Source organism: Cnephaeus nilssonii (genome assembly GCF_951640355.1).
Source record: "Cnephaeus nilssonii genome assembly, chromosome: X".
NCBI classification, from domain to species: Eukaryota; Metazoa; Chordata; class Mammalia; order Chiroptera; family Vespertilionidae; genus Cnephaeus; species Cnephaeus nilssonii.
In genome coordinates this window covers 130,033,382-130,321,739 of record NC_137071.1, presented here as the reverse complement: position 1 = coordinate 130,321,739, position 288,358 = coordinate 130,033,382, and positions in this window count along the sequence as shown.

The following is a 288,358-nucleotide window of genomic DNA, read 5'->3' as shown; positions in this document are numbered from 1 at the left end:
ATATTACATTTCACTTCATTCAACCTCCAACCACATCAGTGTTCTTAACAGTCACACTATACAGCTACCTCTTATTAAATTTGTTGTCAGTGAAACTCCCAGACCTTTCGCACAGGAACTACTCTCATATCCTGTCTTAGTATAAATCATGACTCTACATTTATTTTTTATTAGATTTTAAATTCAAGTCCCTACATTTATCTTGCAAGTATTGGCCATCCTTCTGGCTGGTCAAAATATATATATTTTTTTAGATTTTGACTCTCATATCTTTTATATCAACTACACCTCCCAGTTTTGTGTCTGCAGAGGTGATGAATGTCTTAAACATCCTCATTGGGCTTTTGTAGGACAGAGCCTCATGAAAAGTCCACCTGTTGAAGTAGCGAATAAATAGTGACTTATAGCATATAATTTATTATTATACACTGAGCGGCCAGATTATTATGATCTCTGAATGCATAATAATCTGGCCATTCAGTATATATATATCCCAGTGCATGAATTCGTGCATGGGTGGGGTCCAGCCAGCCTGGCCAGGGGGAGGGGACATGGGCAGTTGGCCGGCCTGCCTGCTAGTCAAACTCCTGGTCGAGGGGACAATTTGCATATTAGCCTTTTATTATATAGGATATACACGGAGTGGCCAGATTATTATGTGTTCAGAGATCATAATAATCTGGCCACTCAGTGTATACTGGTACATTCTCTCATTTAATCCTTTCATTGACACTATTGGATGTTATCTCCAATTCATAGTACAACAACTGAGACTCAGATAAGTAGACAACTTGCTCAGGGCCTTACTATAGTAAGTGGTGAGAACCAGGATTCGTATTTGGGACACCAAAACCCATCAACAGCCGTAATCTAAAGATTGTCCCAAGTCTTTATGGCCACCAAGAAAGAACTCTTATGTGCCAGAAGTAGGTTGCTGACTGCAATCCTAAGTGAAGATACAAGCAGTTTACTTAAAGCAATACCTGTGGGCCAATGGTGAACCTTCACTGTGCATCAGGACCACCTAGGAAGTTTTTTAAGAAAATAAAACAAGCCCTGACTGGTTTGGCTCAGTGGATAGAGCATCAGCCTGCGGACTCAAGGGTCCCAGGTTCGATTCTGGTCAAGGGCATGTATCTTGGTTGCGGGCACATCCCCAGTAGGGGGTGTGCAGGAGGCAGCTGATCGATGTTTCTCTCTCATTGATATTTCTAACTCTCTATCCTTCTCCCTTCCTCTCTGTAAAAAGTCAATCCTACCTAATAATAGACAAATATGCAAATTGACCGCACCTTCACTACGCCCAAGCCACGCCCACCAACCAAGCCACGCCCACCAACCAATCAGGACGAGTATGCAAATTACCCAACAAAGATGGTGGCTAATTTGCATATCAAGACAGCGTAGAAAGAAGCCAAGAACTGCAGAAGGGAGCAAAGCTGCAGAGAAGCAAGCAAGCCGGGGGGGGGGGGGGCAGGAGAAGGGAGGAACGGAGGCGGGGCCGGGGGAGAAGGGAGAAAAGCAGGGGGGCTGTCGGAGAAGGTGGGCCGGGGGACAAGGGAGGAGCGGAGGTGGGGCCGGGGGAGAAGGGAAAAGCAGGAAACCCTATTGCAGGATTTTTCCTGCAACGGGAACGCTAGTAATATATATATGAAAATAAAACAAGGTGACTTTAGCTCCGACTGGCTCCAGACTCCCTGGTGACAGGAGCCCTGCTGCCTTTCAAGACTGCATGTTATGTGGCCCTCCTCTCTGGTGCTCCGGGCTATGGAGCCCAGCCTGGGTGCCGGGCCTCTATCATCTGAGGGAGCAGACCCTCCCGTAGCCCCGCACTCCCTCCTCCCACGGCCTGCAGGCCTGCTGTCCCTGGAAGCTGGGTCATCTCCTCTCATGACCTCAACCTTCCTAAGGGTCCCCAGGTGGTTCTGTCCTTCCTTGATGCCTCCTCCTCAGCTGGACCTGAGCTGGTAATTCCGGGTGAATGTTCCCCAATTTGGTTGTGTTTCCAGTCTGGCCCTGGGAGGAGGTGCAGGACAGGCCTGCCCACTGGGCCGCCATCTTCTCCCCCAGGTTTGAATTTTCTCATAAAACTTCCTTTGGATTCTTACCTTGAGATTTTGATGAACTCCATTTAATAAAGCAAAAGGCTATATATTAGTACTGATATGAACAACAATCACTGTCATGTTGTCTAAGAGAGTTGAAAATATGTGTAATTTCCCATGGGAGTTAAGGAGCCTATCCCTGAAAGTTATGTTTTGTCCAGGGTTCCCCTGATGACTTGAACTGACTTCAGATTGACTGATACTGCATCCAAAGAGCTTGCCTGTCTGTGTGTTAAGGGTGAAAGAAGTCCGACATTTTTCTTGAGAAAAGGAGAAGAAAGTGACATCATATTTTGGTGACATCATGCAAAGATCAATCTTCATTTTGAATTGGCTTTTGAAAAAGTCTGCCTTAATGTAAAAGAGTCTTGTGAAAAACTATGAGTAACATTGTATAAAAGGCAGATTGAGAAATTCAGGACTAGAATGTGATGTTGCTGCATGTGCAAATGTGGTTCATTTAGAGGACTCTGCTGTTTAGGAAACACACACACACACACACACACACACACACACACGTACAGACATGACACTGAGCTGCAATGTGGATCCTGCCTTCAGTATTTTGCAGCTTCTGACAGTTGATGCCTCACTTTTGCTGGGACTACCAAGGACTCCCGTTTTGAGTAAATAATAATTATTTAGTGCATTAATCTCACATTCTCAAAATTGCTATTTTGTTTCCTCAGGACAAGAGTGTCAAATCAAATTTATTCATGGGCCAATTTCCCCTCATGGAAATCCTGGTGGACTGTACTAACATTTCACACAAATATGCCAACTGAAATAAAGCTGTTTACAATGAGGTTGTGGCATTGAGTAATGACCTTCTGCGGGCTAGAGCTGGCGCACAGGCTCAATGTTTGACGTGTATACTATAGGATACTTCGGGTTTATTTCTCCTAATGATCGATAGAACATTGTTTCATCGACTCTTAAGCTTGGAAAGGATTTTTGGGACCCATTTATTGATGTTGGACAGAATCCTTTTCTCCTCAGTGGGTTATTTTGTACACATGTGATGCAGATGACAATGTATATCCTATCTGACAACACTTTTGGGGAAATAACAATAGGCAATACATTTAAAGTGAAGGACAAAAAATAAGTTGGATCCAAAAACCCGATGATAGAACAAATGAAGCACGTGAGAAATAGCTGTCATTGTTTGTTCGTGAATCTCTCATTTTCTTATCATTCAGAGTAACTCAATTTGTGGTGTTGTAAGCTGAAAAGAGCATAATGGTGAATATAAACCTATCCTCAATCAATGTAACTTGGTCCAATGACTGGGTATGGTTCTATTACAAGGGTGTTGATTAAAAGTAAGAAAATCATGAGACGCATGTATAAATACAATGTCAATGTATTACATTCCAGTGGGAAACATTCCTTTCTGGTGAGCAGAATGATCCTAACCTCCATCTAAGGTACCTTCCAGAATCTGCACCAAATGTAGAGGGAAATATTGGTTGGCATCTTGGCATCTATTCCCTCCTCTTCTATTACTAACGAAATATCTACTGTATCTAAGTGTCATTTGCTTGGGTTCTGATTAGACGAATACAGTAATTTCTGTTGGAGTTTGTAGATAGTCTGGCCAAATCAATTTGTTACAATGAGAAACAAATATTTTTCTGAGAGTTTTAGAAATGCAACTTTCTTATTATGAAGCATAGCTACAGTCTCTCACTGGATATGAATGAGTAGCCATTTAGCCTTAGTTGCTGTTGGTAGCATCCTATAGCCATGAGGGAAATAAGCCTTAGGATTAAGCTGAAAGTATGGGGAGATGGAAGTATCTTATATCCTTGATGATATCTTTGATCAATTAACCCTAAAGCCTCTTCTGCAGCTGGGGTTTAGTTTTGATAGTCAATATACTTTATTATTGATAAAGATAGTTTGAGTTGAGTTTTGAATTAAATAATGCACCTCCCAAAGCTGTAGCATGAAAGAATTTGTTAGAAAAATTTAGGCTATTGACTGCTGCTTGCATCTTCCAATAAGATCTTACAAGAACAAGGTAAGATCCAGTGTTCATCTTGGAAGTTGCCATTGGAAGAGAATGGGGTTTCTTTCAGAGAAAACTGTGGAATGCCAGATTGATTGTCTCCGAAACTCCCTCCAATGCCAGAACAGAAATTCTTGCTATTCCTCTCCAGAAATAGATTACGTATCCATAGACTTATGATAATTGGTGGTATTTTCCATTCTTTTTATTTTCAGAAAGGGAGTTTTTACCAGATCTTCTGTGCTTTATCGGCCATTGCACATTGTATGTGCTCAAGATAGATATTCCACTTTCAGCCATGTATTTCCAGATCACCAGGATGTGAGAGAGAAACATCAGTCGGGCCTCCTGTATGTGCCCTGACCTGCGATAGAACCTGCAACCTAGGTAGGCATGTGCCCTGACCAGGAATTGAACCCACAACCTTTGGGACAATGCTCCAGCCAACTGAGCCACACTGGCCAGGACTATTTCCAATAACTTTTACCAATACATTCTTTTTATATCTTTGGCCAAAATTTGGTCACAAGCCCATTCCTGGATCAATAATTGGCAAAGAAAATAGGATAAACTTTAGACCTACCAGGATCATCTGGAGTTGAAGCCAGATCATAATAAATTTCCTCTAAATATACTTATTGGAAGAGAGCTGGAATGGATGTTGGGGAGTCAGCCACAGCAAACACTTCATGGATGTAGTAATCAGGGAGTTGCTTGGTAATAAATTGGGAATAAAACTCCATGTCTGACACATAAGGAGCATAGCCTTGCCAACAACTTGACTTTAGACTTTTCGCCCCCAGAACTGCGAGAGAAAACATTTCTGTTGTTTAAAGTCACCTGGTTTGTGGTATTTGTTATGGAAGCCCTAGCTAACGAATACAGGCATGTACAGAAGCTTTAAATGTGCTGTGTGTGCTTGGTCTCTTCCATTCTGCAATCTGCCATGAGAAGAACATGCTTAGGGTAGGTGTTGGTCATAGAATGAGGAGACTTGTGAAGTATATCCAAACCCAACCCACAGTTTGGAACAAAGCCCAGCATTTTCCAGCTTCTCCCAGCAGGGCCATAGCCAACCCACAGACTGTGAGCAAGAAATCAATGCCTGTGGTTTTATTCCATTTGGGATTTGTTTGTTACATAGAATTATTGCAATAGTTGACTCATCTAGTGATAGATTGGGAATGAGAGATGAGAGTAAAAAGTTTCTTAGAACTTCAAAAAATTCCAGATTACCCCTACCTTCTCCATTACCTTTAGAAAGAGATGCATCCCATGCATATTAGGGCAGTGGTGGGAGGAACTAAGGTCCAGTTGTAGAGAGCATTTTCCCTTTTCATAAGAAGGAGGAACTAGGACCACTTTGGAGCCACTCATCCAGTGTTCTGGTTGTCCATTTGGATGAAGACAGGCAAGGAACTGGGATACAGTGGGAGGAGGGGGGTGAAACACTGGGAGGCCCCTGAGCTCTTGGCTAAAGCAGCCAACAACCCGGATAAGAAGGGGTTGTCTTTAGAAATGACATATCGCTAGGTAGGTTTTGAAAAATTGAAAATGAAAAGGTTTCCAGTATTTCTAGCTTATTAAGCCATAAAAATGAGAACCAATTTGCAAGGATGTGGGCGGCAGCAGAGTGAATAGTGGAGGCTGATTAGGCATGTTTGCCCAGGGCAACTCATTAAAGAGCACCTGACTACCGTACCCAACCCTCATAATTTCCTCTGCCTCCCACCATTACCACTTTATCAGCTTCAGAAGGAAAGTCAGTTTATTCCTCAAAAAGGCCCAATCCTGCCATGGATTTGTTTCCGAAGCCCTTTTCTTTCTTGTAGAAACACAGTGGAATGATTCAATTGCTTTTAGAGAGGGGGGGAATGGCAATGCCTCTCCTTAGCACTGAGGCAGGAGATTAAAGATTGAGAGCGCGCCTCTGTTGCTGACACTTCTCTGCCTTCATCTTTCTTCTAGTTAACAACATACCATTACAGATGAGGCACGACACCGGGGGCTCATTCTCTGTGTGCATGGAAAATGTGGACTCAGCAAGTTCGTCTCTTGACAATGGGGAAGGGAAGGCTGCTTTGATGGTCAAAACTTATGCTTATAAATAATGCTTATTCAAATATTGGCTCAAGACTAAAACAGTGATTACCTTTGAATGGTTTTTAGAATCCTTCCCTTCCAAAGCCCCTTTCTTCCTTTGGCTGTGTTAGATGCTGATCAGGTTTAAATTTCCATATTATATCTAGGTATTTGAAGTGTATTTGACAAGTGCTGTACTGTATTTCAGGTAAATATTTCGCCTTAGGTTTTTTTCTTATCATGAAAGTAATGCATGCTTATTATAAAAAGTGCACATAAGGAAAAAATGGAAAAACCTATAAACATCACTCAGAAGTCCTGCTAGCATCTATATCTATGTATTTTATAAGTACCTGTATATATAAACCTTACATATGTATGTATAGAAATTTTACGTATAAATTTTTCATTGTATTGGTTATACAGATTTGAATTTTCCTTCTTAAATAAGCTATCAGCCTGTGAACTAGATGGTGCTTAATTCAGTATATCTGTTGTATTCATGGTGAGATATATTGTTTTTCTTATTGGTGCTTTGTTTATGGAGCTTTTTGTAGTTTAATATTTTCACTCTGGCTTCATAATGTGTAAAGACATGCGCTCTTGTGTGCGTGAAGGAAGATCTTTTCATTTGCTACTCTTTCCAGAGGGAATGACAAATCCAATTCTGTGGTTTTAGATTTAATTCCAATAGTAATATGCATTTAGCCATACACTTCAATGCTAGGTAGTCGGGCTTCCAAAATGTACTAATCCCATCTCATGTGCAGAACATAATACTTGTTCTAGAACTTCTTGTGGATACAGGAAGACATCAGTCCTTACATGACCAGCAATTCATAAGACAGTTGCTTAGGAGAGAGTGGGTTCTGGTGGAGGCTGGCACTGGCTGGTTTTGGGGGGAAGTGAATGGAGTGGACAGACCAAACTCTAGATTTCATCCCTAGAACAAGAAATGCTACACTTACATGCACAGTTTTCACAAATGGCAGCAGCTTAGCCTGGCAACAATAGAGGAGCCACACAGGGGAGAACAGACCGGAGGCTGGCTTGTTTAGAGGACCTGGACACAGGGCAGGCAAGCCTGTATTTGATAACACAGATGGGAAGGCTCCTGCGTAGTTTCCCAGCAGGGGAGTGACATGAAGATGAGGACTTTCACAGCAGATTATTCCACTGTCTGTATGTACCTGCAGCCACCATCATCCAGTGTGATCATTCTAAGAGCATGCCTGCTAGGCTTCTGCCTGGTCGGAATCTGGCCATCGAAGTTGTGTGCAGCTTGTGCAGCTAGTATCACATCCTGTCCCACTGGGAAGGTCTGAGGTGGGCCAATTCCAGAACCTTGAAATAATTAGTTCCCACTGCTCTCTGTGCATATAACTAAAAGGAGTAATTTATTGGCATTGTGGGTAATACCCAGAGACTGCCAACAGAAAGTATTAAACTAACTGGGTTGTAGTAGAGGGTATGGGGATTGTTTTACAACTTTAAACCCAACTTGAGAGTGAGTACCTGTCTTCCTTTACTCTCTAAAACCAGCACCAATTTTTACTGCACAAACCACATGCTCCTGTTCTCATCCATTGCTGGTGTGGTCATGTCTAACAATTGCAAATTATATATGCATTTACACTTTGAATTAGTAATCCCACTTCTATAAAGCTATCCCAAAGATAAAATGACAAAAACTATAGGAAGACATATATGCAAGGTTATTCATTACAATACATAGCAGCAAAAGATTGGAAACAACCTGAATTTCATCAAACTTGTCATATATCTGCACAAGATAGTACTATGTAGCTATGAAAAGGAATGAGTTATCTACACTAATAAAAGAAAAAGATGCAAATTGACCATACATCTGCAACGCCCACCAGCCAATCAGGAGTGAGTATGCAAATTAACCCAACAAAGATGGCGGGTTAATTTGTATATGCAGGCGCGGAGCCAAGACTGGTGCAGCCACTGTGGAGAATAGTATGGAGTTTCCTCAAAAAACTAAAAATGGAACTTCCATTTGACCCAGTGATCCCACTTCTAGGAATATATCCCAAGAAAACAGAAACACCAATCAGAAAGGATATATGTACCCCTATGTTCATAGCAGCACAATTTACAATAGCTAAGATTTGGAAACAGCCTAGGTGCCCGTCAGCAGATGACTGGATCAGAAAACTATGGTACATCTACACAATGGAATATTATGCTGCCATAAAAAAGAAGGAATTCTTACCATTTGCAGCAGCCTGGATGAAACTGGAGAGCATTATGCTAAGTGAAATAAGCCAGTCAATGAAAGAAAAATACCACATGATCTCACTCATTTATGGATAATAAAGAACATTATAAACTGATGAACAAAAAGATAGATACAGAGGCAGTAAAGCATCAAACCGACTGTCAAATTACATCAGGAAGGTTGGGGAGGGGTGGGGGAGATAAGAGATCAACTGAAGGACTTGTATGCATGCACATAAGCATAATTAATGGACGCAAGACACTGGGGGGTGAGGGCATGTATGGGAGTGGGGCGGGGGGGCAATGGGAAGATATGTACACATGTAATACCTTAATCAATAAAAAAATTAAAAAAATAGGAGAGAAAAAAAGAAAGAAAAGGAATGAGTTATCTACACTAATAAAAGAGAAAGATGCAAATTGACTGTACCTCTGCAATGCCCACCAGCCAATCAGGAGTGAGTATGCAAATTAACCCAACAAAGATGGTGGGTTAATTTGCATATGCAGGCACGGAGCGAAGACCGAAGACTGAAGAGGCTTGGCTTCTCTGCTGCAGCCGGAGTGAAGGCCTGGGTCCCGGGTGCCGGAGGAAAGCTGGTGCTGGCAGCCAGAGGAAGGAAGGCCTATTGCACGAGTCTTCATGCACTGGGCCTCTAGTATCTCTATATATTGCTATATTATTATCTAACATATATTATTATGTGAAAATGCAAGATGGAGAAAGGTGTATATGTTATCACTTATTTTCAAAAAGGGGGAACCCTAACTGAGTAACTAAGAGGTTAGAGCATCATCTCACTGCCCAAATCAAGAAAAAATATTCTAAAAGGGAGCTGTGAATACACATTCATATGTGTATAGGGTGTGGCAAGGATAGGTTTACAGTCATTTGTATTGAAAATAATTCAATAATTAATGAATAGCAATACAAGAATAAACTCTATTTTGTGTTCTCATAACTATAAACCTACTTTTGCCCTACCTTGTATATTCATATATAAATATGTATATTTACTTATATTAAAAAAGAAGGCTAAGCTTAAGGCTAAAATTTTTAAGAAAGAGGTTATCAGTGGGGAAGAGGGGCAGATAACAACAAAACAAAATGAAAGGTAAGGGGTAGAAGTGGGACTTCTCTGAATATACCTTGTTTTGTAGATTTGAATTTGGAAATGTGTAATTATTTCACATAATTACAATACAAAATTAAATTTTAAAAACAATCCCTAATAATAAAAAAGCAATGTGAAACAGCTGATACTAAACATGTAACAAGTTTTTGGCATAACTGTACAGAGAGGAATGGTCCCATATGACTTCAATTAAATACAGTAATTTGACTACATTCCTGCAGGGATATACCAGTATGCTGAAGACAGAAAGAACTGTAAAAGCAATTTTTAATGTTGATATTGTAATTTGTGTGTGAGTGTGGGATAAAGCAAATGAGCATTTATGTTGGTGGAGCTGGGAATCAGGATTTGGGGCACAGAAAAAGGAGATGCAGGTATATATGAAGTAAAAATCTTCTATTTCCGAACCTGAAATAGAAATAGGAGTATGAATTTGGGTTGTATTTATTCTTTAGTTGTATTTCATATTTTCTAGCTTTGAACACTGAAAAGATCTCAAAACAATGATCAACCCAGTAGCAATGGTCATCCCTGGTGTCCAGTTTGGAGTCTTTAAGTACCATTTCTCATGAAAAGGAACTTTTTTTTTTTAAATAGATACTACCAGAAATGGGACAGAAATTGTACAAGATAAGTCCAGAACATCTTGTTATACTAGGAATCAAGGAAGCTTTCAAAGACTACTGAAGACTTCTCCAAAGGACAAAGGCCACTTAAAGAGGAACAATTCAATCATCAAAAAGAAAAGCAATCGCAATGCATCAAAACATTTATTGACTTTAAATATATAATTGGATTTCATGGATGAAAACATTGATATATTTCATCTATGTGCTAATTGTTATTTAAAAATAAAGCTCATTTGTCACCTTTGGATCTCTTTTAGACGTATTAGAAAACTCACGGATGCTTTGAAAACTAGAATAGCTAGAAAAAAAACTAGCTTTTAACCTGCCTTTTCTACATGAAAGGCACATCATGATAATCAAATAATTGGTAATTGGAAGTTCTTCCTTGGAGACGAATATTAGCTAGTAATTGAAGGAGCAATGATATTATTATAACAGCACTATTCTGCAACCACTAATGAAATACTGGATCCTGACTGTGATCATTAGTGACTGCTAACAAAACAAAAAGAAAGAAAACCAGCCTTTTTTTGTGTGCCTCCTAATGGATGCTCACAACACCACCTATTAAGGATTATTGCCCCCCAAAATGGAAACAGAATATAAACCTTTAGCTTTAATAACCACTTTATAGAAAATACAGGTGACAGAGGAACATTTATATGAAATACAGGGGACAGTTAAACAAGGTCATGGGAGTACAATTAGCAAAATCTAGACTGTGGAAATGGGACACACAAACTAGCTTATTGAACAAAAATAAATAGCAAGAAAAAAAGAGACGGGGAAGTGAAAGAGACTTAAAATAAATAAGACAATTGCTACATATAGATCTTACTTCAATTCTGAATTAATCAACACACTAAAAATACAAATCTGAGACAATCAGGAATATTTGAATACTGACCATTTGATGTTATTAAAATTATTGTTAATTTTTACACATGATATTGGTATGGTCATTATTTTTTGAGGTAAACACTGAGATATTTGCATATGGTATGATAAAGAAAGCTTAGGCCCAGCCGGTGTGGCTCAGTGGTTGAGCATCCACCTATGAACGAGAAGGTCATAGTTCAATTCTCGGTCAGGGCACATGACTGGGTTGTGGGCATGATCCCTAGTCGGGGGCGTGCAGGAGGCAGCTGATCCATGATTCTCTCTCATCATTGATGTTTCTATCTCTCTCCCTCTCCCTTCCTCTCTGAAATCAATAAAAATATATATTTAAAAAAGTTTAGATTTGCTTCAAAATAAGTAGCATGGGATAGGGAGGACAGTGAGTGGGACAGTGGGTGAAACAAGATCGGTTAGGAATTATTAGTTGAAGCTAGGTGATGTGATGACTACACACATCACTAAATCACGACAAGCAGGATTAATTCTCTCAAAAAATATGAGGAAGAGAACACTGGAGAAAGCAATGTTTAAATTTTTTCAGTTTACCAAGATGCTTCAAGGTTCATGAGAAATCTGTAAGGGTTCTAAACCTCAATTGTGATTTCAAAAATACAGTTTATTACTTTCTTTACTCTATTAAAATCATCAATTAGAACTGAGAACTTCCATAAGGAATTTGAATTTCAACTCAGTATCTCCTGATGAATTATAGTTTTAAATGGACAGGCTTGTTAGTAAGGGTGGCATTTTCAATTGTAATATTTATGCATGAGTCATCTCTCGTATTAGAGTGCACTGCTGATAGTGGCTTAGGTTGTAGATAAATTATATTTACTGTAGACTCTGTGCCTTATTTCTTGGTAGGTCTTGATGGGTGTTAGCACAAACACTGCTCATTTGTTGTCCTTTGTGAAGCAAAACTTTTCTGTGCAGACGGCACACAAGTCTACTTTTTTATCCCTGACCTTCCTGGGACCTTTGTCACCATCAGTAATCTCTTTCTTGACCGCCTCGTTGTCATCTCAAACAGCCTACCAATCCTCTTCTTTCTTCTCAAGTACTTCTCTCTTGACGAAGCCTAGGACTCAGTGACCCGGGGCCCAGGAAATAGTCTTTGTGTTTGTCTTTGACTGCAGGTCATCTGGGGAAGTGTTTACAGTTTCAGATATCACCAGCCACTACTGACAAAGAAGAAGAGTAAAACTATCGTTCCTTTGAACTCGGTGAAGATACAGATATTTTAAATTCTGAAAGACAGGAAGGGAGAGCCTCACTGAGACATTGACCTTCGTTGTCACAAGGATCCCTACACTTTACTTTGTGTTTCAGGGTGGCTGCTGAATTGATTTCAATAGTGTCTAATTGGGGGTATAATCTTATGATAAATAGTAAGTGTATGACTCCTTTTGAGAATTTTATTAAATGGATAAGTAAATATGACTAAAGCAATCTTGGGAGTTATATAGTTTTGAATTCAATGTGATAATTTATGCAATTAACAGATAAATGGATGCCACCCTCCAAACAGAGATTAATTGAATTAATTTTGATAGCCTTATTCCTCAGACTTCTCTTTGTTATGTGCAAGCACATTAATAATAGACATTAACAATGACTCGGATTTGTAAAGCATAACTATATTCAAATCATTTACATTGATGGTGTCTCATTTTATAAGGTAGGTAAAACAAATATTGGAGAAATTAAGAGATTTTGATCTAAGGATGTCAGAAGACTCCCCAAAGTTAGAAACAGAACCCAGAGTTAATAGATGCTTTCTTGACATCTCCCTCTTCACTTCTCTCCCCCCCCCCAAAAAAATAGTATGTAGACTTAATCCCCACTTTACTTGTTTACCTTTTAAATAACCAGCTTTTGGTTTCATTCATATTTTGTTTTTTCTTGGAAAAAACATTATTTTTCTTCTCACAGTTTTTGTAGAGTCTGGACACAGCCTAGCCCAGTGGCCGGCAAACTCATGAGTCCACAGAGCCAAATATCAACAGTACAACGATTGAAATTTCTTTTGAGAGCCACATTTTTTAAACTTAAACTTCTTCTCACGCCACTTCTTCAACATAGACTCGCCCAGGCCGTGGTATTTTGTGGAAGAGCCACACTCAAGGGGCCAAAGAGCTGCATGTGGCTCGCGAGCCACAGTTTGCCGACCACGGGCCTAGCCGAACACTCTGCTTACTAGTAGGTTTCATGAGGCTGCTCTGAACATGTCAGCCAGAGCTGTGGTCTCATCGATGCTTGAGAACCTGTTACAAGCTCATTCCGTTTACAGACAGAATTCAGTTTCTTGCCACTGTAGGAATCATGAACTCTTTCATCTTCTTTGAGGCAAGTAGGATACTCTCTCTGGTGTGCTTCATCCTAATTAAATCAGGCCCCAAATAATCCCCCTTTTTTATTAACTCAAAAATGAACTGATTAGTAATCTAATTCCAGGAGTGAAATCCCACACTCAAATGGAAGAAACTATACAGGGCATATATTCCAGGAGGTGCTAATCTTGGGGCTCTCTTAGAACTCTTGCTAACCACAACCTGTCTTCTGAAAACTTCAAAAGATTGCTGTGAGAAATTAAAGAACTAAGTAAAGGGAGAGACATACCACATTCATGAGTTGGAAGGCTCAATGTTGGAAAGATATCAATTCTTTCCAATTTGATTTATAGAGTCAGTGCAATCCAAATGAGCATCCTAGCAGGATTTCTTTGTGTAGACATTGATAAACTGATTCTAAAATTCAAATGGAAATGTAAAGAAACTAGACTAGCCAAAACTGCTTTGAAAAAAAAAGATCACATTTGTAGTACTAACATTTCCTAATTTCAAGGATTATCATAAAGGTACAGTTATCAAGTCAATGGGTTATTGACATAAAGATAGATAGATCAGCCCAGTGGTTTGGCTCAATGGTTGAGCATCTACCTATGAACTAGGTGGTTGCCGTTAGATTCCCAGTCAGGGCACATGCCTGGTTTTCAGGCTTGATCCCCAGTAGGGGTGTGCAGGAGGCAGCCAATCTATGATTCTCTCTCATCATTGATGTTTCTCTCTCTCTCCTTCTACCTTCCTCTCTTTGAAATTAATAAAAATATATTTAAAAGAAGATAGAAGGATCATTGGAACAAAATAGAGATTCAAGAAATGGACCTACCTGCCGGAAACCAATCACTGTTTCACTAATAGAGAGATGTGGACAGGAAGCCCGGAAGGCTGGTCAACAGCCTTAATTGCTCTAACCACTCACTGCTTAGTTGAAACTTTGTTAGCTGAAGCAGCCTCCACCTCTGTTTGTCTGATGTATTTTTGTAATTGGAATTTCCTGCCTAAGGGCTATGGGTGTTTCCCCACAGTCTCAATAAAAGGGATAGCAGGGTCAGAGCAGTGTGTAGTCCTCCCACTAGAGGGGGGCTCCCGCCTGGCCCCCACTATTCCCAAATTAATGCTTTTCTAGTCTCTTTCATTTGTGTGCGGCCTTCTCCAGAACCCGAACCCTGAACCACACATGTATGTATAACTACTTTTTACCTTTATTTATTCCTTTTCTGATGTTCTTCTTTCTTTATATAAATCTGAGTTTCTGACCTATATAATTTCCCTTCTTCCTGAAGAATTCCTTTTACATTTCTTGCAAGGGTTTCATTATTTTTTTCTAAATTATTTCTCTATTTTCAATTTCATTGATTTCTGACCTTAAATTGGTTTCCTTCCCTGCTGTTTGCTTGGAATTTAATTCTTTTCCTTGTTTCTTAAGTTTGAAGCTTGGATCATTGACTTGAGACCTAACTTCTTTTCTAATATACACATTCAATGGTATAAATTTCCTGTTAAACACTGCTTCAGCTGCATGCCACACATATTGATATTTTATTTTTTTAAAATTTTCTTTCAAGATGTTTTCTATAAATGAGTTATTTAGAAGTGTGTCATTTATTAGGTCATTTGTTTCTATTTCAATTCCATTTTGTCAGATAGCATATTTGTATGATTTCACTTGATTTTATTTTGTTAACTTTGTTTTTTGATCCAGGGTATGGCCTATCTTGATGAATGGTCCATGTGCATTTGAAAAGAATGTGTATTTTTACAGTTGTATGGAGTATTCTATATATGTCAATTAGGTCATGTTGAATGACAGTGCTGTTCAGGTCTTCTATATCTGTATTAGCTCTGGCTGCTATAACAAAATATTATGGATTAGGTGGTTTAAATAACAAATTTATTTCTCACATTCTGGGGTCTGGGAAGTCCAAAATCAAGGTGCCGGCTGGTTCAGTTCCTGGTGAGGAATGGCTCTCTTTCTGGCTTATAGATGGCCCCTTTCTCATTGTGTGCTCACATGACCTGTCCTTGGTACATGTGGGGAAAGAGGAGAGAAGAAGAGGTGGGGAGAGGGTAGGACAGGGGGAGTGTGGGGGAGAGTAGGAGAGAAGAAGAGAGGGCTAGAGAAAAGGACCTCTTTTTGTTTTTATAAGGCTTCCAATCTGATTGGATTGGGACTCCGTCTTTACAAACTCAATTAACTTTAAATATTTTCTGAAAGTCCTATTTCCAAATCTAATCATATTGAGGTTTCACATGTGGTTTTGTGGAGGAACAATTTAGTCCACAGCAACATCCATGTTCATTTGTTGTCTAATGATTTTGTCAATCTCTGGTTGAAATTGTGAATTTGTCTATTTCTCCTTTCTGATCTGTTTTTGCTTCATGTATTTAAGGCTGTATTGGTAGTGTAGACACTTTTTGGATTGCTATATCTTCTTGGTGAACTGACTTTTGTAATTAAGTAATGTCCCTTGCTATCCATGGTAATTTTTCTTGTTCTGAAGTCTTCTTTTTTAAAATATGTTTTTATTGACTTTAGAGAGAGAGGAAGGGAGAGGGAGGGGGAGAGAGAGAACGATTGGTTGTCTCCCTTACCCACCCGAGTGGGGATCAAACCCAGAACCTGAGCATATGCCCTGACCAGGAATCAAACTGGTGACCTTTCAGTGCACCAGGATGATACCCAACCAACTGAGCCACACTGACCAGGCCAAAGTCTTCTTCTTTTGATATTAATATAATTACTCCGAATTTCTTTTGATTAGAATTTGAATTATATATCTGATATTCTGTTTGTTTCCTTTGGTTTTTGTTTCTTTGTTCATCCTTTTTTGTCTGGTATTCTTTTGGATTTGAATTTCCTTTGGTATTCCATTTTAATTTATGTATTTTTGGATATATATCTATATATATATATATATATCTATATATATACAAGCCTAAGTGACCATTACGATCGAACGACCAGAACAACTGGAACGACTAGCGACCAGTCACTATGACACGCACTGACCACCAGGGGGCAGATGCTCAACTGCTCCATCCCTCCCTCCAGCCTGCAGACCCTGATCGGCCCTGATCGCTGGCCAGGCCTAAGGACCCCACCTGTGCATGAATATATATATATATCCCTAGAACAACCATCATAGAAACTAAAACAACAACATATATATTAGTACATCTCCCCCCCCCAAGTGTATACACACTTTAATAGCTGATAGCTCAGTTTTCACTCCTTTTCAGGTTTAACTGATTTGAAATAACAGGTGCAGCCAGACTAAGCTTTGAACAAAGAAAATTTTTCCTAAAGTGCCACTAGACTTTTTTTCATGGGGTTACATAAACAATAAAGTTTACAGTACAAAACTGGCAACAGTTGATGAATTGAAGGCAAACAAATATGCAATGAAATGATTCTTGATGTTTGTGAGTCCCTTACTCCAAGCTATCAGCAGTGCCGGACCAGAATGGTCATCAGTTTGAAAACAGGCATTGACCAAAAAATTTATTATTTCTGTAGATTCTTTTAAATGTTGAAAATGAGCTGTATATTAATAAACATGATTTTATAATCATCCAAAGTAGGTATACTGTATTTGTATTTCTACTTAGAGTTACTGTTTCACTACTTGGAGTAAAGTGTAGAAGCTTTACAACCATGTGTGTCCCTTTACCCTTCCCGCTTTAGAAAGTTGCCGTATGTATTACAGCTACACAGTTGGAAACTCTACCAGACAGTGTTGTCATTTTTACTTTCACAGTCAGATATACTTTATTTTTTCATTTTTGTTGAGGTATAATTAACCCTTTGCACTCACTTTTTTCTCGATTCCTTTATTCTAACGCTAACCGTGTCGAGTCACACTCGACATCTGAGTGCAAAAGGTTAATATATAACATATTAGTTTCAGGTGTGCAACATCATGATTTAATATTTGTATATATTACAAAAGGATCACTACAATGAGTGTAGTTAACATCCATCACTATACATAGCTACAAAGTTGTTTTTCTTGTGATGAGAAGTTTCAAGATTTACTCTGTAAATATCCAATATAGTATCGTTAACTATAGTCACCATGCTATACGTTACATCCCCACGACTTGTTTATTTTATGACTGGAACTTTGTACCTTTGCCTCCTTTCACTCAGTCCCCCAACTCCCACCCCCTGCCTCTGGCAACCACCAATCTGTTAGCTGTAGCTATAACTTTTTGTTGTTGTTGTTTTAGTTTCTGCATATAAGTGAGATCATATAGCTTTTGTCTTTCTCTGTCGAACTTATTTCACTTAGTATAATGCCCTCAGGTTTCATCCATATTGTCACAAATGAGAATATTTTATTATTTTTTTTATGGCTGAAAAGAACTTGAAAAGAGAAAAATAATCCTACCTAATAAAATGGTAATATGTAAATTACCATCACTCCGCTACGCCCACGATTGGGCCAGAGGGAGGCGCAGGGGGTGGGACTCAGGGTGGCCGGGGTAGCCGATTGGGCTGGCGGGATGCTGAGCTCGCGTTGCCAGCGGTGGTGCGAGCTCAGCGTCTGCGCCATGGCTGTGCTGCGGCACAGAAGGGGCCTCTGGGGCAGCGAGCTCACGTCCCGCCGCGGACCATCAAAAGCGGGGGAGCTGGGTGCCAGAGCGGCCAGGCACCCAGCTCCACCGCGATTGAAAGCGAAAGCGTGTAGGAGACCCTACACGTGCATGATTTAATCATGCACTGGGCCTCTAGTCTATATATATAAAGAGGTAATATGCAAATTAGCTGGGACGCCTCAAGGCGTCACGACCAGCTCAGGAGGAGCTGCATGTGCAGATGGGTGGGAGGGGACTGCGTGCTGCCCCCTGCCCCAGTGGCTGTGGGGAGGCTGAGGCTGGGGGCAGCCTGGAGCGGAGACACAACACCAGGGCTGGGGGCATGCTGGTATCTTATAATTACCTTGATATTTATTATTTTTGTAACTCTTCGTCATTTCTGGAGTTCCAAATTTCCCTCTCGTATAATTTTGCTTTTGTCTAAAAAGCTTCTTTTAGAGCAGGTCTGCTGGTGACTAATCCATCTGAGCATGTTTTTATTTTGCCTTCATTTTAAAGGACATCTCTTCTTTATATAGAAGCCTGGGTTGAATGCTTTTCTTTCCGCACTTGAAAATGTTCCGCTGCTTTATGGCCTTCGTGGTTTCTAATGAGAAATCAGTAGTAATTCAAATCATTGTTATTCTGTATGCCGTGTATCCTTTCTTTTTTCTGGCTGCTTTCAATACTTTTTTCTTTATTTTTGGTTTTTACAAGTTTGATTATGGTGTCTCTGCTGTGGTAGTCTTTGGATTTTTCACCCTATTTAAGGTTTGATGAACTTCTTGAATCTTTAAATTTATATATTTCACATAATTTTGACATTTTTATAATTATTTCTTAATTTTTCTCCACCAATCACTTCATTTATTGTATTTTTCTGATACTCTTTTACACACATGCTAGATCTTTTGATATTGTCTCATAGGTTTCTAAGTCTCTGTTCACATCTTAAAATCCTTTTCCTTCTGTTCTTCAGATTGGATAATTTCTATTTACGCATCTTCATGTTATCTGACTCTTTCTCCTGCTGTCTGTATCCTGTTATTGAGATCAACCAGTGAATTTTTAAAGGCATTGTCTTTTTGTGTTCTAAATTTCCATTTTTAAATAATCTCTTCTGTGAACTACCTTTCCATTCCTATCAAGTGTGTTTTACCTTTTCCTCAAGGAAAATAGTTACAATATCTCCTTTAAAGTCTGTGATAATTTCGACATCTGCATCTTCTTGTGGTTGACATCTGTTGATTGTCTCTTCCTTGGAAATGGTCCACATTTTTCTAGGTTTTTTTTTTTTTTTGTGTGTGTGTTTTGGCATGTTGAGTAAGTAGGGGAAATATTCTGGGAAATTTATATATCATGCTTTGAAACTCTTAATCCTTTTAAACTCATCTGAAAAATATTGGTGTGTGTGTGTGTGTGTGTGTTATTTTTAGCAAGAAATCACCCTGGTTAAGTTTAGAACACAGGTTCTCTGTCATCCTCTGTTAGCAGCTGCAATGCCTGTTATGTTATCAAAACATTCACTTCGCTTCTTTGGGATTGTCCCAGGCATGCGCCACTCTGGAATCGGTCAGGAAATTGGGAAGTGGTTTCTATTGTATTTTAGTTCCCAAAGCTTTTGCTATCTTGTTTTGGTTTGGTCCTCAGGCTTATGCCAGGCAGGGATTTTTCTGGGACTTGGGAATGATTTATATTATTTAAGTTCAGTGATGAAAGTCTTTTAGATGCTGATTTGGGTCTGTCCCAGGCATGCACACCTCAGATATGAGCTCAGGTCTTGTTTGAGTTGAAACACCGAATTCAGAAGTCATCTCCAGCTCCTTCCCTGGGATTCTTCTGCCTCCTTCATTCCCCTTCAGCTTGTAGAAATTGCTTTTTTTTTTTTGGCTCACAGCTAGAAAGATGGTGCTTCTTTGGAAATTCTATTGCCTGTGAAGCTATTGCTATAGCTCTTACCAGTGCCCATATTTGGGTCAAACCCATGGGAAAAGAGAAACCTAGGAAATTCACCCCCAGTATGGGTCACTTTTTTATTCCCCTCCCTAACCTGCTTGCTTTTCAGAGTCTTCAGGTAGATGCTTTTTGTATTAGCGCCTGAGCTTTTCATTACAACAAACAGGCTTAATCCATCATGGCCGGTCCTGGAAGTCTCTCCTCACTTCAGTTTTACTGAGGATATGGGCTTCACAGTTACTCCCCCATCTTCTGCCAGTTCTAGGCAAAACATTGTCTTTTAAACAAATGCTAATAACCCTGTGCCCACTAGGAGGCAGCACTAACAAACCCTTCATTGCCCCAAGTTGCAGCCTCAAGAATGTGGATGGAAGCTTGGTAGCCTGTGGCTTCAAATTCCCTGTGCTCAGCCCCATTCTTTCTTTCCCCTGTGGATTCTGCATGGCTGGGGTGTTTACTAACCGCCAGTTAGAATATTCCATCACCAGTGCTGATGCTGTGTCCACCTGTGACCACACCCATGGCAATGACCATTTCCAGTGCTTTCTCAGCTGTCCATAGCTTGGCTAGAGGAGGTTTGCAGTCGGTCAGTAGACTCCCAAAGCTGGCTCTTTCAATCTTTTCAAAACCTCTTCATTGAAAACAGACTGTCATAAGCACTCTCCATGTTAGGTAGAAGATCCTGGGAGTCATTCGTTGCTGCTCATCAAATACTTCTGGCTCTCCAGTTTCTCAGGACTTAGTAGGATTGGCTTTTCAGCACTCTTGTGTTTGGGTCAGACCACAAGGTTAACGCTGACCTATAAACTGAGGTGGAAGTGTTGAGTGTCATTAAATGACCAACGTGAGATCTTCTAGAGTTATCTTTCTCTCTGTCCGAATGATTGGTAATGTTCCAGGTTGTAGCCCCTTTATCAGTCTAGGTCTTAGAGTGAGGGCCATATGGAACAGAGTTCCCTGAAAACCCACAATTGTCATGTAGTATGAGTGAGCCACTGAGATTTTGGGGTTATATATTAATAAAACATTATCTAATCTAGCCTAACTGATATGGAAACCATATGAAAGGCATTATCTAGCATCATACTAAAAAGAATTCCTTCTTACCCATTTCAAATAAGGGTTTCAGGGCAGAGGCCAGTAATCTTTTTTTTTAAATATTTTTTATTGATGTCAGAGAGGAGGGGAGAGGGAGAGAGATAGGAACATCAATGATAAGAGAGAATAATGGATTGGCTGCCTCCTGCACACCCTACACTGGGGATGGAGCCCTCAACCCGGACTTGTGCCCTGACGGGGAATCGAACCATGACCTCCTGGTTCATAGGTCGACTCTCAACCACTGAGCTATGCCGGCTGGGTGAGGCCAGTAATCTTGACTTGGCCTTTGCTAACTGAGTTCTCTGTCTTTCCAGGCACTCTTCTTAGAACCTGAAACTGTCTCTGTCTTGCTGGGGTTTAGTCTTGGTTTCTAGGACCTGACTGTCAGCTTGACATTTATACCCAACACTCATTCCACGAGACCAAGTGGATCTTCATGTAGCCAGAACAACTGGCATCCTGCCGTCAAAACCCAGAATTCAAGAGATGGGTTTTAATTTAGACCCTGCTCTCTCTTCCATTCGACATTAAAGTAGTTTACTTCTTTCCCCCACCTTTACTCCAGTCATTTTTTTTCCTTTTTACATTTTTTCCTCCTTTATTCTCTTTTTATAACAGCCCACACTGGAGACATCTGGTTCCTTATTGCTATACTTCTATACCTTTTCCTCTTAGTGGAGTACCCTTTTCTTTATTTTGATTAAACCTGGTGTTCTCAAGGCCCTTTAACACTTTTACTAAAGTTGACTATTTCTGTTTCCCTTGTTTAATTCCTGCATCCTTGGCATAAAGAAGCAATATTTCAAATCTCCTGGAATAAGAAATACATAGCACTTACTGTGTTCCAACCACTTTTTAACCTCATTAGAACCTATTAACTCATTTACTGCTCATAAAATTCTCCATACACATGCGTAGGTATTATAATATCTACTTTATAGATGAAGTGACAGGTATGAGAGTTAGATGGCTTGCTTAATGTCACATAGCATGTAAGTGACAGGGCCGGAATTAGAAACCAGGCTATCTGGCTCAAGAACCCATGTTTTAGCCATTATGTTATGTTGCTTGTCTATATATGCAGAGAGTTTTAAACCATTGGTCAGTAAACTGTGGTCCTTAGATCATATGTAACTTGCTGCATGTTCATGTAAATAGTTTTATTGGAACACAAGTCACTGATACATTCATGAGTGGTGTAACAATGTGAGCAAACTGGAAACATATCTTATTGAGCATTATGGTCTCTTCCCTTAAACATTTTTTTCCAGTTTGCTCACATTGTTACACCACTCATGAATGTCTGAGTGACTGCTATACTTATTTTTTGTATGTTTCCTGGCATTATTGATTATGAACCTATGAGGAAGAAACAAAAAAGGGTAATGAGTAGCCCCCTGAACTGAGTATATTATGAATTCACATTATGGTAATTTTAATTACATTATGTTTATTTATCAAAGCATTTCTCGCTAGGTTGTGTATTTTGTGCACAAATGTAGTTTATAATAGAAAAAAATAGTCTTAGTGAGTCTGATGAAATGCCAAAATGAAATATTTGTTCATGAATTTCTGCTGCTGGTGGTAAGGGAGTTAGAAAACATCCTCCCCCACCCTCCACACACACGAACACACTTATAAAACCTTGCCCTCCCCAACAAATGTACCCATAATCACATTTTAATAATTAGTGTTTTATTTAAGCCAATTTCAAAGATAAAAAGATGAACATTTTATTGAAAACAACTTAAAATAAAAATAGGATCAAATGACTGTACCATATCTTTCCTGCCTTAGAACTGAGGTGGGTCATTCATTAGAGGGAGTCACATTGCTGCTTCAAGTTCTCGCTGTTGTTTATTGTTTGCAGCAGGAGAAAGGAATGGTTTCGTGTCACAGTAACTTTCCAAGACTTTGACACTTAGTAAAAAAGGGAAACTGTTGCCTGGAAGAATTTTTTAGTGCAGAAAGAAATGTTGCATGTAATAAACATTTTTCAAATTTTGTGTATGTGTTAGATTGAAGTTTATAGGTGGAAAAGTATTGGATCTCTGCTTGATAGATCATGTTTTTCCCCTTTATCTGATGAATGAAATAGTGTTTTCTTTGTACCTATTTTTGTTGAATGCATAAGAGAGGTGATTCATTATATAAAGTCTTATGGAAAGGAAAAGTAAATGGATAATTCTATATTTAATTATTATTATTAGGGCATTCTTATTTAGATATCTTCTTAGGATATCCTTTTTGGTTATAGAACATATTTTATACACTGAGTGGGCAGATTATTGTGATCTCTGAATGCATAATAATCTGGCCATTCAGTGTACTTCTCTTGAGTACCTCATTTATTTGATATCAAAGATACTATAAATCATGCACCTGATCAGTTTTCCCCTTTGCACTGGCTGATAGAAAGCTCAGGGCAAATAGGTGGCTGATCTCCAGCAAAAGTCTAGAATACTTTTGGGACCCATTTGAGATACAAATACACTGAGTGGCCAGATTATTATGCGTTCAGAGATCATAATAATCTGGCCACTCAGTGTATATTAAAATATATTTTATATATAAAATATATCCTATAATATGTCTGAGTATATTAATGAATGAACATAAATGAATATGAAAACTACCTACTAACATTATTTTTCATATTTTAAGGATCTGCTAGCTTCTCTTTTCATGGTTCAGCACTATTGCACAATTACTCTCAACAGTATCTTCTAATCTGAGATTTCTTGTACAGGCAGTGTCATCATTTTCAGAAACATATGACACTTTAAATTACTTTCCCTGACTACAGAATTTAAAATTTTTGAATTTACACATTTAAATGAGGCACCTATAAGAAGCACTCTGATCTGTCTATGTGATATACACTGATTGGTTAGATTATTATGATCTCTGAACGCATAATAATCTGGCCAATCAGTGTATATCCTATATATATATATAAAAGCTAAGTGACCAGAACGACAGAACAAGCTGAATGACAGGTCGCTATGATGCACACGGCAGTGGCCAACCAGCCTGATTGGGGCCCTGATTGGCCACCCCTCAACCTTCCAGAGCCCCTCCCCCTAGCCGGTCATGGCCCCTTTCACTGGCAGGCCCCAACCCCGATTGTGCACCCCCCCCCTTGATCGGTGGTGGGACAGGCCAGCCAACTGCTCGTGGCCCATCCCCCCCTGCTGGCCTGGCCCAGATAAGCCCCCATCAGGGAGGGCTGGCCAAACCTCAACTATGCATGAATTCATGCACCAGGTCTCTAGTCCTATCTAATAAAAGAGAAACATGCAAATTGACCGTACCTCCACTATGCCCACAAACCACGCCCACCAACCAATCAGGAGTGAATATGCAAATTAACCCAACAAATATGGTGGTGGCCATGGAACTGGAGCAAGCAGGAGGCTTGGGTTACCCCTGTTGATGGAGGAAGCCAAGCTTCCAGTTCACCCTGGCCTGCCCTGGCCTCTGCTCAAGGCTACAAAGTTTCAATTATGGAAGATAAATAAATCCCAGATACCAGGGCCTCCGTTTGGGTCGCCAGGGGGCGTGGCTGGCCTGCAAACCACCACAGGCCCCTCGCTCAGGCTGCCCCACGCCCCAAGAAAACCCCCACCCTGATCCGGGACACCCTTCAGGGCAAACCAGCTGGCCCCCACCCATGCACCGGGCCTCTATCCTATCTAATAAAAGAGTAATATGCAGATTGACTGTCACTCCAACACACAAGGTGGCTGCCCCCATGTGGTCAAAGATGGATGCCCCCATGTGGACACGAGATGGCCACCACAAGATGGCCAGCAGAGGAGGGCAGTTGTGGGGGGGACCAGGCCTTCAAGGGAGGGCAGTTGGGGGTGATCAAGCCTGCAGGGGAGGGCAGTTAGGGGTGACCAGGCTGGAAGAGGAGGGAAGTTGGGGGCAACCAGGCCTGCAGGGAAGGGCAGTTGCGGAGGACCCAGGCCTGCAGGGGAGAGCAGTTGGGAGGGGGGGACCAGGCCTGCAGGGGAGTGTAGTTGGGCGAGACCAGGCCTGCAGGGGAAGGCAGTTAAGGGTGACTAGGCCTGCAGGGGAGGGTAGTTAGGGGTGACCAGGCCTGCAGGGGAGGGAAGTTAGGGGTGATCAGGCCTGCAGGGGAGGGCAGTTAGGGGCAAATAGGCTGGCAGGGGAGCAGTTAGGCATCAATCAGGCTGGCAAGGGAGTGATTAGGGGGTGATCAGGCTGGCAGGCAGAAGCGGTTAGGGGCAATCTGGAAGGCAGGCAGGCAAGCAGTTGGGAACCAGCAGTCCTGAATTGTGAGAGGGATGTCCATCTGCCCTACCGGGATCAGGCCTAAATGGGCAGTCGGACATTCCTCGAGGGGTCCCAGATTGGAGAGGATGCAGGCTGGGCTGAGGAACACACACCCCTGTGCACGAATTTTGTGCACCAGGCCTCTAGTATATAATAAAAGGCTAATATGCACATTGTCCCCTAGACCAGGAGTTTGACCAACAGGCAGGATGGCCAACCACCCATGTCTCCTCCCCCTGGTCAGGCTGGCCAGATCCCACCCATGCACGAATTCATGCACTGGACCCCCCCTCCCCCTCCCCCCCCACACACACTGAGTAGCCAAATTATCTGGCCACTATAATATATATATATATTTTTGCTTAATCTCTTCATCTTCTTTCATTCAGCCTCCCAACTCCCCTCCCCTCTGACAGCTGCCAGTCTGTTCCATGTATCCATGGACTTTTTCCATGGCTAGACAGAGGGAGATGGGACATTGGGAACCCATGAGAGGAACTCCTTTGATTTTGCACCAAAAATAAATCTTGGCACTACACCATCTCCTGTGTGTAGGTCCTTGGGATGCTTTCTTTACAATCCTGTGGAAGAATCCAATTTCCACCAGCAACACCTTTGTTTCTATTTTGTTTATCCATTTATTTTGTTCATTGCTATTTGTTTTCTATATGTTTATATATTTTCTGTTCAGTTCCTTCATTACTACCTTGTTTTGTGTTTAGTTGAATTTTTGTTGTATATAATTTTGATTCCTTTCTCATTTAATTTTTCTCTAATTTTTAAATTATTTTCTTAGTAACTATCTTGACTAAGTGGGGTAACAAAGTGAGCAAACTGGAAAAATATCTTATTGAGCATTATGGTCTCTTCTCTTAAAAATTTTTCCCACTTTATGCTGTTGTTGTCATAAACTTCATTTTTATACATTATGTGCCCAATAACATATTTATAATTATTATTGCTTGCATTTGTCTTAAATCATATATGGGGAAAAAAGAGGAGTTACAAACCCAAAATTCAAATAATAATACTTTTGTCCTCTGGATACTTTCAATTGACTTATCTTGAAGTTCATTGATTCTTCTGCCTCTTCAAATTTATGGTTTAACCCTCTAATGAGATTTTAAAATTTAAGCCCCAGAATTTGTTTCTTTTTGTAATTTCCATTTCTTTATTGATATTCTCTATTTTTTCACACATCTTCACACATCATTCTCCTGATTTTCTTTAGCTTTGAGCATAATTAAATAGTTAATTTAAAGTCTTTGGCTAGTAAGTCCAGTGCCTTTTCTTCCTCCTCAACAATTTGTGTTAATTTCTCCTGAACAATTTGTGTTAATTTCTCCTGTGAATGGACTATAATTTCTTGTTTCTTTCCATTTTTTTTTTGGTAATTTGTGGTAGAACCTGGACTATTTGAGTATTATAATGAGGTAACTCTGGGAATCAGATAGCTTCCCTTCATCAGGGGTTGTTTTGTTGTTTGCTCTGGATTGTAGTTGTTATTTGTTTAGTCACTTTTAAACTTTTTTTGTAAAGACTATATAATTTTTCTTGTCTAGTGTGTGATGTCTCTGTAATTTTAACTTGTGTTTTGACACACATTTCCTTGAATGTCTGGATTTTTTTTAAAAAAAGAGTACTTACCTTGGTTGTTTATAACTGTACCTCACCCTTTAGTTCTTGTGCTGAGTCTAAAGATAAGCCTTAGATGAACACGTAGAGACTTTCCAAGTCTTTTCAGAGCAAGCATCCTTCCTTGGGGGATGTGTGATTTTCTAAATTCCCCAGGATATATGAAGGTACTTTTCAATGCTTTAATTCTCCCGAGAATCTTATTCTCCAGGTTTCCCTAGGAGGCTTTTGGTATGTCTGTTTGTTTCAACTGCAATCTTTTGCCCCAAGCAGCAGTGGGTTGTTCGTTTGGCTTTTGATGTTTTAAAGGAATAGCTTCTGTGTAGCCTCCTTTTATCCTTGAGAAAGTTCTTATTTAGGCTAAACAAAGCCAAGCATCTGTGCCACACCTTCAGGCAGTCACACTACAGGTCAAAACAGACAAATACATTCTCTGAGAACAAAGTCTCCTGTTTTCTTTTGTAATAAGGAACCAGAGTCCGACCATGGGCAGCTGCCTTCCAGACTGTCACTAACTACTCTTCTTGATCTCTTAATAGAATTTTTGAGCCAATTAATTCTTTCAGCATTTTGCTTTCCTCAGAGGAATAAGCCCTCAAAGGACAGGGCTTCCAAGTATATTTTTTACTTCCAGATTCTTTAGCCTTTTGATTAGCTATTGTTCGACCAACAGGCTAGTTTTTCCTGGCATCAAACCCTTTTTTGGTAACAGGGAAAATGTTTATACTTTCCTATTTTCTTCTGTTAATACTTATAATAATATCAAACTGAACCTCACTCACATTAACTTGATTCACTTGAAGTATGTAGAGAAGTTGTGATTTGCTTATTTTAAGGGGCTAAAGTAACAGTTTCTGGTAGGGGCAGAAATAGAATTTTGGGGACTAGCAGGAATTGTAAGAAATATGAGTCCTGCTCTGTTGACCATGATTGCTTTGTTCTGATTAACAAAGGCACATTCTAACCTGGCTGGGAGTTGCACGTGGGCCCTGGGAGCTCACCTGAAAATGAAAATGTGGCCCATCCTCTCCATCCTGGAGCTGCGTATTACCATGGAAAGATGAACATCCTTGTTGCAGAAACCAGTCCTTTGAAGACCCCCAGCCCTTTGCATACCCCCAGGCCATTGAAAACCCACAGTCTTTGCACACCCACAGGCCTTTGCAAACCTCCAGCCCATATTATCTGTAAACTGCCCATTTGGCATACCCTTTTGCCTACTTCCCCATGTAATCTTTGTCCTTCTACCCAATATAAGCAGCTGGCTTATGGGGTGGCGGGGGGGGGGACGGGGGGGGTGGGGGAGGAGGGAGAGGCAGAGCAGATATTTGTGGATGACTTGCTACTTTCCCATTCTGCTGGCCGGATTGGAATAAACACTCATATATGGTTCAACCCTGCCTCTGCTTAATTGACTCAAGTAGTGACAGGAAGCACAGACCCATTGATTGTCCGGTTACATGTCTACTTATATAAACTATAAATCTTAAATTCATGTACCCCATGGGAGCTCAGTAAAGATTTATTAAAAGGGCAGAGACAAGTGAAAACAGTGCAAAGCTCTCCTACCATTTTAAAATTGCCTCCTTCTTAATTCAGCATTTGCTTGATTATTGTAAACCTTTGACTATCCTATGATGTTAATTATGACAGTTTTTTTTAATTACTTTTTATTGTTGACAGTATTACAGATGTCCCCCAAACTTTACTCTTCTTTTAGGTGTTTCTGCAGAGGGACAGGCCCTTGGAATTGCATACTCTTCCATTTTTGCTGATATCACCCCTACACAACTTATTTCTATTCAGTTAGTATTTATTAAACTCTTCCTATGCACCAGGCAATGTAATAAATGTTTTCCTTTTATTTAAACCTCACAGAAATTGTATGAGGGCAGCACTATTATCTCCATTTCACAGAAGAGATATAGACTCAGAGAAGCATCTGTCCAAGGTGATACAGATAGGAACAAATATAAGTGAGCTTAAACTCTGATCTGTTTGATTTCCAACCCTAGACTTTTAACCATTAAATTAAAACAATATATTAAGATAGTCAGACATGCATGATTGAAGGTATTAAGTGAAAGATGAAACAGAGGGTCGGAGACCATGGGATACCAGGACACAGGCTTTATTGGAGATCACCCTGCCGGCCGCCTTCCAGAGGGGAAAGGGAAGAGAGAGAGAGAGAGAGAGAGAGAGAGAGAGAGAGAGAGAGAGACAGTGAGTGAGAGAGAGAGAGAGCTTGCCGGGGTGAGAGTGCCTTTTAAGGGGAGGAAAGGAGGGGACGGGGCTTTGGGCACTCAGCACACGCTGATTGGTGGTTTCATGTAAGGTACATGGTTAGGGGCCTAGGGATTTAGGAATTGGGGGCTTAGGGTATATGGCAGGTGCTGATTGGTGGTTCAATGTACAGTCTATATAAGGTGTTCAGGAATGTCCGGCTGCAGGTGGAGTTTACGTCATACTCCGTCCATCAGTTGGGGGAAGGGAGGATCTATCATTAAGTGACCTGGTTCTAAACACAATTTTATGCTCAGGGATTAATTGTTATTGATTTATATGAAATACAGTTTTTTTTCTATCTCTCATTTATGCTTTGCATCTGAATTATGTAACTGTGTTTGTGTGAAGGGTCGCAATAGAAGTAAGAGAAAGAAAAAGGTATCCCAGATGATGTACCAATAGTTATGCAAAGGGAATGAACAGGCTTTGATTATTTTCTATAATAGCTTGTAATCTTCTTTTTTAGATCTAAGTTAGGAGGATGGCTAAAGTAAATGGAAAACAGGCTGAGGATTATCCTCTTCTTATATTTCACAATTGTTCCTAATTCTTTAGATGAAGCATTCTTAGGGAGATGCAAAGACTCTGGATCCAGATTCAAGTCCAAATTCTGGCTCTATTATTGACCATCTCTGTGATGTGGAGCAAATTAATTAATCTGTGCTTCATTTTCCCCACTTTGAGGTGTGGGGATAATAATGGCACATACTTCATAGTGTGCTTGAAGATTAGATGACCTGGTAAAGTGAAAAGCATTAAGAACTGTGCCTGGCACAGGGTAACCATTTAATAGGGTTGGCTCTTAGTATTATTACAAAACTAAGTAGCGAATCGTCACACTTCATTATCACCTTGTTTTGCCTACTACTTATCCTGGTGGACTCTGATAGGGCACAAGTTACTTCAAAGGTTTCTTTTGTTTTGCATTTGACCTTATTAGGGTGACCATAAATCAAAGGGGGAAAAAGAATATCGAGTGGGTTTTCTATCAGGCTTCTTCCTGACAACTTCTTCAATTCTCCTGGATCTCAAATAGGATGAAAATGTACTGACAGGCCATTTTTTTCCTAACTGAAATTTTACAGACAGTCCTTATACGTTTACTGAAAGTTCCATTTTCATTTAGTACTTATTTCCTTCTGTGTAACTTTCAGTTTTAAAAAATCCTAGAAACATGAATCTCAAAGACTTTTGTTAATACTGTTACCTCTGATACACCAAGATGATGAGGGTAAAATATAAATAGGTGAAAATATTTTTTTGGATTTCTGTTTGAAAGTGATTTTGCAATACCATAGACATAAGGATGTATATTGTTTTCTCACCATGATACATATGAAGAATGATGTTGATGAAAGGAGCACAGTTCCATGGACCCGCTTAAGAATTTTTTGTGTGTGCTGACTGACTTAAATCTTCCTCTTCCCTCAAGAAGTCATATAGGGATGCCAACAAATAAGTGTGGCATTATTGTAACAAATAAATTTGACTAATTTCTTAGTTATATAAAAAGTGATCATTTTACTTATAGAAAGTAAATCTTTTAAACATGCTAAAATTTTATAATTAGTGATGACTACTGGCAATAGACCTCCGAACTGACCCTGCATCATGATGGACACCAAGATTGAGAACCAGCTAATTAACCTAAGCCCTTCATCTTATAGAAGAAGAGAGAGGAGGTCAGTTGTTCAAGGTTATCCAGTGGTGAGTAACTCCAGGGTCACTATACTCAAGACTCAGTCATTAAGTTCTCAGACACTTATTGAATTTCTCCTGGCCCCATTCCCAATATAATAGTGAACAAGACACTACCTACTTTAAGGATTGAAAGAGTGGAGAGTAGAATGGGAAAAACCGATGAATAAAGAATTACAGTACAGTTCTGGTGGGATGTACAGGGATTGGTGGGTCAACAGATCAGGGGCATCAGACTGGACTAGAAATAAGGTTGAGGAAAGCTGTCTAGAGGAGTAAATATCTGAGCTAGGCCTGCAGAATGTATGGAAGACAAGTCACATTTGACCAATTAATAATTTTTATTAAGGTAAATCTATGTCCAAAAATGGCATAACAGGGGGAAAAACAGCCCTCCTAGACTGCTAGTCTTAGAACCTTAGCTAGGTAATATGAATAACACCACTAACCGGTTTATTGTTGTTAGTTTTCCAAAGCATATCTGTAATAGGGTTTCAAGTGATTCTTCCAATGATTCCATGGGTGAGAAAGGGTGGGAATAATCAATCTCTCAAAGAATAACTTAAGATTAATTTAGAAGTAAATAGGTGAAATTGCAGTGGATGTGACCCTTTTGATATTTTCTCTGAGATATGAAAGAACCTCTAGTTGCTCAAATATAAACTGTATATCTTGTGGAGTAGAATTTTGTTCATTGGAGAAGTGGAAAATGCTATACCAGTCATGCCAGTCAGTGTTCTTTCCATGACCATTACCACCTTGCATTCTAATTGGACTACCCCACCCACAACCTTTGACCCTACATCCACAGGATTTTTCTGTCCCCTCTTTGGTAGCAGCTATTCACAGGAATTGGGTACTTTGACCCTGACCCTATAAAGCAGGGCTAGGGCAGTCAGATTTTCTTCACAGAAGATTCAGTTATTAGCTTCACTTAAAAGTATGTTTTTATTAATTTTAGAGAGAGGAAGGGAGAGGGAAAGAGAGATAGAAACATCAATGAGAAACATTGAGCGGCTGCCTCCTGCACGTCCCTTACTGGGGGTTGAGCCTGCAACTCACGCATGTGCCCTGACCTGAATCCAACTGGCATCCTCTTGGCGTATGAAATGACGCCCAAGCAACTGGGCCATACCGGCTGGGCTAGATTAATTTTTAACCTTTCCTTGCATTACATCCTTATCATGGTCTCATTATGGGCAGAAAGCACTCTGACTTTGGGTTTGCCTTGCCTTGTGACTTGCGTTGGCCAATGGCATGCAGGTGGAAGTTCCAGTGTGCCATCCTGGACCTACACATTAAGAGGCCTTGTGCGTTTCTGCTCATTCTTTTGTAGTTCCGTCATTCTAGGAGAAGAACTCCTGGACACCTTGTGCTCCTGTAGCTTGGGTCTTAGATGTACACATGTGAAGCACCGTCACCTAACTAAGCCAGTTAAGGTCAGCCAACTCCCAGCTGATGTACAGATCCATGAGAATACGTGCACCGATGTTGGCAGCCAACTTGACTGAAGGAAGACCAGTGAGTGGTGTGTGCTTGAGCTGAAAGCTTATGTAGACTTTGTGGCTTGGTCTGCCATTTGGGCCACAGATGAGTAAGTAAAGGAAGCCAGTCTACAGAGCTAGGAATGGAATGAAATACACCAGTGACAGAGATGAACACTTTGGCTTTTAGAAACTCTTTGCACCATGTGTACCTCAGTCTCCCCTTTCTCACTTTCCCTGGAAGTGAGGCTCCACACTTTGCAGCAGCTGTTCCAGAGTGAAGGTGTCACCAGCCAATTGTCCCATTAGCACGCACACCGAGTTCCACTGAGCTCAGCTCAATGCACACCACGTGAGAGCCACTCTCAGTGTCCAAAGGGTCTCCAGATTAGGTGGCTATGGTTGGGAAGATCTCCTTCCTAAATTCTTTTTAATGGAGGATGAACAAATGAATGGAGGAATGATCTGTGCCACTGAGAGATAGGAAAGAAATTCCTATTTATTCTGTAGAAACATTTCCTAAGCAACATTAACTCACTGGACAATGGTTTCTGAAAATGCTGATTCTGGCTTATTGGTGATTTTTTCCAGGAACCATATAGAAACAAAACACACAACACTGAGACTTTAGCTGTAGCAAAATTTTGAAGCCAATCAAAACACAAGGAATATAATATGCAGATAGATGCAATATCTCTCTGCATTGCTATATTTAGTATTTTCAATTTTTGAAGAGGTTTGGTTCACTGCCAAAAGAATAAAACACACTAGAATTCCATTTGTCATTAAAAACCAATTAGGTGGGTAGCTGTCAATTTGTAAACGTATTTTGGACTTCTAAGAAAAAAAAACCCAATTATTTTAAGGGACCATAAGCTTCTCTCACACTTCTAAATGTCATTTTACCACAACCAATGTAGATAACACGGCCCCAAATTCAACTTTAAAATAAGACTAAACAAGAAGTTTAAGCTCCAAGGAAAATATTTGTGAATAGTCTAAAGGAGGAATAATGATAATTTATGAGGTAGATTGGGAAATGAGATTCAAAGGCATATTATGTTCAAAGTATGTATTATTGTTAGAGTGTCCCTGAAGCTTATAAGAAAAAAATCATGAAATTAGAAAGCTAGTCCTTAGGAGTTGAAAGATGTGGTAATTATCCTGGTTGTGGTTAAGGGTACAGGTAATTCATTTTAAGTAACACGCTGCTGTATTCCCCTTCCTGAAATCTCACAGAAAAGCAATTTCAGTAAGATGAAAAACACCAAATTGAAAAAATGGTTGATTTGACTTTTTGAAAATCACTTCATGGACTGAATCCAAAAGACTGTAGGACTGATTGCCCCGATTGTGAAAAATCTATTGGCCAGGAAAAATGAGTCCTTCCAAAGTTAATTCAGAAGCAAACTCTAAAACTGATGGGTATTTTTACTAAATCTTTTTCATTTGCGAATGAGGAGCCTATATTGCTCAGTTTTAAAAAAAGAGATAGAGAACCCGGGAATCACAACTGAACTGCTGGGATAGTGCAGGAGACACTATTAGGAGGTTTGTTAGAATCGGGGTCACTGAACACATGATTCCTGGCTTAGGATACTTGGGAGGTCTCGGTGGTGTGTGTCCTGCTGCCTCTGACAGTGAGAGATGCAGTATGCTCCATGGTGGGAAGGCCTAAAGCGTCCCTAATTCCGGCTTGCTGCTTTGTGTTAGCAAAACCTTACATTAGGAGTAATTGCTGCAAGATCTGACAATCTTGTTAAGAATTTCAGAAGTTACAGCCTTTCCATTATGTTGGCTTCAGAGGGAAAAGAATTATCAATGGGTGATGAAACATCTGGTCCTTTGCGTGTGTGTGTGTGTGTGTGTGTGTGTGTGTGTGTGTGTGTGAAACAAACTTCTTTTCTTTATTGATTAAGATATCACATATGTGTCCTTATGCCCCCACTGCCCCCTCACACCCCCCCCAATCATGCCCTCACCCTCACCCTCACCCGCTGTTGTCTGTGACCACTGGTTAGGCCTATATGCATGCATACAAGTCCTTTGGTTGCTCTCTCCCCCTTACCCCCAAACTCCCCTACCTTCCCTCTAAGGTTTGACGGTCTGATCGATGCTTCTCTGTCTCTGGATCTGTTTTTGTTCGTCAGTTTATGTTGTTCATTATATTCCACAAATGAGTGAGATCATGTGATATTTATCTTTCTCTGACTGACTTACTTCGCTTAGCATAATGCTCTCCAGGTCCATCCATGCTGTTGCAAATGGTAAGAATTCCTTCCTTTTCACAGCAGCGTAGTGTTCCATTGTGTAGATGTACCACAGTTTTTTAATCCACTCATCTGCCTTTTTATAAGACATAATAAATTCAATAGATTATAAGTGCTGCCTTAATGTGACCTTAAACTGATCATTTGCAGGTAGAACCACATATTAGTGATGGCCACCCAAAGGCTGGCTGTGGAAGATCAGGCCTGTACTAAACGTTCAAGGTGGTTGAACTGACCTCTGTAGCTCCCCCCTGCCTGCTCCTGCCACTCTGGGACAGGCCCAGTGTAGGGGGCATGTGGTGGCTCTGGGTGCCTCCGGACCTCAGAGAAGCCTACAGCAAGCTCAAGAGGACCTTTTGGAGTTCAGAAACTCTAAGGGACAAAGTAGAGTGCTTCTAATAGCATGCGAATGCTGGTTTGGGCTTCTAATTTATTTTAAGAATTTATTCACATAGGCAATTCCCCAAATATTTAACACCCAACTAACAAGAACCCTTGTTTTCAACAATCTTTGTTTATAGAAATGGCTGTTAAGTCACCTTGTTCCACCTTTTGAATTAGTCCCCTTTCTACATCAAAAAATCTTAAAACTGATTTTGAGGAGTTTGTGGGTTCATTGATAAAGGAAGGAAGGAAGCTGTAAAAGAAGATACATTCTAAGGTAGGAATAGGTAGTACTTCTAGCTTACTAACTTTTTTCTATTTTGCTGCTCATTTGGACTTTTTTTCTTTTTAGTTAAAGTGGGCAGGTAAAGATTTTGGGAGTAAAGCGCTTTGCCAGACTTCTCTGGACTTCAAACTCATAGATGCAACTCTCATTGAAGACGTCTACTTGGATGGCACAAAGGCACTCCAAATTCAACAAGTCCAATGCAGAAATTTTAATTGACCCCTTCCCATCCACTCTTCCTTCTCTTCCAACTGAACGTTTATATAGTAACCAAAGCCAGCCCTTAAATATGGAAATCTAATCATGCTCTTTGTCTGCCTAAAACCCTTAGATGGCTTTCAATAGCTCTTTGAACAAAGATCCAAAGCTTCAGCAAAAACTTGCATGACCTAGCTCTTGCTGACCTCTCCAGGTTCATGTCACATCTCCCTCCTTCTAGGTTTTCCAGGGGTATAAGCTGAGACTAAGTTTGGGGTACACAATGTTTATAAATAAACACCAATATCTGTGAAAGGAAGGAAGGAAGCCGAGGGAGCATGTTAGGGAAGAGGAAGGAGTTAGATCTTGATGTAGGTCCCACAAAGCCCCAGCCAACCCAGGGGGAGGGGAGGGGAGCTCCAGAGTGAGTTCTCATCAGAGTTGTCAAGCCTCTGGCTTTTACAACCTACCTAGCATGACCTTGGGCATGACCATAGACATGAACTCTGGCAAATTTCATCTCTGCAGCCCTGGCAGATCCTGGAGAAGTTGACATCTGCGGCAAGTCCTTTCCTGGAGGGAGTGCTAGGTGGCCCCTCTCTGTGCCTACCATACAGCCATACTTGATTTTTCCACTTTCTCAAAACTCGCAGAGCACTTGCCCTCCTCTTACGTTTGTGCCTGCTGTTTCTGTTCTTAAAGCAACCGCTCCCTATTATACACCTAGTTGCTTCTCATGGTACACCTCATAGTTTGTAATTTGTATTTTTTTTAAGGGAGTAGGTTATTTGGTTAATTATTCTGCATGATTATTTGTACATTGCCTGTCTCCCCTACTATATATACTATAAGCTCCATAAAAGCAGCATTATGCATAAATTACTTTCATAGACTAGCGGAGTGTCTAACCATTTGTTGAATGAATAAATAAATATATGATTTAAGTAGGCTCTACAATCCTACCTAAAGAAGTACCAAGAGGTGAGAGAAGGGTCTTGGTAGAAAGATAGAACCACATTCAGCTCGTATATAGAGCTGTCTCTTCAATGATAAAGAATAGTAAAGCTCCCCTGGGCTCACACAGTTTCAGCCTTCCTTGACAGTTCCCTTATGTAGGCCTCAGGTGGGTTTTTAAGTTTATGGCTTGAGTCCCGCCTTGGAGAATGCTTTCCTATTCTATGTCTGGATACCATCCTGGGCTCCACCTTCTTTGACTGAGGCCTTTGCCTCCTGCCCATATTCTCTTAGGTCCACCTTCCCTACCTTTGGCAGTAGACATTGCTCTCCATATTTCATATGAAGCCTGGCTTTTTTCTATACCATAAATGGGCCACTTGAAGAATAGTGTACCTGTTGTCCTTTATGCCTTTCCCCTGGTGCAAGATCCACTCTTCCCATGCTTGTCTGTCCTGTTCTGTGTTACAGGAGACTGACTCTGGTGGACTGCTTCACCTGGGCTCCCTCTGAATTAGATTTTGGCCTATGGGTTAAGTCTGGCCCAATGCCTGTTTCTGTAGACAAAGTTTTATTGAACACAGTCATGCTCATTCATTTATGTGTTATCTATGGCTATTTTCATTCTATAACAGTACAGCTGAGTAGTTGAAATACAGATTGTATGGCTCACAAAGCCCAAAATGCTTACTACTTGGCCTTTTATAGAATACTAGAGGCCCGGTGCATGAAATTTGTGCACGGGGGTGTGTGTCCCTCAGCCCAGCCTGCACCCTCTCCAATCTGGGACCCCTCGAGGAATGTCCGACTGCCCGTTTAGGCCTGATCCCATTCACAATCCAGGACTGCTGGCTCCCAACTGCTTGCCTGCCTGCCTTCCTGATTGCCCCTAACCGCTTCTGCCTGCCAGCCTGATCACCCCCTAACCGCTCCCCTGCCAGCCTGATTGATGCCTAACTGCTCCCCTCCCAGCCTGTTTGCCCCTAACTGCCCTCTACTGCAGGCCTGGTCACCCCTAACTGTCCTCCCTTGCAGGCCTGGTCCCCCCCAACTGCTCTCCCCTGCAGGCCTGGGTCCCTCCCAACTACCCTTCCCTGCAGGCCTGGTCGCCCCCAACTTCCCTCCTCTGCCAGCTTGGTCACCCCTAACTGCCCTCCCCTGCAGGCTTGATCACCCCTAACTGCCCTCCCTTGCAGGCCTGGTCCCTCCCAACTGCCCTCCCCTGCTTGAGTGATCGCCCACAACTGCCCTCCCTTGCAGGTCTGGTCCCTCCCAACTGCCCTCCCCTTCCGGCCATCTTGTGGTGGCCATCTTATGTCCACATGGGGGCAGCCATCTTGTGTGTTGGAGTGATGGTCAATCTGCATATTACTCTTTTATTAGATAGGATGTTTGCTGACTCCAGGATAGGCCAATGGAGGCTCTGGCATTTCATTAGAGTTCAGCTGACATCTCTCCTGGCCTAAAGACACCAATAGATAACTACTCCCAGTCTCCAACTCTCTTGAGCTAGAGAACTGAGGATGGTAATGGCTTTCTGCTATTGCTAGTCTCTGGGTGACTCCATGTTCCTTGTTTTCTCCTTTAATTCTCACAATTTTTTAAGTAGACCTAAATTAAAATCTCTTAATTTAAGCCACCTGGAGTAACTTTTTCCTGCCAGGATCTGACTAGTGTGACATGACTACATGCCTCCTCTTGGCCACATACTTAAATAGACCCTATTGGCAAGGCACACTAGTTTATATTGAGCCAGAGTCTGCTGTGTCACCATAGATAAGGTTATTTGCCTGTTGGCTATCCCAGTAGTCTTCACTGTTGAGTTAGTGTCCTCAGTTCAGGCTTTGCCCTTAAGAATAGCTTATTTCTTTCCACTGTTGAACCATCCAGGAAGTCCAAGCATGCTCTGTGCCTGTGTCTTATACAAATTATACAAGAAGATTTAAGTCTCTTTATACCTTTCTCTGGTAAAATATGATGAGTTTAGGAATTTCCATGGGTTAAGCTGGTTTTAGCTTCTCTGCTGGTGTCTGGATTAATTGCTTCTAAAAGGGAGTTGAGATCATTTTTTCTTTTAAGTCTTACAATATCAGAAGTACAAGTGGGTCTATGTCTAGATTTGTAGGGTTTTAGTTGGGATGTGGATGCTATGATATCAACTCTAAATCTGGCTTTTTAAAAATTCCTCACCTGAGGATATTTTTCCATTGATTTTTAGAGAGAGTGGAAGAGAGAGGAAAGTCAGAGATAAATATTGATGTGCAAGAAACACATCAATTGGTTGCCTCCTGCATGCACCTCTACCAAGGCCTGGGCTGGGGAGGATCCTGCAACAGAGGTACATGCCCTTGGCTGGAATCAACCCTTCAGTCCACAGGCCGATGCTCTATCACCTGAGCCAAACTGGCTAGGGATAAAACTGGCTTTTTACAGTTTTTATTTGCTGAGATGACTTATAAATATCCCGCCTCACTACCCAAATCATCTGTGCCTGCTGGCATTTTTTTCCTTTGGAAATTAGAGAAGTAAGTAATTTTCGCAATGTTGATTATAACCTGGGTTGCTCCAAAGTTTTCCCAAGGATAAGAATATAATTTTTACATTTTCAATTAGGTTTGCCATCTAAAGTGTTAACTATATAACATAAACTTGATCGAAGAAGGTTATGGAAGGGACAACACTTCAAAATGAGAAATCCCCAAGTATGAAAGTCTTATATGGTGTTCTTAACGCCAATAACCTTGTTTCCCATCTTTCTTCTGCCTCTCTGGTGGACTGTTTAAAATTTCTTACATAATAATTAGTTAAATAAAACCTATACTCCCATTCGAGGAATGTTATATGAAAATTTCAGAAATAAGTGCTACATCTACAATATGAGTGTTTGTTAGATTGTTACTTACAAAGACAATGCCATGAGGATATTAAGTACTAAGCAAACTAAATAACTACCATTTACTTAGCTCTTTATAGTTTACAAGGCATTTCCTCATGCATTGTCTCATTAATCTTCATAATAACCGTGGAAGGTAAATATTATTTACTGCTTCTATACAAATGAGGAAATTGAGGCTAACTTCTTTGCTCAGTGTACTATACCCAGCAAGTTTTCATATTGTTAGTGGGCTGCGTGAAATTGGGGGGTTGATGGTGGGACTTTCAACAGGCAGAAACAGAATTAAGGCAAACTGAACCAGCTTTAGAGAATAGCCCCAGCAAGAACACCTTGGCATGCCCTAAGCAGTTTGGCTCAGTGGATAGAGCGTCGGCCTGCGGACGGAAGGGTCCCAGGTTCGATTCCGGTCAAGGGCATGTACTTGGTTGCAGGCACATCCCCAGTGGGAGGTGTGCAGGAGGCAGCTGATCGATGTTTCTCTCTCATCGATGTTTCTAACTCTCTATTCCTCTCTGTAAAAAATCAATAAAATATATTATTTAAAAAAAGAACACCTTAACAGACTGAGCCCAGGAACTGACAGGAAGAGCAAGTTTGCATATACTTTAGGCAATCAGCAGGATCAAGAGAGAGGCTACTTAGCAAATAAATTACCCTGGAAATAGACATGGGGTCCTTCTGGAATGTTCAGAAGAGAATCCCAGGTAGAAGTGTAGTGCCATGGACTGAACCAACATGGAGACCGGGAAATGCCTATCAAGTGCTGTTAATTTAATTCTAGTTTCCACCCATGGGGATGCTTAGACTCTTATGATGTATCCTGCTTCTGTTCCATTGACTGGCTGGATGAGTGGCACTTTCAGCGGCAGGGACAGGGATAATGAGGGCAAGAGATATTAGGCAGGAACTGAGCCGGGAGGGGCAATTCTTAGTTTTTGTCCTTCATAGCCCGGGCGCTTTCTACTATACCTCTACTTGTCATGGATGAGGCAGTGCAGAAAAGAGAGACAGATAGAGACCAAGGACAAGTGGTGCGAGTGAGTGTTTAGCTTATTCTCCAAGGAAGCAGAACATACGGTCTGTTATTTGTTGTGACCCTTGACAAGGTTCAATAATAACATTAATTCTACTAAATCATATATTTTCTCACGTTTTGCAGAGAAGTCAGTTTGCTCAACTTTCTTCCAATCTTCTCTTCTAAATATCTATTCTTAGGTCCAAAAACCAAATGAAGTACGTGATCCTTCCTCTAATTTTCTATGGATATAAAAACTCATTAGAGCTGTACTGTTCAATATGGTAGCCATTAGCTACATGTGGCTACAGAATATTTGAAATGTGGTTATTCTTAACTGTCTAAGATGTACCATAAGTATAAAATATACACTGGACTTTGATGATTTAGCATGAAAAGGATAATATATCATTAAGAATTTTTATATTGATTACATGTTGAAATAATACTATTTTGGATATATTGGATTAAATAGACTATATTATTACAATGAATCTCACTTGTTTTCTTTTTACTTTGTTTCGTGTGACTACAATAAATTTAAAATTACATACGTGGCTAACATTATGTTTCTATTGAACAATGCTTCTCTTGGACGAAGCACTAGGTTCCTAAAGTTGCTTCCTTTCAGCCTTTGCCCCATGATTCTCTCCCCTCCAGGCCAGTTTTAACAAGTCAAATAATGCAGATTTCATTGTGGTGGCAGCATGCACGGGAGAAGGATCAGCCAGTACTCTGAGGGAGGAAAGTTAACCTTTATTTCGCATATCTGCTAGTCCAGGGCAATTCCGGATGCAAAGCCTGAACTGAACTCCTGGGGAGGCTCTGGCCTCTATATCTCCTCCTGTGGAGGCCCCTGAGGGTCCCTGCAGCTCCTCCCAAGCCAGTCAGAGTGGGGAAGTAAGACTAGTTTTAACCAGATACTGAGCTAGGCTGCAAACCCTCCCATTTTCCTTTTCAGCATAATTGGAAGGAAGGCTGCAAGTCATTTGGAAATTTGGTGATGAAACTGCAATAGGATCATAACTCCTGCATGACAATTTGCTTTTTTGAGCCTTTCTGATTTCAAACGGAATAGTCACTGCTCTGTTCTCTCCTCCAGCTAATTTACATCTTATTTTCTTTCTGTCAGAAGTGTCATTTCCTGTGATTGATGAAACCATCTTTGCTAAGTGCAAAAACAAGGCCACCACGTTATTCAAATGGGATTCTTCTGCAAATATTCTCATCCTCTGGATTGGGAAGAAGTTATATAGTTGCTGGGAAACCCATTTTTTTAAAAAAATCACAATGTTTGGTTACTTGCAGAAATTGAAGTGAAGATCACAGAATCAAGAAATATCATTACACCTACAAATATGAAAAAGATCAAGACACTATCTGACAGAACAAATTTTCTTTATTCCTAGGTCATGTCTATACATGATCTCTGAATTTGCCATTTTTTTGTTGTTTTTATTTTTTTATTGTTTAAAGTATTACAAATAGTAGTACATATGTCTTCTTCCCCCCCCCCCCCAATGACCTCCCCCCGGCCTCCCTTACCCCACAGCACATACCCTCAGTGTCTGTGTCCATGAATTTGCCATTTAAAAAAATATATTTTATTGATTTTTTAAAGAGAGGAAGGGAGAGGGATAGTTAGAAACATTGATCAGCTGCCTCCTGCACACTCCCCACTGGGGATGTGCCCGCAACCAAGGTACATGCCCTTGACCGGAATGGAACCTGGGACCCTTCAGTCTGCAGGTAGACACTCTATCCACGGAGCCAAACCGGTCAGGGTAAATTTGCTATTTTTAAACTCAGGGGTTTTAGGGTCATCTACACAATTAGTTAGATTGACTATACAATAGATGTAATTCACTTCAAGTTGATTAAGTTTTTATTTTATTTTTTAAAATATATTTTTTTATTGATTTCAGAGAAGAAGGGAGAGGGATAAAGAGATAGAAACAAAGATGAAAGAAAAACATCGATTGGTTGCCTCCTGCACGCCCCCTACTGGGGGTCAATCCTGCAACCCGGGAATGTGCCCTGATGGGGGAGTTGAACCCTGACCTCCTGGTTCATAGGCTGATGCTCAACCACTGAACCACACTGGCCAGGCTATTTTATTTTATTTTTTCAAGAACTTTTTTTCCAGTTTTATTGAAAAATAATTGGTGTACATTACATGTAGTTTTTTGCTATTCTTTTTAATATTTCTACCAATTTATTAAATAATTATATCAGTATAATAATGTTACCAAAACTGTACTAACATAGTATGATATCACAAAAGTTGTAGGAAATATTAAAAATCTGCAAATAATAGGATTGTTTCTATTATATTCTAGAATATTTTTCCCCCTCTGGCTCTATTTTTGTTCATCAGTTTATGTTGTTCATTATATTCCACAAATGAGTGAGATCGTATGATATTTATCTTTTTCTGACTGGCTTATTTCGCTCAGCGTGATGCTTTCCAGTTCATCCATGCTGTTGCAAATGGTAAGAATTCCTTTCTTTTTTACAGCAGCGTAGTATTCCATTGTGTAGATGTACCACAGTTTTATAATCCACTCACCTGCTGATGGGCACTTAGGCTGTTTCCAAATCTTAGCTATGGTGAATGGTGCTGCTATGAACATAGAGATGCATATATCCTTTCTGACTGGTGTTTCTAGTTTCTTGGGGTATATTCCTAGAAGTGGGATCACTGGGTCAAATGGCAGTTCCATTTTTGTTTTTTGAGGAAACTCCATACTGTTCTCCACAGTGGCTGCACCAGTCTGCATTCCCACCAGCAGTGCACGAGGGTTCCTTTTTCTCCGCATCCTTGCCAGCACTTGTCGTTTGTTGATTTGTTGATGACAGCCATTCTGACAGGTGTGAGATGGTACCGCATTGTCGTTTTGATTTACATCTCTGGGATGACTAGTGACTTTGAGCATGTTTTCATATGTCTCTTGGCAGCTACCAATTGTTCATTCTTTATTATTGCAGACTACAACAATATGTTTATTCATTCACTTAATGTAGGATATTTGGGTTGTTTCCAGAATTTGGTTACTACAAATAATGCTGCTATAAATGATCATGTACAGTTATTTTGTGAGAACATGGATTTCATTTCTGCAGGGCAAATTACCTAGGAGTTGGACTGCTGGGTCATATGACGAGTGGATGCTTAAATTTGTAAGACGTTGCTGAACTGCTTTCCAGAGTGGCTGTGTCCTTGTGTATTCCCACCAGCAGCATATGAGGGTTTCAGGTGCTTTGCAGCCTTGTCAGCACTAGATAGTATCAGCAATTTTTGTTTCAGTTATTCTACTAGGGGGATAATGGTATCTAATTGTGGTTTTAATTTGCATATCCTTAATGAATATGCTGGTCATATTTTCATGTGTTTATATTTGCCACCCATATTATCTTCTTTGGTGAAGGGTTCCTTGAAATCTTTTGCCCACAGATTTTTTATTTTGGGTTGTTAATTTTCTTACAAAGTGTTGAGATCTGTCTTTTGTCAGATTTGAGACTTTCTAATATTTCTCACAGTCTGTGGCTTCCCTTTTCACTTGCTTTACCAGTATAATGTGCTTTAAAAATAACAATTTTAAAATTTGGAATGTGCCCACTCTTTCAATTCTTTTCTTTTATAGATTGTGCTTTTGATGTCATAGCTAAGAAATCTTTGCATAACCTAAGGTCACAAGGAGTTTTTCCTATATGTTCTTCCAATAGTTTTGCTATTTTATCCATTTTGAGATTTGTGTGTGTGTGTGTGTGTGTGTGTGTGTGTGCAGTGTGAAATATAGGTGGAGGTTCATTTTTCTCATTTGGATGTGCAATTGGTCCAGCACCATTTGTTGAAGACTGTCCATTGTCTACTGAATTGCCTTTACATCTTTGTCAAGCAACTGACCATATTTATAAGGATCTATTTCAGGAGTCATCATTTTTTCCCATTGGCCTATCTATCCTTCTGGTCAATAGCAATATGTCTTGATTTCTGTTCCTTTAGAATATGTTTTAATATTGGGTAGTGTAAGTCCTCCAACTTGTTCTTTTTATAATTTTTCAAAATTGATTTTAGAGAGGAAAGGAGAGAGAGAGAGAGAGAGAGAGAGAGAGAGAGAGAGAGAGAGAGAGAGAGAGAGTTGTTCCACTTAGTATGCATTTATTGGTTGACTCTTGTATGTGCCCTGACTGGGGATTGAACCTGCAACTTTGATGTATTGGGATGGCACTCCAAGCAACTGAGCTACCCAGCCAGGGCCAACTTGTTCTTTTTCAAAATCATTTTAGTTATTCTACTTTTTTTAACCTTTTCATAACGATCTAAGCATCATCTTGTCTAAAAGAATCCTGATACAATTCTCATTGAAATTGCTTAAATTATATAGACCAATTTGGGGAGAATTGAAAATTTAAGTGTATTCTGTCTGTCAATACATGAACACATTGCCTTGCCATTTATTTAGGTCTTCTTTGAGTTCTTTCATTAGTGATTTGTAGTTATCTACATACAGAGCCTATGCACTTCTTATATATTTATACCTAAGTATTTAATATTTCTTAGTGCTATTGTAAAAATTATTTTTTCTTTCAATCTCAAACTCCAGCTATTCATTGTTAGTATATGGGACAGCAATTGTCTTTTGTATATCAACCTTCTGTTCTGTGATTTTGCTATGCTTGCTTATTACTTCCAGGAGATTTTTTGGTAAATTCTTTGGGATTTTATACATCTGCAAAAAATGTTTTTCCTTTCCAATCTACACTGAGTGGCCAGATTATTATGTTCTCTGAACGCATAATAATTTGGCCACTCAGTGTATATCCTATATAATAAAAGGCTAATATGCAAATTGTCCCCTCGACCAGGAGTTCAACCAGCAGGCAGGCCGGCCAACCGCCCATGTCCCCTCCCCCTGGCCAGGCTGGCCAGACCCCACCCATGCATGAATTCATGCACCTGGCCTCTAATATATATATACACACACACTGAGTGGCCAGATTATTATGTGTTAAGAGAACATAATAATCTGGTCACTCAGTGTATATACATTTATGTCTTCTTGTTTTATTGAACTACCCAGAACTTCCAGTAAGAAGTTGAATAGAAGCGGCGCGAGAGCACATCTTTGCCTTGTTCCTGATCTTGGGGACAGGCATCCATCCTTAAATCCAGTCTCAGGTATGACGGTAGCTGCAGATATTTTGTAAATGTTCTGTATCTAGTTGGGAAACTTTCCCTCTATTTCTAGTTTTCAGAGTGTTTTTTTAATAAATCACAAATGAGTGCTGGATTTGTCAAATGCTTTTCCTACATGGATATGATCACATGATTTTCCTTTATTTAGCCTGCTACTGTGAGGGATTATATTGATTGATTTTTGAATGTTGAAACAGCCTTGCATACCTGGAATAAATCCCATTTGGTCATAGTGTATAATGTTTTTACGTATCGTTGAATTCAATTTGTTAATATTTTCTTGAGGATTTGTTGTGAAAACTTAAGTTATTGAGTTGATACCTTTCTTTTCCAATACAAGCGTGTAACAGAAAATTTTCTTAAAACTTCTTTGGGTACATCTCACATATTGTGATATATTTTATTTCTATTTTTATTAAGTTCTAAATATTTTCTAACTTTCTTGAGACTTCCTCTTTTAACTGTGGATTATGTAGATCTATCTAATTTCCAAATGTTTAAAGATTTTCCAGATATCTTTCTGTTATCAAGTTCTAGTTTAATCATATTATGGTCAGAAAATATATATTGAAGAATTTTAATTCTCCTAAGTTTATGCAAAATCTTTGCCATATAAGGTAATAATAACAGGTTTTGGGGACCTATCTTTTGGGATGATTATTAAATCTAACAGAAGTAGCTAATTTAAATTTTAAATTTACTATGTAATGCATATATCCCATTTTCCCTTTCCTTATTCATAGAAGTTTACGATACTAAGAATTATTTACCATGTAAATAACAACTGAATGGACAATGTAAGTGAGGATGAAATGTAATTATTCAATAAAATACTAGTAATCTTAGTAAATCCACGAGATACTTCTGAGACAGATAAGCTTGATCAGTTATAGCCATTTGTAAACATTGAAAGGAATTGCATGAGCATCTTGCTACCTCTGGGAATAATTTGGCCATTAAAAAAAAGACAGCAAAAACAATAAACCAATAGAAAAACTGACAAAGTGTTCAGAGAAAGAAATGTTGTTATATATTGGGGAACACGTTCTCTCTGGTTTAAATTCAAGCACTGCAGGAATATGTTAAATAAACACATTTAGTATCCTTGGTTTATAAAAATGTCTCCTGTCAGTTTGATGCAAACTGCATTGGGGAAAAGAAACAGTCAAATCCAGAATTAATGATCCAGATTGCAATGGCTGGAAGCAGGAAAGGACAGTGAGAAAACGCAAATAGAATGGTACTTGCAAATAAATCCTTGAGTGACTTCCAGCCTGTCTGATATCTATTTCCCAAAGCACAGGCCATTTGTTGTCTCTCGTCGGAAATGGATGGTTTTGTCTTGCTGGAGCTTCCACAGATGTACATTTGTTTATTCTCTGAAGGTGATTCCTCATCAGAAGATATTGGAAACAGATTCTCGAGGGAAAACATCTGTTCAGCTATAATGCTAGCATCTGCCACGTTAGGTGTGCGAAGGAAAAAGAACTTTATCTTAGTGGTTCATGGACCTCAGATCCACAAGCTGACAATAGGAAAGACAGGCAAGCTGCATCCTTCTCCCATTGCTGCTGCATGTGGCCTGGCTCTGGCCACACCAGGCACAGAACACCCAGTGAGAGGGCATTTTCCTGGGATTCATTCTGGAGATAGAGGCCATTCGGTCCACTTAGAAACAGGATCTTAGACCAAACGTTGAAGACCAATGCTTCAACATTTCCTTAGCCCTTCCCCTGTTGGGCTTCCCCTGGTGGGCTTGAGGTTTATGGATCTAGATCTTGGGCCTGGCACAACGTGAGAGCGGTATGGCATAGTGGACAGGAGCAGGCGCACCAGAGCTGGATTGTTATGGTTCCATTACTACTTGGGAAACACAAGTTCGTACTGGGAACATCACTTAACCTCTGTGAGCCTCTATCTCCTCATCTGTGAAATAGAGATAATTATTTCAGAATTGGATGTAGTAAATGGACACGAAGTAGAAAGGCACTATATGCAATCTGGAAGTATTTGCTCTTAGACCTGTTAGGAATAAATAGCAAACTAATTCACACTGAGCTATTTAAACCTTTGTTTAAATAATAACTAACCCTTTGATTAAAGTCCTCTCGGGAGACAGCTCTGAGCCTCCAAAAGATTTTCATCTACATCTGTTCCTACCTTGCTTCAGTTCTCTTTTCTCCAACAGAATCTTGGGGCCTCTCTCATCTTTAGTCTGTACTCCCTGCCATGGGGATGGTGAGCAATGTGAGTACTTTCTGGAATTTGCAGAGGATTTACAAACCTGAGCTGATGAAGCTTCAGTTCCCACATCATTTCCATTCCACAAATATTTTTCTCAGTGTTTTGGGAAGGCAAGGCATTTTGGGACTGAGTAGGATTTTGGTGCTAGTAAAAGGATGTTTTTTTGTTTGTTTGTTTTAAAATCTGTTCTCTGTTTTTGTTTCTTTTGATCAACCCTTATCTGGTTCTGCCTTCGGCATTTAACTCTGTGCTAACAGCTTCTTTTGCTCCTTCTCCATTGTTTCTGTATCCCCTTTAAAGCAGATCCACATTGCTGTCATTCTTGGAGGCCACAATGAGGTGGCAATTTTAGAAACTTAAATAGCTGAAATGAGATTTCTGTTGGAGAGTTAAACTTTTAAAGTCATATGCATTAGAGCAGAGGGGAGAATTAATTGCTTAGAGAGACAGCATGGTTCTCAGACCAGCAAGGCCGGACAGCAACCAGACCTGGACTGTTAACATTTCTGAAGAACAAAACAGCCTTAATAGTGGTGGGAAGGGATCCTTCTTAGCACAGTATAGTAGAGAGGAGATCTGGGCCAAGTTCAGAGTATCAATGGCAAGATTCTTTCTGTTCCGTGTGAGGAAGCTCAAGCTGCTTCAGCTGTGAATCTCTAGTCATTGAGACTTCTGGCCTCCCCTGCAGAGATGGAATTTGCTGATCTGCCACTTTGAGTCTTCTGTTTTCTTGGCATTTGTATTTCTCAGCACTTTGTTGGGTCTACCGTTTGGTTCCATGAGTTTGATGAGTATGAGGATGCCTCTCAGTATGGGGGGCCAAGATCAGTGTCCCGACAAATCAGGGTCCTTGGTCTGCCACATGAAGCCTTGGCCTTGTTGGATGCTGCTGTTGTGCAGTGCTTGTTAACTCTGACCAAAAAATAACCTCACGCCTGGGTTGTGATATCGCTTTCCTAACCTGGAATTGAATCATGACCTCCTGGTTCATGGGTCAACGCTCAATGACTGAGCCCCACTGGCTGGGCTCTAGTAATTTGATTGTACATTGCATGATACATGATAAAGGTTCTGTATTCTCTTATATTCCTATGAAGAACGTTAGTTTTGTTTCAGTAGGCAATTAAATTATAAGTTGATTCTGTTTTTCAGATTTCCAGCTGTTGTTGTTCTCTGAGGATCCTTAAGAGTCTTATCCCCTGTGTAACAATTCGGAAATCAGTCACAGATTTGAGGAGTGTTTGAATGCAGATTTTGTGGCTTCCTTCTCTGAAGCCTTCTTTTCTGGGATTTTCTCCGCCTCAATTCTCAGTTGCCCTTTCAGGTCTAAACTCTGTCCTCTAAATCTTTAAGTCAATAAAACTCAGGATTTCTGCTTTAGCCAGATCCAGGAGATTTGTGAGGACTGAGGGATATCCTAAAAAGACATAGCAATTTGAATCTCAGTTAGTGTGATTCCCCTGTTTCATGGGCTAAATTTCCTCCTATATCTTCCTGCTTTTGGTCGCTGTCCAGTGCCTCCAGTCATTTTGTATGTTGTTCAGAGTTTACAGTTGTTATCAGCAGAAGAGTGAGTGCAATGTCGGCTCCACTACCATTACTAGAAGTCCTGAGCCTCCTCTTTGAAATTGTAAACCATCCCTACTGTGATTATTGCCTATTAGTACATTTTCTAAGACAGAAGCTTGGAATTTGAGTGCTTGACCATGGCCACTGGTTCCCAGTGACCAGTTATTCTCTGCCTGTCTCATCTGCCCACCTACAGTAGCGATTTTAGCACAACAGGAGCGTGTGGGAATGAGGTTAACTGGGTGAGCATCAGAAATCTAAATAAAATGCTCATGGAATTTTTGGGAGGCCAGAGAGTGTTTGAATCAAATTCTTTGGTGTCAGCTGTCCTAGGTTGAATTTTGAGCAATTTGCTCAACTTCTGTGACTTTCTATTCTCTCATTGTAAACTAGGGATATTCTATCACAGTGTCATTGTGAGAACTGTGTGTGTGTGTGTGTGTGTGTGTGCGCGCGCGCGCACGCACGCATGCACATGCACATGCTAGTATACCTTAGCACAATGCCTGGCCTAAAGTAAGTGTTCATTAAATTGTTATTAAAAATTTGAAAACTGAATAAAATATCTTTGCTACCACAGAATAAAATATCTTTGCTATCACAGCACTGTAAAAGAGGATGAATGTAACAAATTTAGGATGAATTTTCCCTGGATCATTGACGTCTATTCTTTTAGATAGAGAACAAAAAGTTTTGTCATCCTTAATTGCAGGAGGGCAATTGGCAGAGTGATTAAACCAAAGGAGATTATATTTCATCCTTCAAATTTGTGGGTAAGGCATTCTGCTGCATAACTTTTCACCTGTGATATACCCCACAGCTCTTAAATTATCTTTACTAAGTGAAAATCCCAGCTTCCTTGAAGAATAGATATTGTTTTTAATCTTGCATTTCCCGTGCTTTCAAAACAAATTTTGGATCGCAATTTTCATTAGTTTCTTATTATAGATCATGGAGGGTTTTATAACCTACGTAACCCTTTGCACTCGCTTGCTTTTTTCTCGATTCCTTTATTCTACTCGGGATTTAATTTTTTAAATACCCCAGATTTTACAAAGCGCAGCAGTAGAATAAAAAACTGGAGTTTCTTTTCATACAAACTTATTTATTTGGATTTTTTATATTTCAAATTATTGATACATTCAAAGAGTAATTTTAATCTCGACATCTGAGTGCAAAAGGTTAATATTGCATCTGGACTTAACACAGCATAAGGCAATTATAGAGGTCTTAGATACAGTGTGAACATGATCTTGAAAATCTGAGACTTTTTAAAAGAAAACAAAAATTCCTAACTTTAGTAAACAAATATAAAAGACTGAGATAGTGTCCCCAAAGTCAGAGGGAAGAGCGGCAAGGGTAAGGTCTCCTGGGGATGAGTCTTAGGTATGTAGTATTTTGCCTGTCACTCAATAGAAACTCACTAGACATTTATTGAATGAATGAATGAATGAATGAATGAAAGCACATTATGTGCTTCATATTTGGAATTGGTGGAGTCTCACCTGTTAGTGTGCAAATAGGCACATCCTGCCTTATAGCAGCACACCCCTCACAGTTTCTTCACGTTCGACCAAGTGTGCCGGGATGGAAAGATTGTACAAGGGCCAACTGCAGAATTTTCTGAACGGCTACCAGGCTGGGTCAGGGGCAGGGATGATCTATCAGTTGGCACCTGCTTGTGGCTCCCTCTACGGACATGCTTCTCTCTATCCCACCCTTGACTCCACAACCCACTTCCCAGAATTGTCCAGAATGTTCTCATCTGCATGGCCTCCCATAGTGCTACTCAACGCAGGGTCTTTCCCTACTGCCCTCCAAAGGGTCCTTGCTGAAAAATTGACCAGACAATTGAGGAGCGGAATCTAGAAGCAAGAAACACACCTCTATGATCTGGAAAAAAAATCAATCCAACACCTGGCCCGAACTGACAGCCCCCTGCTCATGAGCAGCAGTGGCAGGGCTATGCATTTGCTTTGCTAGCGCTTTTCTTTGCTGCGGGAATTGTTTTAATTTTGCAGCCTATGGCAGACCTGGAGAAACACTCTCATATGCAAGGCACAGGCCCCAGCTAATATTTCCTCCATTGCGTGTGGCTTGACAGTTCTCCTGACTTGTTGAAATCATAAGTGTGAAACCCTTGGGGTTTCCGTTAAATTATTTTCTGACATGAAGCTTACATTTTCAGTCCGAAACCCTATCTTCTATTGAAAGAATTTTAGGGTATTGCTTTGTACAGTGGCTATATTTTGTTTATAGAAATATTTGTTATGAATGGAAGGGGTATCCAGTTGTCTTTATTGTGGTTACTGCTTTTTAGGATTACCGTATTTTCTGGCGTATAAAACAACTGGGCGTATAGAAGATTTTCCTGGGTTAAAAAGTCGTCTTATACACCAGAAAATACGGTAATTTAGGTCTGGTAAATAACCAATAAATCCTGAGTTCTACATAAACAAGCATTCACACAATGCAAATGTATAGAGGGAGGGAAAACAAAGTTGGCAGTTAATACAGGGCACATACAAGTTGAAAGCTGATCTTGGTGAATGGTTTGTGCTGGTGGGGATGAGCGGGTACAGAACAGGTTGAGGGTAATTGGTAAGAATTACTAAATTACAGCAGACACCAGCGAGGTGCGCTCATATATCCTCGCTCATACCACTTGTAGTGGGTTTAATAGTGCCCTCCTAAAGGATATGTCCATGTTTTAGCGCCCCAAAATGTGTGAATGTGACCTGGTTTGGAAAAAGAGTCTTCGTGGACGTAATTAAGTTAAGGATATTGAGATGAGGTCATCCTGGATTTAAGGTGGGCCCTAAATTCAAAGACAGGTATTGAGAAGAGAAGAGAGGAGAAAATAGAAGAGAAGAGGAGAGGAGAAGAGAAAAGAGAAGAGAAGAGAAAAGGAGGGGAGAGGGGAAGAGAGGAGACAAGACGAGATAAGACAGAGACACAGGAGAGAAGGTGATGTGAAGACAAGAAGAAACAGGAGTGATGTAGCCACAAACCAAGGAATGCCTAGAGCCACCAAAAGCTGAAAGAGGCAGGGAAGGATTCTCTCAGCACTTTCAGGAGTTTGGCCCTGATGACACCTTCTGGACTCCAGAACTGGGAGGGAATCTCTCTCTCTTGTGTGCAAGCCACCCAGTTTGTGTCAATGTGTTAGGGTAGCTCTAGCCCAGTGGTCGGCAAACCCATTAGTCAACAGAGCCAAATATCAACAGGACAACGATTGAAATTTCTTCTGAGAGCCAAATTTTTTAAACTTAAACTTCTTCTAACGCCACTTCTTCAACACAGACTCGCCCAGGCCGTGGTATTTTGTGGAATAACCACACACAAGGGGCCAAAGAGCCGCATGTGGCTCACGAGCCGCGGTTTGCCGACCACTGCTCTAGGAGACTCATACACCCCCTCGGTGCACAGTGACCTGCTGGACTTCCAACTGCCAGAACCTGCATTTTTTTACCTGAAGATTTCCTCGGGCTGCCAAGACCTATTCTGCCCAACTTGTGAACATGCTAGACCAGTCGTGTTGGGGAATGAGCTCTGCCTTAGTAGAGCTCATCTAAGAACTGTTGGGGATCAGTGTATAAGGACACCAGCCCCCTCGCCCCTTGGGTGCGGTGACTCTGAGGCATGCATCATATGCTAACTCTGCACAGTGGTAAGTAGTATGATAAACTCTGGCCTGGCTTCCTTCTCTTCTCCATTTTCAATTGTTCACTCCCATACCAGATTTTCCTGGGATCATCTCCTAAATAAACTCCTCCTACTTGAATGTTTGTCTCGGGGTCTGCTCCAAGTGAAACATAAATATAAAGGAAATGACACGTTGTCCTGGTGGCTTGGTACCATCTCAGTGATGTAATGCTTTCCTTGGGCATTTTTCTGGGCTGATTTATGAACATTGTCTAATTCTAATCTTATACCAACAGCAACCTGCTGTCACTACAAATGATCTCTTGAGAAATGTTTTTATCCACAACCTCCTTTTGAAAAGGATTGAAGGTAACATTGAATTGTGATCTTTAATATATGATGTCCTGGCACATAATTGATGCTCAATGAATATTGGCCAAATGAATGATTTACTTAATATATATCTATTTGGATCTACTGTCTCAGAAATCATCCCATATATATTATAAAATTAATTTTGGGGAATATTCTGGAAATGAAGAAGACATCTATCTTTCCTTTCAAGTGAAAACCTTTGATTCATACTGTTTTCTTGAATACTGTTCAATGAAATATTTACTTTAATCTAGTTAAATAAGTAGTTTGTAATATTTCAAATGTTAATTATTCATCAGTTGATGTTGTATAAGATAAATTATTAATAAGCTATATCCCTGCCCTCAAGGTTGGAGTCAGGGTTAGTAAATGGCGAGTGGACATTTTTATTTTGTTTTATTATGTTTTTCTTAATAATCAGATGCTCTTTTTTATTTATTTTATTTTTATTTTCTAATTAAAGAAATAGCTTTATTTAAAACATAAGCTGACATTTCTATTAGATTCATTAAAAATGATTACAATGAGAATTTCAAGACCACACACACCCCTACCTATTAGAAAAATTTCCTATATTCCAAAGCCTTGAAATCAGTGAGGTGACGTTAGAAAAAAAAATTACTCTCTTATTTGTGAGGTGTTTGCTATGTGAGGCAGAGTTGGGGCAGATACTCCTTTCAAACGGACATCTCCTCTTTCCAAGCTTGGATTGGATGGACCCTGATGGAAATGATGGTCGCTTTTGGAGAATTCTGACTCTTGGCCTTTGATTTTCCTTAGGACACATGATGAAAACAGATACACAAAACCAGAGGAGATGATGCTCACAGACACAGTTCAGATTTGATGCTGACATGCTGAGATGCTGGGCTGGGTCCCAGGGAAGGAGTTTAGTGAGGCCACTCTGGCTGCTCAGGGTGCACTGCTTCTAGAATGGGTCCACTGCATGTCATAGGCACTCTTGCAGATGTAGGGAGGTAACCAGGCCTTCGGTTGGACACCTGCCGGGCTCCTGCCATAGTGCCACCATGCTTGGCTTGATGCTTTGCAGCCTTTTCTTGGCACAAGCTATGCCTCCTGGAGCAAGGAGGGCGCCGGTCAGGAAAGCAGGAGAGCCCATGGCAGCTGGGACCCAATTCTACATTAGTTACTCCTTCTTCCATACATGGTTGTTGTTGTTTTTTTTAAATTAAAAAAAGACATCATGATTTAATAATCAACAAAATAATTAATTTTCAAGATATTATAGTTCAACTTTTCCTTTATTTGTTTGCATTTAGGCCCTCCCCTTTTTAGCTCCTATAGACTCTTCCTTTTCTTTTCTTTAAACAAGCAAACCAAGAATTCCCAAGTGGAGAAAGCGCTGAATATTTTCTCATAGTAATTGTCACTGAATGCAAAGCCTGTCCTTATATTTAAAAAAGTACTTGCTTCTTTGATGTTTGTCTTCCATGATTACGTGAACCTTCTCCAAATATTGGTAAAAAGTTTTTGAAGTCACTGACTTAATTGCTCTTTTTATCTCTTCTCAAAGCACTGAGGAGATGGACTGAAGGCCAGGTAAACAGGTTTATAAACAAAGGGAAATAAACTCTATATGCTTTTAAAAGTAAAACCTGTTTAGTGTAGATATGCCTGATGCAGCTGAAGTGTTTTAATTGTAAAAATTTCTGGAAATAACTGCACAGACTAGTCTCTGTAGAAAATATTATATTTGACCTTTAAAAAGGGAACTGGCCACATGATGACTTATTCTCAGAAAAATATAGAAAAGTAGAATAAGTTTTAAGTTGAAAAAGAGGGCTGTGGAAAAGTCTGCTGAAGTAACGCCACCAAAAAATGACTGTTTCCCTCATTCCAAAAGCAGCAGGTTCTCTTTAAATTCTTATGACTTGTTTCTTAGCAAAATACTTTTAGGTCAATTCATTCCATCAAGAAATCTCTATTGGAAGGTTCTTAGATGTTCAGAATGAAGTAGATAATCCTTCTTGCTTTCATTTATTAATTTATTCTCACAACACCATTCACTAGAAAAAACATGAGCAAATTTTATATTAATATAACTGGATTGTATATTAACTTTAATCTTTAATAAAACCTTACAGAGTGGGATAGAAAAGTGATAATGTTTCAATAACCCATTCTTATTGTCTGTGTTCACAGTGAACTGAATGCTTATCCCTCTTTTTCCATAGCAGGAAACAAAGTTATTTTTTTTAAATTGTTTTAGTTGTTTTTTAATCAAAAGGAGACCATTTGTTGACATGTGGATTTGTGTGAGATTTTAAATATTGTTGAAAGTGCAAAGTCTGTGGACAAATATCATATAAGAAAGAAATTAAACTGAGATATTTTGTATTAAAGTAGAAAATCCAGGAATTAAGGAACCGGTTGATCCATAGATGAAACCTAAGTGAAGATCCCATTACTGTGCCAGTCTTTGCGGGAGGAGAAAAAAAATCCCATCATTGAGATTTTATCATAAATGCTAGTGCAGATGTGTTTTCAGTTGAGGTTAGGAATTGCATTGAAAGTAGCACAAAGTACTTTCTGATACCTTTTAGGTATTTTATTACTTTATGTGACAATCAGTCCAGACATCACACAAATAAAAAGGGAAGTGGCAGTGCTTTTGCTGCAGAAGCAACTCTATCACATGATTTTGTTTATTTCTACACTAATCTACTATCAATATGCTTTTCCCAATGACTTTGCTGTGATTTGTAATGGGTTTTTGGATGGCTTCTTATACATTTGTGATGCAATTTCAGATGTAAGGATAGAATACTTCTTCCCAATTATCTTCGGGAATGGTGAGGACTTATAATCAATGATAATCTAATGACTCATAGAGCACTCTGCTATGCATTATATGATATTCTTACCTGGCTCTGCCTCATCCGGGTGCTTACCGTATTTTCCGGCGTATAAGACGACTGGGTGTATAAGATTTTCCTGGGTTAAAAAGTCATTTTATACGCCGGAAAATACAGTAGTCCAATATAGTTCAATATATCTAATCCATTATATCTAATCCCATCAGTATAGTCCAATATACCGTATTTTCTGGTCTATAAAACGACTTTTTAACCCAGGAAAATCTTATACGCCCAGTCGTCTTATACGCCAGAAAGTACGGTATGTTCAGGAGGGTCCTGAGAGCTGCTTGCATTTTCTGAGTAGTCACTGGGCACTGCTGGTGTGTGTGTGTGTGCGTGTGTGTGTGTGTGTGTGTGTGTGTGTGTGTGAGGGACCATGTCACATAGGCATGGCAGAGTGCAAGGGCAAGCTGCTTCAGGAGCTCTGGGTCCCAGTCAAGTGGATGCTCAGGCCTTTACTGTAGGTTTGAGGGTATAAAGTCTCATCTAGCCATCTAGCCCACGGTGGAGCTATCGGGGAGATTTACCATTCTTTACTCTGGGTCATCTCAGCAGGAGCCATGTGCTGATCAGGCCTCTCCCCTAGACCAGTGGTCGGCAAACTGCGGCTCGTGAGCCACATGCAGCTCTTTGGCCCCTTGAGTTTTTAACAAAGGCCAGCTTAGAAGTACCCTAACTAAGTTAATAACAATGTACCCGCCTATATAGTTTAAGTTTAAAAAATTTGGCTCTCAAATGTCAATGGTTGTACTGTTGATATTTGGCTCTGTGGACTAATGAGTTTGCTGACCCCTGGGCTAGTCAAACTCTAAACTCAGGGCTCTGTTTCCTATTCACCAGAACAAGGAGGATCAATGACAGACCTCTCAGAGCCATGTGACCCTGCTCACACACTGTGGTTTGGCTTCAAAGTTTTTGTAAAGAAATGTGAGAAGAGAGAAAGGCCAAGCTTCTTGCACGAAAGGAGACTGAACCCCCTTTCTATGTGAAGCGGATGCCACGGGGAACCCACTGGCAGGTCAAGCTTTCCCCAGGACCGGGTTGTTGCTGAAGCTGCTTGTCAGCGCTCAACACCAAATCTCGTGCTTTGTGTACAATAGGGTCTCAAGAGCCTGTGATCTGGGACTGGCTGTCACCCAGGTCTGAATGGGATGTTTTTAGGGATTCTGTCCCTGGCTGTCACTCCTCGGGATTTCCGTAAAAAAGGAGAACACTGAACAGAAGAGTGAGACTCGTGTACATGAGGAGGATTCTGCAGGTCACAGAGCCAGACATCCGTCCTCGTCTGCATTCCTGAGCCTCACAAACATTGGAGCAGTTATAGATGCAGTTCATGCACCTGCAATGGCTGCTAGGAGAGTGTTGGCTCAAATAAAAAAAAAGAAATAAATAAAAAAGCGAAGCAAAGCACAGTGGAGATTTTTCTCGGGGCTTCTGTAGTCAAGTAAATCCGTTTATAAAGAGTGATTGATTTCAAAGGTTATGTGAGACACTGTCTTCAAGACATTTCCAGACAGGAACTAGATGATAGCTTAACAATTCAAATACACATGAATCTTTTCCGCTCCTACAGATTTAAGCTTTCTGATACGAAACACATCAATACTGGTGTTTGGGGAGAGATATTCTGTCTACAGGACTAATGATTTATGGCAACTCCATAATCCCGCCAAGCCTAGCCAATGTCGTCTGTATTCTTTGGGGAGGTGGGCCCCTAATGTAGGATTAGAAAGAGCAGAAATGGTATCAACTTGTCGGACTGTGCCCACTTCAGCTCTCTGACAAGGCTCCAAATTATATTTATCCTTAGGATCAGCTGAGATGAACTCCTTGTACCTTGTCAAAGCCTATTTACACTGCCAAAGTATAATTTTCAAAAAGTTAAAGACGTTTTGCATAAAGTATGAACACATGTTGAAGAGTGATTAACTCATTAATGAGAGAAATGGTAGCATGCTAAAAGCTGGTTAAAAGCATTTTTTTTTTTTGAGGGACTGAGTATTTATAGGCATTTAAAAAGGATATTAAGGTAAATTGCTGTCAGTTACAAAACGGATTTATATCCTATAAGACAATACAAATCAGAACGTTTGGGATTTTCTTTTCCCCTGGATAGAAATGATTTCTACCTTTACTGGAAAATATCTATATGTTAACATGTAACTTCACAGAATCTGAGCCAAGAATTAATTGTAAATAGCAACATCAAACAAAGGTACGTTCCTGAAGACGAGTAAACAATCCTTGGTAAGTTTGTTCCTACATGACATTAAAAGGGCTATTTCCAAAGCTTAGTTATTTTTCCTCAACACCTTGTATTACATTAGATTAGTCAGATGAACCTAGATCGTATTTGCCCCTGCTTGCCTTCTCACCCCTGCTGCAGTTTGACTTAAGGCCTACAGCCCCTGCGAAATATTCAACTTCCCGCCTTCCAATAAAATGTTGGGGACTAACCAGGAACAGAACAAAAGATCGCTTTGCCCGACTACAGCTTTACTCTCCTCGGTGCCTTGGTTACCACTTCTGCCCTTCTGGCCATCACAGTCTCTATTGTTGCTGCTCAGCTGTTGATGGGGCAGCCGCATCCTCTACAGGTGGACTGGAACCTTGGACCCTGCTGTGTAGTACATGATGGTTTTTTTTAGGGTACCTCTGCCCTGTGCTGAGACATTAACGACTGGTTCTTACAAAAAAAAAAAAAAAAGAGCCCTGATTTCTAACATTTGCCAATTTTCATGGTATAAATGCTTTCACTGTGGCCAAGTTCAAGCTGCCAACATGAATTTCAACCAGCCCAGTCGGTACACCGATGGCTAGAGGCAGGAGGGGTGCCTCTCACCATTGAGATGAAAACTATTCAACAATCCCACCGCAGTGCTCCAGAGGCTGTTGCCAGGGTTTTAGTGAAACAACTCTCAGCGCTTTTTCTTACAGCTGCCCATGTTCCTCTAAATGGCCCAGTAGGGGAGCCTCAGTCATTGTAGGGAAATGGCAGTTCCAGGGGACTCGGAGCAATCCGATGGCTGGCTTGCCCAGCCTGTCCAGCACTTGGTTCACAGCTGAGTCTTGAGAATGGAAAGCTATAAGAAAAAAAACACGCCTAGAGCCGTTTTACTAAAATCCTGTGAAACTCTCAGCCTTAGGAGCACTACCGAGGGATCCTTGAGTAGTCAGAACTTGTTTGAAACGGCTATAAACTGTAGGAGTTTAAAAGTGTATAACCCCAAATATAATTGTACCCAGTGTTCTCTGTTAAATCTAAGTACGAATTGTATATTTGGGGGTAGGTTTACAAGCTACCCATTTGCCAGAGATTTGAGAACCTGACCCAATGTTTGTGCCCTGCTATTATATGTAACTAGGGGCCCGGTGCACGAAATTCGTGCACTGGGGGGGTCCTTCTCCTCAGCCCAGCCTGCCCCCTCTCACATACTGGGAGCCCTCAGGGAATGTCCTACTGACGGCTTAGGCCCGCTCCTGTCAACCCCATATTCCCTAAGGAGTTGCTCGTTCAGGATCCTGGAGCATTTTTGAACCTCCTGCTGATTCTTTATGTGATTCTTGAGTGCAGACATGGAAATATTGCACTTGGTACAAAAATAGGAATAATTTCTTACTTATTATATATCTCTTAGAGGCATTGCAGCATTTCGTTAGTTCCTTTTGTCTTCAAAAGCATGCCAAATCAGAGTCTTCAGGGATTCAACCAGGTATCTGCATGTTTTGGGAATTTTCTGTTGATTACATTCCTCACATAAACAGGGTACTAACCATGGTCTGCTAGTCCATCCAGGGCCTTTGTCCAAAATAAAAAGATGCTCCTTGCTCTAAGTCAGTGGTTCTCAACCTTTCTAATGCCGCGACCCTTTAATACAGTTCCTCATGTTGTGGTGACCCCCAACCATAACATTATTTTCGTTGCTACTTCATAACTGTAATTTTGCTACTGTTCTGAATCATAATGTAAATATCTGTGTTTTCCGATGGTCTTAGCTGACCCTGCTAGTGGTTCTCAACCTATAGGTCACGACCCACAGGTTGAGAACCGCTGCTGTAGAGCCTAAGACCATCGAAAAACATAGATATTTACATTACGATTCATTAACAGTAGCAAAATTACAGTTATGAAGTAGCAACGAAAGTAATTTTATGGTTGGGGGTCACCACAACATGAGGAACTGTATTAAAGGGTCGCGGCATTAGAAAGGTTGAGAACCACTGCTCTAGGTGGAAGTAACTCTGTGCCAAGACACAAGACTTGTGGAGCAGAACATGAACTGCATTTCAGCATTAATTCCTGGGTTGTCTGACAGCATTCACCTTCCTATCCAGAGCAAGACTGATCATCCATCCTTGTCTACGGACTCTCAACCACAACTTTAGCCTCTACAAGAGTCCCTTCAAAATAGAACCTTTTTCTCATCCTCTTCAGAAGGAGAGATACTGCAAAGGCAGTCCATTTTGTAGAACTGGGATATGCATCAGGCTGGACATGAGCCCCATGAAGCTGAGTTGACCATTTTTTGCCCCCATTCCAGACCTCTGTACCTGGCAAGTGCTCTTCAAACATCCTTATTTTTGCATACCTTCTAAAATAAAATTAATTTCAATAAAAACTATATAACCCATGGGACATTTTTAAGTTAATGGAAAGGATTACATCACCCTTTTGAATGTGTCTTATTTCGTTCGGGCTGCTATAACAAAATACCATAGACTGAGTCAGCAACTGGAAAGCTAAAAACTACATTTCCCAGACTTCCTTGCAGCTCACATTTTGGGCATTATTGCTCCACTAATTAAATGCACTCATAATAAGAGATTTGAAAGGTGAAAGTGAGGGAGAAACCTTGCCTCTCAGCTCCCCACTGGCTAAAGCAAGATACAAAAGAGGGTGAGTGAAATGGATATTATGTCCCCCATATCTAACATAAATATGTGGCTATTGCATAATATTTTAAAAATATTTATATTTGAAAAGTTTATAAAACAGTAAATTTAATATGGAATATCTCTATCTATCTATCTCTATCTATCTATCTATCTATCTATCTATCTATCTATCTATCTATCTATCCATGTATCTATCTATCCTATCTATCTATCTATCTATCTATCTATCTATCTATCTATCTACCTACCTACCTATCTATAGACTGGAAGAATATATACCAGAGTTAATGCTATTTCTGAGTAGTGGCTGTAATATGTTGATGAAATAAATTTTTGAATAGAGTGGGGTTGGAGATTGGATTTAAACATGTGATGGGGTTAGGCTTGGGACAGGAGAAGGGTTATCCACTCCAATAAGGTAGAAGAGGAGGACATAAAGACAAGTGTTCAAAGGCAAAGTTGTAGGTGGGACAGGGAGCAGTGAGATGGTTCTTAGTTGTTGGCCTTCATTTTTGCTGTGATGTGGAGGGCAGGCCATTACTGAGAGTGAAAGGGGAGCTGTAGGGTTGGAGATGTTAGCTTAGTGGTGAAGGTTCAAGACTGCAGATATGGGGAATGGTAGAAACAGCTGGTCCATCTCAAACTACAGTTTCTGGTGGGCAATGAGGGCCCAGCTGATGTAAAAACTTAGCCTATGCTGCTGAGGTTATTTCTCCAGCAGGACTCAACAGGCACAGAGGTGATTGTGGTTTGGGGTGTCACAATCTTCAACCACCTGGCATTTCTTGAGTGAGTTAAAATTTCCAATCAATAACCATTGACTTTGACCACTTTAGATATCACTGGGCATTCAATACTCATTTTTTTAAATTAGGGAGACAGCAATACTGTAATTGATAGAGTTTGGGTTCTTAAATATAATTGCCATGATTCAAATCCAGGCTGCATTACTTATTAGAGTTGTGTGCTTTCTCTATGCCTCGATTTTCTTATCTGTAAGTGGAGGCAATAATAGTATTTATTTCACAGAGTTGCTTTGAAATCTAAATGAAATAATTCAAAGTATTTACAACAATGTACAGCACATTGTAAGCCCTTAATACATATTATTTGCCATTGTTATTATTCTTATCTATGTTAATATGGAAAAGAAGAGTGAATAAAAGTGCGATTTAATTGTATTACTATTTCCATTGGCTCACTAGACCTAATCTCAGGTTTTCTTGTTATACCAACATGGTTGAGAAGTAGAGTCCTTTAATTAATCAAATATTCTGTTTAAGATATCATGGTCATATATTGATTAGCAATTTTCAAAGTAGCTCTGTACAATATGCAGAACATGATTGTTTTCATTGTATGCATTCTACTCTTCAATGCATTAGGAGGATTTGAGCACCTGTTATAATTGGGTTCCCCAGGAAGAAGATTGTGAAATGGAGATTAACATGCAGGAAATTGATGAGAAAGAGCCCTTGGGATCAACACCAGAGGAAGGGCATAAAGATGTCCAGGGGAAGGAGGCAAGCTGTAATGCTGCCTCTATTGAATGAAGTCTTATATCATGGGGGAGCCCTGAGCCTTGTATGGCCCCTCAGAGAGGTCTTAAATTGGAGTGAGGGGTACAAGCCTTCATATCTATGCATTGACCAAACATTTAATGCCAGCTACCCATGAAAGGAAGCATGACAATGGGCAAGGCAGTCTACTTTAACAGAGGGAGTTCCCAAAGAGGGCTGACCGCTGAGGAACACCTTCAGGTGGCATTTTTAACATCTTGGGGAATAGTCCTTCCTTCCTTCTTAAAGGGAATTTGGATGCCATATTCAAGTATCCACCACCTGATTCTTTGAGCATCGTCATTTGAATGTCAATTATCCAAATATGGTAGATGTACCGTTTTGTTCAAAAGAGAACTTTGACCAATCCAATATCAGGTGAGAGAGATTCCACATGGCAACAGAATTCAAGTGGTCCATTTATTGCCTATGATGTCATCCTTCTATTGTGGAGTGGTTTTGGAAATACAGGTGTGTGTGAACCACGTCCAGCACGGCCAGGGGTGAACCTGAGGAGGGGCGGTGAAGGATTAAAGAAGACAGACAAGAGAATACAGTTGGGACCAGGTGGATCACTGCCTGGATGAGGACACAGTGACACAGCCTGTAAGCGAAGCTTTATTTTATAGTCAGAGCACACAGAACAAAACAAGGGCAGTGGTCAACATGTTCACAATGTTCTTGCGAGTTTCAAATCTATTTTGTTACTCAAGCCTTGTTTTGGCAGCACTTGCTGCACCTCCCACAGTCCATTAGCTACCTACGAACAAGGGAGGACTAGAAGGTCAAGCTTAATTGTGCTAGGAGGGCTCTGCCCTCTAAGCTGGGACTTGTATGTGGCTCTGCCCGAGGCTTGACCCTATAGCCGCTCCCTACAGTGTGCATATGTGTGTATGTATTCAATACAATCTAGAGGCACTGCTCTCTCTCTCTCTCTCTCTCTCTCTCTCTCTCTCTCTCTCTCTTCCTGTAAACCACCTTTCCACTCTCCCAGTCTTGCTTTACCTGCCTCTTCTGTTCACTACTACATTTTCTTGTAACAGAAGAGAATGTAAGCCAGAGCCACAGGGGAATTGACCTTCTTGTGTTATTTTCTGCAGACGTGGAGGATTAGCTGTAAGAGGCACTTATGTGAGAAAGGATTACCAGAAGGACACAGTAGGTCCCAGGGGAGGGAGGTCTGTGTTCTGGCACAGATGATAGCTTGCAACAGCTGGTATCATATGGCAAAGATGACCTGGGGGAAGTGGGGTGAACACTGGCCAATGGGCTAATTTGTAATCATGGAAGAGTGGTTGTTTTTGTACCTGACCACAGTATTTCAGTGTGCCCAGTGTCAGTTGGGGTTATGGATTAAACATGGAGCTGGCACTAGCTTATACCTTCTTTCGCCTTTATATTAACTTGTTCTATTTGGAACTTAAATTTTTTTCAAGCTGTTGAAAAGCATTTCTCTTGCCCGGCTGCTTGTTAGTAAGGGACTGAGGAGGAAGGCAAGACACTGTTATTGCCCCTACCACTGTTTCAGTTCAGATGGTAGTGTAGGTGATTTATCTTGGAAAACATTTATAGTAAAGCAGAACAAAGAAAATTTCAGAGACCTTATCTGTAATGAACAGGAAATGGTGGCAGTAAATAATGGTGTTCAAATGAAGGCTTTCAGCATTGTTTTCTCCCCACCTCGACCTCACTAGGGATTTCTTATTTTCTTCTTTTATATAGAGGGATTGAGAATTAAGCACAGGCTGGAAAAGTGCCTGGCCTTTTCAGAGAGGAAAAAATTACTAGTTATAGGGGAGTGTAGGCTGTGGTAATGCAGGAGGCAAAGTCAGCCAGACACCAAATATTTGTTGTGTGCCTACTGGTGGCATGCAGTGCACTGAGGAGATGCAGGAGAGCAAGTGTCTGTAGCAGATGATGCTCATGTCCTGCACCTGTGCCTTGTTTTTTTCTACTTCAATGCATGCAGGTCCCTGTTACCATGGCCAGCACATGTATTTCATCACCTGCAGTCTTTCTCTGGCTCTCCGAGCCCACTTCCCTGCTTTGTAGGGCATCCCATAAGTTATGGGAATTAATGTTCCCTGAGGATCAACCCACAGTCACGACTGACAGGAGTGGGTGTATACATAGCTCACTTCTATCCCCCTCTACACTGGCTCCAGTAGGTCCCTCCTGGATTAGGTTCAGTGTAGCCAGCTTGCTAACGGACATTTTATTGGCTGCCTTGTTTATTCCTGTCTCACTTCTCTACTCCTCCATGGGTATTTCTAGAGCTCCTGCTCCAAATAAACTACTTGGACTCCGATCCTTATCTCAAGGTATTCCGGGGAACCAGAGCTAAGGTGCAGTCTATTGGGGAAGGCAAGCATATTGACAAGTATTAATAGTGCTGCAAAGAGAAGTGCATTTTGCTGCAAGCTACAGTCTCTCTGCTTAATTTTCTGTGTGAAATCCAGGGTCCCCTGTCCTGAAGAAGAGAAATAAGTACAGAAGGACCTATTTTGTTATTTATAGTACAGAGAAGAGGTTTCACTGCTTTCCTGAAAAGATGAAATACAATGAGAAATCCAGCCATGAACCGGCTGCCTCTGTCCTTTGTGCTGGGAAGGTGGGAGCTATTTCTGACGTGTGCTAGGTGTGGGGGTCCAGGGCTGTGCTGGGCAGCAGGGAGAGGCAAAACATGCGTCCCATTTTCAAGACCTTTGTGGTTCACTCAGTAACCTGAAACACACATTTGATAAGTTGATATGTAAAGCTCTTTGTTAACTTTTAAAGCTAAAATCAAAAGCATGAAAAGTAATAAAATCGGGAGGGAGATAACATCATTTTCCAGGCGGGTGCTGACAGTACACAGTGGCTTCCTTGTGTTCACAGTGACCAGTTATTGATTACAATGGGACAGCTGCAATTCTGTGGCTATGGATGCATTCCATCAAATCCCTTAAGCTTTCCTTCAAATCCTGAGTTGATTAGCATCCGTGGGTTTCTCTGTTGAGTCGTTCAGCATATAGTGAGCTATACTGCTTAACTAGAGCTCAGAAAATGTGACTTGAGCGATGCAAAGGAAAGCCATTTTGTTTGGGGTACACTGGCTCAAATTACTCCCCCCTTTGTCAACGTTCTATCTACCTAGTGTGGGGAAGACACTGCAGAGCAGAAATGAGAAGGAGGATGTGAGTTTATATTTCCATTCCTATCCTCCCTCCCTAACCTCTTCGGCACAGAGGACCTTCTTGCCTGGGGAAACAAGGGTAGGGGTGCGAATAGCATCTGGAATAAATTGTGCTCAAAATGTTGGGCTCAGAGGTATGACCGCCAGTCAGTTTAGCTAGTGTGAACTGGTGTTTCATTTCCTTCCTTCTCAGATGGAGGAGAGGGTTGGCCCAGCATTCTACCAGGCAGGGAGGGCCTTCAAGGACCAAGACTGGGCTTGAGCTTCTACTCAAATGCTTGCCACCGTTCAGGAAATCGATTCTGTTCCCCTCACTGGAAAGACATGCTCTGCAGTCATGTCCCTTTTAACCCAAATATGTGGCATGTACAGAGAAACACACTTAGTGTCCAACACCTATAGCACAACAGTGTAGCTGAGTTCATCATGTTCCCTTTGAGAGGAACCTATTTGAAAATTCTGAGTAACAATAAACCGTTGTTGTTGTTTTTATGGAGGGGGAATGATAGATATCTTGATATGACAGGTTCTGTGTCATGGGAACCCTGGCAAACAGAACCTGCTGATTGCACAGAAAAAGTTTGATTTCTGAAATTATTTAAAGAGCACATCGATTTAAAAAAAAAAAGAGGATTCCACCTGCTGTACGGGGAGGAGTGAAGGAAGGGTGCCAGGGAATGAAAGGGGGGGAAATGGTGAGGGAAGTTAGAGATGACTAAGTCTTCTTAAGAAACCACATCTAACGCTGGGCTCTGGCTGGTGTTGGCCAGGGGCCAGGCAGAGAAAAAGGAGCTGACTGTACTCCTTGCCAGCTCCAGCGGTAGAGCTAACAGAACGGAAGCTGAAAAAGTGCAGTTGAGGATGATAAAAGGGAATAGAAAGGAGACTATTAATTCAGGGTCTTTAAGGGTAATGTGTGCTTTGACGCTGCAGCTGTTATTTAAGTCAAGGGAACCAAATGGGGAAGGAAGGCTAGAACCACAAGTCTTCTAGAAGACCTATCGATAAAGGACACAGATCTTTGTCACTTCATTAGTAAGCTTTATTGGCTCACTGCACAACTTCCTCTAGTCCTTGCTGCTCACTAAAGGCATCTGATGAATTAAGCTACACTGATGTTATTGCACATTGGACACTCATTGTGTTTCTCAAAACAGGTAGCAAGTATATTTGTATTTATTTATTTATTATTATTTTTAAAATTTCTTTATTGATTAAGGTATTACATATGTGTCCTTATCCCCCAATATCCAAACTTGAAAAAATAATTTGTCCAACAATAATAATTTATCATGGGGGAGTAGTAAACTCAATTAAGTCAAAGCCAAATTTTATTCCCCCATTCATGTCACAGATCCATTCATTGTGAATTTTTAAACATCTCCGGATTGCTCATTACATTGATCAAATATATGGAATGTAAAATGTAAACCATGACAGGAAATGGTAAAGAAACAAAGGCAAGTTACAAGACTGAGTGGTAGAGAGACAGGAGCTTACAAACACGCTCATCCTAACCAGCCCGGTGCGTGGGTGAAGGCATCTTCAGGAGCTGCAAGTTTTATGATTCTGTAAGATCTGAATTGGACATCAACACAACATTTGACCTGGAAGGGATTTAGTCAGACCTGGCCTCTTGCCAGCATTTACCAGGATGCAGTGGGTTGTCTCTATGCCTGCGGCGCCTTTTCAGGTGACCACCTAACTCATAATTTACACTCCAGGGTACTAAGTGGGGTACAAAAACCACCAAAGTCAAGACTACAATGAACAGATTTATTTCAATGTGCTTTAAGGCAGATCAGCACTCCTCTTTAGATAGAATATTCTGTGATGATGGAAATGTGCTACATCTGTGTTTTCCAATACATAGCCATTGACCGCATGTTATTGAGCACGTCATTTGTGGCATGTGATTAGGAAAGTGGATTTTAAATTTTATCTAATTTTAATTAATTTAAATTTTAGTAGCCTAATGTAGCTAGTGGCTAATGTATTATACAGAGTGCAGAAGTGATCCTTGGCTAATGAGAAAATGGAATAATTAGCAACAATTATTTTTTTTTAAATATATATTTTATTGATTTTTTTACAGAGGAAGGGAGAGAGAAAGAGAGTTAGAAACATCGATCAGCTGCCTCCTGCACATTCCCTACTGGGGATGTGCCCGCAACCAAGGTACATGCCCTTGACCGGAATCGAACCTGGGACCCTTCAGTCCGCAGGCCAATGCTCTATCCACTGAGCCACACCGGCCAGGGCAACAATTATTTTTCACATTAAAGAAAAGCCTGAAACCCAGGAATGGCACATTTAACTATTTTATCCTATTGGCCATGTCTGTCTTGGAGCTGAGTGACTCTGATGTTACTCAATGTTTCTTTGGGGAACATGTGAATTTGTTGTTAAGGGTAGGATCACCTTGCCCTCATTTTCAGCTTTTAGGTCAAATTAGCATGTAGGGCTGCTTTCTCCTCCAGATAATTAGGTATTGCTCCAAAAGCTAGATCAGTTTTCTCAGTAAGAGCAAAGTACTGGAGTCATTCCAAAGAATAAAAGCTTTCCTTAAAGACATGACATTCTCTAGGCACTGTGTGTGGAAACAACTGGAGGCCTCTAAGGAGAAATAATGGCAGTCCTTCCTTCAACTCTCCCTGGGAATGACAGCATCAGTGGTTTGAATACATGGAGGGCTGGATCACTCTATGCCCCCTCCAGGCAGATTATATATATACTAGAGGCCCTTTGCAGGGAGATTCGTGCAATAGACCTTCTTTCACCTGGCTACTGGCACCAGTTTTCCTCCAGCACCGGGGACCCAGGCCTTGGCTCTGGCCATGGCCTTCCGCCTTCTTTCAGGGTGGGGGATTGGACCCCAGTGGCGGCGGCAGCGTGGGGCGGGAGCTGCTGGGCCCCCATGCCGTCATCCACGATTGGGGTGCCGCCGCCGTCCAGGTCCCTCAGTGATAGGAGGGACCCGGGTGCTGCTGCTGCTCCGACCGTGATCGCTGAGCGGCGGGACCTGGGAGCCGCTCCAACCGTGATCGCTGATGGGTGGGACCCGGGCGCCTACGCCTCTCTGACCGCAACTCTCACCGGCCCAATCGGCCACCCCGAGTCCCGCCGCCCGCGCCTCCTTCCGGCCCAATCGTGGGCGTATCAGAGTGTTGGTTAACTTGCATATTACCCTTTTATTAGGTAGGATTTTAATTCCTTGCCTTTGGTCAACTGACAAAAGGGAATTGGAACTAAAATCCCATGTGAACCTTCTTGGAATTTAAAGGCCACTTTACTGAGACAGGATTAGGCAAGATAAAGGGGAAAGCAAGAAAATGAACACAAACACAATTAGATTAGTCCAGCCCTCGAGTCAAGTCGTGTGTAATTGCCAATACAGAAAAGATTTAATTATGCCATCATGACCAAAATTACTTATGAAGTGCCCATTTATATGTGATGCTGCACTGAGAAGATATATAGAAAAAGTCAGACTCAGTCTCAACCCACTAGACAGGCAATAATGAAACAGAGAGATATTCAGATGGGGATGAAATATATGAATGAATATTTACATCCAGTGCAAATGTAGCCCCCACAGAGCAGGCTTGAAACGCATGTGCCTAAAGAACAATGATCTTGACTGTTCTCGCTTCGATGCACGAGGTGGGAGGAAGAGGATGGAGGAGGCTGTTGGGGTTTGTTATTATCGTTGTGATGTATGTGAAAGTGGGAAAGGTGTGTTTGTGCCCGTGTGTGTGTGTGTGTGTGTGTGTGTGTGTGTGTGTGTGTGTGTGTGTTGCCTAAGGCTGTGGGGTGAATAGAAGCAAACTAGGCTTAAAGCTAACCAGGAGGCTGATGACCAAGATACCAAGAAGAGGCATTCAAAGGTTTGCCAAACCAAAGGGGCTAGAAGGGCAAAGTAGGTATGAAGTACAGAGCCAAGAATCCAGAAATAAGAAAGATGGGAGAAAGAAAAAGGGTTGAGAAAAGAGAGGAGAAATTTGGGGCAATTTCTTAGAATAGAGTTGTCTGCAGCTTGTTTATGGGCCGGCACATGTTTTGGTGGTTTGGCTAAATGTGAAAGTTAGTGGGCCAGTGAGGTAATGACAATCAGTAACTTTGTAGGTCATAAACTAGAAAGCACAGCATTGCACAGATCTGTGCACCGGGAAGCTAGAACTATAGGATAGTCCATATCCAAACCTAAGGACCATCCTTGAAAGGTTAGGAAGAGAAAGTGTTAGAACTTTCTAGGTGTGCTGGCTCTAATGTGAAGAAGTGGTCCTTCCATCACAAACTGGTGTGGGGCATGAAACAGCCTGGAACACAGATGATGGGTAACATAGGAGGAAGAAAAATCTAAGAGGACACAGGAGATTCATTCAAGAAGTACACCACCTTAAATGCTTTACCTCACTAAATCCAGTGGTAATTTATCTGTCCTTGCTTACCTATTTGGCCAAATTTGATACTATGGGATCAGTGTCACCTTCTTGAAAACTTTTGGTATTGGTTCCTGTGACATCACGTTCTCCTGGTCTTTCAGTGTTCAGCACTAGACCAGTTTCCCTCCTCACTTGAAATCAGTTTCTTTTGTGGATGTCCATGGATGGTCTTCAGGCAATGCATGATTGAGTTCCTCTCAGTCCAAGCCACCATCATCTCTTACCCAGACATTCCACAGCAACCCTCTTACTGGTTTTTGTTTAGTTTTGTTTTAATAGTGTGGTATTCTCTTTTCCTTTGCATTCCTGCTTCAGCTCATGTGATGGGAACTTCTTCTGGTCTTTTTTCTCCTTCAGTGAAATCAATGCTGGTTAACTTCAACGCTGTTACCTTTCCTGGAAAGTTTAGCAGAGGAGACCCTAATATTCTCTACATTCCTCATGCCCTCGACTTTAATGCTCCACAAAGTTATTATTAGGGTAAAGGTCATTGTTCAGCATGGTGTTCTCTTTCTTCTGGCCCAGACAATGCACTCCATCTATTTGTCTTTAAGGCAGCATCTTCTCCTTTTCAGTCCTCCATCCATGTGGTAAGCTAACCAGAGAAAGGCTTCCACCCCTTGAAGTGAAGTTTGCACATTTCAAATGCATCCAACCGGATAAACACAAATCAAAAGGAGGGAGTAGGAAAAGTCATTATAACTTGGGTCCTAGTTCCATCAGTCCAGCCTTACCAACAACAAAGTGATAACGATAATGTATTTCAATTCACATCTGCTTGTGGGAGAGATATATTAATGGTAGAGAATGCGGCTGGTCTCCTTGCAGTTTTCACTCTCTATACTTGGTGTACTGTTGACCAATGTCTCAGTTACATTGCTCTGTTATTCCTGTTTCTAAATGGTTTGTTCCTTAGTTCATGCGATGCAGACACTTCCCAGGAAACACAGAAGTAAAATTTAGAGCACACTATAGGTACATGTCATCCCAGATTTTTCTGTCAGCCTTACGCCTTGACCTTCTCAGAGTGGCCATGGAGCCTGCTCTGCCTTGCATAGGGAGATATCTCAGGAAGGGTGTGATGGTTGCAGCTGTTATTTATTGCTAACATTTATTGACTTCCTACGATGTACTGAGACTATACATGTATTCTTTCATTTCACTTTTACAATAACTCCATAAGGGAAGTATAACTATTATCCACATTTTACAGGTGAGGAAACTGAGTCTTAGAGGGTGTAGTGGGTTAAACAGTTACTCCCCCCCACACACACACAAATTCATGTCCACCCTGAACATCAGAATGTGACTTAATTTGGAAATAGAGTCTTTGCAGATATAATTAGTTAATATTAGATCATACAAGAGTTGAGTAGGCCCCTAATTCAATGACAGGTGTCATTATAATAAAAGGAGAGGGCACAGAGACAGAAATTGAAATGATATAGCTGCAAGCCAAGGAGTGCCAAGTTGCCAGTAAACACCAGAGGCAAGGGGAAAGGCATGGGACCAATTTCCTCAGAGCCTGCAGAAGGAACCAACCCTGCCAACATATTAATTTAGGACTTGTGGCCCCCTGAAGTATGAGAAAATACAGTTCTGTCATTTTAAGTCACCCAGTTTGTGGTAATTTGTTATGGCAGCCTTATTAAACGAATACAGAGGTGTTAAAATTGCTTGTCTAAAATTACAGTTAGTAAAGATCACATTGTTAAAACCTTGGTTTGAAACAAAGTCTGCCTGATTCCAGAGCCACAATAATGAACAAATATACTCTCCTTTTTCTCTACAATACAACATCAAAACATCTTCCTACTACCCATAAATTGTCCCCTTTATGATATACTGAGGAAGCTTTAAACATCATTCTTGGTCCTGGGAGGAAGCATTGAGCATTCTCCTTGGTTTCTTGACCATTTCATGCCCACTCTATGTGAGCTATACCAGTTCCTCTGGTTAAAAATATAGTTATAGACATAGGATATAGGTATAGATATAGGGTATAGGTATAGGTATAGGTGTAGGTGTAGATACAGATATAGATATAAATAAATTCACTGTAAGGAAGATTTTCTGTCCTATTTACCTTTGTTTCCCAGATATGTGGTGTAGTGTTCACTAGATCTAACAAAAATTCAATAATGTCTGTTAATTAATTATAAAAGAATGAATAGATATCTCTTGGGGGTTTTATAATCTCATTTCAAATATTTAGTAAACTTCTAATCCCTAATCTGTGCATCTAGTTAAATGAAGTGAGGAGAGCTTAGAAATTAATTTTTTACAATGAAGCAATTAAGAGCATGGGCTTTTGAATCACAGGTAATGAGTTCAGATCCCGTCTCTCCGATTTCTTAGCTGTCATTGGACAAGTTGATATATCTCTCTGAGCCTCATTGCTCTTATTTTCAAAATGATGGTAATAATAACTACTGCATGAGGTTTTGTTAGTGTTAAGTGATAAATAGAAAATACTTAGCACAGTACCTTGCCTATTCAAAGCGAGTATTCAAAGTGAGTACGGTCTGGTAGTTCTCAGAGTTTTAGATGTACGTATCACAAATATATACAGCAAGTGCATTACTAGGATTTTGATGATATTATCACATTAATATATAGAGGAACATATATTTTAATTGCTACTGAAGTTGGATTCAGTTACAGTATTTTCAATGAACCTTTTGGTTTTCTTCTTAAAGCCCTCTGTTAATGAATCCCTCAAGGTCTCATTAAATATAGCTAATTCAGACAGGAAGTTTCAGAATGAAAATTTCTGCCAAGATCTTGGTGAACTGAGTGGGCAGAAGAGGTAAGCAACCTCTCACAGGAAGTTGGTTGTCTTTGTTACCCATCTATGGGTATGAGGACACCCATAGATTCCTCATACTTTCCACTACTAAAGAACCTACACATAGTGGATGCCGTTGAAATGTGCCCATGGCTTTAACGGAATTTTTATTCATTCTAGTTTCTCAGAAAACTCTTGGTTGGGAATTGCTAGCAATTACATATCTAAAAATTTCTCAGTAGGGAAGAGCTGGGTAATATCACTTAATTGGAAGGTACTAATGACCTGGCTGTGACTGTGTTTGCAGAAGGCCTGGCATCTCATCCATTTCCAGCCTTCTAGATTAAGCAAATGGCTGAAATTCTGATGCTCTGAATGCAAATTCCATGGTCAGTCAGTTACTCTGATGCAGGCCCAGATAAATCTCCAGAACTCCTGTTTCCCTTTCTGCAAAATAACACTCTCCTTCCTTACCTCTCATTCCGCTTGCCTAGTGGAGAAAGTGATATCTTTATGACCCTTAGAGGCAATGCATGATTTAGAATAGCTAAGTAAAGAGAGCTATAAACAATGGTGGGGATGCAGAGCACTTGCTACCTTCTAATTTATTTCCTCTCCATCTGACTTCAAGTGGGAAAGGAAAGGTTTCTGTTTGTTTGCAGGAACAATATTTTTATGGATCAGCTTTATCAAGCCAAGTTTTGAGTCTGTTTAACATAAATTTTTTAGAGTTAAACCTCAATTCCATCTAAATTTTTAAGGTGGAAATATAAATTAAGTGAATGTCGGGCAAGGTAAATATTTCAGTAAAATCATCTATATAGTACCTTCTGTTGAGGCTTTGGGTCCAGTTGGCCTGAGCATGCCCAGAAAAATGTGTAGGCCCTCTCTCCTATCCTTAAGATTCTGGAAAATGGTCCTGTGTTGACGTTCCAACATCTTTATATTATGGGATACTTCTTATTTTAGACCTATCCCCCCCCCCCTCTTGTCATTATTACATATGTCTAGCCTACGTGTTTCGGTTTGAATCATCCTCCACCACTCCCAGAAGACCCTAAGATGGGAATTTGGAGATTTGGGGGCAGTTTATTTGGGAGGTGACTCAAGGAAGCACTTTATGGGACAGAGGAAATGAGACAGGGAATGTGGATGCCAATATGGGGGGCATAAATGAGCAGGTTACCTCTGTGGGCAAAAAGAGACTGTGTAGAAAGTGCATTAGAACTGAGAGGCAAGAAGTGGGGGTATTTATCTGCCAACTCTCATCTCTATGTGGTGGTTGGCTGCTCCCAGGGGTGTTAATTCCCTGACACTTCCGGCCTGTCCTGTAGGTGGGTTTTGCATTCTCTTGTAGCCAGAGAAATCTTTCAGGCAGTGTCACAGATACTTGCTGTAGAAAGTCACCGTAGATTTGTAGTGACAATAAGGAAGCTGTCCACTGAAGCTGCAAGAAAATTCCTGGGTAAGTCAAGGGAATATGAACTGGGAACCAACAGTGGCTATGATACCTAAATTATGCTTTGTTGAGATAATCTAGAAGTTAAGGTTTCTTCAAAAAATTAAAAATGGAACTGCCATTTGACCCAGTGCTTCTACTTCTAGAAATATATCCTAAGAAATCTGAAACACCAATCAGAAAGAATGTATGCACCCCTATGTTCATAGCAGCACAATTTACAATAGCTAAGCTCTGGAAACAGCCCAAGTGCCCCTCAGTAGAGGAGTGGATAAAAAAGCTGTGGTACATTCACACCATGGAATACTATGCAGCTGCAAAAAAGAAGAATCTCTTACCCTTTGAGCCAACATGGAGGGACCTAGAGAATATTCTGATAAGTGAAATAAGCCAGTCAGAGAAAGACAAGTCACAGAAAGCCATTCACAGAAAGATCTCACTCATATGTGGAATCTAATGGAAAAAAATAAACTAACGAACAAAATAGGTCGAGGCATTGAAATATACAACAGATTGATGTATTTCAGATGGGGTGGATGGGAAGAGATTAAACAAAGAATTTATATGAATATATGCATAACCCATGGACAAACAATAGAGCGGGGAAGGCCTGGGGAGGGGGCAGGAGTGGAGTAGAAGGGGGGTCAATGGGGAAAAAGGGGGGACATCTTGTAATACTTTAAGCAACAACAATAACAAAAGACTCCAATCCTGGAGTCAGATTGCTTGGGTCTGAATACAAATTCAACAATTGCTGGTTGTGCATATCTGGAAATTCACCTAACCACCTAACCATTTTGAGGTGTTTTTTTTTTTTTCATGTGTAAAATAGAGATCATAATAGTATCTACCTCATTGGGGCTGTTGTGAAGATTAAATGAGTTAATGTAAGTGAAATGCTCACCACAGCTCATTAAAGGCTTACTAAATGTTAGCTGCTACCATTATAGTGGTTATTATTATTATCCTTTCTTCTCAGTGTGTTTGGTCTCATGCTTGATTGAGATGGGAAATATAGAGGTTTTCCAGTTTTCAGATCTGTAGCTAACATATTCTGGAGACTCCACAAACAAACGATAAAGTGTGAATCATAGTTAATATTCAGTGATGTTAACAAAATAAGAATCCTACTATCTTGGTCAAGGTTCTTTTGTTAGAAGAAATAGAAACCCACTCAAAATTGCGTATGCCAACAGGGCATATATTGATAGTAGGATTTCTCTCAATGTGGCTTCTTCACTATTATTTGCAGGCTGCCTTTTCCACATTCATGGTAGTTAAGGGCTGCCTGTTGTTCCCGCTTTAACCTATCCTCTCTTCCAGACACAGGAGGAGACTAGACCCACTATTCAGAATCTCAACTGCACATTCCAAGGAGAGCACTGTGATTGGTTTAGCTTGGAGGCCAATTCTATCTTGGATCCAATCAGCTATGATCTGAGGCACAGAATCACAAAAAACAAACATGGTCACCAGAGTTTCATCCCTGTGGATGAAGAGAGCAGTTCTCAGAAAAAATAACGGGTTAATTTGGGGATAGACAGATGTCTTAAACGCCTCTCCTACACCTTCATTTTCTGCTTTTCACTATCTTTTCCTATTCCACCATAGTGGAAACAAATTGTTTTATATGATTAAAAATAAGAAACCCCTTCTCCCCCTTTTAACAATTTCTTCATACTACAACATTAACTGAACTTGTCTTATAAATTAGATCTTAAATAATAAAACATCAGAATCTTGGAAATTTCTGGAATGAAAGTCCCTAGACATTAATAGTTCCTGATAATTTAAAGCCATATAGTGTGGTCATAAGTTTGGGAATTTAACATAGATTCCAAATAACCTTCTACTTTGTGAATAGTCAAATTAGCTTCTTATATTTTACTAGAGGCCCTGTGCATGAAAATTCATGCACTGGAGGGGGGGTCCCTCAGCTCAGCCTGCCCCCTCTCACAGTCCAGGAGCCCTCAGGGGCGGGAGGTGACCCAGCGATCAGGGGAAGGTGACGCCCCATCACACCTCTGCTGCTGCCACTGTTGGCAGCGCAAGCCTCAGCTGGCCCTGGTTACCCGAGCCTCGGGAGGCCCTGGGTGGCTGGGCAGCCGCCATCCAAGGCTTGCCTGCACCTCGGGCCGGTCCTGGGCAGCTGGGGGGCTGAAGGGACTGGGTGACTCCAGAAGCAGGCATGCGGAGCGGCCAGGCCCACCTGGAGGCGGGCCCGGCCTTGCCACGCACCTGCCACCCCGGTGGGGCTAAGGGGACTGGGCGCAGCCATCTTGTGGCTGTGGGTGCTGCCATATTTGAGGGCATGACAGTCAGTTAGCATATCCCTTATTGGCTGTGAGTGTGCCATCTTTGCGACAGTGTGAGGGTCAATTAGCATATTCTCTCTTTATTAAATAGGACTAGAGGCCCAATGCATGATATTTGTGCAAGTGGCTCGGCCCTCGCAGCCCCAGCTTCATCCGGAAGGTCACCCGGAAGGATGCCCAGAAGTTCGTTCAGCTGTCCAGTCTATTAGCATATTACACTTTTATTATTATAGGTTATCTCTTTCGGAGACCAGATTGAGGGGGTGCCTGAGGAGTTATTGATGTCTTGTGCCCTGATGTGAGAAGCTCGACTCCCATTTTGGATTATACATACTTCCCTAAGTCCAGGATGTTGTAATCCATTCATGGACTGATTGTTCTTATGAGTTGGCACGATGAGCACAGCCAGGCCATAAGAATAGAATGAGGATTTCTCAGTAGGGAGAGCAGTGGCAGCTGCAGCAGGGAAGGAAGCAAACATACACACTGCATTGCATGATAGGCAATATCTTGAAGGAAGAACTGATCTCTTCATGTGTGTGTGAGCAAAGGGGTAATGGCCATTGGGTGGAAGTCTGGGCGATTTGGGTGTTGGTGAGGACTTTTTTGAGAGTGTTCTTGGGACAGTCTTAAGAGAAATGACACAGATTTCAAGGGGTGGTCTGTCTGTCTTTACAATTTTGTCGGTTTTCATGTTGTGTTTCTAAAGAACATCATGCTGTTGTTATTTTGCTCAGTGTCTAACCCAGAACATCAGTGCAGGCATAGAAGGGTAATTTCTTCTAGGGCAGTGGTCGGCAAACTCATTAGTCAACAGAGCCAAATATCAACAGTACAACGATTGAAATTTCTTTTGAGAGCCAAATTTTTTAAACTTCTTCTAACGCCACTTCTTCAGAATAGACTCGCCCAGGCCGTGGTATTTTGTGGAAGAGCCACACTCAAGGGGCCAAAGAGCTGCATGTGGCTCGCGAGCCGCAGTTTGACGACCATGGGTCTAGAGGATTGAAAAAGAAGGTCTAGAGTGAGAGGGAGAATGTAGCTCCATTGCCTTACAATAGTCAACTGGATATCAGGGTCAGGCTGATTAACATTGTGGAGAGAAAGACAAAGAAACTGCTGTGAGCTTTCCATGGGGAACCTTTCAGTTTAGAAGTTTCTCATTCAAAGGACTCATCTGCTGTGAGGCAAATAACACTGATGACATTTAGATACTGTGCATTCAATGGACATTTTATTATCTGCCTTTTCTTATTTGTTTTCATTGTTGAAGTAACAAGCTTTGAAAATATCATCGATGTCAGAGACATATGCCTTGACCTTCACCACTGGTTCCTGAAAACCCACAGGGAAGCAGATGGTACAGTGAGCAAGGGATCAATCCAAAGCAGGATTTTAATTTATTGTTTCTGAAACACAAACTGAAATGGACACCATAAGAGGTATGAGTACCCATGATTACTGTTTAGTGAGTTGAACCACATTGATCTTCTCAGTGGTCAAGCAAAAAAGTCACCACCTAGAACATTTAACATAATAGGCCATGAGAAACTAAGTAATAAAATACACTTTCCCCATTCATTCTCCAGCACTCCTATATTTTTCACTGTGGTTGAGTAGAAGAGAGATTTTATGAGCTTGCTTTACTCATTCTTTAAATAAATGTTTATCAAGCACCTACTGTGCACAAAAGATTATGTAACCCTTGTGTAATGACAGCAACACATGGACAAGTACAAAAAGAGATAAATGGCATAGCAAGTAAAGGGCCTAGCATGGATTCTTACTTCTCCCTGCCTTTGTCTTGTGCTGATTCTTTTTCTTCATTGATCGAAAAGCATATATTGGTAACTTGATAGCTGGTGACATTCTTCCCAATCCCCTTGTTATTTCTATGGCAAAGAAGCTCTTAGAAGTTATGCTGAGTGGAGAGTGGTAGGAGCATCCTTACTGGTGACCTTCCCTGAAGGCCCGGGGGCAAGCGAGTGAGAAAATACCACTTTGGTCCAGGAAACCTTTGAAATTTATTTTGCTGCGCCTGCACCTATTTCAGTAATACACCATTCTCTACAGGGCTTTTGGGAAACTCAACTGTGGAGAATGCCATGATGTGCTGATCCCTCTTCAGGAATGAAGCATTTACCCCCCCACCCCAGCTGCTGGAAGTACTATCTGTAGATGATCTTCAACTGTTAGTCTCATTGGAGATTGCCTCCACCAAAGAAAACTGCCTCACCCAAGATTTGGCCTTCTGCCCGGGGCAGTCTGCATCCAGTGACTGAGTGATCAGTGCACAGATAAGGAGGCTTGACCCTTTTCCACTAACTTGAGACAACACTAAGGTCATCCACTTTCTGTAGAAACCTGTGGAGTTGGCTGAACCTTTGGTGGGTCTGCAGCACAACCTCTCTGTCTGTCCATGATCCCTTCCTTCTCCCCCGCTTTCACAGGATGAACCCCTAAAGTGCTCTTTAATAAATATCTTGGCATGCGAATCTCTGTCTCAAATTCGTTTTCCAGAAACACAAACTGTGACTCTATCTCCTTGCAAACAGCCACCGACACTACTCCAGCGAAGTGCTTTGTTTATACCTAACCCTACCTCCATTTCTATCTGCCAACTGTCTTTCCACTGTGGAGAGGAAGTCATTAACAATGTTCAGCCGCTATTACAGTGCACAGTTGCACACATACTCATGTGTATAACACAGGTACTCACCAAGCACACATAGGAACAAAGAGTATTTTGTTCGCCCATCTCTGTGCCTATTTTGCTTTACATGGTCCCTAAGCCTTTTATGTAAGATGTTCATGATGATTACAGTAGTTTCTCATGTTCCTTTCCTACCTACTCAGAGTTCTGGCTATGACCTAAGACCTCCTTGTTCCATTTTAGTCCTGTGGAAAACAACTGATAACTGATGATTTATTATTTAGGGCTGGCTGTGGCTAACCTATTAATCTGCTCTTACAGTTGAACAAGTTAATAGGAACCTTGAGGGCTCCATCAGGCTTTGACCTGATGATCAGTGAGGAACCACCCAGGGCTTTTAAAGAGAAGATAGAAAATGGTATTTTACAAATGTAGGTATTTTTATTCTGCTTTACAAGATGTGTGTTTTCTAGTTATCATTCTTGTCACCATCACTATCACCACCTTCAATGAGTATTGAATACTAAAATAATAAAAAAGAACAATAAACAAATTCTCTGTTAATTTTGATGGAGTGACCACGTGCAGTTACCTCCTCTTCCTCCCAACCCCCAAATGACAGATATGAAGTCATGGCAATGAAGAGAATAATAGAGAGAATTCTTCTCAAAATAAATGTAATGCCCCCAGATAAAAAATTTCTGTATTCTGGCATTTAATAGATACACAGTATAACAGCAGAGGTTACCGGTCAACAATAAATATGCAGAACTCCTATCCTTTATCCCTTTCCCTCCCCTTTGGTGGGCATTGAAGGAAAAACTCTGTTATGAAAAAGAGACTTATATAAACAAGCGGGGAGGTAATTTTAGAGGGGAGGGATAGTTTAGGGGGAAAATAGATTTTTGAAATTCAGAATAAAGTAAATGTTCATAAAACAAGTACAGGATAATATAAAAAGGAAAAAGTCTGAGAACAAGAATGAAGACTTAGAAATTAAAATATTATTTATTATATACTAATACATATCTGTGTGATTTGTGGGGGCTCTTTAGGCAAGTCCAAAATTATTAAAAAGGATAGGTTGGCCTCTTAGACAGGAACTACTTCCATCTACAGGTGACATTTCTTCTTCAGGAAAACTGCAGTTCTGCTTTTAAGGCATTTCAACTGATTGTGGCAGGCCCAGGCCCAGCTAGCTACCCTGCTATATGGAGCAAGAGGATGGAGGATTGAGGGAAAGAAGGCTTTGGCTTTTTACACACACACACACACACACACACACACACACACACACACACCCCACTTCCTAGCACAGCAAAACACCATGATAGACTGGAGAGTTTAATCATTTGTTTGGGAGAAATATCTCAGGTGCACGAGCAGAGATTATTATTAGTATAATTTTGTTTTTAAAGCTCATACATGTTATAACACAGATGAACCTTGGAAACATGCTAAGTGAAAGAAGCCAGTCACCAAGGACCAAGCACGGTATTATTTCATTTAAATGAAGTGTCCAGAATAGGGAAATACATAGAGACAAAAAGCAGATTAGTGTTTGCCAGGAGTAGGGTGGGGAGGAGTTGTGTGTATGTGTGTGTTGGGGCAAATGGGAGTGCTAGCTAAAAGATGGCAAGTTTACTTTTGTGAAAACAAGAATGTTCTAAAACTGTGGTTAGTGGAATCACAACTCTGTGAATATGCTAAAAGCCATTAGGTTGTAGACTTTAAATGTGTTAATTGAATGGTGTGTAAGTTATCTATCTATATAAAAGCCTATGTGACCGTTGCAACTGAACGGACCACCGAACAGGCTGCATGGGACGACCAGGCAGCAGGAGTGTTAATGAGGGGCGACCAAATGACCGAGCAGCAGGCTGCATGGGGTGACCAGGCTGGCAGGGGGGCCAGTGAGGGGCAACCAAATGACTAAACAGTAGACTGCATTGGGCAACCAGGCCGGCAGGGGGGGCAGTTGGAGGCAATCAGGCTGGCAGGGGGGGCAGTTGGGGGTGATCAGGCCAGCAGGCAGAGGCAGTTAGGGGTAATCAGGCTGGCAGGAGGGGGCTGTGAGGGTCGATCAGGCCAGCAGGCAGAGGTGGTTAGGGGTAATCAGGCTGGCAGGAGGCAGAGGAGGCAGTTAGGGGTGATCAGGCAGGCAGGCAGGTGAGCGGTTAGGAGCCAGCGGTCCAGGATTGTGTGAGGGATGTCCAACTGCCAGTTTTTGCCTGATCCCCAGGATCTGGCCTAAACTGGCAGTTGGACATCCCCTGAGGGGTCCCGGATTGGAGAGGGTACAGGCTGGGCTGAGGCACTCGCCTCCTCCCCCCCACCCCCAGTGCATGAATTTCATGCACCGAACTTCTAGTATCTCAATAAAGCTGTAAAAAAAAGTGCATGAAGACTAACTGGAAGGTACTCAAGGGGGAAATTGCTGATATCTTACCAGCCTAGGTCAATATTTACGAAAGGCTCTCCGTCATCCACTGACCATTTTCTAGTTTTTTAGACTAGACTGTCTGAGATTTTACCAGCCACTTGCCTTTGATTGCTCACAGCAACTCTGCCCCTTTCACTCTAATTGCTTTTTAGTGCACTGTCCCATCCCCCCACCCCAAGCTCACACTACCTCCACAGTCCTTACCTCACTTCCACCTACTCCAATACTGCTTGCCCCCCTCCTTTCTCAGTCTGTCAGACAATTTCTGGCACATCATGAAATTAGTCTCCCTCAAGCCCATGCTGATATATCCCTTCTGCAAATAAATCCACCACTCTCCCTAGCTGGTATGGCTCAGTGGATAGAGTGTTGGCTTGGGGACTGAAGCATCCCGGGTTTGATTCTGGTCAAGGGCACATGCCCAGGTTGCGGGCTCCCTGGTAGGGAGCGTGCAGGAGGCAGCTGATCAATGATTCTCTCTCATCATGGATGTTTCTATCTCTCTCCCTCTCCCTTCCTCTCTGAAATCAATAAAAAATGTATTTGAAAAGAAATAAATCAATAAAAATAAGATGAATAAATAAATCTACCACTCTCGACACAGGTGATGCTGAGAGACAACTTGCCCGAGATGCTGGAGAGAGAGGTCCCCACACTGGAAGACAGATTAGATTAGAATGACCAGAGCTTCTCAAAATTTAATGTGCACATGAATCAACGGAATCCACTGGGGATCTGATTAAAATGCATATGTTGATCCAGCAACTCTGGTGGTTGAGGTCATGCGTATCTAACAAGCTCCCAGGTGGTACTTCAGTTGCTGGTCCCGGGACCCCATTTTGAGAATCAAGGAGCCAGAGCATCTCAGAGATCCATTTCAGCTCTGAGATTGTATCTTATACCTGAGCAAACCGGTAGGAATCACAGCTCCACCTCATCCAATACTGCTAATGCAGCTCATAAACACTAGGTCCTGGCAGTGCAAGTTATGATGCAACAAAAAGGAAATGGCTTTTCTCTTATGCAGGATAAGATTGCTAGCATTCAAAAGCACATCAACCAAATATGGAATGTAAAATATTATCGAAATACTATTGAATTCTCTGTATCCCATGGAAGTTGATTAATTTCGGGGGAATGTTTTTATTTGACTCATATTTAAAGGTTGTTTGTGAATGAATGGCATATAAAATCATTTTAGAACCTAGCAAACTAGGCCATGGGTGAGAGAGAGAACTCTAAAGCACTATGATCATTTTAATCTCCACCACTGAGTCGCAACTTTAGAAGTTCGATAGCATATAAAACCTATAGATTTTCAGGTTACATGAATGATTATCATCACTGTTATTATTAATTTTAGCATTATTTTAACTCAGAATAATACATGAATATACTTTAAAAAGTCACTTTATGCAAAAAAGTGTAATAAAAAGCAGTCATCTCTGATACCACCCCTTCCCAGTTGCATCTTTTAAATGACTTTGCCCCCCATTTTGTAGTTATCTCCACATCCTTAAACATAATATATATTCTATTTCTTGATCATCACTTGCATACATTATGTATTGACTCCCTACTATGGGAAATGAGAATTTCAGTCAAGTCTGTGTTTCTTCTCTACTCAGCTCACTAATACATTAATATCTCTATTTAGGTTTCACTATTAGTTCCCTCTGTAGCTTTAATCTTTATTTTATCAAGTAGAGATGAAGCACAGTATCTTTAACTCTTTACTTTTTAAGGTGAAGGTCTTAGTGACCCCACACATCCTCAACTTTTCTCGCGCATGTCCACCTCCTAACATTTGCCACCATATACTTCTTTACATCTACTTTTGAATTTGAAGGTTGATAACAACTAACTTTTGCCATCATACACTTCTTTACATTTATGCTTGAATTTGAAGGTTGATAACAACTATATGTAAAAAAAAATAAATCCTTGCTTTTTCTATGGGTTGATTCTGCAATTGGAAACATAAAAAAAAAGTTTACATTATTGTGGCTATGTAAATATTGTTTACTGTCAGCAAAATACATAGTATTCCGTTATATGTCCTTTCTCCAAAGCTCTTTCTTGAAATTTCTAATTTCTAAATTAATCAACTTCCATGGGATACAGAGAATTCAATAGTATATTGAATAATTTTTTATGTTGCCCTAATAAGTTAGGCTGTTGATTTATGGAGATAGACTTAGTTAAAGAATGCTTATTTTACTCGTTAAAAGTGTCAGAAAATTACAGGTCTTCTTTTCTTACATTAATATGTTTTTTGGTGCTGTTTTAATTTTGTTTTGGCCCTGACTCATCCTTGTCTCTGGTTTGTAGTGATGTCTGAGCTCAAGTTGCTCCAAGACACAGGCTAAGAAAGAACATCTGGTTCTTCAAAGCTTGTTCTGGAGCAAAAGACCAACCAATTTCAGATTATTGTCTGAACACTGAAAGGTCAAGATTTCTTTCCTTTATGCCAGTATCTTTTACTGTGGGCTACTACTCAATAGTGAGTCATAAAATCAATTTACTGAGTGATAAACAACATTTTAAAAAAGTGAAGCAGAACAGAATAGGGAGATTTCATCACCCATAACAAAGTTGAAGTACTATTTAGATAAATGTGTGTATATTATTTGTATGTGTTCTGGTTGCCTGTGACACATGTGTTTTACTTATTTTAATGTTGGTTGCTATTGAAAAAGCTTGACAGCTTTTATCTTGCATGCTGAATTGGCTTCCTTTTGGCTCCATTTCTGTGCTAAATGTTGCCTTCTTTGTCCTGTGGATAGCTCTCCTTGGTTTAAGGAGCTGGACTCACACCCCCAGTGTACCTAATGGAGCTCTTCCCTTTTTCTGAGCTGTATCTGCCCAGGTGGGTTATTGAGATCTGTTGTGGCTTAACTTCCTCCTGGGTTTTTAGACCCTAAGCTCCATTGAGGCTCCAGGTTATCATTTCTTGACAAGATTATCTTCATGAATAATACTGAAATACAATCTATATATATAAAAGGCTAAGTGTCCATCTGTCTGACCTGTTGCTGTGACATGCACTGACCACCAGGGGGCAGACACTCAATGCAGGAGCTGCTGTGATGCACACTGGCCGTTTAAAAATAAACAGCACTGTGGACCTGGTGCCCACAAAGCAACACTCAGCTTCCCCTAAGTGGGACACAGGCCCTGCCACCACCCTCGAGCAACAGCCTACCAAATTGCAGCCAACACTGCCAAGACCCCATGCTGCAAAATGCGGCCCACAGCCCAGCCCAGCCCAGAAAGGGTCACCATGGGCACTGGGTAATGATGTCACATAGTAATGTCCAGCTTCCTCTCCCTAGCGAGTAGCCTCCTTGGAGTTTCTTCAGCCCAGGAACCCAACTTGCTTTATAGCCAGGTGCAAACATTTACCTTTTAACCAAATGTCTGTGAAGTGTTTTCCTGTGCCTCATCTCATTTGATTCTCACAGAAGTCCTGGAGTAGGTAGATAGGAGACTTGGTAGAACCTATTTTCTTTTCATTAGCAAGATGCGAATAGTGATATTAAAATATTTCTTCTAATTAATTTCTTTTCAATGTGCATGAATCCATGCACCGGGTCACTAGTGAATAATACTACTAGCTAGAAAAGAAATGTAGATGGTGAACATTTTCTTTTATTGAACTTTGAATATGATATGCCAATAAAAATAAAATAAATGTAACAGTACAAAAATAGACAAAAGTTACCAGACTAATGCTTTATTAAATTAAAATATATATATATATATATTTTTATTGACTTCAGAGAGGAAGAGAGAGGGAGAGAGAAACAGAAACATCAATGATGAGAGAGAATCATGGATCGGCTGCCTCCTGCACGACCCGTACTGGAGATCCAGCCCACAACCTGGGCATGTGCCCTGACTGGGAATAGAATCGTGACCTCCTGGTTCATAGGTCGATGTTCAACCACTGAGCAACACTGGCCAGGTGAAACTAATGTTTTCTAATTACATTACTTCAGTTTTTTTTAAAAAACAACAGCAAAAAGGGAAAACACATGAAAAAATACTTCTGAAAGTATGACTGTCACCAGGTGCAGAGATTACATCCAAGGTTCTGACAGAATTGAAGTAACTCAGATTCTGTGCTTATTTTTGTCTCAATAATCATTTGGCTGTCGATGTTTCTTTTGAATCTATTGTTCGGTTGTGGGGATGTGTAGTACCATGATGATGGGATGTAGAGGGCCCCCTGGGAAGGCACATGGGCATTCTTTAATTATTGTCAGCTGAACCCAGTGGCGTCGGCAAAGGCACGCCCTGGGAACACGCCTCGCCAAAAGGGTAAGGGTGTTGTCAGCTTGACCTTCATTTCAGCCCACGGTGTGGGGAAGTGGGTTTTGATATCTAAATCCAGCCTAGCACCAGGAATGCTCAGGGCCTACTCAGGAATGCAAATAATCTCCTTTTGTCTTGACCTTTTGGTGAAACTTCCTGGTATTTGGGAGTATAAAATAAACACACTGCATGGGCTCCGGGTCACTGTCTCTCCAGCAGAAGAGGGCAGCGGTCCACCCGGCCCCAGCTTTTCTTTCTATCTCTGTGTCTTGTCTCTTTTATTTCTCAATCCCCAGCCGCCTCTACTCAGGAATTGGACCCGCTCTCTAGCCGCGCTGGATGTGGAAAAGAGAGAAAATAGTTACAATGGGAGACAGGAACTGCATTCAAAGTGAGCTCAAGTAATCTGGATCTTCTCTAGAAATGAGTTTAGCTGGGTCTGCGTGTGTTGGGACTGGTTCTAGAACTGGGAGTGCCATAAATTCACTTCATTGTAGAATACCATATTGATTGAAGGATAATCACAAAAAGTGCTATGCTGAAGTTTACATATGTATTATAGTATTAAAACGGAAAAGCAGCAGCAGCAAGAAAAGATTTTTCGGAGGAGTGTTTTATCCCTGCCTTGTTTAGAATTGCCAGCGCATGGTGAAAACAAAGCAGACCCACTAGCTGGTGTTATGGTTTTAAAAGGTTCTACAAATAACTGGCACTGACGTTCCCACTGCCCCACCCGTGGTACACCAAATTCCAGGAAGAAAAGTTACTCCCATTCTTTCACAAGTTCTTTTGATAATTTGTAGAGCCTTTCAATAGCATTAGGGAAATAAGCCTGTGAAACAACACAGTGATTCTTGTTGAGTTAGCCCAGTGGTCGGCAAACTCATTAGTCAACAGAGCCAAATATCAACAGTACAACGATTGAAATTTCTTTTGAGAGCCAAATATTTTAAACTTAAACTTCTTCTAACGCCACTTCTTCAAAATAGACTCGCCCAGGCCGTGGTATTTTGTGGAAGAGCCATACTCAAGGGGCCAAAGAGCCGCATGTGGCTCGCAAGCCACTGTTTGCCGACCACGGAGTTAGCCCATCATTTTCTTCTGCTGGGCTCTACGCCAGGGAATAGTTTTATGGACTTTTATTGGCTCTAAGGGAGCACTGCCTGTGTGTATGTGTGTGTGTGTGTGTGTGTGTGTGTGTGTGTGTGTGTTTGCTTGTTTGCGCGTGCATATGTTGATGGGCTTGCAGGGATGGAGGGCAGGTGTCTGTTAGAGTGAGGAAAACACCGGAAGGTGAATTTGGCTACAGTGTTCATAGGGTGTACATATATGACAAATGGAAGGAAAGCCCTGATCATTCCACAAGGTGCCTAAGATAAAGTCTAATCAGAATCTTGTGGGTTGTGTGTGTGTGTGTGTATTTTTTGCCAATATACTTGCAAGCTCACATGGCACTACTCAGGCTCTGCCTGTCTGCTTCCCACCCTCATCCCCAGTTGTTTTTCTCTGTTACAAAAAACAACTCAAAATAAACTTGCCTCAGATTCTCTAATCACAGCCACAATTTTCTTTGGTTTGCTCTTGCTTTTATTTCCCTTCGCTTTTCAAGCAGGAGAATATTCGAGACTGACTCAGTCTGGCTCCAGCATTATAAGTGTGCCTCCCAGCTTACTTTCATACCTGCCTCAATGGCAAAGGTTTCCTAGTGTTTTTCTACATATGGCTTATCACACAGCTTGGTCTGGCATTCAGAGCCCAATGGGGGGGATTGCTTCCAGAAGGGACACAATGCTAAAACTGGAAGAACAGCTTGGTGCCCATGAAATCTTTTGCAACAATAGCTTTGGCTTCAAACAGTCCTCCCATCTGATATTGAACTCAAATTTCTCCTGTCTACATTCCAAATAAGAATCAACCTGACTTTCTTGATTTCTCTTCCTGCTTTCTGCATACTTAGTGGCCTGCAGTGTGCCTCTCTTACTCCAGCCAAAGGTTTGTTGTCCTTTCTTTACACTCCGAAGCCCCCTGCTTTCTTGTTGCCAATGTGACTTGCAGAGCTTGCTGCTCTGCACTGTAAATACCCACTTGCTAGTCTTATGTAGCCAATGACTATAAGCCAGTTGAAGGCATGGCCTATGCACCTTGAGCAATTGTGTCCACCCTAGTGTACAGCATATAACACTGAGTATCATGTATGCATAACAGGTTGACCTAGTGAATAAAAAGTTTAAAATAGAAAGAATGAGTCACAGAATATTTCCCTGTGTCAGTTTGAGTATGTGTGTGTATGTAGTCATTTAAAAATCGTATGTAGCCGAGACCGGTTTGGCTCAGTGGATAGAGCGTCGGCCTGCGGACTGGAAGGTCCCAGGTTCAATTCCGGTCAAGGGCATGTACCTTGGTTGCGGGCACATCCCCAGTGGGGGGTGTGCAGGAGGCAGCTGGTCGATGTTTCTCTCTCATCGACGTTTCTAGCTTTCTGTCCCTCTCCCTTCCTCCCTGTAAAAATCAATAAAATATATTTAAAAAAAAAGAATCCAGGTGTGTCTTCCTGCACCCATAACTATTAAAAAAAATAATAAAAAATAAAAATAAAAATCGTATGTAGTGTTGTTAATATAAAGGGAAGCCTTTCAAAACAACAAGAATAAGACAAAGATTTCAATAGATAATTTGACAATAATGTGAAGATTTTTTTTGTTTTTGTTGGATATGTATATATTTTCTTTTTTGGAATGTATATTGCCTATCAATAACAATCAAGAAAATACAAATTAAAAGAAAAGAAAAAACCCCACAGTTTTTGGCCTATTAAATGGCAATTTTTTTTAAAAAGTGTAATACTTACTATTGGGGAGGGTTCCAATTGGGTTCTCCTATGCTGCTGGGAGATTGTACGGGGAGGGTACCTTTGTGAATAGTGGCAGTTTGCATCAAGAGACTTAAAATGTGCATATTCTACATGTACTTTGGGAAAACTGTTTGACAGTATCCAGTGAAGCTGAGCATATGCCATATTTAAGATCTAACAATTCTACTCATAGGTACATACCCAGCAGAAATCTGTACATATGTTCATCAAAATACATGTACTAGAATGTCCATAGCAGCACTATTCATAATAGCCCTAAAATGAAAAGCACTCAAATCAATATCCACCAGCATTAGAATGGATAATGAGTGTGGCATATGCCTACAATGGGATACCATCCAGCAATGAGAATGAACACATGATTGCAACACCAAACTTACATGGATGAATTGCACTAACAACATACTATTCAACGAAAGGGGCCAAATAAAAAAGAGCACATACCATATGAATGATCTATTTATATGAAGATAAAAAAACTTGTAAAACTCATTTATTGTGTTGAAGGTCAATATAATGGTCACATTTGGGGTGTTTAGGAATCAAAAGGTGGCTTTATGGGGTGCTGGTAATATTTTTTTATCTGGGTATTGGTTCCATGCATGTGTTCACTTGATAAAAATTTATCAAATGATAAATCAAGTGTACATTCTAGATGTAGGTTCTACTTTAATAAAAATGATTTAAAGTCTGCTTACTCTTTAATCTAGTAATTTCAGAGCTAGTGTTTTATCCTGTGAAATAATTATAGATGTCCACAAAGAATTTATATGCAAGCGTTTTCATTCCAAGTGTTAATTTTAACAGTCAGAACTTGGAAATTGTAGACATGTCAAATGGTAGGAAATGGTCAAATATATTATAGCAAGATATCTATAGCCCTGTAAAGTCATGTTTATGATGAGTGCATAATAGCATGAAAAATATGATTTCGTGTAAAGTGAGAAAAAGCAAAATGCTAAACTGTATACAGAGAAACATATACTGATTATTTTGAGGGATAGGTTTTTCAGGTGGCCTTATTTTCTTGATTATATTTTCACTATATGATAATAAAGTTTATTTACACTTTTTCTATATTCATGAACAAAGAGGATCCTGCCACCCTAGGTCATGCTTTCGTAAAGATGGTGAAAGCAGAAAAGTCAAACAGGTAAACTCTGTTCTCTTTGCCTTGGCATTCAAGCCAGTTTTCTTTTTCTAGGCCCACTGACCCCAACAGGAGTATCTGAAGCCCATGGAAAACATCACAAATCTTAGAGGGAGTTAAAGATATACCGTATTTTCCAGCGTATAAGACGACTGGGCGTATAGAAGATTTTCCTGGGCTAAAAAGTCGTCTTATACACCGGAAAATACCGAACCTCATTTCTGCATAGCGAATGTGGCAGTAGTGGTAGAAGATAGAAATTGCAGGAAGCAGGAAGCCTGATAAGACTATGGGATGTTTGTTTCCCTTTCCTGGGCTTATACTGTAGTAAGATGCCTGTGGGCACGGAGAAAACATTGTAATCACTGCCTATTCTCTTTCGTTCTTAAAACTCCAAAGTTGAACAGTGACAGCAGGTGACAAACCCTGGGTGATTTGTTTTTTCTGTGTGTGAGGCTGGGTCAAAAACCTTGTGCCCACATTGGTGGAGATGGCCTGATCTGCACTACATTCTTGAAGCCAATCAGAGACATTTCTTAGACCTGGGCATCAATACTTTATTGATTGATCTATATTATGCAAAACATTCTGCTTGTTAATTGTAATAGAGACAGTTCATTTTAGTATGATAACTCAAAAGGCATCTCTAAAATCAGTGTACAGCCTGGCTGGTGTGACTCAGTGGTTGACCATCGACCAATGAACCAGGAGGTCCCAGATTCAATTCCCTGTCAGGGCACATGCCTGGTTGTAGGCTCAATCTCAGGCAAAGGGTGTGCAGGAGGCAGCCAATCCATGATTCTCTCTCATGGATGTTTCTCTCTCCCTCTCCCTTCCTCTCTGAAATCAATAAAAGAAATAAAATCAGTGTACAGAAATTTATGGTAATTGGCAAGAGAACATGCCACAACTCATAGTTTGTTGTACGCACAAAGGGACACAATAGGCAATTATTTGTAGAATGTCCATAACATTTGTCCCAGTAAGAGTCCCTTTGCCAAATGGAAGCTCTCAAACAAAATGTCATAAAATGTTAAAACTATTCTTATTCAAATGCCCAACATCTGTAATTTTGTTCATTAAAAAGTGTGTGAAAGATCTAGCTACATGAGGTGTTATCTCAAGAACTTGGTAAGAAGGTATAAAACAGGTTGCTCTGTGAGAGTTAAGCATCAAAGTAGGCTGAGATTTTTAAAAAGTCCATATTATTTATGTCACTTTAGAATCCTGAAGAATTTTTTAAATTATCTGAGAAAAATTTGTTATATTAATCATGGCTTTAATAGTCAGCATAGATTTATAATAGACAAAATCATTGAGAATTTTTAACCCCCTAATGCATATCCTATTGCTTGATTAATGTGGATACCAAAGAATTTTGGACCTTTAAAAAAAATTCAGATACCGAAGTCCTTCCCTACACCCACTGAGTCAGGATCTCTTGTTTGGGACCAAGGTTTCTGTCTGTCTGTCTGTCTGTCTGTCTGTCTGTCTCTCTCTTTCTCTCTTTCTCTTACGCAAAACATTCTACTTGTTAATTGTAATATTAGAGGCCCGATGCATGAAAATTCGTGCAAGAGTAAGCCTTCCTTCTCCCAGCTGCTGGTACCAGCTTTCCTCCAGCACCTGGGACCCAGGCTCCCCTCCTTCAGCCACTGGCAGGCACCTGGGACCCCGGGAGGCCTTGGCTTTGTCAGGAGGGACGTCCAGAATGATGTCCGGAAGATGTCTGGTCTATCCAGTCTAATTAGCATAATATATATATATATATATATATATATATATATATATATATATATATAAAATTTTTATTATGGAATTTTTCAAACTTATACTAAGCAGAAAAATAGTATTTCCCATTTAACTTAAATATTTATCAACACTCTTATTTTAGTTTAAAATCTTCTCTACCCCCACTTTCTTTGTTTACTGGAGTATTTTTAAAGCAAATCCAGCCATCAGATCATTTAATCCAAAAAAAGGTAGTATTTATCTCATGTTTCAAGAAAACATGACCAAATTATTATCATACCCATGAAGTTAATTAATGATAATTCTGTTATCTGATGTTAGCCTGTGTTTAATTTTACCTAGTTGTTTTAAAAAATGTTTTCTAGCCCGGCCAGTGTGGCTCAGTGGTAGAGCATCGACCTATGAACCAGAAGGTCATGGTTCAATTCCCAGTCAGGGCACATGTCTAGGTTGTGGGCTCCATCCCCAGTGTGGGGTGTGCAGGAGGCAGCTGATCAATGACTCTCCGTCATCATTGATGTTTCCATCTCTTTCTCCTTCCCCCTTCCTTTCTGAAATCAATAAAAATATATTAAAAAAAATAAAAATGTTTTTTATATAGCACATGAAAATCAAACAAGGTTTACACATTGCATTTAGTTGACACGTTTCTGAAGTCCCTTCTCTGATCATTCTTCCTCCTTACTTAGTACATTCTATACACTTTTCTCTATCTAGTAATATATAGAGATATTTATATTTCTTTTTATAGCTGCATAAAACTCCATTGGGTAGATATACCACTTTTTATTAAATCTTTCTGTTGATGATGAATATTTGTGTTGTTTCTAGTTGTTGGCTAATACAAATAGTAGAGTTTTACCAATGTACTTTTTGGTATAGATTCCTAGAGGTGGGATTTCTGGGTCAGTTGTTGCATATTTAATTTTGCTCTATCATCAGGAGATTCTAGTACTTTGATCATATATTTTGCCTTGATTTCAAGTTTTGTGCTGCTTTATGGGGAATGATGCCAATTGCTATCTTGCTGTTTCGCTTGTCACTAGCTTTCTTTTTGCCCCCATGACTTCCTTTCACTGGGATAGATGAATCACTTCAAAGTCTTCAGGTCTGTGTTCTCATGGTTGCCATGTTCTGAAGACTGTACATAGCCAAATAGCCAACTCACTTATAATGCAGTTTATTGACATTGTTAAATTACACATGCTATCCCACTGTTTAGGAAATTTCTAAACACTTTATGCCTAAAAATTGCTGTTTATATTTCAAAATCCACAAACAGCAGCCCTGTGGGACCCTTATTCACTTCTACCCTGACTCCAATGTACCACAATTAAGATAATTGCTCCCAGGAAATTTGCAAGAACAACAGTTATTTTGCCTCAAAGTTCCCCATTGCAATTGAATGATTCAGCAAATTTAGGAAAAAAGGAAGGTATTCTACTGTATGTTTTAGAAATTAGATTCATTTTTTAGAGAAAAACATTTTTAAGATTAAAGCAGAATCTGGGAAAACTTGAGATGCTTGAAAATAAGAATATGAGAAGGTCAACAACTATGAAAATAGTCAAAGCAAAAAGGAACAAGTTATTATGGATAAGTGATAGTCCAAACAAACATCAAGAACACAAATATGCATATTGAAGTCTCCATGTTAATTTATCTAAGCTGTACTTGTACTTTTTTGATACTGGCCTGTACTGAACCAAATCACAGGTAAATTGGCTAAATAGGCAACCGGGCTGATGAGGGGACCTTGGCATGAGCCAACAGTGGCTCTTTTTCACCCCCTAATGAAAGCAGTTGTGGTGACTTCTTCCAACCAAATGTTGCTGACTTGGGAATGTGGGAAAGACATTTTCTGTTGTTCATTGATTTCAGCCAGAAAATAGTACATTATTTTTTTTTATTTGCATACATCTCAGAAATCACATTGAAATGTTGATTAAAAACTGAAGATGTTCCATTAACCATATGCAAACTAAATATGACTTTGATGTCAGAGAGCAGAGTTTGACCTCAACCTCTCAATGGCAGTGTGATTTTGTCCATGATATAAGCATCCTGAACTTCATTTCCTCATTTATAAAATGGAGCTAATGATGCATACCTGTGGTACAAGGCCTAAAATTAAGGCTCAGTGTAATATGCTGCCTTGCCATCTGGTAAAATCAGGAGGATCTTTAATGATCTAACCACAAAGCCCTCCCTACTCTGCTCTGGCAGATAAGGTACCCTCGGCAAACAACCCTCCTGATCATAGGGACAAGCACAGTTTCCTGCTTGTGCCTGAGTAGCTGTTTTAGTTCCCTGCCAGCTCAATAAATTATACAAACACTAGTGGCCCGGTGCATGAAATTCATGCACTCGGGACAGGGGGGAGGTGTCCCCCAGCCGGGCCTATGCCCTGTCACAGTGCGGGAGCCCCATGATCCATCACCCCAAAGAGGTAGGCCTCGCCCACCCATCCGGGGCTCCTTAATGGATTGCCCCAAAGAGGTAGGCTGGAGCTGGGGGAGGCCTGCCGACCCCTGGGCTGGGCTGCGGCGGAGGCCTGCTAACCTCCGCATGCCTGCGGACCCCCAGCCGTGGCCGTGGCAGAGAGGTCTCGCCCCTGTCCCTGACACTGAAAGTCCCTGCCCACCCACGCCTACTGTGCACGCAGCCTGCTGATCAGTCGTTACTGTGACAGCATCCTGACCAATTTGCATATTACCCTATTATTAGTATAGATGCCAATCACATTCTCCTGTGGGAACCTTGGGGCATTTAACCCTCTTGATACTACAAAGCCTGACTCCTACAGCAACTGATGGTTCATTTTGTTCCCAAGTACAAGCCTCCTGTGGCCCTGCATGGCATTGTGTCTTCTCCCCCTGAGCTAAGAATTATATGTGACTAGTAAACTGCTGTCAATCTTATTTGTCCAGTGTTGGGTGTCCTATGCTTAGCCATCCTCATTTACCCTAGCGTAAAATTCCCTTCCTCATCAATGGGGTGAATAGGAGGCAATTAAAGAAATATCTCATAGCACTGTTATGAAGAATAATTGGGATTAAGTGACATACTTAGGGGAAAAGTCCGTGTTATTTCTCAGGGTATGTTGAAATACTGAAGAGGAGAGAAAGAAGGGTTTCTGCCCTCAAGGCATTCAGAACATAGTGGGAGAGAGACATCACATAGCACTGGAATCTTGATTTACTTGTGGAAGTGCGTAAGTGAAGGTGTAAAAGTAAACCCAGGCTTCTCTGTGAGCCAAGAGAGGACATACAACTCAGTAGATTCCATCACCTTATATGGAGATAACAATACTTACATCATAAGGATGCTTTGAAGACTGAAATATACATTGCATACATCCCTTATCCCAGTTTCTGGCATATAGTAAGAGCTTAATAAATAGTAGATTTAGTTGAATCAGAAGCACTACTAGGCATGACTAAGTTAAAAAAACACACACAGTATCATGCAAATGCAAAAGCCCCCAATTTGTTTCCAGGCATTGCCATTTTTGTGCCCCCCGCCCAAGAATATCTTTTGTAGGAACAAAACAGCCAATTATGATAAACAGAATGATGCTGCCGCTTATACTAGAGCCTAGTAACTAGGCAGTGCCACAGTGCAAGTGCTAATACTGCTGGTTCAGAAGTCCCCGAGGAATCCTATGAGAACTCATGGAGATCAAACATTTCCCCAGCCCTGGCGTGTTTCTTAGGCAGCTAGGACTGGTTGAATCTGTGGATTTTCTTTTTTTTTTTTAATTCATTTTTTTTAAATTTATTTTTATTGTTGAATTACAGATGTTCCCCATTTTCCCCTTTTTGCTCCCTTCTACCTAGTTCTTGCCCCACCCCAGGGCTTTGCTATACTATTGTCTGTGTCCATGGGCTCTGCATATATGCATACAAGTTCTTTGGTTGATCTCTTCCCGCCTCCCCCGCTGTCCCTCTGAGATTTGTCAGTCTGTTCCATGTTTCCATGTCTCTGGACCTATTTTGTTTGTCAGTTCATTTTGTTCCTAAGATTCCACATATAAGTGAGATCATGTGATATTTGTCTTTCTCTGACTGGCTTATTTTTATTAGCAGGATACCCTCCAGGTCCCTCCATGCTGTCCCAAAGGGTAAGAGATCCATCTTTTTTACAGCTGCATAGTATTCCGTTGTATAAATGTATCACAGCTGTTTTATCCACTCATCTGCTGATGAGCACTTGGGCTGTTTGCAGATCTTGGCTATTGTAAATAACGCTGCTATGAGCATAGGGGTGCATACATTCTTTCTGATTGGTGTTTCGGGTTTCTCATGATATATTCCCAGAAGTGGGATAGCTGAGACTTCCCATATAGCTGAATCATTTTGTTAATTATTAAACGTACAGGCAGTGTTCAGGGTGCAGTGTGATAAATATCACTCCTGTCTTGTGACACCTCCTCAAGGAGGACCCCTATGCAGTGCACTTTACAATATAGCTATCTTACTGTTTTATTGACAACTGCCTGCAACCGTTGGCTGCTTATTCCCACCTATCAGATGAAAGGGCTGCATGGAAGAGTAGAGAGTGACCCATTGAGGTGTCACCAGATAGAGCCTTTTATCTCAATTCTGCCCTAGCTAATTGTCAGTAGAGAATGTCTTTTAACCTTTTCAGCTTTTTCGTCTGTGAAATGAAGTGCTGGATTATACTCAGAGATCCCTCATAACTCTAACAGGCTGTGAGCAGAAGGGTCAGAGTTAGGGGGTTGGAGCCGGACAGATTTAGCTTTGAATTTTGATTTGTCACTCATTAGTTCTGGGATTTAGTCAAGATGCTCTTGAGAGTTAGTTACCTCATTTTCCATAAAATTTATTACTCTAATTTTACTAAGGGTTGGTATAAAGGTTAAATACTACAATGAATCCATCAGTAATCTTGTTGGTTCTACGTTCAAAATAATTCCAGAATCTGATGACATCTCATTTTCTCAAATCATCTCTTACCTGAATTATTCCAGTGGCATCCTAAATACACTAGTCCCCCCTTATCCACAGTTTTGCTCTCTGTGGTTTCAGTTACTTGTGGCCAACCTTGGTCTAAAAATATTAAACATTCAGAAGTAAAGAAATTATAAGTTTTAAATTGCACACTCTTCTGAGTAGCATGATGAAATCTCAAGCAGTCCTGCTCCATCCCACCCAGGGTATGAATCATTGGTCTAGCACATCCATGCTGTATACACTCTTACTGTGTTATCAGACCCACAGTCTTGGTGTTACACTGCTTATGTTCAAGGAACCCTTCTTTTACTTAATAATGGCTCCAAAGCACAAAAGCAGGGATGCTGGCCATTGGGACATGCCAAAGAGAAGCCATAAAGTGCTTCCTTTAAATGTAATCATGTATAGAAAGAAAACATAGTATACATAGGGGTTGGTGCTATGTACTATTCAGGTATCCACTGGGGCTCTTGGAAAATATCCCCTGGGGATAAGAGGACACTACTGTAGTCTCTGTAGCTTCTATCTTGTCTCCCATAGCCCCAAAGTCTGTTTTCAATGCCGCAATCAGAGCAACCCTCTAAAATATTTCAACTTACGTTATTCTTCTGTTTGATAATTCTCCAGTAGTTTTCAATCTTACTCAGAGTGAAAGCTCAAATCTTTACTATGGCTAATGAGGCTCCACATGGTGAGGCTTCCCGATGCTTCCTCCTCTGTGACTCTCTCTGTGATCACTACACTCCAGCTATTCTCGCCTTCTTTCTGGTCCCTAAATACTTTTCTTTCAGGTAGCCTGAGGGGGCACTCCTTCATTTCCTTTGGGTACCTAACTAACTAGCTTAATATAGACACAGATGGATGCATATAGAAATATTTAGATATGTGTTCATACGTGAGCTAGTATACACACATATATTTGCCCTGTCAGCGGAGAAAGTCTAGAAGCCAAAATACCGCAGCAGCACTGATCACACCTAGAACCCTGGACTTGGTTTCTGGTACCATTCTCCAACAAAAGGATCCAGGGATCCTTGGAAAATCGCTCATTCTAGGACTGAGATAAGAAATACACAGATGATCCTGAAATACTTTTTTCTGCTAGAAAATAAGGAAGTGTTCCAGAAGATTCATAGTGATGGTGCTATGTCAAACAGCCGCAGGAGCCAACTGACAGAGCTTTGTGAATCACTAACGCTGTAATGATTTGAAGAACAAAGTAGTGTTGAATTCTAAACCAAAATATAAAATAAATATCCACGAGTCTGTACTGACGCAAATAAATGATTGAATGAATAAATAAATGGGGGAGAATAGGCAAATATCCCTTGCAAAATTAAAAATAATTTGTAGGGTTATTCTGCCTTCAAGGAGGTGGGCATAATCTCCTGTTCTCAAAGTGTGTGCTGCACAGAGGAACTTCCTTCCAAAGAGCGCAGTGATGAAAAGTGGGGAAGAAGAGACCAAGTACAGAGGAGGAACCTGAAAAACACTATCTCAGCCAAGTTATGAGGGTCAACATCAACAGTGACGTCATGTTGAAGTATGTACCCTGGATATGATGTGATAAGAATGGTACTTTATCTCTGTCGTCTTCTTGCCCAAACCCATAATCCCAGTCCAATCATGAGAAAAACCTTGGAGAAATCCCAGTGGAGGGATATTCTACAAAATACCTGACCAGTACTCTTCAAAACTGTCAAGATCCAGGAAAGAAAGCTTGAGAAATTGTCACAGCCAAGAAGAGCCTAAGGACATGATGACTAACTGGAATGTACGATCCTGGATGGAATCTTGGAACATAAAAAGGAAATCAGTCAACATTATGGACTTTAATAAAAAACAATGTGTCAAGATTGGTTCATTAATTATGATAAATGTACCATACTAACATAACATGTTAATAATAGAGAAAACTGGGTGTGGGGCATCTGCAAACTCTGTGCTATTTTTGCAACTTTTCTATAAATTTAATACTAATCTACACTAATAAAAGCATAATATGCTATTAGACTGGACAGCCGAACAACCTTCTGGACGTCCTTCCAGATGACCTACCCGATGAAGCCGGGGCTGCGAGGGCTGCGGCTGCGAGGCCGAGCTCCTTGCATGAATTTCATGCATCGGGCCTCTAGTCTAAAATAAAAACCTTATTTAAAATTGCAATGTTGAAATAGAATATTCAATTTTTTTAGATGTGAGAACTTTATCTTTGAGCAGAAAGAAGTATGCTCAGGATTCTATTGCTAGGGCAGAGAATTGGGAATTCAATGCACTGGTATTATTCACCAAAGCCCAGATTTTATCAGCAAAGTCTTCTCATTTTGTTCATCTGCCTTTATTAGCATTTGCAACACTCTCAATTTAGCATCATTTTCAGTGTCATTACCATGTGGGTTATTTCCTCTTCCAGATCATTAAGTTAAAATAGACCAACTCCAACACCACACCCTGTGGCAGTTTTGAGACCTTGTCCTCAAATGGCTACAGAGCTATGAAGTTAGAAACCAACTAAATAATAATTATCTGCAAATGGCAATTTCCTAACTTAATTGGTTGAATTTCATTCTGCAGGGGGTGATATTAAAGCGAACACTTTCCTGCTGTCCAAACAGACACATTGTGGTCCTGAATTCTGATGGAAAGGTAACCAAGTGAGCCTGTTGTAGTATATTATTGGTCACTCCTCAGGCCTAATTGTTTATATCTAATTAAGCTGATCATTATCTATCAGTATTTCCATGATCTCTCTTTATCACTTTGTACTACTTTCCTGTGTGAGGAGTGTGTTTGTTTTAGGTTTCCCCATAGAATAAACCAAACTAGATGTCTGTCATCAACTACTTTCTTCCTCTGGATCACTCACCTTAAGAGAAAGGTACACATATGCCATATATACAGCTCAATTCATTTTTATAAGGTGAACACATTTTTATAACCAGGACCTAGATGAAGAAACAAAACATTATAAGCATTCCAGGAACCCCTCTTGTGCCATCATCCAGGCTTTACCCAAACATAGTAAATTGAATCGTACTTATGTGCTCTTTGGGTCTGACTTCTTTTACTCAACTTTATGTTTGTGATATGCATCCATCCACACTAATAAAAGAGTAAGATGCAAATTGACCATACCTTCGCGACGCCCACCAGCCAATCAGGAATGAGTATGCAAATCAACCCAACAAAGATGGCGGGTTAATTTGCATATGCAGGTGCCGAGTGGCTGGGGGTGGGGTGGGATGCTTGCATTGTATGGTGATGATGCAAGCGTCCCGCCCTGCCCCAGCCACTCTCGGCCTCTGGGCAGTGTGGGAAGGCTGAAAGGTGGCTCTGGGCCGGAGTGAAAAGGCAGCTCCGGCCAGAGCGAAGGTGGTGCCGGCAGCCAGGGGAAGGAAGGCCCATTCTTGCACGAATCTTTGTGCATCAGGCCTCTAGTTTTTATATAGTTGTAGATAATTCATTATCATTGCTGTATAGCATTACATTGTGCAGATGTACCACAATTCGTCTGTACAGCTGCTGATGTGCATTTGGGTAGTTTCTGGTTTTTGGCTTTTAAGAACAGTGCCTGGTGTGGTGAACAACAATACAATATACAGATGATATATTATAGAATTGTACATCTGAAACATATATAATTTTATTAACCAATGTCACCCCAATAAATTCAATTAAAAATAAAAAGAATAGCCCTAACCTGTTTGGCTTAGTGGATAGAGCGTCGGCCTGCGGACTGAAGGGTCCAAGGTTCAATTCCAGTCAAGGGCATGTACCTTGGTTGCGGGCACATCCCCAATAGGGAGTGTGCAGGAGGCAGCTGATCGATGTTTCTCTCTCATCGATGTTTCTAACTCTCTATCCCTCTCCCTTCCTCTCTGTAAAGAATCAATAAAATATATTTAAAAAAAGAACAGTGTTGTTATTGACTTTCTAGTTAGCATGTGTCTTTTGGTGACCACGTTAAGCATTGTGTTGGGTGTTGTTTCCTTTTAGTACGTACATTGTTACACCTGGTTGTACATTTCCTCTCTACTTGGACAAGTTGCTTATCTTCTCTGAGCTTGCTTTTAAAATCTCAAATGGGAATTTAAATAATTCTTGCCTCATAGGGCTGCAGTTCAGATGAAAAGAAATGATGTATTTCCAAAATTTAATACAGTGCTTGGCTAGATCAAGCACTCCATAAATGTCAGCCATTGTTCTTTATTAATATTGCTTATTAAAGAGTTGCACAACAGTATTTACACTTCAAAAGGAGTATTTTGGCAACCTTTAAAAATTTTGTTTGCAGGCCCTGTTAGTATTCATAAGACCACTTCACTCAGCCTTGCCCCAACTATTATTCCTCCCTCCCACAAATTCTGTGTACACAGGGACATGTCTGCAGCTAGGCCTTCTCCATCCCACAGGCTACTGTGGAAGCTGAATAGAAAATAAGAGAAATACATCTTTATTTCTGTCACAGTTTCCTTGTGAAAAGAATTGAAAGGATATTTGATACTTGGGACTCACTGCCAAATTTTTATCCATTCTGAATTCTTCATCTATTTTAGATTATTCATACCAGATCTTTATTATTAAAAATATACTTCATAGTACTGTACAAATACTAAGTTGAAATCAAATGTCATCCACAAGAAATACCTGTATCTTCTTTGTGTAAAAAAGAACTGTTTTTCTTTCAAAAACATAATTCATGCTTTCTGTAAAAATATTGAAAAAATACAGAGAAGTATCAAAAAGAAAATGAAGAATATTTGTAATCCTATTACCCAGAGATTTCTGGGTTTTCTTTGCAGTCTTAAATAAACAAGTTTTTAATTAAAAAATGTGGATAATTTTTTATAACATAGAAAAGCAAAAACAAAACAACAAATAATAACTCCCTTGTGATGTCATCATTCTGAGATTATAAAACAAAAGATAACAGAGTTTGCTATTCCATTACATTTTTTCTTTTTCTCTCTTCTCTTTCCTCATTTTTTCTTTCTTTTCTTTTTCTTTCTCAAAATAGTATCATAATACTCTTTTGTAGTCTTTTTAAGACATATCAAAATTTTCACATTTCAGTAAATATTAATCTAAAACCTCCTTTTTGTTAGTTAATTCTTACCCAAGGATTTTTTTTGAGAGAGAGAGAGAGAGAGAGAGAGAGAGAGAGAGAGAGAAATTGGAGAGACACATCCATTAGTTTCTTCTTGCAAGTGCCCACACTGAGGCTGAGGATTGAACCTGCAACCCAGGTACTTGGCCTTGACCAGGAGTCTAACCCGTAACCCTTTGGTGCACAGGCCAATGTATGGAAATGAAACAGACTGATGATTATCAGAGGGAAAGGGGGGTTTAGGGGGTACGGGAAGAGATTAAACAAAGGTTTTATATGCAAGTATCCATTATCTATGGACACAGACAATAGAGTGGTGATTGCCTGGGGTGGGGTGGGAACCAGGTGGAGGGGAGCTGGGGTGGGGGAAGAGGGGCATCTGTAATAATTAGTTTTCTTAAATTAATCTTTCTTAAAGATTAATTTAAGAAAACTAATTTTTAATAACTGCATGGCATTCTGTCTTATGAATCATTTGCCTACTAATTCCCTAGTGTTGAGTATTTAGCTTATATTTTGTCAATATTATCAAGAAGCCTATGAAGAATTTAATTGTAAATATTTCTTTTTTGCATCTCTGATATTATCCTTAGGATGATTTTATAGAAGCAGAATTGCTGATCAAAAGTCTATGCACATTTAAAAAATTGATAATAACTGCCCAATTGTCTTCTAAAATGTTTGTACCACTTTAATTTCTAACATCAGTTTCATTTCATCATGTTTTGGGCCATATTGAGCATTATAATTTTAATTTTTACAAACATAATAGGTAAAAAATCTTTCAGTATTCTATTTTTCTTTGATTTAGAGTGAGGAATACTTTTCAACTGTTTTCCATTTTTTATTTCTTCTGTAAATTAGTTTTTTTGTCTTTTGATCATTTTTATTAGTGTGTTTATGTTTTTCTTATTGGTTGTTAGCTTTTTATATGTTAAGTGATGTTTTATATGCTTTTTATATTTGTAATATGTTAAGTGCTTGATTAACTTTTGTTTTTCTTATTTATTGTTAACATATTTTCTAATTCATCATATGTTATTCAGTGTCCTTGGACATACAGAAATTCAAAATTTTTAAGCAAAGATCCAAATATTTTTATGTAACCTGTTATTAGCTATTTACAGTATGATTTCTCACATTATATACATATGTAGAAATCCCTTTCAGTCAGTAATTAATGAAATTATAATATTTAGTTCATTTCTGTCTTTTAAAAATAGTTTTGTTCTTGACTCCTTGATTTATCTAGATATTTTTGACATTATGAGATTATCTTATGAAATAGGGCACTGATTTTATTTTCTCCAAATAGTTAATTTCCAAACCCATGTGTTAAAGAAAAATCTAATTCTGCCCTAGCTTGTTTGGCTCAGTGGATAGAGCTTCGGCCTGCGGACTGAGGGGTCCCAGGTTCAATTCTGGTCAAGGGCATATGCCCAGGTTATGAGAATCAATGATTCTCTTTCATCACTGATGTTTCTATCTCTCTCTCCCTCTCCCTTCCTCTCTGAAATCAATAAAAACATACTTAACCTTTTGCACTCGGATGTCGAGTGTGACTCGACACGGTTAGCATCGGTAGCAGCTCGGATGTCGAGCCACACTCGACACGTAGTTTCACCGCGGGGGGAAGGGGGATTTTTGTCTATTTTTCCAGTATCTTTTCTTGTTTTCATTAGCATGAAAGGACAAGTAAAATGTAAATGCCGTCTCAACTGATGCCAAAAAAGAAAAAATGAAAAACCGATAACGCATGTGAAATTTATTAGGAAACTAGTACATGATCTTGTTGGAGAATTCAGAGATGGTACACTAACTTCCAGGGGTAGATTATTATCCACTAACTTAGAGCAACGTTTAGATGGAAAGCTCCATATAATCACACCTCACCCTAACAAAAAACACAAAGATTGTGTTGTTTGTTCTAACAGAAAAATCAAAGGAGGAAGAGGAGAGATGATTTATATTTGCGAAACATGTGAATGTAAACCAGGTCTTCATGTGGGTGAATGTTTCAAAAAATATCACACCATGAAAAATTATAGAGATTAAAATTACTCTTTGAATGTATCAATAATTTGAAATATAAAAAATCCAAATAAATAAGTTTGTATGAAAAGAAACTCCAGTTTTCTATTCTACTGCCACGCTTTGTAAAATCTGGGGTATTTAAAAAATTAAATCCCGAGTAGAATAAAGGAATTGAGAAAAAAGCAAGCGAGTGCAAAGGGTTAAAAGAAAAAGAAAGATCTAATTCCTATTGCTTTGGGATTCTTTTTTAAATCACATTTGAAGTTATAATATACACTGAATAGCCAGATTATTATGATCTCTGAATGCATAATAATCTGGCCAGTCAGTATATATCCTATATAATTTCCTATATAATAAAAGGCTAATAGGCAAATTGTCCCCTCGACCAGGAGTTTGACCAGCAGGCAGGCTGGCCAACTGCCCATGACCCCTCCGCCTGGCCAGGCTGGCCAGAACCCACCCATGCACGAATTCATGCACCAGGCCTCTGATCATACACACACACACACACACACACACACACACACACACTGAGTGGCCAGATTATTATGGGTTCAGAGATCATAATAATCTGGCCACTCAGTATATACTATGGTGTGTTTCATGGTTAGTTATTGGATCCCATTGATCTTTGATTTATACAGCAACTTTTTATTGAGTATCTCTATCTATAGTGTCCTAGACCCTATGGCAGGCACAGGGACCTATAAAGCTGAGCAAGACAGACACTGTAAGCTTCATAAGGAGAAGGGCCATCTCATTGCAAGAGAGTGTTACCACTCCATTGATTCTAGTTTGTCTTCTTATCAATCCCTATTTTTCCCACTTGCTTCTTAACAACCAGTTAATTTGAAGGTCTTTGGACAGTAGGAATCAAGTCCTCCTTTTTCACTCTTTCCTCCATGGTATTTTTGTCTGGGTTAGATGAAATATAGAGCCCTGATTGGAACCTGATTAATTAAACAAATAAATTATATTATTTTCTGCTCCTCCCTTTCCACCTTGATTTAGTAAAGGCATAGGGTTTTTCCCCAAGATGCAGCAATAGTAAATGAGAACATTAAATTTAGGGTCAGAAAACCTTGATTTTAACTGTGATTATGTGCTAACTTCATGGCCTCAAAAATATTTTCACTTCTTGGAACCTAAGATTCCTCATCTTTAAAATGGAGTTAATCATACTTGTCATACAGGAAACTTTGAGGATAAAATGAGAATCGATGTTAAAACTTTTTGAAAAGTGTAAAATGGCATAGAGATATAAATTATTGTTGTTATTTTTAGTTGAACTAAAGTACAAATAACATGAAAGCAGGGCTCTTGTCTTGCTGCATTTGTGAGTCCTTGCCCAAGCACACTATTTATTTAGTACTTATACTCATAGGGAGCCCTCATTAAATACATAAAGAAATGTCCCTGCTCCGGCACATGGTGTGCTAATACAGCATTATGGAAACATCCCCCGCCCAGAAAATCTAAGCAAATAACTCATTAATTGCTATGGATTTCAGTTGCTTTTAGTAGCATATATAAACCTCTTGCTATCTCACAGTTTGAAAACTATCTTAAATATTGTTTAAAAGAATAGAGAGAATCTATAAGATAATATATTAAGCCTTTGGCATTTGAGAGGAATACCTCCCTACACTCTCACAAATTTCCAAATTTCCCAATGATAGTCTACATTTTTCATCATTGAATACACTAAAATATTTGTGGTCAGATTTTTGGGGATGAATCTACTGATCAAATTGGTAGGAATTTTTCTTTCTCTATCTAGGGAGGTGGTCTTTCCTGTTAGCTCCTTGGCCTGCCCTTAAACAGACCACAGTATACTTCCTGATTTGCCTAAATGCTGAATCCAGGATGAACAGAGCTTAAGCCCAAACTGACATCCTTCTTCAAACTTGAATCTTTTCTAACCGGAGAATAATTCAAAGACCTTGACAAATGGGTGAGGCCAGATGAATAGCCAGGTGGTTGAAGAGACTTGAGAATGCCAGCTTAAAAAAATGGGTAGATTGAGTTCATTGGTCCTATCAGAGTTTTAATCTCATTTTACAGATGACAAAAACTAGGACTCAATAATTTTTATTAACTTGCCCACCATCAAAGAGTTGAAACAGCCAGGATTTCAAGCCCTGTTGGAGTCCAGATTTCATACTCCTAACCACGCGGTTCTATGGTAATACCGAGGACTCTTTTATGTATCAGGTTTTGTTTTTTTCCTGTTAGGTGTTCAATAAATGCCCAGAAATTGTCTAGTCTTGTTATGTAACTGGAAGGTAAATTTCATTTTGCTTCAAATGTCTCTGTGAACAATTGGGAGAATTAAGCAGCTGGTAAGCAATTAGGGGTTTGGACAACTGAGCTCCATACTGAGCATGGCAGACAGGCTGGCAAGTGGCTGTGAGGGCAGGGCTGGAATGCTCTGTGCCAGCTCGACCTGGCAACTTGGTGACAACAAGGATTCAGATCCCAGCAGCCCTGCAGCACCTCTGCTACTATGCTTAATTGATTTCTGCATCTGTCAGTAGGTATCCAGGCATCTCCAATCTTCATGCTGATAGCAGTAGAGGAATCTGGAATGGGGAGGACATGCCTGGGACCCCATCAAAAAGGGGGATTCATTTTGTTACTGCAGTACCAGAAGGTTCTTTTTTGTGCCTCTTCTCACCACCTGCTTGAAGATACGAAATATGCTCTCCTATCATAGTGCCCCTTCCCACCCCTGTTCCATGTCATCTATCAAAGAGGCCTCACCTAACTTCTCCTATTTTCTTAATTAGGGTAAAGGAGGTAGGTCCACCTTCCCATCAATCTCAGCCCTCCTCTGGAGAAAAACAAAAACAACCCTCTCAACATTTCTCTTCATTCAAATTTGGAACCACAAACCTCTTCTACACATTGCAGGGATTTTGTATTTCCCATCAGAACCCATGGTTTTTATTATAGTACACTAAATATATGTTTTGGCCAAATGCTAAAAGGTCAATAGGGCATAAAGATAAATCTGAAAAATGTAGCAAACATTTCTTATTAAAAAATCTAATAGTCAACTTCTACAAGATTGACATTATGGACCAGAGACACTTTTCTCAGGTACTGTCACTGCTGGATTGATTGTTCGATCACTTTAATGCACATTTATGATACCAAATGGATGCTCACTTTCAAACTAGGTTGATGGATAATCAAAATCTTTTGAGGCTTGTTCTGTCAATATAGGATTCTGCTGGAGTCACATTAAGCTTTCCTTTCTCTCTACTAGTGTACAACTAAGGCTACGGAGATTTCTTCCTCATCTGTTGGACTTGAACGTTAGTCCTGGAGATGCACTGTAATTGAAACAATCCTTTCCCAAATGACACTCTGTGTATTTTGTGAGAAAGGTGTTATCTTTAATGTTCAGAAATAGTCTTATATGTTATCTTATTTAATAGTATAAATGATAACACTGAAAGCAATCCTTCCAAAGATATACACATGATATGATTTAATCTCTAGATGACCTTGTATTATTTCTGAATTTAATTTTTTATAGAATACTTGTTGGTTTAGAAAGAAATTAATATTCTTCTAAAACTTAACTGATACCATCTCTTAACATGGTTTAAACTGTCAAGCTATGTCTCTACTTATTTAAGTATTTCAAAGTTCCTAATAATGTTTTTAACTGTAAAATTAACAGCTTTCACATAATCAGTCATTGTAGTATTTAACTTTTGCAAAGATCAATATGCATTTATAAATCAATGGTTTGAAAGACTTTCAATATATAAAGCACATGAGGTTATTTTTTACTCCAAGTTATATCTAGAATGCCTACCCCCAAATTACATCTAGAATTTGAGTGTGAACATTCTGGTGATAACCATAAATCAGAATTATATGTTTTATTTCACAAATGTTATGTTGACTAAATATGATAGTAATCCATATCATCCCATGATCTTTGTGCACAAGAAAGATAACAGAAATAAGTGTTTAGTTTTTTTGCCTTCTAAGGGCCAAGATGGATGCAGATTTTGTCTTTATATTCAGTCCAGTTAGATGGTTTTAGGACTAGGTTCAAATCAGCCTTCCTTTAAAAGTTTTCCTTCACTTGACGTAAATGTTCTTGAACTCTAGCCGGTTTGCTCAGTGGATAGAGCGTTGGCCTGTGGACTGAAGGGTCCCTGGTTCAATTCCGGTCAAGGGCACGTATGTACCTCAGTTGCAGGCTCCTCCCTGGCCCGGGCCCTGGTCAGGGCTCGTGCACTAGGCACCCAATCCATGTGTTTCTCTCACATTGATATTTATCTCTGTCTTTCCCTCTCTCTCCCACTCTCTCTGAAAGTAATTGGAAAAAATATCCTCAGGTGAGGATTAAAAAACCAAAAACTAAATGTTCCCACTCACCACAGTTTGACTACTTCCCTTCTTTTGTGGCCACACCTCTCAGCAAAGGTCTTCCCCTTTTCCTTCTAGTTCCACATTACTCACTCTCTCCTTCAGTCACCAAAGGTCCTCTGAGCTTGTGCAATCTGGCAGGCAGCATGCTAGGTTCTGGAGATACAGCTGAAAATGAAGCATTCCCTTCTTTCAAGTAGCTTCTACTCTAGAGGTAGATATATGGGAAAAACATGGGATTACTGAATATAATGTGTGATGGATGCTATGCAGCAGGAGAGCGCACGGTGCTGTGGGAACTCATAGGAATGTGGTACCTATCCCAACCTACAAGGGCAGGCAAGCCTTCCTGGCAGTGCCCACTGAACTAACCCCTGAAGGCGAACTGGAAGAGAGCCAGAGGAAAACCAAACCAAACAAAACCCAGCACTTATTAGATTCCTGTCCCCCTGGCTCACCCTAGTTGGTACTTTGAAAGACCATTAAATCACATTCTTATAAATTCCAATGGTTTTTTTAAAAAACAAAATAACAATATCTGAGACTTTTGACCATGCCTATTTCCCCTTCACTTTCCTGACACACTCATTCTCCTAGCTATCACAGCCTCGTCTGCTCCTGGCTTTTCCTATCCCTTTTTGTGCTTCTTTTTGATTTCTCTTTCTCTTCCCTCCGTCTACATGGAACTCACCCAGGGTTCAGCCCAGTCTTTGGAATGTTCTTTTCCTTCTAGGAGAGTTCATTACTCCTCAAGATCTTCACACTTGCAGTCCAACAATCCTCTCATTAAAATCACCTGCACCGTACCTCAAACTATGTATGGACACAACCCAATCTCTGTCTTCATTGTAACTTCAGTCCTATCACAGTCTTCCTCCTATCGCCAAACCCACCACTAGATAGAGAATGGAAATCAGCCATTACCACCTCAGTCAGAATTTGTTTCCTCCTGCTAGCAGTGGTAGCAATGGTTGTATTTCACATCTTATTTCAAATTCTAGAATACAGATTTTGTCCCTTTATAGGAGAATTTTATATCCCAGTAGACTGAAGCAGATCAGTATATGCCACCTCAAAATATGCCACTTTGGCATGAGGATTATTTTGAGCTGAAGGCAATTGAGGAACAGCAGATGTGAGAAAATTTTTCTATCGCCCCCCCTTCTTGCCTAAAGGCAGAATATAAATTAACCTTTTGAAGGAGCACTTCCTCCCACTCTCCCATACCAGCACGAGGAAAATAACCCTTATAGTCCATTAGTTTCCCTTTATGTATTTATGATCTACAATTTACCCACTCTACAAGCCCGAACTCATTTTCTTTGCCTTGTCACTTAACAAATTTATTACTCTTTGTTAAAATGGTATATAGGCTTTTAGGCCTGCTTTTTGGGGGTGTTTTTACTTCCTTTTCTATGATACCCCCAGGTACATGTTAAAATTAAAGTATTGACAATAAATTGGTATGCCCTTTTACTTGTTAATCTGTATTTTTTTTTGTCAGTGTAATTTACACAACCTCAGAAACTGAACGTAAGAGGGTAGAGGAAACTTTTTTTACACTCTTATAAGAAATTAGAGTCGTTTTAAAATTTTTGACAGGAGTTGTAAGCATTTTTGACTCTTAAAATCATCACTGAGAATACATATGGAAAGGATTTTATAATATACTAGAAGCCTGGTGAATGAAATTTGTGCACGGGTAGGGTCCCTAGGCCTGGCCAGCAAGCAGGGCCTTCTGGCTGCCAGCCGGGGCTTTCCTTCATTCTGCGCCACCCCCTGGTGGTCAGCGCATGTCATAGCGAGTGATCGAACTCCTGGTCTCCTGGTCAAACTCCTGAGGGGACAATTTGCATATTAGGCTTTTATATATATAGATTATTGTTAATAAAAGATAAAGAGGGTTACAAAAAGTATATGAAGTGATTTCCCATTTTTGGAAATATATATAGTGTATATTATGTGTGTGTTTGTGTATAATGTGAGTGTGTGAGTGTGTGCACATGTGTATATGTATTAGTTATTCATTGCTGCTTAACAAATTAGCCCCAAACTTCATGGCTTAAAACAACACACATCTATTATCTCATAGTTTCTGTGTGTCCGGAATTTGGGCATAGCTTGGCTGGATGGTTCTAGCTCAGGGTTGCTCATGTCATTGGAGCCAGAATGTTGGCTTAGGGCTGCAGTCTTTGAAGACTTGACTGGGGTTGGGGGATCTGCTTCCAAAATGGCTGACTCATGTGGCTCTTGGCAGGAGGCCTCAGTTCTTCACCACATGTGCCACTCCATTGTGCTGCTTAAATATGCCCACATGTCAGCTCGCTCCCCCAGAGAGGTTGATGAGACAAAAAGAAAGGGGGAGGGAGAGACAGAGACAGAGAGAGATGCAATGCTTTTTATGACTTATTTTCAGAAATTGCAACCATCACATTGGTCACATTTTATTAGCTACAAAGGAGTCACCAAGTCTGACCCACTCTCAGTGGGAAGAGAATTAGGCTCCACCTTTTGAAGGAAGGAGTGTCAAAGACTTTGTTGACATATTTTAATATTATCACAATTTGTTGAAAAATGTCTGTGAGAATAAATGCAATGTTTTCAACAATTCTCATCTCTGAGTGGTTAGATGGAGGTAAATGAATAACATTCATTCATTTAAAATTTTTTTACATGGCTCTGGCTGGTTTGGCTCAGTGGATAGAGCGTCGGCCTGTGGACCAAAGGGTCCCAGGTTCGATTCCAGTCAGGGGCACATGCCCAGGGTTGCGGGCTTGATCCCCAGTGGGGGGCGTGCAGGAGGCAGCCAATCAATGATTCTCATCATTGATGTTTCTATCTCTCTTCCTCTCCCTTCCTCTCTGAAATCAATAAAAATATATTAAAAAAAATTTTTTACATGGACAGGAATGTTTTAAAATAATACATTTTTAAATAGACCACAAAATATCATGTGATATTGATAATGTTGTGGACCACAGAACACATTTCTTGAAACATTCTCAGTGGGTTTACTTATGATACTATGGCCAGAAATGGTTCCATAGCACAGGACTTCTTAATTACATATCACATTATCTCCAGTTTGCAAGTGATGAAACCCAGGCAAATTGAGGTTAACTAACTGGAAATAAGTGGTATAGATGAGATTTGAATACAGGTTTTCTGGGTTCTGCAACCAAACTCTTCAACTAAATGAAACATGCACAATACATATTGGATTATGTAATTACATGATAGATCACAAAAACAATAGCTCAGAGAAATGAAAGACCTGGAACTGACCTAGTCAGGGAAAGCTTCATAGAAGAAGTGAACAGTGAGCTGTATCATGGGTGATCTAGAGAGGTTCCTGGCTAGTAGTGTGAGTTGAGACAAAATGGAATGAGATACAGGATGGAAATGGAATGTTGGACTCAGAGAAGCCCTGGATATAGGCAGGAATGCTTACCCTCAATTGATGTTCACATAAATTTGGAGATTTTAGTTCTTGGTTACCATGAAGGAACTTAGGAATTTTTCTGGTCCATGCCTTTCATTTTCTTTTTTTTTTTTAAATATATTTTATTGATTTTTTACAGAGAGGAAGAGAGAGGGATAGAGAGTTAGAAACATTGATGAGAGAGAAACATCGATCAGCTGCCTCTTGCACACCCCCTACTGGGGATGTGCCCGCAACCAAGGTACATGCCTTTGACTGGAATCGAACCTGGGACCCTTGAGTCCGCAGGCCAATGCTCTATCCACTGAGCCAAACCGGTTTCGGCATGCCTTTCATTTTCAATAGGGAGTTGAGGTCTATGGAATAGAGTGATTCACTCACTTCCCACATTTATTTTACTTATTCTACTATGGTAGGCATCGTTAGAATGTTAGGGCTTTTTTTTTCATTTAAAATTCTTAATTTTTTTATTTTTACCATTAAATTTTTTCTAGTATAAGTAATAAAGAATCCCTTTTCTAAAATGTGCCAGTCCAGGCTATGGCTTACTTTGAACTAATTGAACTTACATTAAGTCTGTGTGCTAGACTAGGACACTATTATCAAAGACCCATTTCCACCCTGGCCAGTGTGGCTCAATTGGTTGGGCATTGTCCCGTGCACCGAGGGGTTGCTGGTTCATGCATGCAGGAGGTGGCTGATTGATGTTTGGCTCTCACATAGACGTTTCTCTCTCTTCTTTCCTCTCTCTTTAAAAGTCACTAAAAATATATTTTTAAAAGAACCATTTCCAAAATACCCAGGGCGTTTCTTGTTGATGTGGGAGATTTATTTACTTATTTATCCATCCAGTATAATGTGGTCTAGAGACGAAGGGCTTTTCAGACCAGATATACAAGCCTGTTTCTCAAGGATGTAGAAGCTTATGGGTCCATGAAAAACTTGAAAGCCACCGAAGTTAGATCTTTTCAGAAGACATTAGTATCTTATTACTCTCAGAAATAAATTTCAGATGTATTGTTTTAAAATATCTAAATATGAAAAGATACCCTGTTTGCTTAATTTCCTTCTGTTTATCAACGCTTATGTTGAAACTAGAAACCCGTTGCACAAAGTTTCGTGCAATAGACTTTCACCTGGCTGCCGACACCAGTTTTCCGCCAGCAGCAGTTTTCCTCTGGCCACCCACCGATCGGAGCGCCTCCCGCCAGCGCAATCGGCCACCCCTAGAAGAACTCCGATTGGGGAGGCGCTCCGATTGGCGGGTGGCCAGAGGAAAACTGGTGCTGGCGGAAAACTGGTGCCGGCAGCCACGCAATCGGCCACCCCGAGTTCGAGTTTCGCCACCAGCGTCTTCCGCTGGCCCCATGGGTCCTTCCGCAGCATCGGCAGTTAGGCCAGCAGGAGGAGCGGGGGTCAGGGACTCGCGAGTCCCCGCCCCCCGCTCCTACCGCCAGCCAATCGGCCACCCTGAGTTCCGCCCCCTGAGCCTCCAGCCGGCCCAATCGTGGGCGTAGCGGAGTGATGCAATTTGCATATCACCTTTTTATTATGTAGGATGAAACACCTAAAGAGCTGAGATCAGCTCTCCATGGTACTTAGTATCCATTTCACACCATGGGCTCTTAGAAGACGTCATGTTAATAACCTAGAAAAGCTGGATGAAACGATGTTGTTTTCCCTTGATGATTAATGATAACTTGTTTTAATCCACTCCCCACGTTTTTCCATCAAAGATCCAAGGGGTTTTTATATGTGGGTTTCAACTCCTGGATTATTTCAAATCCCCTCATTCAGACTGAAGATCAAGGTAATTCAGAGTGTGCACACAGAGCCCTGGGAATTAAACAGGACATCTTACCTTGATGGGTAATTCCCAGGATACCAACACTGCCTTCTACATGGGCTCTAGTACTTAATAAGATTGAATTAGAGCTTGTTTTTTGCACCTCCCAACTCCTCCCTCCCTCCCTTCCTCCTTTCCTTCCTTCCTTCCCAGCAACAAGGTGAGAGGAACAATATGCAATTATTGTGGGAACAGGGGCACTTCAAAGCCAATCAGGAAAAAAACAACAACAACACTGTATATGTGACATTATCAAAGAGATCAGGCCATTAGCTGGGCGATTAATGTACCTGATGGTACCTCTCATTGAGGGTTAAATCTCCTTAGTAGCTAATGTGGTCAAAATGATCTTTATTCATCCATTATGACTTTTAGATAAATGCCCAAGGGCATTATTCAATGGCTGCCTTTACTTGGGAACACGGTTCTCTCTCTTACCGGGCCATTTTACTCAACCATAGTGCTAGCTAGCTTCCCTTAGGTGACTCTTCTGGCTCAGATCCACCTCAGGACACTGCTCAGCTTTTCACTATTCTCGCTCTTCCTGCCCTTTGGGGGGCCTCTTATTCATGCACTCATGTCTATCTTGCTGAGCTTCTTTCTCACTCTCTGAATCATTTAATCAACCTAAATTGTCCCCATTTTGTATTACCTCTTCTCAGGCTTTTTATTGAGTGCCATTTTCTCCACTGTTTTTTTTCTTCCTCTTTGATTTTTCTTCAGTTATACTTTTTATTCTTTAGAGCTTTACTATAGTATTCTTTTCCAATTGCCACCCGTAATGGAGATTAAGTTTTGTGTATATAAGGCACTCATTTAGCAAATGCTGGAAAAAGGCAGTACATATGATTTCCCTTTCCATATACATTTATTTGTGAATTTTAAAAATCCATGCGTTTATTTTGGAGTGAAATTATGCTATAGATGTTATGTTAAGGGGAAAAAGCTTTAGCTCATTACCTGGTTATAGAATTACAATTTCTGTCACGTATTAGTCAGATTTCTGCTGAGATAATGCTGCATAAAAAGCCATCCCCAAATTTCAGTTGTTTATGACAACAAGCATTTTTTTTCTTACTCTTGTCTCTGTAGGTTGGCTATGGGAGCAGCAAGTGGGTGCACGTGATTAAAACACAGATATTGGGAGGGTACCAGAAAGAAACTGGTGGAAGCAGATGAAATTCCAGAGTGACAGGTGGCAGGTTTAAAAGACCTCATGCAACAAGCAGACAATAAGGAATCCCAGAGATTTTAAAGAGAAGTGGCATGAGCAGTGGTTGGCAAATCACGGCTCACGAGCCACTTGCGGCTCTTAGGCCCCTGGAGTGTGGCTCTTCCACAAAATACCATGGCCTGGGCGAGTCTATTTTGAAGAAGTGGCGTTAGAAGAAGTTTACGTTTAAAAAATGTGGCTCTCAAAAGAAATTTCAATCGTTGTACTGTTGGTATTTGGCTCTGTTGACTAATGAGTTTGCCGACCACTGCTCTAGAGCATCACACTGATGCTGTGTGGAGGATGGGCTGGAGCTGGAGTTCCCTGGAATCAGGTGCCCACATGAAAGGCTGTCATAGGAGGTGAGATAGAGGAGCTGTAGGGAGTAAGGGAGAGAGGAGGCTCGGATGAAGCCAAGGTTCACACATCTCAGAAGACAGTGGTGTAACTCTAGAGAGAATAGATGAATACAGAAGAAACAGGGAGGAAAATGCAACCCCTGGTATCCTGTGTTTCCTTAGCGAAAGAATCAGTTCGGAATGTGGGAGGTAGCTAGATGATGCTGATAAAGATGAAAGTGATAACAATTACCGTTGATGTTGACAATGAGATGGATGCTGTCTCCATGCATTATATCATTTGATCCTCACAAGAATCCTGTGGAATAAGCACTTTCAGTATCCTCCTTTTCCAGAGGAGGAACCTGACAGGGAGAGGTGATAAGTGGTAGAGTGGAAATTTGATCCCAGGTATGTCTGTCTCTTCTCTACCTCTACTTTTTTTAAAAAAATATATATATATTTTATTGATTTTTCACAGAGAGGAATGGAGAGGGATAGAGAGCTAGAAACATTGATGAGAGAGAGACATCGACCAGCTGCCTCCTGCACACCCCCCACCGGGGGATGTGCCCGCAACCAATGTACATGCCCTTGACCGGAATCGAACCTGGGACCTTCCAGTCCGCAGACCGACGCTCCATCCACTGAGCAACACCGGCTTCGGCTCTACCTCTACTTTGGTGAGATAGTTGTCACTCCAAAGCTGAGCTAATATTCAGGGAAGGGCTGGCTAGCCTATGCCCCAAAGAACGATTGCATGCTTCTCTGAAATCGTTGGAATCATACAAATCAGTGCCTTTCTTGTACCTAATCATTGTCTGATTGCAGTGGCTTCATGACAATCATCTTCCTAGCTAATAAAGCTGATGCTTACATGAGTATGATTTTTCACTTTAGAAAGGTCTTTCACGTACATCTTCTTATTCCTTACAAAAGTGCTGCAGGGAATGTAGAGCAGATATCTGATCATCAAAGGTCAGCAAACGTTCTCCTTAAAGGGTCACATTGTGTATATTTTAAGGTCTGTGAGCCATATGGTGTCTGTTTAACTGCTCAACTTGGCTCTGACAGCATGAACGCTGTAGACACATAAACGAATGAGCATGCCTGTGTTCCAGTAAAACTCTATAAAATTAGGGGACCAACTATATTTGGTCTGTTATCCCTGGTGTGCCAACTCTGTTCTAGAGGAACAAACTTCCATTTCAAGTGGTCAAATCGCCGAAACCGGTTTGGTTCAGTGGATAGAGCGTCAGTCTGCGGACCGAGGGGTCCCGGGTTCGATTCCGGTCAAGGGCATGTACATTGGTTGTGGGCACATCCCCGGTGGGGGTTGTGCAGGAGGCAGCTGGTCGATGTTTCTCTCTCATTGATGTTTCTAGCTCTCTGTCCCTCTTTCTTCCTCTCTGTGGAAAATCAATAAAATATATTTAAATAAATAAATAAATAAATAAATAAATAAATAAATAAAGTGGTGAAATCATCTTCCCAATTTCATACAGCTTGTAGATCTAGGAATGGAACCTTGGCCTCCTACTTGCTTTATTCACGCAATAACTACTTAGTCCCTATTATATGTCAAGCATTGTTCTAAGTACTTGGGACAGAGAAGGTCCCGATTTTCATGTGGCTTACATATTTTGGGGAGACAGATGATGAAGAAATAAATGAGCAAAGAGGGTAACTTCAAAAAGTGAAAAGCGCGATGAAGAAAATAAAGCAGTGCTAAATAGAGGACAAGTTTAGTTATGGGAATCAGAGAAAACCTCTGTGAAACAGAGAATTTTGAGCAGGAATCTGGAGGGAGAAAATAAATCCATAATACAGAGATTTGGGGAAGATTATCCCTGGCAAATAAAATAGCTGGTGAAAAATCGTGTTTCTAGAGCAAAGTGAACAAGGGGGAGAATAATATCTGAGACACAGACAGGAGGGCCATGGCAAAGAATTTCGATTTTATTCTAAGTGAAGGGCTGTTCTGACTGTAACATAGCCTTTTAAAATCTCTCTGTGTCTCCTCTGCTGCCCAAGAACATGGGAGATGCTCTCAGAATATATTAGTTGATTGATGGATTCTGTCACTTAGGTTCCTTCAAGGCCTGGAAGGCCCATTAGCATGCTGGGATTGTTGAAGACCTTTGTGAAGGGACACGTTTAATAGGTCCTTTTCATTGGAGGTTTCCACGAAGCCTATGCCTGATGTATTTGTCCAGAGACAGCATGGCAGCCCTTTGTTCTCTCCTGGGTAGTGCTGGGCACGATCCAGACCATCTGCTCTGGCCCATTCCCCTTGGCCATAGGCTCTGCCACCATTTGGCCAAACACTCCGAAATCCAGAAGTGAGATGTTTCTGACGTTACAGTCCCTTTGTCAGGATGAGCCATCATAGTGAATCAAAAGTTTTGTGCTAATCTAGTTCTAATTGTACAATTGACCAGCTGTGGGTAAGTTTTGTCTCTGTTTTGTCATCTGTAAGCTGAAAGCACTTTGGAGCTGGTAAAATGAAATTGTGTGTGTTAAAGGCCTGAGCCAAAAAGTCCTTACTGAATGTCAGTTTTCCTTCCTTCCCAAATGCTCTTGTATTTCATGATTACTAGCCAAGTCCCATTGAAAATAGTCATTCATTTAGCATCTTCATTTATTAGGAGTTTAAAAAGTAATAAACAATTACATCAAGCCTTAAAGTAATTGGACATGTACTGAAATAGTTTGGCCATCTCTGAAATGACTAACTTTCCAGAGAGGATCATTGTGGTGGATCCTCTCATGCTTCTCTGCCTAGACCCCCTTCAATTGACAATTGACAATTGTCAGAACCTTCAGAGATTTCCTCAGGCTGCAGAGGACAGCTTTACCAAGGTCACTCCCTTCCCAGGTGGTCCACTTCAATTGCTGATTGATGAGCTACTATAACAATCTGACTAGTTGGCCCAACTGAGGAGAACTCTGAGGGCTCAGACCTCCTCCAGGGGGTTAGCTGGGGCTGTTATTGATTCTGAATTGCAACACAACTGGCCCTCTATTCAAGTCTGCTTCATTCTTCTTTCCAAAGATGTTGATTCCAAGATCACCCCCTGACAAACATAGTGCATGTTTAACTCCATCTCAGTCTGCTTTACAGAAAATCCAACCTGTAGCAATTGTGTGTATTTTTTTTTTTTGCCTTCTTAGTATTCCTGTGATCATCTGTTTAGTGAATCTGGTGCTTGTGTAGACTTCTCTACAATTGTTAACATTTTATGTCCTGTACCTATCTGAAAGGGTATTCATCCCATGTATTGTTTACAAAAGACCTTTCTTCTATGAAGTTTAAAAAAATGACACAGAGCAGTAAAATATTCAAGTATCTGAAAAATGTAACTTTTCCAACTAAAAGAATTTAAAAGGATAATTGATTACTAAATGTCCATTAATTAGGCATGAATGACATGAAGTGTAAGTCATGTAACAGATTAACCCAGTGTTAACTAATGAGGTTATCTAGCTACACTAATAAAAGAGTAAGATGCAAATCTACCGTACCTTCACGACACCCACCAGCCAATCAGGAGTGAGTATGCAAATTAACCCAACAAAGATGGAAGGTTAATTTGCATACACAGGTGCCAAGTGGCCAGGGGTGGAGCGGGATGCTTGCATCATCACCATGGTGATGATGCAGGCATTCCGCACTGCCACAGCCACTCCGGGTCTCTGGACAGTGTGGGAAGGCAGAAAGGTGGCTCTGGGCAGGAGCGAAAAGGTGGCTCTGGCCCAAGCGAAGGTGTTGCCGGCAGCCAGGGGAAGGGAGGCCCATTCTTGCATGGGCCTCTAGTATATATATAAAAGCCTAAGCAACCATTCGACCATTAGACTGGTAGCTATGATGTGCACTGACCACCAGAGGACAGATGCTCAATGCACAGGCATGGAAACATGGAACAGACTGGTGAATCTCAGAGGGAAGCGGGGAGGGGAGAGTGTGGGAAAAGATTAACCAAAGATCTTATATGCATAGTAGAGGCCAGTTTCAGCCCGATCCCTGCAGGCTAGGCCGAGGGACCCCACTGGTACATGAATCCATGCACTGGGCCTCTAGTATATCATAACATACAAGAAGAGAAAGAAATATTGGCATTTGAGGGGTTAAGTATGGGTCAGAAAGATTAAGAAATTTAAAAAACCATAAAAAAGATGGCATAGTATATTTTTTTAAATCTCAGGCAGCCTAACACTTTGCAAAAGACTTTAAATACATGCACAGGACAGCCTGTGTCCTTAGAAGAGAGTGTCCTTGGGAAAATTAGGCTTAGAGAGGTTAAATGAGGGTTGTTGTGGTGATTAAATGAGAAAATGGATGGATGGTACATGGTAAGTGCTCAATAAATGTTAGCTGCTGCTGTTGTTATTCTAAGTGGCATCTGGCTAACATTCCCCAGGGAGCCTCTTTCAGCTTCTAACAGAAAACACTAATGAGGGCCTAGAGGGAAAAATAAAGGTCCCACCATAGAAAAATAAGACTGATAGATAATCTAATATCAGAATATTGAAGAAACTGGAACTAAAGACAACAGGAGCTGGGTTCAGACACAAAGAGCTTCATCAAAGGTAGAAAAAATATTCTGTGCTTCAGTTACTAAAGATTCACGATTTGTAGGGGGTCCACTTTGTAAAGTATATGATTGCCCAACTACTATGCTGTACACCTGAAACTCATACAAAATAACATTGAATGTAAACTGTAATTGAAAAAGAAAATTAAAAAAGAATAAAAAATTATATTTTCTACTTAAATTTTTCTTTAATTATATATTCTTTGAAAATGTCATTATTAGTGGTTTCATATTATTCCAAGGTGTGGATATTATATCACCATTCTTTGAATGGTGAACATTTAGTTTGTTCTAAGTTTTCATTACGGTAAATAAATCTGCAAGGATTAAAAAAAAGATTCATGATTTCAACCAGCCACAGACTTGAGCATCTTTTTTTCCTATTTGACTGGATATGAGAAGGGAGAGTACATGTACAAGCAATAGGGTTATAGGGCATTATTTACAGGGTATCATTATAGGACAAAGCAAGGTGGCAGTGCATGCTGGGAATTGTAGTTTTTCATATAACACATCACTTCAGGGAACTAGAGAAGTCAACCATGGGGTAAGAAGACATCTTCTTACATGGTACAAAAGTACAGAGAGTTAAATTTTACTTAAACTTGCACATAAACCTGTCATTTTGTTGTAAGTAGCATAAGAGATAGAATGTAGAACCAAAGACTAAGGTGAATAAAGTAACAATGATGCCTGTGATAAATGCCACAGAACAAGGGGAAAGAAATGTATCTAGAAGACTCAGAAGAATAACAAACTCTAGTAATTATCAACTATTAAATCCAGAGGAAAACTTCAAGAAAGTATTTGACATGTATAACAGAGCATATAACATAGTCTTCATGAAATAGCTGCAGAATAGTAGATGTGTATGATAAAAAGTCTGATTATAAAATCAAAGAGAAATGTCAAAAATCATTTCCAAATGTGAATATACATGGTTACTAAAAAATGGTGGATCTAAAATTCTTTATCATGCTATTAATAGCAACTGAAAGGTTGATGGAGCCAGGTAGTGAAGGTCAGAAATATAAAATTGTAATACATCCTTTAGCTCAAACAGGGGATACTCAAATGCTGTTATTTCATTCTTAATTCATACAAATTAATAGATTTTAAGTTGTTGGTAAACATAGCTTCTAAGTAAGCACTAGCAGAATTAAAGTCAGTTATTTTCAAAAAACAGAAAACAAAGGAAACTAGAAGGAGGTATTAAAAATATAAAGATATAGATTAAGATGATGGAAGCCAAAAATTAGTAATGACAAATGTCATTAGGTTCAACCAGTAGGTTTCAAAATTTTAAACACTTGATTCTTTTTTTCAAAGGAAACATTATATTTAATTCCAAATTACAAACCTATATTTTTTAGTTGTTTTACTTGATTATAAAGTCAATTAACAAGACCAAAGATAATGAGAAAGTAGCCTTCACTGTGTGTATATATCACTGTTTTAGAATTTCAGTTTCCCTGAAATTTAATCTATAGATTCATACAATTTAAATCTAAGTACAATGCAATTTTTATTAGAACTTGACAAAATGAGTCTGAAGAACATTTTGGGAATAAAAGAAGAGAAAATGAACAACAAAGACCTACAAAGAGGAGTGTGAGGGGTGTGGAGTTGCCATACAAGATAATAAAATACACTGAGAAAACGAAAGGCAGGATATTAGCCCAGAATAATAATAGCATTTAAAAATCCCAAGTGTGTATGCAGGTGTTCATACTTTTTAATTTTAAAAAGTTTGCAAATCAATGAGGTTGGGAAAGTAAAGGTTATTCAATAAATAATTTCAGAAACAGGGCTAACTCATCTGAGAAAAGTTAAACAAAATTAATTATAAATGTGTTAAAGGTAGAACATTTAAAAGTGAAGCTATGAGTTTGTTTCTATTTTGTTGTTTTAGATTCCACTTATACTAACAGGGTGGTCACTTAGTACGTTATATAAATGTCTAATCACTGTGTTGTGCACCGGAAGCTATATAATATTGTACGTCAACTCTAATTGAAATATAAAAAAGGAGATTAAAAAGACCTGACAAGTAAAAAAAAAAAAAAAAGTGAAGCCAATAAAGTAAGAACAGAGCATAGGAAATACTATATCATTGTGGTGGTGAATCCTTTCCAAACATGACACTGATAGCTTAAACCACAGGTGGAGAAAGTGCTGCCCATTCATGGCCAAATTTAGAATGCTGACATACACGTTCATTGATGAATCCTCTAGGGTTGCTTTTATTCTGCAAATGGTTTGCAACAGAAATCCTTTGGATGGCAAAGCCTAAAATACAGGGTGGGGCAAAAGTAGGTTTACAGTTGTGTGAATGTGAAGCACAGTTTATTCTTATATTATTATTTATTAATTATTGTATTACTAGAGGCCCGGTGCACAAAATTCGTGCACGGAGGGGGGTTGTCCTTCAGCCCAGCCTGTACCCTCTCCAATATGGGACCCCTGGAGGGATGTCCGACTGCCCGTTTAGGGAGGGCAGTTGAGAAGGATCAGGCCTGCAAGGGAGGGCAGTTGGAGGTGATCAACCCTGCAGGAGAGGGCAGTTAGGGGTAACCAGGCCGACAGAGGAGGGAAGTTGGGGGCAAACAGGCTGGCAGCAGAGTGGTTAGGGGTTGATCAGGCTGGCAGGCAGAAGCGGTTAGGGGCAATCAGGAAGGCAGGCAGGCAAGCAGTTGGGAGCCAGCAGTCCTGGATTGTGAGAGGGATGTCTGACTGCCTGTTTAGGGATCCATCCCTTGAGGGGTCCCATATTGGAGAGGGTACAGGCTGGGCTGAGGGACAACCCCCTCTGTGCACGAATTTCGTGCACCGGGCCTCTAATAAAATCATAAACAAGAACTGGGAAGAATATCTGCTTATATACACTGAGTGGCCAGATTATTATGATCTCTGAAAGCATAATAATCTGGCCACTCAGTATACATATATATATATATATATATGTATACTGAGTGGCCAGATTATTATATATATTAGAGGCCTGGTGCATGAATTCATGCATGGGTGGGGTTGGGCCAGTCTGGCCAGTGATCAGGGATGATGGGGGTGGGGTCTGGCCAGGGGGAGGGACCGTGGGAAGTTGGCTGGCTGGCCCCCCCAATTGGGGCCAATGTGTGTGGGGGGAAGCCAGCTGCAGGAGATTGGCTGTGGGAGCTCACTGACCACCAAGGAGCAGCTCCTACGTTGAGCGTCTGCCCCCTGGTGGTCAGTGCTCATCATAGCAACTGGTCGTTCAGTCGTTTGATCATTTGGTCATTTGATCACTCAGGCTTTTAGACAGATAGATAGTAAAACATTGGAAGCAACTTCAAGTATAAATGGATATGATATTGCTTGAGTAAATTATCATCCACTCATAGGAAAAAATATTCTAAGCTACTATAAATTGTGATACAATTTTTTTTTAAAAGCACAAATGTTCAGAATATATTCCTGAGAATAAAAGATAGGTTAAAAAATAAGTAAACAGTCCTGGCTCAGTTGGTTGGAGTGTTGTCCTGTACACCAAAAAAGGTTGTGAGTTCAATTCCTGTTAAGGGCACATAGCTAGGTTTCAGGTTCTATCCCTGGTCAGAGCACATACAGGTGGCAACTGATCAATGTTTCTCTCTCTCTCTCTCTCTTCCTCTCTCTAAACATATCCCTGGGTGATGATTAAAGAAAAAACAAACAGTGAATATATTGCAATTCCATTTTTGAAAAGAAATTCACATAAAAAAACTCTGGCAAACATCGGTTAATATTAGTTATAGCTGCCTTGTGGGATAACAGATGATTTTTATTTTCTCCTCTTTGCTTAGTCATATGCAAGTATTTTACTGAAGTGTCTTATCTGTGTAGGGTACAAAGAGAAAACAGTTTTATTTTTCTCCATTCTCAGCCCTCATTCCCACAACTGTGCCATCTGAAAAGTCCCTCCCCTGCTTGGTTACAAACCCTCTGAATACACTTGGGGATGATTTCTTGGCTTTGGATATTAAAAATCTGTCCATTTCATTTCCCCTTCAGAGTTTTTATCTTTCCCCAGGGCCTGTCAGGCTTGTGACTCAAGGGGCCTGGTGAGAACATGGTGTATGACGGCTCCCCTGGGGTACCCTTCTCCGTCCTTCATCTTGTCACTCTGTTGTGTTGCAGGTGAAAGAAAGAGGAATTAGGGAAAAGAGCAGATGACGTGGCTGAGCTCCATTGCAATCTGCTATTAGTCTTTGCTGTTTCTCTGACAGGTGCCAGATGCCCTCTGTGTGGTGGCGTCTAAACACTGGCTCCCCCAAAGGGCACTGAGATGTTTACCATCTAACCCTTTGATCTCTTTTAAACACCACCTCCTTTTCAGCCTAGTTCAGCCACCAGCCTCCCACTGCCAACACAGCCTCCTGAGGGTGGAGGTACCTGCAGTCTTGGACAAGTTTGGCTGCCTTGGAAGAAGGTCATGTGACCCCACGTGAAGTTCAGGCATTGATGCCCAACAGAGGATGAGCATGCAAACTGCTCCCCCTAGCCAGTCCTGCTGTCTCCTCTTTTGCTCTTCTCCCCAGCTCAGAAAGGCCCAGGAGAGCAGCAAGTTTCCTTCCTAATTAGGTTACTAGACAGGACCTGCTGGTCTCCACCTCTTCCAGGGACACCCAATGCTTCTGCCGGTGGCTTTCTTGGACTCTTTGACTTTCATTGTGCTTTGTTCAACTTCGGTGGAGGCCGTTTCTGGGCCATTCGGGGTGGGGCAGGGAGGGAAGGGATCTCTACAGCCATCCCTTCCCACTTCCTCAGTGGCTCAAGACTCCAGAAATGCCTTCCTTTCTCTTTTTCCTGGCCCCACGTATAAATTAGAGATAATTTAATTTTTTAAATGCCAGTGGAATTTTTTTTTATTGGGATATTGCAGGAAGTTATTTCTGAAGAATGCACTGATACTAGTAAATAATGTTTTTGAAATGTGAAAACGTGGACAGTTGGGATGACTTGCTTTATTAGATATCAAACATATAAAACTATAGCATTATCATGACCAGAAATATTGAATGATAGCCCTCAAACAGACCCTAGCATATGGAAGAATTTAATATACGCTAAAGGAAATGTCATAGACTAATGGGAAGAAATGACATACTCAACAAAAGGGCTGAGAAAATTATGTGGGGAAAATATCATGTTAAATTCCCATTTCATGTCATACACCAAACTAAATTTCAAATAGATTTAAACTTAAAAATATAACCACAAAAACCTAGAAGATAGAATAGGTAGTATTAGAATTGATCTTGAATTGAGAAAAAATATTTCTCAGCCTAAAAGCATTGAAAGAAAACACAAAGGAAAAAAGATTAATTGCTTTGGCCCTAACCGGTGTGGCTTAGTGGCTAGAGCGTCGGCCTGCGGACTCAAGGGTCCCAGGTTCGATTCCGGTCAAGGGCATGTACCTTGGTTGTGGGCACATCCCCAGTAGGGGGTGTGCAGGAGGCAGCTGATCGATGTTTCTCTCTCATCGATGTTTCTAACTCTCTATCCCTCGCCCTTCCTCTCTGTAAAAAATCAATAAAATATATATTTAAAAAAAAAGATTAATTGCTTTGTGTTAAACAAATGCACATGCAAATATGTTAATCGGTATATTGAAAACCTCTTAAAAATAGAGGCGTGAGATATGTTAAATAAATTCTGGTGTAATCGGACAGGCAAAGCTTAGTATATTTAACATATAAATATACTAATAATCAGCAACCAAAGCAGTAATTTCTCCTTAGAAAACTGGGGCAACACATAAACAGAAAGAAAGAGATACTCATGCTCCCAAATTATATCAGAAACATATCTGACTTCCCTAGTAGAACAAAATACAAACACAAAGAACAAGATACCTACTCACCTATAACATAACAAGAGGTTTTAAAAATGTACAAAGATGTTGACAGTACTGTGAGGTAATCATTTTTTCCCACAACTGATGAGAGAATGAATTGCCCTGATGTTTCAGGAAAACAGTTGGACATAATGTAAAAAGAGCCTTAAGACTGCTGGGACTCTCCACTCCACTAGCCCGCTCCTCCCAATCTATCCCAATTGACCATCTGAATGCATAATGCAATTTATGCACAAGAATGTTAATCATATATATTATGCATATTTATCAAAGGTTAGAAATAAGCCATTATTCTATTGTTGGTATTCAGGGAAATAAATTACAATCTTTTCAAAGGTGGCTTTATTACCTGTGAGATATCCCAAATATTCCATGTGTTGGAGAATTTTAATTAACATGGCAGAGTGCTTATGTGAAAAAAAAAATCTAAAGACAAAATTATTTATAGCATGACTGAATTTTTTTTTAATCTCACAAATATGGCTCTGATCACTTCCTTTCTTTTGTCTATTAGATTGTGCTTTTCCCATACCGACAGAAAGAACCTTCCCAAGGAATGAGCATTTTAGCCCATAAAGGAAATGGAAGGAATTCAGTCCTACATTCTAGTTACAGCAGTCATTTCCACCCTCTGTTACTGTGGAGACAAGGAGACCTCCATTCTTGTCTTCTTGAGAGGAAGATTTCAACCAAGGGACAAAGTGCAGCAAAGTAAGAATTTATTGGCCACAGCAAAAAATATACTTAGGACAGAGAAACAAGGAAGGGCATAGAAGAAGCAATAGGAAAGCCTCGGGTGGGCTGCTCTGGCTCACTGGGAAGTCAGAGAAAAGTGGGCCTTGGAGACAGGTTTGGGCGGTTAGCCCTGGATGAGCTGCCGCTGCCCATTGCTCCCCTGGTTGCAGGTCTTCTGGGGTCCCTTAGAGGAAGAAGGATGAAGGGAATGGCGTGGTTGTGCTCCACTTGGGGAGAATGAGAGCTGGGTTCTTCATCCTGAGCGTATTTATCTCTCTCTTGCAGGTGGAAATGTTAGGGGAGGTGTTGAGAGCGGGTCTTAATAGAATATTCATCAGCTCTTTCAGGGTCGTGGTCTCCACTGATTGGTTGGTGCCAGGGGGTCATTAGTCAGGGCAGCTGGTCCTGAGGCAGCCATGGTGTCACTTGTCTGGTTTTGCTGCTTTTCTGGGCCTGGAATTGAAATACAGCTGAGGCCTAGATGTTACCTTTAGGGAGAAAAAGGTCGCGGGGGGGGGGGGGAGATCTAAACCGCATGACTAGCGATATGAAAAGTTGGGGGGTCCAAACTGCATGGCCAGTGATATGCTAGGGGAGGATAGGTTACCGTGGGGATGAAGTTCTTGTTTTCCCCTTGCTAGGCATCCAGGGCTTTCTGCCAAGGTGAATTTCTGTGCCTGGTCCATCGTCCTTGCTGTGCTCATGTCTGTCTAACTGCCTATAATGGTCTTCATTCTCCTTTGTCAACGTACCTTTAGCCAAAGGATTTAAAAAAATATATATAGTGGATTTAAATATTCAACTTCTATTTCCTTAATTATATTTCTAAATAATGAACATATCTTCTGATACTTTTAGATGAAAAAAAACAACTTAACTGTGGTATAATTAACATACAATAAACTGCATGTATTAAAGTGTGCAATTTCATCTATTTTGACATATGTATATGCCTGTAATCAGTATGTATATCACTACAATCAAGATGATGAACATAGCATAATTAGAATTTGATTAGGAAAACATACGGCCTAGAAAGAACTACTCTACAATGCTCAGATTATATATATTTAGCAAATTTAATTTTACTCTCTTTGACTGTATTTTCAAAATTTTCTGCAATGTGCATGCGCCACTTTTATGAGCAGAAAAATCCTGAAGAAAAGTTAGTGGCAGTGACTGAGAGTGGGGGGCAGAGTGACAGGTCAGGAGAGGGTGCCTTATGGAAACCACAGAACGCGGAATCCTACAGAAGGCTCAAGAGTTTTAAACCCCATGCAGGGTGGGGCAAAAGTAGGTTTCCAGTTGTATGTGAAACAGTGTATTCTTGATTAATGATTGTATTACTTTTCATACAAGCCACAATAAACCTACTTTTGCCCCGCCTGCGTATTGGATAATTTGGTCTCTACCAAAAAGGGTCCAGAACTGTTTCAGTGGCAAACCAAGAGCTGGGATAGAAAATAGTTGGTTAAGGAATACATTGGCTCGGAAGAGTGGAAAAGGAGCGTGGGGGAGTCCAGGTGACAGCTAAGCCTTGGCCGTGAGGGGGGACACCTCTTTCCCTGATACCAGAGGGAGTGAAGCTAAAGTGAGAGGGGGGGCCAGACCAAATTTCACGTTGAAGGGCAGAGAATGGCAGGGTTCACTTTTGCCTGCGGGGCAAAGCGAAGCTTGTGTCCTACTAATGTGACCTCCATGGTGTGATGGAGGCCACTGGGGAATTTTGCCAGTGGCAACTAAAAAGTGGTAGGTATCAACAATGCATACAGGAATTGAACTACCTCGGGCAGAAGACCACTGAAATAGAATCAGGGACATAGAAAGGGAGTGGACTGGCAATTCTCAGGGGGAAAGGGGTGTGGAGGGTGCGGGAAGAGACTGGACAAAAATCGTACACCTATGGATGAGGACAGTGTGGGGGAGGTAAGGGAAGAGGGTGGGATGGGAACCAGGTGGAGGGGAGCTATGGGGGGAAAAAAGAGGAACAACTGTAATAATCTGAACAATAAAGATTTATTAAATTAAAAAAAGAGAAATGACCCGTATTTCCTTGTTGTGATTAATTGATTCTAGAGGCAGAAGAGGAAAGTGAGCTGTGGGATTAATTCAGTGCTAGGGGTCACCAAAGTAGGGGGAGGTGGGTAAAAAACCCCCACAGAGTAAGGAATACAAATTAGGTAAAGGAAGCTTTATTGCTGGAAAAGCCATACACTAGGAATGCCGGCTGCTTTAAAAAAGCAGAGGTTATTTTTTTAAAAATTGAAGTTATTATTATTTTGGTTCATGGCTGATTTTGGTCACATGCCAAGTAGGATTATCACATTCTGCTCCCAGCTAATTCTTCGCCCAGTATAATTTAGTTCATTTTAAAAAAATACTTGATGTGCTAACCCATTCCATTGTTACAATACAGCAGTTGAACTAGCCGGAAGTAGTGTTTGCATATAGTAATCATTCTACAAATGTATCAAATAGAAGACCAGACATTCTTGTGTATCTATAGCCATATGTAAAGCAATGTATCATTGAATAATGGCTTTGAGATTTTTTTCAGATACTAATAAGCAAAGGCAGTGTTAACATTGTCTGTAATAAACACTTGGGAAGAAACCTAGTTTGTAAATATTCTAGTATCTCCAAACTGGAGGAATAGGTCACCCAATCAAATCAATGACAAATCTGGTGTTTGCATCAGTTTTACTTAAATCAGATGACAATGGCAAATGGTTGTTATCTAGTGAAAATCTTCCACCATATTATACTTGCTGCTTCAGGCATTTTCATGTTTTATTAAAGTCACTAAATAAATTGCCATTTCCTTAATTTGCTCTTGGAATGTTCTAAAGTTTCTGAGAGTCATTAGTTTTTAGACAACATGTGAAATTATAGAACTTGTTTATCAGCATTAGGTATTTCCATTGAGAGTTGAGCTTTAGGGAAAGCATGTATTTATATCCACCAATCATGAAAGCCAAAGGACATTGTCAAAGAATAGTATGAAACAGACTAAATGTATTTACACAACTCTATATCTAGCATTCTCTGAAGATCAGTTTTGGCAATTTTTGTGTGCTCCCTATTTCTGCTGTCTTTATTTAAGCTATCTTCATTATTGAAGAGTCACTGCTTTGAAGTTATATTCTGAAATATGTTAGTCTGTTGTTGATTTATAGATTATTTCTGTGCCTGAGTTTCAGATTTAAGTTTCATATTTTTTTCCCATACAATGGCTGGGTGAGGTGACATTCAGACTCTGTTGCCATAGTGATATCTCACTGAAGGCACTTGAAACTTTCTGTGCCTCAGATTCTTCAACTATAAGATGGTAATATGATGTCTGCTTTTATTCTACAGAACTTTTCAGAGATTTAATTAGATTTTAAGGAAAACCACTTTGAAAACAATTCAGGACAAAACAAACAGAGGAGATGTTTCTTCTTGGAAAACGCAACCCATTGTAAACCAAGATTCTTCTAAAATGCTGCTATTAGAATCCTGACATGATTTCTCTCAGTGCTTTGATGACTTCTGGTTGGACCACTCTCCCATCATGGTTTGGAATCCGCTGTGCACTGTCCATTGTTAGTTTTTCATTCATGCCAAATTAAGTTCCCTTGTCCCTGGTCATGAACATTTGAGCAATATGGCACCCAAGACTCTAAGAGGTACATTTAAGACTTGAACATTTGATAGCTGGAACTTAGTCTCTTACTGAAGGGGTAAAGCCACCTTAAGTTATTGGAGAAGAGTTTTTATATTGAGTTTGATTTCATTTCTGATAACTTAATTGTTATACTGATCTGTTTATAATATTGAAATTACCTCTCAGCTCAGTCAGTAATGATTTATTTTGATATTACAAAAACTCATTAAATGTAAGATAATACTCCTTCTTCTATTATTTTGCTGCTTTCCTGACGATAATTGCCTTAGGATTTATAGTCTCTTATTCCTAAAATAAGAACATTTGCCCACACAAAACTATTTGCCTAACTCTAATAAATTATTATTTCTGGCGAAAGAGGTATACTTGAATGCTGAACACTTTCCCTCTGAATTTAATCTCTACTGCAAACTACAAAGGTTGTCAATGTGAAGATAGGGAGTTGGTAACCTCATGATAGTGGAATGAATATTTGCATTTAGTGCTTTAGCATGGAATAACTGTGGTGTAATTGAATTAGTTAGAACTTTGTGTGGGGATTTCTGTCAAAGTTTCTCTGCTTTTATAAAGGCTGTTGGAAAGACTTCTATCTAGATGCACAGAGTCATCAAATTACCCCTTATTAGATGAGGTAGCACATAATATCAGGGCCTCACACATATCTCCTCAGCCTTAAGCATTTAATTGCATCCTGGCCCAACTTCAAATGCCAGAAATTCTATCTGAAGTCTTTCTCTGGCTACTTGAATCATCTCTAACCTGGCTAGAAATGCCAGGAACTTACTGCCACCTGGAAGTAGCCTTTAATCAATGGCTGATGATAATGACTGAATAAATATCTCAGTTCCTTTGCACCTTTAATGGCACAACACTGAGATGTGTGTTCTACACTATTTCTCAGAGTTCCCTGTGGGATTGAGCCCACATTGCTCCTAGTGGTAACCTCATGATAATGCCCTTTCATTGACTTGCTTTCCTTTTCTGTCTTACATCCTCATGTCCTTTCTGGTGTCTTCTGGGATCACTTCTAAAGGAAAGGAACCCATACCTACTAGCACTCAATTCCTTGACTCAGAGTTTGCATCTGGGGAAATCTAAACTAGCACAGTTGGGAATCTAGAGTCTGTACATACAAGTATGTTTAGGGAGTGCGGATGACAGCTGAAGTCAGGGAAGGGATCATGTGAGGCTGATGAATGACCTCATTGATTCAGATCACATAACTATTCATCAGGGCTGTGATGGCATCAGGGATAATACGTTCTGCTTTTAAGTAAAGGGGCAGGTGAACAGGTAACTGAGCTCATGCAACTGGAAGAGAGAGCATTTGAAATTGGCAGTGACACATGGCATGAAAACAAGTGTTCTCCCCACCATCACATTACCACAACCCCATAGAAGGGCAGAAGCCAGAATTGATTGTCATATTTCCATGTATCTCTTCCCAATGATGTTATTTAAAAAAAACAAATGTGGATGAGCCATTATGGTGAGAATGAGAAATCTGAGATAGTTAGTATTCCCAGTTAAGGGACAGAGAGCAGCAGTATAAGAGGAGCAAGATGTTTGACATTTAAAAATAGACCTAACTCTACCAATTAGCCTGTTCTGCCCATGGTAACCTTATTCAATGTTATAGTGGTAATCTCTTCTAGAAAGCTTTGACATATTTTATAATTGAACTGCCAGGTCCACACTTAGCTATAATTCATTCGCAGATAAGTGTGTCTAGTTAACCAAATTATGTTGACTCCCTCAGAAAGCCAGTGTGAGGACTTTCCTGTTTCCTGTCTTCATGTGGTTTTACAGACTCATGACAGACCATTAGCATGATGAAAGATTGATTATTGTCTTGGGTACCAAACTGTAATTTGGCCCCATTTTCATTTTTCTTTTTCATCAGCTGCAGAATCATATGCATTTATCAAAATGGGTGTCATCTGTTCTGAAATTCATGAAGTTAGATTGCACACTTGTCAAACTTTTTTTTTCTGGCATTGACAAAAACATCAACATCAAGCTTTACTTAAGCTCTTTAGAAATAGAGATGTCCAGGTGAAAGAATGGTGGAATCAAAATAAAAGACTAGGGACTAGAATGGCTCATTCATTCCACCAATAGTTTTTTAATGCATTTGGTGCACACAGCAAGTTGCTAAACCTGGGCTAAAGTCTGCGAGGGACTGGAGGAACATGAAGCCCACACATTCATTAAAAAAATAGCTATGCTGGTGTGGCTCAGTGGTTGAGCATCAACCTATGAACCAGGAGGTCATGGTTGGATTCCTGGTCAGGGCACATGCCTGGGTTGTGGGCTTGATCCCCAGTATGGGGCATGCAGGAGGCAGCGGATCCATGATTCTCTTTCATCATTGATGTTTCTCTCTCTCCCTCTCCCTTCCTCTCTGAAATCAATAAAAATATATTTTAAAAAATACCTAATGCCTACAGTAGTTGACTACTACTAGGCACCTGGGAAACAGCAATAATAAAACAAAGTTCCTGACATCATAGAGTTTATATTCTAAAGAGTTTATTCTATATAATAAAAGCCTAATATGCTAAGTGTCCAGTTGTCCATTCAACTAATCAAAGCGTAATATGCTAATGATATGCTAAAGCTGATCAACTGCTCACTATAATGTGCACTGACCACCAGGGGGCAGGCACTCTGACCAGTAGGTTAGCTTGCTGCTGGGGTCCGGCCAATCAGGACTGAGCAAGATGGGCCAGACATGCCCTGGAGCCCTCCCGTGGTCCCTCCCTGGCTGGCCAACCTCTCGCATCCCTCCCCAGCCTGATCATACACCAGTGGGGTCCCTCGGCCTGGCCTGCACCCTCTTGCAATCCGGGACTCCTTGGAGAATGTTGGAGAGCTGGTTTGGACCTGATCCTGCTCAACACAAGAGCTGCCCCTGGTGGTCAGTGCACTCCCACAGGGGGAGCGCCGCTCAGCCAGAAGCCAAGCTCATGGCAGGCGAGCACAATGGTGGTGGCAGGCCTAAACCATCAGTCGGACATCCCCCGAAGGCTCCCGGACTGCAAGAGGGTGCAGGCCAGGCTGAGGCACCCCCTTCCTGAATGCACGAATTTCATGCACTGGGTCTCTAGTATAAGGTAAAAGAATGGGACTATTCAGCCTTTATCCTCAAGGATATTACAGTCTACTTGTAAAGAAAAAGTAAATGCACTAAGTTTAAATTCCAAAACAATGCAAACATGGGGCAGATGAATAGACAAAGCATTTAAGATGTAGGTGATCAAAGCAAGCCCAGTGAAATCATTACACAACACTGCCTATGCCAGAAATTTGCTAAGACAACTTGAGGAAGTCACTTAACTGCCTCTATCTGTATCCCAGAGCATGATCCAGGAAAATTTTGCTGAGAGCCTCTGACTATCCATCTTGAAGGCCATTCACAATGAGTAATCTGGAAGAAAGGCAATCTCTTTAGCCAAATAAAACAACAAAAAACAAACAAACAAAAAAACACCAAAAATACACAAAAAACAAAAAACACCAAAAACAACAATCCCCAAACATATGTAACACATAGACAACAGTGTGGTGATAGCCAGAGGGAAAAGGAAGTAGGGATAGGTGGAGGTGGGCAAAGGCAGGGAGGAAGGGGGACAGAAAGAGACTTTACTTAGGCAATGGACACATGATGTAGCATGTGTTGAGTTGTACACTTGAAATCTATACCCCAATAAATTCAGTTAAAACAACAAAAAAGCTACAGCAAATATCATACTCAATAGTGATGCCTGTGTTCTTCTAAAATTTAGTAACAAGATAAGATTGCCTGTTTTCACTGGATTTAACATGGTAGTAGAGGTTGTAAGCAATGCAACAGACAAGGAAGAGTAATATGGTTGTAAGACTCAAGGACGATGTTGACTTGTCATTATTTTCAGACAGTCTAATTGCTTATATAGAAAATTCAGGAGACTCAACAAGCTATTAGAACTAATAAGAAATTTCAACAAGGTTAGTGGATAAAAACAAAATGTAAAAAATCAACAATGTTCCAGTACATCAGCAACAACTAATTAGAAAATGTAATTTTAAGAAGCCTATTCACAAGAGCAACAAACCTTTACCTATTAATAAATCTAATAAAAAATATACAACTTAATGTAAAAAAACTAGGTGGGGAGCGCTACATGTTTGTGGATGTTATTTCAATAAAAATACCAGCAGTTTCCTGTGTGTGTCTTGATAAGATAATCTTCACATTCAAGCAGGATAGTAAAAAGCCAAGAGTGCCAAGACAATCTTGAATAAAAATAAAAACAAAATAGAAGAACTTGCCCTACCACATATCAGATATATGTATGTATTTTATCATCACATTATATATAGAATATATATATTCAGACATGACTAATTAAGACAGTGTAGTGTCAGTGTGAGGATGGAGATATAGACTGTTTATCATAGGAAACTACAAACATTTCTGTGTGCTTGTGCTGGTGTATGTGTGTTTAAATGTTTGAATGTGTGCCCTACTTTCTTTCTTTCTTTCTTTCTTTCTTTCTTTCTTTCTTTCTTTCTTTCTTTCTTTCTTTCTTTCTTTCTTTCTTCTTTCTTTCTTTCTTTCTTTCTTTCTTTCTTTCTTTCTTTCTTTCTTTCTTTCTTTCTTTCTTTCTTTCTTTCTTTCTTTCTTTCTTTCTTTCTTTCTTTCTTTCTTTCTTTCTTTCTTTCTCTTTCTTTCTTTCTTTCTTTCTTTCTTTCTTTCTTTCTTTCTTTCTTTCTTTCTTTCTTTCTTTCTTTCTTTCTTTCTTCTTTCTTTATATATTTTATTGATTTTTACAGCGAGGAAGGGAGAGAGATAGAGAGTTAGAAACATCGATGAGAGAGAAACATTGATCAGCTGCCTCCTGCACGCCCCCTACGGGGGATGTGCCCTCAACCCAGGTACATGCCCTTGACAGGAATCGAACCTGGGACCCTTCAGTCCCCAGGCCGACGCTCTCTCCACTGAGCCACGCCAGTTAGGGCTGTGTGTGCCCTACTTTAAAATAGGACTCTTGTCTCAGTTTTGGTTGAAGCATGAAGGCAATAAAGGCTATATTCTAAAGACATCACTATTGAGAAATAATGAACGCTTGATCAGATGATTATCCATTCATATGAAAACCTTTTATATCATTCTCGCTACTTCCGCATTAAGTTTCAACTCAGATGCTGCTTTCACCATACTCTTCTTCGATTCTTCTTGCCAAAAACTAAACTTTATTCACTGTCATATGACTATTTTTGTTCCTTAGAGCATGCACCACATTCTGCCATGTGTTATAATGTGTTATTATTTCATACATATTTTATTTCTCGAGAGTACTTACCTTTAAGGAGTTTACAATCTGTTTTATTCATCCTTAGGACCCTCAAGGTACTTAGTTCAACGTCTTGCACATAATGTATTCAAATATTTGTAGAGATGAATTAAAGAGCTGAGATGAGTGTGAGGGGGGTGGAGGAAGTGGGTGCTGCGTAATGCAAAAATGTATCTTCTTGAAGTCAAATGCGTGTTTCCTAAAAGTTTTTGGTAGTGATCATGGGATATTCCCTGGGGCCAACTGGAATGTCAGTTGAGACCCCTGAGAGCCACTCTGGCAGGGTTCAGAAAAGACAGAGGCTGTTAGAGAAAATGAAAGCCATTGGAGAACTATATCAGCTGGTTTATAATTAGCAATTACTGCAGAAAGGAGAAACATTTATTCCATTCTGACAACAAAGATTGCATAATTGCACCAACAGTGTTTGTTCACAGCCTTTCCAGGATGCATTGAGCATTTAAAAACAGAAACAAATAGCCTTAACATTGGTGGAAACAGTAAGAAAACAAGCTTTGGTAGGCTGTCTCTGATCCCTGACCACCAGACAACAATTTATGGTATGGTATGGCTACCATGTGGGTGGTTTAACCATGTCTTCCTATTCCTTTTCTTTACCAACAATCTCTAGTGCTGAGTAAGTTCTGAGAAATAAGGGAGATCAATTCTTCACCAGTGACTTGACATGCTCAAGGAATCACATGTATTTTTGTATTTGAATATTATTTATTGACAATCCACTACATGCTAGACACTGTGATAATTTGATTCTACGCAGTCTCTTAATCTAGTATCCTATTCTCAATGTCTTTATACATGTTGTTCCCGCTGCTTGAAATATTCTAATCTCTGTCTTGAATAGACCCTACTTATCATTCTGGTTTGGGCTTAGACATCGCATCATTTGGGAAGAACTTCTAGACCTTTCAAAGTTTTAGTTTCTCCTTCTATGTGCTTTCATAGTGCTATAAACTCCCCTCATCATAGCACAATCAAAGTTTATTGTATTTTCTTGTTTAGTTGTCTGTAGTTTCTATTGGCATATATTCTCTGGGAGAGCAAGACCTGTTTTTTTTTTCTTCCCCCCCCCCCCCCCTCATTGCTGTATCCCCTTCACCACTGTAATGGTTGGTGAAAGTTGATTAATGTATCAATATATTTTTATGGCCATTATATGATTATATTATTATATATTACCATGTCAATGACCTATAATAGTGCTCAATGTCTGTGTACCTTTGAGGGATTTATCCATTTGCAACTAGCTGTAATTTTTGAAGAATTATCTTCAGAAATTCTATGGACTGCTTTGTCAGAGCAATTTGAGTAGAGTGCTCTGTTTTTCACTGAGAGGAACAAAGCCAGGAATCAAGACCCATGTTTTAGGTTTGGCTTTGTCACTGTCCTGCTATGTGCTCTTGGAAAATAACTTCACTTCTCTGCGCTGTTTTCCTCATCTATCCAAAAATACTATGAATAAGAGCTGTTATATGTCTGACATTCTGTGACCAGCATTGTGTGGTGATTATAAAACATAACCCAAACATTTTTAGAAAAATATTTTTTATTGATTTCAGAGAGGAAGGGAGAGGGAGAGAGATAAAAACATCAATGATCAGAGAGAATAATTGATCGGCTGCCTCCTGCAGGCCCCACATTGGGGGTTGAGCCCTCAAGCCGGACATATGCCATGATTGGACATTGAACTGTGACCTCCTGTTCATAGGTTGATGCTCAACCACTGAGCCACGCAGGCTGGGCAACCCAAACATTCTTGATCTGTTCTCCCATCGAATGGTGGGGATCTATGTTTCCTCTTTTTGAATCTGGGCTCTGTGAATGATTGTTTAATAAAATATAGCGGAAGTGATGCTGTGCCAGTTTCCAGACCCAGACTAAGAAACCGACATTTCTACTTTGTGCCCTTTAGGAAGTTCATGCTTGAAACCAGCTACTATGCCATGAATAAGCCCAAGCATCCTGTGGAGAGGCCTATCATGGAAAGGGCCTGAGTTTCCTGATTCCCAGCCCCAGCTGAGTTCTCAGCTGACAGCCAGCACCCAGCTACCAGCCATGTAAGTAAACCATTTGGAAAGTGAGTTTTCCAGCCCGTTGAGCTGGCCCCACTAATGCTGCATAATGCAGAGCAGGGAAGATCTGTTTCTCTGTCCAGCCCTTCTCAAATTGCAGATTCAAGAGCAAAATCAACGGTTATTGCTGTTTTAAGCCACTAGGCTTTGGAGTGCTTTGTTACCCAGCAATAAATGACTGATACATACCTCTTGTTATTTCACAGTGTCTCGGGACTTTCACCTACTTGAATATTCTGATATGTATAAAATTAGCTTCGGACCTTTGATAAATCAATACTTACTCTAAATTTATACCAAGAACAAAGCAGTAAGGAGAATATGTTATTAAGTGATACAATGCTGGTTGAGTAGTGCTTCTCCTGGGCTTCTCAGCAGAGGTTAATGGAGAAATCTTTGGTTAAATTAACTGGAGTAGGTGACAAATGGGCCAACCACTCTCCATTGGAGTGTAAGTAAAATGATTGATGGTGACTCTTTGCAGAACTTTCTGAAGATGATCACCAATTACGAGTGATTCCCTAATCCACAATAAAAACTTTCCCTTCATTTATTTTGTGCCAAGTGATGTTCTCAACAGTGGCACCAAGATGTCCATTTACTACTATGTCCCCTCAGTGATCTAGGGTTTGAAATACAAACCATTTTTAAAAATGGCAGCCTGCTATATATAAAATAAGATTTTTATACCCCAAATAAATAAATCTCTGACTAAAACAGTTCAGGGTACAAAATGAAGACAGGTTTTTTTATTTTTTTCTTAGTAGCTATGTACTTAATTGTCAATGGGCTGGGGAACAGAGGATTGATGGCTATGTCTTTGTACTGCCATTGTGGCTTCTGGGACTGGTGGTTCTGGACTGGGTACCTTAGAAAAATTACTAGATCTTTCAATGCCTCAATTTCCTCATCATGGTGATAACAATAGTGACTATTTCACAGGGTTTTTTGTTTGTTTGTTTGTTTGTTTTTAAATATATTTTATTGATTGTTTACAGAGAGGAAGGGAGAGGGATAGAGAGTTAGAAACATTGATGGGAGAGAAACATTGATCAGCTGCCTCCTGCACACCTCCTACTGGGGATGTGCCCGCAACCAAGGTACATGCCCTTGACCGGATCGAACCTGGGACCCTTCAGTCCGTAGGCCGATGCTCTATCCACCGAGCCAAACCAGCTAGGGCCACAGGTTTGTTTTTTAAAGTTAATTTAATTAATATGTGTAAAGAACTTTGAACAAAGCCTGCAACATAGAAAACACCATGTAATCACTAGCTATTATTATTACTGTTAATATTGCCATTAATTACTATTATTTTTATTTCCTTCTTACCTTGTAGTTGAAAACCATGCTTATAATAAAATCCTTTATGTGTGGATACCACACAGAGCCTGCCGTATCCAAGAGCTTAGTTACTGATTTTAAAAGCCCTGAGCATGCCATTGGAACAGGGAGCACGTTGAAGTATTCTTTTTCCTTCCTTATTCCTGGGACTTTGACCACCTATCATTCCTCCACCCAGTTCTGTTTCCTCCCAGGAGCTGCCCACCAATCACTTTTCTAACTAGCATTTGAACAGCATAGTTGAGATAAGATTTGGGTTTTGAGATCTAGTGGGCTTTTGTTTGTCTGTTTTCCCTAACACTCAAGTTTAAGTCTCCGCCTTAGATTGAGTTTCCTGGAAACTAAACGTGAGAGCCAGAGTTGTGTATTAAGATTATTGGGGAGCACTCTAGGGAGATATGCCCTTGAGGAAGTGAGGGAGGAGGATTGAACATAGAAGCTGACCATCAGTGTGATTGCTACAGAAGCCTCAGCTGATCCTACAAAGAGTGCTGGAGCTGGTGCGGCCCTCCAGAGTCATCCCAAATTGAGGTTGATGGGGTCAGGTTTTGGAATCTTCAAATCAGACACTGAGGCTGAACTCCCAAGAGGGGTGTAAAATTGTTCAAGGCTGCTTCCTACAGCCAAGGGTCCATCATGCTAAGGGACACAGCTGTGTCTGTAGCTGATTGTCCCAGCAGCTGAGGATGGGAGCACCGGCCCTGATCGAAGGACCTGGATAGAGCACCACAGAATCCACTAAGGGCAACTTGTTTCCCGCATGATATATTTCTAATGAAAAGCGCTTCAATGTCTACTAACAAGACGCAAACCACTCAAGTAAATTACTTCATCTCTCCGAGTCCCATTTACTCCTATACATTGGAGATGAGATCATTTATAAGGGCTAATAGAGCTCTACTGCTGCATCTCTCCCATAGAGAATAATTGATTCTCGTTTCTGTCCCACCTTTACAGTTCTCTGAGATCAAGAATCTTCAGTCTGGATATACTAGCTCCTGCATTTCCATATGACACCAGGGCGTGCACTTTTGCTCTTAGTGAGGGCAGGAAATGAATGTCACTGAGACACCTACAATGAACCAGGTTATCTGCCAATTCCTTTAACCCCCACCACAACACCGAGGGCAAGCATTAGCATCCTCATGTCCCACAGGAGGAAAGTGAAGCTCAGAGAGGTGAAGTGACTAGCTCAAGGTTATATAGCTAAGAAGGGGCAGAGACAGGGTTCTAGTCCAGGTCCACACTGTTTCATGTACTGCTGCCCTAGTGCAGGTATGCGTGCCTTTCACTTTAAAGCTCAGGCTTCTGGGATGTATCTGGGAACAGAAAATTAAAATTTTAAGGGGATTAATATTTAAAAATATTGATATAATTTTCTATTCTGCCTTCCTGAGCATGTGATTTTACCCTAGTTGGCCCAGGATACTCAACTGCCTAGAAATTTTTTGAGTGTGTGGTGTGTGTGTGTGTGTGTGTGTGTGTGTGTGTGTGCGCGCGCTGCTGGTGAGAAATGTTAAAGAAGGAATACAGAAAAACTATGATCGTGTTCACAAAATATAATTGTACAGCAGGACATCCGCCTTGTAAGTTTGGCCATGGTCTTCAGAAAGGATTTGCTCAATTTTTAAAGTCTTATTGCTCAGTGATAGAAGGAGAATATGACCCAGAGGATGTAAGAGACCGCTGAGCCCTCTTTTCTCCCAGAGAAAAGTGGGAAGGAGAAAGAAAAAGAAAATGGAGAACAAACCAAGAAACTGTGGGTTCCTGATTCTTTTTTTCTAGGGGCTTAACTGAGGATACAGGGAGGTGATGTATAGAAATTAGGGTAACACCAGGAGTGAACGGGGAACAGCCTGGCCACACAGAGGAAGACACTAGGTTTAACTTGGTGACATTGCCAGCTCTCAATTCCCATGTGTCATAGGCTCAGAGTTGAGTGTCCATTGACTTCTCATAGTCACTTCCTGTGGAAGGGTGAGGGACTTTCAGCTGTGTTTTGGGGTAAAGCTGAGCCAGTAGACAGCATGGAGCACTTGGCAGAGACCCAGGATCAGTCAGTAACTAGTGAGGGTTGGGGTGATGCCAAGTTGCCACGGAGCTTTAAACAAGCTGAGAGGGTTAGCAGACTGGGGCTATCCCCCCCAGGCCCATGAGCAGCAGATGGCACAGTCATGGCAGGCAACACAGTCAAAAGGAGAACTGAGGTGTTTCCCTTTTCGCACTGGAGGCAGGAGCCACCGGGCCTGCGGATTTTAAGCCTCTCCTGTCGTCCTGAAAACACGATAGTCCCTTTCCTTCATTGAACCATGATGTATTATTCTACCTCTGTCCCCTAACACAAGGTTCATTTCCATCTCTTCCCACCAACTGGAAGCCAGAGTGTGGGTAGAAAGAGAGATTGGGGTTATTTTCTTCCTGCTCCCTCTCCATCTGGCAGTGGCTTAGACGTGACTGTACCCCTCTGCAGAAGTTTTGATGGGCAGCCCTCTCCTGGATCTATAGGTCTCACCAGGCTCCCACACCTCTCTCTCTCTCTCTTTTAGACTTAGGGATGGCAGCACCCTCCTGTTGTGAGTGTTGGTGCCCGTGGGGCGTGCAGGAGGCAGCCGATGAATGATTCTCTCTCATCATAAATGTTTCTTTCTCTTTCCCTTCCTCTCTGAAATCAATAAAACGTCATTTAAAAAAGAAAAGAAAAGAATCCTGGTTTGGATAGCTCCTGGGACCCATACTGCATGATCTTAGGGAGGCTGGCAGGAAGAGGCACTATTGCGTAGGGTTCCATTTGAACCAGATTGGACTCTCCTGCTCACTTCACAGGAGGGTGTCAGATTAGTTATAGACGCGATCAAAGAAACTAAATTTTCTCTACACTTGCGGGTTGTAATGGGAATGATTTTTCAAGTCCCATTGCTCAATTGTCACTCCTGGGGCACAGGACTCTACCTTATGCATATTTGCCAATTCCACTATACCTAGTGCCCTGCGTGGCCCGAGGTTCATAAACACTGTCTGAATGAACAATAAGGGGATGGCGTCAGTGTGTTCAGTCAGTGTGACAACTCATTCACACATGGAGGTAACCATGGCGCCAGTTCTCATAGGAGTTGCTTGTACTTCACAGAGGGAGCTGCTCTTAAAGGGAAAGGGATTGGCAGAGCAGTGTGTGTGTGTGTGTGTGTGTGTGTGTGTGTGTGTGTGTGTGTATGGGGTGGGGTTTGGCATGAGATTGCAATCTAAATATAAATTCATACTGAAGTGTCATTTCTGTTATTAGGGTGAGCATGAAATTTGAGGTTGCATTTTATATTTTAAAATCCTCCTGCTTTGACCCTTCTCACTGCACACAGAAACCACAGGGCTGGCCATTGACTGCATTGCAGGGACCCTTTTACTCAATAACCCCACCATCTATGACAACTTCTCAGAAACTCAACCTGCTAAGAGCAGCTTTATTCCCTTCTGGGTGGTTTCATACTTTCTCTCTGGCAATGGTGGTCATCAGTGAGACCCAGGTGGTGATTAGAGGTGGGCATTGTGACAGAAAACCTCCTGTGTATTCAACATAGGTCTGCTCCCAGGAAGAGGCCTGGGTGATAGCACAATTGTAGTCCTGAAAACAACGCTCACCTGTGGTGGCTCTCTGAGTGCTCTCTGAACAGTCTCTATCCTCAGGTCTGGGTTTCCTCTTAGGTCACCATTTTACTGCAGCAACATGTGTTGGGACTTCCTTGCTCTGAGCTGGTATCTATGGGTTCCTTCTTACCTTGTCTCTGGCTATGGCCATTCAACCCTAAAATGGCAGACTTCCCTGAGTTCTGACTTTAGCCCCTTGAGGCTAGCTCCACTTGCTTCCTAGACTCTGAGAAGACAATGGGTTTCCCAAGGAAAGAGATGTGTCATTGATTTAACACATGGCTGCACGTTTTTTGCCATCCTCCCATCAAGATAGGGCATTCAATTCCCCTCCCTTTGGACCACAGTTATTTGCTTCTAACAAATAAAATGTGGTAAAAGTGATGTTCCATGACTACCAAGGCTACATAATAAAGGGGGAGACAGCTTTGGTCTGGCTCTCTATGTCTCTTGAGAGCCTCACTCTTGGAACCCAGTCAACCTCCAGATCTATGAGAAATAATATTAACAAATAACTGTTGTTGTTTTAATGCCATTATGTTTGAGGTGGTTTGTTAGACAGCTATAGACAACTATTATGAGAGGCAAAGCTATCTTATTTATTTGGGTCCTCTCTCTTTGTTTCTTGATGAGTCTGGCTAAAGGTTCATTTGGAGAAAGTTCACAGAGAGCCAGAGGGTGATTTAAAGGTTATCTGTAAAACACAGTAGCATGCAGGGGAGTGTGAAAATTTTAGTAAACCAAAGAAAAGATCAAAGGGAAATTTTAAAATGTCTTTTAAAACACAGCAAAGGAGAGTAAACCTTCTTGTTTCCAGCAAGGACAGCGTAAGAGGAAATCAGCTTAAATTGCAGCAGGATGAAACTGGGATTGATAGAAGCAGTAATTTTTTGAGTGGGGGGAAAGGTCATGGGTGTTCATATTTTAATTAATCATATATTTTCTTTATTGCCCTCCCACCTAGTTATGCACCTTCCCTCCCCTCATGTTCACTGTGGTCTCTAAGAAACAATTAATACAAGTATAATAAACACACATTGATGATAAAATGTGTTAATATATTCATATGTACATTATTTAAGTTTTAAAGAATTAAAAAAAGAAAGAAATGCTCAAACCAGATTTCCTTAGAATGGTATCATCTCCTTAAATAGTATGACAAAAAATGAATACCTTTGGGTTAATTTTTTGGAGCTATGTGCTAGAACTTGCCAAAAGACTCACATAGAAGTTGGTCAACTGAAGAGATATCACTTCTCAGCATTCTTGTTACCCACAAGGCTATTTTGCAATTCTATAGCTTTCAACTTTGCTCAAACTGGAAGGCCACCCTCATCCTTCATCTCATATCACATCTGCCTATCATTTACCTCTTGCTAAGAAAGGACCACTCCCTTTCCCTAACCAATGTGGCTCAGTGGATAGAAGGTCCCAGGTTCGACTCCGGTCAAGGGCATGTACCTTGGTTGCGGGCACATCCCCAGTAGGAGGTGCGCAGGAGGCAGCTGATCGATGTTTCTCTCTCATTGATGTTTCCAACTCTCTATCCTTCTCCCTTCCTCTCTGTAAGAAATCAATAAAATATATATTTAAAAAAAGAGAAAGGACCACTCCCTATCAAAAATAAAATATTATTTAGCTTAACCACCACTTACATGGACCCCCCACCTCCACTCAGTCTTGAAATAAACTTTTGTTCCTTTTTTCCACCCTACCACATTTATTACCCACTTCCACCCCATGGGCAGGGCAGAGAGCTAGATTTACAGGAAGCACCAGAGAAGCCTTTTGGAGGAACAAGAGCAGCCCCCCTTCTGTGTCTTAAATGTTATCACAAAAGCCAAGCACAGAGAAAATTTTCCTACTGCTTCTGCTGCAATTTTTGATGCTGGAGGGCATTTATTCAGCTTTATTATTTTCTTGTTAAAGAATATTTAATCTTACCGGTGGGTGGGAGTGGGCGGCGATCACATCAGAAGGAAGAGAAAGAAATTCAAGCATGTTTCTGAGGGAAAATATGTATTAACAGTTATATGGTGCTGCATTCTTTATAGTTAATATGCAGCTCAGGAAAGAACATAAGGGAATAGGATTCCAAACTATGCAAGAAAGCAAAATCAACTCTGTGTAGACCATATCCTGTGTTAACAAACTCAGAGCTGTTTTCTCTAGGAAACCAGAATTGTTTTGCTGGTTGACATTTTTCAGAATTAACCTATTGTTTATGGAGTTCCCAGGGACTAGAAAGTAACATTGGCTTAACAATGGGTCAGAAGTTCTCTTGACCTACAGTGTTAAAGGCTCAACACAGAAGGTCCAAGAAAGCTAAGAGAGGCATTAAAATATTTAGGATATAAGTAAAGAGGCCAAAATCTGGGAGCAAAAATCTAAATAGCAATGCCATTAACTAGTTCACTAAAATCTTAATCTACACCTATCATACCATTTATTACAGTGGAACAACTATTTTAGTTCATCCCAGGAAACAATACTCTGTGATATGTTACTTATTTGTTAATCTTCAGTTTACTGATCTGTAAAATGGGAAACAATAATAATGCTTATTCCGTGAGGCTGTTGTGAGGATTACATGAGGTAACACATGTGAACTTCTTAGCCTAGTGCCTGGTACATATTACTAGCTAACATTTAGAGTAATTATTATTATTACTCTGGAAGGCAGTATAGTGTAGAGAATAATATGTCATTTGAAATTTGGGAGAATTGGATTTAAATACCAGTTTTTTAAAAAAAATGTAAGTAACGATGTGTCCTAGGGTATGTCTCTATAAAATACTACTTATAAGATAATATTACTTATCTTATATGGTTGCTGTGAGGCTTAAATGAAATTACAAAAATTGATTGAATGCTGTGTGTGCCACATGGAAGCTAATGAATGAATGATAGCTATTATTACTCTATGGAATTTTATTGTATCTAGATAGATATATTTGGCCTAAGCTGCACCTGATGTTCCAAAAATAATGAACTACTATACTTCACGATTTGCAGTAGTTGTGGGCTGAGTCCATTCAAGTCCTTCTAGAAGATGAGACTAGAGGCAAAGGAGAGTTACTGGGAGAAACATCCCAATAGGGAGCAGGAGTAGGGAGGAAGAACCTGCGGAAGGTGATGCAGGTCTGACCCCTGAGAAAAGAGAGGGAAGGAAGGAGGGTGGGATAAGAAGAGCCTTAGATGCAGCTCTTCTGAGAAAATCTCAGCTAGGTCAATGCGAAGCCTGGAGCAAAGGTTGCCCATCAGAGAAGTCCTGTGTCAGGCAGAATGGCCCAGCTTTGGTGAGTGTGCCATGCTGTCATTGGGTAACAGTGTGGGGTGAGTGTGGTCATGGCAGAAATGAAGCAGATGGGGGCTACGCTCCTCTAAGCAGGTCTCTTGGAGGGAGCTCTGAATGGAGTAACACTATGGCCACCACAAGGGGCTAAGTTAAGCTCCATCCCAGTCAGAACTATCTACCTAATAAAAGAGTAACATGCTAATTGACCGTGCCTTCATGACGCCCACCAGCCAATCAGGAGTGAGTATGCAAATTAACCCAAGAAAGATGGTGAGTTAATTTGCATACACAGGCGCCGAGCGGCTGGGGTGGTGCGGAATGCCTGCGTCGTCACCGATGATGCAGGCATTCCACACCACCCCAGCCACTCCAGGCCTCTGGGCAGCGTGGGAAGGTGGAAAGGCAGCTCTGGCCAGAGCGAAGGCACTGCCGGCAGCCTCTGGAAGGAAGGCCCATTCTTGCACAAATCTTTGTGCATCGGGCCTCTAGTATTTTCATATTAATTAGTTCCCGGTCTGGGTCAAGCCATCATAAAAGACCCTCTATAGATGTGGAATCAGATGGAATTTTCTAAGAAAATAAATACTGTCAATGGTGTTTTCTGGAGAATAACCAAAGCATATAATAAAAAATATATATATTTGTGGAAAAATCAGCTTTAAAGTTTCCTTTTGGAAAATAAAAATGCAGTTGTTAGTGTATCCTGTTTGATTCCTTAAAGGAAGCTAGGCCATAACTCTCCTTTATATGCATAACTGAAAAAAAGTATATTTTTAAGTGACATACTTTAGTTAGAAAGGTTCAATAATTCATTCTGTATTCTCTTCCTGGCTAATTGTACTACTCACATTTATTTAACATTCCTGTTTTAGAGGAATGTCAGGAATGTAATAGTGTAATTATATTGGAGGGATAAAGCAAATGTACTTTTAGATTTTATTTCCTCTGGTATAAAACCATTGCTTTTTCCATGTTTCAGTTTTATTTTCTTCTCCATCTGTGATATAGGTGAGGAAAAAATTTTCGTATATTGCCCCAGGTTCAGTATTTGGGGATTGTGGATTAAACTGACAAAAGACAGAATAGCAAGAGAAATGCAGATTTTAATCATGCACATAGGGGAGTTTACAAAGAAACGTGACTCAAAGGGCTGGTTACAATTCAGAACTTATAGAACATCTGAATTGGGGAGAGAATAAAGAACACATGGGAAAACAAACAACTTTTTCAAAAGATAAATGGGTCCCTAGAAGTGGAAGATACGGTGGTTGTGTGACAATGTCTGTTTAGGTGTGGAATGGTGACTTCTCATCTCTGGTGATGAGTCAGCAGTCTCTTCCCTGGTTGCTCCCAGGGAGGAGTTTATAACAATTGAATTCTTGTGAGTTCTTTGGGAGGCTTTGATTTTAGGCAGGTAAGGAATTTCGGGAACTCAAATGCCTTCTGTTCAAAATAATTTTTATTCCACCGTGGCATATTCTGTACCCTTTCAGTGATGTGGATGCTGAAGTACTGGTCTGTCACACAATCTGAGGACCCAGATCAAAGGAAGTGCGTAAGACCCGGTAATACTACTGGCATGGTCTTAATAATTTAGTGTTTATTCACTAGTAACAATTGAACAGTGGTGGAGAACAGACGCTATTTGGCATTCATTGATGGCATAGAACCAACTCTAGAAAGAAAGAAAAAATTACAACTCTTTCAATTAAAACATTACTATGATAAAGAAGAGGCATTGAAATTAAGGGCAGAGGAGAAGGGAAGAAAAAGGATGGAAAATACTACATAGGATATTCAGGGTCAAGCAATAACTGGTTTGTGGCTGAATCCACTCATGGCCATGGCCACAGTTGCTATGACCCCTTCTAAATTTCCTACCCTAGTTGACAATGAGATGGGGGGGGGGACACAAAGGTCAGTATTTACGCTGCTGGTATCCTGTGGAATCATTTTAAAGGTTTTTATTGAAAACAAAGTGGGCTTTGTTGTTTTTGTTGATGTTATTTTAAAGTTGGGCATCTCTGAGAGGCAAGGACAATAGGCTTATATGATGTATGATTTTGCTGGCATGACCAGAGTGGCCTTTGACCGGAGTGGTGCAGAACTAAATAGTTCACTCAAACTGGTGTTAAGAGTGTGTTTGACGATATGCCAGAGGTGGGCAGCTACTGGAAACCTTTGATTCCTATAATATTTGGGAATTGATCCTATTTGGGCAAGTGGTCTTACATTTACAAAATATTTATTGCATCACTGTTTGTAGTTACATAAACCCTGTAAACAATTTGAATATGCACCAGTAGAAAAATTATTATTATTATTTAAATAGACATTTTTATTGATTTCAGAGAGGAAGGGAGCGGGAGGGAGAGATGAAAACATCAATGATGAGAAAGAATCATTGATTGGCTGCCCACAACATGGGCATGTGCCCTGACTGGGAATCAAACCATTAACCTCCTGGTTCATAGATTAGCACTCAACCACTGAGACATGCTGGCCAGATGAAAAATTATTGAATAAATTGTAATGTTCATGCCATGCACCTATTTAAAATGAATTAGATCAAAACCTATAGACCTTGAGAGATATCCATGAAAAAAATAGCATGTTTTCAAAAAGTATTCAAAAATCATACTTGCGGGATTTTAATACTTCTTTTGCTTATGATATGAACTACAGGAAGTCATCATTTAATGTCATTGATACATTCTTAAAAACTGTGACTTTAAGTGAAAGTAGTAAAAATGAAACTATTTTATGATAGACTAACTGATATAAACAAGAGTTAAGTTGCGATGGCTTATTTCTGGTCACAGACACATCACCAAGCTTCTAATTAAAGATCCACAACACTTCTAATGTTAAACATGGAAATACACGTGACATATACATACATTTAAGGAAGATGAATTTTAAAAAGTAAGAGAATTATTTCCCAACTTGCTTATTCCAGTGCAGGGTCACAGGTGGCTGGAACACCTCCCAGCAGTTCTGGACAGGTGATCTTCCATGGCTGAGTGCCCTCACACACAGTAATCAATTTTTATTTTCACATCAACATGATAACAAAACGATGTTATTTGGAAACCTGCCGTATATATGATTGCATCTTGTTGATAATGAATAGCAAATTTATTAAATTCCAGTTCTTTGAATTTGGCCGGTAGAAAGATTAATTCCTTACCTGGAGATTGGTCCACTTTTCTATGCTTCATCACAGCTAAAGTAATCCTGAGAAGATGATGATTATAGTATTGGAAGTACCACTTCTTAAAAGTTAAAGAATAAGAGGATTTGGGGAGGTAAAAGGTAGAGCAATAAATGGACTAAATTATTTGATTAGGGCTAGGTACTTTTCAAAAGTTCTTCTGTTGAGAGAAGGAAAAACTGCAGACTACTATTCAATTATAGATAGAGATAGAGAAGTACTAAAAGTGGTCAATGTAAAAAGCCTAGAACTGCGTATCCAACCTCATTTTTGTATAGTGCATTCCAGTTTCAAAGACTCACTTGTCAGAGAGCTGGATATATGCCTGCCATTTCACAGAAAAAAAATAAAAATAGAACTAGATTAGTTCTGCCTAAGTTCTGTCTCCGAGTGCTAGCTAAATTGGGTAATTGATAAAATCTGTATGTGGAGTCAGTCAAGAGAAAATTAAGGTTTTCTTCGCTGGAGTTTAGAATGAAGATAGTCTTCAGTGTAAATAAATGCATGAACTGTACTGTGGATGATGCTCTCAGCATTCCTGTATCTTACACGGGCTCTGGCAGATTGGACGCAGAATGAGAATGGAATAGAAGGGACAACATCCGGGTAGTGATGCAGGTTAAGTGGAAGAGAAGGGAACTTGGAGTAAGGAGTTCATTTTGGTTTAATTTCCTTAAAGTCTTTTATTCTAGTAGTCACCCCTGCAATTTCTTATGATATTGATTTTTTAACATGATCAGGACAGTTGGCGTTCAGCATATCTCATAATCTGAATTTCTCAGAATATTTCCTCATGTTTTTATTTAACATCTACCTTTATTAACCTTTATAAATTCTCCTGGGAAATTTTCCTCTTCCTCATCACCCTTTTAAAAAAATAAAATATATATATATATATATATATATATATTATTGATTTTTTTACAAGAGGAAGGGAGAGGGATAGAGAGTTAGAAACACCGATGAGAGAGAAACATCGACCAGCTGCCTCCTGCACACCCCCTACTGGGGATGTGCCTGCAACCAAGGTACATGCCCTTGACCGGAATCGAACCTGGGACCTTTCAGTCCGCAGGCTGATGTTCTATCCACTGAGCCAAACTGGTTAGGGCTCGCCACCCTTTTACTTAATGGTTTTAATGCACATTGATGCCTGCATCAATTATATCATTTGTGGTTGTAGAATGGGAATTTTCTAATTCTGTCAATTATTCTACATTTATTAGTTGCCATTTTGTTGCAAATAAGAGAATTCGCTGATCAACTGGAAATAAACTTCAGTTCCTCGTCTTAGATGATTACTTTATTCTTTCCTTTTAATTAGCAATGTTTAGAATAAATCATATCTAGTGATGGCAAATGAGTTCATTTCCCCCTTTTTCTTATTATGAGCATTATTCTAGGCTATTTAGTTATGGGTTTTCTCAGAAATAGACCCTAAGTCTCAAGTACAAGTAGTTACTTGAGAGGTGATCCTAAAAACACTGGCAGGGGAGTAGGGAAATGAAACAGGGAAGAGAAAAATATGTTAATGGAGTATTACTTAGCCATTTATTGCTGCAATTAATTGGAGTTTAATCTTGCTGCGGAACTCAGAGAGTCACTGTAGTACATGTATCTTACAGTTATCTCACTGGAAGGGTATTTATCCACCAACTCTGTCAGTCATTGGAAACTGTTGCTGGGGAGCATTAATTACATGACATTGTCAGCCAAAAGGGCTTGACACCCACAGAAAGCCCTCAGGCAAAGATACTCAAGTGCTGGCAGTTGCAAGTCCACTGGCCAGGAGGTATGAGTAAGGGCACCATCACTTACAGTCATGGTTTTTGATGCTAAAGTCTCCCGATTTTGACCAGTGGGAACTTTAAAATCTGCTTGCCCTGCATCCATTTGGCACTTTGCCATTAGCTTTGAGTACTTCCTTTCTGTCTGCCACAGGGTGAACCAGGCTCACCTTACAATTTGCCTGCCCCAGACCTGGAATTTACTATTTCTCCAAGGAGCTCTGATTCATTTTAGGGGGAAACCAAGATCCACCAGCTAAAAGAGCCCATTGCTACTGAATGTGAATTGTTTCTTGGCCCTTTGAGTGCCTAGTTTTACAAATGCACCTTGAAATTTTCAATTCCAAGACTCTATACCTAATTTCTTTGGCTTTACCTTTGTTTTTATTTTCTCTTACATGTAAAATATGGTTTTTAATAACACTAACTTAAGCTTTCAAAACTACTATACCAATATTACTGTTATTAAAGAAAGATTATCACCATTTCTTTGTAGTTCTTTTTATTCTTACTATATCCCAATATAAATATATGATCAGAATGATATGTTCTACAATCACTTGAAATAGTTTTATCTTTTTTTTTTAACATTTTATCTCTTTTTTTTTAACATACACTTAGGATCATTACCTTTTACTTGCTTTCCATGTCAAGATTTTCTTTAATTCTATTTTTGAATATAGTAAAACGTTTTTTCACTTTGTGCATGAAGACATATGCAAAGAGGTATTTGGAATCCCTTATCTGTTTGATGTTGGAGAAATTCAGTTCTAGCAAGTCCCAGCTTGAGTTTAACAAAATTGATGTGATCTCTGACGTTTTTACTGCAGTTTGCAGCCACAGCCTGTTTCTGGGGAAGCAGACATCAGCTTGCTGAAAACAGAGAAAAAAAACTTTAGCATTAATTACTATTTCAATTTGAATTCAATTGATTTCAGAGTAAATCTGGAGACAACTTGGCAGTATTATTGTGAGTGCTGTATGCATGCCCCACACTACGTTAAAGCAGCTTCATAAATATAACAAGGTACTGTGGGTTATAAACGAGAACCAGAGCTGAACTACTGAAGTAGGCACAGGAAAAACACATACCAAAGGCTCCAGATCCAGTTTTTGAACTGTGTAGATGAGCGAGTGAATTGCTTTTAATGAATCTAAAATTGCCTTGACAAAGCCACGTCTATATGATTGCTCTTGACGCCCCTCCCACAAACACAAAGGAAGAAAATACAAAAATAGGCAAAGAAAAAAAGAAGCCTGATTTTGGAGAGCTCTTGTTTTATTCTATACTGTTTGAGGGTAGGAGTGCTGGGGTTCCTTCCATTATTTATTTTACTTTCAGCCATTGCATCACTTAATTTCATTCCTTGGCCTTCTCAGTGTGTTTGTGTGTACATTGAAATGTGAGAGATGGCTTACCAATTTTGGTGAGCTCAGGCTGGGACTTGCTAGCACTGAATTTCTCTGGCACTAACAGATAATCATATTCTAACTAATTTCTAGAAGAGTTGCAGTAGCTCTCTATATATATTCAAAAGTTCCTACATTGAAAGTAGATGTCCTTGGAATGGGTTACATATTAGAATATTATTTGGCCTGGAAAGTAATAGGTTGGGATTAGTTGGAAGTTGGCCCAGAGCTAGAAGTGGACATAGAATAAATAATTGGTTAGAAGTCAGGATGAGGGGCCCCAAGAAGAGAAGAAAGAACAAATTTTCTAAACGCAAATTTTGTCTACTAAACTATTTCACTGAGACTCCATTCAGACTGTAAAATTATATATATATTAGAGGCCCGGTGCACAAAATTCATGCACGGCGGGAGAGGGGTGTCCCTCAGCCCAGCCTGCACCATCTCCAATCTGGGACCAGTGGGATTGGGCCTAAATGGGCAGTCAGACATCTCTTTCACAATCCAGGACTGCTGGCTCCCAACTGTTCGCCTGCTTGCCTGCCTGATTGCCCCTAACTGCTTCTGCCTGCCAGTCTGATCACCCCCTAACCACTCCCCTGCCAGCCTGATCAATGCCTAACTGCTCCCCTGCCGGCCCAATTGCCCCTAACTTCCCTCCCCTGCCGGCCTGGTCACCCCTAACTGCCCTCCACTGCCAGCCTGGTTGCCCCTAACTGCCCTCCCCTACAGTCTTGGTCTCCCCAACTGCCCTCCCTTGCAGGCCTTGTTACTCCCAACTGCCCTTTCCTGAAGGCCTGCTTGCCCCTAATTGCCCTCCCCTGCTGGCCTGGTCACTCCCAACTGCCCTCCCCTGCAGGCCTGGTCCCCCCCCAACTGCCCTCCCCTGCAGGCCTGGTCGCTTCCAACAGCCCTCCCTTGCAGGCCTGATTGCCCCCAACTGCCCTCCCTTGCAGGCCTGGGTCCCCCCCAACTGCCCTCCCCTGCAGGCCTGGTACCCCCCAACTGCCTTCCCCTGCAGGCCTGGTCCCCCCAACTGGCCTCCCTTGCAGGCCTGGGTCCCCCCCAACTGCCCTACCCTGCAGGCCTGGTACCCCCCAACTCCCTTCCCCTGCAGGCCTGGTCCCCCCAACTGCCCTCCCCTGCAGGCCTGGTCCCCCCAACTGCCCTCCCTTGCAGGCCTGGTCCCTCCCAACTGCCCTCCCCTGCTGGCATGATTGCCCACAACTGTCCTCCCCTGCTGGCCAACTTGTGGTGGCCATCTTGTGTCCACATGGGGGCGACCATCTTGTGTGTTTGGAGTGATGGGCAATTTGCATATTACTTTTTTATTAGATAGGGTGTATATACATATATATACATATATACATGTATGTATATATATATATATACACTGAGTGGCCAGATTATTATGATCTCTGAATGCATAATAATCTGGCCACTCAGTGTATATCCTATATAATAAAAGGCTAATATGCAAATTGTCCCCTCGACCAGGAGTTCGACCAGCAGGCAGGCCGGCCAACCACCCATGTCCTCTCCCCCTGGCCAGGCTGGCTGGACCCCACCCATGCATGAATTCATGCACCGGGCCTCTAAAATACACACACACACACACACACACAAACACACACACACACACACACACACACACACACACACACACACTGAGTGGCCATATTATTATGTGTTCAGAGATCATAATATTCTGGCCACTTAGTGTATATAAAACTAAAAAACCAAGATGGAGAGAATGTTGGCTATCAGCATTCTAGCAACTGTGACTTTTAGAAAGTCACATTTCTTTATAGAGGACATTGTTAGGACCCCACCTAGATTCCCTCTTTGTATTTACTGATTCTTGGAGCCCTCCACTCCCATCAGCTTCTGTGTGCTTTGAACAGCGAACATCTGTGACCTTCTTCCCAGTATTATCTTTTGGGTACTGGGGCTGTTTCCCCTACATTGAATGCCAGAAGTGCCTGAGAGTTTACATACCATGCCAATATCTTCCTGTTGTAAGACTATGAAAGCCCAGATTCCTTTTCTTGGGGTGAGACAAACTTTGAGGTGTAATTAACACTCCTGACTTCACTGCAGGATCAGACTGAGGCTAAGATTTTGCATGAAGTCTTATTTCTCCTTGGCTTCTATCCCTTGTTGTCCTGTGTTATAGCCAGTCTCCAAAATGCCCCCCCCCCCCATAGAGGTGTCAGGATGGCCGAGTGGTCTAAGGCGCCAGACTCAAAATGTCCCCCAATGACCCGGATATCCTGATATTCATTCCCTGTAGAGTCCTCTCCATATTGAATAGGGTCTACCTGTGTAACCAATAAGGTATGTTGAAAATGATGGTGTGTGACTTCCAAGGCTAGATCATAAGTCATTGTGGCTTCTACCTTGCTCTCTCGGGTAGTCTTCTCTAAGGAAAACCATTTTTAATATGACACAGACACTCAAATAACTCTGTGAAGAGGTCCATGTGGCAAGAAATAGAGCCTTCTCACCAATACTCAGAACAAGTTTGCCATTCACCTGGATGAATCATCTTGGAAGTGGATTGTCCAGCTCTAGTCAAACCTTGAGATGACTACAGCCCCTGCTGACATCCGGACTGCAATCTTATGAGTGACACCGAGCCAAAGCTACCTAGCTAAGCCACTTCTGAATTCGTGTCTCTCAGAACATCTGAGCTAATAAATGTTTGTTGATAAGGCTCTAAATTTTGAGGTACTTTTTAATGTAGCAACAGAAAACTGATATATACTGTTTCTCCCACTCTCTAACTGGTTTTGGCTGGTACTCTTTGCCTACTAAACAAGTGACACCTAAATCTCATCTCAGTATCTGCCTTTGGTGAACCTGACCTAAGACATGTGGATTCAAATCCCATCTCTGTCATATATTAGCTGTGTGACCTCTGGCAAGTCACTAATCTCTATATCGTGCCTCAGTAAAACGTGAATAATGATCATACTGGCCTCTTAGAGTTGCAGGGGGATTAAAGGGGTCAGTGCTGATAAAGTGCATAGCATAGTGCTTAGCACATTGTTGGAGCTCAGTATTAGTAATTATTATGAGTGGAGCATTGGGTGACAGTTGTCAGCTGTGAGGTCTAACCAGATGGAATTTTTTTTATAGCCTCTGTGGCCTCTGTTATCTATCTTGCTGGCTTTTGACTATAAGGCAGCATAAACAGGAGACTGCTTTAGTGCAGTTTGGGGAAAAAACAATTCAAGGCACACACACTCCATGTGGTAGGTCAATAGTGTCATCTTTATAAATGAAACTCAGACTATTGCATTATTGCGATAAGATCTGCCATTTTACCTTAAGTAAACAAAACCCGCTGCCAGATCCATCACTGTTTTCAACACACACACACAAAAGTATGGAGCTGGAGCAATGATTTCAACAGCTAAATGACAGTGTTTCTCTGTTGGACAGTGAAAGTTAGACACTACCCTTCTCCCACTGCTTTTTAAATCCAGAATAAAAGTGTATAAGGCAAATTAAGCATCTTTATAGAGGGAGATTCTTTTCTTTCAGTAAGCCTGATTCAAAAAATTCGTCATGTAATGTTAACATATACATATGAATAGATAGTAGGCAATTGTAATGAACTGGAGAAAAAAAGATTATCATGTTCTGACACTGAGTATATAATGAAAAAAAATTAGAATTCTGCAAGCTGAACACGGGAGTGTAAGATGAGATTCTGGATTTCAGACTTCAGTTAAATAAAGAATGACAAAGAATTCTGCATTAATGAGGGGTCTGAGGGAAAAGCCTCATCTGTAAAGCTGCCAGATGAAATGGCTGCACACACGGGGTCTGAGAGAGCTCTCCCAGTGCCATTCATTGATCCACCATGGCTGAGAAAAATACGTTCAACAGCCCAAATAAGATTTTATAGAACATTGCCTCCGGAATATTGTTTTAACCTCCACAGTCTAACTTGTAATTACCAGCTATGAAGACCTGTTGATTATTTATTATGAGACAAAGCACTTGGAAAAGTTGAAGGTGGGAGGTAAAAGTAGGAAGCGTGGTTGGAGAGAGCGCCAAGTACCATATGAGTTTTGAGACTCTACCGTTTGTGGGGCCATCACAATATGCTCTATTTCCAGGATTCTTTGAAAAATTGTCCTTAAAACAGGTGCTTCTGGTTATGTTGCCTAGTCGGTCTTTCTTGAGAATCCCGTGAAAATTTATGATTACCCCAACACATGAAACTGGCAACTGATGCCAAGAGAGATGTTCCCTTTGGCTCTGTACTTGCTCTGTTTAACACATGTTGGCTGAGCCTGCCAATAATCATACGAATGATGCACTGGAACTTCAGAAAGAACACTTGATTGAGAACAAAAGTTGCATAGAGAGCGTTCCTGAAGGTCCTTGGTCAGCTCAAAAATTGTTCTTAATGATACAGGAAGAGGGAAATCTAGAGCAGCTCTACATTTTTTCCAGTATGATGAACTGACCATCATTGTGTACATCATTGACTTTCAAACCACTGTTAAGCTCTTGTTTACACAGTACTCCCCATAGCAGTAAGCACAAAGTGGGTTAACAGGGAACCTCATGCACTGTTGATAGCAGGAAATATGACAATAGCCTTTTGGTAGATAATCCTATCTAATAAAGAGGGAATATGCTAATTGACCATCATGTCCTTACAAAGATTGCGGCACCCACAACCAATAAGGAGAGAATATGCTAATTGACTGCCACACCCTCAAAGATGGCAGCACCCACAACCACAAGATGGTGGTGCTCAGTCCCCTCAGCCCCCCAGCCGCCCAGGGCCAGCCCAAGGCACAGGCAAGCCTCGGATGGCGTTTGCCCAGCCATCCAGGGCTGCCCGAGGCTCAGGTAACCAGGGCCTGCCGAGGCTTGCGCTGCCGGTAGTGGCAGCAGCAGAGGTGTGATGGGGGTGTTGCCTTCCCCTGATTGCCGGGTCACCTCCCGCCCCTGAGGGCTCCTGGACTGTGAGAGGGGGCAGGCCAGGCTGAGGGACCCCCTCCTCCAGTGCATGAATTTTCATGCACCGGGCCTCTAGTTTAGAAATATGTATCACAATTCAAAATGCATGGTATCAGTTAGGGTCCTAGCACAAAAGAGATGGCACTTTCAAAATGAGTATGGAGAGCTCTGCATATAGATGTTCAAGAATGTCACCTGGATTGGATAGAAGAATTAAAAGACCATTCCATTGTCCAATGGCACCTGGGAATCAAGTAATCTATAACAGAGTCTACAGAAACTAGCCATCTTTGTATATGATGATGAGATAGATGTGATTATTATTATTCATGCCAAGAAATAAGAAGTGGTAATACATAGTAAAGGACTTAAGGTAGTGCTTAATGTGGATCATAGACATCAGAATGGTCTATAGTACTTTTATGTCTGATTTAACTTGTATTTATTGAACACCTATTGCATGCAATGCACTGTGCTGAGTGATATGGAAGATAAATAAGGAATAATACAAGGCATCCAGCCCTGAGTCTGCTGCCTTCATGGGGCTTCTAAGGTTGTTTTGAAAGATGAGACACGTATAGAAAAAAAAACAACTACTAATGACAGTAAAAGACAATATTTAAGTGCAATACGAGTTATTTAAAATCAGAGAATTTAGTGATCATAGTAGATTGGAATGGCCTGGGAAAGGTGGAGCATGTTCACTATAAGCTTCCCGAAGTATTCAGCAGCACTTTTCTTCAAATAAAGTAATGAATTAAAACTTCCCGCAAATGCTCTTTTTTTTTTGGCATGAAATTCGACATTTTTAAGTGCAAAAATATCTATGATGTTAAACCTTCAGAACATTTGACATATGAAGTTTTGAAGCTTGTTGTCAATACAACAAAATAGCATACATATCAAATCACATATATATCAACATATGTGTAACTCCATCTATTGAAAAAAATCCGCATTATTAACCGGTACACACAGTAGACTGAAAAGATATTCTAGCCAGGAGCCATATATTGGTAGATGAAATATTCATGTTTATTTATGGAATTATGGATAAGCTAGACTTTTCAAAGCAGGGAAACCAGCAACATTGAGTTCCTACTTCTCAGTCTGGCATCATGGATACTGTTAGTGCTACTTTCACTTGCTCAATCATAATCTGGTTCCTGTAGCACTCAAGCCCCTTGGCTACCAGGTATCCATCTACTGACCTGAGCCAACTAGTTACCTCTCCCATGGATCATCTCTGCTGGCAAGGTACACATCTTCCAAATAGGTTTTTCCCTTCCCTTATATCACACAGTTGTCCTTTGAGGTTTGGTTATTTATATCCTCAGAGATGACACTAGGGAAGATTCAAGTTCTGTTCTCTTTACTCCCTACCTGGCTGCATAATGTGAAGCAGGTGATATTCTTTGGCTGTTCACTCCTGAAATTGTAGTGTATGTGGCGGGTGGGGGGTGGGGGGAGATAAACCATAACGTCCAACATTTTCCACATAATTCCCTCTTTGGTACCTAAAAATCCCTCTACTATAGAGTCTCAGGGTCTTCCTGAGCATCTCAGGGCTTCTAAGGTGTGCATGAAAATTAGACCCAAAGAGGGAGAACTGATTTTTATTTGGGTTTGAATACCTCTTAAAAATAAATGCACATAACATCTAGAACCACCCAAAGGACTCATTTGAATATCTCTTCATGGAAATAATTAATAGTTATTAGAGCTGAATATTTTAAGGAACTACTTTAAAGGTTTCTTGGGTTTGTTTTTCCTTTCTCAAGGACATTTTTGTGCTCTGCATAATTGGCAAATTAGATACTATAAAGGGGAAGAAGAAAAAAATATCAATGAGGTCTGTTAAATGCCAAGAGGGCTGAAGTAGAAGCAACAAATGGCTTGGGTTTCATGGGCTTGCATTGTGCAGGCACAGTGCCCTTTCTAAGAAGGGTCAATAAATTACGCTACTTAAAGACAAAAGAAGCTTGGTTGGCATGGCTCAGTGGTTGAGTTTCGACCTATGAACCAGGAGATCACGGTTCGATTCCCAGTCAGGGCACAGGCCCGGGTTTCAGGCAAGATCCCCAGTGTGGGGAATGCAGGAGGCAGCCGATCCATGATTCTCTCTCATCATTGATGTTTCTATCTATCTCTCCATCTCCCTTCCTCTCTGAAATCAATAAAAATGTATTTTTTTAAAAGAGACGAAACAAGCAGATGAGGGCATTTGGGGGTTGGTGGCTGCTTTGCAAATATCGTAAGTGCTGCATTTTTTATTCTTTCTCATTGCCAGGGTATCATCTTGGTACTATTGTTTATGTGACATTGCAAGGCAGTTATCTGAGGACTGATACCTTGCTAGATTGGGCTCCTCTGGAATACATCTGTGAGGGACAGACAGTTTTCCATGAAAACGTTCAACCATAGGGAAACCAAGATAACCTGGGGGAGGGAATCAGAATAAGCTTCATTTTACGCTGAGTCAGCACTGCCCTATTTGCTGTAACAGCCATAATAGGGGCTGTGTTTCTTATGACTCAGCATCTCTGCTACCAACATAGCTCCTTTCAAGAAAATTGTGACCATTTTTATAAAAAAAAAAAGAAGAAAAAAGGAGCTACTAGAGAGGCAACCTCAGATTCATGGGGGGGGGGGAGTTTCGGCATATCAGGCAATCAGATAGATAGCTGTAAAATGGGAAGATGGGAGAAGTTGAAGTCATTTTGAGCCTAAGAGGACTCATGATGTCATATCTTAAGAGCCACTCCCCAAGGCACAGAAGTTGTGATTTGTAAATGATACATCCCATTTGCCCCAACTGTGCTCCCAATCAGTAAATGAGGATCCAGTGTCTTGAGAAATAAAACAAACACAGGTTGCAGTGAAGTTTAGTTTGAGCTAATTGTGGTGATGGGTTTGGAAACTCCATTCAGTTTTAGACTTGAAGGATAAAAAAAAAATAAAGAAAAAGCATTCAGATGTGAAGTATGGACTCCTCTAAAATGTAACTTTATTTTTATGCTTACTCATCAGTTGTAAACTTCTCCAGATCAGGTTATGTTCCATTCATCTCTGTAATGCCAGGCCATATCCCAGAGGCTGCCATGTAAAAGATGCTTAATAAGAACGTTTGTGTCACTTGAACAAATAAACAAATGAAGGAAAGAATGTGGGAAAGGAAAGATGCAGACACCTTGCAAATGTTTTGGGTTGTCAGGAACTACCAAGTCCCCAGGACCTACCTGATTCTAGATTGAGCAGCTTGGTTAAATCCTTGATCTAGTGATGCTTGAAATTTTTGGGCAGTTGGGAGGAAAATTTAATTTCTTCATTGTAATTCTAAGTACTGCTTTGCAAGCTTATCAGTTTGAGATTTACTGTGGATTCCTTAGTATATTGACTGGGCTTGTCAATATCTAGGAAGAAAGTTGTTAAACTTATTATTTGTTTACTCCTTGCCTTATTCTAAAGGTACTTGAAAGGGCTTATTTAAGGGAAATGAACCTTCAAAAGGTTGTTTCTTCAACCAAAACAAGTGTAATCATGTATTTCCTAGGGAAGCTATAATCTTTAAGTGAGGCAATATCTGAAAAATTTTTTAGTATACTGTTTAGCTATATCATTTTTGAACATGTCAGTTCTTAATACCCTCCTAGTGGTCTCAGTTATCTAGGTTAACAGTTTGAATACCCAACAGTTCAAATACCTCAAGAATGTTAACATTGTTAAGTTTTGCTTCAAGTGTGAAAGAGGAGAATATTAAAATTAATAATTTATATTTACCTAGGTTACATTACAAATGTGTTGAACCATGTTCTCCAAGCATAAAAATCTTTCCTCATGAGCAAGGCCTCTGAAAATAATTTATGGAAAATACTTTCAAGGCTAATTCATGCAAATCAACACAATGTATCAGGAGATGGAAACACAATGTGTGTGTGTGTGTGTGTGTGTGTGTGTGTGTGTGTTTAACAAAAAACAGCCCTACAATAATAAGTGTTCTTGCATAACCACTGGACAAAAAAATCTCAAGATTCTATTGTGACTGGAAAGGTATCAGCAATGAAAAAAAAAGTAATGCAATATTCTATAAACATCTCTCATACTAAACCTTATTGACTTCAATTTTCTTGAGACGTTTTATTTCATTTAAAAAGAATAAGCCTGTAATTAATGGCAAGCATGTCTGTACTGAGTTGCGTTTTTGTTAAATTGAGTTTATTTTTAGATTTTCTGGTACCACTGTAAAAAGCCCTGATTCTATTTGTTTCATGGCTACTGGTTTGGTGTTTTATGCAGGTATTAATATTGTATTTCATTGAATCTGCAATGCCATTGATTGTAATATATGCCATTATTTTATGTAATGGTAAAATGCTGCCATTTTAACTATGACATAAATCTTTATTATCACCTGGAATTTTTATTGGTACTATCTGAAAGAGCTCTTTTAGACTTATGTGAATATAGATTTTATCATACATTACACTTCTGCATACATAAAAAGTGGAGCATGAGTGAAATAAATTGATTAATGCATTTCTAAAACATATTCATATTCAGAGAGAGTCTTGATTCTTTTGAATCATTTCTTGGATTAAAGTGATTGATGTTCATGTTCTTTCTTCACATAGTATTATCATCTGTTCCAGCTAGCACATTGATGATGCAAAAGATTTTTGAAAGCATGCTCTCTATTGTCTTCAGAATTTTCCCCCGAAGCATTACACCCATTCTGTAAGCTTTGGCAATACAATGTTCATGGAAAATTTTCACACAACAACCAGGAGTCAAATGGCCCTTAAATTGTCTGTTGTTTGAGATGTCAAAAGGTTGTAGTTGTCTAGTCATGTCTTTAAGAAAATAAACAAGTTTTCCCATGTATAGACAATGACAACTACGTAATGAATGTGGTGCTATGTGACAGCCATTGTAAGTTGCCAGTAATTATAGACCCAGGAAACAGTATATTTAAAAACCCTGAGAGAGAGCAGGGTTTTATCCTGATTTCATAACTGTTAAAAATAAGATATATTGTCTTAGCATTAATGAAATATAGTAATATATGCATACATTAAAGAAATGTATTTTAAGCATCCAATATTAGACTTTAAATAACTCAGTGGCAAGGCACATGTCTTCTTTCATACGGCTCTCTAGCCTAGCACACAACTCTACACACAAAAAGAGTCAATATATGCTGGATACTGGGACCTACATGTCTTCCAGATTTTTTTATCTTTGTTTTTTCACTGAAGAGCAAGGAGCCATTTGCTGTAATAAAGAATTTGAGTTGAAGAGTGCTTTTTTTTTGAAGTGGTCTGTATCCCCCCAAAATTCATATGTTGAAATCCTAATTACCAAAGTGATGCCCGAGGAGGTGATTGAGCCATGAGGACAGAGCCCTTATGAATGGGACCATGCTGGCATCCCAATCTTGGCCTTTTAGCCAGCAGAACTGTAAGAAATAAGTCTCTGCTGTTTGTAAACCACCCATTCAATGGCATTTTGTTATAGCACCTCTAGAACACTAATATAAGGAAGGTGGCTAGCTTTTAGTTTGTCTTTTCAACAAAATACAGAAACTTCTACATATTTTTTGGCTTGAACACACTCACCTGATCTTAGAGTCAGGCATGAGAAATTTATGCCAAATACAGTCAACTGGAAAGAAAAATTCTTGGCTTGTTTTTCTGAGTCTTCTGTTCTGTACAATCATTGTATCATTATCTCCTTCTACACCCTTCTTTCTATACCACCACTTCCTCCTTCTTTACTTTGTTTTTCTTACTACATCTTTCAATCAGTGTCCAATATTATTACATAAGAAAACACAAATGATTGGAAATCTACTCTATTAAAGGAGAAACCCATTTTTGCCAAGGTCAAATCATATTTACACTCCATCACACTTCTTATTTGTACTACCCAAAATTAGTTATATTGTTATCTTGCTCACCATTTTTGGTGCAGGAGAGGCAAAATGTACTATAACATTGCTAGAGAAACTCAGATGAGACAATTTCATAAGCTCATGTAAGAAAATTTAAAAGAATTCTGCTTTTATTTGTTGAGTATTCATAATGTGATAAATACTTATTAAGCACCTTGTATTTGCCAGACACACTATTCTAAAATTCCAGTTGTGAGTAAAAATAGATATAGACATGCCTGTCGTGAAGTTTATAACATAGTGATTTCAAGTTCCATCCCTAGTCGGATGATTCTCAAATTTATCTAGCCAAGACTTTTTCATTGAATTCCAAAATTATCTATTCTATAATTCTACCTGGATATAATTGCAGGGTCAATACATCTAAGACTGGACTTATAAACCCAATTTTATGGCCACTTCCTCCCCACTATCTTCTAATAAACAAAATAAATGTTCCATCCTTTTTTTATTTTAGTGAGTATTGCCTTTATCTATATAGTGTCTCAAGGAAGAAACACAAAAGTAGAAATGATACCTCCCTTTTTCTCAAGCCAGTTTCTTATCTATCACCAAGTCCTGTTGATTTTACCTAACCTTCCATAGCTTTGTCCATTTCTCTCCATTTCACTACCACCATTATTGCCCTAAACCAAACCACTAACCTGTTTTTTTGTGAACTTCTACAAAAGCTTTCCAGACATTAATGCTAACACCCCGATTATCCATCTTTTATTCCAAAGCTAGGATGGACACAAATGTGATTATGCTTTTTTTAAAAAAAATTCATTGCTCTATTCTCAGCGTCTAGTGTGAGTATTTGGCAATAGTAAGCACTCTAAGTATATGTTGACTATCTAAACAAACATCTCCTCTTTCATTAAATGTTAAATACTAATATCTTTGGCATGGCTTATACAATGCTGCATCACTTATTTGTTCCTACCTAGGCTCCAGTATCTCTTACCAGTGTCCCTCCCAGAGTCTTCTTACTCTTTGTAACACACAAAGCAACTTTTTTTTTGCTTCAGCCAAACTGGGCTTCTTTAAGCTTCTCAAACAAATCCTGCTCCCTCTCAGGGTTTTTAAATACACTGTTTCCTGGGCCTAGATTTGTCGTCCTCCTCCACTTAATGAGTTCTTACCTATCCTTCAACTCTTAGAGGTCACATGCTATCTCCTCAGGTCAGGAAAGCCCACCCTCCCTGCACTCCCAGGATGCAATAGTTTTCTTTGCATTTACCTCAGAGGCCCACACCCCTTTCTGTCACAACATTTTTCTCCATTTGGAATTATGTATTTGTCTGTGTGATCAATTGATTAATGTCAGTTTCCTCACTTAAAAGGAAGTCTCTATGAGAATATAGGGATGTCTTCTTTTGCTCATTAGTATCTAGCACCATGTCTGGCCTATAACTGGAACACTATAAATATTTACTAAATGAGGTAAATATTTTTTGAGAAACTCATTAATTATTATAACTAAATGCATGCTTATTTTATAAAACCTATCAATATCATGCAAATAAAATCACAATTTGGGCACAGTTATGCTGTCCTTTTCCTTTGACATCACTTGTTTCCTTCAGTAGAGTGCAGTCTACTATAGAAAGTATGTTGTTTTTTAATTGAGTTGTTTATCACCTTAGAGAAGTCAGTAATGAAAGTATTCATTTAGAATACAAGCTGTAAACAGACAGAATCCTGACTTCTTCAATGTTTATGGAGTTAAAACTTAAGAAGTTTATCATTTATAACTCTTGTCAGGTAGCAAAACATTTTTAATTCACATTTCAGGACCTAAGAGAAAATGAACTGGGTAAAAAGCAAATAGAATCAGCCATGAAGTTGAAGGACTCAATTTTTCACTCTGCCAAGTGTCTGAGGGGGGATTATTTAATTCAGCCAGTGAGTCAACAAGTCAGTGTAATTCTCTAAATCTGGTTATTTTCCTTTGCAAAATGTATTTGTACTCTCTACCACAAAAGCATATTTGCAGAAGGCGCTGACTATGAAATTCTCTTTGTCACAGTTATTGAAAAAGACTATACAGAGCCCATAATAATTAGACAATTGATGTTTTCAAAATAAGATTAAGGTTTTCATTCCATTCTAAATTCTTGTCAACTGAGCTATTAAAACTCCACCCAAAAGAGAATTATATTTAAGAACTTGTAAAATTTCTCTAACATGAATCATGAAAAACTTATAATACTTTAGTAATTTAGTGATATGTTGTTGCTAAAGGTATTTGGAATTATTAATTATTATTTCAGAATTCAAAGCCCCAATAATTTTCCAACACTCCATATGTATCAAATTAAGAAGATTTTTTTAACTAAAGGAAAAGAACTATGCATTTTTCTTGGTGGACATGTCATGTAATCAATATGCTATGCAACAAGTATTTCCATATCACTTTACAGTTTGCAACATTAATTGCCTAATTTGATCCTCAGAATAATCCTATGAGGACAGCATTCTTATCTTTTCTTGTTCGCAGATGGCTAACCTGAGGGTTGCCCAACATTATAAGATAGTAAATGGCCAAGCTGCTGTTTCATTTATGTCTTCAAATTTCAAGTCCCATGCTCTTTTGCTCTATACCATTCTGAAGAGAAGGGCTATCTATATGTTTAAGTTACTTGGAAAATAAACTAGAATAAATGGTTAAAAGTTCTAGTGTCTCTAAACTTCAATGAAGGAAGTCTGTGAATGGGGTGACAGTAATTATCAAATGTCTTAAGAGTTCTTGTTCCTTCACCAAACATGTTCACTCTTCTTCCTGTCCCTGAACTAAAGCTACAGGTTGTTTCTCTTGGAAGTACAGGGTCAAATCTAGGCCTGAAACTCTACTGAGTCCTGGAAGAAGTTTGATCAGAGAAGCCCACAGAAACACATATGAGAGGATAGGGTGTAGGATCTTATGGTCCAAGTTGCATTTTGATATTTCCTTCTCTTTCCCTTCTCTCCTCTGTTCTACCCATTTGTGCAGGAAGACAGGAGAACTCTTCATTATTCACTGAGAGAGCCTTACTAGTATTATGGGAACATATCACAGAGTAGAGAATGCCAGAGACCAAGATGCCCCCCAATATCAACCAAACAACCCCTCCTCCAATGCATGGGTGAATCAACTTCAGAGCCATTCATGGAGGAATTAGGATTCAGACTCAGATCACTGTTGTCCTACCAGATGAGCTTCTCAGACACACCCTGCCTAGTAACCACTAAAACAGCCACTCATTTCTACATTTCCCAGAGCTATATTAATTGATTTTACCTTTCACAGTTTTTCTCTATTACTTAGAGTTAAGGAGTTAAGGCATAGACATGGAAAGAAGTGGCAAATATTTTTTTCTAAAAACTCACTTTTCAAGACTCAAGCTACTATGCTATCTCCTCAGAATTAAGCCTGGGCTGTTGTGTTCAAATTAAAAAATGAGAGGCTTGAATTTAATAAATTTATTTTATCTGACTCACTAACATTTTTTACTTCTTATGAGAACATTTCCTTAGTGCCTAAAGGTAAACCAGACTGGTGGATAGGGCAGGAGAATATAAATGATTCAGTATCATGTACCACAACTGCTTAGACAACAATTCAAAAATGTCTTTGTTATTATTGGATGCAGTGGTGTGTTAGTACAATGTGAAGGACAGAATTTACATACACACACATACACACACACAAAAGAAATAAGTCAACATAGTAAGCATTTTTGAATGAGGCAATATCTTTAAATTTTTCAGTAAAGTTTCAGCAGACCCTGGAGTGTCTAAAGTCAGGGATCAACTGACAGTAGAATTGCAATAGAATTTAAGAGGCTGATTCCTGAACCTTTGTTGATGCATGAAAATGGTTATAATCCCAAGTCTGTTAAAATAAATATTCCCAAATCACCATCGTAGAATGCAGCAAGGCCTTCCATCAGTGGAAAAAGCTGTTGTTTTCAGAGATTCCACTTCCTGCAAGAAAGCAATGATTTTTTTTTCAAAGTGACAGTCTTTTCAGCATCTAGGAATGGTAGTTTTATAACTGCTTTTAACTCTGTATTTGGAGGGGTAAGAAAATAAGGTATACAAGACAGTGTTTTTATAAATGAACTTCAATTTATAAAAATAACTAACTGATCTTGGGTTGTGATGGTTCTGTTCACAAATAATACACCATAATGTACCCAACCAAATTCACGTTTCAGGGTATAAAGGCCTGGGAAACTTTGCTAAAGGGTAGTGCATTTGACCCATTTACAGTGGAGAGCCATTAAAGGATTTTGAAAAATAAAATCTCAAGATTACCTTGGAAGCTCTGTGTTAACGGGGTTAGAATATTAATGCAAAAGTCACAGCAAGAGAGGATAGCTGGGTAGCATCAATTAAAAAAAAAGAAGGAAATTCAAAAGTGAATTTTGAGGTACAATTGGCAGGTGTTAGTAACTGATTAAGTGTAAGAGGCACTGATCCTCACATGCAAACACTTTTTCTATTAAGCAGAGAACTTTGGAGCAAGGGTCAAAAGATCATCAGGCTAGAGGAAGCATTGAGAGCTGGAATCTGTGGCCCAGAGTCATAATAGAAGGAAGTTTCACAAGTTTCCTTAAGATATCAATGTTTGAAAATAATTCAGGTTAGAAAGATCAGACAAACTAAGGAACTGAAAAGACATTCATCACATGGCCTAAAAGTCATAGTTCTTTCCAAAAGAGGGGATTAGCATTTAAAGAGTCTCCTCAGAATCTCTGACCCAGCAGTTCAGTTTGGTTAAACAAATTAATGTGTTGAGCACCAGTCATGTATGAGGTGACAAAGACATAACAATAACTAAGACCAGTTATCTTGTCCTCACAGAGTTAACAGTTCAAAAGCATCATGATGATGGGCCCAGTTGGTCTTTGTTGCTGTCTTCAGTCTGGACACGTCTGACATGCTGTAGGCCAGGATAGATGGTTTGGTTTTCTCTGTATTCTAAAGCCCTTCTACACAGCTCTTTCACTGTATTACCTTGGACTGCATAGGACCCCTCAAAAAAGCTTAGCATATACACATTTGCCTCCAGCTCAAAACATCAATGATGAGAGAGAACCACCGATTGCTTGCCCCCTGCATGATCCGGGATCAAGCCCACAACCGATCTGGAATCAAACCTCGACACCCCCACCCTCCCACCCCATTCATAGGTCTACGCTCAACCACTGAGCCACCACACCTAGGCCTCAGTTGTATTTCAGCTCCAGGTCCAGAAAAGCAGCAAAACCAGACAAGTGACCCCATGGCTAACCTCAGGACCAGCTGCCAATCAATCCGTGGAGACCACAATGCTGAATGGACACACCTAGAAAGCTGCTGAATAGTCTATTAAGATCTTCCTCTGGGACTTCCCCTCAAATATCCACCCTTAGGGAGCAGGACCCACTGTGCTCCTCCCTGGAGCACGCCCCTGTCTTTCCCTTTCCCTTCCCCCTCCCTGCCTCAGGCACGTTACCATCAGCTTCCTCACTCCACACATATGAAGTATCTGTTTGATTGCTAACACGGTGAGTTGAAAGTTGAAGGGTTTTGGATGTCGGCTTACAGATTTGGATTTGGGCTTTATTCCACTGGCTACGGATAATGGGGAGGGAATTAGATAGGGTTCCTGGTTGGAAGCATCAGAAACCAGTTCTAATGAACTTAAGCAAAGGAAATTTATTAGAGTAATATCAGGGAAGCCTTTAGGATAGAAAATGGTACTTGAGAAAGAGTTTGGGGAACTTTGAAGGAACAGGAATGAAGACAGTGCTAGGAAACCCGGTGGTGGAATTCTTGAACCTTCTTTTTATGAGGCTATCAGCAGAAGAACCTGCAAATTGCATTTGGACAAGATGCGGACTACTCATTCTCAATGTCTGAGTGTTAAATAAAGGAGAAATGGAGTCCAGGAAGCAGAGATAGAGATGTTGGAGAAAGGAGGAACTTATAAAGAAGCTTTTCTTCAAGCCGTGGGAGAGGTGGGGACTGAAACTCTGAAGTCTCTAGAAGGAAGAAGGATGTCTTCTTTTTCTAAACAGGACAGAGTAAAGTTGATGATTTTAAACATAAAGGTACTTGAGATAAGTGGTTGGCGAGGGAATGCAGGTTGGATAGAACTTCCGAGAGGATGGGCTCACCTTCGTTCATGCGCTGCCTTCACTGATTATATTATTTCTTTCACTTCTGTGGCTCTTCGTATTTTAAATGAGGTTTTCAGGCTCAAAAGGTCCTTTCTACCTAAACAGGCTACAATTCCATAGCTCTCTTGGTAGCAGGAAGGTTTCAGATTAGGTTGGGAAGTCTCTTTGGTCAATTCTTGGGTAGAGGGGACCCTTTAGGTGTTTCCATTTTCGCCAGTATTTCCCACACATTTTCCCCCAAAGATGCCTTCCATGACAATATCTTTGTTCCTATACATGAATGGGTTAAGCTGTGATTATTTTTTACTGCTGAGAAGGGGCATTTTCACCATCAAAGGCACTTGGCTGATCCTCATTGTAACCCCGCATTTTGTCTCTCCTCAGAGGAAGGGTTTTCCCTGAAACCTGGACATGTTCATAAGTATGCAAGGTGTACAGCACGCTGGGAGCTATAAGAGCAGAAGACCAATTGTGTTGTCAAACTTAGCCATATGACTTGTCTCGACCAATCATTTGCCAGGAGAAATTATGTGAATCCCCTTTGGCAGAAGCTTTATGACCCCATGTGAGGCTCCTTTTTCTTTTTTCCCTGGTGACTGGCAACATTCTACAATAGTGGCGGCTCCATCGGCCTGAGATTCAAAGTGGGGATGATGGAAACAGCGTAGCCCCAAACCATTCTTCTAGAATTGTCACAAAAATGAGAAAGCAACTTTTCTACAGCTCAGGGATTGTTTATTACTGCGGTGTGCCCTAGCTTATCTTGATGGGCACAAAGGCTTAACACATTCTATTAAGTACAGGTCTGTGTGACCCACCAAAAGACTGAAGACATGCTGCCAATGACACAATGACACCCCACTTTGCTTCTTTAATTTCAACATAGGGCGATATATTTGCAGAGACTATTATGCCTTTAGCTTCATTACCCCCTCCCCTTCCATTGCTCTTTTTCTATCTTGCTACTATGCCTCTTTATTATGTTCGAGGTGTTAGGACTTTCTTTTCTTCTGTGGGAAGAAAGTCACCTGTGCTTGGCCCAAGGATCTGCCTGATCACATATCATTTCTTCCATTACAGGCATCAAGACATTTTTAAAAACACATATTATTCAACGACTGATGGTTTTAGTTCCAGTGCATAATAAAAAATAGCAAGTTCAATGCATTTTCTGGCTCTGCCTGTAGAAACAGACAGCCAGTGATTTATTTTATCATAATAGAAAAGTATTTATGCTGTGATTCATGTCTCTAATATAGTGTCATTATTCTGTGGCTGTGCTAACGGTAGAGGACGAGTTGTTTATAGTTACAGACAGAGTGTCAGACACAGACCCAAGAGTTATTCCAAGAATGGTGGCAAGAACAGTGTAACCTAGAAGAAACTGCCCAGCTGGAAGGAGGATTGCATGAAGTGGAAGTAACCTAAATATTCTATTATGTTCTGTGCTTCTCTTCTCCCAAGGGAGAAATTTTTTGGGGGGTCTGGTCTTTATTGAAGCAGTGAGCTTATTCATATTCCACTCTTTAATTGTGACTTTCTTAAAAATCAAAGTTTGTGATGTAATCCCTCTCCAAAGATTCTTAGAAGGTGTGCACATAGCTAGCTTTAGAGTACGTGCACCAGTGTGGCCAGGTCTGGACCAATCACAGAATGTGAACATTTATGGTATAGTATGCCCACTTGACCACTTCTAACAGTCTTAATTTTTTTCTTGTCCTAAGTTAGATAGAACAACTGTGTTTCTGGAACAATGCTAAGAGCCTTAGATTTCCGTTTAGAAAGTCACACTTTTAAAAAGAATAATATCTACAAAACACCCATATTATCATGCCATAGATTTAAAAACTGTTAATTTTAATATTTTCCTTCTAGCCTTTGTATGTGTGTGTATTTTTAAAAAATCACATATGTTATATATGCAACTTTTATTTTTAGAAAAAAAAATAGTAAGGTGTAAAGTTCCCCTTTGACCATATCTCCAGACCCACTGTACCTCTTCCTGCTTCCCTGAGACAACCACTATGATATGTTTGATAGTCATCCTTTTTAATACTTTTATATACATCAATAGAAATCCAAGAACAAGATGTAATATTTCTATGGGTTTTGAAAAAAATTATATGAAGAATCATTCTATAAATTTTATTCTGCAGCTTAAAAAATTAATATTAAGTGTTTTAGACCTACCGTATTTTCCGGCATATAAGACGACTTTTTAACCCAGGAAAATCTTCCATATGCCCAGTCGTCTTATACGCCGGAAAATACAGTAGTTTTATTGATTCATATAGTTCTGGACCCTTTTATCTAGACAGCAATATGAGAATACCACATTTCATCCATTTATTTATTATGAGCATTTGAGCTATTCCTATTATTTTTTGCTATTTACAACAATGCTGTAATAAACATCCATTTCTGGGTCTTCTTGTGTGCATGTACAAATACTTCTCTGGGGAAATACTACATCATAGAGTTAGCACCTTTCTCATTTTACTGTCAAAACACACTCCCAAGTGGCTGTCCCAGTTTGCATACCCGCAAGCATGGTATGAGATTATCTGTTTACCCACCCTCCTCCTCTATACTGGTGATTGTCACACTTTTTAATTATAGTTGGTCTGATGAGTAAAAGATGCTCTCTTATTGTAGTTTTAATTTAGGTTTCCCTGATTACTGGTGAGATTGAACATCTTTTCATGTGTTTATTGGCCATTTGTGTTTCCTGTGAATTCATTATATGCCTAAATTATCTCTGCTGATTTTTTCTTGAATGCAAAAAAACCCCACAAAACCCACAAATAACCCAAAAACACTCGAAAGCATTTCTACATAAAAAGAAGCTGAAGGAAAATCATCTTTAGACTTGTTTACTAGAGCAGTTCTCTTGAATCTACCTGAAAATAGTCACTTTGTTGTGCAATTTCATTCTAGAAAGAAGAGACTATGGCATCACACTCATTTAATGCATAAATACATTATTTAGTCACAAATCACCTTCATAACTGAAATTCTATGGAACTCCCTTCAGAATTAACACATGAACATGCTGTAGTAAACAGCACTGTGCAATGGCTAAAGCTTGGGCTTTGGAGCTAGAAGGAGCTGACTTCTTATTTCAGCGCATCAATTTCTACATGGAAAAAACTTGGGCAGACTACTTAGTGTCTTTGAGTCTCCAGGATATTTCCTTACTTTTCTTGGTCTTTCTGGCACCTGGGCCTTTTCCATCTCCTTCCTGGTTATCATTCCTGGTGATGTCACCACCAATTTTCATGACAATTCTACAGCTTGTCTTCACAGCCTTTTTCCATTTTGACACCCCTTTTCTCCCTGCTACTTCAGTGAACCATTAACATGGTCTCACATGGACCCATGTTTCACTTATGAGCCACCTGTAAGAACTTCAATTTCAAGCTTCCTTTTAGGCAAAACATACAGCTCTTTCATTTTTGACCCTTCTCTTTCCTTTTCATGTCTTCTATCTCACTAGCCCTTCCTTCTCTTTACAGACTCTTAGCTTCTTTTCTCTTAACCAGCCTGTCCACTCAGGAGCCATGTTCAACAATGCCTTCTCGCTCGCTCCCCTGGCCTTTCTGCTGTATCCCCCTTGTTAGTCTTCAGTCCTGTGGATATCCTGCTGTCAGTTTTCTCTGCTCTGCCCATCATGAGCTATTCAGCACCGGGATGGTTAGATTACCTATGGCAGTGGTTCTCCAATTGTAGGTCCTGGACCAGCAGCAACCATATCACCTAAGAACTTGTTAGAAATGCAAATGATCAAGCCTCACTCTAGGCCTCCTGAAGTAGAAACTGTGGGGAGGTGACCCAGCAATCTGTGTTCAGCATACGCTCCAGGTAATTCTGGTGAATGCTAATGTTTGGGAACCACTACTCTATAGATTCCTGACCTAAGCTGGACCTTCTTGATAATTCTTTGATTTATCCTTCAACTGAATACCTATTCTCCCAAATTCTCAAATGGAAATACATGTTTCCCAGTGTCAACCACTATGATTTAGTACATCTTAGTGAGATTCAGGAATGCACTTCTTTTTTCATTGTTAATTCTCACTAAAGGATATTTTTTCCATTTACTTTTAGAGAGTAGAAGGGAGGGTGTGGGTGGGGGGGAAAGAGAGAAAAAGAGAGAGAGAAAGAGAGAGAGAGAGGAGAGAGAGAGAGAGAGAGAGAAAGAGAGAGAGAGAGAGAGAGAGAGAGAGAGAGAGAGAGAGAAAGAGAGAGAGAGAGAAACATCAATGTGAGAGATACACATCAATTAGTTGCCTCCTGCACACACCCTGACTGGGATGGGGATCGAATCTGCAATGTAGGTATGTACCCTTGACAGGGAATTGAACCCATAATCCTTTGATGCTCTATCCACTGAGCAATACTGGCCACAGCAGGATGCATTTCTAATTTACACTTGTCCTAATTTTGACATAGGAGGGTCTATGGACTGCACTTTGGAAAGCATTAAAAAAAGCCCTCATGATGGTTTCCTAATGCTCCTAACACCAGCCAATATCTCCTCCCTCTGAAAAGCATATGGCCTCTCTTTTACTGAATTCATGTAGGTAAATGCTTAATCCTTTCCTTTCCTGTCCACTTACTAGTAGTACCTTACTCAGTCATTATCATTTGTCTTCCCTAATAAGTTGATCCTTGAATAATGCAAGTCTTAGGGGGTCCAACCTCCCACACAGTTAAAATCTGCATTATACTGAATTTTCCTGTATGCTTAAAAATATTTCCATGACATTGCCAACTCTTTGACTTCATGTTCTATTTTATTCCTTTTATTTACTAACAAAGGGCTTAAAAGAGTAGAGTACTGACACTGCTTACATCCCCTCATTCACTCATTCCTACTACCCACACCACCTCACTAAAATTATTCTTTTGTAAAAAATATATTTTATTGAGTTCAGAGAGGAAGGGAGAGGGAGAGAGAGATAGAAACATCAATGATGAGTCATGGATCGGCTGCCTCCTGCAAGCCACACACTGGGGATGGAGCCCACAACCCGGGCACTTACCCTCACCAGGAATCGAACCATGACCTCCTGGTTCTCCACACACAGCCGACGTGGCTCAGCCCACGTCGGCTGGGCAAACATATTCTCTTTATATTTTCCAGAGACTTCCTTTTTGTCAAATCAAATTCCATTTCCACTTTACCCCCTCTTCTCCAATGTTAAAGTTGTATCCTCATGATCATTGTTTCCTTATTCAAACTTCTCCCTTTCCTGGCTTCTTAGGACAACAACTTCTCTCTGTTTCCCCTCTCTTTCTCTGTTTTTGGCTTTAATTCCAGTAGTATTGAGGGAAGGATTGTTTAAAAGGCATATTATCTTTAATACCTCTAAGTGTTAAACTCTGGCTTTGGAGGTAGAAACATCTTTGAAAGATACACACAATTTGGGCTTCAAAATGCCCAGCTTGCATATATCCCAAAAAGATGATCCTGTTAACAGTTTATCTCATTTACAGTCCTTTGTACTCATCAGTTCAGGCTGTGTTTTCCCACTGGGACACCATTTACAGTGCCCTAAACATATTTTCACAACATTCACTTGACAACATCAGCTGAGAGAAAAATCTTCAGAATGCGGAGAAACATCAGGAGGCCATGAATTCTTAAACACCACAGCAAATTACAAAAATGGTGTGTATATTTCTTTGAAAATATGTTCAACAATAATTAACCAGGACAAGAAACATTAGACAGTTCAAGGACTTTGACTCAGTGCCCCCGCCCACACACACACCCAGTTGAGAGGATACTGCAGCGTGTTTGCGCAGTGGTCAAGCTTTGTGATTGCCATGTACTTCAGGGAGAATGGTTTTAGTTCTTTGAAGTTCACATAGAAGCAGAAACAGGCTAACCAATTATCATCTGGTGGAAGGTCTCTTTTAATGAGCAAATAAAAATGATTTATAATTAGTACACGTACATGCTTTTTTAATGAGACCACGCTAAAAATAAATCAATTCCCTTAATAGGTAAATGAATAATTTTTCTTCTAATATCCTTTAGCACATTCATTTATTCAACAAATTTTTTTCATTGCTTTATAGAGCAACCCTTAAGCTTTGGTCAGAGTTTCAGTATTATACTTTACTCAGATTATATTTTATTATACCTAGAACATGGAGATGCCTGGTGTGGTAACTTGGAGTGTGCATTAAATATATAGATTAATCTCCTGGAGATGTGGTTGGCATATAGACTGGACGGCATTTCTTTGTGGTCTATGTCATTGGTACCCATATTGACTCAAATTATGATATTCAGACCATCAGCATTAATATGACTTCATAATGAATTTGAAATTCTAGGGTCCTTAACCAGATCTTTTGAATCACAATCTTGGGGTAAGGTAAAGGACAAGTAATCTTTGTTCCAACAAATACTCCAGGAGACTCTTCTGCATGCTAAAAGGCAGGAAGCAGTCTTCATAGTTTCAGATTACCATATTTTCCGGCGTATAAGACGACCCCCAACTTTTCCAGTTAAAATATAGAGTTTGGGATATACCCACCCTATAAGATGATACCCGGCGTATAAGACGACCCCCGACTTTTGAGATTTTCCTGAGTTAAAAAGTCATCTTATACGCCAGAAAATACGATATTTATTCTGCCACATCGCCTCACATCTGCTTGCTTTGGGTGACCTATATCATATATCTTATTCATTCTTTATAAATTGTTTCAAGAAATAATCTCCACATCCCAAAATGCACCTTTTCTTCTCTTAAGGTTAAAGTAGATGCTTTTGCGCTCTCACCCTTGGCGTACTATGCATGTTACATCACAGTAACCACATATGCCCATTGACAAAACATATTGTAAGGTCTTCCCTCATCATATGGTCATCTACTGAAAGGTAAGGATTGCAACTATTTTATTTTATATCCCTAGTATTGAAACTAGAGCTTAATTTTTAACAGGATAAAAGAATATATGAACTGGAAGACAGAACAATAGAAATTACCCAAATAAAGCAACATAAATAAAATAAAAAATTAGTAGAGCTCCAGGGACATGTATGACTATAACAGAAGACCTGACATTTGTATCATCAGAGTACTAGGAAAGGGGTTGAAAAGTACTAGAAGAAATAGTGGCTGAAAACGTCCTAAATTTGTCAAGAAACATAGAACTAAAGAATTAAGAAGCTGAGCAAACTTCAAACAGGATAAACACAGAGAAATCCATTCCAAGACATAGTACAATTAAACTTCTGAAAACTAAAGATCAAGAGAAAATCTTGAAAGTGGGCAGGATAACCACACCTTGCTTAGGACGGAAAAACAATTATAATGATAGCAAATTTGTCAGCACAGCCATGGAAACCAGAAAGAAATGGAACAATATTTTTCAGGTGGTGAATGAAAAAACTGTGAACCAGTGATTACTCATAGCAGCTTTATTTGTAGTAGACAAAAACTAGAAATAACCAAAATGTCCTTAATAGGTGAATGGTTAAACAGAAGGTAATACATTCTATATTAGGGAATACTACTCAGCAATAAAAATAAATGAACTACTGACACGTGCGACAGCTTGTAAGGATATGTAGAGCATTATGCTGAGTTTAAAAAGTAATCTTGAAAAGTCACATACTGTATAATCTCATTTATATAACATTCTTTGTGTGACAAAATTATAGAGAACAGATTAGTGGTTGCCAGGAGTTAGAGATGGGGACGGGTTGATGAGACTATAAAAAGGTAGTGCAAGGAAGATCATTGTGGTAATGGAACAGTTTTGTATCTTAATTGCAGTGATGGTTACATGAATCTACAAATGTGATAAAATGATAGAGAACTATGAACACATGTATTAATGCAATTTTCTGGTGTTGATATTGTACTATAATTACATTAGTTGTAATCACTGTGAGAAATTGGGTAAGGTATATGGAACTTCTCTGTAATGCATTTACAATTTCCTATAAGTCTATAATTGTTTCACGATAAAAAGATTTTAAAAAACCAATATGCTTCAGAAATGGTATAAGACATTGAAAGAATGCAGTTGGGGATGAGAGTCAGACTTCTAGAACCCTCCAGAAAACTCAAGAAAGAGTGTATGCAGGCTAATTTGAAACTCAGGAAAGAAATCCTGGAGAGAGTTGGGGGAGAAATTTTCTTTTTTTGGGAGGGTGAGAGAAATTTTCTTTCTGTTAGTACCAGGAGGCAGAGAAACCCCACAATGGACTGTGAAGTCCTCCAGGGCTATGATCGTGATGTATTTGGCAATTGCTCAAAACAATGAAAAGATATTTGTCGAACTGAACAAATAGAAAAATGAGAGTGCCAGGTCCTAAGGAATGGCTTGTTAGTTGCAGTCAGAAAGAAGAGCTAGAAATAGACTTTGGGGAGAACTAAGAATTCTAGTAGGTCTTATAGAAGTGTGTGTCAGAAGTTACCCCTTAACCTTCACCTTCTAGATTGCTCAATGTGTGGTTTCTAGCATCTCAAAATAGTAGAGAACGGAAGAAAGGGGATTAGGTCTTAAGTTAATGTTGCAAAAGCAGCTGATCTCTGGCTAGACTTGTAGTGTCAGGATCAGGAATCGGTACACTGAGATATTAATTATATTTCTATAAGTTCTCCATTTCCCTTAGATTCTTGGTAAAATTATTTAGAAAACTCAAACTTGTCATGAATATCGTGAGATGAAATGATCTGCTCCTGCTCAGCAGAGATCAGGAGACAAGTATGGAGGCCAGGTCATAGCATCAGCAGGAGATTTTGAAGTTGGACATCAGGGGGACAATTAAGGGAGATGATGCAGTTAATGAAATGGAACCAGAGAGAGAGAGAGAGAGAGAGAGAGAGAGAGAGAAGAAAACTGAATTCTGTTTATATCCCAATGAGCCTGATCATTTCCATGGGTCATGGGAATTGTTTGGTGTATAGATGCATTAGTGTATTTTGATTTTCTAATCTGATTGGGCCTGTCTACAATATAAAATTGCATTAAGAGAATGAAATATACTGCTATCACCCTCTCCAGTAGGAATCAGTGTGCAATCGAGAGAGAATAATGGATAGAAAGAATGTCCAATAAAATAGTAAACAATCTGTAAAATCATGTCATGAGGAATAAAAAATTGACTTGATTTAAAATCCACTAAGCAATAGTAGCCACTTGGACTTTAATACAAATGCAAAGTGTATTAAAAATCCATCCTAGAAGACTTCTGAAGTGAATATTAAATTTATATAAATTTATTCAGTCAATGCTTTTGAAACAGCCACGTGTACTTTAGGGCATTGAAGAGTAAGATATTTATTGAATGCCTACTGAGGCAAAGGATTTTATGTCTTAAGGATCATAGATATAATTCTGCTTAAGTTTTTAAGAGAGAGAGAGAGAGAGAGAGAGAGAGAGAGAGAGAGAGAGAGAGTGTGATGAGTGTTCCCAAACTTACTCCAATGAAATATTCGTTCCTTTACCTGCTGTCCTCTGCTCCTACAGTGTTACTACGCACTTATATATAATCTTAGTGCATTTATTTATTTATTCATTCATTCTCTAAGATTGTATACATTACTATTTTTCAATTATTATAAAATGATATAGGGTTCCTAAATAACACAAAAGAAATATTAAAGAAGAAACATACACATGAGCAGGTGGAGGAAATGCAAGCCATGGGACAGGATACTAAAAGATAGAATGGTGAAGGGGAGACAAGGAAAAGGGTGAGCATCTTCAAATATATCCAAGAGAAAGGAGGTCTGAAATCTGGAAAATAGATATACACGCAACAGCAAATATGGGTAGTCCCGTGGCCACTCAAAAGCACTGTGAGGTTCCTGAGGTTGGGATGAGGTCTTCTTTGTTTCCCTCTGATTAACCGATGCCTATAATATAAGTCTGTACACAGTAAACATTCTGTAAATATTAGTTCAACAAAAAATGAATGAGGAAACAACACCTCTCTCCTGAGGAATATAGAAATATTTGCGTACCTCTGCCATGGCACAGGGTGTGCCACCATCTTCCTAAGGACCTTTCAAGACTTACCGAAACCACTGACTTCTACCCAAACAAGAAAGTGGGAAGGAATGGAACCATACCTGAGCCCCAGGGTCCTTCACTTTCCACCGACAGGATTGATTTCAAAGTCTTTAGAGAAATTCTTTAGTTTATCCAAAGTTATATAAGTAAAAATGAAAGAATTAGATTTTAAAAAAGAAAATGACTAGATTATAGCCCATGTTTTGTCTATTTAGAAGCCTATTATGGAAATTGGAATGTACATTAGGTGATAATACACAGGGGACTGGAGCGTTGGAAAAACCTCAGGGCTGACTTGGGAGTTTCCACCTGAAGCTGAAAAAAAAAAAGGCAGTTCAGGGCATTTGAGATACAGATCACTTCCTTCCGGTCAAAAGGCAGTTACATCCCTTTGTTCTGTGTCTGGACAAAAGTCCCTAGACCAAAGGAAAAGAAAAGGTGTTAGTAGAGAATTTTGAAATGGACTGTATGACAAAATTGAGAAGCACATCTTCAGACAGAATGTGTGAGTTGGTCCCGTTATAAAACACAGATTAGGAAATGCAGTTGAGGTTGCACACTCTGATATAGTTTTCTAGGTTACTGTTATCAATAAAAATACTAAGTGCTTTTGTTTTCCAACTTGACGCTTTTCTCTGAGGTTTATTTTTTTCTTATTGTGCATTTATCCTGATCTCTCTGCTTTGTGATGGATGCTTTTCTCAAACCTGGTGTTGTTTGGTAAAGAGAGGCAAAGAAAAAAAATAAGAGAAGACTTGGGGACTTTGTAACATTAGATTCTAGAGTAGATGGTAAATTTTTAATTTTTAATTATTGTTTTCCCAAAAATGATTTCAGCCACAATCATTGCTGGTCATTGGCTTGTGAGAAACTAGCAGCAGAGGGATTTTTATCTGGAAGGAGGAACGTCCTACTTTGTGACAAGTCTTTACTTTCTTTCACCAGTCTATTAATACTTAATTTACTAATGATTGTTAGATAATTGCACTATTTTAAAAATGGTCTTGCTTGCTAAATAATGACTAAGATATTTTAATAGTAACATTAACTAATTTTGCTGAGATATTCCAACTTTTAGTAGTACCACAGATACAGTAAATATGATGTGTTAATGGGGCTAGGTGGCTTTTTTATATATTGCAAACTGAACTGTCAGGTTTGAATAATAAAACTTTAAATAATAAGCTACACAAGAAATATCAAGCTTGTCATTCATGTTCAAACTTAAAACCAAATACTTTCATGTGTCCTCTTCACATTTGCTCCCCATTTATGCACGTTGTCCTCCACAGTGGTACATTGTAACTCCTGCTTTCTCTAAAATGAAGATCTGACATGCTCTAAACCCTTCACAAAAGTGTGCTTCTGTGGGAGTACAGGCTTTTGGGGACTCGGAAGTGCTATGAGAAGAGGGGGCTCCCTAGGTATTGACTCCCTCTCATGAAGATAAGTATGTGGCCTTGCTGGTATTGAGTTTGTTTTAAAAACTGTTGTTGTTGTTTTTATCAACATTTCAGCAGAATAAAGAGCATACTCAAACTTAGCAATTTGAGGAGAGTTTAGTAAAGGGAGTATTTGCAAAATGCCTGGGCACAAGGGATAAGAAAATCAACAAAGGGTAGTGTAGTTCTCTATATCTGATAATAGTAAGACCCATAACCATTCTTTTGCCTGAATGGTCAGAAGGAGGGCAGAAAGCAATGGAGCCCACAGATACAGTTCACTAAGAAAATTTCCTGGGGACACAGACCAGGAGATGAGGTTCAGAGTGGATCTATGTCTGCCAATGGAAAATATGCAGCAAATGATGAAAACCTCATGTTTATAAAAAAAAATCCTTAAATCAAGTAATTGGTGTAAGTTCTTCTGGAATGGTAAATTAAAGATGTGAATTCAGAAGGAAGTAGTATGCAAGAGAAAATATTTCAAACTAGAGGCCTGGTGAATGAAAATTGATGCACTGGAGTGGGGGCCCCTCAGCCCAGCCTGCCCCTCTCACAGTCTAGGAGCCCTCAGGGGCCAGAGGTGACCCTGAGATCAAGGGAAGGTGACACCCCATCACACCTCTGCTGCTGCCACTGCCGGCAGCGCAAGCCTCAGCCGGCCCTGGTTACCTGAGCCTCGGGCGGCCCTGGGCGTCTGGGCAGCCACCATCCGAGGCTTGTCTGCACCTCAGGCCCACCCTGGGTGGCTGGGCAGCTGACATCCGAGGCTTGCCTGCACCTTGGGCCACCCTGGGCAGCTGGGGAGCTGAGGGGACTGGGGCAATGTGGAGGCAGGCACGCAGAGTGCCTGGACCAACCTGGGGGCAGGCCCGGACATGCTGTGCATCTGCCGCCCTGGCAGGGCTGAGGGGACTGGGCGCCAACATCTTGTGGCTGTGTGTGCTGTCATCTTTGAGGACATGGCAGTCAATTTGCATATTCCCTTCTTATTGACTGTGGGTGCCGCCATCTTTGTGAGGGTGTGATGGTCAATTAGCATATTCCCTCTTTATTAGATAGGATGGAGTGCTTTATTACTATTGCTATGGATTAAATCTTGATATGGTTGTATTACCATGGGGTAAGGTCTATTAGCTAAAGACAGATCCAGGATCTGTGGGGCCAGAAGACTATTGTGTTCTTATTTCATTACAACTTCTGCCCAGCACTGGCATAGTGATGCTGAGTTAGTTGGCATAATGAATGGCAAGAGTATTTCTGGAAGCCTCTTACCCTTGATTGGCTAACAATACCTTAACTCTACACAGAGTGACTGCCTCCCACATAAATATATTTCACTAATTCCATATTAAAATTAAGCCAACTCAGGTTTTCTCTAACAGAATCTAGAAAAATATCTGGCCACTCCATTCCTACCTGAAGTGTGGAAATTTAACAGAAGGAAGTTGTCATAAAAAGAGTCAGCGGTGTTAACCTCCTATGGTTACAATATCTTATTTTGCAATTTTTACAAAAAAACATGTGATGTGAATACATTGCCCAAGCCTTTTCTATGGCTTTGTTAGGGAAGTGTGCAAGCTTTATTAACTTTATGATAAATCCACATTTATGTAATTGAAATAAATTACACAGTGCCTCACCCTCCTCTGAGGGAGATAATAAGAAGAGGATCCAAAGCCAAGTTAATTCAGCTGCTTCTCCCATGAAGGAGGGTAGAATTGGAAAATTCACATTATTGGTCCTTCCCATTTACCACTAAGCATAGTTTGGGTTAGGGAGTGGGGAAATGCATTTGGATAATGGCTGTAATAACTTTCTCTTGTATTTGTTCATTCAACAGGTATTTTCTGATTGTCCATTATATCCCAGGCATTATTTGAGGTAATTGGGATAAAACAGTAAGTAAAACCAATGCAATCTCTGTCTTTAGTCTAATGGAGCACAGACAATTTACCATTTCATCTTTATGTAAAACATGTATATGAAAAGTCATAGAATAAATCATCTACCATCCTGTCCATACCTTGGCACAAAGCACTGGTGATTCCTGAAACAGTTCTCCAAAGTCATTTTCATGGCCTTGATTTCTTTTCTCTCTTTTTTGTCCCTGAAAAATGAGAGAAAAGAAAGGCAAGGATTTCAAAGAGTGGAGAATGTAGAAACTGATTAATCAACCCATCTGCAAGTCCTGGTTGCTTCTTTTAGGATACCTAGTCTTTTGTTCCATTGGATTATGGACAACATATTGGAGGTCTAGTCTTCTATACTCAACAAACACCATACTCAATCAGTAAATGATGAGAAAATACTAATAAGTACCATGTGAAGCTTCTTCTCTTTTAGAGTCTGATGTCATTTTGATCACAACAGCTACAAAGCATTTGTAGGTAATGTAAAGTCTCTCATTATTAAATGGAGAGAAAGATCAAGACTTCACTTTATGTTCACTCTTGCCTCAGACTTTCAGAAAACCATCTAATTTCTTAGCATCCAAGGTGCATTCCAGTGAAACAAGGTCAACTACACAAATTTTGTACTTATCCCATTGGGATAGGAAATGCTGCAAGAATTACAGCTATGAATTAGCTGAATTTCCACAGGGCTTGTCTATGCTTGGGGGAAGTTAAGTAGAACTTCATGGGCCTTAAGGAAAGGCTAACCATACAAAATTATTCCTAAGTAATAAGGGATAAATTTTAAAAGGAGGTCCTTGGTCAGAAATATTTATTTTTATTCCTCACCTGAGGCTATTTTTTCCATTGGTCTTTTAGAGAGAGTGGAAAAGCGAGGGAAAGACAGAAAGAAATATTGATGTGAGAGAAACACATCAATTGGTTGCCTCCGACCCACGCCTGGACCAGGGCCTGGACTGGGAAGAAGCCCACAATCAAGGTACGTGGCCGTGACCAGAATCGACCCCGGGACCCTTTGGTCCGCAGACTCTATCTACTGAACCAAACCGGCTAGGGCATAAATCAATATTGAATATTAAATCAATATTAACATCAACACTCTCACTGATCAAGCCATGCATGATCTACTCTCATGGGTCTTTGTCTGCTTGATTATTGTTTGTCTTCAGATATACCTTCCCAGGAATGTTGGTATTCTGGAAATGGGAATGGGAATTCCACTGTTAGGTAAAATACTGCAGTGACGTCATAAATATGCAATTGATTGTGTCTGCCAAGCATATTAAGTTTCTTAAAATCTGTTAAGCTCTTTCTAGGCCAGACCTACATGATCTTTAGAAACATCAAAGCATGAGAAAAGAATACTGAGTTTGAACCCTGTCTCTGTAACTTTCTGCTTATATGTGACCTTTGACAAGTTACTTAACAACTTTGAACTTCAATTTTCATAGCCTATGAAGTAAAGATAATACTAGCTCTTGTTGCAGGATAGTTTTGATAATTTAAAGATATTTTATATTCATATAAATCATCTGTCATAAAGTAGGTGCTCAGTGAAGGATAGGTGTTACTAATTATGAATTTCAGCACAATAATTAGTTATTTAATTATCAGTTGTTCTATCCAGTGTTTAAACTGTGGGCTAAGAAAGACTTTCTCACAAGATTATATGATTTGTAAACAAGAGCCAACTCCTTTTAGCAATTATTTTGCTGGGAAGTAAGCGATGTCATAAATCAATAATGACTTGCAACCTCAGGACTTATTGATCTTGTTTATCTTCTGTAATGTTCCTGGAAAACCCAATTATTTTGGGAAGTTACCCAATCTAGTTTACCCATTATTCTATATTAGTGTTATTAGTAACAAATTATGAAAGCATTTGATTGATTTTCTTTGAAAAACAATCCCTTTATTGTACAATAGAGATATTACTTTATCCAATAAATTTCTTAGCGTATTATACTTTTAGGAAAGAACAAATTGGGATAAACGGCTAAAAATCTTTTTAATGCATGTGCTTATAATAAATTCCACTTTTCTGGGCACTGTGGTTGGGAATTAAAGAGTACTTTAGCTAAGAAAAACTCTAAAAATATATGGGTTTAATTCATCTTATGGGTCTGGCTGCAGGCAATGTTTTAAAGTAGAAATATTTCTTAATATTTTTGGTCTTAGTTCCCAATACTCAGTATAATGCTTGCTGTGGAATAAATGTCCAGTAAATGTTTCTTGAATGAATGAGTAAATGAATGAATCAAAGCATGAACAAATGAAATCAATGCACAAAGAGTTACCCACTATGAGTGCTTATGAGGGTGGGTCTACTTCCCTTCCCAATGTAGATGATTTATTGGATTTATACATGTTTAAAGGCATATGTCCTGAACACTGGACTCCCCTTGTTGACAAATTCAACTGCCTTCATGTTTCTTTCTTCAATGTTGTCTGATTGACAATAGGTAGAATCTCTGTGGTATAAGACTTTCTTTTATGATTATAAAGTAGCTAGAATTTGAACCTAATAGTTGGAAGGTCAAAGGAAGCTGTTCATGTTATCAGAAGATGACAGTCATCCCCTCTAGTATTTGCCTAACCTGCCTGGTCATAAGAAGCACTTGGTGTACTGCTTTTGGTGATTCTCAGATGATGGCTAGAAATTTGCATTTTTAAACTGTATGTCAGATGATTCTCACATCAAACCAGCTTGGGGAACCACTACCCATTTCAGACCCCATTTGGTTTTCATACTTGAGGTAACGATCTCTCTTAGCTTCTGTTTTCTCCTATTTAACATGCAAGGATATTCACAACTCTCTGGACCACATCAAAGGATTTCTATGAGAATCATGAGGTTTAATTTTCAAAATTTTGTATTTTATGCCAATTTTTGCAATTTATTTTAAAGATACTAAAAAATCTATCATGATTGTAATGCTCCTATTTACAGTCTGTGAATTAATACCTGCAACCTGGGCATATGCCCTGATGGGGAATCAAACCGTGACTGCCTGGTTCATAGGTTGATGCTCAACCACTGAGCCATGCCAGCCAGGCATTGTAGTATTATTCTTAATAACCAGAGTATGAAAACCTAAGTGTCTATCAACTAGTGAACAGATGAAGAAAAGGTGGTCTATACATACAATGGAATATCATTCAGCCTTAAAAAGTGAGGAAATCCTGTCATTTGTGACAACATGGGTGAAACAGGAGGGCATTATGTTAAGTGAAATAAGTCAGACAGAGAAGGACAAGTGCTGCATGGTATCATTAATAAATGAAATATTAAACACACACACACACACACACACACACACACACACACACACACACACTAATGCTGGGCAGTAGGGGAAATAGGGAGAGGTTGGTAAAAGGGTTCAAATGTTAAGATGAATAAGTTCTAAGGATCTAATGTGTAACACGGTGACTATAGTTGATAACACTGTATTGTATAATTTCCTAAGATAGTAGAACTTAAATAGCCCTCCCCCCAAAAAAAAAGCAACAATAAATGAAAAAAAGTAAGTATGTAAGGTGATGGATGTGTTAATTAAACTGATGGGGGAAATCCTTTCACAATATGCACGTATATCAAGGAAAATATATTAAAATGTGGAAAAATGTATGTCATTGCTTTAAAGAAAAAGAACAATTACATTTACTACCTGGTTGCTATTATTAAGCATTTGGATTAGACCTATTTTCTTGGCTATACTAATATTCTATGTTTAATAAATGCTTCTACAGTTATAATGAGGAAAAAATAACCAAAACTACTATCACTATAGTAATAGCTATTATAATATTAATAACCTTTTTAACTCAATATGTATCTGGGCATTTTTGCTAGAGGTGGGAAATTGCATTAATAGAGTAAGACTTCTGTAAAGTAAAGGGGATAAATACAATATTAATCTACCTAAGAAAATATACTTTGTTCTTGCCTATTAGTAACCCTAAGAAAGATGTTTCCATTCTTTTAACAATAAAAGCTAATATTAATACAAATATGGAAGAGCCCCAAGAGAAGTGTTTCACATGCTTTATTTCTTTAACACCTCCTGATAGCTTCCTGGAGTAAGTGTGATTATTATTATCATTTGGCAAATAAGTACACTGAGACTCAGAAAAGTTATCACTTGCCAGAAGTCTTGCAGCCAGTAAGTGGCAAAGTCAGGATATGTATTCATCTCTAACTCCTGAAGCTCAATTCTTAATCACTATCACTTACTGATTCTTCATAAAACAAATGGAAATGTAATAGTTTATATTTATGTTTTTAAAGATAATGTATCTTCATTTAGTTATAATTTCTCCTTGATTTTTTTAAAAACCCAGGAAATTGGGAAAATTATGTACAACTATCAATGGGTTTCGGCTAAAACGTTTTCTTTATTTAAACATCACTTGCTAAATTTTATTAAACGGACATATGTGTGTGTGGCTATGCATTCACAGCGATGTGAACGTTATAAAATCTAACTGTGAAGTCAGTCATCTTTGTTCTGAAACCTTTCTTCAGGGTCTTTCCAGCTTCAGTGTCATTAAATAGCTGACTACAAAACATCATGGCAAGTTGTGAGAGAAACTGCAGAAGAAAGGAAAAGCTTTATCTCTCAGTACAGGCATATCCCCCCTGAGTTTTGAGGAAAGGGGCCTGCATTTTCATTTTGCACTCAAGTTATGCAGCCAGCTTTGGGTCAGAGGAATGGAATTAGCAAGTATACACGGAGTAGAGTGGAACAAGACCGTGAAAATCAGTTTCAGGAGAAAACACTGGTGTCCCAGGACCATGACTGTCATTGCATGGACTTGCGCTACTTTTAACAATTTATTTTATAACTTATGACTTAACTTAGCACTGATTTCTCTCCTCATTCTGTTACCCACTTATAGAATATTTATTGAAAGTCTATTATGAGTACAGCAATGTGCTAGAAAACACGAAGGAGGACAAAGTGGTGTTGGGTTACAGAGACAATAAGTATAGGCTACCTTCAAGAAGCTTGCATTTGTGACCTGGCCGATATGGCTCAGTGGTTAGAGCATCAGCCCCAGCACAGAAAGGTCTCGGGTTTGATTCCCAGTCAAGGCCACATACCTGGTTTGTAGGTTTGATTCATGGCTCCAGTGGGACTCATGCAGGAGGCAACCAATCAATGTCTCTCCCACATCGATGTTTCTCTCTCGCTCTCTTCTTCTCCCTCTCCGTCAAAGTAAATGGAAAAAATAAAAATCCCCGGTGAGGATTACCAAAATAATGAAACTAGATCACCAGATTACACCATACACAAAAACAAACTCAAAATGGCTAAAGGACTTGAATGTAAGGTAGGAAACCATACAAATCCTACAAGACTCCAAAGGCAGCAAAATAGCAGACATATGTCATAGCAATATCTTTACAGACACAGCTCCTAGGGCAATGGAGACTAAGGAGAAAATAAACAAATGAGACTACATCAAAATAAAAAGCTTCTGCACAGCAAAAGAAGCCATCAACAAACAATAAGAAGTCCACTGCATGGGAGAACATACTTGCCAATGATATTTCTGATAAGGGTTTAATCTCCAACATTTACAGAGAACTCATACAACTTAACAAAAGGAAGGTAAACGATCCAATCAAAAAATGGGCAAAGGACCTAAATAGACACTTTTCAAAAGAAGACATACAGAAGGCCCAGAGACATATGAAAACATACTCAAAGTCACTAATCAGCTGAGAGATGCAAATCAAAACAACGAGATACCATCTCACACCTGTCAGAATGGCTATCATCAACAAATCAACAAACAACAAGTGCTGGCAAGGATGCGGAGAAAAAGGAACCCTCGTGCACTGCTGGTGGGAATGCAGACTGGTGTAGCCACTGTGGAGAACAGTATGGAGTTTCCTCAAAAAATCAAAAATGGAACTCCCATTTAACCCAGTAATCCCACCTCTAGGACTGTATCCCATGAAACCAGAAACACCAATCAGAAAGGATATATGCACCCCTGTGTTCATAGCAGCACAATTCACCATAGCTAAGATTTGGAAACAGCCTAGGTGCCCATCAGCAGATGAGTGGATTAAAAAACTGTGGTACATCTACACAAAGGAATACTATGCTTCTATAAAAAGGAAGGAACTCCTACCATTTGCAACAGCATGGATGGAACTGTAGAGCATTATGCTAAGTGAAATAAGCCAGTCGGAGAAAGATAAATTTCACATGATCTCACTCACATGTGGGATATAATGATCAACATCATTTGGTGAACAAGAATAGATCAATCTAGAGACAAATGGCAGGGAGGGGAGTTAGAGAGCAACCAAAGGACTTGTATGCATGCATATTAGCATAACCAATGGACACAGACACTGGCGCAGTGGGGGCTTGCCCGGGATGGGAATGGCTTGGGGGGTGTCAATTGGGGAAAAAGGAGACATATGTAATACTTTAGACAATGAAAAAAAAAGACAAAAAGAGAAGAAGGTTGCATTTGAATAATGGTACTATTCTAATTATTTCTATATTCTGATATGTATTTACATGTCAGTACACATGCAGATATACTAACACACACTCACAACTGTCTTTTTCCTTCTTCCTCTTTCAATAGTATTTCGTTCCTTTTCTTCCCTGATGATCCCAAATCATGTCTAGGATGGTGACGATGATGATGGTAATAATGGTGGAAATGATGGTAGTAAACATTATTCTGAGACCTTTACACATAATAATTCAGTTCATCTTTACAGTAGTCTTGCGAGATATGTGTCATTTTGATCTCCTTTTTACAAATGGAGAAATGGAAGCACAGAGAAATTAAGTAATTGGCCCCAAATCCAACAGCTAGAAAGTGAACAGGTCAGGATTTGAACCAAGGTTTTATGCTGCATTATAAAATTTCCCCAAAGTTTTGGGCAACAGTGACTTTGAGTATTGTTCTTCAAATTTACATATGTGTGCTATGGCAGAAAGCGGGTACTGAAAATTCCTGCAAAGTTTTAGGGGATGAATTTCTTGATCCTCAGCTTCACAGAACTCTCTTTCTTAAAACTGGTCTGCCCAGAGCAAACCTATAATTGAGGCTGGTCCCTTTTCCCACCTCCCTTTTTGCAATAGCTCTTTCCCTTTTAACAGGAGAAAGACCCTCATACTGAATCTTATTATGGGATATTGCTCTGGGGTCTAACATACTCCAGAGTGCCAATGAGTAATTTAAAGTATTCATAATAGTGTTGAGAAAGTGAATGACTTTTAAGACTGGGCAACAATAACCTTTATAATTCAAGGGTTTCTAATTTTTTTGTTATCAATAAAAGTTAAAGAAGACCTAAACCAATTACCAGCTGATAGGTTATTAACAATAATTGTTGATGAGAGATCACTCTGTGAATTTTGGGATATAACTTAGAAGAAGTTCTAAGAATTGGATAGTAGTTTTATTACAAAGCTCCTTCTATTCCCATTCTCTTATTTAAGGGGCACATTTTCTTAATATACAAATAGAACAGAGGAAGTGAGTTTCATTGTAAGAATAAGTGCCATTCATTCTTGAAAACATAAACTGATTGTGTAAAAACAATATTATCTGCCTTTTAAGAACTGTTTTCATTAAGATTATAATTTTATGTTTAATAATTGTTTATCAGAACTTGTAATATAATTGTTATTTCTGACCATTTTTTCATAATAATTGCAAAGAAAATTTAATTCTAAAATTTTTAATAAGTGACGCTCTGATAAAATATTTTTAAAAAATAGATTTTAATTTACATACATATATTTACTGCATAGAAGAAAACTATGTTAATTTGTAAAGTATTTGCAAGGGAAAATATATTACAGTAGGTAAAAATTCTGAAGGAGATGTAAATGGAAATATAAAACCAAGAAGCAGAAGAAAGTTAAATCTTCTGAAAGTTAAAGAAGAGCATGTTCACATAATTTTTTAAAAAAATAGATGACGTGGCATAGTAACAAATTCCATTGGGTACCTTTAAGAGTGATACCATATTTCTTTAAAAATGTTAAAACTTAAAATATATACTGTGCACATATTTAACATTACAATGAAAAATTTAAAGGTTGGCTTGAAAATTTGTGAAAGAGTATTTAGTTTCATAAAACTTTTTGAAAATACACTAACATAAGAAATTCTAAAGACCTCATGACCCGGAAGAATTGTTTTATAACCTAAGTACATAATGTTCTATTCATCTCCATTACACACTCCTTCATCTCTTTAAAGCCCAGAGCATCCTTTAAAGTTAATGAAAGTCTTGTGCCAAGAAAAAAGGAAGTCTTAGAGAAAGGGTTGATAGAAACCCATCAATTGTAATGTCTCCAGGGGGCATGTTTAAATGAGTAATCAATTTTATTCTTCTCTTCATCATGTTCAGGGAACTTTCAGCATACTTACTTAATTTCAAAATTACATCTCTTATAATTGCTTTTGGGCTTCCATACAGTATTGATGAGTAAAAAAAAAAAAAAAAAAGGTATTCACCTTATAACCTCCCACTGGAATAGGCTTAGAAAAAAAAAGAGTAAGATTTTATAAATAAGAAAAGGAACAGGGCAATTGCTTTCACCTAAGAAATGGAAAGCAAGGTAACCAACAGAGGTGTAACCAAGATCTAAACAATGAAGAACCAAATCACTTCAGACCAGTGTGGCTAAAGTTAGTTACTTAACCTCTCTGAGGCTAGGGGTTCTCAAATAAGAAAAAATAGTAATTCCTCTCTTAGAGGTTTCTGTCAAGATATAAATGGGATTAAATGTGGAGAGTTTGGAAAAATGCTCAATATAAAAATGTAAGTAATCTGTGAAGTTGGCCAGGAAAGGAAAAACTTCTTTTAAAAATAAGGCCCAGAGATTCATGTTAATACATTAATTCTAGTTTTTATTTTGAGGTAATTATAGATTGACATGCAGTTATAAAAAATAATACAGAAACATCTTGTGTGCCTCTTTCCTGATTATAATGTCTTGCAAAACCACAGTACAATATCACAACCAAGATATTAACATTGACACAATCCACTGATTAAATCACATTTTCCCATGATTATTTGTGCTTGTGTGTGCATGTGTGTTTAAGAAGACATTTAATTTTTCAAAGAAAATACAGAAGAAACCTTTCATAATTTTCAATTATCAGGTCTCTTCTTATCTAATAAGAATCTGAATCAGAATTTGAGTGTCTTTAAGAAAGGAAAACAGATGGAAATCCACAGAAGCTTCACTGCTTGGTAAAAAATGTCATTATGACCCTGTGGTTGGGAAAAACTTATTAATAAAATACAAAATGTACAAACCTGAAAGAAAAAGTTCATACATTGGAGTATATAAAAATTAAACACTTCTGTATAAGAAAATACATCATTAACAAAGTTGAAAGGCAACATATAGGCTGGGCAAAAATATTTGTGATAGATACAAAGACAAATCATTAGTATCAAGAATATATAAAAAGATTCTGTAAATGAACATGAAGACAAAAACATTATAGAAAAATGAAGACTCTATGCTAACACTGGATTGGTAGAAACAGGAGTATAAATGGAAGTATAAGTGAAAAATAACTCAATTAGGGAAACGTAAGTTAAAAGTAACATAAATATCACCTTTCATTCTTTGTAAATACCTGAAAGTTAATAATATGAAGTGGAAATGGCTAAAAATAATATAACATCTTTTAGTTGAGTGCTATATGTGAAATATTATGTTTGATCCTCAAGGCAGAGCTACGAGGCAGGTGAGGTCAATGTAAATTGGATCACCTGCATCAGAGGGCAGTTTGGTAGCACAGTGTCTATTAAAACTTAAAAGTGTGCATACCCCAGGACTCAGCAGTTTCACTTCTTAGCATCCACCATGAAGGCATACTTGCTCATGGGCACAAAGAAGCATGTACAAGGATGTTTACTGCAGCAGTGTCTGTAACAGTGAAAAATCAGAAATAAACTACGTTTCTGATATTAAGAGAATGGTTGCCTATTTTTTCCCGTAGTTCAAATAAATGTATACAGTTGTAGATACTAACATGAACAGGTCTTCAGAATATATTGTTGAATAGAAAAAGCAACCCAGCCGGCATGGCTCAGTGGTTGAGTGTTGACCTATGAACCAGGAGGTCACGGTTCAATTTCTGGTCAGGGCACATGCCCGGGTTGTGGGCTCGATCCTCAGTAGGGGCTGTGCAGGAGGCAGCCAATCAGTGATTCTCTCATCATTGATGTTTCTACCTTTCCATCTCACTTCTTCTCTGAAATCAATAAAAATATTTTTTTAAGAAAGCAGCTGATAGAACAATACCATTTATGTTAAACACAAACATCAGCACGATACATTTTACTATACAATATCCTATCTAATAAAAGGGTAATATGCAAATTAACTATCACTCCATCACAAAGATGGAGGTGCCCATAGCCACAAGATGGCAGTGCCCAGTCCTCTCAGCCCTGCCAGAGTTCCCCAGTCCCAGGGGGAGCAGGGGAGGGTGGATGCTCACCTCATTGCCCCGGCCATGAGGCAAGCATTCCACACCTGGCCACGGAGGGCCTCTGGCCAGGCAGGTGAAGAATGCTTGCATTGTTGCAGGCTGGGCTGAGGGGACCTCCCCATGCACGAATTTTGTGCACCGGGCCTCTAGTAATATTATAAGTATAAATACTAGTACATATAACAATCTATTAATATTAATCAAACTTAATCTTCATTAAGAAGAAATTAAAGCTCAGAGAGTCTAAGGAACTTTCCATTTGATATTTATGAGACATCTGAAAGCATTGTACTTACTTCTTTTTTATGTGCAATAGCAGAATGATACACAAAGATAAATCAGGTTTCTCATCCCAGTTCTGCTACTAATTGTCTATAGTATTATTGATAAGTTAGTTACTCTCTCTGACTTTTATTATGATAATTTAAAAATGTCTGTAATAATACTCATCTCTTTTATAGGGTTGTTTTCAGGATGAAATGAGTTAGTATAGGAACCGAAAATGAGACAAGCAATAATAGTTATGCTGAGAGGTAAATGAATCAGTCTATAGTGAGTTTCTTTCTGGGCCAACAGTTCTTTTGAGTCCCGGTTTCTATGTCCAACAGTTGTTTATGTGTTCATAACAGCAATGATATTTCAGTTCTGGATGGTGGACAAATGGTGGTAATGCAGGTCCAACCCTCTCTGGTTTGGTCCTGGGCAATCTGCAGTGACGCACATCTGCTGACTGCTAGTATGGCAAGGCATGGTCAGTGTCTTCCATCTCTGGACTGTTTCTCTTCTGACTTCATGGCTGGAGCACTCCTGTCAATTCCTCTCTGTTACAGGAATCCACATGGTCTTGGAGTTGTTTTCTAAAAATATATAAACATATTCTCAACCAAAAGTTAATAAAGGAATATTTTCTATAAATTTGACTTGCGATCCTTTTTCACTTTTTTGCCCAAAGATTTTCCTTTGGCTTGTTTTGACACCATGTATGTTTTACCTGGGTGTCTTGCTGTTAGCATTACAAATGAAAGTTAATTTTCTAAAGTAAAAATTTTCTAGATGTAATTTATTTACAGGATATTTTTCCTTACATGATATTCTTCTACTATCCCCCCTTTTTTGGTTTAAATATTGGGAGGCTTTTGGGAATTTTATGCTGTAATCTTGATAGCTTTTAAATTTAACTTTTTTGCACTAAAATGTGACTGCTTTAGGTTCATTATATGTTACGTAATTTTACCATGAGATGTTGAACTATTCCTAGTATCACATGAGCTCACTCATCTAGGGGAAAAGATGAACAACATAGAATGAAGAACAAGAACAGCATTGACCAGACTGTCAGACCTCAGAGGGAAGGTAGGGGAGGGTGGGGGCAAGGGAGATAGATCAACCAAAGGACTTGTGTGCTTGCATATGAGCCTAACCAGTGATCACGGACAACAGGGGGAGGGAGACATACGTGTGGGGGGGTTTGGGAAGGGAATGGGGGGGTTTGATGACAAATATGTGATACCTTAATCAATAAAGTAATTAAAAAAGAAAAAAATGAGTTAGTATATATAAATATCTCAGCACTGTACCTGGCGCAAAGTAAGCCCTCAACACATGGTAGCTATTCTTAATAACATTGAGGAAGAGAAAAAAACCACACACAACACAGGTGATTAACTCGGGATGTTCAGCAAGAGGTTTGTTAGGAAATGATATCTTAGTTGAACTTTAATTTTTCATAGAGATAGGAAGGGTGACTTAGGCTGCAGAAACAGTATACTTGTACATTGGAATACATGCTGAGCTGAAACACAATGGGAAATTGATGAGCTACTTGTAGCTAGAAAAGGAGTGGCGCAGGGTAAGATTGTGCAAAAACTTGGTTGTCTTGTTATGAAATTTGTGCTAATTGTATTGATCAAGAGGAAGTATTGAAGAATTTTAAATAATGAATCATGATTAACCCAAGTTGGCAGAGTTGGGCATGTATTGTAGGAGGGAACAAGAGGCTTTAATTGAGGTAGTGGCAGTGGGAGGGAAGAAGCCAAGCTGAGTCTGAACAGCAGGTCCAAACGAATAATTAAAAGCAAGGTACTTGCTACAAGATCCAGTGACTCATGTGTTATAAAACAGTAAGGAGAGTGAGGGCAGGCAGGAAAAAAATGAAAACAGGCAGATCATACTGACTTATATTAAATACATTAAAAAATCCTGCTAAAATATTTCTTGTGGTAATTGTTATATATTTTTTTAATAAGTTAAGAGGAAAAATTTGTCTTTTATATTTACTTAGATATTTGCCATATCTACTAGTATTGCTTCATTTCTAAAGATCCAAGTTTCCCCTCTGGTATCATTTCCCTTCATTTTGAAGAACTTCCTTTAGCATTTCTTATATCACGGTTTCCTGGTGATTGTTATTTCCCTTAAGAATTGATTAGAATTTCTTTAGCTCTTTTTATATTCCATAATTTTGGATTGTATTATGGACATTGTGAGTATTCTGGTGTATGGACTCAGGGCCCTGTTATACTCTCCTAGAGATTTTTAAACTTTATTTTTGTTTTGTTTTGTTTTAGTAGGATATCAACTCAGGTTCAAACTACAATCTCTTCCTTATCTGCTGTAGATGGTGATTTCAATATCAGTTCAGTTTCCCAGGCCTTTGCTATCCTAGCTTGCATCTAATGTACACAGGCATAGCCAAGCACTGAGCATGAGATTATGTGATCTCATACACAGTTAGTGGGTCTCTTTCTTTGCTTTTCTTCTCTCCAGAAGTCCCCTTACACTCTGTTGTCTACAAGGTTCTCTTTTGATTTCTCTGGTCAGTATACTGTACAGTTAAAAAAATTAGGCTTATTTTGGGGGCAAATCCATATGAGAAAAGAGATCTTAAAAATTCAGACTTGACTTGCAGTGGTGAACACACAATGCAATATATAAATGATGTATTATAGAACTGTATACTTAAAACCTATGTAATTTTGCCAAAACCGGTTTGGCTCAGTGGATAGAGCGTCGGCCTGCGGACTCAAGGGTCCCAGGTTCGATTCCGGTCAAGGGCATGTACCTTGGTTGCGGGCACATCCCCAGTTGGGGATGTGCAAGAGGCAGCTGATCGATGTTTCTCTTTCATCGATGTTTCTGACTCTCTATCCCTCTCTCTTCCTCTCTGTAAAAAATCAATAAAATATATTTTTAAAAAAACCTATGTAATTTTATTAACAATGTCACCCCAATAAATGTAATAACATTTTAAAAAGAATCTTGGGGAAATTATTTAAAATGTGGCAAATGGTAAGATTTGGAATAATTTTTAAAATAGAGTAGAATGTACTAGTAGAAGAGAAGAAAATTCAGAAACTCCTGCCCTGCAGGTGATTTCTCCAATTTTTGACTTCCCTTCGTAATCTTCCTGCTATTTTTTATTCTTTGGAGTCTTTCTATAGTTGGATTTTGTGTGTGTGTCCAGTTTTTAGTTGCAATTAGCAGTAGAGATCCAAGTTTATTATTGAGATGAGGCTGCTACATCAAAATCAGAACCTCATTTATCTTCTCATCATACCTATGTTAAAGTGTCAAACAGCTTCATAATATGATATTCATTTGCTAATTGTTGATTGTGTTGGTTTTCTTTACTGCCAAAAGTTTTCTTCATTTGTTTTGGAATTTTGTTTTGTAAACTCATCTTGAGATACTAGCATACCTTTGTTATATCTCCTTCTCTCTTCTTCTTATTTAATGACTAGAGGCCCAGCACATGAAATTTGTGCATGGGTAGTGTCCCTAGGCCTGGCCTGCAATCAGGGCCGATCTTCCCTGGCCCACCGACAGCCGGTCCTGCCCCCCGCTGCTGACACCCATCACCCTCTGTGTATGAGGTGACCAGCGAGGCAATCAGGGCCCTGCTCGCTTGCACCCGCCTTGGCCTGGCACCGCCCGCATCCGCCGCCACCCACCCCCGCTCGCCCATTCCCCATTGGGCAATTGGAGCCTGCCAGCTGAGGGGAAGGACTGAGAGGTTGCCCAGCAACCTCTTGATTGGGGCCTGCGGGCTGGGGGCAGCTCCTGTGTTGAGCATCTGCCCCCAATGGTCAGTGTGTGTCATAGCAAAGGGTTGTTCTGTTGTCCGATTGATTTGCATATTATGCTTTTATATCTATAACTAGTGGCCCGGTGCACAAAATTTGTGCATGGCGGGGGGAGGGGTCCCTCAGCCCGGCCTGCACCCTCTCCAATCTGGGACCCCTTGGGGATGTCTGACTGACGGCCAGTAAGTACAACACAGATGAGTAAGAGCCTATAATCTGATAAATAAAACTATTGGGAGGTACTGTTTTGAGGTATTATTACATATTCCCACACATTCTCCTTTGTTTTCTCTTTTTCTTCTCTCCAAGATAAGTAGCTGGTTCTGCCTTTATTGCTAATGGAGAAAGATTCAACAGAACATTCTGGATGGTGGCTACCTGGGTGTAGACATAGGTAAACATTTATTGAGCTGTACAATTGAGATTTCTGTATTTTACCTGGCATTTGTCTCTTGTGTTTGCATAAACATAAGCAGTGGCTTCTAACCCACAGGTTAGAATCATTCAGGGACACTTAAAATTTACTGTTGGCTGGATACTCTCCAAATCAGCAAAATCAGAATCTATGGAAATTGAACAGAATTGGAACACTAATTTCTGAAGGGGTAGACTTGTTGTTTGGAATATTTTACACACACACACACACACACACACACACACCTCAAGTAATTTTCATGAACAGCTATCATTGAAAATCAACCCCCAAGGGAATTTAGAGTCCTTGTAAGGGGGCAGAAGAATTCAGGCACAATAAATAGACAACTGTGTTGCTAGAAACAGCAGGAAATATAGGCCTTCCCTCATGCCCTACAGCAGCCTAAAAAGCCTCGTGCTTCCCACCTGGACTCGCTGGGCCCCCAACAGAACGGGACTTTTCCTGCAGGGCCTGGCGTGGCCTGTCCCGCCTCCCGGGTCCCCGATGGACCTGGACCCCATGGTTGGGGCCTCAAGCTGCCCGCCCCTCCTTCCCAGGCCCCCTATGAAACAGGACTTTTCGGGCAGGGACTGGTGCTGCTCGCCCAGCCTCCCCCGACTCCTGATGATACAGGACTTTGCAGGTGGGGACTGGAGCTGCTCGCCCTGTCTCCCTGGGCCTCCGATTGGACCTGGACCCTCAGTTGGGGCCTGGTGCTGCCCGACCTGACTCCCCAGGCCCCCAATGAAACAGGACTTTGCAGGGCGGGGACTGGAGCTGCCCACCCCACCTCCCCTGGCTCCCCGATGGACAGGGACCCCGAGTTTGGGGCTTGGCGATGCCCGCCCCTACTCCCCAGGCCCCGAAGAAACAGGACTTTGCAGGCGGGCCCTGGTGCTGCTCTCCCTGGCGCTGTTCGCCCCGCCTCCCCGGGCCCCCCTATGGAACAGGACTTTGCAGGCGGGGCCTGGGGCTGCCCACACCACCTCCCCCGACCCCCGATGGACTGGGACCCGCGGTTGGGGCCTTGCGCTGGTTGGGTCCTCAATTGGGGACCCAACCAGCCCCCCCGACAGGTGCTGACCCAAGTCCCACCTGCCCCGGTCCGCGCTCAGGGCTTGGGTCCGCAATCGGGCTTGGGACAGCGCTCGCCGCCGGCGGGCGCTGACCCATGCCCTGCCTGCCTCGGTCCACCATTGGGGCTTGGGTCCCAATGGCTGCAGCGGGCGCTGCTCCCTCCTCCCGCCATCTTTGCTGGGTTAATTTGCATAGCACCCCTGATTGGCTGTGAGTGTAGCGAAGGTATGGTCAATTAGCATATTACTCTTTTATTAGGTAGGATTATCTATAATAATAAAAACATAATATGCTAATTAGACCGGACGTCCTTCTGGACGACCTTCCAGATGAAACTAGGGCTGCGAGGAAAGCCCAGGTCCCGGGTGCCAGAGGAAAGCCGGTGCTGGCAGCTGGGGGAAAGAAGGCCTACTCTTGCACAAATTTTGTACATTGGGCCTCTAATATATAGGTAAGCAATTTGTAACTTATAGTCTATAAACTATCCTAGCAACCTTCATATAAGTATAATACTATTAATATTACTATTAATAATAGTCATAAAAGCTAATATGTACATGTCATACTACTTTCCAGGTTTTAGTTCAAGTGTTTTACATTCAATATTTGTACTTTAAAATAATCTTTTATGTATGTACAAAATATCTTGCTGAGATTTTGCTAGGCATTGCATTAAATCTATAGATAATTTGAGGAGACCTGACATCTTTACTGTTACTACTCAGAGTTCCAGTCCATGAACACAGTATGTTTTACCTTTATTCAGACCTTCTTCGATTTCTTTTATCAGTATTTTTAGTTTATAGCTTTCAAGTCCTATACAATTTTTGTTAGATTTATAATTCAGTATTTCATTTTTGAGTGATTGTAAATAATATTGTGTTTTCAATTTTGGTTTCCACGTGTTCATTGCTAATATATAAAAATACAATTAATTTTTATATGTTGATCATGCATCCTGCAACCTTACTGAGCTCACTTTAGTTGTTTGTTTAGTTTTGGGTTTTGGTATATTGCTTGGGGTTTCAATATAGACCATTATGTTATTTGCAAAGAGAGATGGTTTTACTTCTTTCTTCCCAATTTGAATGCCTTTTATTTCCTTCTCTTGCTTTCTTGTGCTGGCTAGAATTTTCAGTACTATGTTTAATAATGTGGTGAAAGTAGGTATCCTTGCCTTGTTCTTAATCTTATGGGGAACTCATTTAGTCTTTCATCATTAAGTATGATGTTAGCTGTAGGGTTTTGTAGAAGTTCTATCAGGTTTAGATAGTTCCCCTTTATTCCTGGTTTAATGAGAATTTTTATCATAAATGGCTGTTGAATTTTGACAAATATTTTCTCTGTCTCAATTGAGATGCTCATGTGTTTTTCTATCCAGTTTTAAACTCATGACTACATGAATATTCAAATTTGGTGAGAACACATTAGATAAAATAATCCATTTTACAATAGGATTGAGTTTTTTTAGTAAGTACATTTTCAAAAGCATTTAAAATTTAATGTTTTTATTTTATTATATTAGGAGGGGTAAATCAATTTTTACAGGTTTTGGCAGCATAGCTAACATGTAAAGGCAAGTATACCTATTCGAGACTACTGATTAAATTTTCTAGAACATATGATTTGACAAGGGTATTTGGACTATTTCTGGATGTGAAGAGCCATCATAGATATATAGTACAGAGATAAAAATTTTAAATGTCTGGCACATCTAGATGGTTTATAAATTTGCCAGAATAGAATATTTAAATTTAAACCACTCCTGAAAACCCATGTTTATGGGCCCATTATTGTTAGGACCCACAAGAACAAAATGACAGTGAGGAGCAGCTCTTATTCTCGCTGTCTCTTATCAAGCTTCTGTGTATTCTTGTGGCATATTAGGTCATATACTGGAAATGATTACTAAAATGCCCTGAAGTCTCTATTCAAGCCACATTTTTCTTTTTAACAGCCAGGTTAGGATTAGTTCTGCCAATACAATACTAGACTGCCAGAGGTGTGTGTGTGTGTGTGTGTGTGTGTGTGTGTGTGTGTGTGTGTGTCTGTGTGTGTCTGTGTGTGTTTTCTTTACCTTTTGTTTCTAAGACTATACTTACTGATGAATATTTTTAGCCATTGGATAATTCCTATCCCTTAATGTCCCTGAGATGTAATAGTTCCTATTTATGATCAATTTTATTGTCCAATTAATGCAGTTGGAAATCACTTAGTACAAGATTAGTATCTCAGTTGTGTAATCTGGCAACAAAGATTTTTGCGTGATTTTTTTTTAGGTTGACTGGTTTTCTAACTCTCAGCTTGGTGATACATAACTTATGTTCATAAAGTAGAGTATGAAAAGCAATATCATGGCAGTTTTGTGTCTTATAATTCACCCAAAATTTATAACATAAGAATGCTTTGTATTTCTCTTTGTAAATAGAGAGTATATCTACAGAGCAGTGGTTCTCAAACTGGAGCATGTATCAGAATACCCTGAAAGACTTGTGAACACACAGAATTCTGGGACCTATTCTCAGAGTTTCTAATTCTGTAGGTCTGGAGAATTTGCATTTCTAACAAGTTCCAAGTGATGCTGAGGCTGCTTTTTCAGGGACTTTACTTTTTAAAAAACTACCAATCTATATGGAGTTCCATCAAGACATTAAAAATGGAACTGTCTTATGACCCAGTGATTCCACTTCTGGGAATACATCTGAAGAAATCCAAAACACCAACCAGAAAGAATGTATGCACCCATATATTAATTGCAGCGTTATTTACAATAGCCAAGATTTGGAAACAGCCCAAGTGCTCATCAGTAGATGAGTGGATAAAAAAGCTGTGGTATATTTACATAATGGAATACTATGCAGCAGTAAAAAAGAAGAAAATCTTACCTTTTGTGACAGTGTGGATGGACTTTGAGAGTATTATGCTAAGTGAAATAAGCCAGTCAGAGAAAGACAAATACCATATAATTTCACTTATATGTGGAACCTAATGAACAAAATAAGCTAACAAGATGGAGATAGACTCATGGATAGAGAATAGAGTGACAGTTGTCAAATGTGACACATTCAGTGTCTGGGTGAGAAGGTTGAAGGGATTAAGCAAAGTAAAAACGAAAGACTCCTGAACACAGACTATGTGATTGCCAGAGGGAAGGGAATGTGGGGGAGGTAGAAGAGGGTAAAGGGAGGATGAATAGTGTTGGAAGGAGACTTGACTTGGGGTGGTAGACACACAATACAATATACAGATGATATATTATAGAATTGAAACCTATGTAATTTTATTAACCTACATCACCTCAATAAATTCAATAAAAAATAAAGAATAAAAACAAAACAAAAATAACACTAACCTGATCTGCACTCATTTGGGGGCAAACAAACAAATAAAACAAACAACAAAAAATAACTACTCCTTTAGGAAGATGGGGAAAAAAAGCTTTAATTCTGGTTGCGACACACATTTTTTGAGTGAGCTTAAACAAGTGATGTATATTCTACTCCTCAGTTTCTTCACCTGATACTTAAGATCAGTGATACCAGTTTGACCTACTTTGTAGAGTTGTCAGGAGGATCATGCATATTAAAATACTTTTTAATTAAAAGAAATAAACACTTGTGTGAAATTGTGAAATGTTTGCAGACATTCCGAGAAGACAGAATGATAATGTAATCAATGCTCACTTCAGTATACAGCGGCTCATCCTGGCTGGTGTGGCTCAGTTGGTTGCACGGGTCACCCGTGCACTGAGGGTCAACCTTTTGATTCCCAGTCAGGGCACATGTTCAGGTTGTAGGTTCAGACTCTGGTCAGGGTATGTATGGGAGGCAACCATTCAATGTTTCTCTCTCTCTCTCTCTCTCTCTCTCTCTCTCTCTCTCTCCTCTCTCCTCTCCCCCTCCCTCCCTCCCTTTCTCTCTCTCTCAAGTCAATAAAAACATAAAATTAAATAATAAAAAAACCCATGGTGGCTTATATGATAATTACAATTTTATTTTCTCATATTTCCCTCTCCTTTTCCACTTGATAGCACATCAATGATTGCTTTTTTTGTTATTATCAAGCAGCAGATAAGTGGTTGGTGAATCTTTGGCCTTGAGTCTCTAATTTTGCTTTTTTCCACCCATGGTCTCTGTGTATCCCTCTCTTTTCTCTCGTTGTTTATTGCAGAAATATTTCACAGGGAATGGGGTGAAACTAAGCTTCGGGATACCGCTTCTTTTTCTTAAACAAACACTCTGATCACTAGGGGACAATCCTGCCTTAGTTGATGACCCATTCGTTGATATAAATAATGGTGTTTCTGTTAGTGAAAGATGTAATTTGAACTTGATTGTTTAGAAAGACATGAAGGCAGTGAGGATAGGTTGCACTTCAACACTAAATATTAAAGGACAAACTTTCCGTGAAAGCCAGACCATTTGCTTCATTTAATCTATTGCTGTTTAAGCTAAAGAGAGTCTGGAAAAAGGAATGATCACATCATGGCCAAAGCTGATAAAAAATGTCAGCTGATAAAGGTAACAAAGCTAATAGAAATTTTTGTATTTATATAAAATATAATAATGAGGTGGGGTACATTTTGGTTTCATATGAAGCTGTGCAGCAGTCATTTCTTTCATTTGAATGCTAATTATACTCTCAATGTATGAATTAATTATGGCATCTATTGACTATGTTGATATTGTTTAGAAAAATTATCTCTCAGATCAGATGAAAAGCTTTGCCTCTGTATGAAAGGCTCAAGTGACTTGTTCTGGCATATGGCATTAATATTCCTTGGTGTAAGCTTCATGAAACATTAAAACCAAATTAAACTTAGAAAGGGGACCAGCTCTGATGATTTATTTATTTAAACCTGAGAGAGTAGAGACCCTCTTTCTTTCTGTATGTCTGTCCCACTGTCCCTGACTATGTGCAGCCCTTTTGGAGGTTTCATGAAATCCATCTAAAATGATTATCTTCAAAGCTAGAGCAGGATTTATTAAACCTTGAAGTGTATGGGCAAAGGCAGTAATTTTGTGACAGCATGCTTTGTCTAAAGGAGTTTGAACATTCCCTGTGCCAAAAAGAGAGACATTCTCCCAGATAGGAAAAAGGGCTAAGAGTAAATGAGAATTGACAGCTTCTGCACAGATCTTGCTAAAAAAGCTGGAAGATTTTCAAGTGATTCATTGCCTCTTTCTGTGCCCTCCCCTTTGGGACTTACGTATACTCAACAGCAGCCTGTGGCATGGAGAATAAAAATGTAAAGAAATCCATGGTGATAATTGACCCTAAGTTATGCTTCTAGAAGAGAGAGACAATAGAATTTAATTTTTATTTGTTATTATTCCTTTTTTTGGGTCCAAAGAGACTCCTAAACTGGGCAGAACAGCTGGAAACAGTATACAGTATATTCTTATAACTCCCAAATACTGTATATATCTTATTAATTAATTAATTTATGTAACAAGTAATAAATGCTTACCATGTGCTAAGCAGTATTTTACGTGCTGAAGCTATACTAGTAGGTAAGTAAAAGTCCCTAATCTCTCTTGTCTGTGTATTTGTGTGTGTTTATTTATAATTTAAAATGTTTTATTCTTTGATTAAACCAGGGGCTTATTTTATTATAAAGCATTTTAATGGAAACATGGGTCAGGATAGGCTAAATACTGATTCAGTAACACATTTTATGAGCGTCTTACAAGATAAGTTTATTTTTTATTCCTACTGTTTGTCCAATACTGATTGTCAGGTGGAATCCTATTTTGGTGGCCTTATGGAGATTTCATCTCATCACTTGCTTACACCATCAACAAGAAAATGTAGTGAACCACATACTGTTTTTTGTGTGTTTTTTTTTGTTTGTTTTGTTTTGTTTTGGCGGGCGGTGGCGGGGGGGGGGGGGGAGAGTACCAAATTACTTTATTTGAAGGAATGGTACCAACAAAAGAATATAAGTACAATTTGGTACAACTTATAGAAAAAGTAAAGGTAACTGCAATATGCATGTACTGCTTTGGTGATAAGGGAAGCCAACCCCGTGGCTATGAAAAGCCAGCCTAAGGTTTAGCTAAATCTTCCTTCAGAAACTAGACTGGGAGAATGGGCTGAATGCAATGAAACGTGTGTTACACATACTAGTTCTCAAAGCTCCCACACAGGAAAACCACTCTAACACTCTACCATTGCCAAAGCAAGTCACATGAACTTACCTGATTTCAAAAGGGGGAAGTATAATACTACCACGTGCCCAGAACAGGCTCTTTGTCAACAGTCCTAATGACTAGCCCACATTCGCATTCTGAAAGTCCTTTCAGTGACATTTTTATGTGTAAAAGCATTTTATTAGTAATAAGAGAAAATCAAATTAAAACCACAAAAAGATAACACTCTACATCCACCAGATAAGCAAGAGATGTGTAATAATGAGAAGTCTCTTGCACTTCTGGGGTAGGGAGAGGTATAAATTGGTTTAACTGCTTTGAAAACCGTGTGGCATTACCCACCACAGTTGAAGATGTACACAGCTTATAACTCAGTACTTTTACTATTACATATGTCCTAGAGAAACTCATGTATGTGTACATGAGGATGTATGTACCAGAATGTTTACAGCAAGATTGGAAACAAGCCACATGTTCTTCTACAAATAATGAATAAATAGGGATGTTAATACAAAAGAAGACCATATATCAATAAAAATAGATGAAGTTCTTTTCAGCACAGATGATTCTCAGTTAGGGTGGAATGAAAGACTGCATGCAATAGTAATTGCATTCAAATTGCATTCATATAAGATTTAAAATAGGTAAAACCATACAATATTGTTTATGGAGACCTACCAAAATGGTACAACTATCAAGTAAAGCCAGAAAAGGATTATTACAAGAGTCAGAGCAGTTATTTCTTCTAGAGTAGAGGAAGAGAGATATGATTGGTGAAGTGTACCTGGAGAGCTTCCAGACTACTGGCATCATTGTCCTTTTTGACCTAGGTGACATTTATAATATAACTAGAGGTCTGGTGCACGAAATTAGTGCACAGGGTGTGTGTGTGTGTGTGTGTGTGTGTGTGTGTGTGTGTGTGTGTGTGTCCCTCAGCCCAGCCTGCAGCCTCTCCAATCTGGGACCCCTTGAGGGATGTCCGATGGGCAGTCGGACATCCCTCTCACAATCCAGGACTGCTGGCTCCCAACTGCTCGCCTGCCTGCCTTCCTGATTGCCCCTAACTGCTTCTGCCTGCCAGCCTGATCACCCCCTAACCACTCCCCTGCCAGCCTGATTGATACCTAACTGCTCCCCTGCCAGCCTGTTTGCCCCTAACTGCCCTCCCCTGCAGGCCTGGTCACCCCTAACTGCCCTCCCATGCAGGCTTGATTGCCCCCAACTGCCCTCCCTTGCAGGCCTGGTCCCTCCCAACTGCCCTCCCCTGCTGGCCTGATCACCCACAACTGCCCTCCCTTGCAGACCTGGTCCCTCCCAATTGCCCTCCCCTGCTGGCCATCTTGTGGCAGCCATCTTGTGTCCACATGGGGGCAGCCATCTTTGACCACATGGGGGCAGCCATCTTGTGTGTTGGAGTGATGGTCAATTTGAATATTACTCTTTTATTAGATAGGATATGGTTCACTTTATTAGTATTTGTGAAACTGTACATATGTATTTAAATTTTTTTCTGAATAGAGATTATACACTCACAACAAAAATTTTAAAATTATATGTATAATTTGTGTTCCCCCAAATTTCCAGTCTTTGAATTACTCTTCCATTTAATATCCAAATGAGAATAATGAGTCTCCATCATGGGTGAATGTGGGAGTCTTGTCCCCATTATCATGAATTGCATTAAGGCTATTGATTATTTTACCTGGTATCTCACCCTCCCCCCTGTTCTGAGGCCATTTGGTTATAACACCATCATTGCAAGAGGGGTCTGTGGTGTGGTAGCCCAGGTCTCAGTGACTTTTTAATAAGGATGGTCAGTAATCATTGAGAATGAATAGACCGAGTCACTTACCAAGTGAGTAGCGCATCAGTAGCCCAAAAGGTGTTAATGCTTGTAGAAAAGCAAAGAGCAAATAAGAGAAAGGCAAAGGCCACATGAGATAGAACTTATGCTTTTGCTACTGAAAGGTCTATAACTCAGCGTTTGGAATTCAAATGGGGATGGGAAGGAATAACCATCTCTGCTGTTTCATCCGTGGGACAACTGTGAAACACATGCATCCAGAACTCTCTTCCTTTCAAAGGCAGACTCTTAGAGCATGCATGTAATCACTTCAATGCCCACTGTCCTCTTCCAATGATTTCTAGGCATCCCCTGTTTCTTGTGAACAATAGAGAAAACGTCCTGCTGCTCTTATATGCCATTTCAAACAATTCTGGACTGTGCGGCTGCCAACGCTGGCATCAGTTAAGTCAGGATCAGGGTGCACTGCAATCAGTAGTAAGCGTGTGTGGGAGGAGAATCCACTGAATACATATCTCATACTGATTAAAGTAAATGAGTGCTCTGTCTCTCTAACGGTTGTCAAAAGACATTTACAGTTTCCCTAGCCCGTTTCCCACGTCTCCTTGGCTCAGAGAATGCCAGGATCAATGGTCCAATTTTAGTTCCACTTTCTTCTTCTATCATTCCCCGCATTCAGCTCTTCGGAAGTGAGTTAATAATGTAAAATCTGGCTGAATTAAATTCACTTAACTATGCTGCCAATTCTCTTCCCTTCATGCATTTTTAAAGAGATCTCAAACCAGTGATGGATTTCTAATGCTCTAGGAAAAGAAAGCAAGGAAGAGACAGTAATCCTGAATGGGATAAATTGTTTATTATAATTACCCTGTTGAATATCTCACTTTGTACCCAGAAGGAAGAGGAAATATCAACCTCTATCGGCTTTACAAGTGGTAATATGAGTGGTGGGGGGAAAAAAAGGTAGAAACTGCCTCTTCAGTGAAAGAAGCGACACAGTGCAGCTTTGCATGGAAAGCTGTGAACAGTAAAATGTGAGGTGGGAGAGGGGTTCGTTTCTATAGCAACTCAGCATAGTCTCGCTAAGAGGATGATTTTTTTAAGCTTACAGTTAGAAACAAATTAGCAACCAGACCTCAGCCTGTGCCTGTGTTTGACACTGTAAGTACGTGAGCTACCTGTGAATGTGGTCTACTGTTGTCTCCAGTATTCCAAAAAGTCTATTGGCTTATTGAATTAACTGATGGAATTGGTGTGTAGAATCTTAATGTTCAGAAAAAAAAGAGCAAAGGACAGAGTTTCTGTGGGATGTCTAAAAACAAAAGGTTAAGATTTCAATGAGCAGAGACCTCTTTGTGAGGGAATATTCCTAGAAATTAAATACTCAGGTGTATCTGTTACCTGGGCGACTCTGTTGTCATTCAATTGTTGAAGTAATCTGCTTTCAAAGCCAGGTGTTAGAGAAAGAGATTGTTCATGGCTCTTTGGTTTTGAACTTCTAGTCACCAGATTTTCCTTGCAGGGCAAGCAAATACCATGTGGGATTTGGACTGTGTTTTATTTCTTACCTCACTACCTGCAGTATCTGTTCCCATCCCACTGTTCTGGTTACCCTAACTGTGCAGTGGTTGTAATGGAGTCCTTTGGTTATTGATGTAGTCAATGCTCTAGTTTATACTTCCGCCACAAATCAGATACTGAAAGATTTTTGAATGATGGTTCCACATTCCCACGTATTGTGTTTATTAAATGGAACCAGGGCCTCTCCTGCTGCTACACATGTTCTGAATCACCACACAGTTCCTGAGACTTTATTTGTGCAATGTGAACAGAAGTTGCAGCGACTTTGGAAACCATGGTCCTGGTCATTTCATGTTTAGCAGGACTACCTGGGAAATGCAGCCCATGTCAGCGGTGAAGGGCTGGATGGTTTGTTCAGTCTTTCATCTGTTGAAACCCAGCATTCCGTGGAGCTTTAAGAGCGCAGGTGTTTCTAATAAAATGGGAAAGTTGTTTTTTTTTTTTTTTTTTTTTTTTTTTTATTAATAATGCCGCACACTCTGTGCTGTGGTCTCTGGATCCTTTTGCTGACTCAAAAAAGGGGTAAAAATCTTGCTTTCACACAAATCCCAAGCACCTCTGGAAATAACAGTGTATTTCAGCCAGTGACAGAAGGAAGATTTGAAATTTGAGATGCGGGATTTAATAGGGTTTTTTTTTTATTACTCTGAGTTTTTCTCTGTTTTTGTTATCCACTAACCATCTGCTACCTTACCCCTGGGAGTGAAGATCCTGGAAGTGTTTACATAGATTCTAAATAAATTCTTGGTGATGAGAACAGCCAGTTTCCTTTACTAGTCTCACAACAAAGCTTGATTGGACCGAATGGGGGTTTTTACCCTAGGACAATGCACAGATTGGTAAAATACAGTTTGGCATCACAGCAGCGCCTCCTGACAAGCAATTTGGGAACTTTGACCAAAACACATCCCAACGTTTCCTCCTACGACTGGGCTTTGAGGTCAGTTAAACTGACCAAGTCCCTCAGCCTGTCATCCAAGCCACCATCCAAAAAGTAAACTCTTCCAGTAACCTGGATTTCAGTCCATGTCCACTTATTCCAAACGGGGTCCCCATTCATGACGCTTTACTTGGCTGCTGCCTTCCTTACACCCACCCAACTCTTCTCTCCCAGCATGGAACTCCTGTTTTATTGCGGTAAAGCTCCATTCTCTTCTCAGTCTTATCCCAGAATTTCTTACTGCTTCCTGGATGTAAATGAAAAATAGTTCTCGCCGAAACCGGTTTGGCTCAGTGGATAGAGCGTCGGCCTGCGGACTCAAGGGTCCCAGGTTCGATTCCAGTCAAGGGCATGTACCTTGGTTGTGGGCACATCCCCAGTAGGGTGTGTGCAAGAGGCGGCTGATCGATGTTTCTCTCTCATCGATGTTTCTAACTCTCTATCCCTCTCTCTTCCTCTCTGTAAAAAATCAATAAAATATATTTTTTTAAAAAAATAGTTCTCCCTTAAGAACTCCCCTGCAGACCTGGAGGCGGAGAAAGATGGCGACCGGCTGGAAGGTAGGGAGAGAGTGCGAGTGAGGAACCCATAGAGGAGAGTGTAGACGTGTGTGGTGTGTGCGTGTGTGTGAGCTAGGGTCAGTTAGATTCTGCACGTCTTCCAAGGGGCTCCCTAACTGGGCAGTCCTAGACGGCGCAGCCCCGCGCACAAAGCGGACACTTCTCAGCGGCTGGTGCGGACGCGGAGACCACGCCATCTTGGGAAACAGAGCTGCCTGAGACACGGATCCTGGCTTCTGACACAAACCAGGACCCTGCAGCCACTGGGGACAGAGAACTGCTATCACAGCTTCAGACCAACAAACAAGAATCCAGACTTCTCAGCAGAATTCCGTGAGTCAAAGAGCCTACCCCACTCCCAGCAGGCGCGCGAGCGCCATAGTAACTGATAGACCCGCCCCTCCCCCAAGCTGCTGAACGCTCACAGGCGCACAGAGAGCACAGTAACTGATAGACCCGCCCCTCGCCCAAGCTGCTGAGCTTTGCGCAGGGACACGCTCCCCACTAGGGAATTTGGCGCGGCACGGGACAGAAGCAGCTCCCGGTCGGGGAAATCTGTCAGTGCGCACAGAGGGCTCCCCTTCGGGGAATTTGGCTTGCGGGTCACAGCTCCCCCTTCTGGGAATCTTAGGGCGTGCACAGAAGGGCTTCCCTTCAGGGAAGTTGGCGCGCAGGACGGACTCCGCCCCCCTTCCGGGACTTTGGGAGAGTGCACCACAGAATCAGCTCACCTTCAGGATTTTAAGAATGTGCACTCTAGCCGGTTTGGCTCAGTAGAGAGAGCACACACAGGACGCAGCTCCACTTCAGGGAATTTGGCACGCCGGACACAGCTGCTGGGGATCCCTGACTCACAGCGCATTCACACTAAGAGCCAGCGACCCCAATTGTTGGTGCATGCACACACAGGGACCCTGATTCTCAGCGAGAAACCTCACAAGGCAACACAGACTTTGACACTCGAGTCTTGGTGCAGACACAGGGAAACTCTGACTCCTGGAACATCCTAAGGATCTCATTTTCGGCGCATACCAACAGTGTGGTGCAGACAGGGCCCCTGATTCGAAGTGTGCACACGAGACCACACAGAACACTGGGGACACTGACCCTGGGCAAGTCTGGTTCCCACCAACCAAAGGCAGCCACACGTCCTAGTGTCAGAGCACTCCAGTGAAACTCGGGTGGAGCGAAGTCCCCACAGCACACGGCCCAGGTCCACACAAACGGAAACTTGAGCTTTCTGGTAATAGCCAGAATGGGGAAACGAAATATCTCACAGAGGAAAGAAAATGTGGAGTCGCCAAGAAAGGAAATTAGTGAAACTGAAGCTTGCAACTTGACCGAAAAGGAGTTCAGAGTAATGGTCGTGGAATTTATACAACGGATGGATGAGAAAATCAACAACTTATGCAAGAATCAGGAAGAAATGAAGAGTGATATAGCTACAATCAAAAACACCATGGAAAGTTTCAACAGTAGACTACAAGAAGCAGAGGACCGAATTAGTGAGTTAGAAGATCAGGTACAGAAACAAGCTCAAGCTGAACAGCAATTGGAGAAAAAAATTAAAAAGCAGGAGGAAAGCCTAAGGGAGCTTCGGGACAACATGAAACGAAGTAACATGCGTATAATAGGGCTGCCAGAAGGACAAGAAGAGCAGCAGGGTTTAGAAAATCTATTTGAAGAAATAATGACAGAAAACTTCCCGGATATGGGAAAGATAAAAGTTACGCAAGTAAAGAGAGTCCCAAGCAGGATCAACCCCAAAAGACCCACACCAAGACATGTCATAATTTCAATGGCAAATATAAATGATAAAGAGAGAATCCTAAAGGCGGCAAGAGAGAGACAGAGAGTTACCTACAAAGGAACACCCATCAGATTGTCAAATGATTACTCATCAGAAACACAACAAGCTAGAAGTGAATGGAAGGAGGTATACAAAGTGTTGCAAAGCAAAGGACTGAATCCAAGAATACTATATCCAGCAAGACTATCAATCAAAATTGAAGGGGAAATCAGGAGCTTTGCAGACAAAAAAAGCCTCAGGGAGTTTATCACCACCAAACCAGCAATGCAAGAATTGCTAAAGGGAATACTGTAAAAAGAAGAAATAAACAGGTAAGAAGGAATACAGACACAAAAATAGATATGACTGCAAACAAATACCTTTCAGTAATAACTTTAAATGTAAACGGACTAAATGCTCCAATCAAAAGACATCGAGTAGCTGAATGGATAAAAAAACACGACCCATGTATATGCTGTCTACAAGAGACCCACCTCAGAACAAGAGACTCACACAGATTGAAAGTGAAGGGATGGAAAAATATCTTTCAGGCAAACGGAAATGAAAAAAAAGCAGGGGTAGCAATACTTATATCTGACAAAATAGACCTCAAAGTAAATGCCATAACAAGAGATAAGGAAGGCCACTTCATAATACTAAAGGGAGAAATCCAACAAGAAGAAATAATTCTGGTAAACATATACGCTCCCAATATAGGAGCACCCAAATACATAAAAAAAACTCCTGGAGGATATCAAGGGAGAGATTAATAGCAATACAATCATAGTAGGAGACTTTAATACCCCACTATCACCACTGGACAAATCCTCTAAACAAAAAATCAGCAAAGAAACAGCAATCTTAAATGACTCACTAGACCAGATGGAATTAATTGACATCTTCAGAACATTTCACCCCAAAGCCACAGAATATACATTCTTCTCAAGTGCACATGGGTCATTTTCAAAGATAGACCATATGCTGGGTCACAGGCAAAATCTCTTCAAATTCAAGAAGATAGAAATTATATCAAGCATCTTCTCAGATCACAGTGGCATAAAACTGGAAATCAACTACAATAAATACAATCCAAAGAAATCAAACACATGGAGACTAAACAGCATGCTATTAAACAAGGACTGGGTCACCAGAGAGATCAAGGAAGAAATAAAAAACATCATGGCAACAAATGACAATGAAAACACAACAATCCAAAATCTATGGGACACAGCGAAAGCAGTCTTGAGAGGGAAGTTCATAGCTCTACAAGCCTATTGCAAAAAACAAGAAACAATGGTAACAAATTACTTAACCCTACAACTCAAAGAGCTAGAAAAAGCGCAGCAAGAAAAGCCCAGTGTAACCAGAAGGAAGGAAATAACAAAGATCAGAGCGGAGATAAATGACATAGAGACCAAAGAAACAATACATAAGATCAACAAAACCAAGAGCTGGTTCTTTGAAAGGATAAACAAGATTGATGGACCTCTAGCCAGGCTCACCAAGAAGCAAAGAGAGAGGACCCAAATAAACAAAATCAGAAATGAAAGAGGTGAAATAACAACAGACCCTGCTGAGATACAAAGGATTGTTACAAAATACTACGAACAACTCTATTCCAACAAACTGGACAACCTGGAGGAAATGGACATATTCCTAGAAAAATATAACCTTCCAAAAATCAATCAAGAAGAATCTAAACAGCTCAATAGGCCAATAACTATGGACGAAATTGAAGCAGTCATCAAAAAGCTTCCGGCAAACAAAAGCCCGGGGCCTGATGGCTTCACAGGAGAGTTTTACCAAACATTCAAGGAAGAACTAAAACCTATCCTCCTCAGACTATTCCAAAAAATTCAAGTGGAAGGAACACTTCCAATCTCCTTCTATGAAGCCAGCATCACCCTAATACCAAAACCAGATAAAGACAACACAATGAAAGAGAATTACAGACCAATATCCCTCATGAACATAGATGCCAAAATCCTCAACAAAATTCTAGCAAATCGGCTCCAGCAGTACATCAGAAAGATCATACACCATGACCAAGTAGGATTTATCCCAGGAATGCAAGGATGGTACAATATCCGCAAATCAATAAACGTGATATATCACATAAACAAATTGAAAGATAAAAATCACATAGTCATATCAATTGATGCAGAAAAAGCATTTGACAAAATCCAACACCCTTTCTTGATAAAAACTCTCAACAAGGTGGGAATAGATGGCTCATACCTCAACATAATAAAAGCTATATATGATAAACCCACAGCAAACATCATACTCAATGGACAAAAACTAAAAACATTTCCCCTAAGAACAGGAACAAGACAGGGATGCCCACTCTCACCACTCCTGTTTGACATAGTACTGGAAGTATTAGCCATTGCAATTAGACAAGAAGAAGAAATAAAAGGCATCCAAATTGGAAAAGAACAAGTAAAGCTGTCTTTATTTGCAGACGACATGATATTGTACATAAAAAATCCGAAAGACTCCGTCAAAAAACTAATAGACTTAATAAATGAATTCGGCAAAGTAGCAGGATACAAAATTAACGCCAAGAAATCTAGGGCCTTTCTATACACCAATAGTGAACTTACAGACAGAGAGACTAAAAAGGCAATCCCATTTACCATCGCACCAAAAAAATTAAGATACCTAGGAATAAACTTAACTAAGGAGGTAAAAGACCTATACACGGAAAACTACAGGACACTGAAAAAAGAGATAGAGGAAGACGTAAACAGATGGAAGAACATACCATGTTCATGGATTGGTAGAATCAACATCATTAAAATGTCCATACTACCCAAAGCAATCTATAGATTCAATGCACTCCCCATTAAAATACCAACGGCATATTTCACAGACCTTGAAAGAACTCTCCAAAAATTCATCTGGAATAAAAAAAGACCCCGAATAGCCACAGCAATCCTGAGAAAGAAGAATAAAGTAGGAGGGATCTCAATACCAGATTTCAAGCTGTATTACAAAGCCACTGTTCTCAAAACAGCCTGGTACTGGCACAAGAACAGACATATAGATCAATGGAACAGAATAGAGAATCCAGATATCGACCCAAACCACTATGCTCAATTAATATTTGACAAAGGAGGCATGAACATACAATGGAATAAAGACAGTCTCTTCAATAAATGGTGTTGGGAAAATTGGACAGATACATGCAAAAAAATGAAGCTTGATCACCAACTTACGCCATACACAAAAATAAACTCAAAATGGATACAGGACTTAAACATAAGACGGGAAACCATAAAAATACTAGAGCAATCCACAGGAAGCAAAATCTCAGACATATGCCAAAAGAAATTCTTCACTGACACTGCTCCTAGGGCAGTGGAAGCTAAAGAGAAAATTAACAAATGGGACTACATAAAAATAAAAAGCTTTTTCACAGCAAAAGAAACCATCAACAAAACAACAAGAAGGCCCACTACATGGGAGAACATATTTGCAAATGGCATCACTGATAAAGGTTTAATCTCCAACATCTACAGGCAGCTTATGCAACTTAATAAAAGGAAGATAAATGATCCAATAAAAAAATGGGCAACAGACCTAAATAGAATCTTTTCAAAAGAAGACAGAAGGAAGGCCAAGAGACACATGAAAACATGCTCAACGTCACTAATTATCCGAGAGATGCAAATCAAAACAACAATGCGGTACCATCTTACACCTGTCAGAATGGCTATCATCAACAAATCAACAAACGACAAGTGCTGGCGAGGATGCGGAGAAAAAGGAACCCTCGTGCACTGCTGGTGGGAATGCAGATTGGTGCAGCCACTGTGGAGAACAGTATGGAGTTTCCTCAAAAAACTGAAAATGGAACTCCCATTTGACCCAGTAATCCCACTCCTGGGAATATATCCGAAGAAACTAGAAACACCAATCAGAAAGGATATATGCACCCCTATGTTCATAGCAGCACAATTCACCATAGCTAAGATTTGGAAACAGCCTAGGTGCCCCTCAGCAGATGACTGGATCAGAAAACTGTGGTACATCTACACAATGGAATACTATGCTGCCATAAAAAAGAAGGAATTCTCATCATTTGCAGCAACCTGGATGGAATTGGAGAACATTATGTTAAGTGAAATAAGTCAGTCAATGAAAGAAAAATACCACATGATCTCACTCATTTATGGATAATAAAGAACATTATAAAATTGAACAAAAAGATAGATACAGAGACAGTAAAGCATCAAACAGACTGTCAAATTACAGGGGGAAGGTTAGGGAGAGATGGGGGAGATAAGAGATCAATCAAAGGACTTGTATGCATGCATATAAGCATAACCAATGGACGCAAAACTCTGGGGGGTGAGGCCATATATGGGAGTGGGGTGGGGGGGGGCAATGGCAAGATATGTACACATATAATACCTTAATAAAAAAATTGGGGAAAAAAAAAGAACTCCCCTGCAGCCTTCCTGAGGGTTGGTGGCTGCTCTTTCATATCCCTTGTTCCAGTTATCTCTTGCAACATAACAAATTATCCCAAGACTTAAGACCTTAACATATTTTGTTTTTCTCAAGATAAATTGTGTGTCTGGAGTTCAGGAAGAACTTCAGTTGGAGTCTTTTTTTTACTGATCTACATAGCATCAGCTGGGGAAGGTAGGTCTGGGGATCCACTTCCAAGATATAATAAATGAATTTGGCAAAACAGCAGGATATAAAATTAATATCCAGAAAGCAGTGGTACTCTTATACACCAATCATGAACTATGAGAAAGAGAAACTAAGAGAACAATCCCGTTTACTTTTGCAACAAAAAAATAAGGTACCTAAGAATAAATTTAATCAAGGAGATAAAAGACCGGTACTCAAAAAAAACGACAGGACTTTAAAGAAAGAGAGGAAGACGCAGTAAGTGGAAGAATATACTGTGTTCACAGATTGGAAGAATTAGCATCATGAAAATGTCCATACTATCCAAAGCAGACAATAGTTTCCACACAATTCCTATTAAAATACCAATGGCTCTATATTCCAAACTCCATTATTAGATCTCCATTATCAGTCTGGGAATTACCTTCTCAGTTCTGAGCAGTTTTTATTTGTATGTTGAACCGTGGCATTTATTCCTTGATATCTGTATTCAGTTCTTCAAACCATATTCATCTCTATATCTTTACCTTTGCATTCTGATGGAATTTCTGAAGATTTCCATTTACACTGTAAATTTAATATTCTGCTGAGTCAATTTTGCTAGTTATTATTGCCAATGTATACTTAAATTCCATTACTACATTCTTATTGCCTTGTCATCTTAATAAACAACAGGTGGTTTCTCTATAGCTGATCCACTTTTATTTTCTTATCACAGATCTGTTCTAGATTAGCATTATCATCTAGAATTTCATGAATTTTATTGAAGTTGGAGCAGAAATTTTCTAAAATTTTTCTTTCCATTTTTGCTGTGATTATATTTAAGTGGTTTTTCCCCTTTTTATATTTTTTTTGGGGGAAATTATCTTCTCTTATAAGTAGAACAGAGTGTTTCTTAGGCCCTGTATTTTTAAAAAATATATCTTAATTGATTTCAGAGAGGAAGGGAGAGGGAGAGAGAGATAGAAACATCAATGATGAGAGAGAACCATCGGTTGGCTGCCTCCTACCTGCTCCCTACTGGGGATAGAGCCCGAACCTGGGCATGTGACCTGACAGGAAATTGAACCGTGACCTCCTGGTTCATAGGTCGATGCTCAACCCCTGAGCCATTCCAGCTGGGAAGGCCCAGTATTATCAATTGTTTCATTTCCAATTATACAAAACCTAGTGACCTGGTGCACGGATTTGTGCACATTGAAAGGAAATTAATTAGGAGGTGGCCAGTGGGGTGGGACTGGGCAAGATGGGCTGGACACACCCTGGAGCCAACCCCCTGTGGTCCCTCCCTGGTGTCTTTGGAATGAGCGGGGTCCCTCCAGCAGGTGGGGTCCCTCAGCCTGGCCTGTGGGGATCAGGCTGAAACCAGCCCTCTGACATCCCCCAAGGGGTGCCAGAGTGCAAAAGGGCACTCTGCAAAGTTGCTGTCGTACAGGGTGTGGAACACAAATGCAAGTGTGCAGTAAACCAGATTCAGGCCGACAGTGCCCCAGCAGCAACATAACCCATGGCCAAAGGTGGAATCCTGCGGCCCTGCAAGGAATCGGGCTCCCTCCTCTCTGGTTTCGGGGTGTGTCACCCAAGAACCGCCGCTGCCAAGTAACTGCAGCTTGGCAGCTCCTGCGTTAAGCCTCTGCCCCCTGGTGGTCAGTGCGTGTCATAGCACTTAGCCTTTTATACATATACTAATGGCCCAGTGCATGAAATTTGTGCATGGAGGGGGGGGGGCTCAGCCCGGCCTGCACCCTCTCCAATCTGGGACCCCTCTTGCAATCTGGGACCAACTCCCCCCCCCCGCCAGCCTGATCACCCCCAACTGCCCCCCTGCCACCCCCAACTGCCCCCCCTGCTGGCCTGCTCATCCCCAACTACCCTCCGCCAGTTTGATCACCCCCAACTGCCCCCCACTGCTGGCCTTCCCACCCCCAACTGCCCCCCCTGCCGGCCTGCTCATCCCCAACTACCCCCATGCCAGCCTGATCGCCCCCAACTGCCCCCCACTGCCAGCCTGCTGCCCCCAACTGCCCCCCCTCCGCTGGTCTGCTCACCCCCAACTGCCCTCCCCTCCTGGCCTGATCACCCCTAACCGCCTCTGCCTCAGCCCTGCCACCATGGCTTTGTCTGGAAGGACTTCCAGAAAATCTCCCAGTCTAATTAGCATATTACCCTTTTATTAGTATAGATAGATAAGGAGCAATCTATATTGGTCCCATATTTGTAGCAGGTAGGGGTTTGATCACTCTCATTCACTTTGACCATCCACTTGGAAATTGAGAGAATTCCCTTCTCAGCTATAAAGCCAGATGTTAGTTTGATCTGCGTAAGCCAAATTCATTGCTCTATAAGCATTAATTTCTCATAGATCTGGTGAACTGAAGTGGAAACTTTTCATCTTCAACTGTCTCATTCTTTGAATATTTAGAATGCATGAGTGATGACAACGTTAATGAGAAGGAGGAGGGACAGGGAGGAGGAGGAGGAAGGAGAGGAAATAATCTTGGCTACTCTAACAAGTACTTTCCTGAGATCTTTACATTACTTGCCTCATTTAATCCTCTTAAGGGCTCTATGAGAGAGCTACTTTTCTTATCACATATTACTTATAAGAAAACTAAGGTTTTGCTAAATTAACTCAAAATCTTGCAACATGTAGTAAGAAGAGGTGGAACCTTACCCTCGGTCTGTCTGATTTCAGTCTATGCTCTTGACCATCAAGCAATGCTATATTTTATAGAAGCTCTTTCTTGACTAGGTTGGATCATGCCAATCTACCCCTGTTTTCTGTCCTCACATAGCATGCTTTGCCCTAGCAGGCATTCCAGGATGCTTTTGTCCATTATGCACCCTTCCCATTGCTATCAACTTCTCATCATGCTGCACATGGAGCTCTTAAAGGAGGCTGAAGAAGGAGTTGGGAGGATGATACCTGGTAGATAGTCCTGGTGTAATGAAGGATATGAGAACGGCTTTTGTCCTGCTGTAGCTTTGTGCTTTGAGTGAGAAGCAAAGAGTGGTGGTGGCCCTAACCTCTTTCCACCCACTTCCAAGCTGTTCTATTCTTTTTAAGTTTGAGCATGTCTTAGCTCATGATTGTGTTCCTTAATCCACACACATCTGTGATGTAAGAGATGAATAAATGTTCCTGCTTCTACACTAGGCTGCATTCCCCACCTGATTTGTTGCGTTATCTTATTGTTGTATTTAGTTTATTATGCTACCACAATGCTTCCCTTTTGGACAACTTATTGTACATTTTTAAAGGGAATCTGAAAAGAGTTTAATCAAATGCTTTATCTAGCTATTATTTTTATGCTAAATCTCTACTCTCTCCTCAATGTTTGTTTTTAAATAATATCTTAGGGAGAATAAAACATTAAGAATTGCTATTTTTCATATTATAATGTATTAATATTAATTCCAATGAACAAATACTTATGAAGTACCAGGAGTGTTCAAAGTGCAGTGCTCTGCAATTTGAGGATAAAGATAAAGAGAAATCATAATTCTTATCTTTGGGTGCCTATGGCGAGGAGCAGGTATATCTATAATTCACTGTGTTTTTTTAATATCCTGTACAACTCTACCCCTGCTGTAACAAAGTGTTAAAGGACTCCAGAAAGAGGATTTATTTTCTATGGGGGTCACTGAAAAAGTATTTCCAATAAATCTTAGGTTTCATTTCCCTAGAAGTAGAGAGTAGTATTTGAGGACAAGATTTATTTGGGAGGGGATCTGAGGAAGCCAACCAGGGTACTAAGTAGATCCCTGTTATAGGTAATTGGACTCAGTCCCACTGGGGCCTCAGAAAGATGGTGAAGAACACATCTCAGTGTCATTCTACTTGAGGGGGAAGGAAGATGAAGTATTTATTTTCCAACTCATGAGCATCATTGTTTGAGGGTTCTGCCCAGGGGTGTCAATTCCCAAATACTTCTGTGCTGTCTGACATGTAGACTGAGTGTATTTCTCTGCAACCAGTGAAAGGCCTCAGACAAAGAGTTATAAACTTGAGTGGTTCGTGAAGACAGGATTTGGCTGAGGCACACATAGCAACTGCTTCAGTGGAGGAGGTGGCATTTAAATTGAACCTTAGATGATGAGAAGATTTTTCAGCAAGTCATGATATGGGGGTAAGCATCGCAGCATGCAAGAGTAGGAAGGACTACAGCAGCATGTTTGTGGCCTATGGCACATATAATAAAAAACTAAAGTTTGAAAATGATTCACATTTTTAAAATTAGAGAAAATTCAAGGTTATCTCTATAAATATTCATTCTCACTCCCTTGCTTTGAGTGGGAGAGAACTTCGCTTCCAAGAGTGTTTTCAGAGGGAATCGTGCCTCACCAGCAGCCTGTTTTCTCTAGTTAATATTTGGGTTGCTTTGACTTATTACACTTTTTAACTCCTCTGCAGAATTTTGGGATTTTGTCAAAATTTGGACATGGTCATGTGAGCTGTGTTGTTGTACATGAGATGTCATTCCTTATATGTGTCACACTGGGGAAAGTATTAAGAACTGCTGATACAAGTTTTGGAAGCTTGACAGATGAGTTCAAGGAAAACAAACAAACAGAAAACAGTGATTGGAGCATATGTTGTAGTATGTGGGGATAGGGGCTGAGGGTAGATAAGGAAGGGATATATATATGGCTGCGTAATAACTTGTTATTTCAGTAATAAATATGTTATATATTAACAATAAACATGCAATATATATATATATATATACATATATATATATATGTGTGTGTATATATATATATATATTTCCTAACTTAATATTGGGCAAGTGTCCCAAGCCTTAGAGCCAACATCTCTAAAATAATGAAGTGCTATACGTCATAGGAGTGATGACAGGTCATGTGATTTTTCCTTTTACTTGCATGTTGGAATGAGGAGAAATATCAAATCATATTATCTACTTCACAAGATGTAATTGCCCCCCACCAATGAAATCCACGAGGTTTCATTTTAATATTGGAAAATATTGAGATTTTTGACAAGGTAGGTTATTAATAGATTGGGAGCCTGTATCAAAATTTGGACCTGTTGGAAAACGCTCCGTTCTGGACATACAGCTCTCATATTTTTTAATACATGCTTGTGAGTCCTTGAAGCTTTGCAAACCTGAGTAATAGCAATGCCAGATCCCTGCAGATTTTAACCCGAATTTCCCATGGGGCACAGGACTGTCAACTGTGAGCAGGTGACACTTATTTAAAACATCTTCATTTCTAGTTTGCACAACTTGGAAAAGAGTATTCCATGTCATGTGAGTACATGGAATACTGAGTATATAGAGTACTTGTGTAAGAGCTAGGCTTGGTTACACAGATTGTCACAGAAGTTGAAATTACATTCTTCTGAGGGAAGTTAATAAAGCAGTGACCACACAAAAATTCTATTTAGAGAGATACGAAAAGATGTGTGAGTCTTGTTTAAACTACAATATCAAAGATGAGGGATAGTACTTACTAGCCCAGGATTTGTCTCTTCTACTTTCAAAGTTCAGCTTCTTCCAGGATGATAACCTTAATATCATTTCTGCTCAGGTAGTCCAGCCCACAGTGTGGCCACCTTATTCTACTCCCCCTGGAGGCTCCATGGCTGCTGGTTCAATATCTGGCCACCTGAGTTCTATTCCCTCAGGGCTATTTCTTCTATACAAAAGTCAGTAGCTAGTTCGCAATGGGGCCAGCCACACTTTCATTTGACACACTGTGCTTCTCTTATATCTACACACAAGTCAAGAGGGGTGGGATAAATTTTACTGAAGGACTGGAAGGAGGGCAATTGAAATGGGGATAGCTTAAAACTCAGTGCTATTACCATGATATTTTCCACAAATTTGTTAAGACATCCTGATAAGTTGAACCTCTAATATGGAAGTTACCAATTCCATCCTTTTTTTCTAACCTGTTTCCCCCCATTCATGCTCTCAAAAGGATAAAGGGAAGCATTTTCTTATTTTTCTGTAATTGTTAAGTTCTATCTTTTTTGACTGAACTATTATTTTCCATTAATATTCAAAGAGTATTGAAATTCTCTTTTATTCTTCATTTCCTCTTCCCAATTACTCACCATTGGCACTGTTAGGAATCTATCCTACATAATAAAATGGTAATATGTAAATTACCATCACTCCGCTACGCCCAGGATTGGGCCAGAGGGAGGCGCGGGGGCGGGACTCGGGGTGGCTGGGGTAGCCGATTGGGCCGGCGGGACGCTGAGCTCGCGTCGCCAGCAGCAGCGCGAGCTCACCGTCTGCGCCATGGCTGTGCTGCGGAACAGAAGGGGCCTCTGGGGCAGCAAGCTCACGTCCCGCCTTGGACCATCAAAAGCGGGGGAGCTGGGTGCCTGTCTGCTTCGGCACCAGGCCTTTTGGAAGCCTCTGCCAAGCTGGAGGCTTCCGAAAGGCCTGGTGCACCAGCAGACAGGCACCCAGCTCCCCCACAATCAAAAGCGAAAGCGTGGGAGGTGGGTGCCTGTCTGCTCTGGCACCAGGCCTTTCGGAAGTCTCCGCCCCGCCGGAGGCTTCTGAAAGGCCTGGTGTACCAGTGGACAGGCACCCAGCTCCACTGCGATCGAAAGCGAAAGCATGTAGGGGACCCTACACATGCATGATTCAATCATGCACTGGGCCTCTAGTATATATATAAAAGCCTAAGTGACTGTTACAACTGGTCAACTGGTCACTATGATGCGCACTGACCACCAGGGGGCAGACATTCAATGCAGGAGCTGCCCCCTGGTGGTCAGTGCACTCCCACAGCCAGCCAACCTTCCACTGGTCCCTCCCCTGCAGCCGGCCAGCCTTGATCGGCCCCTATCAGGACTGGGTGAGACATCCCTGATCACCTCGATCACTGGCCAGGTCAAGGGACCCCATCCGTGCACAAATTTGTGCACCAAGCCTCTAGTAGTAAATAAGGCTCCTTGTTGCCTTTTATCAGCTATTTTCTTAGCTACCAACATAGAAACTTGAGATTACTGCTTATTAGCCAATGATCCTCATTTTCACCACCAATCCTCCTGCTCTTGAGGAGGACAGAAGAAGGAGGACAGATTATTTGTTAAATATTTAATAGGATAACTTAAGGGCCTATTGGACTGGTTTGGAGAAATATTATTGTTTTTCTGAACTTTAAATAATCAATAGACTCCATTGTGGAAACTGATCATAGATTCCTGCACTCCCTCAACTCTTTTTCTTACCTCCTGGTATAGACTTTACTATGGCCCTTTATCTCACTGGTTTAGGCTTATCTATTCATTTGCCAGAGACGATAGCCCATTGATTTCAGTTCCTCTGGAGCCCAGTATTGAGAAAGGCACATAATAGGTAATAAATTCTTTTTTTAATGGATTTGTACCCAAAATACCATCCCAACACTCTGAAAAAGTCCCATTTAACAAATTGTAGAATGATTATATTCCTATTTTGAAAAGCTTTCAGAAACCTATTTCAATATTCACTACTGGGAAGAAAGGGGACAGAAAGAAAAGGATCTACTGCTCTGGAGTGTCATCTCTGTATCAGGGACCAAGCATAATACACCTTGCCTTGATTATTATTCAAAACAGTCTTATTAGATAAGAACTGTTAAATATCCATTTTACCAATGTGGAAGTAGCAGCACATAAAGTTAAGAATTTTCAGGTCAGAAGACAGAACTGAGATACAAACCCGAGACTGTCTTTCTTCAAGGCTCAAGACCTTTCCATCTTATGTCCTCTTAATCATTCCTTAGTAGAGAGAGAAACTAGTCTGTGCCATATCACATTGGAAAATTAATTTCTAAATATTTTCTTTTGCTCAAATCTTCTCAGTCATTCCCCTTTATGTAACATTAGGGTCCATACTACTTAGCCTGAATGGCAAGGCAGTACAGCCCAGTGGTAAACAACTTCTGTGGGTTTGTGTGTGTCTGTACCATTAGGAACTCTGTAATTTCTTACTTAACCTCTAAATTATTCTTAACCTGAAATTATTCTAAATTACTTAACCTGATATTATTCTCTAAAATTGGCATAATAGTGTCATTGTCAGTTGGGACCACTATAAGAAAATATCATAAACTGGTTGGCTGATCTACAACAGAAATTGATTTCATTTCTCACAGTCCTAGAGGCTGGAAGTACAAGAGCAAGGTGCCAGAATGCTCTTGTTCTGGTCAAGGCCCTTTTCTTGTTTATAGACTTCCGATACTAGCTAGCTCCCTGGCCTCTTCTTATAAGGGCACTAATTACATTCATGAATTCTTAACCCTCATGTTCTAATTACCTCTTAAAGGCCTCTCCTTCAAACATTATCACATCGGCATTAGGGTTTGACACATAAATTTGGGGAGGGTACAAACATTCAGTTCATTGTAAGTAGTATCTACCTCACACACAGAGTTTATTTTGGAGAATAAATAATATCCTAATATATAAAAACCCTGGGTCATAATGACTGGTTAGGACAAGGCTCCACCAACCAGAAGTCAGTCTTGCAGTCAGCGCTGGGTTGCCGTGGCAACAGAGCACTTAATGCTTCCCTGCAGGTGTGGTGCCCCAGCACTGACTGCTGAGGGGGCTACAAATAAGGGCCATGGAGAGGCCTGAAGAGAGAAGCAGAGACTGATCCATTGACTCTGTGGCAGCTTTTGATCAGCACTGCCTCTCTCTTTCTCTCCTAGTCTGGCCATCAGCTGTGCCTCCATTTCTCTCCAGGCCTCCACCAGGGCTGCTGATCAGCCCTGCCTTTCTGATCAGGCCCCATTGATAGGCCCAGAGACGCTGACTGGCATAGAAACTGACCAATCAGAACCAAATTGGCCAGCAGAGGAGGGCAGTTAGGGGCGAGATCAGGCCTGCAGGGGAGGGCAGTTGGGGGCGAGATCAGGCTGGCAGGGGTGGGCAGTTGGGGGCAAGATCAGGCCAGCAGGGGAGGGCAGTTGTCCCAGATTGGAGAGGGTGAAGGCTGGGCTGAGGGAACCCCCCTGCCCCCATGCACGAATTTTGTGCACCAGGCCACTAGTAATACATATAAAAAGATTAGCACAGTACACAGTAAGGACTTGATAAATGTAAGCCAGTACTACTATGTGTTGCTGTTGATATTGTTACGGTTTTCTAAATTAAAGTATAATAGACATTATATTAGTTTCAGGCATAAAACATAATGATTCAATATTTGTATACATTATGAAATGATCACCTTAGTAAGTCTAGTTAACATTTATGTCTGCACATAGTTATAAATTTTTGTTCTTGTTGCTGTTTGTTAATACCAGATCGTCAAACCTCAGAAGGAAGGTAGGGGAGGGTGGGGATAAGGGGGAGAGATCAACCAAAGGACTTGTATGTATGCATATTAGCCTGACCAATGGACATGAACAATAGGGGAATGAGGGCATGAGTTGGGGGGTGGGGGCAATGGGGCCATAAGGACACATATGTAATACCTTAATCAATAATTTTACAATGCCCTTTAATTCTAACCTTTGTTTTTTCCTCAGAAAGTTCTCCAAAGCACTAACTTGCCTTCAGCCAGGCTGGTCTCCCATGCTTTGCCAAATTCTATGATTATCCATGCCTTTATTCTTTTGCTTAAACTAACATCTCTTTCTTTCCATCTGCTCATGCAAATCTGATCAATTTTCTCACTTTCTCAAGCAAAGTTGGTCACTCCAAATAGCTATCCTATGGATGTCGGCTTCTTTCCCAAGCTACCTTGTGCCAGATTGTTCAATGTGCAAAGTGGCTATGGCAGCAGGAATGAGATTTAGGCATGAGCTCAACATTGACTTTGCCTTACGGCTGGTCTTGCTGGCATCACTATTGATTGGCTTGTCTGCCAACACCAGAAACAATAGTGAGCCCTGATAAGACATCATTCCCTTCAGGTGGAGGAGGGCAGGCAGGGGAGTGTAGGAGATGGATTACATTCAACTTTTTCCATCATGAAGAGAGCAGCAATCTGTCCTTACTGGAATATATATGTGTACCGAATACAGATTGGAGCCCCCACCCTTAACACAGTAAGCAGTATTGCCATTCATAGATTTAAAGAATGAATTATTCACTATCACATTATTTCATATAACATTGCTAAAGAAGTGTGGGTTGGCCTCATGGCCATGAAATTCACTGCTTCTACAATATGCTCCACTACTGAAAAGACAATTGGCCCCACAGAGTTTTGAAAAAGCTTATTGAGCCCAGCCAGCGTGGCTCAGTGGTTGAGTACCGACCCATGAACCAAGAGTGCGAGTGCCCCACGTTGGGCTGCCAGTTGCGAGTATCCCCCCCACGTCCCGCGTGGTTTAGGGTTCAGGTTCAGGGTTCGGGCTCTGGAGGAGGCCACACACAAATGAGAGAGACTAGACAAGAAAGTATAAATTTGGGAATTGGGGGCCAGGCGGGAGCCCAACTCAAGAGGAAGGACTCCACCCTGCTCTGGCCTTGCGATCCCTTTTATTCAGATTGTGGGATCCACCATAGCCCTTAGGCAGGCAATTCCAGTAATAGCCAATCAGCAAGGGTTTACATAAGACTAACAGGTGGAAGTTGCTTCAGAGACCATTGTCTCAACTAAACAGTGAGTGGGTGGCTCTGACCTTTCAGAGCTTCAAGGTTGACCAGCCTTCCAGGTTCCTTGTCCACACCTCTCTGCTAGTGAAGGCAATGGGCGGCTTCCAACACAAGAGGTCACAGTTTGATTCCTGGTCAGGGCACATGCCCTGGTTGTGGGCTTTACCCCTAGTAGGGAGCATGCAGGAGGCAGCTGATCCATGCTTCTCTCTCATCATGGATGTTTCTAGCTCTCTCCCTCTCCCTTCCTCTCTGAAGTCAATAAAAAGATACATTATAAAAAGAAAATGCTTATTGAAGATATAGCCTTAGTGCCTGTTAGAGGTTATACCCATGAGGTTGGGAACTGTGCTCAAGGATGTGACGTATACTTTAAAACAATGACCAAAATTGGTACCATTTCCTCATAGCCAAAATGCCCAGGTCTTGAAACTAAGAGGTAAAGTTGAGAGTAGCCTCTCACACTATTACACCTAATAATCCATTCATTAAATTTTGCTAAAAATCCCTGAAGCTTTTGGATTTGCTGGCTCAAAGGTATTGATTCCCAAGGGAGGGGGGTGTGTTTCTGCCAGAGGACACAGCTATCTTTCTATTGAATGGGAAGCTGAGCCTGCTACTTGATATGGTTAGGCTCCTCAGGCCACTAACCTTACTATAGGCAAAGAAGGGGTTACTGTAATAGGGTTTTTAATTCTGATTAATAAGAGGAAACTAGGATACTGAATATACTGGGGGCAGAGAGGACTATGACTGGAACTTGGGGGATTCCATGGGCCTCCATTTCCAATCATAAAAGTTAATCAAAGACTACCCAATTAATGCTCAGATTCCTTACAATGAAGGCTTGAATTATCCAACCAGCTAAATAAATTTAATCAGCTGTGGTGAAGGCTGAAGCTAGAGGAAACATGGACTAAGTAGTAGAAAATGGAATTTCAATTTTTACTATAGCTTAGAGTCCAAGAACAGAAATAAGAACTATAGCATATTTTGTTCAGTGTGTGTATTTTGCTTCTTGCTTGAAAAACATGTGTATTTATCATTTTCTCCACTTCCTCTAATATTTTAAATAGAAATGTTGGTAATAGTTTACTTTTTGTTAGTCTTAAGATATTAAATGCCCCAGTGGGCTTTTTACTTACCTGGAAAATACATTAACATCACCAGAAAGGGATAGAATGACTAATAGGTCCTTGTGTTTCTCCCTTTTGGGGAGAGAATGAATATGCCTTCATTTGTGCAAGAACATTGCAGAGATGATGTCATAGAAAAGGTGGATTAGAGGGCTCCAAGAATTGGTCCTTCCATTGAAGCAGCCGCTAAGTGGTAGAAACTGACAATCAATTTTATTGGAACTCTGAGATCTAATCAAAGGCTTACAATAACCAGGGAAGTGCTTAATGAAGGTAGTGACTGCTAACTTTTGGTAAGAAAATATTGTGGCTTTTTTCTTCTTTTTTTTTCATCCTTCATTCCCCAGTAGAGTAGTGGCTATGGGGACAGTGACACAATAGGGACAGAAGATGGGGCAAGCAGAAGACAACCCCAAAACTTTGGGAAGGAGCAGAGTGAGAAAGAAAATTCTTGGGGAATTATATACTCTGAAAGGCTACTACAAGTACTAGAGGATTCCGAGTGCAACACACAGGGTAAGAGGCATGCTCACAAAAGACCTGAGATAATTAGGCTTGTACCTCTGGCTAATCTTTGGGCTCCGCAATAGCAGAAGGTGAAGGCTATGGCAGAGTAATAGGTGACCTGACTTGGTGTTAAAGTTGTGCCCCAGCACGGAGCCAACCTGCAAAGCGTGTGTGTGTTTGTGTGTGTGTGTGTGTGTGTGTGTGTGTGTGTGTTTTACTTTGTGGCTCCAAGTGTTTCAGGAAGTCTCTGGCAGATAATTAGCTGACTATTGAGATAACAGCACAGAGATTTCCGTGACCACATACAACAAAGAATAGACTTCGCAAAAAAATAGTTTGGAGAGGTCATTAAACACACATGACTGAAGCCTTCAGCAATAAGTAACAGCAAACTCTGGGAAGAGGAAGAACCTCATTATTTAGAGTTACCACTTTATAATATTTGAAATTTCTAGTTTTCAACAGAAAATTACAAGGCATACAAAGAAACAGGAAACATGGCCCATTCACAGGAAAAGAGGACACTGACAGACACTGTCTCTGAGGAAGCACATACTTTGGACTTCATTAACGAACACTTTAAATCAATTGTCTTAAATTTGCTCAAAGAGCTACAGGAAACAGTATACAAGAACTGAAGGGAACAAGGAGAATGATGTATCAATAGATAAATTATTAAAAAAAAAAACCCAAATAGAAATTCTGGAGATGAGAAGTGTAAGAACTTAAATGAAAAAAATTCATTAAGTGAATTCACAAACTAAATGAAAACATTCATCCTCAGAGCCTCCAGAAGGAATTAGCCCTGCTGGCATCTTGACCTTACCCCAGTGAAACTGACGACAGACTTTTGACCTCCGGCACATTAAGAGAATACATTTGTGTTATTTTAAGCTACTAAGTTTGCAGTAACTTGTTACAGCTACATCGAGAAATGCCTTTAAACCAGTTCTAAGCATTAAATATCTCTCTGCTTGAAATACCTAGAGTGGTGAATACATAAAAGCTGTAAGTTCTGAAGCAAGTCTGTTGACTGTCCTTGACTGTCTTAGTTTGGATTCGTCCAAAAGAGGACCCTAAGATAAGGATTTGGCTGCACTATTTTCTAGGACAGTGGTTGGCAAACCGCGGCTCGCGAGCCACATGCGGCTCTTTGGCCCCTGGAGTGTGGCTCTTCCACAAAATACCATAGCCTGGGCGAGTCTATTTTGAAGAAGTGGCGTTAGAAGAAGTTTAAGTTTAAAAAATTTGGCTCTCAAAAGAAATTTCAATCATTGTACTGTTGATATTTGGCTCTCTTGACCAATGAGTTTGCCGACCACTGTCCTAGGAGACCTTGGTGAGGAAGTGAGGGAATGAGACAAGAAAGGTAAGATGGTCAAGGCCAATGTATGCTATCAAGTGAGTTATCACTGTGAAAAATTGAAAATATTGTTGATTTTTTTGGGGACCTCTGGGAGCCAATGTAGATCATACTCCTCAGAGTTATTCTACCTGAGGGGCAAGGGAGCTGGAGAATTTATACATCAACTGCCACCAGTCCTTGTTTGAGAGCTATATTAACTCACTGGCACTTCTGGCCGGCCATGTGTGGGGGCAAATCAAGCTCTGGTGGTTCCAGAAAGCTCTCAGATGAAGGGGGGCAGATCCTGGCAGTTGAAAGTTGAGCAGGCTTGCACTGAAGTGGTCAGAGCAAGGGGATAAGGGAGGGGCAATGACAGGCACAGCTATACCCACAAACTCTTTTATAGCAAATCCAGTCCCAATTCATTACCTTCTTCTTAACTGATACTCTCATATTTTTTTTCACCACTCCTGAACAAAGCACTGCCTGTGAGATAATAGACATATATACATTTTGTCCCTTAGTAGGTCTGCAAGGTTTTTGAGAGCAAGAACCATGGCTTGCTTTTCTTCTGTATTTGTCACAATAGTGAACAACATGTTTGCATATTATAAGCACTCAGTATATATTGTTGACTTGAATTGATTACCATAATTATGTAATATCTATTTCTTATCCTTGAAGGTGGCACTCTATTGAGTTTTCTCCCTGCTTATTCAATAAGATTTTTCCACATTTACTTTAATTAAAGTATTTTAATTAGAAATTAATAAGTGATCATCATAACGAGGGAAGTAATCTAAAGATTTAATTTTTAACGTATCTCCTTACTGCCTCTGTGTTTGCCTTTTGAGGTAACTAATGTTAATACCTTACCAATAGCTTTCTACAGTTTTTTCCATTTCCAAATACACAGACATGCTATGTTTTTGTCTTTATGAAACATATGATTATATGTTTTACACTTGCCAATTTATTTAATAATATGTTAGATACCCCCAGGTCAAAATAGACCTAGTTTATTCATTTTAATAGTTGCAGAATATTGTCCTTTGGATGTACTGTAATTTATTCAATCATTACTTTATTCATTCAACTTAATTCCAGTTTTTGCCTACTCCAACAATGTTGCAGTACGCCTCCTAATACAAATATTCATATGCATTCCTCAAAATGGTATTACTATGTCAAAGGGTATACACATTTGAAATATTCATAAATATTGTAAGACTAGAGAGCTGATGCATGTAATTCATCCATGGGTAGCGTTCCTAGGCCTGGACGGAAATCATGGCCGATCAGGGCCTTCCAGCTGCTGGCTGGGGCCTTCCTTCCCCTGGCTGCGGGCTGCTGGCCGGGGCCTTCATTCATTCCATGCCGCCCCCTGGTGGTCAGCACATGTCATAGCAAGTGGTCATATCCACAGTAGGTTGAATTCCCGAGGGAACAATTTGCATATTAGCCTTTTATTATATAGGACTAGAGGCCCGGTGCATGAAATTCGTGCACGGGGGGGGGGATGTCCCTCAGCCCAGCCTGCACCCTCTCCAATCTGGGACCCCTTGAGGGATGTCCGGGATCGGGCCTAAACGGGCAGTCGGACATCCCTCTCACAATCCAGGACTGCTGGCTCCCAACTGCTCGCCTGCCTGCCTTCCTGATTGCCCCTAACCACTTCTGCCTGCCAACCTTATCACCCCTAACCACTCCCATGCCAGCCTGATCAACACCTAACTGCTCCCCTGCCTCCCCTGCAGGGTTGATCGCCTCCAACTGCCCTCCCTTGCAGGCCTGGTGCCTCCCAACTGCCCTCCCCTGCTGGCCATCTTATGGTGGCCATCTTTGACCACATGGGGGCAGCCATATTGTGTGTTGGAGTGATGGTCAATCTGCATATTACTCTTTTATTAGATATCACTCTTTTATTAGATAAGATTATCTGCCACTTCTTATTTGTGTTGAAATTTCTCATTTCCCTTAAACAGTCCTTATTTTATTTACATGTAATGAGATTTGCCCAACCAGCATTAATATATACTTGATTATGACTAATAAACTGATATGGCGTTCCTAGGAGTCATTTGCAATTATCAAACGTCATAAGGATTTTCTGCTGTAGGGAATAGAAAGAGTATTTCTGCCTGTCCTGGAGGAGAGAAATGTTGCAGAAACTGAAGCAGAAGGGGTACTGCTTTTTCCCAAGAGAGGAAGAATGATGCATTTTGGGGGAATAGGACATTTCTCCACTTCTAAGTGGAGCACCCTGTGGCTTTTGTTGTGGACAGTGAACATGAACCAGAAGAATGCCTCCCTCCCCCCAAAAAAGATGTAGTTCACTTGAAACATCCTAGGGGATTAGCAGAAATAATGGAGTTGTACTTTGAGAGGTCATTAGTGGATATCAAGTGTCAGTGGAACAAGTGTCGTTGCAATTAAAGTAACATCTCTTCTCATTTTACACTTGTATCCATTGGCTGGAAGGTTGTGAGCAAACCTATATTGCATATATTGGAATTGAATTCTCAAATTGGTCCAAAAATTCAGATCACTTTGAATAAACCCACTTCCTAAAATAGCAAATCCTTTTTCTCTGTTGATCTTTTTTACTGTGAAAATATTTTCGAGTGGAGAAATATAGTGACAAGATAATTAAACATCTTATTAATACAGTTGTGAACTTTTAAATTGAAGTTTATGCTTTATATTGTTTGCAAATGAGCTTCCAAAATAAAGCAAAACTTCTTCCTTTCCAGAAATTTAAACTTCAAAGCTCAAAATAAATAATTTTTTTTACTTAAAAAAATCCTCACAAAAGGATATGTTTTATTGATTATTAGAGAGACAAAGAAGGGAGAGAGAGAGAGAGAGAGAGAGAGAGAGAGGTGAGAGAGAAACATCAATGTGAGAGAGAAACATCAATTGATTGCCTTCCATATGAGCCTGACTGGGGATCGAACATGAAACCTAGCTATGTGCCCTGACAGGGAATTGAACACACAGCCTTTTGGTTTATGGGATGATACTCCCATCAACTGAGCCACCCAGTCAATGCTAAATGCTTTATTTAAAAAAAAAATTCAACAAAGAAAGAGTGTTAATGGATACATCTAAGGACAATTTGGTGATGCAAAGAGGCATATGTATTTTATGTACTACCATAGCTTTGCCAATTTTCCTGCTTTGCTGAAAAGTTCATTTTCAAAACATCAGTGCTCTATCATTTGACAGCTTGCTGCTTCAGAAACTCTAAATTTCTGGTGTGCAGCTAATGTATGTACATTTAGAAAGCACAAGATCTGAATTCATATGTATGCAACTCTTAAATTACATGGTGCTGTCAAGTATTGACTTTTATGGTTGATAGCTTTAATATTACTATTTGTGTCTCTATAAATTATTTTTGCAGAAGCCAAAAAAGAAGAAAATCCAAGTTTTATTAATAGGTATACTAAGCATAACACTCAAGACATAATTTATTTGAATATCAATAGCATGATTTTAATAACATCAAATATTTTAGTGTCACAGGGAAACATCTAAATGCAGAATGTGACTGGTGCAGTGAATCAGGGGCAGTTTCTCAGGAGAAAATACCTGAGTTGAATTTACGAACAGAACAGTTTGAAAACCATTACACACAACAATACAAATAGTCCCAAAGCTTCACATTTAACAAAACCTTGAATTTCACAACCCCAAACAATTAATAAATTGGCCACAAGAAGTCACCAAGATTTCTAGAACTATCCAAGCAATAGGAATTTGTTATTGTCCTTAAATGTTGTCTAGAAAAATGTTTGTGTGTGTGTGTGTGTGTGTGTGTGTGTGTGTGTGTGTGTGTGTGTGTGGTGTGTATGCTGCACGTTGAAGAATGGGATAGGGGGTACTTGATTGAAGAGAGAAACTCCTTCAGAGAATTTCCTGTTGAGAGGAATTTCAAATTTTAGAAATGTTTGGCTTCTCTCCAGGCTTGAGTCCTGGGTTTTCAGTGTGGCAGGTGTATGAAGGAGGCATTCTTTGGCAGCTTTTGTTGTGTGGTATAGAGAGGCCAATATGATGCAGATGTGACAGAATGAGGATCCCTTAATGCAGTGGTTCTCAACCTTTCTAATGCCGTGACCCTTTAATACAGTTCTTCATGTTGTGGTGACCCCCAACCATAAAATTATTTTCGTTGCTACTTCATAACTGTAATTTTGCTACTGTTATGAATCATAATGTAAATATCTGTGTTTTCTGATGGTCTTAGGCTCTACAGCAGTGGTTCTCAACATGTGGGTTGCGACTACAGCAGCGGTTCTCAACCCTGAGGTTGAGAACTGCTAGCAGGGTCACCTAAGACCATCAGAAAACACAGATATTTACATTATGATTCATTAACAGTAGCAAAATTACAGTTATGAAGTAGCAACGAAAATAATTTTATGGTTGGGGGTCACCACAACATGAGGAACTGTATTAAAGGGTCGAGGCATTAGAAAGGTTGAGAACCACTGCCTTAATGGAATTCCTACCTAATCAAGTTTGCTTGCTAAAAGCACATGTAGTGTAAGGCCTGAAGCCAGAGCCCCACACAGAATTCAATCTCTGTCATTTGACTCATGCAAAAAAGACCATTGAACAAACCAAGGCCAAAGATGAGGTAGGGAAGATTGGTCTTTACTATCTTCCATTCATCCCTTCAAGCTGTGTGGCCTCAACCTACCCTCTAATACTCAGGACTCCTCAGTTTCCTATCCTATATAATAAAGAGGCAATATGCAAATTGACCATCACTCCAACACACAAGATGGCCACCCCCATCTGATCAAAGATGGCCGCCCCCCTGTGGACACAAGATGGCCACCGCAAGATGGCCTGCAGGGGAGGGCAGTTGTGGGCTATCAGGCCAGCAGGGGAGGGCAGTTGGGGGCGATCAGGCCTGCAGGGGAGAGCAGTTGGAGTGAACCAGTCCTGCAGGGGAGGGCAGTTGGGGGGAACCAGGCCTGCAGGGGAGGGCAGTTGGGGGGAACCAGGCCTTCAGGGGAGGGCAGTTGGGGGGGAACCAGGCCTTCAGGGGAGGGCAGTTGCAGGTGACCATGCCGGCAGGGGAGGGTCATTGGGGGCAACCAGGCTGGCAGGGGAGGGCAGTTGGGGGCAAGATCAGGCCAGCAAGGGAGGGCATTTAGGGGTGATCAGGCAGGCAGAAGCAGTTGGGGGTGAGATCAGGCCAGCAGGCAGATGTAGTTAGGGGTGATCAGGCAGACAGGAAGATGGGTTAGGGGCAATCACGCAGGCAGGCAGAGGAAGTTAGGGACTATCAAGCAGGCAGGCAGGTGAGCAGTTAAGAGCCAGTGGTCCCATATTGCGAGAGAGATGTCCGACCCCTGGTTTAGGCCCGATCCCATAGGGGTCAGACATTCCCCAAAGGGTCCCCGATTGGAGAAGGTGCAGGCTGGGCTGAGAGGAACCCCCCCCATGCATGAATTTCATGCACCAGGCCACTAATCTATATATATAAAAGCCTAAGCAACAGTTATGACTGAATGACTGGAACAACCAGTTGCTATGACATGCACTGACCACCAGGAGGCAGAAACTCAATGCAGGAGCTGCCCCCTGGTGGTCAGTGCACTCCCACAGAAAACCTCACGTGGTCCCTCCCCACCAGCTAAGGCTCCGGGCACTGGAGAATATGGGTCCGGGAAGCCTATAGAAGGAGAGCGACCCTGATGCTGATGGAGACAGAGTAGCAGGTTGGCAGGGTCAGAAGGGGCAAGGCAGCAGCCTAGATGCAAAGATGTAAAGTAAGCAACACTCCCATCTTACCTCTGCCACCAAACCGTGCCACCACGCTGCTCACCTTTTTGCTCCCATCATCCACTTCTAGCCCTGCCCTGTGCCTTTCCAGGCTCCCAACCGCTGACTAGCTAGCACTCCTAAGGCGGTGTGCCACCATTGGCCGAAGTCAGCTACCTATCATGCTTGGGGGCAGAGCCCCAAGAAAATGTGCAGCTGAGGTAGGAGAGATGACCTGTCTGTCAGCAACTCTGCCCCAGGGAGAGTGAGGCAGCCCGAGTGCGGGCAGCGAAGTAAAGCTGTATTTCCACCTCAGGGCGTAGCTGGTGTTCAGGTCTTTTGGGGGCGCTCTGTCTGTGGTCTTTGCTTGCCACTACCTCAGCACATCTACACAGCTAGATCAGAGCCTGCTGGCCAACTTCCTGTGGTCCCTCCCCTCTCCCCCTCGCCATGCACGAATTCATGCACCGGGCCTCTAGTGTTGAATAAAAGTAGTAAGATTGGGCATCTTTGGGTTCTGGTCAAGATGGCAGTATAAGTAAATGCCGTACTCGAGTCTTCCTACCACCACATCAAAATTACAACTATATTACAGAACAACCATCATTTATAACTACCTGAAATCTAGCTGAACAGTAGCACTACAACTAAGGATATAAAGAAGAAGCCACATTGAGACTGGTAGACAAGGGATATCTCAGCCTCAGAGGTGCCCCCTGAGGAGTGAGGGGTCCCAGAGCAACACCAGACCCCACAGCCCAGGGCTCCAGTGCCAGGGAGAGAAGTCCCCATAACTTCTGGCTGTAAAAAGCAGAAGGGATTGCTGCTGAGTGAGATGAGTTCTGCTGAAGTCTCAGGAAGTTCCTCTTAAAGGGCCAGCACACATACTTACTTGGATTCACTTGCTCTGAGCTGCAGCATTGCCTACAGGAAACCTAGTTAAGACTTAGGCACATACAGAATGAAAGTGAAGGAACAGAAAACGATACATGTATAATTGAATATAAATTCAGGAAGGCCATTACACTGCAAATGTTCTTCTTTGGTGAAACTAATATCAGCAATTCATATAGCGTGTCAGGATCTAAGGTTTCCCTGGGAGCCACCAGAGAGATCTTCAGCAGGAGGAGGCGTCCAATGCAGCATCCTGCAGTTCTCAGCAGTGAATCTCAATGGGACCACCTTTTCATGATTCCAGCAGGATCCACTGCCCAGCTGGTTGTTGGCAGGCTAGACAGAGGCTGCCCACTTTCTGCCACTCTTATTTGGTCTCCCAGTTACAGAACTTCCTGATGGTGGCAACCTTTTTCAAGCCATTCACCCTTCACATGAGAATTACCCAGGTTAGCCACTGTACTCCCTTCTTCTCCCACTTTTAGTAGTTTGAGGGTTGAAATGTTGTCATAGACCAGTCTGCTTTGATACCTTGGAGCCTATTGAAATTTTTACTTTTAATGGCAATTGCTAATAGTACAGGCTTGAACAGTAAAAAATAATAAATTAGAACACTATAAATAACTAAAGCATTAATATGCATCGTTCTAATACTTCAGGCAGAATATTATCTTAATCTTTCAGTATTATGGAGATGGCATGAAAAATTATTTAATCACAAGATACACAATGTTTATCACTAAAATCAATCCAGGGTAATATAATAACCAAATATTCTATTGTGATTTAAAAGCCATTACCCAAATTGGTTGCTAAAAAAAGAAACTAAACATAATAAGATCTGTGGAACCATTAATAATATTTTGGTCTCACTGAAAGTTAGCTCCAAGAATTTGCATCTAAAATTACAGGCATAATTCAAAAATTGGAGAGGACTCAAAACAAGACACAAAATGACAGTCATGAAATCCATCAATTACTCTAATAGCAACTTACATTCACATGGTGCCTAACACTTTGAAATAAAATTTCACAGATGTTTTCTAAATATAATAATCCTTTGTAGTAGGTGGATATGCACCATTATCTCTGTTTTTCATATTAATATATCGAGACAGAGATTATGTAACATGGCTAAATTAGACCTTTAATTCAGGTTTCTTGTCTTCAGAGTAGGTGCTTGTTTTTCTTGTATCTCTCTGCAGGTAATAGGTGTCAATATTAATTGTACAGTGGCCATTGGAAATCATCTCAAGTTTCCTGAAGAGCTCAAATATTCACCTATATATTGAGAGAGAGAGAGAGAGAGAGACCCAGTTATCCCAGAATCCTGGCTGAGCCCAGCTCCCAGCCAATTTGCCTGGTGGATTCAGCAACACTAATGACCACTTGGAGGACTACCAGAAGAATCCCTGGCTGAGCACAGCCCAGATCACACAATTGTGAAAAAATAAAATTAATGTTGTTTTAAACGACTAAGTTTTGCAGTAGTTTGCCACACAGCAATAGATAACTGAAACAAATGTCAAAGCAATGGGCTTCAGGCTTCATTCCTCTTTTCCAAGCATACAGTTATTGAATGAGCAAGTCTTCCTCAGTCGTATATCTCAAAGTCCTGATGACAGTTCTATGATTTCTGCATTGGATATTTTTCATCATCATGAAAAAAGAAAAGCCTTCCATGAAACGCCAAAAAAATTCATGAAATTGACTTTTTTTTTTTACAGCAATAATGCTGCTAATTGTTTGAACCAAAGACCCAGGCACAATGTGGCTACCTAGATATGAAATGACACTCCATAAACTTTCAATTTCATTTCCCATCCATGAATGCATTTCCATCCTATGAGGCCTGCTGTGTATTTGTGTGCTTTCAATTCTGGGAATGTCTTCTGGGGAAAGAGAATCAGCTTGGCCACGAGACCACAGGTTTGCAAATTAGAAAAATGTCAACACTGTTCATCAGTGAAATCAATGAGACTTTTAAAGGACTGAGAAAAATGGTCAAGATAGGAGAAAATGAGAATAATGACCTGAATGGGACTTCAGGAACTGAGGGGTGAATGTAGGGGAGGCCCAGGACACTGAGCATCTTTCTACACACCCCATAACAAACAAATGTCAATCATATGATCCACATCAACTAGTTTGTCTCTAGGGAATTTGCAACTTGTATGCACTTGTAACATGCTCTTTTGGGGCATTTTTTGGTTTAATTTTCTTTCTCTTCAGATTAAAACCACAACAGATATTGAGAGATTCCCTTCAACTGTGTGATTTAAATGAAAGTCACTTTGAGAGAGTTAATATTTAAGCCTTAATGCAGAAAATAGTGATGGTTTACTTAATAAAAGTACATGATTCGGGGGAGGGGGAGGTCTGAATTGATAAATCTTAAGATCTATTTCTTTCAACTCTTTCATCTTACTCTCCAATGACTTTGCTAATTCTTCTTGAGGCAACTGGTGTTTGTAAAGAAACTACTAGGTGGCAAAGAGAAGCATAACATACAGTTTCTGCCTTCAAGAAGCTAGAGTTTAGTTTGGGAAATAGTGATATAGGAGGGTCTTAGCCATTCTATGTCAGAGAGCCTCAATGGATCTAATGATGCAATCAATCTCTCCTTCGTTTGGAAAAACGGTCTCAAGTGAAATGCACAAATTGGCTTCCTCTTACATTTTTTTGTGGCAATAGAAAGCAAGATTCCCTAGTCTCCACCTCTTTTTAGTCACCAGAAATGATTATAATCTTTAAATATATCAACTACCCTTTAACAACTTACATTAAATAGTGTCTTACAACTGAAAGTAAAAACGACATTTTAGCCCTAGCCTGTTTGCTCAGTGGATAGAGTGTCTGCCTGGGGACCAAAGGGTCCCGGGTTTGATTCTGGTCAAGGGCATGTACCTCGGTTGCAGGCTCCTCCCCAGCCCGGGCCCTGTTCAGGGCACGTGCAGGAGGCACAGAACTGAAAAGAACACCAGGCCCTTTTTGTTTCCATCCGTACCATACTGTCTTGCTGAGAAGCTTTCAGCATCATGTTGAATAGAAATAGAACAGGCTACACTGTGTTTTGGAATCACAACTGTCCTCATGCTTGAGTTACAGAGCAGAGAACCTTTGCCTTTTTCTCAAACCCCACAGCTTCCTTCAGAAGTGATTGAACAATATGAATTTTTAAAATACTTTTTAAAATTTATCTCAGAGAGGAAGGGAGAGGGAGAGACCGATAGAAACACCAATGATGAGAGAGAATCATTGATTGCCTGCCTCCTGCATGCACCACACTGGGGACTGAGACCGCAACCTGGGCATGTGCCCTTGGCCGGAATCGAACCAAACTGTGACTGCCTGGTTCTTGGTCGATGCTCAACCACTGAGCCATGCCGGCTGGGCAACAAGATTAATTTTTATAACGAATCTAAGGCATGAACTCAACTAATAGAACATTAAGTTTAAAATTCTTGTCATTCAAACTCTTTGTGCCTCAGTCTGATGTGGTTTTTTTTTTGTAAATTGAGGATGATTAGAATAGAGTCTAATTGCTTGCTGATGGGAACCTAGCCATGTTAGAAATTCCTTGCTATGACTTGGATATGCAAGAAACAAGTTTGTTGTAAGTATGGAATTTTTTTTGCAATGGTCCTTTGGACTTAAATACAATGTGCACCCTATGTGTACTGACATGTTTCCCTCCTCCTTCATGAGAGTTAAAGGAAAGATTCAGTTAATCCAGCCATAGCAAATGAATAAGCCTCCTCCAGGGCTCATGCCAGACTAGCTGCGTCTCTAGCTGTCTATAATTTTCTGTTTATTTTTCTACCACTCTAAAGTAAGATAGAGGGTTGTTTTGGCAGAAGTTAAATGTGCAAAAATATTTTACCATCTGTCGGAATATTCATGGATGTTATTCCTTCAAAAGAACTCATTATTAAAAATATTTATTGAACATCAACAATTTATCAGATTCTGTTCAAAATACGGCTGCCTCAGTTTCTACTCAAACAAGAATGGAAAAATACCCCGCTATATTCATTGGATTTAATAATGAGCATGAGTTAGCCATACCTCTGAATTCTGTTACTCTTGACACTATTTTTTTTCCCTCAAGACAAAAACTGTGTTTCTCTTATTAGAATCTACACAGCCCTTAACACAATGCCTTGCACTTAGTAAGAGGCTAAAACTGTTCATTGACCAACAAAATTGTGAAGCCTGTTTCATCATCTATATTTCAAGGGTCCTAAGGGGCAGTGACAAGATTGACTACTTCAGAGGTATGTAAACACCTGGTAGGTGGGTTTTTCAATGACCAGTCTCTACTGCCCTGGTCTAGATTTGGAAAATTGCCTACCATAAAAGCAGAAACAACATATACTTGTTTTCCTAGCCTCCTTTGTAGCTTGAGGACTGTGAGGTGACTTAATGACACCAGTTCAGAGTTAATAATGACAAGAATCAGGTACTGTACACAATCACTTAGAGTAGCAATATTGGCCATTTCAAAAGCGGCAGTGGTAGTAGAGATGATAGTGCAGGCTATGGTGGCCAATGTTCATAGAGAGGCAGAAACCTCTCCAAACCTTCACAGCTTCGTTCCTGTAACAAGATCTTGCTGGCCTGTTTTCCAAGCCTGATTCTATGTTTTTTTTAAGTAATTCTATAGCTCTGATATACTTTTTTAAAAATATATTTTTTATTGATTTCAGAGAGGAAGGGAGAGGGAGAGATAGAAACATTAATGATGAGAATCATGGATCAGCTGCCTCCTACACACCCTCTACTGGGGATCTAGCCCACAACCTGGGCACGTACCCTGACCAGAATGGAACCACAACCCCCTGGTTCATAGGTGGATGCTCAACCACTGAGCCACACCAGCTGAGCCTTATATTCTTTCAATGTGTTTTTCTTCTGCTTAAATGCAGCAGGAAAACTCCTGTTGATTCCATGCTAAGAAACCTAGTTGATTGATACATTAGTCCTCCAGCATCTCCATAATAAGTATTAAGTAAATACCCTGTAGTTTATTTACCATATAGCATTCTCTTTCCCAACCATAAGTGATTATAATTCTATATTAATTTGTAGGGTTTTGTTCCTTTATTTTTTAAAATTTATCTTTATTGTTGAAAATATTACAGATGTCCCCTTTTATGTTGCTTTTGTCCCTCTTGACACCCTCCTCCCTGCACCTGCCCCTCCCAAGCCTTCACCACACTATTGTCTGTGTCTATGGCCTATGCATATATGCATGTAAGTTCCACACTCATTTGTGTTTTTAACTGTTTATATGTGTTAATCTTGTCTCTTCTATGATATCGCAAGGTCCTTCAAAGCAGAAATCACATTTCCTTTTTAACCCCAAGCCTGTTGGATCCTTAAAAAGAGTGCATGATGATTAAATATTTTACTGATTGATATCATGTAAATAGCATCAGAACAATAGTCATTAACACACTAGTGGCCCCGTGCATGAAGTGGTTCCCTCAGCCCAGCCTGCACCCTCTCCAATTGAGGACCCCTTGGGGGATGTCCGACTGCCGGTTTAGGCACGATCGGGATCGGGCCTAAACCAGCAGTCGGACATCCCTCTCGCAATCTGGGACTGTTGGCTCCTAAATGCTCACCTGTCTGCCTGCCTGATCGCCCCTAACTGCCTCTGCATGCCTGATCACCCCTAACTGCCCTCCCTTGCCGACCTGATCTCACCCCCAACTTCCCTTCTCTGCTGGCCAATTTGGTTCTAATTGGTCAGTTTCTATGCCAGTCAGTGTCAAAAGCTCCACCTCCTAGGCAGCCATTGGCTCCTCACAGTTGACCTAGATTTGGTTCTGATTGGCCAGTTTCTATGCCAGTCAGCATCTCTGGGCCTATCAACAGGGCCTGATCAGAAAGGCAGGGCTGATCAGCAGCCCCGGTGGAGGCTCCAAGAGAAATGGAGGCAGGGCTGCTGGCCAGGCTGAGGGAAAGAGAGAGGCAAGTGCAGGTCAAAAGCTGCCACAGACGCTACAGATCAGCCCCTGCTTCTCTCTTCAGATCTCTTTCCAGGCCTGATTCGCAGCCCCCTCAGCAGTCACTGCTGGGTCACCGGGCCTGCAGCCGCAGTAGTCAGCGCTGGGTAGCCATGGTAATCCAGCGCTGACTTCCAGATGGTCAGCCTTTGGTCATGATTGGTCGTTACACCCTGGCTCTTTATTATAGAGATGACTCACTAAAAAGATAGATGTCATTCTTTCTGGACTAAGGTAGAGAATACATCAGTTACTTAAAATTAAAATTCAGTGTCATATAAGAAGAACAAGAGATTTTATGGAGTTCCAACTGCTTTTAATTTAATTTAGTCAAATCAATTTTTGTAACTAGACAGTCTTAAAATGGAGACTGATTGTAGGTGTAGCCTTCAGGCTAAAATTAGATAAAATAAGAATAAAAGGATGGGTTTTCAATGTCACTGGTGTAATGTCACTGTTAGACTAGTAGTACATTCTCTCCCCTTTCCTTTCCTTCTATTCTCATGCTCCTAGCATATTCATATATCAAGATGAGAGCAAGTTGGTTTGGAATTTAGTGGCAAGGAGATTAAAGAAAATATGGGGTAGGGGATGCTATGAGAGAGAAAGCTCTGAAACTACCTTGGCTATGAAAATGAACCTAGGGACTGAGCTGTATGTTCCAGCTTGTGTGTGTGTGTGTGTGTGTGTGTGTGTGTGTAAAACTGTCTGTGGCAGAACAGAGAAGACATTATCTGCATTTAAATTATCAGAAGCTGCTCTTACAGGTATCAGTGTGGTGAATCAAGGTAAAGCCGCTCATTCTTTTATATATTCATTCAACAATCATCATTGTACACTTATTTAGTGTCAGGCATTGCTCTAGGCTCTAGAGATAGAACAATGAATGAGGCAGATACAATCCTGGATTCAAAGAGCTTACATTTTGTGGGAGAATAATAAGCCATCAAAGAAGCAGAGATATGTTCTAGGTATTAGATAGTGATAAGAGTTATGAAGACAAATACAGTAGGATAAGGAGATAGAGGATGATGGGGACTGCTGTTTTGGGTTGGATAGAGTTATTAGAGAAGTTCTTTCTATGAGGTGGCTACATTTGAGAAGAGAAAGTGAGAAAATGTAGGAAGGGCACTTCAGAGAAAGGAAAGGGCAAGGGCAAAGTTCCCAAGGCATGATTGTACTCAATTTTCTTGAGGAACAACAAGGAAGCTAGTTTACCCAGAGCTGGCTGAACCAGTAGGAGAATGATAGGAGATGGAGTAGGAAAATGTGTTGGGCTGTGATGTGCAGATCAGATTCCCTTTAATGGACTTGTTATCCAAGGTTTGAGATGCTATAGATGAACCTTTCAGGGACTGCTGCAGCTACTGAGAGCCATCTTGATCACAATCATGTCCCTACCCAGGGCTGTCCATATCCAATGACTTATCAATGAGGAAATATAAAGGCACAGCATTTGGCATAATTTAAGACAACTCTAAAGGGCTATTCTACCTCCAGACCTCTCCATTATGTTGGCCAAAACTATTGATGAGCTTACATTGCAGCTTGATTGATATCTTTTCTGCCCACTCTTGCTTTGTGCCCCTCTTTTCTACAGAGGTTGATTCTAAGGGCACTCCCTAGTATATACCTTGATCTCTAAACTCCATCTCAGATGGGGAATCCAACCTACAACAGAGAGTTAGATAAGGACTTGTATAGGTGATTAGACGTGTTATGGAAAGACTGTAGGGTTCAGAGTAGAGGAGTAACATGATCAGACATATTTTAAAGGGGTTACTTGGCTGCTGTATGTAGAAGAGATTATGGGGGGAAAGAGGAAATTTGGGGAAGGTATGGTAATACAGGCAAGAGATGATGGTCACTTAGACTGGAGAAGCACTGATGGAGGTTATAACAAATGAATGGGTTAAGGATATATTCCGAAGACAGAGCTAAAAGGATTAAGCAATGCTCTTTAGCCCATCATAGGGGCCATAAGCCCCAACAATTAGCATCACAATCAAAAGAGTTGATTAAAAACATGGCTCTTTGCAAGCACAGTGATATCTAAATGCATAACAACACTAATAAGAATCAAGTCACCTCTTTTATTCTTAGCTCAAAAGATTTATGTCACAGGAACAAATATCACTGGGTTCTGTAGTGGAATGCCCAGTGAGTGCTGGGGAGCTATGCGCTCTTTATATCAGGGGTCAGCAAATACAGCCTACCCGACAAATATGGCCTGCTGCATGTTTTCTTGGGACCCACAAGCTAAGAATGGTTTTTACATTTTTAAGTGGCTGAAAAAAATCAAAACAAGAATAATATTTCATGATACACAAAATTATATAAAATTCAACTTTCCCTTTCTGCATACATTTTATTGGCCTATAGCCGCACACATTTCTTTACATATAGTCAATGGCTGCTTTTGCTCTATAAAAACAGTATTGAGTGTTGTGACAGAGATTATGTGGCCCACAAAGCCTAAAATGGTTGCTAGCTGACCCTTATAATAGAAGTTTGCTTACCTCTCATTTATCTCAAATAAATACAGCCTAGGGTCACTTGGTTGGGCTGGTGGTCTAGTCACTTACTCTAAGATTGTTCCTGATAGGTACCAGGGTGGTGAGCAATCGTTGAGGGTCAATTTGTTTAAAGGCCTATTGAATTCTGGCTTTTTCTGTGATTCTTTTTGTACATTTCAAGGTCTATTGTGATGCCCTTAGTGTTACCTGTTTCTATTATTACAAAACATGGACTTGGAACCACTCTTGTTGACCTTAAAACTTTCAACTAGTCATACCCACTGTTCAGCATGCAGTAACAAGCAAAAGTAAACAGCAAATATTTCAGTGCTGTTCTCAACAGTTTTCTATGGTATATGCTCCAATTTCTCCTGTTGTTGACCCCTGTCCCTGTCTGTCTCATGTTTTTCTTCAGCCTCAGCAATTTGGACTTGGCATTTAGACTTGATCTTCCAACTATTGATTCTTAGCACTCTCTAGGAATTTTGACTCATGCTTCCTTTTTGGTCTTTCTGCTCATGGCTGTCTTATCAGAAGCCCTAGATTAGCTCTGGTCCCCAGAACTGCACACCAGTGCTGCCCTCCATGGATGACTCCTCCTTGCCACTAGAGGGTACCTCACCCCCTGACTATCTTTCAATTGAGCTCCTGCTATTGGGCTATGTTAATCTATTCTTTGCATAGGTACATGTCAGGAAATCCCACACCAGCTTCACTTTGTTCATTCTCCCTCCTTTGAGCTCTTCTTGACATCCACTCTATGCTTTTCCCTTTTGACTATGGTTCCATACCTACCAACAGAGGCCTCTTAGGCCTCTAAGAATGCAGGAATTATATATTTTGCCACAGGGCCTGTAAATTTACTCATATTAATTATAACAATAAACATTGTTATTATAGGTCATATTTACTGAGTACATAATTCTGGGTCTGATGGTACGTGTATTAGCTCAGCCTGTCATAACAAAATACTGCAGGCTAAGTTGCTTAAACAACAGAAATTTATTTCTCACAATTTTAGAGACTGGAATGCCAAGATCAAGGTGCAAGCAGTTTGGTTTCTACAGAGGTCTCTCCTCTTGACTCGTTGATGGCTGCCTCACTGTGTCCTCATGTGGTCTTTATTCTGTGAATGCACATTCCTGGTGTCTCTTCCTCTTCTGGTAAAGATACCAGTCTTATTGCATTAGGGCCCTACCTTATAACCTAATTTAACCTTAATTACTTCCTTGAAGGGTCTATCTCAAAATATAGTCACATTGGTGTAAGGGCTTCAACGTGATTTTTTTTTTAACTTTTCAATAATATTTATTACTAGAGGCCCGATGCATGAAATTCGTGCAGGGGGCTTGGGCCTCGCAGCCGCAGCTTTATCTGGAAGGACGTCGAGAAGGTCATTCAGCTGTCTGGTCTAATTAGCATATTACGCTTTTATTATTATAGATTTATTTAAAATAAGTTCAACATGAATTTTGAGGGGACACAATTCAATCTGTAACAGTTCATATACAATATCTCATTTAATTTTCTCAACCACTCCATGATGTAAGTAGATGCTCTTATCATCTCCATTTTACAGATGTGGAAACTGAGATTTACTCGGCAAAAGGTTAACTTGTGGTAATTTCAGGCAGACATTGGACTAACTTCCAGGTCTAAGTGAATCCAGAGCTTTTCTTAATTTCTCTTGTATACATCCTCTCAAAGATTATTTACCTCTTTCATGGGCTTTACATCAGGTTACTATAGTCAATTGCATAGGAGTCTTTTTCTCCCATTGGCTGTGAGCTCTTTGGAGACCTCCAGGGCTATTTGGGCAAGGCCCACAATTATTTGTTCAGTTTAAGGCCTGTGCTACCCAGGTTGTTTGTGGAAGAGTTCTGAGAAACAGTGGAAGTCGATCCAATACAAGGGTGTAAATCTTGAAGTTATAGTTTATGCAAGACTCTGTGGTTTGGTTTCATAGCATACTGGGAGAAAAAAATGACAATCTTCCGTGATTTTGAGTGGGAATAAAAAATGTGTGTCTGTGTTAGTGTGTGTGTACTTCTGTTCCATTTTATCATATGTGTACGTTTTGTGTATCCACCACTACAGTCAAGACCCAGAACAAACAGTTCCATCAACACAAGTACACCTCATGTTCCCCTTTTATAACATGCCCAGATCCTCTGTATCCTGAGTAGTATTCCATGTATATATGCATCAGTTTGTTTGTTTAGCAATTTACCTGTTGTAAGTTATCTAGGCTGATTCCAGTCTTTGCTTATCATGATTAAAGCCACTGTTGACATTTGTGTATAGGTTATTGTATGGATGTAAGTTTTCATTTATTTATAATAAATACCTGAAAGTGCAACTTCAGGGTTTCTGTGGATGGGAGAAGTTTCTGGCCCAGGGGAATAAAGTAGCCTACTGGGTGGGATCACCTGCTGTAATGGAGTTACTTCTTGCTCATCTACTCCCCCACCTCAGTATCTTTCAGTGGGATAGGGGAGTTTAAGGCATGACAAAGATGGAGAACACTTCTCCTGGCTGCTTATTGTTGACTAGAGGCCCGATGCACGAAATTCGTGCAAGGGTAGGCTTTCCTTCCCCTGGCTGGTGGCACCAGCTTCCCTCTGGCTACCAGCATCCAGGCTTCCCTCTGGCTGCTGGTATCCGGGCTTCCCCTGGCTGCCGGCAGCCAGTCCTGCCCCCCACCAACACCCACCTTGGCCTGGCACTGCCCGTGTCCACTGCCACCCCCTACCCCCTTGATTGATCGCCCCACCAGCTGGTGGCTTGGGCCTCCCTCTGTGGGAGATCATGGGGCAATGGTGGAGCCCCCCAACCAATCACATTACACCCACCTTGGCTGGCCTGACACCAGTGCATGTCATAGAGTGGTCGTCCGGAAAGTTGTCCGGATGGTCGTTCTGCTGTTATGTCGTTGGGTCGATTTGTATATTACACTTTTATTATTATAGATGAGACTCCCTATTAGTTCCTCTTGTGAGTATGTATTGCTTGATGTTGTCAGATAGACTCTTGTTCTTTTTGGGGGAGGAAAGAGCCTGCCTGGGAAGCCTTCTGTTGATAGATAGGGGTAGGAAAATGCTAGGTCTAGGTTGTCGTCTTCCATTGGGTGGGATTTCAAAAAGAGTTAATCTTCTTACCATCTTTCAAACTTCTTTTGTTTCATAATTTCCAGGGCATATAGTTGTGCTTAGTGGGGAGGACCAGGTTGAAAGGAGTCTAGGGAATCTTGTCTGGACTGGAAATCTGGGCTTTATTTTTAAAATAAGCAAAAAGGTGGTTATTTAAGGATAACGAAAATCTAAGTGACAGGCAATGGCTATTTTATTATCTTTTATTATCTATTCAGAACAGTGTGAGACTTTGCATGTGAAACTTCTGTTAGTTTTTAGATGTGTTAGGTGCCAGTCTGAGCGCAATGCTTCTCTCAACCGGGGATGAAAAAACAATTATTTATGGGTGATTGGTTGAATAAGTGGTACGGAGTGCATCCATCCATTCTTTGCACACACTCATATTCTTCCCCGGAGCAAGCCAGACTATCAGAGATGTATATGGATTCCCCTGCTGAATTGCTCTCTTCCTCAGCAATGTTTATACTGTGGCACTACAGGAAGTATAAGAAACTGTCCTATGATGCCTATTTATTTATAGGGAAGTTGTTGATGAAGTTACCCATTAAGTTCCTGTTAATATGGATCCAAGAGACACATTTTTCTCTGGCTCTTCTGAGCATCAGATTTAAGTTTTATCTCATGGATATTGTAAATCTTATGTCCGGTTTTATGCCTCACATCTCATGTCTTTAGTAGAACTATGAAGATTTAGAACATATATTTCAGGTACCCATGTTACCCTTGGCCCCATCTTATCTTAACTATTTTAATTTTTTTCTTTATCCTGATTTTCTTATTTTCATCTTAATTGCTTTTTATCTCATACTAGAGGCCTGGTACATGAAAATTCATGCACTGGAGGGGGGTCCCTCAGCCTGGCCTGCCCCCTCTCAGTCCGGGAGCCCTCAGGGGTTGGAGGTGACCCAACGATCAGGGGAAGGCGACGCCCCATCACACCTCTTCTGCTGCCACTGCCAGCAGCTCAAGCCTCGGCCGGCCCTGGTTACCTGAGCCTCAGGCAACCCTGGGCGGCTGGGCAGCCACCACCCAAGGCTTGCCTGTGCCTTGGGCTGGCCCTGAGTGGCTGGGGGGCTGAGGGGACTGGGGGACTCCAGAGGCAGGGGCACGGTGCAGCCAGGCCTGCTTGGGGGTGGGCCCAGCCTTGCTGTGCGCCTGCCATGCCAGCCGGGCTGAGGGGACAGGGTGCCACCATCTTGTGGCTATGAGCGCTGCCATCTTTGAGGGTAGGGCAGTCAATTAGCATATTCCCTCCTTATTGGCTGTGGGTACCGCCATCTTTGCGATGGCATGAGGGTCAATTAGCATATTCCCTCTTTATTAGATAGGATTATTAAATATATTTACGTAAGCCACCCTAAAATCAGTCTGCAACAATGTGGGCATAAATCATTTAAAAACCACATTAAGTAATTAAGATATAATAAAACATGTAAAGCACGTTTTTCTTGAAGGCATTATGAATTATATGATATTTCTGCACAGGCCTTTTGCCAGCATGTCAGAACCTCATTTAGTGAGAAAAGATCCAAATTTCATTAATAAAACCTTAGAGGTTCTCAACTGATAAAAAATAAAAAATAAAAGCCTCATTTTCTTTCCTATTACTTTTTTTTCCCTTTTGCATTATGATTATTGTTCATTTAGGAGTACAAAAGATTCTCTGAAGCCTCCAGTTCTTTCTTATTCTAGTAGGTTTAGTCAAACTATATACAACAGAGATGACAAAGGCCTTCCTAATCTGCAGTGCTTTCTGCTCCTAGGAGAACTGGTCTTATGTGCTGCTTTCCTCTTCCTGAGTCAGCACTTGGCTCATGGAAAGCTATGGGGTCCAGTTCAGACTGCTAGAAATAATAAGCAAGAGGAGAGAGAATAACAGCCCATATTTTAAATTTGGAAAGCAGCCCTGCTCTTTAGATGGAAGAACAATTGTGTTGTTGATGTAGGGGTATTCAAGGAAATGAAAATAAAAAACAGTGTCCCTACACCCCCACTTGATCGTGACACTGTACTCTAAGGTGGGGTAATACTGCATAGGCTAAAGAGATACCCAAGAGATCCAGGTAAGGTTTTTTGAACGTACCCATGGCATAATCCCCTTATCTTCTTATTTCCCAAAGAAAAGTTCTTCTGGTCATTTGCTGATGAAGAGATACAAGCTGGATAAGTCTATATTTATTCTGATAGTCTTCTTTTTTCATATTTTCCCAGCCCAGGTTAACATAGTCTCTAGTTAGCTCTTTATATGATTTTTAGAATTTAATCTGGTGATTTTTTTCATTACTGTTATTGCGAAAATATCTTGCCCCCACAACATGGCCAAGTTTTAACTGCATATCTAAACCAGATTCGTTTTTATTTATTTTTCACCTGATGTGCACCTGATTTCAAATCTAAGTAGTTATATTTTATCTCAGAATTTGTGAGTCAATTTTCTATTCTACATCTCCTTGACTGTCAAGTTTCTTATGACCTTGACATGGCATTCCTTTATTTACTTCCTCTAGGCTCACTTTCCATCTTATGCACCATCTACCACCTCATGAATTACTGTCTGTTTTAATGTCTTGTCCACTGACTATTCACAGGAACATTTCATATCAATTCTTGCTTTGTGACCTTATGCAAATTATAGTGTCATTTTGGTGACAATCTCTTGCCTACTCTGTCTATTCATGATGGCTCCTTGTCTGCCTTTTCTTGAGCTGCCTTAGAACTCCTCTGAGGTCACATTCTGTTTTGAATAATAGGGATATGACATTGAGGCCCCAGCACAAATCATCTAACGTAAACAAGCAACTCTAAACAAAAATATCCATCAGAGAGGAATGACATTTGCAGAGAATAAAAATGATTAAGATTGATTTTGAATGGCTTTCTACACATGGCGGGGTGTGCATGTGCATGTGTGTAGGTAAGTAGATTAATTGCTGGCTGAAAAGGAATAGAGGCAGGACCTCACAGTGTAAAGGCTGACCTGAACCCCCAATTGGAAGAGATGTGAGTGATGTTACCCAGGCTCTATGTACTCCAGCTGCCTGGGAGTTGGGATCATGATTCCTGTGCCACAGCATATACCCACTTGGCACCAATGCTGGCTTTCTCTGATAATGAGAGGATGCTGGAGTGTCTTTTTACTTGACAGTCCTTACTTGGTAGTAGGTAACACAAGTGAGTTAAATGCTCCACGAACACTTACTTTCAATGAACTGGCAAGACTAGTTGTTTACTTAGAGTGCCTTATCTACTCCATGTTTGATTCATTAAATGTGTTTGCATGACAGTCGCTAAATTGGAATCCTTTCCATATGGTGGCCTGTCATAAGGCTTCTGAAGCTATGTGCACTGTGTGTAAACCATACTGTACCTGCATTTTCTTTCTTTACCCCAATTCCCATAATATCAGTGTATCACATTAACAAAAGCATCCCAAAAAGGAGTCCAAGAAAAATATTACACATCATTTGGTTAGTAAATACCATATTATACAGTCAAAGTTACGTTAAACAAAACAATAGCAAGGCTTAACATGTTGAGATCTTACAAGATGCTAGGCACATACAAAGGTAAAAAGCTATTTACATGTAATTAATCTAATACTAATAGCAACCCTGAGAAATGGATATGGCAGAAATACAGAGAAGTACAGTTCTCGTTCTTCACTGCAGTGGGAGATAAGGCCAGCTGGTTGGCTCCTAGAGGAATTTGCTACCTTTGTGAATTTCAGCCTGAATCTCAGACTCGTGGGCCTAAAAACTTGATTATATTGGCTCAGTGACTGTGGAGCCATCTCTCAGGGGTAAATCATAAGCCAAAGAGAAACCGCTATCAGACAAATCAAATACTGAAACCCACATGCTTGGCATATGTATCAGTCAGGGGCTCAACAAGAGACAGATGGCATGCTGAAATTAGGATAATTGGGGGAGGGTTTAATAAAAGAGTTATTAACAAAAGTGTGGGTGGGAATAGAGAACCCATACAGGAGAGTGCAGATATAGAAGTTAGTAAAAACTACTTTATTTCCAGCTCTAGACCTGAAAGGATGACAGACTTTTGGAGAAGGGACCCCGTTGACAGGAGCTGAAATGTTCAGTCAAGGGACTTGAACTGCCTAAACCAATCCTACAGGGAAGGAGCTGTAAAAATAAATGCTCTTAGATTATTATCCTTCTCTCTAGTCTCCAGATAAGCTCCCCATTGGTGAAATGTAATAAGAAGCCACACAGTAAGATTGTTCTTTGAGGCAATGTATGCAGGTCAACTTCTTAGAGTAAAGAGCAGGGTAGAGAAGGGTGGAGAGCAAATGTTTAGAGGCATAGAATATTTTCTTCTAAGCCAGACCTTGGTGAGAAACCACTTCATTAATTTATCATGAATAATTACTATAGCTGTTAGGAATCCTTGGGGTTCATGTGGTCAACCCATTGCCTACTGTAGTCAGACTATTGAGTAATTGATGATATCAACCTAAGATTGCCTGTTATATACATACTAGAGGCCCAGTGTGTGAATTCGTGCATGCACAGATGGGGTCCCTCGGGGTGGCCTGTGGGGATCGGGCCAAAACCCACAGTCCAACGCCGCCTGCAGCTCCTACCTGCCACTCCCACTCATCCTGGCCCCACTGTGCCAGCCGCAGGCTTGCTTGCACCCAGTCAGTCTCTTGATTGGGAGAGGCTTAAGCCACCACAGCAGTGCTCTCCATCTGTGAGCCCTGCGTCTTGTGCCCTCTTGAGGGGAGTGGCCTGTGGGATCAGGCCGAAACCTGCTCGCCAACATCCCCCGAGGGGTCCCAGATTGTGAGAGGGCACAAGCCAGGCTGAGGGACCACACTGGTGCATGATTGGGGCTGGGGAGGGACCACGGGAGGGCTCCAGGGTGTGTCAAGCCTCTTCTCGCCCAGTGTGTCAAGCCTCTTCTCGCCCTGATTGGGGCCGACCAGGGCCAGCCAGCCGGGGAGGGACTGCAGGAGAGCTCCAGGGTGTGTCCTGCCCATCTCGCTCATTCCCGATCAGCTGGACCCCAGCAGCAAGCTAACCTACTGATCGGAGCGTCTGCCCCCTGGTGGTCAGTGCATGTCATAGTGAGTGGTTGAATGGTCTTAGCATATCATTAGCATATTATGCTTTGATTTGTTGAACAGTCAACTGGTCACCGGATGACCCGACACTTAGCATATTGGGCTTTTATTATATAGGATTACAACCCTTGGTATCTATTGTTGCATAAGAAACCACCCCAAAAACTTAGTGACTTAAAACAACAAACAATTATTTTTCATAATTCTGTGGTTTAGCTTGGTAGTTCTCCTGAGTTAGCAACTTGTTTGGGACCTGATGGTCTAGGATGGCCTCACTCACATGTAAGGGACCTTGGCTGAAATGGCTGGCATTGCTAAACCAGATGAGTTCTCTCTATAAGTAGGCTTCCATCCTTCAGGAGGTTAGTTCAGGCTTTTTTATATGATAGGGGAAAGTTCATAGCAACAAGAGAAGACTAGCTCCACTAAATAAGCACTGTTCAAACATCTGCTTGTCATATATGACATTGTCACATTGGCCAAAGCAAGTTACATGAACAAACCCAGATTCAAGAGCAGAGGAACAGGCTACCTCTGGATGGAAAAAGCTTTCGATCTACCACACCTGTATTTCCACATTAGGAATATTCTATTCTGTTGGACAGGAAACACTCAAAGTTTATTGGCTTACACTCAGTCTCCCTTTTCCAATGTTTGGACAACTGTGTTTGTGATGTTATGTTTCTATGGCTAACTTCAACCCCTATTCTGATTGTAGTTGATATCAGGTCTTACAGCAATTCTGACTTTTTAGAGTTATTGTACAATTAATTATTGTGTTGATGTTTAAGCTTACTTCTTTAAAAAAATATGTTTTATTGATTTTTTACAGAGAGGAAGGGAGAGGGGTAGAGAGTTAGAAACATTGATGAGAGAGAAACATCGATCAGCTGCCTCCTGCACACCCCCTACTGGGGATGTACCTGCAACCAAGGTACATGCCCTTGAATGGAATCGAACCCGGGACCCTTCAGTCAGCAGGCCGATGCTGTATCCACTGAGCCAAACCAGTCAGGGCTAAGCTTACTTCTTAGAAATAATTTTATTTTCTCCATTTCTAATTTTGAGGGAACTCTTAAATTTAGTCCCTAAGCGTTGGCAATATATATTATTATTCCCATTTTTAAATGATAGATTTGAATCCATGTCTAACAGAGTCCACAGATTGTTCTCTATCCTTTATATCCATTTACTTCTCTAAATTTATGTTAAAACACTTTCTAAACCACAAAGTGCTACTGAAATATAAAGGAGCATAATCATATTTATTGTTCTTAGAATTTATCAGCAGTACTCAAAGAAGAGTCCTAGTTCAGAGTGAGGTGACAGTGCTCCAACAATTTCCATTTCCCCCCTCCCTCTGGAGCCAGCAATTAGCACTTCATAAGACTTAAATAAGAATCAGTCTTTATAAGAGGGTTCTGAGTTTAACGGTTTTACATTCTATTAAATAGCCATTTATTTTTTTTAAATTAGCTGTCATTCCAATAAGGAAGCCAATTGGTTGAGCAACTGGGCTACAAGGTGTACAAATTAAACCATCTGTGGAGCAAGTATGTCTCATGCTCCCATTATACTCTGCACTGGGGGCACAAATGAGACCACAGGTTGATGGACACTCAGTCCCTGCCTTCAGGAAAATTGGTGTCCAATTTAGGGCCATCCATTAATATTTAATTGTGACTTACCTATGTCAATGTTTTCCTATATTTAAATAGATTATAGGTCTCTTAGTGGCAAGAATTGGAATTTGTACTTCTTTTTTTGTAGCACCTAGCACACCACACATAATCAATGTCTGAGAATATTTTTTTAAATTTTAATTGATTTTTAGAGAGAGAAAAGGGGAGAGGAGAAGATAGAGAGTGAGAAAGAGACAGAATGAGGATTGATTAGATCGGCTGATTGAATTATTGTCATGGAGAGACTAAATAGGCTGTCACCAGTTTCTCCAATTCCACAGTTTTTTTGCCCTATGCTTCCAGAAAAATCTACTTTACCATATATCATTTCCATGTTCAAAATGCATATACAGTACCTTGCCTGTCATTAATGTCCTTTGCCAAATGTGGCAGACATGCGACAATGCACCAATAGCCATCTCATAATTCTGAGGGAGATGGAATTCATGCACTTAGGAGAAGACAGAAGTACTTATCTCTGAAAAGTTTATGGAGCTTCCATGACAGCTCTGGACAGAATACTTCTAGAATTATTTTAATGTGATAGTTATAAGTCTAAGCCAAATATCGGCATTTCCCAATTAGCATCAATAATCCATTACAAAAAAAAATACATACTACATGAAAATGCTAACTGGGAGCCTAGTCCCCATTATTTTTTTTAAATGGGTTAAATATTAACCTAAACCAGCATACTGATTTCTTAAAACATAACAAAAACACAGTCAAATGTCAACATGTAAGTAACAATAAATTGTGTTGAAATGTAAAATGCCCAGACTATTACTTCCTGACATATAATCAATGTGTTTGCTAACAAACAGTTGAACTACCACTCTCAGCCAAAATGGAGTACAAGGCATCAAATTTATCTACCTAACACAAACAACCAAAAATAGGATAAAACATATGAAACAATAGTTTTCAAGATAATGTACATTATGTGACAAAACACAATGATTCTCAAGAAATAAAAAACAAATGCAATAAGCCCAGTTTACTGACTTGACAGAATTTCCAGGCTGAAGTACAGAGAAGGAGAATTGAAGTAGAGCCAGAGGAGTCCCTGATATGAGATGTTCATGAGAGTCTGAAAAGAAGAATGTGCTTAGAAAAATCTAAGATTGCAAAACAAAATATCAGAGAGAAGATAGCTACTAGAAAAATAACTTCGGTGATTTGCAGATGATCACTCTTGAGTACTCAATAGTATTGGTCAGTGGGTGCAAATGTGGAAAATCATGAAGCTGAAGAAAGAACCACAAAAAAGAATCCTATATAATAAAGAAGTAATATGAAAATTGACCATCACACCCTCACAAGATGGCTGCCTATGACCAGGCCGGCAGGGGGGTTAGTGAGGGATGACCAAACAACTGAACAAGCAGGCTGAGTGGGGCGATCAGGCCAGCGGGGGGGGTGCAGTTGGGGGTGACCAGGCTGCAGAGGAGGCTGTAAGGGGTGACCAGGCCAGCAGGGAGGGGGCAGTTGAGGGTGAGCTGGTCGGCAGTGGGGGGGCACTTAAGGGCAATCAGGTCAGTGCACAGAGGCAGTGAGGGGTGATCAGGCCAGTGGGCAGGGGCAGTTTGGTGTGACCAGGAGCCAGGCAGGTGAGCGATTAGGAGCCAGTGGTCCAGGATTGTGAGAGGGATGTCCAATTGCCGGTTTAGGCCTGATCTCGGGATTGGGCCAAAACCAGCAATCATACATCCCCTGAGGGGTCCCAGATTGGAGAAGGTGCAGGCTGGGCTGAGGGGACCCTCCCTATGCATGAATTTTGTGCACTGGGCTTCTAGTTATAAATAATAGTGCATGGTGTTCACACTGAGTTGGAAATAATCCCACCAGCTAAACTGGAAGACTTCATGATTCATGAAGCAGCAAGCAGAGTACACAGAAAGGCCTTATACTGGGGAATAATAAATACAAGACAGCACTATTGAAGTCCCGCCTAATTATTTTTAAAAGCAAAACTCAGAATATCTGACATTTAATCTAAAATTATTAGGCATGCACAAAAGCAGGAAAACATGATCTATAACGACAAAAATAATCACACAATTAAAACTGACCCAGAGCTGGTTACAGTAAGTAAACAATAACATTAAAGCAATATTATAACTGCATTTTACTTTTTAACTTTTTACATTCATTTTTAAATTATAGTTGACATACAATATTATATTAGTTTCAGGTGTACAACATAATGATTACCCTGATAAGTTTAATGCCCATCAGACACCATACATCATTATTAAAATATTACTGACTATATTTTCTATGTTGTACTTAATTTTTAAAATCTTTATTATTGAGAGTATTACAGAGATTTGAGAAATTCAACATACTATAAGTATAAAAAGATGAAAACGACTACTCCAAATTTTCACAAAATCAGTGATAGAGAAAATCCTAAAAACAGTGAGTGTAAAAATATGTTACATTCAGAAAAACAAAGATAAAGATAACAGCAGATTTCTCATGAGAAACAATTGAGTGAGAAGACAATAAAGCAATAGATTTTAAAAACTAGAAGAAAATGTCAATCTAGAATTATGTACCCAGTAAAAATACCTTTCAAAATGAAGACAAAATAAAATTGTTTCATAGATAAGAAGTTTGAATTTATCACCAATTCGCATGTATTTAAAATAAATGCAAAAAAGTCATTCTAGAAGAAGGAAAATTATACCAGAAGGGGATAGAAATATACATAAAGGAAATGCTAACTACATGGGCAAATTTATAATACAATTTTCTTATCACTTCAAAATAAAAAATGAATTAATAAAATATAACAATGTTGTTTGTCCAAACACCAAGGGTAAAAATAAAATGTATGACAACAAAAACACAGAAGTTGGTAGGTGAGAAATCATGGTATACTTTAAGTTCTTTACTGTATGTAAATTGGTATAATATAGTTTGAAGGTAAACTGTGATGACTTGAAGATGCATACTATAAACTCTAAAGTAACCACTAAAATAACAAAACAGAGTTAAGCCAACTCAGGAGAAAAAGTGGAATTATAAAAAAATTAAGTCACAAGAAGGCAGAAAAAGAGAAAAAAGAGAATACACAACAGATGAAACAAACAAAAAGCAAATAGCAAGAAGAAAAAATTAAATCTAATTGTATCAATAATCATATTAAGGGTGAATGGTCTCAATATCCCAATTAAAAGGCAAATGTCAGATTTAATAAAAAATTCAATTATATGCTGCCTACAAGAAAGTACTTTAAATATAAACACACAAACAGATTTAAAGTAAAAGAATGAAAAAATACATCATGCTAACACTAACAAGAAGAACACTTCAGTAGTAATATTAATATCAGACAAAATGGTTTTCAAAACAAAGGATATTACCATGGATAAAGAACACCATTTCATAACAATAAAGGATTAATTTATAAAAAGTACATAAAATCTAAAATATTTATGCACCTAATAACAGTTTTAAAATGCATGAAGCAAAACTGGTAGAATAACAAGAACTAGATAAATTAACAAATATAATCAAACATTTCAGTATCCTCTTTTAAATAATTGTTAGAGCAAGTAGAAAGAAAATTGCTAAGGATGGAGAAAACCCTAACAGCAATGCTGACCAACTTGACCTAATTGACATTTATAGAAAACATGCCATTCAAATACAGCAAGTGTCAAGGGCACATGGAGCATTTACCAAGTTGACCATTGCGCCATAAAACAATTGTCTCAATAAGTATAAGGTGTTCAATCTTACAAGATATGTTCTCTGAGCACAGTGGAATTAAATTAGAAATTAATATTGGGTAGATCTTCAGAAAATCCCTAAATATTTTGAAACTAAACCGCCCACTTCTAAAAAACTCAAAGGCCAATAAACAAACAAACAAACAAACAAAGTTGGTTATTGGAGAATATTAATAAAATTGGTAAAACTCTTGCCAGACTGATTAGAAGGGAGGGGGGAGGAGAGAGAGAGAGAGAGAGAGAGAGAGAGAGAGAGAGAGAGAGAGAGAGGAAGAGAGAGAGAGAGATTGCCAACTTCAGGAACGAGAGAGATGATATCACTAGAGATTCTATAAATATGCAAAATATAATAATGGTGTTTTTATGAACTACTTTACCAATCAATTTGGTAACAGAAGAGCTGGACAAGTTCTTTGACAGACACAAGCTACCAAAGCTCATTCAAGAAGAAATAGATAACTTGATTAGTCATATGTCTAATTAAAAAATTAAATATACAGTTTAAAACCTTCTTACAAAGAAATCCTCAAGCATAGATGGTTTTACTGGAGAATTCTACCAAACATGTAAGAAAGAAATAACACCAATTCTTCAGAAACTCTTCCATAAAACAGGTAACCATATACAAGCACATGAAAAGATGTTCAACCTCATTAGTCAAATACAAATTAAAACCACAGTGGGATACCACTACATACATATTAGAATGGCTCAAATTAGAAAGACAGATCATACTAAGTGTTGACAAGGATTTGTAGGAACTGGACTACTCATACACTGCCAATGGAAATGTAAAATGCTACAACCACGTTGGAAAATATTTTGGCAGTTTCTTAAAACATAAAACATGCCCAGCTGGTGTAATTCAGTGTTTGAGCATTGACCCAAGAACTAAGAGGTCAAGGTTTGATTCCTGGTCAGGGAACATGCCCAGTTTGTAGACTTCATTCCCAGTAGGGGGGCTTGCAGGAGGCAGCTGATCCATGATGTTTCTTTGTCACTGATGTTTCTCTCTCTCTTCCTCTCTCTAGAAATAAATAAAAACACATTTTAAAAAAATTAAACATACCTCTGTCCTCTATCATATGACCCAGACATTCTAACCCAGGTAACACATGATAAAATATATCCAATATATATACTATATTGAATAAATACAGCACAATTTGTTTATTCATTCATCAGCTGATGGCCATCTGGGTTGTTTACAGTTTTATATCTTGAGGCTATTGTTTAAAGCTGCTGTGGTACTACTCATCAGTAAAATGCAATGAACTGTTGATACACAGTGCAACATAGGTGAATCTCAAAATAATTATGCTGAGTAATAGAAACTGGACAAAAATGGAGTATATACTGCATAACTACATATGAAATTTTTGAAAGTACAATTTAGTCTATAGTGACAGAGAATAGACCTTAGGTTTCCTAGGAAAGGGAAGTTAAAGCTGGGAGGGGGCCGGGGAGATATTCCAATGGAACAGAAGAAACCTTTTAAGAGTGATGAATATGTTTGTTATTTTTAATATGGCCATGGTCTCATGCATATATGTATAAATACGTCAAACATTATAAATAGCATTCTTCAAATACAGGCAGTTTATGTAGGTCAATTACACCCCAATGAAACGGTTTAAAAAGCAATTGTCTTATTTGCAGTTATCTGGCTTTTCTTAGCCCCAGCAGCATGCTAGCTTCACAGCCCCTTTGTTGTCCCTTTTCAAAATGATTTCTTCCCATATTATGACATTCTACCAATTGTATTTGAAATGTTGCTTGAGACTTATTCCACACAGTATTTTCTTTTAAAATGTCACAGAAGTGTTTAAATGTTAAACAATGTTTTAAGTATAATTTTTACTATAGAAATATATGCCAAAATATGATCCATTGCAAGGTAACTTACATTTGTAAGTTGGGTTCAGCATAAAGCAGAGCCTGGGGCTCTTGCAGTTTATTGCAGTTTATGTGCTTGTATTTTATCAGGGACCCGATTCTGGGGAGCAGGGGAGAAACAAAAAGAGTGAAGCTACTAAAGGAGAACAAATATAAAATGGTATTGTTGAAGTTGCTGTTGCTAAGTGCAACAGAATGCTATATTTATGGCACTTGGCCCCCAAGAAACTATCTCTATAAAATGTACTCAAGGACTCCATTGGGGACAGTGTGTGGATAAAACAGGAAAGATGAATCCACTGCTTTCTGTATCTCACTGGCCAAAGGTTTCCTCCGCAGGATGTTTACTTGCCTACATGTCTAGTGTATGCAGGCCAGGGTAAGGGAAGGGAGTGAGACACTCTCTGGCTGGAACTGTAGGAAGAAAGAGCCCTCATAGAGCTGCCTGTCACCGCAACAACTATAAATAGAACAAAATGAAATAAAATAAAATGAATGAAGCCAAGAGGATCTGAAATGGTGCATCAGAAAAGTCTGAAACGTCTACTGTATATTCTATGATTATTGGAGTATTATGTTCAGTGAAATAAGCCAGAGAAAGACAAACACCATATGATTTCACTTATATGTGGAGTCTAATAAAAAACAAACAAACAAACAAAATAGAAACAGACTCAAAGATACAGAGAACAGACTGACTGTCAGAGCAAGCTTCCTTAAAATCTACAGCAACAAGGAAATTAATTTTTTGAACAACATGAGGGATCTTGGAAGTAAATCAATCCTCACTCAAGTACTCTGTGAGTCCTGACTGATCCTTTAATTCCAGCCTTGTGAGACTCTAAACAGAAGACCAAGTTAAGAAACATTCTAACTTCTGACAAAAGCTGAGATAACAAATGTATGTTGTTTTAAGCTGCTAATTTTCTGGCAATTTGTTACGCAGTAATAGAAAACATACTTTGGCACCAGATGTGGGATGCTGATGTAATAAATACCTATAAATCTGGAAGGGGCTTTGAAATTGAGCAGTTGGTGGACTCTGTAAGAATTTGAAGGAAAATTATAGGGAAAGCCTAAATTGTCTTGAGTGGACTGTTCCAGATGTGGAGTTGGAAGGATGCTGCTGGTGAGGGCTCAGAAAAAGTGAGGAATGTTCAATTGGAAACGGAGAGAAGGAGAACCCTTGCTATAGAGAGGCAGGGGCCTCTTCTGCTGTTATGTGGAAAGAAAGCAATGAGTGATAAAGTTGGTTATCTAGCTAAGGAGATGTACAAATGAAGTATTGAGAGTATTAACTAATGTATTCTTGTTGCGTATAGTAAAATGTGAGAGGAGAGAAATAAATTGAGGGAAGAATAGAAAAGAATAAGGATTGAATTATTTTGTAAATCCATAGTCTATTTAGATGGCAAAAAAATGCTAAATTTAAGATAGTTTGGTCATGAGAAAATATTGAAGGGTATAACTCTACAACCTTTTGCTAGTATCTCCGGAAGATACAAAAGTCAAAGTATTCAGTCACACGAAGGGGCCTTTCAAGCAATTAAGAGTGCATCTCACAGACACTTTCAATCAATCCAGAGGCCTTCTGGGATGCTTCTAAACCTTCTCAGCAAGAGGCCCAGATAGACAAGAAATTATTTGAAAAACATCTCCAGATGTGTTTTTTGTTTTTTTTTTTTGTTTTTTTTTGGTGTTTTTGTTTTTGTTTGTTTGTTTGTTTTGTCTAATGGAATAAACCCCATTGAAATCTATGGAAAACCACAAAATTTCTGAGAAATTTATTTCATAAGAAACGCTGCCAGCTTGAACTGAAGGGGACAAAGAAGGTAGGATGCTGAATCTCCAAAATTTTACTGGCAGTAAATAGGCTGGTAAAACAATTTAGCTGTAAACACATGCTACCTTTCCTGAAAATGGAAGGATGATTAACACTGAACCAAGAGTTCAGAGGATGGAGCTGAGAACCATAATGAATGATTTCCAGACTTAGAAAACTAATCAGATTACTTCTATTATTTGCCTGGCTGGATTTCAGAACTGCTATGGACCATTGGTTCAGTTTTACTTTCCACCACCCCCCAGCACCCCCATCCCCGCTTTGAGCTGGAATGTCTACAGCTGTTATGCTGTGCTTGTCTCACCATTGTATGTTGGATATATTGAGAGCTAATAATGTCTCTTTAGTTTCACAAGTCCACAGATGGAGAGCAATTGTGACCCAGGAGCTATATTTAAAAGAATGCACCAGGAACCTCCTCCACACCTAGACCTGATTTAGATTATGAGATTTTGGACTTTGAGCTGATGCTATAATGGGATGAAACAATTGGGAATATTTGTACATGGCTAAATATATGTTCCATGTGAGAAAAACATGAATAATTATTGGGGCCCAGTAGGCAGACTATGGAAGACTTATAGGTGGCTCTTATGATCCCCACTTCCTTATGTTCATACCCTTGTACAATCCCCTTCCCTCCCCTTGAGTGTGGGTCAAACTTGTGGCTTACTTCTAACCACTAGGATATAGCAAGATGATGGAATGTCACTCTCATGATTGTGTTATATTTTTTAAGACTTCATTTAGCTAGCAGTCTCTCCATTGCTTTGAAAAAGCAAGTCTCCATGAATTGTATAGCTACAAGGAAATGAATTCTGCCAACAACTTGAGGGAGCTTGAAAGCAGATCCTTTTCCAATCAAGCTTCTCAGATGAAAACCCAGACCTGGCTGACACCTTGATTGCAATTTTGTTAGGCACTAAGCAGAGGATCCAATTAAGTCACGCCCAGACTTGTGATCCACAGAAACTGTGAGATAATAAATGGATGTTGTTTTAAGCTACTGAATTTGCTGTATTTTGTCATACAGATAAAAAATAATACAGTTAGACTTACACTGCAGTATTTTATTCACTACTACCATTCAGGTAAAGCAGAGGGAAATTATGAAATTATATTTGCCTTCTGTTTTTAAACTTTTATTTTAGTTCTCTACACATTTGGAGATTGGGAGTTGAAGCCAAATTTCCTGACCCTGAGAGTGGTGGTCCTTAAATTTTCGTGTGCATTGGAAGCACCTGGAGGGTTTGTAAACACACAAAGTCCCTGATTCAGTAGGTCTTGTGTGGGACTCAAGAATCTACAATCTATATAATAAAAGCCTAAGCGACCATTATGGCGGAACGGCCAGAATGAACGGTCGCTATGATGTGCACTGACCACCAGGGGGCAGACGCTCAACACAGGAGCTGCCTCCTGGTGGTCAGTGCACTCCCACAGCAGGAGTGCCACTCAGCCAGAAGCCGGGCTCAAGGCTGGCAAGCACAGCTGCCACGGTGAGAGCCTCTCCTGACTCTGTGGCAGCAGGCTCAGTGGCCCAGGATGAGCACAAGTGGTGTGGCATCCAGCCTCGATTCGGGCTCCTCCCTGGCTGCCTGCCACTTGGCACGCTGCTATATCCCTCAGGCGTCAGACATCCCCCGAGAGGTCCTGGACTGTGAGAGGGCACAGGACAGGCTAGGGACTTCCCCACCCCCAACAGTGCATGAATTTCATGCACCGGGCCTCTAATGTCTAATAAGTCCCCAGTGATGTTGAAGCTGCTGGTCCAGGGCCAATTCTTTGAGAACAACGTTTATATACCATCTTTACTATAGTTCTTTTTTCTATGGCCTCTATGATATATGATATACATTAGTTGCAATTTGCTCTGACCCCTTTTCTCATGATGATTGATATTATATGATGCTGGAATTTCCAGGTTCTGGCTGGTTGTTGCTATGGCAACACACATACGGTTGCTCCCCTTGAGGCCTTCACCAGATGAATCACTAGCATAAGTGACTTGTAAGTAGCAGGGACATTACTCTCAAGTTGTCCATTTCCTTCTGTGACCTTATTCCTGGTCGTTTCCTTTTTCTGGGATGTATACTCTTTTGAGGCTCACCCAAGGTAGAAAGTGGCAGAGGTAAACCTGGAACCCAGAACTCCTGAATTTTACATTAGCTATGGTATTGCCCAGGGCTCTGGCAGGAAACAGTTATCGTAGTCTTTGTTAAGAGAACTTGACAAAGAGAACTAACAAGTGATAATGAAGTACCACAGGGTGAGCAATTAGCGGGAAGGGTCAGGAGGAGCGAGGGTGGTTAGCTTTACATGGAAATAGAGAGGGAGCTACAGCCGCAGCTATAGAAGGATAGCCAATAGGAGCTGTGGCCTTTAGCTCAGGAATGCAGACACGGCCAACCCCTGGACCAGCAGGAAGGGGGCTGGAGCAATAAACAACCCAACTTCTTCCTTCTGTGAAGGAGCTCAAGATGAGGCTGAGACAGTTTGCCTCACTACTGTCTGATTTCAGATTTCTGAACAGGGAAAGGTACATGAAAATTGGGTGTTAAAAGAATTGGCCTGGCAGCGTGATACAGGGCAGATTGGAGAGAGGAGAAGTTGGAGGCACAGGGATCAGTTAAAAGAATGCTAAAGTACTTAGGACGTCTTCTATTTCTCTCCACACAGGACTGGTCCTGAATAGAGTAGGGGTGGGGAAAGCATGAGAGTTGTAGAAGCATGTCACTTCTCCATCCTTAGAACATATTTGTTTAGAAAGGTTTATTCTATTATACCTGAATATTTGATATTGAGATTGAAGTCCTTTTCAGATTTTAGGTGAGCTCTGACTGGCCATTTGGTCTTGGTTTGAATTCTTGAAAAGCAGACTCAAAGAGATAAGGATTTGAGTGTAAGTAGTTTATTAGAAAGGTCCAGAGAATACCAGCAGGAAAGCAGTGAAGTGAGAGAGGGAAACCAAAAAAGGAGGTCTTATCAATCCAACTATCGCAGTGAGTGACTGGCACTTAATTCCATATGTAAATTCTGGGAATTAGTATGATAAGTACATCTCAGAAGCATCCACTTGAGAGGCAAAGAACTTAGAATGTGTCTCTACCAACTCCTGAGGATCATTAGGTAAGAGTTGCTCTTGGGGAGTATTCATTCCTGATGCTTCCAGCCTGCCAAATGCATAGGCAGAGTGATCATCCATGTTCTGGAAATAGAGCACAATGAACTGGATATGGGCATGGCATTGACAAAACTTGCTCCATGGTCTCTAATCACTTATTACAGTGTTCTAAACTGCCATGCCCAAATGGAATTCTATTTGGTCATGCACAAAAGCAAGCCAGCATGGTTTAACCCTTTGCACTCACTTGCTTTTTTCTCGATTCCTTTATTTTAATGCTAACCGTGTCGAGTCACACTCGACATCCGAGTGCAAAAGGTTAATATATATATATATACTAGTACATGTATTGATTTAAGAGAGGAAGGGAGAGAGAGAGAGAGATGGAAACATCAATACTGAGAATCATTGATTGGTTGCCCTCTGCACACCCCCTGCTGGAATTGAACTGGTGACCTCTTGGTTTCTGAGTCAACACTCAACAGTTGAGCCATACCCTGCCAGGCAAGCATGGTTTGTTTTTTTAGTTATATCCTTATTGGACAAATACCCTATTGGGTAGTGGAATTTATAATTAAAAACAGAAGGTCAACTTTGATAATTTTTAAGGTGCTGGGGTGATGAGGATACTTATTACCAAATGAGTAAGGGATCAATGTAGCAATATTTCAGTTGGTGCTTAACAAGTGAGTTATATCCAGGACTCTGAGCTGTCAATCCAAAAGCAAGAGGAACACAATAGGCAAGGAGAGTAGCCAGCAGGAACTCATCCTGCTTTGCGTAGTATGTCTGTTTATTGCTCTGACCTGACTGTAAAAGATACCTAATAGCTCTGACTCTGATGGAAAATAAAAGCTTCAAAGTGCTGTCATTTTCCATCAAGTTTCATAACAGCCAATGGTCTCATGATTTACACCTCACTGAGTTTGTATCTCCCAATTCAGCCAGAACATCTTCCCTGCTCTACATCAGAGCACTCAGCATGATCTTGAATCCACACATACACAAGTTTTAAAAAAATGAAGCAGAGGGAAGCATTTTCTGTGCCACACTGTGCTGAATTATTTACTCCCAGCCTGGGATGCAGAAAGCTAGCTCCTTCTCAGCTTTGAATTTTACTGCAATACAAAGAAATAAAATAAATAAATAAGAAGAGAGAGGAAATAAATCCCTTGGGGACCTACTGGCATATGAAGCATCTTTTGAAATGGAGCCCTATGCTGAAATAATTGTGTCGTTTTAGAATGCAATGCTAATGTGTTCACAACTATGGCAAAATGCTGGAGCAAAGCACAATTTTGCAACAATAACTTGTGGCCATTTGTTTAAACAGAAAAAAAATAAATGTAAAATTTGCATAAACTTATTTAATTAAGTATTCCAAAAGTTAGAAATTGACTCTGAAATGTCTTCAAATATTATGTGTAACATAATAATGAATACAGGTAATAGAAATGATTGTGTTTCTATTCTTTTTTTCTGACATTGGGATGAGGAAAAGGGATATAATATAGGTTGGGAGGTATTTATGTGGCCATAACAAAAAGCAATCTGCCACTTTTCAGGATATGTGTCACAGAGGGGTACCATGAATGTTCCCAATGCATTTTAAAGAGGCTGTAATCACATAAACACGAGGTAACTATTTTTTGTCTCTCCTACTCCTTTACATTTATTCAGAAGAATAAGTCCTTCCCAGCTTCTAAACCAAAGCTTCATTTCTTTTCTGGAGTGCTTAAGTAATAAGAATTCCTATGGCCATCCTAATATATAAAAACCCTGGGTCCCTCACATCCACAATGATAGGAGGCTCCACCAACCAGAAGTCAGTCCTGTAATCAGTGCTGGGTTGCCGTGGCGACTCAGCACTGACTGCTATGGCTGTAGGCATGGTGACCCAGCACTGACTGCTGAGGGGGCTGTGAATTAGGCCAGTAGAGAGGCCTGAAGAGAAGCTGGGTCTGATCCATAGCCTCTGTGGCAGCTGTTGATCAGCACTTGCCTCTCTCTTTCTTTCCTGGCCTGGCCAGCAGCCGCACCTCCATTTCTCTCCAGGCCTCCACCAGGGCTGCTGATCAGCCCTGTTGATAGGCCCGGAGATGCTGACTGGCATAGAAACTGACCAATCAGAACCAAATCTGGGTCAACTGCAAGGAGCCAATGGCTGCCTAGGAGGCAGAGCTTTTGACGCTGACTGGCATAGAAACTGACCAATCAGAACCAAATTGGCCAACAGAGGAGGGCAGTTGGGGGCAAGATCAGGCCGGCAGGGGAGGGCAGTTAGGGGTGATCAGGTTGGCAGGGAAGGGCGGTTTTGGGCGAGATCAGGGTGGCAGGGGAGGGCAATTGGAGGCAACCAGGCAGGCAGGGGAGGGCAATTGGAGGCAACCAGGCTTGTAGGGGAGAGCAGTTGGGAGTAACCAGGCCAGCAGGGGAGGGCAGTTCGGGGCCATCAGGCCAGCAGGAGAGGGCAGTTGGGGGTGAGATCAGGCCAGTAGGGGAGTGCAGTTGGGGGCTATCGGGCTGGCAGGGGAGCAGTTTGGTGTTAATCGGGCCAGCAGAGGAGTGGTTAGGGGGTGATCAGGCTGGCAGGCAGAAGTGGTTAGGGGCAATCAGGCAGGCAGGCAGGTGAGCAGTTAGGAGCCAGCAGTCCCAGATTGTGAGAGGGATGTCAGACTGCTGGTTTAGGGATAGAGCCTAAACGGGCAGTCAGATATCCCCCGAAGGGTCCCAGATTGGAGCGGGTGCAAACTGGGCTGAGGGACACCCCCTCCCCCCTGCCCAGTTAATTAATTTCATTCACTGGGCCTCTAGTTTTAATATAAAACACATTCTCGTTTTAGTAATTACCAGGGACTACAATTTCTAGGTGCATGTAGAAACTTTGAACATGATTTGATGCTGATAGGAAGAGTGGAGAAAGATAGCATAGAGAGGTGACCAGCTTTTAATCTGAAGGAGACAAAAACAGTACTTTTTTGTTTACTTCCCCCAGCTGCTTACCTAGTTCGTCGTCACCCTTGCATTGGTGTCTGGGGGAAGAGAAGTGGTACACAGAGAAAGACAGCCCTTTTGTAATTGAAACACTTAAGTGCCCTTTCTACTATTGGCCTTATCAAATGAAATGCTGACTCTTCATCTTGGGTGCTACTATGGGATTTTTGGGGATCCCGTCCTCCACTAATGCTGGGAATCTGTCACCTGCAGTTCTCTTGCCCAAAGTAATGGACTATCCTGTCTCATCTCTTTGCTGTATTCTCAGTTGCTAGCTGTCCCCTTGGGTTTATTATTAGTTTTGTCATTCAGAGATTCTTTTTACTCCAAATGGGTCGTCCTGGATAGTTCTTAAATTGATCTTATGCCTTTTGTTCTCTCTCTCTCTCTCTCTCTCTCTCTCTCTCTCTCTCTCTCAACATACATACACAGGTCCAAACATGTTATACAGGAAACAATTATGCATCCTTTTCCCTAGGAGCGTTAGGTAATTGTAATGCAGCCACTCACCATAAATTCATTTCAGATGTGAGGTAGACATTAATCCACTGTGTTTCTCCCTCAAATATTGGACAACACATATTACCCCACCAAATAGTCTCCTTAAAATCCCTCCCTCTTGACTTGAAATAAAGAGGAAAGCACTTCCCAGACTTTTCAACTTAGCTTTCTTAAATAATGTCTAACAAATCATCCTCTACACTCTAACCCTCAAAGCTTTCCCCATATGCTATGGATGAGAGTGACAAAATTCATAAAATTTATTTTTGAGCATTTCTTTCTGCAAATCCTATAGGAAAGTGAACTGAAAAGTCATTTGGTTATCTGTTATCTATTAGTGTCTCAGCAGAAATTTCTAGCTTAACATCCAATTAGAAAAGAAAAAAAGCTATTTTTCCCCTCAGTCAACACTTGAAAGTACCCACAGACTCAGTAAAAAGTAATCCTTGGCTAGTATTTTTGGATTTTCAGAGCACTTCAGAATCACTTTTTATTGAAGGCTAGGATGTCAACAGCATTATTGGGAAACCTCCGCGTGCCCTCAAAGTAGCTGTGATGTTTACAATGCCATTTCTCTTTATTCCCCAGAAAATAAACTAGATATATAGAAAAATTAAGTGGCTTTGATGAGTTGTTAGAAGTATAGAAAGAACTCTATTACAGTGCAGCCAGCTGACTAAGCCTGTTTACAAATGTGAAAGAATTCAATCTAATAATTTCTTTCTGTCCAACAGGCCACAACACACACACACACACACACACACACACACACACACACACACACACACACACACATGCATGCGCACACACTTATACTATGGCAGAAAATAACAGCTCCTTATTAAGCCTTTTTCTTTATACTTTTAAGCACATGCTAGACCACGTGACTCAAGAATCTCTTAAGGTGAGGTTTGACCATGTGACTGAGTCTTAGTCAATAAAATGTAATTTGGAACTGTTGTCTGCTACTTTCATATCTGGCCCATGAAAACCTCCCATATGCCATCCCATGTTGTTTTCCTTTTTATGGACTTGATGCAAATAAGCCCAGCAAACTTAGAAGCTACATGCTAAAGATGGGTCTAACATCATGGAACAAGCCTGAATCCCTGAATCACTACTTGAAGGATTGCTGCTCACCAATTAGACCACCCATTTTGGACTTAACACCAGCAAGACATAAATTTTGGGGTTATATATTGTAGCATCCAAGTTTACCCTCACCAACACGGATACCCTGAGAAAAGTTTTTGGACTGATATATATCTCAGCTTTGATTTCAATTGAGAAGTTTATAATACATATTGTAAATATGACTTTGAGCTCCTTTAGGACAGAGTTTATAGTCTACTTATCTTTGTACCTTTCTAATAATAGTTCTTGAAAGAGTATCACATATAGTGGGAATTCAATAGCTATTTGTTTAAAATTGCTCAAATATTCAAGTCTTAAAAAGAAGTATTGGCTGTGCAAAGATTGAAGAGCCCTTAGATGGCTAAATGAAGATGTACTGAATAAATGAATGAGTGAGTGAATAAATAATATTGCTTTGGTAGAAATAAGTCACACCTAGGGAGTTATGGAGAAATGTGCTCATCTGTAAAATGAAGATTATAATGTTTTGCTCCTATTATAAAATCAGAAAATATACTTCCAGGCCTTTAACTTCTAAATTATGAAGTGCTAGACATGTGTAAGCTCTCTAATGTGATTTTGATGTTACTTTGCATTTTGGTATTTTATTGGAAGTATGTTGATAATAGGTTTGAAGCTCAAGCAAAGAAAATCAGCTGTGAAGCATTTTTGAACACCGTGGGGAAAATAAGCAAAGTTTTATGGGTGTCCTTGAGAATTTAGACTCCTTCATATTCTGAATTTCTATTCATTTCTAGGCAAAATAATGCTGCCACCACTTGCCACTGGACTCAAGAAAGCCTCTTTGCAAGAACAGTGCTCTGCAATCATAAGCAGACATATGCCTTCTGTATTTCCTCCCTAGGGAGTACCTGCCACTTCTTAAGTTCCTGCTTGGTGATCAGAGTCAGAAAAGAATTAAGTAACACAGCTGTGCCAAATACCATGGAAGTTCATTCAGTCAGATTACACGATTGAAATGTCAAAATGTTTAAACACTTTCAGCCACATGAAAATGCATTTGGATATGTCTAACAAAGCTGGCAGAGAACAACCACAGAGAATGTTTTTAGGAAAGGAGTAAGATTTGATGATCAAGGTAATGGCTTCGTGTTCACTTTTGGCCAGAAGCCTCAGAGTGGTGATTGGGCAAAAGTGGCTGCCCAGAGAGTGTGCCAATAGTAATGACAACACCTCACCAGCTGAGGTTGGAAGGTATATGCAGCAGACTTCAATGACTGCATTCACCACTGAAAGAATATTTCTTGTGCTGGCTGGGCAAGCAACCATCACCAGAGGTCAAGAGATTTCCTGTGAGTTCAATGTAAGATCACGTCTCCTTTAGTCCCCAGTCCTGCAGCAGAAAGAAGAAACCTACATGCTGGGTGCAGGGTTTCCTTTAGACAGGCTCCATCCTCCACCAGTAGGAGTCAAGCAGTAGCTCCCAAATCCGATGTGTTCCTATCACCCCTCTCAAAAAGCCTGCCACTTCCTAGCACTATTTGCTTTGGGACACCATTTCCTATGTTCTTGTTCATGTAGGTCACCAGGAGAAATCTAGGGCTTCATGTTCCCCCCATCTCCTATGACTCTAAATATCGTCTACTCTGTAACCATCTCCCCTCCTTCTGCCCCATTTCCTGAAAGAACCGACATTTTCTGTCAAGCATCTATCAATTCTCAGCCAAATTGCCCATTTGCCTTCACACTTCCTTGACTAGTCCTTTCTTTTTTTTTTCTCAAATGGCAACTGACCTCTCCTCAAGGCCCCTACTTCCCTTGCAGTCTCCTCAAGTGGTAGTTCGTTTCTCTCCCAGACTCATATCCCCAGGTCTAGATGTGAGGTAGTGTCTTCCTTCCTCCTCATTAGCTCTTCCATGTCATTCTTCCTCACTACTCCCTAAAACTGCACAGCTTGGGTGACCCCCATATTACTAGATCTGGTGGTCCATTCTAAGTCTTTATTTTACTTGATAGATCAACAGCATTTCACCCAGTTGATTACTGTCTTTCTGTTGAGATACTTTCTTCACTTGGATTCCCAGACACCACAGTTTCCTGCTTGTTTGCCACCTTATTAGTTGCTTCCTTCTCATACCACTGACCTCTAAATGAAGCCCCGGTCTTAATCTTTAAAGAGCTCCTCTTTTGTCAATACACTCACTGCTTTGATGATCTTATTCAATATCAATTTTCTAGACTCTGTATAGTCATAATGGATTGGACCATTCTCAAATGACCTCTAAGAGGCCAGTCTAATTGTGAAGCAGCCCCCATGATTTGGAAAGCTGCTGGGAGATAAAATTATGGCCAGAGGTATAGCACCTTAGGAATCCTTTGGGTCCTCAGAACCTTTTAGGACCAAATTATTCTAGCTTTAGTATGAACATTTACTGAGTTCTTACAATGTACCAGCATAGACCAATGCATTTTGTATGATTAACTCACTGAATTCGCTCAACAACCAAATGAGGTCAGAACTATTATTATTCTCATTGCAGATGTGAGAAAACGGAAACACAGAGAGGTTAAGTGATGCCCAAAGTCACATGGTTTGAAAATGACAGAGACTGGATTCAAACTCAAACAGTAACTGCTGCCAGTGTACCATGGGAAGTTGTAATCCAGACACTAACAAGCTGTGACCAAGGAGTCCTACTTCTATGACTTTCTTCTTCAGTGGATGAGAGAGCAGGAGCAGGAACTAAGTCTCCTGTCCTGTGTTGGGATTTGCCTTTTCTACTTTATATTACCCCTCCTTGCCTGCTTTCCTATGAACTGAAAAGGTGGGTGGGTGGGGGCATTCCCAGCTTCTGGGGTCAGATAAGCAAAGATGAGATGCACCTTTCTATCTTTTGCACCAACTATACTTTAATGGCTGGAAGTTTCAAATCATATCCCAAGCTTCTTGGAACTCAAAATTGAGTTATCTGACTCTGTAAAATGTAGCTTTCTCACTTAAAAAGATTTGCCCAAGGGGCCTCTGGGATTTCAAATATACTTAAAAGAACAACTGTGTTGAATCACAGAAGCATAAGGGATTGCATTTCCACTGGAGAACACACAGGGTGTATTAAACAGAGGGGGAAATGTTTGAAGTCCAACAAGCTTTGAGTTTCATTCCACTCACCACATCTAAAAACTACCAGTCATTTGATGAAGGCAAACTACAGCTGGTATCCCTGATTGTTAGTGTTTTTATGGCATACTGCCTTGACGTTGAGATGCTATCTCTACAGGAACATTTTCACCTACATCTGCTAACCCCTTTTTACTGAAATCAGAAAGAGCACATTTCCCAAAGACTATCTGGAGGAGAATGGGCTGGGAGCAACTACCCCATCAATAAAAGTATAGTGTTTTCATAGCAGCAAATACAGTTCTGGACAAAACAGTAATGGGGAATAGGCTTATTAATGGCCCTGAGCTGGTACCAAAGAAGTTCCTATAATATGTTAAGAATTATATAATTAATGATAATATAATTTGACTTTGGAAAAATTACTTTAACCTCTCTAATTTGGTATTACTTTTCTTACTATTAAATGGGAATAACACTATTTACCTAATAGGATTTTTGTGAGGATTCATTGAGAAAATATCTGTAAGGTGCTTGGGACAGTGCTGGACACATAAGAAGTACCGTATTTTCCGGCATATAAGACGACTTTTTAACCCAGGAAAATCTTCTATACGCCCAGTCGTCTTATATGCCGGAAAATACGGTATTCAATAAATGTAAATTATTATTATTGTTATTGTTATTACTGCCTGTCCCTCAATTGTCCATTGCTCTTTATTCTTTATTAAAACCACCTTGCAGGTGTTTTATTCACCTAGGGAATAGATAAAAATATTTCAAAGATTTACCTTTCTTCCCAAATTCTTGATTGGAAATCTACGCTGAACATGAAGCTCAGAGGGCAAGGGAAAGTAAAATACCAATTCCTCTCAGAAAGCACACATGTTCCAGGCCGATGCAGGCTTCCATAATGAGGTAGTACAGTAGAAAGAGTACTGGCTTTGGGGCCAAATTTGCAGATCAGATCTCAGGAACCCCATATAAATGTGGAACCATGGACAAGTCACTTCAACATCTTGAGCCTCTTTGTAACAGAAGGGAAGACATGGGGTCTTAGATCAGTGTTTTTCAAACCTATTTTTGACATGGAAATATTTATTCAAATAAATTATCACAGGGAACTACCATAGGTAGATTAAATTAAATGCATTTGGGAGATTAATAATTTTGGGAATCCCTCTCCCCAGGCCTAGGGTAGGTTCTGTGAACCCTAGGCAACACAGAGTCACATTGCATATCAATCAACTACATAATCACCAAAACCTCTTCTGAGTCTAATGCCCTAGGAATCCTATCTTTTTAGGCTAGATTTCCATCATCATCTGAACCTTCTCTGCTTATATCTACCTTTCATCTCGAGATTCCTTATATGTGAAAGGTACTCCAGTTTCTCCTCCACATAGGATCTGCAACAGTAGTCATAGTCTCTCACTCTTACACCATTTGAAATGGTAGACTTCTTTCATTTTAATCAGCATGGTGTCAAATATACATATCTAGGTGGAATGCATTCTCCAGTTCCTTGTAGGCCCTACTAATCCCTTCTACTGGCTCTTATCCAAGTCAAACATGTATATCACTTGCCTTGCCCCTGAAGAAATCTGAATTTATGAGGCCATGTCCTCCCTGTCATTAAAAGTCCTGCTGAAGTCTAGCTTTCAGGTTCTTCAAATTGCTCTTATATCAATGGTCTTGTTGTATTTACAATATAGTTGTAAAAATAAAAATAACAAAATAGAAAAAAGTAAAGAATAGCTTAGAGTTTAATTTTTGAGAACTAGTTACAAAAAGAGAGTGGCCAGTAAAAGGCTTGTGGATCTCCTACAACAACTTACAACAAGTATATAATCTCTTCTTGATTGAGTGGTCAAATATGTATTCGTGGAACAGAATTGATTTGAAAAGATTCTGCTTAATAAGCATGGTAAGCAGTATATTAGAACCATACTAATTTTAATTAAGAAAAACCCTCAAAATTTCAAAAGCTTCACTCGATAGAATTTAATTTCTTATATACTAGTCCAGGGTGGGTATACTTAACATATGTATAACTTTATAAAATATTTTATTTCAAAATAATTGTAGGTTTACAGAAGAATTGTAAAGATAATAGAATTTTCAGATACACTTTCCCCAGCTTTTCCTAATGTTAACATCTTATATAATCATGCACATTTATTAAAACTATGGATACAACCCTATTAACTTAACTACATACTTTAATCATTATTTCACCAGTTTTTCTACCCTTTTTGTGTTCCAGTGTTCAATCCAGAATAGCACATTGCCTTCAGTTGTCATGTGTCTTTAGTCTCCTCCAATCTGTCACAGTTTTTCAGTCTTGCTTTTCATGACTTTGTGACTTTTGAAGACAGGTGGTTTGTAGAATGTCCAGCAATTTGGGTTTGTATGATGTGTTTGTGTATAGACTGGGGTTATGGAGTATGCAGAAGAATACATTGTTCTCATCATACCATATTAGAGAGTCATGATATCTACATAACATATCACTGATTATAGAAGCCCCCATTCCCTTGGTTAAGGCAGTGTCTGCCAGGTTTTGCCACTGTTTAATTACTATTTTTTCCATTGCATACTCTATTCTTTGAAAGTAATTCATCAAGTCCAGCCCACACTCAAGGTGAGGAGAATTAAATCTTGCCACTATTGTTCACATCCTTCGATGCATGAGACCCCGAAAATTCTTTTCCCATGACTCCATGCAAGAATCCTATTTCCACCGCCAACAATAGAACCTCATCAATGGTTCAGTTGAACCCCGGGGAAGCTCTGGAGCAGAGATGAGACTAACATTTGTCCTATATGCACTGAGGGAGCTAAGCCTTTATAATATTTCTGCTTCACCCAGTCATTGTATGTGGACTCGTCCAAAGTCATACCTTGACGAGGCAGATATCTCCAGGTGAAGGCAGTATCTAGAGAGGGCTGAGAGCTGAGGACCACTGGATGGTAGCAGTTGGAGGAATAAGTCCTGAAGGGATCTGAGCAATACATCACAACTTCCACTGCATTGAGTAAAAATATATGAATAGTTTAAAGCTCCTGATAGATACAATAAAAAATTTCACAATTTTACAAAAATTGTTCCAGAAAATGTATTCTTAATCTCTTACACTTAGTTTTCTTATCTGTAAAGTAGAAATAATAAAAATAGCTATCTCATAGAGGTTTTTATGTGAGAATTAAATCAGTAAATATTTATAATATGCTGAGAAGTGTATCTGGTATATACCAAATTCTCATTTTTAATTTTATTTATTGATTTGAGAGAGAGATGGGGAGAGAGAGAGAAATTTTATTGATTTTAGAGAGAGAAATGGAGAGAGAGAGAGAGAGAGAGAGAGAGAGAGAGAGAGAGAGAGAGAGAAACATTGGTTTATTATTCCACTTATTTATGAACTCCTTGGTTGATTCTTGTATGTGCCCTGACCAGATATTCAACCTGCAACCTTAGGATATTGGGGGAAAGCTCTAACTAACTGAGCTACCTGGCCAGGGCTATACTAAATTATTGTTAGATATTATTATTGTTGTCATTTTGCACTAGCACCAACAATATATAAAAGTGCCTATTTCCAAGCATGCTAGCCATCCATGGTGATTTTCATTAAAAATAAAAATTAACAATTTAAGACCACTTATATATATTTTTTTGTCAATTATATGTTCATATCCTTGGATTATTTTTGATTAGGATGTTATACTTATTGATTTGTATGAATTTTGTTTGTGTTTTGTTTTTGGTTTGCTGTTGTTAACTCTCACCCAAGGATATTCTTCCATTGATTTTGATGGAGAGAGGGAGAGACAGAGAGAAACATCAGTGTGAGAGAAAAACATCCATTGGTTGCCTCCCACACGATCCTTGACCAGAGCCTGGGTCAGGGAGGAACCTACAACCAAGGTAAGTGCCCTTGACCAGAATCGAACCTGGAACCCTTTGGTCCACAGGCCAACGTTCTATCCATTGAGCCACACCAGCTAGGGCTGTAAGAATATTTTATACTAGAGGCCCAGTGCATGATTGAATCATGCACGTGTAGGGTCCCCTACACGCTTTCACTTTTCGCGGTGGAGCTGGGTGCCTGGTGCCTGAGCGGACAGGCACCCAGCTCCCACGCTTTTGCTTTCGATCACAGGGGAGCTGGGTATCTGTCCGCTGGTGCACCAGGCCTTTCTGAAGCCGAGCCGGAGGCTTCAGAAAGGCCTGGTGCTGGAGCAGACAGGCACCCAGGTCCCCCACTTTTGTTTTTTTTGTTTTGTTTTGTTTTTGTTTTTGTTTTTGCTGTGAAAGAGCTCATTTATTGGGGTGGTGGACTCAGTGGATCCAAAGTGGAGAGCTGGTGAAGGGATCGGTGGCTTCCAGTTTCAAGCGCTGGTTCTCAGTCCTGCGGTACCTGTTTATGGATCGCTTTGGCGAGGCTGGGCCAGGTCAGGGCTGCACGCACTTTGGCATCCGGGCCAGGGATGCTCTCCAGGCCCCACAGGGTGAAGCGGCTGAAACTGGCGGAGGCACGAATAAAGCGGTCGAAGTCCCGCTCCAGTGCCTCCGGGGCTTCCACCAGCTCCTGCTCCTCCTTGTCGGATCCCGCTGAAAAGTCCTGTTTCCCCACCGACTGCTCTTCCATCACCATCACGTATCCCAGCAGGCCAGGCGGCACCTCCACCTCCTCGCCCCTCAGACTGTGGCCCCGAAACGACACTTTGAGTCCATCTGGACCCTGACGGATGGCCGGGGTGAAAAAGCACCCCACAGGGGCGGCCGGTTAACCCGGACTTCACAGGGCAGGAGGTGCAGCGTGTGCGCAGAGTAACGGGGCGTAGGTGGATGCGGTGCTTCTCCATGTCTTCCTCGTCGCTGCTCTCCATCCTCTGCCGGGTTTCCGTGGCTCGCTGACTGAGGCCAGAGCTCGCTCCCCCACTTTTGATGATCCGCGGCCGCTGAGGGGGTCTCCCCTGCTGTTGAGAGGTGCAGGGGGAGGGACCCCCTCAGCGGCCCCGGATCTGGCCGTTGAGAGGCACAGGGGTTGGGAGTCCCGCCCCCTGCACCTCTCAACAGCAGCGTAGCCCCGCTCAGTGGCAGCGGATCCGTGCCTCTCAATGGCCGGATAGGCCACCCTGAGTCCCGCCCCCCAGCCTCCGCCGCCCAATCGTGGGTGTAGCGGAGTGATGGTAATTTACATGGTACTCTATTATTAGATAGGATACTTAGACAATTTATCATTTATCAGTCATATATGTCAGATACATTAGAAACATATTTCTAATTTCTTATATATCTTTTAGCTTATTTAGGTTAGATTATTATGCTTTTATATACTTGCAATAGGGAGCCCAATTAGTAGATCAATGTCAAAATACCATTAATGATGATGACTATGATGATAAAATGTTATTTAATGTTGGCTAACATCTATTGAGTATTTACTGTCTAACATGGTAAGAGGAACTTATTCATGCATTATCTTACTTAATTCTCACCACAAACCTTCTTTTATACCCATTTAATAGATAAGAAAACTGAGGATTAGAGAAATTGAATGACTTGCCCCAAACTGGAAAGTGGTGGGCAAGAAACTCTGGTCTATTGGATACCATAGCCAGCATTTCCCAAGACACAATCTGTGACAGTGTCCCACAAAATACTGCATATACACACAAGTATAAATATGTACACACACTCAAACATTTGTGTGTATTTCATAGTCAAATCAACCTGGTAGAGTTCCAGAGATAGTACATAGATATCAGCATATTAAAAGCTCTAAGGGACACATTAGGAAAAAAACAAACTTGTTTATATTATGTAACATAGGATTTTCCCAAAATTATTTCATCGTGGATCTTTTATTTCCCATTATACCACTAACCAACTATAGAAATAAGGTTCTATTTCACACATGTGGTAAAATGCCACACTATATTACTCCGTCTCTCAACCAGAGGAGGTCTTTAGTGCCCATCTGCCTGGGATTCTGTTCGCTTATCATTAACACAGATGAAAACAATGAGAATGACCTAATCAAATTAGCTAGTGAGTCAAAGTGGGGAAGAAAAGCTGCTACACTAGATAACAAAGCAAGGATTTAATAATCTGGAACAATGGACAGAAGTAAATAAGATAAAATCTGACAGGGATAAATGTGAAATCTTGCAGTTAAGTTAAAATAAAAATCAATTACATGAGTCTAATTTAGGAGGAAGCTTGATTTCACAGCAGTTGTGTGAGGAAGCCTGGGGGTTTTAATTGATCATAAACCCAATAAAAACAATTGCAATGCATTCAATAAGCAAGGAACTATAATTTTATAACTTCGTTTTAATCCAAGAGTAGTGTTCTGAGTGGCAGAAATTGGTATCCATTTCCTTGGCTGCTGTGCTAGTCTGAGGTTTTCGGGAGAATTGTGATATTTCTGGCAGCGTACTTCAGGATGAGCAATAAATGGCAATCCAGAACCTATCCAGATGGCATTGACTTAGATAATAAGGATTCCAGCAGACACCACCTTTTGAGCAATAGTGAAAAGAACTCAAGCTGTTTAGTCTGGCAAGAGTAGACTCAAGGTGGCTGTTGAGAGTGGATGATTATACTGGACATTATTCCACTTGTTTCTTCTTATTCATCCCTTCACTATCCTCCATTGGGAGGCAACAGGGGAGTATTTGAGGGTAGGGGGAGAGTACGGAGGATATTATTTCCTTGGCTTCCTTCCTGCTGGCTTTCTGGGTGGTCTTCTCCTCCAACTTCAGCTATCTAATCCGACCTCAGGTATTATTTCCTTCCCCTTCACCCTTCAGGCTTAAGATCCCATTCTTGCTAGCTCTGGGGTGCTCCTAAGATTCGCTTAGCCCTGCCTACATTTCTGTAAATGCTCTTTACGTGCTGTCCTCAACTGCCCTGCCTGTGTGTGTGATTTGTTTCCTGCTGAGACCAGACTCATACAAATGCTGGAATGATTCGGATAATTGTCTTTGAATATTTCAAGAGCCATCGTGCAGAAGAGTGTGGAATTAAGTCCAGGGAAGTTAATGGGAAGATTGACTTCGTGTACTCATTTATTCATTCAACTAATCTTATTAACCCTCTACTTGTGCCAAGCGTTGTGCTAAGCATGAAGCAGTACTCAAAAAGCTCAGAGCAAAGGGAGTTAATGTAGGTTAGAAGTTGGAGAGGCCTCCCAGATGAGGGGATGGAAAGAGGTCCAAATATTCAGAGTTGTTGTGAACATGGTCTTGATCCCAAGGGCCTTGGAAAATTTCAAACAAGGAAGACACCCAGTATGATGTTCTCTTTCCATTGCAGGGAGAAGGGAGCAAGAATGTAAAAACAAACAAACAAACAGAGTTGTTCAGATATAAATCAATCTATCTTACCAAGAAATAAGCAGCTAGATCCTGAACTCAGCCAAGCACAGACTAGATGACAACTCTGGAATCATCCAGGAAGAGACTGGATTACAGAATATTTCCAAAGGGGAAACCACACTGAATGGGAAGTTGAAGTAATGGACATCTATGGCCCTTTCTAATTCTGAAAATTTTGAGATTCCTCTGGTCTGGCCCTATGCTTCACAGTGGAATAAAAGACAGAGAGAGTTGAGGATCCATTTACTGTCATACAAAACTGGCAGTGAAAAGTCCTTCTATTCTTTCTCAGCCCCTCCCTTTGGGCCTAGAAAGCAGGACACAAGTCCAGACCCAAGTGTCTGGGAATACACAGAGCTTTAGTGTTTGTGTTCTCCTCTCATCCTAGCTGTCACGGGAAGGGCACTGGCCACAGCTAGTTCCAGAGGATGGTCCTGCCACCACCTGACCTTCAGGCTTGCTATATAGCTTAGGATATTAGACAAGTTCACTATTATCTTTTTCTTTTAAAATTAAACCTTTAAAAAGGCAAGAAAGCAAAAATCACAGGCTCTTTGGTCTCAAGGCTCTGAAGGTAGAGGCATGGGTAAGCACAGCGGCCCTCTTGTTTTAGAACTCACTCTCAGGGACCAGGCAGATATGTGTGTGATAACGCAGCTGTGTGCAAATGCTAATGCTGGGACGATAATTATAGAAACATCATTATGCTTGAATGGGGGCCAAGGCATGGCCCTGCCAGCTAGGAGGGTGTGAGGTTGCAAAACTGGCACTGTTTGGAGCACGTTGGCTTTTGCAGCCAGCCTGGGCCTCTGAGGTGTGCCAGAGAGCCAGATTCCTGCTGGAGAGTGGCCCTAGGTCCCGGTTCCAGTCCCGTACTTTGGTCAATCTGTTCCTTAAGTATACCGCAGCAAGCACTGCAGCTTTGTCAGTTGTGCTCAGTTTTCTAGTCACAATTCCACTCCATTTGTGTTCCTATAACTCACTTTCCTACCCCATCTTCCTACTCCTCTCTTTTTTTGCAGCCCCTGAAAGGGGTCATGTTTCTTAACATTCCAGACACAGCATGTGTGATCAGACTGGGCAGTTTCTGCTTTCCGACTACATTGAAATGAGAAGCAGCCTAGTTTTCCAGGCACTTTTCATGGCCTTAGATCAAGACAGATTTATTTTGGCTGAAATATTCAGTAGTGAAATAGAATTAGAAAATTATCCATCTCTATTGGGTCATAACAACTTTAACAAGAACCCAAGATAAGTCCTCCTAATCCTGCCAGGATCACCCTACCGATAGGGAAAAGGAAGGACTGTTAGGGAAAAGGGAAGAAGGAAAGCATCTAACATTGGAATGACAGCCATGAAGGAGGGAGCACAGCATAGAGAACTGAATGTGTGAGGGTTTAATTTTCTCCATGGAAAATGCTATTATCAAAAGCAACTTCTTCCCCTGGCATTTTTGCTTTTTCCAATAGAGGCAAAGAAGGGGAGTTTTATGTAAAACATATAACAGGGAAAGGAGAACGGTGACCCTGGGAAAATTACAGCATTAAAAGTAATAAGCCTGCCATTGTCAATAAAGCACACAGACGCCATGCTGTGCTATCTTGAGTACAAAGGTGACATTTTTACAGTTATTCCTATACTTACTTCTGCAATTGGAACTGCATTGTGAACACCATGCTCTCACACAGAAACTCTTTCCAGAGAATGAAGATTTCTGAGGGCTTTGTCCTTCAAGGCTCAGGTCGGGCATCTTGTTCTTCAGAATGCCTCATAGCCTGAGTTATCTGCTTCCCAAATACCTTCTTCTCATGAAAGTGAGTTCCATATTTGGTAATTGTTTACTGATCTTTTCCACCCACTAGATCATTGGTTCTCAACCTTTCTAATGCCGCAGCCCTTTAATATAGTTCCTCATGTTGTGGTGACCCCCAACCATAAAATTATTTTCGTTGCTACTTCATAACTGTAATTTTGCTACCTTTAATGAATCATAATGTAAATATCTGTGTTTTCCGATGGTCTTAGGCGACCCTGCTAGCGGTTCTCAACCTGTGGGTCGCGACATTATACAGGTTGAGAACCGCTGCTGTAGAGCCTATGACCATCGGAAAACACTGATATTTACATTACGATTCATAACAGTAGCAAAATTACAGTTATGAAGTAGCAATGAAAATAATTGTATGGTTGGGGGTCACCACAACATGAGGAACTGTATTAAAGGGTCGCGGCATTACAAAGGTTGAGAACCACTGCACTAGATTATGAGCTTCACAGGAACTACATATTATTCAGTTTTGAATTCTGTCTCTAGTGCCTGGTTTCATAAATGTTAGTAAAGTTGAATAAGCCATGAACCTTATTTCTCATCCCATCCTTTAATCCAAAGAGACTACAACTGTGGGGCAACTAATTTAAATTAGAGACATTGACTAATAACTTCTAACCCCAAGATGCTATTATTTTAGAACATGCTATTTTTTGCCTAAATCAGGATGTGAATGAGGCCCTAAGGCCAAAAAAAAAAGTGTTTAACTGGTTGAGAATATAAGGAGAGAAAATAATTTCTCCTAAGCATAATCCTTCATTTCAAAGTGTAAGGTAAAGTGTCGCAAGAATAGAATGGAAATCAGGGAAGACATATACAGAGCTGTATGCATAAAATTATAGAAAGACAGAAACATTAATTCTCATTTTTTAAAATATATTTTTATTGATTTTTTACAGGGAGGAAGGGAGAGAGATAGTTAGAAACATCGATGAGAGAGAAACATCGATCAGCTGCCTCCTGCACACCCCCTACCCTACTGGGGATGTGCCCACAACCAAGGTACATGCCCTTGACCAGAATCGAACCTGGGACCTTTCAGTCCACAGGCCGATGCTCTATCCACTGAGCCAAACCGGTTTCGGCAATTCTCATTTTTAACAAAGGAAGTCAAGAGTTGGAGACTAGAAGTTGTGATAACCCAAATTCTGCCTGCAGGATAAAATTGGACCCCCCCCCCATTTTTATGAAAATAAATTCTTACTTCATAGACATAAGTTAAGAATGAAGGTGAGGCTTGTTTCCTTTTAAAGATCAGTGGCTCAAAGGAGGTAGAATCCACTGATGATCAATGCAAAACAGGAAAATGTGAGATCTAATTTTTCAAAAAAAGAGAAATGTAAAACATTAAACTCTTTTAAGTTATATGAAAGGAATGGAGAGCATAAAAATTCAATAAATAGAACAAATAAAGTATATATGCACTTTCATTAACTACTATTCATAGGTATAGGAATAAGAAAGAGGATTAATAAGAGAGTGAGTGAATGAGTGAGTGAGTGAGGGGGGAGAGAGAGAGAAAGAGAGAGAGAGAGAGAGAGAGAGAGAGAGAGAGAGAGAGAGAAGAGAAGAGAAATGAAAGACTAAAGGCAGTAACATAAGAGGTATGCTGACATAAGAGGTATGATGAGAATATTTGTTCAGAGTAAAGACTATTTTAGAAAGGGAATATTTTGAGATTTTGAATACATTCTTTTGAAAACTTACTTTGGTTGCTGAAACAAAGAACATGGTGTAGTGGGGAGTGGGGGAGGGAGGGATACAGAAAATAGATTTCATTGGCTGCCATTTCTCTTGCTGGAGATCTTCTGAGCATCAATTTGTCCTCATCTCACACTAGTCAGAATTCCTGAAGTAGGATGGGGCTTAGAGAAGCTTGCACTTCTCTTAACACACTTCTTCCTTCATGACCCAGTGGAAATGGGTAAATGAATTCAGCATATAAGATTTTGCATTTATAAAAGAGATGCTTAAGCAGAGACCCATTCCTTGACACAGTATAATTAACCATGGCTCACCAATGTGTCCACTAACAACTTTGTTATGGGAAGCACTTCTGGATTTATTCTATGTTAAAACTTTAATTTTATTCTTATGTAACTATATACCGGAGATATCCTACAGATAAGCAGATTTGCACAGTTTTTCACCCTTATTATTACACCTTTAAAAATATTTCACTTTCACATATTCAGTACCATAGCTACTGATTCGGAAGAAGGTACTATGTAACATTGTGAGCTTATTATTTTCATGAACTTAATGTGCTCTTGAATCATTAAATGTCTTCTGTCGCTGACTGCTTCTTGTGCCCATGTTATTATATGTTATTGATCCACAAGGACTTTGTGATACTATCAAGTTTTTTTTCTATTTTTTCTATTGATGTTCTATTCAATGTCATTTAAAACTCAACTCAATTGTATCATTTTTGTTTCGCAGAGTTTATACTATGGGTGATAGATACCATGCTAGTGACTGGATTTGAATGTTTTATGGCTGTGAGTCCATATTGCAAGATCACTTCTAGCCTCACTTGTTGATTTATAAACCTATTTCGTTTCTCCTTAGCTCAGCAACATGTTTCAATTCAATGGAGCATTATTATAAAAAAGTTCTTTAACAAAGTGAAACAGACCTATTTAGGTGTGTGTTTTAAACAAACTAACATCAAATATTCATCCCCTAACTCTTCCCCATGTAGTAAAATATGACAAATAAAAATGTTTATAGACTGTGACCTTTTTATCTCAGAATAGAAATGATTTCTAGCAAAGGAAATATTCAAAGTTTAGCTGTGCTGGCCCTGTATATATGGGAGTCCAGAGGCTTGCATTAAGGTCCCTTAACAGGATGGATGAAATCCCATCTGTAACATTCAAAGTACTGATGAGATTCTCCACTAATCACTCCTCTTCACCTGCACTGGGCCAGGTCTTTGCTATTGCTCTCTCTCTCTGTGCTGGTACTCTGGAAATAGAGGCCTGTTACATTTTCCTTAAAGAGATAGATTTTAAATTAAAAAAATTTGATTTCAGAGAGGAAGGGGGAGGGAGAGCAAGATAGAAACATCAATGATGAGAGAGAATCGGCTGCCTCCTGCACGCCCACACTGGGGATCAAGCCTACAACCTGGGTATGTGCTCTGACTGGGAGTCAAACCTTCACTGCTTGTTCATGGGTAGATGCTCAACCACTGAGCCATGCTGGCTGGGCAAAGAGATAGATTTTAATAGTAGAAATAGAAACAATTACTTGGCTATGTCATGATAACCAGTACAAAGTTAATTCTGATATCATGGTATATTTTAAGCCAAAATACACTTGCTCTCTGAACTCTAAACATAGCTAAAATGATATTTGCTTCTTTTTCCCCAAGGGGAGGATATTATAACAATATTCTGTAAAAAAAAAAAAAAAAACACCTAAAACACTGTCTGAAACTTGCTTTACTTTTTCAAGATTAGATAATACTGCCAGAATTTAAGATCATTGACTTCAAGTCAAACTAAAACAGGCATTACAATAAACAGAAAAGAAAGAGAACATTTTTATACTCGAAGTCGGAGACCTGTGATCAAGAATGTTTCACAGAGGAGAAGAACTTGAAGGATGGCAGCTGCTTATTGGAATACCCAAAATATTTTGATAAAGAGAGGAGAGAAAAATTATCAGTTTTAAGTGAATTCATGTCTGTTATTGTATTTGAATTGTGTGGAGAGCAAGGAATGGTTTGATGTGATCATAACATATGATTGGGAGTGGCTGAAGATCAGGCCAATGAATAATTTTAAGATAATTCCTGAGTGGTAGTGGGAATCAAAGAGTGTCAGGCGGTAAATCATAAAGTGCATATAAATGCAGCCAGACCATTTCATTCATATCCACAAAACCTGCAAAATCAGAAACAGAGTCTTATTTCATCCTGAATCCCAGGCAGGGGAATGGTCCATAATCATTATTGGCTCAATTGCTTTAGACCGAAAGTATCAGATATTTATTGCCATAAACAATTCTGCATAATAATTTCCCACTCCCCTGCCCCCCCCCCAAAAGAAAATCATAGCTCATGAGCTTGTGGATCAACTGGGTGGTTCTTTTGGTCTGGGTCAGGCTAAGATGATCTTGTCTTTAAGTATTCATGTGTTTCTAGTTAGCTCCTGGCTGGTCTATCTTGACCTTGCTTGAGATGGCTTTCCTCCATGTGATCTCGCCTCCTCCTAAGGACTAGTCCACATAGATCACCAGGGGCTCAGAGAATAAGCAAAAGAATGCAGGCCTTTAAGGTTTAGGCTTGGAACTGCAACATCATGAGTTCCACTGCACTCTATTGGCAAACCAAATTACAGGGATGGTCCAGTTTCATGGGATGGAGATATAAACTCCACTTTTTTCAAAAAATATATATTTTATTGATTTTTTACAGAGAGGAAGGGAGAGGGATAGAGAGTTAGAAACATCGATGAGAGAGAAACATCGATCAGCTGCCTCCTGCACACCTCCTACTGGGGATGTGCGCACAACCAAGGTACATGCCCTTGACCGGAATCAAACCTGGGAACCTTCAGTCCACAGGCTGACGCTCTATCCACTGAGCCACACCGGTTAGAGCTAAACTCCACTTTTGACAAAAGAAGTTTCAAAGTCAGGCAACAAAGGGCATGGATGCACAGAGACATGGACAATTGTGCCATTTTTGCAATCAATCTACCTTGAAATAGGAGGCCTTAAAATTGAAAAGTAGATATCAGGTTAAGGAAATATCTCCCAGGGTGGAAAGAACTAAGGTATCATTTGGGAGTGAGGAATTGTATCAAGCTGTGTTGTGTTTTGTTTTGTTGTTTTTCTTTTACAGTTTTATTCTAGGAAATAAAAGATTGTAAAAGTAAGTAGATCAAGAGCAACAAATCATATTAGTGTTAGAATCTTGTATTTTTTTTGTTGTAGTTGTTGTTAATCCTCACCCAAGGATATTTTTCCATTATTATTTTGTTTTTTTAGAGAGGGTGGAAGGGATGGGGAAAGACAGAGAGAGAGAGGAACATCAATGTGAGAGAGACGCATTGATTGGTTGCCTCCCACAGGTGCCTTGACCAGGGCTGGGGATCAAGCCTGCAACTGAGGTACATGCCCTTGACCACAATCAAACCCAGGAACCTTCAGTCCTTGGGCCGACGCTCTATCCACTGAACAAAACCAGCTAGGCTAGAATCTTGTACTTTTTAAGTCAACTTCTTCAAGTATAGCTCAAAGTGTATACTGAGATAATTCCCTACAAATAAATTTAAAAAAAGTGTTTTAAGAAGAGCTAAGACTTTATGCTGAAATATACAAAACTTATTTTTTAAATATATTTTTAATGATTTCAGAGAGGAAGGGAGCTGGAGAGAGAGAAACATCAATGGGGAGAGAGAATCATGGATCGCCTGCCTCCTGCATGCCCCACAGTGGGGATAGAGTCCACAATCTGGGCATATGCCCTGACCAGGAATCAAACCCTGACCTCCTGGTTCATAGTTCGACACTCAACCACTGAGCAAC